Here is a 285,492-nt window from a genome sequence, read left to right on the forward strand (position 1 = left end):
TGAAGAAGACACTGCAGAAATATCATTTACAGTAAACTTTATTTTAATTGATTTTATTTAACATAATTTCAAAGTAGGTCTGTGCTCTAAGATAAGCAAAAGAATAGATATCGTAAATCTCATTAAGAGATCCTTTTCATACTGTTCCTTGAGCAGCGCAAGGGGCTTGGAGGGCCCCAGTGGTGACAGCCTAACATTCTATCCCTGGAGATGTTACCTAGAGATACAGAAAGAACAGGTAACACCACAATACAAGAATTAAACTGTATGAGAGTACCACAGGAAGAAACTCTTTTGTGTTACACCTTACCCATCTCTTTAGGGCTGTAATGATAATGATCGATTTTTTATCTCTGCAAAGTTCAGTGCTGTTTTTTGGTCTGTTTTTAAGAAAAATGTCAAGAATACATGAAAATGCTGTACTTGTTTATCTTAGTACATGAAAAAGAGTAGAAGTTTTAAAAATTCTTCAGGAGTCCAAGCTGGGCCATGACTATTACTGATGGGGTTTACTCAAGGCACTGATTCCAAGTTTGACGACCATCAGCAAACTGTGCAAAGCAAACACATAAAAAAAAAAAAATTACGTCAAGAATAGCACAGGCACTCGACTATTTTTAAGGGACTAGGACTCAGCAGGTTCCCTCCCCTCAGTACGTGCCGAGGTGGTGCCAAGGTAGAGCCAGCAGAGATGGACTCCAACTCTGCTGGAGTAGGACTCCTGGAGCCGCCAAAGGAAGAACACGCCAAGGGCAGTTCTGCGCTCAGGCTTTGAAATCATACACGGGAGCCAAAGTTCCTAATCGAGCTGCCAGTACTTCAAAGACGAGAAACAAGGCTGCAGAGCCCACGGCCTCCCCCGCCACAGAGGCCGGTAACGCAGACCTCCAGCCTGCCAGCTGACATGGCTCTTGACCTTGGTCTACACCGAGTGTAAGACTTTACTCCTGACAGCACCCTGACTACGATCCAAGTCGGTGAGGAAGCTTCTTCTAAAGCAGATTTTAAAAATTCTATCTTCAGGTTATCTTTATTAAAGACTACATTTTAAGATCAACCTGGTTTGGATTTTACAATCAAAGTTAATTACAAAACAGGATTCGATCAGAATTTCTTTTTAGCAAAATTTTCAATAATAAAGGACACCAATACAGCTGAGATATGTACGGACCCCAAGCTGCAAATCACAGCAGTGGGTGCAGTCACAGCTTCGCAGCGAAGCCACCTCCTCTGCAGGGAGGAGCCAAGCGGGACCAGAGCTCAGATGTGAGAGCAAAACCATTTCAGAAGTGAATGAGTATCCTCATCTCATGATGACATGAAATCAACTGTTTTTGCAGTCTTTGCTATTTGTGGATAAATCCAATCATTTCAGGTGATGCTCAGCATCAGGTACACTGAAACAAGGACCCTTCTGAATGTCTACAGCGTTGGGGACACTGAACTAAAGCTAGCAATAGAGCAGAGTACCTGGCACCTGCAATCAGGCCTGCTGGCATGAATTTTCTAGAGTTGTAGAATCTCATCCCCATGATGCCAGCCAAGGTTCCAGATGTGACTGGTGGAAAGATAAAGAGAGTCACAGATCACTACATCTTATAGGTGACAGGACGGAAAAGTGGCCAACTTCCCACCCATCTTTCAAAGGCTCAGACCCCATCTCATACTCCTCCTCCCCCGAGCTGGGGACCTCCACACTGTCCACATTTAATGGGACCAAGTATTAACACCAACACTGGAATCAAAGGCTCTCAGTGTCTGAGCCCAGCCTGCCTCAGCCTCACCTCCTACCACTCTTCAGCCATAATTCTCGTTTTCTCCTACACTGCTGTGGGGGTTTTTGTCCCCTACTCGTTGCCGATGCTGTTTGCCCTGTATGCGCTCAGGCACATCCCACTCCATGTTTTATTAATTCCCACCACCTGGTCCGCAGCAGGTGCTGGGGACACAACCATTATCACAGAGATCTCTGCCCTTGAACAGTGCTTCAAGCTTGATGCGGCTGACTTGAAAGAATCACACAAAAATTTAAAAGTACAATCTGTACTGTCGTTTGAGTCATGAAGTCGTGTCTAACTCTTCTGTGACTCCGTGGACTGTAGCCCACCAGGCTCCCATGTCCGTGGGACTTCCCAGGCAAGAACACCGGAGTGGGTTGCCTCCAGGGGATCTTCCCAACCCAGGGAACGAGCCTGTATCTCCTGCACTGGCAGGTGGATTCTTTGCCACTGAGCCACCAGGGAAGCCCGTAATCTGTGTCACAGGTGCAATGAATGCAATACAGATAACGTCATATCAGGGGTCCAGCCCATTCAGGGAGAAGGGCTTGCTGAGAGAGGGGAGACTGAGCCATAATGTGAAGAGAGGTGGCGGATGAGCTAAGGGCAGGAATGCGGGTCCAGGCAGGGGGCCCGGCGGTGGGGGATGTGCTGAGGCACAGAAACCCACCAGAGCCAGGGAGAGGGCCACCCCTGCAGAGCCCCGCGGGCCCAGGCAGGGACTGGGGTCTTCAGCCGGGTGGTGCGAAGCCATTAACAGACACGAGCAGAGGGATACGCAAGCAAAGCTGCCATCTGAAAATACAGCTGCAGCCGCAGCACAGGGAACCAGCTGCAGGCTGCAGGGCACCCGTGAGCAAACTCCCTCGGGAACGCAGGCATCGGCAGAGCTGACAAGACGCGGGTGATGGCCGTGGAGGCTGAGAAGGGGATGACTTGGGATGTGGGCTGGGGGCGGGGCTGACAGGACCTGCTGATGAAATGGACAAGAGGGATGGGAAGAGAGGAAGGGAGACCCAAGTGGATGGAGCACAAGAGAAGACGTGAAGCCAGGTCGGAGCTGACGCCTGGACACGCCTGGAAACTTCCACGCAGGAAAGCGGATACACACGAGCAAGGCTTGGCGGAGAGAGAAATCTGGGTGGTCTGTGAACTGGTGGTGATCGGAGGCCTGGGCTTCAATGATCTTGCCAAGTCAGAGAGTTTGAAGAAGATAAAAAGAGCCAGGTTTTAAGAACCTTAGTATTTAATGGTCAAAAAAGATGGGTGGACAAAACAGACAGAAAAGACAGATGAAAGAGAATGAGAAAATACAAAGGAAAAAAAACAAGAGAATGGAAAACGGATTGGCATACTGTGCTGAGAACAGCTGAAAGGTCAAAATAAAGGACTGAAGGACTGAAAAACGTACACTGGATTTGGAAAAACACAGCGTCCTGGCAGCCTCGGGGGAGTTATTCTTTGAGACGAACAGAAGTGGAGGCCGAAGTGGGTTAAGAATGTGAGCTGAGGAAGTGAAGATGGCAGGGTGATGGATTTTTTTTAAGAGAAGTTTCTGAAGAGGAAGAAGGGCAGCAACTGAAGAAAGAAGTGGGGTCACGAAAGGTCCCTTTTCTGTTGTTGCTTTTAAATGGGTGAGAGCTGAGCACGTGGGTGTGTTCAGGGCTGGCATCACGGACAGGGTAGAGCTCAGAGAAGGGGGCGAGCAGAGACCCGCAGCCCGGGAGGAGGGACGCGCCTGGAGACTGGGCGTTCGCTGGCGTGGAGGGACGGCATCGGAAATGAGACTTGGGGATCTGAGGCGCTTGGGGGCAGAGCTGGGCGCCTCCTCGTCCCCCTCTGCTGACAGGGACGAAGGACTGGGGCTCCCTCACTCCCGGCACAGCCGTGAGGACCAGAACTGTGGTTTCCTCGAGCGGTTTGGGGCAGGGGGTGGAGGCAGCAGGGGGCCCACAAGCCCCCATAGGGTGTCTGGCACAAGCCCTGTGGGTGGCGCTCAGGAGAAACACAGCCAAGCCACTCAGATAAGACAGAACCTTCACCCTCACTCTCTCACATCTGGGCTGCTCACAGGACATGGCAGAAGCCCGCGGCCACCTGCAGTCCCCAGGCTCCCTGAAGGCCGGGCCTCCGTCTCATACACTTTGCTTATATCTAAAGGACGAATAAATGACTTTCACACGGGAAAAAACGCAATACCGATGCGGACCTCACCAGACACACAGTCCTTCAGCGATGCTCCAGCAGACAGTTCTCAGAGGGCAATCACAATGGTTAAGAGACACGTGCTTGCCCTCTACATGTTTAAGGCTGACCTCACGGAGTCAACCTCCATTCGGGAGGGAGGAAAACTTTATCCTCTATGTAAAAGATCAGCAGCAACGGGCTCAAACCCCCTCCTTTCAAACCTTCCCCAGGACTTGGCAGAAGCGGGAGAAGCATCTCAGTCTGAAGAACCCGCCGCGTCCCACCAACCCAGGGACGCATCAGGGAGACGGTGAAACGACGTACCTAAGAAAAGCCAAACGTTCTTCGGATCCTGAGACAGCTGATAGGACCCCAGGCCGGCGAGACCACCGAAGAGGAGCCCGGCAGCCAGGGATGGAACACTGCCTGGAGGGACGCACACACACACCTGCGTTGTCCTGGCAGACACTCATCTCTGCAACAGAATCCCCAAGGCGCACCACCTCCCCCCACCCCCAGCCCCGAGGAAGCAGCAAAGGGAACGTCTCCCAGTGCCGTTCAAGACCAAGGTGTCCTCATGCAGAAAAATGTTTGGGGGAGATTGCTTTTTCTACTGGAGAAGTCAGGGCCATAACCACACCACCCCCCTCTCCTCTGACAGGCAGGGCAGCTCCAAAGGAGAAGAGGAGGCTCCTGGCCAGGCTTGATTAGCCTTGAAAAGACTGGAACTGCCCATGGGCACAACCTCGGGCTCAGCCCCAAAGGAAGGGGAACAGGGTCAATGAGTTAAAAAAGGATTTGGAGAACGGGTTCCGGTGTGTGTGCTGGTGGTGGGGAGCAGGCACGGAAGGCTCCTGGAAAACAGCCAGATTCACAGACACACCTGTGCCTGGCTTCACGCAGAGACTTCAAAATTGTTCACGTGAAGACAAGAGGCTTTCTCCCACTTAAAGAGCAGGGATGGCCCTCCGGGGTCAAGGCTGATGTATGGCAGGTGATGATAATGACCATCTATTACCATCCCTAACTGGCATCTTTAGATAAAGAGGCAAAAACAAGTGACTGGACAAGAAGCCTGGTTTAGCTCAGCCAGATAACCTCGAGGCGAGTAAAGGAGCAGCTATGGGGCTGATGATAAGCAGGCTCTCCAAAGAGGAGGCTTAAACCAAACCTGACTCCAACAAGACTGTAGTCTGGGAGCACTGGGGACTTGTTCTTCAACGGGAACAAGATTTCCCGAAGTTAAATAACTGCAAACCATACCTGCTTTTGCATAGCCAATAATCCCGCCGGAAGCAACCAGTGCTGCATAGCCAAAGCCAAGCCAGTGTAAAGGCACTCTGAAACAGAACAGTAAGACATTGGTGCCAAACGTGTTCTAAAAAACACGTAACCGTAGGATGGGATCAAAAAGGTCATCAACCCTATCACTGTACAAGTGCTTATAAATCCCGGAGAGGTTAGATGACCTGCCTAGGTCAGCAGCAGAGCTGGGACCTAAGCACAAGTTCCTGTGGGGGGTGTACAGTCCATCCTTCCATAACCCAAGCTGCCCTGCAGTCTTGGCTCAGTGCCCTTTGCAGATGAGGAAAGAAACTCTGCGTCTGAGAAGCTCCTGGCTATTCCACCCCCACCCACCGGGCACTTACAGCGGGCTGGAGTCCTTCGGCATTGTTCTTTCACCTTCTCCAAACCAGGCCTGTACCTGCAAAGGAGGGGCTGGATCAAAGATGGTCAACAGCACAGCTCCCTAGCAGACAGGAAGAGGTGGGTCAAGTTCCAGTTCCAGCCCTGGGGAGCTAAGAGGTAACGGCTCAGCTTCTCTAAGCCTCAGTTTCCTTCACTGTTTACCTACCCTGTGCAAACTTCCCATGGCTAGGACCGGCATCAAATGGGATAATACCTAAAAAGTGCTTTGCACTCAGTAACTGCTGAACAGACAGCAACCATTCTGGTAATAATCTAAGTTCTAATAACATAGGCCTACGGGAAACTTTACTGACCACCTCTGTACAGTTAATAAGCTAATCTTTTCATTATCTAACCAAGTTATAATTAAATTGTAAAATAAACACTTCTGTGCCCTTAATTCAAGTATTTTAATTACCCTTTCTGGGAGGAGGGGTTACTGCTTTTCACCCCCGCCCAAAGAATTAGATTATTTCAAGTCAACATTTATAACACGTTCAGACAGTTGATTTTACATCTCTCATAGTTACTGTTAGATGGGGGGCGAGAGGAAGGATAAAAAATACAAAAACCCAAGCCGTAATTACGTACAGTGCTACACCTCTGGCAAACTAGGATGTAACTAATTTCTTAAATGCATCTGGTATCCACTGGGGCTAAGCTTGAAAGCAACACACAGCTCTTCTGTTTAAACTATTGTCTATAAGGGTTAGGTGACTTGGAATCTTACCACCGTCATTAACTCGACGTAGCACTGCGTCGAGCATTGCACCCAGATTTTTAAAGAGATGGACGGATAAAATCTCCAGGAAACTAAGTAGCTAATTAAATCAGTAAGCGCCTGCCAAGAGCTCAGGGTTCCCGCAGGATTCACTACCCACTAGAAGGAGAGCAGAGAAAAGCAACCATCGCGCAGCCTAAAGCCGCCACCTGGATCCTGGGGAAGAGCAGAGGGCAGCAAAGCCTCTCATGTAATTTCTAAAAGTCAAAACCTGAGTAAAATAATTAATAATTCCAAAGCACACGAACCTCCTTCCCGAATGTCTGCCCGCACAGGTCGACCAGGGCGTACTCGCCTCCGGGCGGGGAGTCGCGATCCCGCCGGAAGTGTTGCGGCGCGTTTTCTGCGTCCCGGGGGCGGGGCTAGAGAGGTGGGGCGGGGTTGAAGCGTGGGGGCGGGGCTAGAGGCCTGCAGTCGTCGCACTCTTTGCGTCCTGGGGGCGTAGCGTGGGGCGGGGCTAGAGGTCGGGAGTCGTCGCGCTCTTTGCGTCCCGGGGGCGTAGCGTGGGGCGGAGCTAGAGGCCTGGCGTAGCAGCGCTCTCTGAGCCCTGGCTTGCTGCCGACGGTCCGGCGCGTGCTCTGTCCCCGAGGCCAGGAGAGTCGCCGAGCACATGTGTCCCGAAAGCTGGACGCGGGCAGGGCCGTCCAGCATCCAGCACTTGTCCCAGATCCAAGACGGCCTGGCCAAAAGCCGGAAACCCAGGACTGGAGTCTAGTTTTGACGGAGTCCTGGCGAGCTGGGCCAGGCCTGCGGTGGTCACCGATGGGGGAAAGAGCGTGTCAGAGACTGGATTCTGAAGGATGCGTTAACGGAGGGCTCCAGTCCTCGCCAGGTGTCAACCATCGGAGATGGTCCCTCTAGCCTGATCACCTAGTTTGCTACCATGAGAAGGGACTATTTTCTACCTGCAGAAGATAAGGTGGTCACAGGCTAGATAATCTGGCTCACTTCCCTTTGTTTTAGGGAGTGAGGCTACTTGAAGAGGCTACTTGAAGAGTGAGGCTACTTTAAGACTGACTGTAGGTGAGTTAAATTTGCAAGTACCTCTGCAACGTCTCCCCACCCCGCCCCCCCCACACACAGATTAACTCCACACCTGCTCCTCTTCCCTGCCCCACCATACTCTCAGTTGATGTAACACCAAAACGTGGGTGTCATCCTTGATGTTGCTTTCATCCCCTGCAAGTACATAACAACAGATCATACATACACAAACCAGTGAAAAGACAAATTGCAGGTCACGGGTATCTTTAAAAAAAAAAAATGCACAAGGAGAGAGTTGTAAGCTTAAGTTTTATTGGAGGCAAAATGAGGACCATAGCCCAGGGCACAGCCTCTCAGTTCTGTGCAACTGCTCACTGAAGGGCAGGGGGTGTCAGTATATGTGATTTTAGTGAAGTGGGTTACTGTGCACTCAAGCACACATTTTGACAGAATGTTGGTGCTAGTCACCAGGAGCAGATGTCTCTGTTAATGATGTCTCTCTTAAGTGCTTTCATAGATAAGAGAAGACGCAAGAGATTGGGCTCATAAACCTCCTGAAAAGTCTCCATCTAAAGGCCTGTTCTGCCAGTTTTTCCCAGAGTGCCTTTTTCCTGATCTCTACCTAGAACTCCTTTCAGAGTGTGCTATAGGTCAGCAACTGCAGTGGCGCGGGACCTAATCCTTGTAGAGACGGATGGCAAGTGACATTTTGGCAGCATACATATTCTAAGAGAAAACTTTTCCACTCGCAACAACGCCTACCTTTCAGATATCAAAACTGAAGCCTGTGTTTACCATAGCTGACTTCAATCAGCCAAAGCTGAGAGTGACTAAGACCTGAACAATTCCACTTAGGCCAGACCCTCACCAACTTAATGGAAGACTCTACTGAAAAAATCGATAGGACTTGCCTTAACCAGCTGGGATGACACTTATAGGAACTAAACCACCCACAACCCAGATAATCACTATGGTGTGATCACTCACCTAGAGCCAGACATCCTGGAATGTGAAGTCAAGTGGGCCTTAGAAAGCATCACTACGAACAGAGCTATGGAGGTGATGGAATTCCAGTTGAGCTATTTCAAATCCTGAAAGATGATGCTGTGAAAATGATGCACTCAATATGCCAGAAAATTTGGAAAACTCAGCAGTGGCCACAGGACTGGAAAAGGTCAGTTTTCATTCCAATCCCAAAGAAAGGCAATGCCAAAGAATGCTCAAACTACCACACAGGTTGCACTCATCTCATAGGCTAGGAAAAGTAATGCTCAAAATTCTCCAAGCCAGGCTTCAGCAATAGGTGAACCGTGAACTTCCAATGTTCAAGCTGGCAGAGGAACGAGAGATCAAGTTGCCAACATCTGCTGGATCATCGAAAAACCAAGAGTTCCAGAAAAACATCTATTTCTGCTTTATTGACTATGCCAAAGCCTTTGACTGTGTGGATCACAATAAACTGTGGAAAATTCTGAGATGGGAATACCAGACCACCTGACCTGCCTCTTGAGAAATCTGTATGCAGGTCAGGAAGCAAGAGTTAGAACTGGACATGGAACAACAGACTGGTTCCAAATAGGAAAGAGAGTTCCTCAAGACTGTATATTGTCACCCTGCTTATTTAACTTATATGCAGAGTACATCATGAGAAATGCTGGGCTGGAAGAAGCACAAGCTGGAATCAAGACTGCCGGGAGAAATATCAATAACCTCAGATATGCAGATGACACGACCCTTATGGCAGAAAGTGGAGAACTAAAGAGCCTCTTGATGAAAGTGAGAGAGAGTGAAAAAGTTGGCTTAAAGCTCAACATTCAGAAAACTAAGATCATGGCATCTCGTCCCATCACTTCATGGCAAATAGATGGGGAAACAAATGCAAACAGTGGATGACTTTTATTTTTCTGGGCTCCAAAATCACTGCAGATGGTGACTGCAGCCATGAAATTAAAAGACGCTTACTCCTTGGAAGGAAAGTTATGACCAACCTAGATAGCATATTCAAAAGCAGAGACATTACTTTGCCAACGAAGATCCATCTAGTCAAGGCTATGGTTTTTCCAGTGGTCATGTATGGATGCGAGAGTTGGACTATAAAGAAAGCTGAGTGCCGAAGAATTGATGCTTTTGAACTGTGGTGTTGGAGAAGACTCTTGAAAGTCCCTTGTACTACAAGGAGATCCAACCAGTCCATCCTAAAGGAAATCAGTCCTGGATGTTCACTGGTAGGACTGATGTTGAAGCTGAAACTCCAATACTTTGACCACCTGACGCGAAGAGCTGACCCATTAGAAAAGACCCTGATGCTGGGAAAGATTGAGGGCAGGAGGAGAAGGGGACGACAGAGGATAAGATGGTTGGATGGCATCACCGACTCAATGGACATGGGTTTGGGTGGACTCCGGGAGTTGGTGATGGACAGAGGGACCTGGCATGCTGTGGTTCATGGCGTCTCAAAGAGTCGGACACAACTGAGCAACTGAACTGAAACCACAGATTTAATTACATACAGTCCTAGGCCCTGGTAGAGCCGTTTTTTGAAATAAGATACAAATAATTAAGATATAGTTTTAAGACTACCTTTGTTAGAAGATTAACTAAAGCCTACAGCCATACCACCCTGAACGCGCCGCATCTCATCTGATGATGGAAGCTAAGCAGAGTCGGGCCTGGTTAGTACTTGGATGGGAGATTAGCCAAGTGTTTTTTTTAATGGGCTGAAGCAGATTTAAAATAAAGGAAATGTCATTTTCCTATCTTAACATTTCCTTGTCATCCACTGGAAATAGAACAGTTTAATCAAGTTTGGCAGCCTCTCTTTAACCTTCTGTTCGGAGCCCTGAACTTCAGCATATGCATTATACATATGTATTTTATTTATCTGTAGCTCTTAAGCTTGTCTTAACTTCCTGGTATGAATGTCTTTTTATACCATTTGTTATCAAAATGAACAAAATCCTCATTAAAATTATTAGAACCACTTGAAGAGGCCGAAGTAATGCAGGTTTTTCATTCTTCCCCCACTTAAATAGAAAATCTGAAAAATAACTCCTTTATCCACTTTTGGTAAAAATGTGTTCAGGATTTTATATTATTTTAAGCCACAATATTTAGAGAAAGATCTTTATTTGCTTTACACAGCAGTAAAAATTATATATTATAGGTTGCATGTGTGTGGGCTCAGTCATTATGTCATGTCCAATTCTTTTGTGAGCCCTCTGGACTGTGGTCCACCAGGCTCCTCTGTCCATGGGATTTCCCAGGCCAGAATACTGGAGTGAATTGCCATTTCATTCGCCAGGGGATCTTCCCAACCCATGGATCAAACCTTTGTCTCCTGCATTGGCAGGTAGATTCTTTACCACTGAGCCACCTGGGAAGCCCATATTATACATTAAGATACTATAATATCACCATGATATATAATTAATATTGCCTTTCAAAAAGTTTTACCACAGTTTTTAAAAAAAACCTGAACGTGATTTTTAAGCTGTACGTTTTCTTCAAAAGAAGAAATTCCAAGCTTTTACTTAGGGAAAAAAAAAAAAAGTATATTTGAAAAAAATTTCCTGCTAGGAAAAATCTGGGATTCACTGCATCATTCATATTTTCTTCTTTTTTCTCTTTTTTTCCAACATTTCTACTGTTTTTCTCTTCTTGGCTGACACCAGGCTGTTTCCCCTTGTTGGCTTATTACTGTCACCAGTTAAACTACATTTCTCTGCGTCTGGTTTTGGCTGCTTTTCTTCCTCCTGGACTGCATGGCCAGATTCCTCTTTGTTGCGTCTGGACTGTTCTTTACTTACTAAAACACAAGAGACAGGGTGTTTAAAGGCTGTTTTTCCCTCTAAGGTAAAATAAGTTGACAATAAAGTGAAGTTATCTGGCACTCCTCCACCTCAAGAGATAGCTTAAATTTTTAAAAAAGATCGGTTTCACTTACCAGGAGCAGGCTCGGCGGCAGCAGGCGGGCTTTCTTTTGTGTCTGTCCTTCTGTCCAGCCACACCCCAAGACACGTCAGCCTGGCGTTCGTGTTTATTTCACACAATAGAGACGGGGAAACTTTCTATAATGTGAGAAAGAAAATGTGAGATAACATAAAGGAATTTTAAATAATTTTGTTTCCATAACCAAGTTACCTTAATTAAAAACTTACACAGCATTTTCTTGAGTATAAAAGGAATGCTGTTTAGAAAACACTTGTGACCTTGACTCGTGATTGGTTTGACCATGTCCACCAATTCCTAAGAAGCACTTCACTAAGGAAAGGCGCTATTTGATCTTGTTCAGTTCCAGGTTTTAACAAAGAACCTTGCACAAACTAGGTACTCAACAAACCACACTCAGAGACTGTTTTTAAGAGAATAAAGCAACACTCTGTAAGAGGGAGACTACCAGAGAATTTAAATGTGTAATTATCTGGTTCAAAACTATTGTTAATTCTACAATTGATCGCAAGTTCCCCATTTTTTCCTAGCAATGGCAGGATTTTTATCTAACAGAAGGTTATAGAGAAGATCATCGATACACATAAGAGAAAAACATGCTGTTTCTCTGACTGAATGAGCAGGAGTTCTGGGATCCAGCCAGTTCAGACTCACCAATACCAACCCCTGGGGCAGCACTACGGAATCCTAATCTTAAAACCATGAATATCAATCAGGCCTTGAAGAGATGTAACATGTAAAAGATCTGTGCCCAATGAACCTTTAAGAAAATCCACCTCACTTAACTCAAAGTCATACTGACAGTAAGACCTGCATTTGGTTTATTTATATTGTGTTGAGACACTGACCTTGTCCTGCTTAAGCTTCCACATTTTGATGAAACCATCACTCGATGCTGTAACAAGAACGTGATGCTCTGGAGTTTCAAAACTGAACATGTCTTTCACCCTAGGACAAAAACAGTGACACTGTAAAGGAGCCCTTCCTCCAGACAGTATGATGCTGCTAGAAAACTTCCAGGCACACAGTCTCTCGACTTTTCAAGGCTTCGGGTATTTCCAAACTGCTCAAACAACAGTGCCAAAAATTTAACGTGCCTCACAATCCCATGAGTTGGCTGAGTCATTTTCAGGGTCTAAATTCCAAGACAGAATTGACTGTCAACCATACCTTAAGAAGGACTTGAAAAGATGATAGACAACTATAATCAGATTATCAGGAATAAAAGGAATTATCAGGAATTAAAGGAAATAAAGATATTCAAACCCCCTCCACCTCAGGAAACTATTGAGAGAAAGACCGAGGCCTCCTCCCCTTGTCCTCAGGGCCCACCACCCACCTTCTGAGCTACTATCATTTTCCTTCTGGATTATGGAGTAAACTAACTGGCCTCTCGGCTTCCACTTTTGCACCCTAACAACTTTTAAAAAAATCAAACCTTGTTATTCCCAGGCTTAAAATTCTACAGAGGTAGGTTCGGTTTCAAAACACCACAAGAGGGAGGAAGTGGCTGGGACATAGAAAACCCAACACCTACAAAGGCATTTGATATATAACTCAAACTCCTTCCCACAACATGTCAGGCCTGGCACCATCTGGCTCCCTCTGACCCAGTGATGGTCTTCTATCTGTTCCTAAAATACACCAAGCTCTTTTCTCCCTCAGGGCCACTGTGCCTATAATTCTCTCTTTTAGAAATAGCTCCTTTATCCCAAAGGTCTCATTCCCCCTTCCCCGATCATCCCATCCAAATAAGTTACCTGTGTTATTCCCAAATTGTAATACCTATTTCCTTCCTGTTAGGATTACCTGAGTTCTTGTTTATCCTATTTGTTGTCCCTGATAAGATAAGAGCCAGGAGAGTGCAAGCTCCTGCTGCAGTCTTTCATTACAGACACTCAGCAAATACTTGTTAAACAAACAACCAAATATCCATGAAGAGCTACATGGCCTTGAAGAATAGGCTCCCTTCCCCAAAACTAGGCGGGCAGAAACCAGGGCCTGTCTAGTGAGTGTAGTACTCTATTTGTAAAGAGAGATTTCTTAAAGCTAAACTAGGACACAGAAAACGAACACTGAGAGTTGTCTGGGACTTCCTTGGTGGTCCCATGGCTAAGACTCCACGCTCCCAGTGCAGGGGACCCGGATTCGACTATATCCCACATGCCACAGCGTGCTGCAACTCAGACTCTGTGCAGCCAAATAAATAAGCATTTTTAAAAATAACTAAGAATTGTTTGAAACATAAAAGAACATGCAAATAAAACACATGATCACCATTTTACAAAATTACAGCAGAAAAAGCAGGAGCAGTAAACTCCTGGGTGGTTAGAACTGGGTTGGTTCCCTTCTCCATCACCTAACAGGGTGGTAACCTTGGTCCGGTTATTAACCATTGACCCTGAGACTCACGTCTGCCTGCAGAGATACAGTGAGTGGTAAGAGGTGACGGAGATGGATGCAAGACAGAGGTCAACATGTCATTTATTTCTCCTGCAGGAAAAGCAGAGTGTGGGAAGGGGCCACTGGACAGGCAAACAGAGGGAAAATAGACAAGAGTGGTTGGGGCAGAGCTAATTTTTTTTTCCCACTCAAGTATGAATTGAGGGTTCCAGGCCGCAAGTGTAATGAAATTATTGAGAAAATAAGTCTGTTGTGCCAATGACTAGTCCTGGTGACAACTTCACCACTTTTGCATCACTATGGCCAAGACAACATTTCCACCATCCTCTTGGGAAAAAAAAAAAAAATCAGCTATGTAGATATGTCTATTTCTGTAGTTGTTCACAAAAAAGTCTGCCTTATGAAGCTACTGCATTTATAAGAGACCCTCCACATACAAGCACACAGAGATTAGTGTGTTAAAAAAAAAAAAAAAAGTACCTGTTTTCATGAGCTTTAAACTCAGACAGGCATGTTAGGGAATCACAGTCAAAAAACCTTACAACCTCTTCATCTCCAGCCACTGCGAGGACAGATTCCTAACAGAGGGGAAAATAAAACACACATTAACACCCAGAATGTCATCAACAACTCTGACCATCACCATATACACTCAGCTCCCACCATTGACTTCCGATCACTTACTGAAAGAAATGTAACAGAAGACACTCTCCTTTCATTTGTGATGGTGCCACTGACGGATGCAGTGTCGAGCTGATAGACGTCTATTCTGTTCAGTATGACAACTACGTATTTCTCTCCTTTTGGCGACCATTCCACTATGTGAGCACCTGTAAGTTACAAGAACAAAGCTGTTGTATTTCACAGATAAAAAAAGAAACTGATCAGGGGTCATAAAAAAAATACCAAATATTTACACTGTGCACTTTCACATCCATTATCCCATTAAACCTTCACAGCAAACTTATGATGCATATTTTTGTTAAATTTTAGACAAGGAATTGGTTTGAAGAATCATTAAGGTCATACAGTTCATAGGTGGCAGAGCCATGCCAAAAATCCCAATAGAAAGAGGAGGGGGAAAAAAGTGACCTAAGGCCTATGCTCTCAGAGAGAACCACCACCACGTAAGGAAATAACTGTAGGTGTGCGGACACGAGAACTTGTGTGTATATACATCCACAGCCTATCACATTTTCAAATGCATTCTAAACAAAAACACTCACTTTAGGCTTCCCTGGTGGCTCAGTGGTAAAGAATCCACCTGCCAGTTCAGGAGACATGGGTTCGATCCCTGATCTGGGAAGATCCCGCATGTCTCAGAGCAGCCAAGTCTGTGTTATTGAGCCCTCATGCCTTAGAACCTACGCTCCACAACAAGAGAAGCCACTGCCGTGGGGAGCCTGCACGCCACAGCAAAGAGCAGCCTCCCATCGCTGCGACTAGAGAAAAAGCCCTCGCGATGACCAAGATCCAGCACAGCCAAAGATGAAATTTAAAGAAAGTCAAAAAACACTCACTTTGTTTTATGTTTTTTATGAATGCCGATCTTCCTTCCACAAGATTCCATGTTCTGCAAAACAGGAAGCTCATTTACCGCATGATCACTGACTGACCGTGTGTAAAGCTAAGTTTAATGAAGACACAAACGAACATTTACTACATAGCCATTCAGAAGAACTACCTTCTTTCTTATGGCAATGCCCGAAATATTTCTTATCAAGCAAGATTAAAACTCGCTCTGTTCCCACAGTCCTTTCATCTGCTGAGTTCACTGTATTTTCAAAAGGCTTCACTTCCTAAAATTCCTCTTTATATAAGACCCCTCTCTACTCCACAGCTGACGATTGCAATGTAGCATGTGTGTTTGAATTTAGAGCTTTTCATTTCCCCCCGCCTTTCCTTATGAAAAGGTTCATAAGCGTTCAGCTTTACCCTGGTGTCTGACAATGGCAGACAGTATAGAAACAGTACCAACACCAACTTCCCTGGTGGCTCAGATGGTAAAGAATCTGTGTGCAATGCAGGAGACTTGAGTTGGGAAGACCCTCTGGAGAAGGGAAAGGCCACCCACTCCAGTATTCCTGCAGGACAGCTACTCACAGGGGCGTGGGCTCTTAAATTTGAAGACCAAAGTCCACAGCTTAGTAAAGGTGCTCCTGGGCCTTCATGACTCACCTCAGTGTCTTATCTGTACCCACAGACAGGGCCAACTTGCCAGATGGGTGAATGGAAAGGAAGGTCACATGTCCTCTAAAAGGAAACCGACAGTTAGCCCCCAGCTTGACTGGCACCTGGAGAACACTGAGAGCAGGCGGGACTCACTTGTGAGCTCTGATCGACTTCAGGCACTCCCATCTCCTTGCGTCCCAGACACAGATGAGGCCGTCCTCGGCCCCGCTGATCAAGTGCCTGTTGCCATGGAATTTCAGGCAAGTGATCGTGCCTGTGGAAAAACCAATCAACGGTCTCTGTTACGTGTACTCACGTCTGCAGCTGCAGTGCCAAGCCAGCCACAGACCTTTCGTGACTGAATGAGCATGGCCATATTCCAGTAAACCTGCATTTATAGAATCAGGCCATCAGCCCAGATTTGGCCTGCAGACTGCTGACTCCTCTGGCTGCAAAGTCTAAATATTTATATTTTGTCCTTTTCAGAATAGAATATGAACCCCTGGGTCAGTGCTGTCTCTGCACAAATCCAGATCGATTCTTCACATGGCTCTTTATACTGAAAGTCAAAGATCTGTGAGGAATAACTGTGCACACACCCCCTCTAAAAACCAAGAAAAATATGTGGGCCTATGTACTCCTCACAGTGGGAGACTCTAGCCATGTCTACCCACGTCTTCCTCCTTCACTCTTGTCTTATTTCTTATTTTGGAAATGCTGCTTTCCCATATCTTCTACTACTTCTGCCCATGATTCTACCTGTTACCTGGAAAATAGCTTATGTACTACCAGCTGTTTGAAAACAACACTTGTATAAGAAATGAAAGAAATCAAGAATCCTGTTTCATTCATCCCCTATCTAAACTCTTGTCTTGAGATTGAACATCTGTGCAGACCAGGTACAGACCAGACTTGTTCAGCTTATGTCTCCAAGCCCAAGGGAGGGAGAAGCCTTCCTTGTATGAACTGGGACTAGGAGACAGAGGAAAAGGAATGCACACTTAAGTCACCCAAAGCTGAGCTGCTTCCGAAAAGCAAGACACTTGTCAAAGTAGCTAAGGACTATCTCACAGGGCACTTAAGGAGGACACTGATCACTCCAAATTTCTGCTACGAACAAACAGCAGACTCTCGGCTGGCAAGAACCTCTGAAATAGGTGAAAGGTAGTGTAAAAAAAAAGGGGTATTTGTCTTATCTGCCTTTTGTTGCAGAAAACTACTTTCCTCAGGCAAGTTTTTCCTAACTGAGCACCTGAGTAAGAGGCTCTACTGTCCTGAGTTCTTCCTTCCCCTTCTTCTCCTGGAGCACACGTGAACCCCCTCCCTGTCTGTCGCCTGGAAAGACGCAGTGACAACAGCATATGATGCTCAACACTAGGGGCTTCCCCCTCGGCTCAGCTGGTAAAGAGTCCGCCTGCAATGCGGGAGACCTGGGCTCGATCCCTGGGTTGGGAAGATCCCCTGGAGAAGGGAAAGTTACCCAGTCTTGTATTCTGGCCTGGAGAATTCCACGGACTATACAGTCCATGGGGTCGCAGAGAGTTGGACACGACTGGGCGACTTTCACTTTCACTTCACTGGGGAATAAATCACCTGCTGGGTCTGTCTGTCCCCCGATCCTGGTGCTATCCTGCTCAACTTCACCATCAATGTGAAACCCCAGCTGTGACTAGGGGATCACTCCTCCTGACCTCCTCCACTCCAATAACCTCCACCTCCTTGCACTCCAGTCCCTCACATGGCTATCCCCTGGAGCTTTTCCACAGTAAATCTCCAGCTCTAAGAATCTATCCCCTGACCGCAACCTCTCACTGTTCCAGCCCTTCCCGGCCTTCCTCCACTCACGCTCGCCTGCTTTATGTTCTGGAGATCTGCAGATCCTTGACACCCTACTCTCTCTAGGCCAACAACCTATTCTTTGTCCAAAACCCTCTGTTCCCATGTAAATCAATCCTTCTCTCACACACACCAAGTAACTTTCCTTTGGCTACAGAAGTGTGTATAGCCTACTGCAAGCAGATGTCCATCGACAGCTTCCGACTCCAGCAGGCAGGCTCTCTGCTGGTTCTCGGCGTCTCTCCCACACTCACACTGCCAGCACCTTCCTCAGGCCTGCACTGCTCTCTGCCCCCATTCAATCCCGACCTCCTCCACTCGGGGTCCCCTGGGATCTGACCCCACTGCCTCTCCAGCCACCCCAACCTCCCTGTCAGCCTTCTCAGAACACCGAGCGCCTTACACGTCCCCAGGCACACCAACAGTCAAAAAAGCACAGGCTGCAGCTGCAGGCTCAGGTTCTGGTTTTAGCATTTTGCGACCGTGGGCAGTCCTGTGACACCTCTGAGGCTACGCTTCCTCTTCTCTGAACTGAAGCCACAGCTGGCCTCTCCTGGCACAGCGCTGGGCACCTGGCCCTCTCCCAGAGTCAGCTTCTCCCATGGCGCGGCCACTTGTGCCCCTTGCACGGCCTGCCCTGCCCTGAGCATCCTTTTCTCCATCTTGCCAGTTTCACCTGCCCAACAACTGACCTCTTCTTATAAAACAGTTGATTTAATGTTATTTTAAGGAAGCTTTCAATAAAAACTTGCTTCCTCCTTCTGCCCCACTAGACTGAGTAAAGTGTTTCCATTCTGGCCCGATACAGACTGTGAATAATGTAAGGATAAAGAACCACATTTTGTCCACTTCTGTATTTCCTAGCACAGATTCTGCTCATGAGACACTTATGAATTGTTCAGCTGAAGTCGAACCATAAAGTAGTAATGCCTCAACACTGTTAACTGAAAGGCCACGATTTTCTTACCATTGTGATGCATGAGCGCCCCATGGTCGACTTTCTTTTTCATGTCGTAAATGTGAATGGTTTCATCTTTGCTCCCTGTGACTACAAAGCGGCTGTTGACAGCCACCGCTGATAAGGAGGCAGTGTGGGCATGGTGGGTGAAGTCGGCCACAGGAGCCCATCTCTGCTGTAGGGAAAAGCACATGGTCAGTGAGCGCCACGGTCACATCACAGCTCCCTACAGAGAGGTAAGTGGCTTCATGATCCATGAAAACTGAATGGATTCTACGAACGGAGAAAAGACAGGACAGATTCACAGAACTGAATAAAGAAGGGACAGTAAGAGAAGGGGAAGGCAACACTGAGCACCATGACTTTAAAAACAATTACGAAGACTGGACTGGGGCTTCCCAAGTGACTCAGCAGTAAAGAATCCACCTGCCAATGCAGGAGATGTGGGTTTAATCCCTGGGTCGGGAAGATCTCCTAGAGGAGTAAATGGCAATCCACTCCAGTGTTCTTGCCTGGAAAATCCATGGACAGAGGAGCCTGGCAGGCTACAGTCCACGGGGTCACAAAAAAAAAGACACGACTGAGCAACTGAGCACATTTACGGACGAAGATTGGGCTACAGGGACTTTAAAATCTCATCCAATCCCTTAACTCCTCAGCAGGTTTACTTATCCGTGAGCCTCCATACCGTTCATTCACTCAAATGTCCAAATTTTGATTTGAATTTATTTACTCAAACACTGAATGACTATTACGTGCTTGGCACCATTTGACACAGTGAACGAAACACACAGAGCAGTGAACAAGAGAAACAAAAGCACGTATTCCAACGGAGCGTCATTCTGTAGGAGTGACAAGACAGTATGATATCACACAAAGCACGTATCTATATAACAACAAGACCTATAAAGAAAAATAAATAGTATTTGCATTAATATCAATATAAGCTCTGGAGAGTGACCAATAATGAGGTCTCAAGACCTCTACACTTGCTGCGATGTAACGCTCAGATTGAACGAATGTGATTTGCTCAGTGCAAAGAATGACTGCTGAATACACACACATATCCTGCCTCCCATAAAAGGACATACATCATGAAGTATTAGCAAAATGAATAAACCAAGGAAGAAATAAATTCACCAAATTTGTTCAAATACACTTAGGAAGTGTCATAAATTAATTCCTAAAAAACAACAGCAAAATAGTCCTTCTGTCAATCAGGACAGAACAGCCCTCTTTTGAGTAAAGGTGCAACATTCCTGAGGGGCTGCTGTGGCCATAAATCAGAGAATAACCTTTGTCTGTACATCTTACAGAAGGAACATTCATCATCGGGGCTACTGCCTGAATAGCTTTAGAGGCAGTACTAGGTAATAGTTAAGAGCTTTGAGAGAGAGGGGAGGGAGGCTGAAGAAAGAAAGGATATTCACGTAACTATGGCTGACTTGCGGTCTTGTAGGGTAAGATCCAACACAATGTACAGCAATCTTCCTCCAATTAAAAAATAAATTAAAAAAAGAGCTTCAAGCATCGGAGACAGCTTGAAAGGTGAGTCCCAGGTCAGCCAATTATTAGCTCAGTGGCCTTGAACAAGCAGCTTAACCCATCTCAACTTCTGGATTCTCATCTGTAAAAGGGGGACAACTGCATCTGCCTCAGAGGGTTGCTGTGAGGATGACTACGTGTCTGCAACATGGAAAGCGCCGTTATTACAAACAATAACACCATCAGTAGCGTCATCTTCTGAGTGTTCAGACCACATCACCTTTCAACCAGAGACAGATGAATAACCAGAGTACACAACAAAATAAACAAAAGCAACTTAACTAAGCTACATACTTCCAATTTTCTGGTTAACTCAAAACTGACACTGCAACATCTTCATAAAGAAGTACTCAATAATTTCTAGGAAATTATCTAAGGAAGTCCTTTAGAGGGAAAACACAGTACTGGGCTAAAAATTAGATCTTATTTCTAGTAGGAAATTTCTGGGTATTTCCTAACTACCTGTTTGAGCACTCCCAATTTACTTAACTTTTATATTACTACACGTAGTAAAATACTGAACATTTTTGGTGGTCTTGAGTCTCGTCAGACTCTGCAACCCCGTTTTCTGTAACAGGACAAGCTCCAGGGGGGTCTGTAGGCAAGAATACTGGAGCGGATGGCCATTTCCTTCTCCAGCGGATCTTCCTGCACAAGAGACTGAACTCTCGTCTCCTGCACTGGCAGGCGGATTCTCTATCACTGAGCCACCAGAGAAGCCCACAATACTTACCATACTTTGTTGTAACCTTTTCTCTACGTTACTTGCCTTCCTCATCATCTCCCTACGTGGTTAAGCTCTCCAATGCAGAATCCATACGTATGGCTTCTTCGCACCTTCACTGCAAGTAATGGTCCCCACTAGAAGGGCCCAATAATTAACTGGTGTCGTTTTACCAACGAAGCGTTTACCTGAATCCAGCGCGAATAATTTGCTAAAATTTCAGGACAAAAACTCAGGGAAAGAGCTAACTGTTCTTTCAACTTATAGGAACGACTCTTAAATTCGTAACCGACGGCCCACAGGCCCGTTTGCAGAAACGCAAACTTGCTTTGTGCGCCGTAGTCACGACGTTCACTACAAAAGCCAGATGCCACGTCTTACTAAATGCCTTCTCCATGCTTCAAACGGCTAAGTATATTATTAGTATATGTTCTAAGAATATTCTACGTGTATATTCTAAGTATACTCTAAGTCTCTTGAGTTTCATTCATCGATGAAACCCTAACACAGCAGACAATGTGGTCCTCTGAGGTGCTGTTTACCTAGGCCGCTGGGAACCAGGCCTGACGCCCCGCCTCCCCACCACCCGCGGTCCCTGCGCGCGCGGGCTCTCACCTCGCAGTGGCCGTCGCCCTCGGGCTCAGGGTGTACAGCGAATCCAAAAAGGACCTGCTCGTAGCATCCAGCAACCACCTCCATCCAGCGGCGAACGCGTCTCCTCCTCAGCGAACCTGACGCGGCGCAGGGCGGAAGTGACGAAAGCGGATGCGACGGGAAGGAGGGTCCTTCCCGGTCGGCGCTCAAGTTACGTCAGGCCTGTGGGGCTGCCTTTTAGATGCCTGCATCCATGATGGAGGTGGGGGGGCGGGTGGTTTCCGGCGGATCAGACGGAATTTCTAGACGATCAGGCGGAATTTCCAAGGAGGGAATAAAGAGGGACGCCCCTTGACGAGGTTGCTCATTTCAAGGAGGGAAAAAAACCTGGGGGCCAGCAAGCATTTTCGAGGGAGCCTTGCGCTAGGCGCTTCCGAGGCGAGTGGGCTAGACAGCCTCTGCGGAGGCCCCCCGTTTCCGGGGCGTCTACGGAAGGGGCGGGCACTTCCGGTCAGGGCGGGAGTCGGAGAGCGCGCCCGGCGCAGCCGCGAGATGTGTGTCTGTGGATTTCGGGCTGCGATGGCGAGTAGGGAGTTATGTCTCCTACTTGTGCTGGAAGCCGTTTCTCGCGCTCATTCTCTGTAACTGGAGGAGGAGGGGTGACCTTTAGGGTTCGCCTTGATCGGAGGGGTCCGGTTCCCGCGCTCCCGCCCGGGCCGCATAATCTCGCCCAGCACCTTTTCTTCCTTCTTGGTTATGGCTTGACGAACCCTTAAGGACTCGTCGGCCAACGTTGTGGCACATTCCTGAGAAGGACAAGGACCCTTTACCCGAGGGGAGTAAAGACAGTACTTGGAAGATGACGGGTCTAGTCATCCTTGGTGAGTTTCCGGAAGGGAATCTCATTTAATTTCTTTTCACCACCTTTCCCGAGTTAGCTGCAAAGTCAAACGGTAATAAAAGCCAGTATGAGTTGCTCAGTCGTGTCCGACTCTGTCCCGTCTCCTGTGTCCATGGGATTCTCCAGGCAAGAATACTGCAGTGGGTAACCTTTCCCTACTCCAGGGAATCTCCCGACCCAGGGATCTAACCCAGGTCTCCCGCAATGCAGGCGGATTCTTTACCAGCCGAGCCACAAAGGAAGCCCAAGAGTACTGCAGTGGGTAGCCTTTCCCTACTCCAGGGGATCTTCCCAACCCAGGGCTCGAACCCGGGTCTCCCGCCTTGCAGGCAGATTCTTTACTGTCTTGAGCCGCAATGAAAGCAAAGATAGTCGTAGTTTAGATTTGAGATTTTCGTGAAATATAAAGATTCAGAGATGTGTCAGAAAGGACAGCTTCGTACAGACTTCCAATAGAGTAAATATCGGAGCGTAAATGACGCTTACTCCTTGGAAAGAAAGTTATGACCAACCTAGATAGCATATTCAAAAGCAGAGACATTACTTTGCCAACAAAGGTTCGTCTAGTCAAGGCTATGGTTTTTCCTGTGGTCATGTATGGATGTGAGAGTTGGACTGTGAAGAAGGCTGAGCGCCGAAGAATTGATGCTTTTGAACTGTGATGTTGGAGAAGACTCTTGAGAGTCCCTTGGACTGCAAGGAGATCCAACCAGTCCATTCTGAAGGAGATCAGCCCTGGGATTTCTTTGGAAGGAAGGATGCTAAAGCTGAAACTCCAGTTCTTTGGCCACCTCATGCGAAGAGTTGACTCATTGGAAAAGACTGATGCTGGGAGGGATTGGGGGCAGGAGGAGAAGGGGACGACAGAGGATGAGATGGTTGGATGGCATCACTGACTTAATGGACGTGAGTTTGAGTGAACTCCGGGAGTTGGTGATGGACAGGGAGGCCTGGCGTGCTGTGATTCATGGGGTCGCAAAGAGTTGGACACGACTGAAGCTCCCTACCGGTGAATATGACTATGGGAGGTTGAAACATACGTTGCTGCGACTTTGTCAACTCACCCCCATCCCTTTTAGACTGTAGTACAGGCCTGTAGCGCTTAGCCTCTTGTCTCTGAGGACGTTTGTTCACCGATGTTCTGAATCGTCAGTACGTGTTTAACTCGGATTTGTTTTAATCGATGCTGGTTTGGGTCTTGTACAAATGAGGTTATTTTGGTTGTCATTTCAGCACAAGGAAAGCCTTCTGCGCGCTTTGGCGTCTGTACATGTTGGGACTCCTCAGGCACTGAAATACTGAAGTCCAGCTCATTCTCAGTCTCTTGAAAACTGTGTTCACTGTTGGACAGTACTGGCACAGGTAAGAAAGATTGCAGGTTCATTTCCAGACCCTCCAAGTAACGTGTCACACAAAATCTTTTCTTTCCCAATGTTAGGTGTATATTATACTGCACTCTATTATAGTGTGCAATCCCATTATGTCTTGGGCTTCCCTGGTAGCTCAGTTGGTAAAGAATCCACCTGCAGTGCAGGAGACCCGGGTTCGATACCTGGGTTGGGAAAATGCTCTAGAGAAGGGAAAGGCCACCCACTCCAGTATTCTGACCTGGAGAATTATGTGGACAGTCCATGGGGTCTCAAAGAGTTGGACATGACTGAGCCACTTTTACTTTCACCGTTATGTCTAAGAAAGGCATAGTCTTTAATTGAAAAATATTTTATTGCTAAAAAGTCCTATCACTTGAGGCTTAACAAGTCCTAGTAGTAACATCAGAGATCACTGATCACCATACAAAATAGACTAATAATGATCAAGTTTGAAATATTCTAAGAATTACCAAAATATGACAGAGGGACCCAAAGGAATCAAATGCTGTTGGGAAGTGGTGCTGATAGCCTTGCTCCGTGCAGGGTTGCCAGAAACTTTGATTTGTGTTTTTTAAAAAAGCTGGATCTATAAAGGACAATAAATTGAAGTACAAAAAAAAAAAGGAGATACAGCTGTAATTCCTTCACTTTGCTAGTTATGTTATTATGTTAGTCCCAAATTGTTTTACTTTTTAAATTCTTTTTTTGTATCTTGCTTGTTTTTCTGGTGGCTCTTCTATCAAAGAACCACTAAATCAGAGGCGTGTGAATTGCTGTAGGAGTGTCCCCTGGGCATGGGATGAAGTAAGGAGGACATTTCTTGAAGTCTAATTTTCTTTTTAAATACATGACTCTTTGCATATCTTTATTTAGGGGGAAGTGGTAGTCTCTCATGCAAAAAGAAAAGGAACACTGAATAAAATTGTTTCAGAATCATGTGCTCTATGTATTTTGTTGCTTCAGGAATCCCCCTGGTGCCCCGCCTCATTACCCCAGTGAAATTTCAAATGCTGTTTGTAAAGAATTAGCATTCATTTGAAATTAATTTTAACATGTCATGATAACAGGGTAATTATCATAGTCAGCATCTATTACTATGCTTGTCAATTACAATCTGGTACATGGATTGTCACACTTTTACCTGCTTAAGTATCTGTCACATTTTATTTTTAATTAAGTTTTATTGGAGTGAAGTACGGTAAAGTCACATTTTAGAGAAGAGCCTTGTGGCTTAAGAAAGTCTTCTGCTCCAACCTGGAGACGTTTAGAATAGCGTGAAAACCACAGTGCACGCGACATAAGCGTAAAATGGTTTTTCCTCCTCTTATTTTTTTAATTGTAAAAAGTTAGTGGAGCTAGGCATAGAGCTTAGAAGACCTTGGAGCATCTGGTCCTGGGGCTCCTAACGTGGGAGAATTGATGGATAAGTTTTGGGACTTGTGAATGCCCTGAAATTATACGCAGAATTGTATGCGTTCGTTTATGGAAGAGAGCATTCGTAGGATTTCGTCACATTTTCAAAAAGATTAATGCCTCTAAAGCTAAAATACTCTAATCTGGTCTGAGGATATAAATGGAGAAGTCGGTCCAAAACTCTCCCACAACCACACAGCTCGGCAGCAGGAGACTGTGGTGTTGCTGCTCCTTTCACTTCTCCTTGGGCTCCAGTGTTGTCTCTTAACGAAGAAGAAAAGTGGTTTTTCTCTGTCTAAAGAAAAACACACAATGCAATATACACCTACTCAAGTGGATTCAAACAGCATACTTCCTGCCAAGCCGCGTGTTCTCTTTCCAAACACAGGGTGGCAAAAGCCATTCAGTCTCATTCTCAGAAAACTGCAATTGCCAAGAAACCACCAACCCCTGCACGATAGGGCTTATTAACTCTAAAGCACAGTGGGGTTTTTAGTTTTGCGTTTATATTATTGATAGAAAAGCTTTTTGCGCTTGAGCCAGGCATTGATTTATTCATTCATTCAACCAGTGTTTAGTAAGCACTTGGCTTTGTTTGGTTTGCTAAAGAAAAAAAGCCAGTCTTTGTTTTGCGGGGTGGGTGAGGGTGGTTAGAAGGTCGATATACTGAGCTAAAAGCAGGATACTGTGGAGAGAAATTGGCCTTGTTAAAAATCTCATGTGAGTCTAATGCTGCACTGTTACACTCCTTTCACAGTGTCATAGGTAGCAAGTCTGTTAAATTTGAGGACTACAGAGAGTGCGTGTGCTTGTATTCTCAGAGGACTTTGATCTCCTCTGCATGTAGAGCTCAGGGAGACAGAAAGTGGGCTACTTTCCCTAGACCCAGACCTGAAAGAAATTGTTTCACCTGCTTCATGAGAATAATCAGGTGAACTATGGGAGGTTTGCATTTGAGACTTTTGGAGATCAAAGCAATATTTGTGAACTCTTCCTTGTCACCATCATCTAAAATTCTGCCTGAATGTCCATCTTCGTCTCTGGAGTCTTGCTCATAGCATCTGGCCCCTGCCGTCTTCCTGGGTGGGTGCAACATGCCTTAAAGACTTCCTCGCAAATCCCAGCCTCCTACCACCGTATCACGAAGGGTCAGCTCCCACATTCCTTTCCCGCTACAGCTCCATCTCTCACTCATAGAAAACATTTTCATTGTCTAAAAAAGTCCAAAATAAGAGAAGGAAAAAAGATAATGCTTTTCTGAAAGAATCTTAACTGATAACATGAAGTTTGATTTCTAAGCTGCTACAATATTTAAGAATAGTTTTTTTCTAAAAAATTCAATAAACTGTGAATACAGCAAAAAAAAAAAAAAAAGGAAGCAGGCTCCCAGATAACAGAGAACAAACCAGTATTACAGTGTGTGTTGGGTGGGGTCGGGGGGGCAGGGGAGGCACAAACTGTTGGGTTAAGATTGGCTCAAGGGTGTATTGTACAACATGGAATATAGCTCTAATAGCTGTTAATGGAAAATAACCTTCAAAATGGTATTAAACATTTTAGGAAATTACTATTTTTTAATGTTTCTTTCAATTTTCCACTCCTCGCCGCCAATTCTCGTTAACTATGCCCATTGCTGCTGTGCTCTGCTCAGCTGTATCTGAATCTTTGCAGCCCCATGGACTGTTGTCCCCCAGACTCCTCCATCCATGGGATTCTCCAGGCAAGAATACTGGAGTGGGTAGCTGTCAGGAAGCATTTAACAGGAGGCTTCCTGTATGCTGTTCTGGATCTGTCAGGAATTCTCTGTTCCTTATTAATTCCTGAATATTCAGGAATTAGGAGAGGCAAGCCTCTCCCAGGGGGCTGAGGAATCCAGGCATTTCCTTCCTTAGTTTTTCTATACGTTAATAAGTACCCTCTTCCTTTTTATGAACCATATGGTAAAAGTGATTATTTACAACTCTCTCTCTGTTTAATATGGATTGCCTATGTTTTTTAAGTCTGGAATTTTAATCTTTATCTTTGCTGAGAATAACTACAGTATATATGCCCACACCATGTTGATTAAAACACCTTTGCTCCATCGGAGCTTTGGTCCCCGTGTCTTGCTTGCTTTCTCTCTCTCTCAGGCTGTTTCTTTGGAGTGCAGAGGCTCTCTAGTTCACTTTACTGCCCTGGCTTCTAAGACCCTCTGTAGAAGGCGCTCTGTGCCTTCACCCCATCGAGAGGGCGCCTGAGGCCTCCATGAACAGAGCAAGCCCTGTGCAGGGGCTTTATTGGCTTTCTGCGTAAACCAAGGAATATCAGCCTCTTTCTCTATCCTTTACTTTCTTATTGGCTGACTCCGGACCACCAGGTTCCAGTCCATTAAAGGACCTCACCAAGTGGTGCCCAGAACAGGAACTTGGTATACATATGCAGATTCGGACGGATGGAGTGACCCCAGGGCCCACTGAGGCCGGTAAGTACTAAGAGATAGGTAAAACGGCTGGAAAACCCCATCACTTTGCTACTTTACTTCATCACTTAAAGGTCAGGGACTTAATAAAACATATGCTGATTTTTTAGATAGATTACAAACTGCTATTTCCCATACTGTAATTGGAGAAGAGGCCAAAAGGCAACTAGAGAAATTACTTGCTTATGAAAATGCAAATCAGGAATGCCAAAAAGCTATAGCTCCATTTCGTGAGACAGGGAGTATTACTATTTGAAGGCTTGTCGCAATCTAGGATTAGAAACTCAAAAGATGCAAATGATAGCTGAAACAGTGGTTGCTGCCTTAAGAAAGGGAAATGAAGGATGCTTTACATTTGGAAATAAGAACCGTTTAAAAAGGGACTGCTCTAAGAAAGCTAAAAAATATATATATATAAAAATTAAAAAACCTCCAAAAATCTGTCCTCGCTGCTGTAGAGGACTGCATTGGGCCCAAGATTGTAAATCTAAATTTGACATTAAAGGGAAACGTATTCCGAGAAACTCCAAACAGGGGACCCACCCAGGTCCCCTTCAACAAAAACCTGGGGCAAATTCCATCTTTTCCCTCAAACCCTCAACATCGGGAAGTGCTGCTGTTGATATACCAGCTTTGTTTTTAGATAATATGAAGTTAATGAGCTCTATTTAAATTAAAATTCACGTGAACTGAAAAATATTTAATAATGTTTATTTAAATATAAATATAATTTGAATATAATTGCTAATCTAATTAAGACATGTCTTAAGTCATCAACATTATATAATACTTTTATTATGCCTAGGTTTAAGGTAAACTAAATTTGTCAACAAAAAGGTAACTATATATATAAATGAGATAAAAACTTTTAGATAAACTATTAAAATAATTACTTTTTAATAGAATAATCTATTATTATAATCTAAAATAATCTCTTGGGATTGGTATAACTTAAATTTCTAGAGCTGTACTGAACTAAATAATACAAGTTTATTAAATAACTAGGTCATTTCCAAATAAAATAAGATTTTAAAACATTAATTACTAAACATTAACTTCCTCTTACAAAAAGTTTTTCTTACATAAAAACTAGAGATTTCAAACTATTAATATATAATGTATAATATATATATAATGAATATATATATCGTAATATGATACAATTAATATACTCACCAATCTATAAAATGCTAATATACAAGACACTTCATAGTTGCTAAAAAAGGTAAGATAGATGCTTTTAATAAAAAGATATAAGATACGACAAACTCAGATATACATTCCACATTTTTCCTAGAGGCCACTGCTCATTTAACAAACAATACAATTATTAAAATAACTTGGAAGAATGACGAGCGTACTTGGACAGAGCAGTGTTGGCCCCTCACGAAAGAGAAATTACAGGCGGCTAAGGAACTTATAGATACACAACTAGAATTAAAGCATATTGAGGAATCTTGTTCTCCTTGGAACTCTCCTATTTTTGTTATAAAAAAGAAATCTAACAAATGGCGTCTCCTAACAGGCCTCTACCCATCACACAAGGTATTAAGCCTCGCGGTTTACAACCTAATGCTTTTATTTGGGCCACACCTCTTCGCGGTGAGGCTACACAAAACATTATAACTCACTTACTAGCTTGTTTTACAGTAATGGAAACTCCTAGTTCCATAAAAACAGACAATGGCCCTGCCCATATTTGTAGAGACTTTAAACAATTTTTACAGTATTTTTCTATTAAACATATTACAGGTATTCCTTATAACCCACAGGCACAAGACAGAGTCAAACACATCACACACTAAAGTTACAAATACAAAAAATTTTAAAAGGGGGAATACACAAGGTGCGCTACTGTCTTAACTAAAGCAGACTTTACTAGATTCCAACATAAGATATTTTCTAAACCTATAACTATCGTTAATATAGCTTTATTTGTTTAAAAATTTTTTTAACCTCTTCAGAAGATTCAACCCAAGGGGGGCCCCAGCATTCAAAATGGAGATGAAACAACAAGACCCCCAGGAAGAAGAAATTCTGATACGGGCTATGTCCGCTCTAAAGATCTCCAGAAAGCACCGCCCTCAGCGGCATCACCCCTATTATCTCCCCACTTGGGGACAAATAAAAACCCTTACTAATCGAGCTGAAAATTTGGTCTCTCAATAGGGATTGCCTGGGAATCCTGAATACATTCTGGCAATGCTCAGTCTTTTGGCCTGTACCACCCACCCCCCCACCCCCGCTCAAGCTCAACTAATCCCCAACCCACCTCTATTACAGGTGGTCGAATGAGCAGAGAGAGGACCAGTCGTTTCAGCTACTGACTACATATGCCCCCTCCCTAGTACGTGAAGGAGCCATCACACCCTGGGGAGGAAGGAAAACTAATTAACATTTCTTTAGGCTATGAAGTCTTTTCCCTGTTCAAGGGCCCAGCAGTACTACGCATAAACAACAAACTTGGGTTTTTGTCCTGCCTCCAAAAGAAGCCCTTCCGACGTAGCTTGGGTTATTTACTGTGAACCACGTTTACACTACTGAAAAGTTAGCTGCTAAGTCGCTTCAGTCGTATCCAACTGTGCGACCCCATAGACGGCAGCCCACCAGGCTCTCTGTCCCTGGGATTCTCCAGGCAAGAACACTGGAGTGGGTTGCCATTTCCTTCTCCAATGCCTGAAAGTGAAAAGTGAAAGTGAAGTCGCTCAGTCGTGTCCAACTCTTAGCGACCCCATGGACTGCAGCCTACCAGGCCCCTCCATCCATGGGATTTTCTAGGCAAGAGTACTGGAGTGGGTTGCCATTGCCTTCTCCACTGAAACGTTAGGGAAAGAACAAAAAACATTATGTAAAAGGTTACTTATGAAACATTACCATGACAAAGGATTTCTTGGCTGGCTTAATGGTGGAATGGCACTCCCCCCGCCCCCCCCCGCCCTCCTTGAACTGCCCTGGATAAACACATTGAGCCTGAACAATGGGACATTTGGAAACTTGCTGCGAACACCGAAAAATTTGGAACTTGGACCGGACATTTCACAGAGACCTGTCGTGGTCATAGTAACTATCTCTTTTGCTGTAATCGGTCATACTTCATACAAGCCCATGTCCCACTCCCTTTTGTTATAGCTATAGGAAGTTTACAATTTAATAAGACTTTACGTTCCATAACTTGTATTAATTGCAAACTATATACTTGCCTTGCTATTGCTACTGCTAAGTCACTTCAGTTGTGTCCAACTCTGTGCGACCCCATAGACGGCAGCCCACCAGGCTTCCCCGTCCCTGGGATTATCCAGGCAAGAACACTGGAGTGCGTTGCCATTTCCTTCTCCAATACTTAACTCCTCTATTTATTTTAGCTACTCAATTTTGTGTTGTGCCTGTTCAATTCAATCACAGTGCCTACAACTGGGTACAAATCAAATTTCATTTACAAAATATACATGATAATGCCTCTCTGAATGTACATTTACTGCAAAAAGGAAATCTTTAAAACTTTTTCTAAAAATCTGCCCTCTTCCCCTAATTTGGAAACTTTAGCTGAACAAATTATCCGGCTAGACCCACGAAGATGGTTTCAAAGTATTACCACTATCAGGTCTGGAACTGTAACTTTGGTGATTGTCTTGATAATTATATTTGTTGTTTACCGTCGCCTTTCTATAAGGTTGGTTAATGCTAACCAAACTCATTGGGTCTGGACGTTTGTTTTTTTTTTTAAGAGTATAATAAAATAGGGGGAATTGTCAGGAAGCATTTAACAGGAGGCTTCCTGTGTGCTGTTTTGGATCTGTCAGGAATTCTCTGTTCCTTATTAATTCCTGAATATTCAGGAATTGAGAGGCAAGCCTCTGGCGGGGGGTTGGGGGGGCGGGGGTGGTGCTGAGGAATCCAGGCATTTCCTTCGTTAGTTTTTCAATACGGTGATAAGTACCCTCTTCCTTTTTATGAACCATATGTTAAAAATGATTATTTACAACTCTCTCTCTTTAATATGGATCGCCTATGTTTTGTAAGTCTGGAATTTTAATCTTTATCTTTGCTGAGAATAACTACAGTATGTATGCCCACACCATGTTGATTAAAACACCTTTGCTCCATCAGAGCTTTGGTCCCCATGTCTTGCTTTCTCTCTCCCTCTCTCTCCCTCTGTCTCCCAGGCTATTTCTTTGGAGCACAGAGGCTCTCTGAGTTCACTTTCCTGCTTGGGTGTCTAAGACCTTGCGAAGGTGCTCTGCGCCGTCACCCCATCGAGAGGGCGCCTGAGGCCTCCGTGAACAGAGCAAGCCCCGTGTCAGGGACTTTATAGGCTTTCTGTGTAAACCAAGGAATATCAGCCTCTTTCTCTTTCCATTACTTTCTTATCGGTCAACTCTGGACCACCAGGTTCCGGTCCATTAAAAGACCTCAACAGGTAGCCATTTCCTTCTCCAGGGGATCTTCCCAACCCACGGATTGAACCCATATCTTCGGCATTACAGGCAGATTCTTTAGCCCTGAGCCATCATGGAAGCCCCGACAATTATTTTTAATTTCAGGCAATTTACAGCAGTGGCTTAAACGAGATTTCTTTCTTAAGACAAAGGCTTTTAGAGGCAGGTTGGTCCAGTGCTGGTACAGGGAGTCTCCAGTCATCAGGGACCCTGACCTGTTTGCTGTTTAAGATCCTGTGTTTGGTTGTGTGACTTCCCCTTTGATATCACTCATAGGCCAGGAGAGATGCAGAGGTCTTTTGGTTTCATCCATCACATCTGTAATCTCAGCTCTCGACCTGTGAGAAGGGCAGAAAACGACAGCAACAAACACCTTCCAGCTAAGCAGACTCCCTCTGCCCACGAAGCTTTCCTCAGCCCCCTTGTGATGGTGCTATTTACATCTTATTAGCTCGACTTCGGCCACCTGGCCACAAGGCACATTGCTACTTCGAAATAAAATCTAGGTTCTATTATTAAGGAAGAAAAGGAAACTGGATATTGGGTGGCCCCTAAGTGTGTGTGCACAGCTGCTAATCAATAACATCTCCCTTGAACACACAGGGAAATCAAATTACTAGAGTATCAGCTCCACTGTGGCACCAATGCCAGGCACCTGCGTTGTGTATAGGAGGGGCTCAGTAAATGATGGGTGAATGGTTGAACGATTAGAATTCATCATGATGATTATTTTTCACATTACAGGTAAATAGAAACTACATTAAACATTTGAATGGGGCTTCCAAGGTGGCCCTAGTGGTAAAGAATCCACCTGCCAGGAGACATAACAGACTTGGGTTCGATTCCTAGGTCAGGAAGATCCCCTGGAGGAAGGCATGGCAATGCATTCCAGTTTTGCCTGAAGAATTCCATGGACAGAGGAGCCTGGTGGGCTACAGCCCAGAGGGTCACAAAGAGTCAGACAGAACTGAAGCGATCTTAGCATGCACACAAGCATTTGAATAGTGGGCTCGTTATTAACAAGTTAACTAGTTATTAACAAGCCATTTCCATTAACAAGGAAATGGCCAGGCCCTATGTGTCCCTGTTTAGACTCAAAAGTTATTTTCTTAGGTTTTGACATTTTGTGTAGACTTGTTGCTCAAAGTGCGTGGAAACTGGCAGAACCTCAGGCTCCCCTCCAGATAGAATTCAAACCCACATTGTAAACACACTCAGGTAATTTGAATGGGCCTTAAAGTTTAGGAAGCAGTTTGTTGTGCTTTAAAAAAACTACTAACTTACAGAGATATTTCTTTGAAAAGTTTTCCATAGTTGCATTAAGCTATGGGTGTGTGTGTGAGATAGCACCACTTCTGTGGTTAGGGTGTGTGTGAGAGAGAGAGAGAGCACTTCTTTCCACCAGCTGGTTAGCGGCGGGCGGGGTGTGTGTGTGTGTGTGAGAGAGAGACAGCACTTCTGTGGTTGGTGGGGGTGTGTGTGTTGGTTAGGGGTGTGTGTGTGTTGATTAGGGGTGTGTGTGTGTTGGTTAGGGGGTGTGTGTGTGAGATAGCACTTCTGTGGTTGGCGGGGGTGTGTGTGAGAGAGAGAGAGCACTTCTTCCCGCCAGCTGGTTAGGATGCTGATTTCAGCCTGCAGTGGGCGTTTAAAGGAAAGTCCACTGGACGCTGATTCCAGTGGTCATTCTTTGCAGATAACTGAGGAGAGAAACAGCAAGTTGTAGTCTTTGTCTTAAGCTTTTAATGATTAAAAGTGACTCCCTTACACATTATTGTGTGGGGGCTGGAGACTTCTGTGTGCTTCGTAGTTGCCCACCACACACTCCCTTTCTGCCCCAACCTCCCCTTTCTGACAGCTTCCCAGGATCTGACAGTTGGGGGAGGAGGCGGGCAGCTCAAAGCCCACCCCACAGTTTGCAGGGGCTCCTCCAGGTGACTCCAATACACTCCTGCCTGTCCGCACCCACTCCTTAACCCACCTGAAAGTCAAGGAATTAATTACCTGGCAGGAATGATCACTGCAGGTATTTCTGAGGCAGCTGGTAGTGCTATTAGTGGGCCTGAGAGGGTTTAGACCAGGGGCTGGGATCTTTGATGCGGGGGTTAGAACTGTGGATTCCCAGTCCTTTTATCAAGGGTCTGGATAAATGGCTGGACAGGAGAGTTTTGCAGGTTTGGGCTCAACTCAACAGGATACTTATTACTGGTATTGGCAAAGGTGTGCCGATTTTTCCTGTTCTGAATGAAAAGGCTGATAGTGTTCTGTTTTGTAACACAGTTTGGCAATTGACAAACTACCGCTTTGGAAATAGGTGTTCTTAGTGAAAGCGGACACCCTCCTTACTTGGAGAAAGAAGAATCGAGTCCTAGGGCTTTGAGCGATTCTGCCTTGGCTGTTGATGTCCTTTCCCTCTTCTCCCTGCTGCTCTTAGAGTGAAGCCAGACTTCCCATCCTGCCAGCCTCACCCCTTCGGCAGCCGGTACGAGCAACAGCAGGGCGGTTACCCTCCTGGCTACAGCTCTGGCCACGGGGCGGGTGGAAATGGACCCAACCTTTATTCTGCGTGTGAGACCTCTGGACACCCTTCTGAGACTTCGCTTCCACCCAAGGTATCTCTCCCTGGCATAGATACTGCGTTGGGCCCGTGTCCGGTATGGGGACATCTTTTTCCTTTCTCCATGCCCTGGAGAAATCCCCTTGAATTTCCCTCAGCCTGGATTCTGCTCCCTGATATGTGTGTGTGCTGTGTGCTTAGTCACTCAGTCGTGTCCGACTCCTTCTGACCCCATGGACTGTAGCCCGCCATGCTCCTCTGTCCATGGGATTCTCCAGGCAAGAATACTGGAGTGGGTAGTCATTCCTGTCTCCAGGGGATCTTCCCGACCCAGGGATCGAGCCCAGGTGTCCTGCGTAGTGGGCAGATTCTGTACTGCTGAGCCACCGGTGCCTGTAGAGAGGAATGGTAATAACTTACACTGCCCCTAGAGAGCCCATGGAGTCTGGAGTAACTAACCAAGATCTGTTTGGGGGGTGCTTCCTCACCTGAGAAGATGATGGATTGGTTTACTTTCCTGTAGCCTCTGCGTTTCCTCAGCAGCTACCGTCTGGTCCTTAGCTGAGCCACGGGGTTGGGATGGGATTGGAAGGCCTCGAGGGATATGTGCCCATGGAGACTTTGCAGATTGTCACCCGGAAGGAAGGGCAGAGCTCCAGGTGCAGGTCTGGGTGCAGGGATTGTGGAGTCTGATGCCAGGGTCCTTGCAGTCTGGTTCCTGCCCCCCAGACCCCAGGGGGCCACTTAGATCCCTGAAACTTCAGAGAAGGCAGGTGCCTTTGACCAGTGCTCCTCCTGTGTGAGTTTTCTTCTATGGGCTCAGCTCACCTGTTGCATAATTGTAGTATTTTGTCATTTAAAGTCTCTTTTAATCAAAATTCAAAATAAAATTTGATCAAAAGGGATTTTAGTGTTGTAGATACTATTTTTGAGAGCTAAATTCTTCCAGGAAAGTGTCAATAGCAACCCTTTAAGTAAAAAAAAATTTTTAAACATACTGATTTTCATTGTAGGAAACCACATCTCTAGCTGAAAACCAAGATGAAGATTCACTAGAAGGTAACAGAAGCCTTATGTTTAGTTGAAAACAAAACTAGCCCTTTTCCCAGGTCCCTCATTCACTGAGCTGGGTTAAACGGAGAGATCCTACCAGAAAGTTCCAACGTAGGTCTCCCTCCCTCAGTTTCTGAATTAATTGTTATAAACCATTTCTTCGTTTCTATCATTCTGTTAACTGAACAGATGAAGCAGCACGTTTATTTTTTAGAACCCTGTCTTAGGGATCTGATCCTGGCTCAGTCCTTGGGGTCATATCCACCCAGGTCCTCAAGCTAGAAACTCAAGACTCGCCCCCCACCCTTCCTCTCTCTTCTGCTCCAAGTTGAATGCACTTCCAAGTACTGTCCATTCGTTTCCAAATTATCTCTTAATTCTGTCCATTTTCTCCATTTCTCCCACCATCTACTCATTGAATCCAGTAGCACTGCTCTTGTAGCTTCAGTTTCTATTTTTAAAGTCTTAACGAAAGGAAACACACCATTTAAAAAACTAACATTAAATATCTGCACTATTTCCTGCTGATGTTTTTTAAAAGCTCTAGTTTTAAGCCATTTCTAATATGTGTCCTGTAAAACTCTATTTTTCTCCCCTATGTATTATTGGCTTGTGCAGATCCAAATCTCCACTTGAATATTGAGGAACTCAACAAAGAATTTATGGTGAAAAGTGAAGAGCTCTACCAATCTCTCATGAATAGCCACTGGCAGCCTCTCGATACGGTATACTCAGAAATCCCAGACAAGACCCCCCAAGAGCAAGATGCTGATTAAGCTACCAACTATCATATTCATTGTGTCTTATTTTGTTTTTGTTTAAAAAAGTTCTCGCAGGAAGGCACTGGATTGTGTGTATAAATACAGATTCTTGAGGGAGTGTAATGTAAATAAACGTTGCCAGCACGTTCACTTCTGGGAGTGTGTTGTATTACATGGGTGCCAGCAGAGGTCACGTCCAGCTTCCTTGGTGGTTCTGGGAAAGAATCCACCTGCCAGTGCAGGAGACTCAAGTTCCATCCCTGGGTCCGGAAGATCCCCTGGAGAAGGAGATGGCAACCCACTCTTGCCTGGAGAATCCTGTGGACAGAGCAGCCTGGCGGGCTGTAGTCCATGGGGTCACAGAGAGTCGGACAAGAGTTAGCAACTGAACAGTAACGACAAAGAGAGGCCACAGAACTATCAAGTTAGACCAGGCTGCACTACAAGGCGTTTGAAAATAGGTGTCCTAAAACAACATTGTAAATCAACTATATTTCAATTGTAAATCAGCTATAAAACAACATTGTAGATCAACTATATAAAACTATATTTTAAAAAAAGGTAATAGATTTAATATGACATGTGCCTGATCTAAACTGATGGTGGCATTAGCTACTCTGATACACTGAATGATTTGCTGCTTTCTTCTGTTCACAAATGGCCATGTCCCTGGTGGCTTAGATGGTAAAGTGTCTGCCTACAATGTGGGAGACCTGGGTTCAATCGGGAAGATCTCCTGGAGAAGGAAATGGCAACCTACTCCAGTACTCTTGCCTGGAAAATCCCATGGACAGAGGAGCGTGGTAGGCTATACTCCATGGGGTCGCAAAGAGTCGGACACGACTGAGCGACATCACTCACTCACTCTGTTCACAAACGGCCATGTCCCTGGTGGCTCAGATGGTAAAGTGTCTGCCTACAATGCGGGAGACCTGGGTTCAATCCCTGGGTCATCGCAAAGAGTCCGGAGATGACTGAGCGACTTCACTTTCACTTTCACTTTCTGTTCACAAACAGTGCAAGCCTTCTTGCCTGCATCTGGTGTAGAAAAATGCAGATTAGAACGAGATGTTTGATCTCCATCGCCAGACCCTCAGGCTCTCTTACAAGAGCACTAGATGATAGAAGACAGTGGAGCTCACCTGTCACAGTTGAGTCCTCAGCATGGAAAGAGTGTGCTTGATCGAAACAGCCTGTCAGCCTTCTGAGACAGAGCACGTGGACCCCCAGTGACACCACTGTGCAACTTCAGTGCATTGGTTGATAAGCACTTTCACTCTGGGGTTTTACTCTTGCAAAACACTTCCACCATCATGCCAAGAAACCCACTCAAACCTAAAGATTAGAGGTCATGTTGGGGGGGAACTGAGGTGCCCCAGTAAACAGCCAACCCACAGCCCCACTCACCTGACATCTTGGACTGTCCGCTGACTGTAACCCCAGATTGATTCCAGGAGAGACCAGCAGGGGAGCCCAGCCCCTAGAGTTGATCCTGTTTTACACGCCAGCCAGGAGAATCCCACGCACGGAGGAGTCTGGTGGGCTACAGTCCACGGGGTCACAAAGAGTCGAATGTGAGTAAGCACACAAAAAGATTACACTATGATTTGACAATGGAGTGAAAAAGACACAAACAAATCAGCATGGCAAAAAAAATTTGAATTTCAAGAGTAAATATTTGTTGTTAGAAGAGTGACCACAAATCCATGTTTTCTTGTGTATTTGTTGTCAAGAAATAGCCAGTTTGTTTCACTTACATCCAACTTGCTGCTGCTGCTAAGTTGCTTCAGTCATGTCCGACTCTGTGTGACCCCATAGATGGCAGCCCACCAGGCTCCTCTGTACCTGGGATTCTCCAGGCAAGAATACTGGAGTGGGTTGCCATTTCCTTTTCCATCTTACATATAAATAAAAGGAAAATGTGGTTTAAAAAAGGTGTCTAGGAATTCCCAGACAGTCCAGTAGTTAGGACTCCGTGCTTTCACTGCTAGGGCCTGGGTTCAGTTCCCGGTTGGGGAGCTAAGATCCTATAAGCCTCATGGTGCAGCCATGAAAAAAAAGTACAGGGGGCTTCCCTGGTAGCTCAGTGGTAAAGAACCCGCCTGCCAATGCAGAAACATGGGTTCAATCCCTGGTCTGGGAAGATCCCATATACTGCAGACCAGCTAAGTCTGTGTGCCCTGACTATTGAGCTTACACTCTAGAGCCTGGGAGCCGCCAACTACTGAAGCCTGCGTGCCCTGGAGCCTGTGTGCCACAAGAGAAGCCACCTCAATGAGAAGCCCATTCACTCCCCAAAACTAGAGAAAAGCCTGTGCAGCAAGGAAGACCCAGCACAGCCAAAAATAAATAACATTAAATATACATATATACATACAAATATATGAAGGAACGAGTGGAAGCTTCCAGCTCAAAAAAATCCTACATAAACACAGCAATTTTTCTTTCCCCCCATTTTATATTGGTGGAAGCTTTTCGAACGGCATTTGCCTAGATGACCCCCACCCCTTGGAAATATTTATTGATTTCATACCCAGATAGGAAAATTTCCATATGTGGTAATGACTACAGCATCAGTAAGTTTCCTACTCATTCAAATTATTTCCCTACCAGCCTGTCCTGTATTTTAAGACACTCTGTTGCTTTTTGTAGCCATTATCCCCAAAGAATCTGTTAAGGACTGCTTTTTCTTTTTAAACCATCATTCTTCCACTGGGTCATCTGATACACAGCCAGCCATGCAGGTGGAAAGCCGAATTCAGACACTTCCTGCTGGGTCCTTTGTGAAAGCCTCCATGGAGTGCTAATCGTGGGGTTATCATGCCTCACCTGCTCAGAGATAACACGTCAAGAACCAGAGTTTCAATCTGTGGCCCTGGTAGTCATCGGTACTTTCCCTCCTCGCTCTTCAAGACCCATTACACCTATTTAGTCAGAGCCTAAGGAAATGAATCTAGAGTTTCCCAGGCAGCGATCTGTGATATGTAGGACACGGTTTACTGCTCTACCCTGCTGCTTTCCCCACTGGTTTCTTCGTGCTCTGGCTGTGGATTTGCTCTGTTCCCCATCCTTTTCTTTTATCCCATTCCCATACTCTAGATAAAGAATATACAGACTTGTCCTTTTCTTTTTTTTATTAAAACATTATTTATGGCTGCGCTAGGTCTTCGTTGCACTTGGGCTTTCTCTAGTGATGGCAAGTGGGGCTACTCTTGTCACAGAGCACAGGCTCCAGGCACAAGGGCTTCAGTAGGGGCCCTTCAGAATGTGGGATCTTCCTGGACCAGGGATCGAACCCATGTCCCCTGCACTGGCAGGTGGATTCTTAACCACTGGGCCACCAAGGAAGCCCAGATGTTTCCTTTCCATAGTACAATCTTCACCATGTCCCCTGCACTGGCAGGTGGATTCTTAACCACTGGGCCACCAAGGAAGCCCAGATGTTTCCTTTCCATAGTACAATCTTCACCAGGAAATGGTATTTGAGACCAGTCCAGTCCGTTTCCGTCATTTGGTTTAACGTGAAGGCGCTCCATGTTACTGGGACTCGCCTTACCCATCTGGTCTGTCCGGCTCCAACTCTCAACACACAGCCAGCACAGAATTAAAAACCAAGCAAAGCTGATTTTGATCACTGAACTTTGATTTTGTAAGACGTTAACCTTAGACATTGACAAATTCTCCATACCATTTTGACAACTTTTCTTTGAAGTCTATAAAGTTTTTTAAAAATAAAACATTTTGGAAAGTCATCAGAAACCTTCCATTTTGCCTTCAATACAGTTGATGCCTTGAAGTTCACTGATAATTCACTTTAATGGAAATAAATAGCCTGAAACTCATAAATAATTCACTTTCACTTTGACTCACTTTTTCAGTGATTCACCTAATAGCCTCAACTCCTAATCACATGCTTGAGACTCACTTTTACCGTTTGACACATGATGCTGGCTGTTGGTTTCTGAATTTTGGTTCTTTTTGGAAGAACCCGGTGTGTGTCTGTGTCTGTGTGCTTGCTTTCAATTGTGTCCAACTTTCTGTGACCCCATGAACCGCAGCCCACCAGGCTCCTCTGTCCCTGGGATTCTCCAGGCAAGAATACTGGAGTGGGTTGTTATTTCCTTCTCCAGGGGATCTTCCCAATCCAGAGATCAAGCCCGTGTCTCTGCCATCTCCTGCATTGGCAAGCGGATTCTTTACCACCAGTGCCCCCTGGGAAACCCCTTTTAGACCATTCATCCCCCCTGTCTACTATAGCCCCCAGGATCCTTCCCAAGATGTAGGTCAGACTTCCTGGGCTCCCAGCAGGATTCACCCCAGTTAATCTTCCCGACAGCCACCATGGAAGCCCACCACGTTCAAACCTTGTAGGTATTGAGAAGTGAACACAGTCAGCTTCATCTCTTTACCTTCCTCCTCCCAGAGCCATCACTGGCAGACCTCTTGCCAAAGTCAGAACTTGGCCTTGGGAGCATGACCTCCAGTGTCTTTCCCATTGGCTTGACCTTTTAATCCCTCAGCCGTCCTGACCAAAAGAGGGAGTAGTCACAATAGAAAATGTAGTTCTGGCATTACTGAACTGGAAGACTGGAGTCTTCCCAAACTCCAGTTATTCGCTTAGTCTGTTCACATGGATCTCGGCTCCCATTTCCCACTTGGCATAGACTGCTATCCTAAAGTCTCACCATGTGGGACTTCCCTGGCGGTCCAGCGGTTTAAGATGCTACACTTCCACGGTAGCGGGGGTGGATTTGATCCCTCATCAAGGATCTAAGCTGCATGGTATAACCAGAAAGTAAAAAAAAAAAAAAAAAACAGGACAATTCTAAAAATAAAGTTTATTTTTGAAGGGCTCAAAAAAGCAAGTTACAAAAAGCTATAATTCTATTATGTATCTATATAAGCAACACTTAAAAAAAAAAAAGCTAGTCTGTGTGTCCTTGTATTTCCGCTGTATAATAAGCACAGGTACATAACGGTTGTGTAGCTATAGAACTGTGCAGTACAACAGCCACTGGTCACATAAAATAAGTAACATTTCCTCAGTCAAACTGGCCACATTTCAAGTGCCCAATAGCTAGGACGAGTGTCAGTATCTCGGACAGTGCAGATGTAGAATGTTCCCATCACGGCAGATTCTTTTGGACAGCACTGCCCTAGGATATCTGAGTGTATATTGCCGTACTGAAAGGACACTGACACCAGACTGATCACCTCTGGAGAAAGGAGTTCACTTTTTATCCCATATCCTTCTGTATTAATTCATTTTTTCATCCTATATTCTCCCGTATTCTATTTTTTAACTTATTAACTTGATTTAAATCGTGTTTAAAATTTTTTATTGAAGTATAGTTGATTTGTTTTCATTGCTCAGTCATGTCCGACTCTTTGCGACCCCGTGGACTGCAGCACACCAGGCCTCCCTGTCCTTCACCATCTCCCAGAGCTTGCTCAAACTCATGTCCATTGGGTCGATGATGCCATCCAACCATCTCATTCCCCTTCGCCCCTTCTCCTCCTGCCCTGTCTTTTCCAGCATTAGGGTCTTTTCCAATGAGTTGGCTCTTCACATCAGGTGGCCAAAGGATTGGAATTGATTTGTGTATTTTCTATTTTTAGAAAATATTTTTATTTATTTTGGCGTTTATGTATTTTCTATATTTAGGAAATATTTATTTAGAAAATATACTTATATATTTTATTTTTATAGTTGATTTATATATTTTCTATGATATACAGCACATATTTTTGTTTTTGTAGTTTTAAATATTTTTCAAACTACAAAATATTTTTTATGAGCACATAGTTTTGTTTTTGTAGTTTGAAATATTTTGTACTTTAGTTTTAAAATATTATGCATTAAAAAATGGTGCATCGGATATTGTTTAGACGAGTTATTTTCCTTAGTATTTCTATCATTTTCCATGTGTCTAGTAGAGGAAATATTCATTTACCCAAACTTAGCACTGAAAGACTGCTCAAAAACTTTGGCATTTGACAGTTGAATAATTACAATATCAACATGTCTTTTTCCTAAATTGTACCTTGATTTTTAAAAAATAAATAAAGGAGGCACGTATAGGAGATAACTTCTTCCTGCCTCTCAGATTTTGAATTTAAAATCCCGATTGAAATGAAACTGACCTTCCATTGTCTCTATCATTCCCAGTTATCCTCTCTGATACTCCTCACAGGGAAAGCTTCATTATTTTTCAGTGGGATGGGCATTTTTAGACAGGTATATGTTTGCATGAATGAATTTATTTGTGTATTTTTAGAAAATGCTAGGAGGGGGACATCCCTGGTGGTCTAGTGCTTAGGAATCTGCCTTGCAGTGCCGGGGCTGCGGGTTCGATCCCTGGCTGAGGAACTAAGATCCCAGGTACCCTGGTGCGGCTGAGCCCATGCGCCACAGCTACTGAGCCCGGAGCCACAACAAAAGATCCCACCTGCTGCAACTAAGACCTGACACAGCCAGATAAAATTTTCTAAGAAAGACAATGCTGGGAAGATGGGCTTGTTAAATACTGATCAAATAAAGCCAAACAACAGTCCCCAGTGTGGAAAACAATATATTAATTTATTTCCAAGAAAACAACATGGAACATCATCGAAAACAAAATTTTCAGGGCATCTTCATGGGCCCGCAGAAACCCACTAGTTCAAACATTAAACTCTCCCAACATTAAAGTATTTGAGACACAGAAGAAATGACCAACAGATATGTAAACATCTTCTATTCCAAAAGATTTCTTCTTCTGCAAGAGGAAGATCCAGTGTAAAGCTCCTCAAGTGGTGTGATGTAAGTTAAAAAAAAAAGGTGATTTTAAATTCTGCCTTTAGCTCCGGGTGTGTTCCCTACCCCTTGACTTTTCGTCACCCAGTGCACTTCCATCTCTCTCGGCAACAGGAAAAAGGACAGATTTTACTTCAAAATCATTAAAAGTCATTAAATTCAAGGTCATTAAATATGATTAAGGGCTTCCTTAAGTTAAAGATAATTAACATTCAACAGGCACAACTGCAGAAAAAGTAACATTGCGTGGATTAAATGTATCGTTAGTCGTAGTCGCTGTTTTTCATTAGAATAAATAAATACCAAGGAACTGGATGGAGTACAAAAGGAGACTTCACATTTTTTGGACGTGACAGGACGTTTTCTCAGTGTGAACACTGAAACCGTTCTGGGATGCTAAGTATGGCTTCACTTCACCCTCTCGAGACGCTCCACCTTAGGAAATGAACTAAGGAGACCAGTAAGAGAAGCCTGATTCTCAGAGCACTTGTTTTCTCATGCTTACTAACAACCTCTCTAAGCCTCAGTCACTTCATCTGCAAGATGGGGTAATTGTGCGAGTTTGCAAGAGCACTGTGAGATCTGAATGCCCTGAGAGGTCAAAGAGAAAGCAGGTTGCCTAGAAGACAATCAGCTGTGGCCTCTGTCTCCAGCCTCCCTTCTCTCTTCAGAATATTCTCTGATTTAGACCTCACTTTGAAATTGGTGATATCTTGGGCCTGATATGACAATCCATAAGCCCACCACTACAGCCACTCCCTGGTGGTCTAGTGGTTAGGAGTCCGCACTTCTACTGCAGGGTCCGAGGGCTTGATCCCCGGTCAGGGGAGCTCCACATGCCTCGTGGGGTGGCCGGAGCCGGCGGGGATAATATACTTTGTGAGATTCTCTGGAGTTCTAGAGATTCTCTTTCCAATCTTGGCTTTATTGCCAAGATTTTCAGAGTGAAAAAGCTTCTCACTTCTTATCTCTGCACGTGTCTGGTGTATAGTAGACACCCAAGAAATACTTATGGATTGGATGGATGAATGGGATAAAGGACAAGTGACAAAGAGGCTCTCGCACAATTGAAAGCTTTTAAAAATCCAGGCACTCCTAAGACCCCACAAGCACTGCAAAGTTACCCAGAGAACACTGTGGACTCCTTAAAGGTTCATGGGATAGAATTTGGTCTCCATTTTGCAGGTAAGATCACTTCGGTGGTGTGTGCATGCTTAGTCACTTCAGTCACGTCCTACTCTTTGTGACCCCAGGACGGTAGCCCACCAGGCTTCTCTGTCCATGGGATTTCCCAGGCAAGAATACTGAAGTGGGTAGCCATTTCCTTCTCTATGGGATCTTCCCGACCCAGGGATTGAATCCAGATCTCCTGTGTCTTCTGCATCACAGGCAGATTCTTTACCACTGAGCCATTGGGAAAGCCCCACTTTGGTGGGGGTGGAGGCAAAAAAGGGAAGTGATTTATCCTGAAATAGTCAAGGCTTGAGGCTACACCCATGCAATAGCACTTCCCCTCTTGAAATACCTTCATTCTTCAAGAACTTTTCCATGTTCTCAATGGAAAATGATGGACGAGGGGTCAGAGGACACTCTGACAAATATTCAAGAAGCGAACTACCTGAGAATCTTTTACTGAAGTAGCAGGCAGTGACGGCTGTCTTAAATTTGGTCTCCTGTGAATAACTTTACATTCTATACAGAATGTAAAGAATGTAAAAAAAAACAACCTGTAGGCACAGGAAACTTGAAAATGTTACTGTTGAAACTCAGGAACAAGACCAAGTTCTCAGTTCTAGCAGCTCAAGTTCTAAAGGAGACTGGAGAGTTACCTGAAAGCAGTTTCTATGCCGACGTGCAGCTGAGCAAAGAGCAGGGGAGTCCATTCATGTGAGGCTACAGATCTGTGATAAAAGATTCCTTCTTCAAAGAAACTTGATTCTTATTTCCCTAAATAGTATTATCCACCATTCTCCTTTTCATGCGAACATTTATATACGATGAGGGTCTGATGCAAAGATCTGAAAACAGTTCAATTTATCACAGATCGGGACATGAGCCTGAAAGAGCGGTGAACCTCAAGAAACTGCCAGAGTGGCCTAAAAACCAGTATCACCGTGCAAGCATCCTGACAGCACATTTCACAGTGTCTAGCAGACATTTTGACGTGTAATTATGTAGTCAGGTCCTGAAGCTATAACCTTGGCCCTGAGACTGTTCATATAACCCAGGCAAAGTTTTTCTCCCAAAGAAAGGCTCTCCTTCCCAGAGGCAATTTCCCTTTAGACTGTGAGTGGCTGTAGATCAGAAATGCCAGCTGGGCTGTATTGCAATTTCACTCTGATTCAGGGTTCTTTCTCGAAGCCTCAGTTCCAGGCATTCCACAGTGAGGGGGTATGCAGTGAGCTCAAACTTGTTTGCAAAGAGGCTTGACGAATTAATCAACCACTTTAAGTCTCCGTTGCCATAGATACAAATGTCATGGACATAGTGGCCTGTAATAGGAGAGAACAAGAAAACAGTCAAAATAGGCTTGTTTCCATGTCAACAGGGGTGAGCTTGCAGAACAGTAGGGTGTCCAACTGACTGCTGCAGGGCTAGGACTGTGCCAAGCGCTAGGGGATTCCGAAGTAGGATTGCGTCAGCCCAGCCCACAAGGAAGTTAAACTTTCTATGAGGAGACAAAGATACAAATATGTACTTACAGAAAATGAGAGTTAAGTAGTCCAAAGGAAAAACACAATAGGGATCACAAGGCAATTCACACATTATGAACTTTGGGTTTCACGGATGAGACGTCCTATATGTAGACAGATGGGAGGGGTCTTTGTGGGCTGAGTTGGTCGGGTCTCTTCCCTGGGCTATCCAAGAGCCTACTTTATCTCTATTATGTATGAGGTTTTTTGTGTGTTTTTTTTTTAAATTAGGAACTTTTGGCCTCGCTGCAAAGCATGCAGGATCCCAGTTCCCCAAGCAGGGATCGAACTTGAGTCCCCGGCATTGGAAGCTTGGAGTCCTAACCACTGGACCACCAGGGAAGGCCCTATCTCTCCTCTTAAATGGGGAATAAACCTCACCCACACGTCACCTATGAACTCCTAATCCTCTCCAAGTCTTCTCTATCGTAATCCAGGGCAAGCCTACTCTTCAGTACACTCGGCCCTTTTCCCCCTTCCTTCCACACCCCACATCCAATCTGGCGGCAACCTTGTCAGCTCAACCTTCAAAATATTAATGCAATTTGACCACATTTCACCCCCTCCGATACCTCCATCCTAGTCAAGTTGCCTCCATCTTCCTGTCTGACTGGTTCCCAGTGCCTCCATTTATTTTAAAAAATTTACTTTTAATTGGGGAAAACTGCTTTACAATGTTGTATTGGTTTCTGCCACACGACAAGGCAAATTAGCCATAACTGTACATGTATCACCTCCCTCTTGAGCCCGCCCCAGCCCCACCTCTCCAGGTCATCACAGAGCCAGCTACGTTCTCCGTTTGTCCCACTCTCTCCTTCCCCCCCAGTTTCCATAAGTCCAGTCTCTATATCTGAGTCTCCATTCCTTCCCTGCAGATAGGCTCGTCAATTCCGTTTTTGCCTGTTAGCATATTCCCAGCACAGCAGCCAGAGTGGCTGTTTTAAACGTTAAGCACTGAAGATGTGTCTGTTGCTCAAAACCCTCTGATGGCTTCTTGTCTCATTTGGAGAAAAAGCCAAAATCCTAGCAATGGCGTTCAGGACTCCTCAGAGTCTGGCCCTCCTCACCCGGACTCACCTCTCACCACTTACTCATTCAGTTATAACCCTTAATAATCTTCACATCAGTCACACTGGCCCCCTCGCTGGTCCTGAGCAACCCAAGCATCCGTGTTTGCCCTTCCTCCCCCGGACCACGCCCTTCCACCATACATCCTCAAGGCTCCCTCTGGCACCACTCAGGAATCTACTTCAAGGCCATCCTCTCAGTGAGGCCATTTCTGACCTCCTTTCCTTCTTCCCTGATTCATTTTCCTTTTGGTACTCATTACCAACACACATGTTTCTTTGTTGTCTTTCTCCCCAGACTAGAATATAAGCTCAAGAGTTGAAATTTGAGACCACTGTGTTTACTTCTGTGTCCCCTAAATCTACAACAAGTGTGAGTGCTCAGTCAAGTCCGACTTTTTGCAACCTCATGGACTGTAGCCCGCCAGGCTCCTCTGTCCATGGGATTTTCCAGGCAAGAATACTGGAATGGATTGCCATTTCCTTTTCCATGGGATCTTCCCAACCCAGGGATCGAACCCATGTCTCCCGAGTTGTAGGTGGACTCTTTACTGCCAAGCCATTGAGTAAGCCACATTTGGAACAGTGCCTGGTAAATATCAGATGTTAAATTAATAGTTATTGAATGAAAAGTATAGAGAAGGATGAGTGGAGAGTTCACAGGTGGGTAGAATTGGGAAGCATCTCAAGATGGATGGGAAAACTTCAGGTGGAAAAATGCAGAGAGGGGAATTTTCTGCTACAAAAAAGAGTTTGCTGGGGAACAGTTTCAAAACAAGGAAGCTGTAAGAAGTTTGCACTCTTTCCAGATTTGTTTGGCATATGGTAGAACTACTATGGTTGACTGTCTTAAAATAGATGAAAGGTTTGGGCCATTTTTATACCTTTTTTTTGAAAGGGTTGGAGAAATTTAATAGAAGAATCAAATGATGAAATAGATTTCAGCAAGATTAATTTCGCAGAGCTTTGCCAGGTACATTAAGAACCAATCAAGAGACTGTAGTAATCGTGTAAACCAGAGAGTTTGTTTGAAGTTAATGGTTGCCATGAGTGGGAAAGGAAAGCTATTAGAGACAGAGTACAGAAGGACCGATGGGACTTGATAATTAACTCAATGTGGCTGGGAAGAGAGACAGGAGACAGTGAAAATCACTGGAGAAAGAAGCCAGAGTTCGGGGGATGTTAAAGAATAACCTGGTGGTAGGTGAGAAGAACTTGGTACACAAACAGCACACCCATGCTTAAGAAATGAAAGTGAACAGGAGAGAAGATTTAGGGCTGGATCGTGTAGAGAGAGCCTAGACAGCTTGGTCTTGAGGACAGAGGCAGAAAATACATCTTGGCAGAGAGAAGGAAAAGAACCAGCAGAGACAGAGTCACTCAGAATGCAAGAGAGCAATGGCATAACTGAGATGGACCCACACATAACTGAGGCCCGATGGGGACCTTGGTTGGGAGGATGGGTCACTTTTCTTCTTGAAACAGGAAGCAACAATGTGAGAAAGGGTCCCAAATGCCCTATGATGGGGACTTCCCTGGTGGTCCAGTGGTTAAGAATCCACCTCCCAATGCAGGGGACGTGAGTTCGATCCCAGGTCAGGGAAATAAGATCCCACATACCAGATCCCGAATTCCACAATGAAGATTCTGCAATTAAGACACAATGCAGCCGCCCCCACCCAAAAAAAACCCCAAAATGCTCTAAGATGGAGGAAAGGGATGACCTGATAAAGGAACTGATAAGGTGATTTTAATCAAGTGTCTTCAAAGTTCTTCCCAAAGTTGAAATGATCACCTTTGGAGAGTAGAGAGGCTGTTTCAGCACAAGATTAGGAGTTTAAAGGTGAGCCAAAAAGCTGAAAATGTGTATACCATGAAGAGTACCAGGACAATAATGACGTAAATAAAAGAACAAGCGGGCAGCCAGAGGGAACAGCTGAAGGGAGATGGTGGGTGAGTTTAGGACAGTTCTGGAGCATTCTTCAGCAGTGTTCTGCCTAGGGAATGGCAAAAAGCAGATGACAGTAATGATTATGCGTAGGAATCAGCCTCCTAGGATTAAATGCCAAGGGAACCTAAAATGTTTGAGAGAACAGCATGAAAAGCTGACACAGTACACAGGTTAGACAAGAGGTCCTCATAAAGAACCCGTAGGAGGAGGGAGCCAGAAAGCTGAATCTCTGGAAGTCCCAATTTTAAAAAAGCAAACATATCTAACATGACAACATCATATTTTAGATGTGGGGTTATAGGAATGAACAAACCGGTCAAAAACCCCAGCATTGCTGGGTCTTCTATTCTGTTCTGGGGAAGAAAGACAGTAAAATATATAGCATATAAGTTGGTGAAGGAAGACGAAGAGATTGGAATCAGAGATGGGAGCTCCACATTCAAGACCACAGGTCTAGAATGGTACTCTGTGATTCTAAATGCTAACAAGGCTTGGAAAGTGGCTACACGCACAGGTTTGGAACTAATACAGCCAAGGGGACAAGATCCAGATGGTATTACTGACTTGCTGGGTTGACATAAATTTCTACCTCCTCTGTCCAGACTGTGCCTTTTTCTTTTCTCTGTATAGTGGTTTGGGGACAAATATTTTAAATGCTAACAGTTTAAGGCTTTCAAATGGCATAACGGGTATTAAGAGTAGAAAAAACTGAGCCATTTGTTTGAAGAGGGCAGGCTGGGCTACCCAAACTTTGAACCCTATGCAGTTCCTGGCTAGAGGCTACTTTCACGGCTCCACCTGTCATGTCATCATGACATGTTGTTGTTGTTTAGTTGCTAACCCATCAGTCCCCTCTGTCCGTGGGATTTCCCAGGCAGAAATACTGGAGCAGGTTTGCCATTTCCTTCTCCAAGGGATCTTCCTGACCCAGGGATGGAACTTGCGTCTCCAGCATTGGCAGGAAGATTGTTTATCACTGAGCAACCTGGGGAGCCCAAAAGTCCTTACAAAAAGGCAAATCTGACGAGTCTATACCTTCTCTACTGAGGCAGGTCCTGGATACAGGCGATGTCAGGGAGACTGAAGGTATGTCTCTACTTGGGCGGGGAGTGCAAGTGGCTGATACACAATGGACACGAACCTCTGCAGGGAGCGGGGTGGGCGGGGGAGGGCTTGGCTGCAAAGTAATCTCATCACATGGGTCCATGCTGTAGATGTTGACGTCTTCAAGTGCTACAGCCAGAGAAGAGGAGGAGAAGCAGATTGGAAGATGACCGCAGTGGCCCTAGAGGCCACGTGATAGGGGTTATAGAAGGATGTGGAGAAGACAGCCTATCCCAAATACTGGGACCCTCACTGATGGAGATGGTCCATTTTCTAAGGAAGACCCAAGAGATCAAAGTGCACAATACCCTCCTCTCCATTTTCCTCTCCCCACTAGGAGGGCAGGCTATGCAGCCAGGTGGCAATGAGCTGTCCTCTGGGGAAAACGTGGGCCAATTAAGGTAAAGACATGAATATACTTGCAGAAAGACTGTGCAGGGACACAAGGATGCTGGCCTCTATAATGGGGGGAGGACCTCAAGAGACACGCCTGGGAAGGAGCACGAGCGTGATGGAGAGCTGGCGAGACGCAGCAATCTGGAGTTTTGATCTGAAATGTTGCCATTTCTCTTCTTCATAGAGAAGGAAATGGCAACCTACTCCAGTGTTCTTGCCTGGAGAATTCCATGGACAGAAGAGCCTGGCAGGCTACATTCCATGGAGTCACAGAAAGTCGGACACTACTAGGTGAAAATATTATTATTATTTATTGTCTGAAATGTTAGGTGTAGAATAAAAGGACTAATAAATGAAGCTATAAATTGAATGGCGGGGGGAGGAGGCCACACTTTACAGGGCAGACCTTCCTATTCACTCACTCAACTGTTCGCTTCATCACTTCATCACTCATTCACTGAATATATATTTACGGCCTTCTTTTACAGACTGCATTGTATTTCCCCCAAATTCACATGTCGAAGTCCTAACCTCCAGCACATCAGGATGGAACTGTGTTAGATGTAGGGCCCTTAAAGAGATAACTGAGTTAAATGAGGTCTAATGGATGGCCCTGATCCAGTAGGACTGGGGTCCTTATAAGAAGCGATTAGGACACAGACACACGCAGAGGGTAGGTCACGTGAGCACACGGGGCAAAGATGGCTGTCTGCAAGCCAAGGGGAGAGGCCCCAGGAAAAGTCAAAGCTACTGCCACTTCGAGCCTCCGACTTCCAGCATCCAGGACTGTAAGCGAAGAAATGTCGGTGGTTTAAACCACTCAGTCTGTGGTACTTTGTTATGCTCACTCTCGTCAACAAACACGCACGCCTGCCATGTACCAGGCCAGAGTCTTAATGGAATATACACCAAGACTGATGAAAAGTCTTCTTCACAGCTACTTGTCTTCTAGTTCTTATCCATTGAGAGGGGCAATCTCTCTTGTTGCTGTCACCTGCCATCATACCGGAGCAAATACCTCCACGCCACCTGGAAACCCATTGGTGGAGGGAGCAGAGGCTGATGTGAGGGAGGGGGCTCCATGGAGAGAAGATGACATCACTTCTCATCCTGACCACTTGCTCCTCCTAACTGCTGCACCCTCAAAAGGGACAGAAAGAGGAAGGAAGAAGAAGAAGAGAACAGAAACTAGCAAGAGGAAAGTACCATTATAATTTGAGCCTAACTCTACATCTCCCTAGGTAATCAGAGGACAGAGAATGTCTTTCAGTTCAGCTCAGTTCAGTTCAGTCGCTCAGTCGTGTCCAACTCTTCGCGACCCCATGAATCGCAACACGCCAGGCCTCCCTGTCCATCACCAACTCCCGGAGTTCACCCAGACCCACGTCCATCAAGTCAGTGACGCCATCCAGCCATCTCATCCTCTGTCGTCCCCTTCTCCTCCTGCCCCCAATCCCTCCCAGCATCTTAAACTTGGGACTTCCCTGGTGGTCCAGTGGTGAAGCATCTGCCTGCCAATGCAGGGGATACAGGTTCGGTCCTTGGTGTGGGAACCAGGATCCCACTTGGTGCAGGGCAACAAAGCCTGTGCTCCACCAGAGAAGCCACCACAACTAGAGAATAGCCCCTGCTCACCGCAACTAGAGAAAGCCCACGCACGGCAAGGAAGACTCGGTGCAGCCAAAAATAAATAAATATTTTTAAAAATTAATACTACCTAAAAAAAAAACACATTAACTTTTCAAGGACTGTGCCTCTAGTTACTCTGTTTAATAATTCACAGGCTGTCTAAATGAACCAGCAGGTCTGTCTGTGAGAACCCCTGTATTCCACAGCTCCTTTCATGCCAACACCAACAAGCAGAGTGGCCTCAAAGTTTGAAAAGAATGCCTCACCGTGGCAGCCTCCGTGTTTATCTTCCATGTCAAGCCACTTCACAGCTCTGAGGTCACCGGCCCAGGATGCATTTGGCATGGAGCCAGGGACACCTGCAATGTTCATAAAGAAGAAAAAGCAGAAATAAGAGCCTGAGCTTCCAAGGCATGCTCATTTTCTCAGTATAGTTTCTTTCACATCAGATTTCTCATCATTGGTACAAATCCCCAAAGGCTTGTCGTGAGAACTGTTGGTAGTTACGAACCTAGACTTCCCTTGTAAAAAGAATCTATTTTTCTTTTTTTTCATTTTTCATTTCTTACAAGCCTGCAAGAAATGCCATTGGATGAAACCACAGTGCAGATGGAAAAGCTGAGAATTTTCTGGTATCTCAATTGAATCTTAATTGAATTTACTTAAAAACTTTTTATTAGTGTATAGATAATTTACAATGTTGTGTTGGTTTTTCGTGTACAACAAAGTGAATCAGTTTACATACATATACATCCCTTCTTTTTTCAGACCCTTTCCCCATATAAATTATCACAGAATATTGAGTAGAGTTCCCTGTGATATACAGTAGATCCTTGTTGTTTGGGTTCTTATTAGTTATCTATTTTATATATAGTGGTGTGTATATGTTAATCCCAATCTCCCAATTTATCACCCCCCCGCCATGTTTCACCCTTTGATAACCATAAGCTTAATTTTGAGACCTGCGAGTCTGTTTCTATTTTGTAAATAAGTTCATTTGTATCATTTTTTAAATTAGGTTCCTCATGTAAGTGATATAATATGGCATTTGTCTTTCTCTGCCCAACGTATGCCACTTAATATAATCTCTAGGTCCGTCCATGTTACTGCAAGTGGCATTATTTCATTCCTTTTTACGGCTGAGTAATATTCTACTACTAGTAATATTCAGTAGATACGGTAGCCATATCTACCAACCTAGACAGCATAGTGAAAAGCAGAGACATTACTTTGCCAACAAAGGTCCGTCTAGTCAAGGCTATGGTTTTTCCTGTGGGCATGTATGGATGCAAGAGTTGGACTGTGAAGAAGGCTGAGCGCCGAAGAACTGATGCTTTTGAACTGTGGTGTTGGAGAAGACTCTTGAGAATCCCTTGGACTGCAAGGAGATCCAACCAGTCCAATCTGAAGGAGATCAGCCCTGGGATTTCTTTGGAAGGAATGATGCTAAAGCTGAAACTCCAGTACTTTGGCCACCTCAGGCGAAGAGTTGACTCATTGGAAAAGACTCTGATGCTGGGAAGGATTGGGGGCAGGAGGAGAAGGGGACGACAGAGGATGAGATGGCTGGATGGCATCACCGACTTGATGGACGTGAGTTTGAGTGAACTCTGGGAGACTGTGATGGACAGGGAGGCCTGGCGTGCTGCGATTCATGGGGTCGCAAAGAGTCGGACACGACTGAATGACTGAACTGAACTGAACTGAATATTCTACTGCATATATTTGCCACAACTTGTTTATCCATTCCTCTGTCAATGCACATGTAGGTTGCTTCCATGTCTTGGCTATTGTAAATAGTACCATTATCCAAAATTTTTAGGACTTTCCGGATAACATCTATCTTACAGTAAAAGCTCAGGAAACTGGCCACTCTATGTCATCCTTAATGCTAATAAGTGACAGAGATTCCATTACTGAAAAAGGAGTACTGAATAGGGGAATCAATGTAACTGCAACTAAATGAGGGCTCCTTTGTGTTATAAGAGCTCTAGCAATTCTCATCAGTGAGAAATGCAATGTGAATACCATGCAAATGACATTCGTACTCGAATTGCAAAACAGTCTTTTCTTAAAAGATCTGGTAGTAGGAATAATGCCCCTGCCCCCAACATATCCTCAAACAAGTCTGCATCCTAATCCCTGGAACCTGACAATATGCTATGGCAAAGGGGAATTAAGGTTGCTTATCAACTGACCTTCAACTAGGGCGATTATCCCAATTTTTCCAAGGCCATTGTAAACACAAGGGCCTTTAACAGTGGAAGAGGGAGGTGGAGAGCTGGCTGGAGTGGTACAAGGTGAGGAGGAGGAAGGGGCTAGGGTATGTGGGTGGCCTGTAGAAACTGGAAAAGGCAAGGAGAGGGATCCAATCCAGCCCTACAGAGAGGAGCATAGCGCAGCCAACACCTTGACTTTGGTCTGGTGAGACAATGTCAGACTTCTGACCCACAGAACTATAAGAGGAGCCAAGTACATCATTTAAACCCCTAAGTCGGTGATCAACTATGACAACGGCAAATAGAAAACGAATACACAAACTAATGAGAACCAAATTACCCAAGATGATGGATATTTTTAATTAAAAAATTGGACAAGATCATGGATATTTTTAATTTAAAAACTGGACAAGATCAATATGTTGAGAAGTTTAATTGATTTAGGCACATAAAATTTTTTCCTCTTTAAAAACACTGATAAGGATCTTCCCTGGTGATCCGGTGGCTAATACTCCCTGTTCCCAGTGCAGGGGGAGCCGAGTTCGATCCCTGGCCAGGGAACTAGATCCCACGTGCCACAACTAGGAGTTTGAATGGTGAAACTAAAAAGATTCCCATGGCTAAGACCTGGAGCAGTCAAATAAATAAAGAAATAAAGTATTTTTTAAAAAACTGATGAAAACATGTGCATTTTCAGGCAGTTAAAAAAAAAGCTCTGCTCTTTTGCTCTGATGTCACATAATAATTATATGAGGATTTAAATTAAGAATTGTACTAAGGTCTTCCAGCTAAAATTAAATTTTGCACAGTCTTTTCTGTAAATAGCATGAGTCTTCACCCCTACGGGCTCTCTATCAGAGATTCTTCTTTCCTCGCTGCCAAACTTAAAAACGTTGTTTGTAAATGTTAAGTACTCAATAAAAACTCTTTATTAAGTAATATGTCTTCCTATTATTTTAGTTTGCATTTAATACTTTAAAAGTTACTTTAGTCTTTGCCTATAAGAAAAGAGGCTTCTTTTATTCTTAGCACACATTTTTAAAAATTACTTTTGTTTTGACTGCACGCCAAGGCACGTGGGATCTTAGTTCCCTGATCAGGGATTGAACCCGCGCCCCTGCATTGGAAGCACAGTATCCTAACCATTGAACCACCTGGTAAGTCCCAGAACAAATTTTAGAATAATTTAGAATAAAACTCGCCTTGGTTAAGTTGAGCAGTGGGTAGAGGCAGTCTGGAAAGCAAATAGGTAATCTGGTATATTTACTCATGTCAGCAAGGTCAGCTGATGTATGATTTTTATGTCTCTTTCAATTAAATAATTACAGCAGAAAGATGTGAATAAAACATTGTCTTGACGAAAAGTCGCTGGCCCTCCTTTAAAGGATTGAATTTTTCAAAGGACAAAATATTTCTCTTCCTCTTTCATTCTCATTAATTAATATTGAACATCACAAACTGACTCTTTATGCAGTATCTCGGGCCCCACCCAGACCTCCTGCACCAGAATGAGCATCTTCACAAGACCCCGGGAGGATCCCTGCGCACAGTCAAGCTTGGGCTACAAGCAACACGGCCAGGAACCCAGCTTCATTTCCTCCCCTCCAGAAGTCACCCCCTCAGCCTTCATCCAGTTTCAGGGGAGCTTCTCACTCTGCTCTTCTCACTCAAATTCTGCTCTCATGAAAGAATCTTGATACTTACATCTTTGTTCCCTCTGCAGGGAATACAATTGACCCTTGAAAAGCATGGGTTTGAACTGCAAGGGTCCTTTCCTAGGCAGATTTTTTTCAATAGTAGATACAACAATCCTAGGCAATAGGAGGTTGGTTGAATCCATGGATGTGGAACCTTGGATTCAAAGGAAATTTCAGAGCCCGAGAGCCTCGACTACTGAAGCCCCCCACCCCCCACCCCTCCGGCCTAGAGCCCGTGCTCTGCAACAAGGGAAGCCACCGCAATGAGAAGCCACCGCAATGAGAAGCCACCGCAATGAGAAGCCACCGCAATGAGAAGCCCGCACATCGCAACAGAAAGTAGTCCCTGCTCGCCGCAACTAGAGAAAAAGCCCATGCGCAGCGACAAACACCCGGTGCAACCAAAAACTAAAATTACTTAATTAATAATTTTTAAAAAATATGTGGAGACCCCAAAGCTACTGATCCTGTTACTTGTGCCAACAGCCAGTTTCCCCTTTTACTACCCTAAAGACATCTCTACGTCTCTTTCCGATTTTTCCCCCAGAGACTGACCTTAGGTTGAACGCCCCCAGTGGAACAGATACTGGCCTAGGGAGCTGCGAAGTAAATTCTTACCCCAGAACTAGCTGTGTATTCTTGGCCATCACGCAATGGCCCCAGACTTCCTTTTCGAGTGAAGTAGGTAGATAAGATCAGTGGTTTTCAACCCTTTAGGCTGCAAGCCACTGGAAAACAATTTCACTGTCTCTCTCTCTCTCACCCACACAAAAGTTTCACAAAATATTTAGTGTTGTAGCAGTACACTTGTCTGCTATTTTCTAGTTTCAGTTCAGTTCAGTTCAGTCGCTCAGTCGTGTCCGACTCTTTTCGACCCCATGAATCGCAGCACACCAGGCCTCCCTGTCCATCACCAACTCCCAGAGTTCACTCAAACTCACGTCCATCGAGTCGGTGATGCCATCCAGCCATCTCATCCTCTGTCGTCCCCTTCTCCTCCTGCCCCCAATCCCTCCCAGCATCAGAGTCTTTTCCAATGAGTCAACTCTTCGCATGAGGTGGCCAAAGTATTGGAGTTTCAGCTTTAGCATCATTCCTTCCAAAGAACATCCAGGGCTGATCTCCTTTGGTTGGATGGACTGGTTGGATCTCCTTGCAGTCCAAGGGACTCTCAAGAGTCTTCTCTAAGACCACAGTTCAAAAGCATCAATTCTCTAATGTTAAAAATTTTCATTTAAGACCTACTAAAATGATCCACTAATGGGATGTACTACTGTATCCCATTATACATATTATATACACTGTTACTATATATTTTAAAATACTGGACTATATTGTGTTATGATTGTTGCTATTATGATTATTGTTTGGCAGGAGGGGAGTTATGGGGTATGTGGGTAAAAGTCTGCCTCAATTCACAGGTATCCTAGGTAGCATCTATTTTGCAGTATTTCTAGGACAGGGCAAAAAAGACACTAATATTATCAGAGAAAACATTTTAAACTATAAAACACAATTCTCTCATTTGCTCTTCATAGGCTTATTTAAACAAAAGATTTGAGATCAACTTTACGGACTAAGCAGGAATGTTTTTCTTGGGGCTTAGCCTCTATTAGACAAACAACTGCATTTGTTGAATAAATGAATGTGTTTCTTTGAAACACAAGCTTTATTTATATTGACCTGACTTTTCTCCTTATTGTTCTTACATGGCAAGAGGGTTCCTTGTTTTGGGAGACATATACATGATAACAAATTCCAGCAACTGTTTAATATTTAAGCTCAGATACATAATTTTTAGCTTATTAAATAAGCAAGAATTTTGGTTTTCAATGTCAAAAGTAATGCTAGGGTCAGTGTATTGAAAGAGGTTTTCTCACAGCTTCACAGTGGTGCTGGAAATTGGCACAACTCTGGAAAGTCAACTTAGAAAAGTAGGGAAAATCACTGTTGTTATTCAGTCCCTAAGTTGTGTCTGACTCTTGCGCCCACCGGGCTACTCTCTGTCCATGGAATTTTCCAGGCAAGAGTACTGGCATGGGTTACCATTTCCTCCTCCAGAGGACTCTTCTCCATGCAGGGATCGAACCCATGTCTCCTGTGTCTCCTGTGTTGCAGGCAAATTCTTCACCACCGAGCCATCGGTGGGATTTACCTCCTGCAGCAAATCCTAGTCTGTGCTATTTACAGGCTTGGGTGACCTTGAACAATTATCAAGTCTCTTTCAGACGTCATGTGCTAATCTTCAAAATTTCAGAGAGTTTGTGTTACCTAAGATAAGGTGTGTATTGTGTTCAGCACAGTGCCTCGCAGGCTTAACTAAATAAATGGTTAAAACATAATCGTTTCCATTCAAGCCAGGAGGACAGAGTAGCTGTGGAAGAGAATGCTTTTTTGTACTATAACCTAAAGCAAGTTTCTCAGTGGCACTTTGGATGATTCTCTGTCTGGCCTCTGCACACTAGATGCCAGTGCCCTCTCTACCTGCTCCCCCGAACCCTAAGTTGTGACCCCAATGTTTACAGATAATGCCAAATGTGGGCTTCCCAGGTGGCACTAGTGGTAAAGAATCAGCTTGCCAAAGTAGGAGACGGGAGTTCTATCCCTGGGTTGGGAAGATCCCCTGGAGGAGGCAATGGCAATTCATGCTAGTATTCTTGCCTGGAGAATCCGATGGACAGAGGAGCCTGGTGGGCTACAGTCCATGGGGTCACAAAGAGTTGTACACAACTGAGCACAATGAATACAATGCCAAATGTCCACTGGGAGGATAAATTGCCCCTGGATGAGAACATGGAATTGTACCTTATTAATAAAACCACGTGGGCTTCCCTGGTAGCTCAGGTGGTAAAGAATCCACCTGTAATGCAGGAGACCCCGGTTCAATTCCTGGGTTGGGAAGATCCCCTGGAGAAGGGATAGGCTACCCACTCCAGTATTCTGGCCTGGAGAATTCGTAGAGTCACACAACTGAGTGACTTTCACTTTTCACAATAAAACCATGTATAAATACTGAATTGGCCAAAAAGTTCATTTGGGTTCCATAAGCTCTTACTGAAAAACCCAAATGAACTTTTTGGGCAACCCAGTATTTGAATATGAAATGTGCAAATTTGTGTTTACAAAACTTCCTTTAATGTTACATTGCTTTTATATTTTAAAAAGGTTTATTTACAAGCATCCGAGTCTGATTTGCTTCACTGATTTAGTAATTGTGCTTATGAAATTCAACCAAAGAAAAAATGGTGTTCATTGCTGGTTAACTTAAACAATTAAAAAAATGGAAAATTACCTGATAGTTGGGAAACATACGTTAAGTACCTTGTAGCCTTTTCCCCCTCATTGTTAACTGGGGTTATTTTGAGAAATAAAATGGTATATTTGTTTTTGCCTTCCAATGGTTCATTAATCCCTCAATTTTTAAAAAAATTTTTAATTGGAGGATAATTGCTTTACAATGTTGTGTTGGTTTAACATATGTAACTTACAGAATGATCCTCTTGGTTTCATGGGGATTTTTTTTGGAGTTCTGTGATCCCTGAGATGATGACCTCTCTACATCACCTCTGACAACTGCCAACAAATAGACTCTTCTTTGGTTTTAAGAGGAAAAGATAATACAAGGAAAGGAGGAAACTAAAATTTTATAGAGGAAGGGATTTTAGAAATTTTCATGCTTTAATATTTTAATATGTTCCCATCATTGCCAAGCTGTGTAAACAAGAACCCACAATATTGAAGTGAATTGCCCAGGAGTGTGGACGTGCTAAAATCCTTGTTGGTTTTGTTTTCAGGATAACTTATTCTCTCATTCAAACAGTTTACTTGTGGGGCTCCTGTGTTCCAGAGGAGATGCTGGGGACAAAGCCACAAATGAGATGTTCTTGGAGCTTTTGACCCAGAGTATCCAGAAGGGTTTGTATTTATTTTATTTAAAAAAAAATATTTACTTAGTTTTGCTTGCACTGGGTCTCTGTTGACAGGCAAGGACTTTCTCTAGTTATGGTGAGTAGAAGCTACTCTTTCGTTGTGATGGCTTCTCTTATTGCAGAGTACAGGCTTGAGAGCACCGGTTCATCAGTTGTGGCTCACGGGTCAGTTACCCTGCGGCATGTGGGATCCTCCAGGACCAGAGATGGAACTGGTATCCGTCACGTTGCAAGGCAAATTCTTAACTGCTGGACCACCAGGGAAGCCTGGGTTTATATTTACTGATACTGATACTTTGGCCTAGCATATCCAGAAAGGTTTATATGTACTGATTTTTTTATACTTTATTTTTTGAGGTTGATTTACAGTGATTCAGTTATATATATGTATGAAAGTGAAAGTGGAAGTCGCTCAGTCGTGTCTAACTCTTTGCGACCCCACGGACTGTATAGTCTGTGGAATTCTCCAGGCCAGAAAACTGGAGTGGGTAGCTGTTCCCTTCTCCGGGGAATCTTCCCAACCCAGAGATCGAACCCAAGTCTCCCACATTGCAGGAGGATTCTTTACCAGCTGAGCCACGCATACTGGAAGCCCAAGAATACTGGAGTGGGTAGCCCATCTGTTCTCCAGCGGATCTTCCCGACCCAGGAATCAATTTTCTTTTCTAGATCCTTTTCCCTTATGGGTTGTATTGATATTTTTATTAGCAGACCAGATTCCTCTAGTCAAGAGTGTTTCCTGAACAATCTTCCAGTGAGGAACAGGAAAGGTTAGTGCAGTGCTTTTTAGAAGCAGACAATCTTGGGCAACCCCAGAGAACAGTTCAGGTTTCAGTGCATTCATGACCTCAAGACTGACCTTGACCCCCTGACCCTTTGCTTCCATTGTTCTCAATCATCTTTGAAAGTGAAAAGTGAAAGTGAAGTGGCTCAGTCGTGTCTGACTCTTTGTGACCCCATGGACTGTAGCCTATCAGGCTCCTCCCTCCATGGGATTCTCCAGGCAAGAGTACTGGAGTGGGGTGCCATTTCCTTCTCCAGGGGATCTTCCCGACCCAGGGATCGAACCCGGGTCTCCCGCACTCCAGGCAGACGCTTTAACCTCTGAGCCACAAGGGCTTTAGCTCTCGTCAAACACCCCTGTTAATATTACGGCAGATTTCTCTGTGGCAGTGAAGGCCTGCCTTTCACAACTTTCAGACAACTTTTCCTTCTTCTCTTCACTAAAACCAAGACAGCCTTCAATATCCTCCACTCATGACGACCCCTGAGCCACTCACTTGTCCCTTGCCTAGAAAGCGACTCCACAGTCATTGTCTGGAGGTAAAAACAGCGCAAGGGTGTAAGGAGAGGCCAGAAGGGAACCGTTCCCAAGGCTGCTCCACAAGTATGCCAAGAGGGAACGAAGAGAATTTTTAGAAATCACACTTTAAGAATGATTTCTCTTCGACAGAGTATTGCTTCCAGGGGCGCAGAGTTCAGAGTTTCTGAACTCCAGCTCTCCAAGAATAAACTTGGATAAATAACTAGTCTTTCAGCATCTCCTCTCTGTATTTTCTTTTGAAGAGTTTGATCTATGTGGGTATTTGTTGTACTTTTTAATATGTCAAAGAGAAAGAAGTTTCCTTTTATCTGATTGGCTTGATTTTAGTGCAGAATTATGCCAATTCAATGGAGAAAAGAAAGAAATGCTGAAATGAAGAGCCACTGGATTAGATGTGTATGGACTCTTCTGTGGCGTATTTCTCTAGTTCTATTTAAGGAACCCTCTCCCTTCAGGATCTCAGAGCTCAAGCAGCTGAAAGATGATCACTCTTTTTCCTTTGTATTATACCTGTCCTCAAGGTACTCTGTTTTCTTGAGAGCATGCAGGTTTGTGAGTAAAGTAGGAAATGATCAGCAAATTCATTCCGATGATGTTTCATGAAAGTTCGAGATTGAATGGCCACATGGAAAGGGGTGGAGTTTTTTGTTGAACGTCTCATGAAAGCACCTAGGAGACAAACCTTGAACTATAGGGTGCCCATGTTGGCTGACAAACTATTCACTCAGAGTGATAAGAGCGTCCTTTGGGGGAGCTGGGTCAAGCAAGGTGGACTTCTGACATGAACAAGAGGGAAGTACTCTCAAGTGAGACTTTTATCAGGTGTCCCAGAAATACCAGAACATCTAAACAAACATCAGAACGCTGTCTTTGATAGATCTACCCTCAGACAGGTGGCTCACACAGGAAAGAAACCATCTGCAATGCGGGAGACCCGGGTTCGGTCCCTGGGTTCGAAAGATCCCCTGGAGGAGGGCATGGCAACCCACTCCAGTATTCTTCCCTGGAGAATCCCATGGACAGAGGAGCCTGGCGGGCTATAGTCCATGGGCTCACAAAGAATTGGACACGACTGAACATAGCACAGCACAGCACCCTCAGACACGTGCCCAAATAACTAGCAAATACTCTGTACACCGTTGAATGAGGGGAAGGAAAGAAGGAAGACGAGGAAGAAAGAAAAGAATTTGATGTTTCCAAACTTCAGAATATATCAAAACTTTCCAGAGTGCTTAAAATAAAACTAAAGTCTTCTATTTCCCAGAGTTTCTGTTTTCTTTTCCTAAATTGAAGTACAATTGCCATATAACATTATACTAGTTTCGGGTGTACAATATATTGACTCGATACTTGTATATATCGCAAAATGATCACCACCATAAGTCCAGAACTGGTTTTCAGGTGAGTCCCTGACTGATTTCTCATCTACCAGCAGTTCTTCAAGCCTTACCTGGCTTTTCAGAGCATCATTTTCCTGGCTAGCACTGCCCACTCACCAAGACTATTTTAATTGCCCATAAACCAGTCTCTCGGCCTCCAGTCTGCCCACTTTGTCGGCCATACCAGCAAATGGCTCTTTATATAATTAGCGTTGACCTTGTGGCCTTCCTGGCTGGGGTATGTGGGATTACTTTGAACCCCCTGCCCTGCGTCTGCTTCTTCTAGTGCTTTGTGGTGCCTGCCCCCCACCTCACCCTCGGACAAATGACAAATTCAGGCTTGCCATCATCCCAGATCCCTCCCACGGGTGCCCATTGCCCTTAGAATTCTGACTCCTCACCCCATATCTCATTTTACGTTGCTACTTCTGCTCCTCAGGACCCAGTTCAAAGTGACCTCTTGCCACAAACACATGAGTGTAAATCGGCGCTTTTTTCTTTTGCTCCATGCTGTCACGAATCAACTGCCCCAGCTAGCGCCTCAGAACCGTGACCCTGGCCAGGTCCAGCGGTGTGCTGCTCTAGGTCACATTCGGGCCAGGAAGACACCAGTGTGTTGAGCATGGCACAAGAGGATCTTTGCAGTCATGTCTACAGACTCTGTGCAGCAGACGGGTAGCCCAGAAACCATATCTGATTGGGAGACCTGTTTGGTTTGACCCCCACTGAAGGGGAGTGGGACACCGCAAAAAAGGAAAGTTCCCACGACAGTCTGGACTGCCAAGACTCCACTGTCCACAAGTCACGAGAGTGTTATCTAACCTGGAGCTCTCCACCTACCCTGCTCCCCCACCGTGTTTCACCAGCTCACCCTGTCTGCCTGGCCCTGTGGACGTGGAGTTTGCGACACTGAGTTTCCAGGCCTCCCCTTTCATCACTGTCCACGACATCACCTTTCAACACTGCCCACGTCTCCTGTCATCACCATCCATACACACCCAGCTGTCCTACCAGGCTTTCGGGAATTCCCAAATTGGCCTTCCATTTTCACGTCATTCTCTGTACCTTGGCTTATGCAAATATCTAATAAAAGACAACAAGCTCAAAATAATTCATGGGGCTGTAAAGTACAGCACGATGACTGTAGTTATTAACACTGCAGTGCCTATTTGGAAGTTACTAGGAGAGAATCTTGAAAGTTCTCATCTTAAGGAAAGAAAAATTTGTAACTATGGTGGTGGGGACAGATGTTAACAAGACATTGTGATCATCATTTCTCAGTATGTACAAATCTTGTATCATTATCTTATACATTTGAAACTGTTATATGTCAGTTATGTATCAATTAAAAAAAAAGAAGCTCATGCTTGCTAGAAACTAAAGTTAGTAAAATTTAAATCTTAAGATAGCCTCTCTTAAGAAAATAAATTTTTCATAGACTTTGTTTAGAGCAGCTGTAGATTCACAGCAAAAGACTGAGTGGAAGGTACCTGGATTTCCTATATATTCCTATATATATATTTCCTATATATTCCCTGCTGCTCTCATCATTTTATATGGAGCTGGCAAAGATTTAGAAAGTGATAAGACCTAGTGGTATTGAAAAGACCCTGATGCTGGGAAAGACTGAGGGCAGGAGGAGAAGGGGACAACACAGGATGAGGTGGTTGGATGGCATCACCGACTCGATGGACATGAGTTTGAGTAGGCTCTGGGAGTTGGCGATGGACAGGGAGGCCTGTAGTGCTGCAGCCCATGGGGTCACAAAGAGTCGGACACGACTGAGTGACTAAACTGAACTGAACTGAATAGCTGGTGGTGGAGAAGGTGTAGGGAAATGAGAGTCTCAGACTTGCCAGTGGGAGTGCAGTTGGACCAGTTTTGGGGAGAGCAATATGACACTTTCTATCAAAACCCTTAAAAGACCTGCATACAGACTTCCCTGGTGGTCCAGTGGTTGGGAGTCTGCCTGCCAATGCAGCAGACATGAGTTCAATCTCCGGTCCAGGAAGATTCCACACACCAAGGAGCAGCTGAGCCCACGCGCCAAACTCCTAAAACCCGTGCACCTAGAGCCTGTGCTCCACAACAGAAGCCGCTGCAATGAGAAACCCAAGCACCACCACAGGAGAAAGCCCTGGGTCAGCAACAAAGACCCAGAAGAGACAAAAATAAATAAATTAATAAATACAAAAAACAAATAAACCCTTGCATATACTCTGACTCAGTTCGTGTACTGCAATTTGTCCTAAAGAAGTTCTTTCTAAATTCTTATTTGAGAGGCAATGTAATATAGCAGTTACAAGCAAAGACTCTCAAACAATATTGCCTGGGTTCAAGTCCCTGCCAGACCAATGATTAATTGTGGGACCTCTGATAGATCACCTAACCTCTCTGTTCTTTGGTTTCTCTGACTCTAAAGGAGTGTCAAAACAGTTCCTACAGAGTCTGGATAGGAGGAGGTTTGGGGGGAAATGGATCCATGTATATGTATGGCTGAATCCCTTCAATGTTCCCCTGAAGCTACCACAGCATTGTTAACGGGCTATACCCCAATCCCAAATAAAAACTTTGGGAAAAAAAAATTCCCTACACCTCATGGAGTTGTTGTGAAGTGTGTAATATACTTAAAACACCCTGAATGGTACTTGGGACTTAATTACTGCTGAGATTCAGTCACCATTAATGACCAATTTTATTAATAAAACAATGTATTACTGATAATACCTCCTAAAAACCCCTAATTGGAAGTTTTGCTAAATAAATGATATTGCATTCACATGATGGCATATTACTGAGCTATTATAAATTATGGTGAAGAATTCTTCAGGACACAGAAAAACTAGGACATACTATTAAATGAGGGGAGCTAGTTATAAAAACACATAAAATAGATGTTTTTATATGAAAACAAATACTGAAAGAAATGTGCTAAAATAGTATCTCTGAATATTTCTGTTGATTTTTATTTTAGTCTTTGTAGTTTTCTGGATTTTCCTAATTTCTAAATTTCCTAATTTCTAAACTGTTTTAGAAATTCCTTAATTACCATTAAATTTCTTTTGTAATGCAAGTTAAAGGTACTTTCCCAAAATTAACTAGAAAAATAATTTTTTTCTGGACTGTGCCACAACACGTGGAATCTTAGTTCCCCAATCAGGGATCAAACCCTCTGCTCCCACCTCAAGTGGAAGTGCAGAGTCTTAACTACTGGACTGCCTGGGAAGCCCCCTCAAAAAGAATTTTTTAAAAAAGATCCTAGTAAATATCTTGCTTTATCAAGTACTTTCACTAAAAAAGGGATGCATTTTAATTTGTTATGGTCAATTGCCAAAAATGGGCACAAATTCATTCCATTGCTATATACATGCCTTCATTCACTATGATTTTGCAACTTTTCCATTCAAAGGTAGAGAATGTTTCTCCACACTCCACAGTCTCTCCCGTGGCTTGGCCACGGGACCTGCTTTGACTGATGGGACATTAGCACACATGATTCAAGCAGAGACTTACGAAAGTACTCGCTGATTAGGGCGACCCTCCCTGAGGTCACCAAGTGAAACAGCCCTGCTGAACCCACTAGGGAATGAGGGGCCGTGGGGTTAGAAGACCAGGTTCTGCAAGCGAAGGTCCATCCAAGCCCTTCCAGTCCTGGTGGAACAGGCCCCGGTCAGAAGTCCTCACAGAAGACACAGGAACTTCTTCAAGCTACTATGTTTTGGAAGTTCTTTTCCTCCTAGCAAAACCTTAACTGACTTTTTACAAAAGTAGCTGTCAGGTAAAATGGCAGAGAATGGATGTGGGCCAAGTCCACAAGACAATCAGTTCCATCCTTCAGTTTTTATCTCTAAGTCCAGCCTTCATCTGTATCAGTATTCTCCATTCTGGCTACACATCGGAATCCTCTGTGGAACTTTTAGGAAAGTACCAATAACTGTGCCCCATCTCCTAGCTATTCTGAATTAATTGGTCAGGCGTGAGTCCCAGACACTGGAATTTTTTAAAATGCTCTATATGATTATAATGTGTAGCCAGGTTTGAGTAGCTGTGTTTTCCATAGGCTACTTAATGCATTGAGCATCCCTTAATAGGGATAATATTTTTCAGCTTTTAAAACACCAAATAGTATCCCTTAGTAAAGGGAGATTTTATTTTTCAACAAATAAAGCAACCATAAGTTTTGAAGATTTTAAAAATACAGAGAAGTTCAAAGAAGAGACCAACTGTTTTTTTTTTCTTTTTCCCCCCAACTTCCCCAATTTAGCTAGTGTTAAGTATCCTGGCACATTTACCTCATGAATCTTGACTTTTTTCCTCTTAAAAATATTATTCTATAATTTGGGAAAAATCAAACACTTTTATTTGAATGGATTCAAACGACTGATAAAAGTACAAAAAACAAAAATGAAAGTTAAAAAAGATCCCAAACACTACAAAGTCTTACAAGTAACAATCACTAAGAAAACATTTCATGAAGCATTTTTTGCACCAATAAATACTTTCACATCACCTTAAGATTGGCATAGCTGTGAACTAGCTGGCTGTGTGTGTGCTCAGTCGCCCAGTCGTGTCTGACTCTTTCGACCCCATGGACGGTGTAGCCTGGCAGGCTCCACCGTCCATGGAATTTTCCAGACAAGAATACTGGAGTAGGTTGCCATTTCTTCCTCCAGGGGATTCCCGATCCAAGGAGTAAACCTGAGCCTCCTGCATGTCCGACGTTGGTGGGCAGATTATTCATTACTGATGCCCCCAACTAGCTGACAAAACTCTACCAAATATAAATTGCAAATAACCTATCATAAGTGGTCTTTACCACTGAGAAATATGGACTGGGTTTCCTAAAATGAGTTTGGGCATCCCTTATACACAAATGTTCACCACTTTCATCAGTCCAAAAACCTGTTTCCTTAGGATGAAGCATTGTTATTTGCAGCATGTGAACATCAAGTCATGTTTTCCCTGTAATCTATTCGTTTAGATGTGTTTGTTCACAGGTTAAATTAGGCATTTGCATTTCAAGTGGCATCTCCTAGTTTTATGTGACTGTTTCAAATAAATAGACTTTCCTGGTGGCGCAGGTGGTAAAGCATCTGCCTACAATGCGGGAGACCCGGGTTCGATCCCTGGGTCGGAAAGATCCCCTGGAGAAGGCAATGGCCACCCACTCCAGTACTCTTGCCTGGAAAATCCCGTGGACGGAGGAGCCTGGTAGACTACAGTCCATGGGGTCGCAAAGAGTCAGACACGACCGAGTGACTTCACTTCACTTCAAATAAAAGTATTTACAGTACTGATCATCCTTCGCACTCCATTACACTGAAAGCTATTTCATGGCCAGGCCTTTCCTTGTTAGAATCAACAGAACGTAGCACGCCCTGCGCTGCTTTGTCTCCTGTCTGGGGAAAGGCCCTTAATGAACCCATTAGACGAATTTTCCTCTTGCCCTGACTGCAGTGCCTACCTCACCTTCAAAACAAGGCACCAGGTTACACCCAGTTGGATGTAAATCAAAAATGCATTCCTAAGTTGTAAAGCCTTCCCTCCAAGTCCATGTAAAAGCAGCCAAATAAAAACCATGCTTGCTTAGGGCTGTTGTCTAATTTTAAACCCTATCTACAACCCGAGACAAGTCTGAAGGAGTTGAAGGTCAGTGGTAAATTCCATTTGGTGCTGCACGCACTGGGGTATATATAGGTTGCTCATTCTGGGAACTAACTGCCTATCTACAACAAGCCTAACCTTTTATATAGAACCACAGAAGTACTTCTGCTTAGACTGTTCTGCAAATAGGAGAAACTTCTTTAAAAAAAATTAAAAAGAGAAGAAACATGGGACAGAGGGTCCTAGGTTGTACCTGGCACATGTGGGTATCCCAGCCCACTCCCGCCCCTCACCCCCAACCCATGGAATGTCCAGCAGTTTTTAGAAACACACGAAATCACAGTGTGGCCTGAGCATTTCTTCTTGAAAGAATCTATTTAACCTGAACATTTGGATGAAAAGCACTAGGCTACAATTAGAAGCTCTATGATGACACAAAAGCAGCAAAACTAGAGGGTCAAGATGATTGTTGCTCTTGAAGAGAGTACTGGGGGATTCCTGGAGTATTTGTAGGAGTGTGGGCTCTTGTACTGGTTACTCAGGTGAGGATCAGTTTGAAAATTCAGTCATTTCAATTCTGATACGTTGGGTTTCCTGTATGTATATTTCTTTTTTCAAAATTTATTTATTTTTAATTGAAGGCTAATTACAATATTGTGTTGTTTTCTGCTATACATCAACATGTATACAGTGTATGTATACACTGTATATGCTGTGCTTAGTCGCTCAGTCATGTCCTACTCTTTGCAACGCCGTGGACTGTAGCCTACCAGGCTCCTCTGTCCATGGGGATTCTCCAGGCAAGAATACTGGAGTGGGTTGCCATGCCCTCCTCCAGGGGAATCTTCCTGACCCAGGGATGGAACCCAGGTCTCCTGCATCGCAGGTGACTCTTCACCGTCTAAGCTACCAGAGAAGCCCCATACATTGTGTAATATATTTCAATTAGAAATTTAAGAAAGTTCTAGAAGAGGTGGGAATGTGATGTGTACATAAATTCATAAAACAAAACCTGAGACTTCAGAGAAATGTTGGCCCCCTCAGTTCCTTGCCCCCTTCTTCTCTGCTCAGGGTCATTTTAGGGATCAAAGTGCCAATTCTGAGCATTCAGTTTTCAGGTGTGGAGAGCTTACTTTAAAGCACTTGAATACTGCTGTTTCCATTTGTGCAACAGTTATTTCAATATTTTAGCAACTCTGAATTGTGGATACGGACCAGTGACTAATACGTTCACTTTACAGGAAAAGATAAACCCTTGAGCCATCTAGACAAAACCTCTTCTGTATGACTTCTGATAAGAGATCCTATTGGGATATTGTGACATAAACAGTACAAAGTCCTCAGATGATCTAATGGATTGCAAGGACTCATGATAGGAAGCTTTGTGAGTCTGTCACATGTGTCTCTGAAAAAGAAGCTTCTCTTCCTTTTTGTATTCCTGAAAAAGAAGTGGATACAGTTGGGGTTATTCTTATTCTTCCAATTAAGTTCACAATATTCCTAATATTTGTTCTGAATCACAGACACTGTCAAGCCAAAAGTAACAAAAGCACAATGACATAACTACATGCTGTATTTGCTTGTTTTGTTTTTTTTTTCCCCTTTGGCTGCACCATGCAACTTGTGGGATCTCAGTTCCCCAGTCAGAGATTGAACCCAGGCATTGTTTCTTGTTTGCTTTTGTCTTGGGCCACATCATGTGGCTTGCGGGATCTTAGTTCCCTGACCAGGGATCGAACCTGGAGCCCTCGGCAGTGAGCTCTTGGCGTCCTAAACAATGGACCAACAGGAAAAACCACTGGACCAACAGGAAACTCCCCAAGGCAATTCCAAAGGGGATTCATAAAATAGTTAGACTGTCAATGTCTTTTTTCCCTCCTATATAAAGGAAGCAGAATATTCAGTAGCTAGAAGAGATGGAAAAAATTACCTCTAAACACTGCACATGGAACAGTCTACCCCCACTAAGCAATTCCTACTCTTAGTAACAAACCCCTCCCACGTTCCCTACAGGAAGAGGAAGGCCAAAATGAGCATCTTAACAAACATATTGCTCCTAAAGATTAAAGAACGTGTGCTTATAATAAATTCAGTTTGAGACTGGCTGATGGGCACATAAGGATGACTATACCATTCTGCATCCGATTGTGTGTGTTTGTAAATCTCTAATAGAATTTTATAGGAGGGCACAGCAACCTACTCCAGTATTCTTGCCTCGAGAATCCCATGGACAGAGGAGCCTGGTGGGTCACCCAGAGGCAGACATAGTCTAACACAGCCAGTCAGTCCATAGGGTTGCCGAGGGTCAGGCACAACTGACGACTTAGCACACACACACACACACACACACACAATAGAATTTTACAGTGGTCCCTGGTAAGTAGCTAGGAGGAGCAATAATTTGTTTTAACATCCAGGAAGTTGAACACGGAAATGAGAAGGATGTGGCTGAATGCACAGAAACCTATACAGATTGACTGTGGGGGGGGGGGGGAAACTCCAATTTCTTTCACATCTTGGCTATGTCGATTTCCTTTTCCAAGAAATTATATTTATTCTAAAGTGACATCTCTGTACATGATAAGGCTTAAGAGAATAAAACAATCCTATTAATCCCAGCTCCTGTTCCTTTCATGTGATGTGATCTCAGAAAGAGTCCTGAAGATACTAACATCCTTTGCATCTTTAAGGAAACACTCTTCTCATGGATATGAGAACATACTTCACAGTATTACTGTAAGAACTAAGTGAGACTTTTCTGTAGTTTCAGAAATTATACCCAATAACATTCAGGGAAATCAAAATTATAAAAAATCCTCATCCTAACATGTTAAACTGCTTAAGTTTTCTTATAGTTCCTCCTATTTCTCTTTGGAGGAACTTACATCTAGTTTTACATGGTTTTGGGGCTATGGTGCAGACATCTTTTCAAAGCGAAAAGAGATTTAAACGGGTTTAATTTAACACCTTCCTTGAGGATCTCATTAGTTTAGGAATTCTACACCATATTTAGGTTTTCTTAACACATATTTGTATTAACAAATAGAAAAACACTTCACCTCTCAGTTTACACCCAATTTTTTTCACTCAGTTCTCAAATCAGCTTTACTAAGTAGCCATCATTACTGTGAGTTTAAACAGATGAGGAGTTTAAGGTTTGGGTATCCGTGGTCAGGCTTCTCAGGTGGCTCAGTGGTAAAGAATTCACTTGTCAATGCAGGAGACACAGGAGACCCAGGTTTTGATCCCTGGGTCAGGAAGATACTCTAAAGAAGCAAATAGCAACCCACTCCAGTAATCTTGTCTGGGAAATCCCATGGACAGAGGAGCCTGGCGGGCTACAGTCCCTGGGGTTGCAAAGAGTCAGATATGACTTAGTGACTAAATACCACCACCCATGGTCACAAAGTTACTAAGGACAGAGCCAAAATTCATCATCAATTTGTCTCACCCCAAAGCCCGGGATATTTCTTCAACATGAGTCCTTCCCAAGCATCAGTCATTTCCACACCCCTTTTACAATAGCCACCCTAAGCAACCAAAACTGTAAAGCTTTGCCTTATATAAACTCATTTTCATTTTTACTGGTGATTACCTTTTTTTCTCTGTTAAGGAGATGGAAATAAACAGAACCAACATTTGCTGCAAATCTATGTGCTACTCTGTAAAAGGGCCGTGCCAACAGTTCTCAAGGGGGGCTTCTAGCATCAGTACCCCCCGCAACTTGTTAGAACTACAAATTCTGGACCCTGCTCCGATCCTACTGGACTGGAAATCCTGGCGCTAGGGGCCAGCAGTCCGTGTTTTAATGGGCTCCACCGGGCTCCTGAAGCATGCTTTGTCTGGGAACCACTACACTATATACATTATCTTATTTAATATTCATAACTTCTCGAGACTAAATTTATTACTCCCACCATCACAGATGGGTTAACTGAGACAGCATAGACCAAGACCAGTATCACACAGTTAGGTGGCAATGGGAGCCAATATCTAACCTGCACTTATCTGGTTCCAAAGCCTTTTCATAGTATTGCGTGCACTTGAGGGGAGATATCGGGAGACGCCATTGCTGTGGTTCAGAGAAAGTAGAGATCTAGATGACAACGAGATCTGTAGACACCGATTATATATATCTGTTATGACTGTGACATGCAACGAACATTTTACTGTTTTAAAGAGTCACTGAGGGACTTCCCTGATGGTCCAATGGTTGGGATTCTGCACTTCTATTACACCGAACACGGTTTGGTCTCTGCTCAGGGAACTAAAGATCCCGAAAGACACACAGCGTGGCCAAAAATACATAAAACCTAAAACCTTGGTTCTTCTTGAAAAGATTAATTTCAGACAGTCGGTAGAAAATTGATTGGAAGTGGAATGAAAGTTGCAAAAAAAATGGCCTTGCTGGGTCTAAAGCAAGACATTAATCCTTTCTGCACGACTTAAAGTTGTGTTAAGCTCAGCTTACTGGATATTTAGGAATGGTATCTGTACATAATTAAATGTGTATATATACGATAACCCAATTTTTCTTGTTTATATAATGTTGTTCTAGGAATTAGGGATTAAAAGTTAATTAAGAGCAGTATTTCCAGATTATTTCCTTCACAGGATGGGTGGGGAAATCATTGGGCACAGATTTCCCAGTGAAGAGGATGACCCAGGAACTTCCCTGGGGGTTCAGTGGTCAAGAATCCGTCTGCCAGTGCAGGGAGCAAAGGTTTGATCCCTGGTTTGGGAAGATTCCACATGCCTTGGGGCGACTTGAGTCTGTGCTCCGCAGCTGCGGAAGCCCCCAGGCCCTAAAGCCGGTGCTCCGCAACAGGAGAAGCCACCGCAGTGAGAGGGCCTTGCACCGCAACGGGGAGGAGCCCCTGTCCTCCACAGCTAGAGAAAGCCCCCAGCAACAGACCCCATGCAGCCAAAAACCAAGAAATAAATGTATTTTTTTAAAAGAAAATGATCCGAGTGTTATACAGCACAACCGATGGCCAGAGGCATCATAAATAAATGCCTTCAAATGGCTACGGCTTCAGTATAGTCCTGTCTTTTTTGTTTAGTTGCTAGGTCGACCCCATGGACTGTAGCCCGCTAGGCTCTTCTGTCCATGGGCTTTCCCAGGCAAGAATACTGGAGTGGGGTGGCCACTCCAGCAGATCTTCCTGACCCAGGGATTGAACCCTCGTCTCCTGCATTGGCAGGCGGGTTCTTTACCACTGAGCCACCGGCTTAGTATAGTTTAATTAGGTGAATACTCTGTAACCTGTCTAAGGTTTCTCTACCCCTGGGGCCAGGCTGACATCTAGATTCTCAAGAGCCAGGATATAGCGTGACCTTCTCTGACCTCAAATTACTTCCCCAAGAATCGCCTACATTTACCAAAGAGACAAAACAAGCAAAACAGGCCTGCCGCCCTGATACAATATTGTGAAAATCATGTCCAATTGTATTATGTGTATTTTACATTATCTGGCCATACAAAAACGATGTCATGTGAAAACTCTGCTCAGCGGATAGGAACCCAAGGAAAGGATCTGTTTAGTGTCATTTCTCCTTCAATCTGAATTTACCTCCATGTCAACAAAATAGGTGCCACTGTGGACTGTCATTCAGGCACGAAAAAATAACTCAAGTATAAGCCTGAACGTTCTAACAATGTTCATTAAAACACGATGCTTCCAATCCGATTATGTTCATCATTCTCAATCAATGGTACGATCAACATGACTGAATGCATCCTTTGTGGCAATAGAAACCGAACTCTAAATTTAGGCTGATGTTCAGAGAACACAATGCGTACTTTGAAAAAGCCTGGGGGTTGATCCAGCCACGCCCAGATTTAAGGTTGGGGTAACCTTTTCAGAGAGAACACGTACCTTCCCAAGAGCTCAGTGTTTACATTTGCTGAGAGCTACACCTGGAGAAATGTTTCTCAAGTTTCTATTGTTGTTTTTCCTTTAACCTTTCATTTCCTTTTGCTCCTGTTTTTTCCAAGCCAGTAGCTAAGGGTTGAAGGTGAAGGTGTTTGTTGTTCAGTCACGTCCAGCTTTTTTCGATCCCATGGACTGTAGCCCGCCAGGCTCCTCTGTCCATGGGATTCTCCAGGCAAGAATAGTGGAGTGGGTAGCCATTCGCTTCTCCAGGGGATCTTTCCGACCCAAGGATTGAACCTGGGTCTCCTGCATTGCAGGCACATTCTTTACTATCTGAGCCACCAGGAAAGCCCCTAAGGGGTACTCTGGGTCAGATTCAGACAGAAGAAGCCCACTCTGTGAGCCGGGAGTAGCCAAGTGGGAGACAAACCGCAGGGCTGGCTAAGTGCCAAGCTGTGGGAGATACTCAGACTGAGGGCAGGTAAGACAGGAACCAGGTGGCAGTGCCCGCCTAGGGAACTGGTGCTCGCTCCGGGCATCAGAGGAGACTGCGCGGGCCCAGCTGGCTGCCCAGGAGCCAGTTTTTTTTGTTTTTTGGACCACTCAGCTCTTAGCTCCCTGACCAAGGATCGAACCCGAACCCTTTAGAGTGGAAGCATGGAGTCTTAACCACTGGGCCATCAGGGAAGTCCCTGGGAATCAGTTTTCTAAGCAATGATTCTGCCCTATTAACATTCCAGCTGAAACTCTTAAAATTCCACAAGGACTGGTTATCTCTCTCTTTACTGGTATCACTTCTTGGCCTAGCTCTTACGGAATTATACCTTCAAGCCTACCCACTGTTTCTCTGATTCTATCAAAAATTACTCCTCCCCACCTCAGACAGGGGACACCACTCTCTGAACTTTTTTTCAGACTTTGATAGCTGATTAACAATGTTGTGATAGTTTCAGGCGCACAGCAGGGACTCAGCCATACATATGCGTGTATTCAGTGTCTCCTAACCGTCCCCTCCCCAGACCCAACCCACAAGCATCAAACCCTCTTCAGGCACAGCAATAGGTCGCAGTGTAGGGGTAGTGATGGAAAAGATAAAAATGGATATCACATTCCTCACCCTAAAGGAACTCAAACAAGGAGGAGGAAGGGCAGAGGGGCTTTTCACTTAGCAGGTAGTTATAATTTAGTGCTGGCAACTGTGGCAGGGCGAATAGGACTAACCAGCTGTCTGGAAGGTGGGTTATCAAGGACGGCTTCTGGACGAGGTGACATCCAAGGAGGGTTACAAAGGATGCATAGGAATAGTCAGAGATGATAGGAAGGGTAGCTCAGAGAAGACATCATAAAAAAGCCACCAAAAAAAAAAAAAATTAAGGGAAAATCGCTGAAGTGTGTAGGACCAAGTAGTTGCTGGGATATGAAGTGTGAGGCCTTAGGTATGAAGCAGTGAGGGGAGAGAGATGGGGTAAGGGAGGAGGGGGGTCAGGTCAGAGAGTCCTGCTGTGTTGGGGAGCTCCCTGGCGGTCTAGGAGTTCATGCCCAGATTCAATTCCTGCTCAGGGGACTGAGATCCTGCAAGCTGCATGGCATGGCCAAAATTTTAAAAAATAAAATATGTATATATTAACAAAATACATAATGGGACTTCCAGGCGGTCCAGAGTTTAAGACTCTGTGCTTCCACTTTGAGGGGCACCAGTTCAGTCATGGGTGGGGAAGCTAAGCTGCCCCATGGCATGGCCAAAAAATTAAACAAACAAGTGAACAATCAAAAATGCTTCAAAAAATTTTAAATGAAAATTAGTTTCCTAAATGTCTGCATATGATCTATTTAAATAGAGGTTACCTCTTATCAACTGCTGTTTCTCACTCACAATTTGTTGTCATCCAGGCGCTTAGTCGTGTCTGACTCTTTGCGACCCCATGGATTGCAGCACTCTGGGGTTCCCTGTCCTTCACCATCTCCTGAGCTTGCTCAAACTCATGTCTATTGAGTAACAGATGCCATCCAACCATCTCATCCTCTGTTGCCCCGTTCTCCTCCTACCCTCAATCTTTCCCAACATCAGGACTTTTCTGATGAGTCAGCAATACGGTGTCTAAAAAAATGGCCATTCTTCTTTTTGATGTGTATTTTGTGAACTTAAAAAAAAAAGAAAGTGTACTATTTTCCACACACGATGTTTAATTAATTTTATAATCTATAAACTTAATAAAATATCTCTGGAAGAATACAAGGAAGCATTAATATTGGCAGCTCATAGAGTTAAAAAAAATTTAACTTAAAAATTTTAAAGCTCTTGAATATATTTCTTATTTTTAAAAATGGGGACGGATAATCAGGGGGAAAAAAAAAACCCACAACATTTTGAGGGGTTGGAGTCGGGGGGTGGATTAGTTCAATATACTAAAACCTGATGAACTAAATCACTAAACCTGATAACGCAACCATTCAAATCTCAAAACTTAAATTCCATAAAGTCATACCTGTCTCCTTCCAGAGCCACCCTCAGTTCACAGAATGGTGCCAGGTACCACCGGGGTTTAATAAGTATTTGTTAATTGCTGAAAACACACATGGCACCAATGTTTCTATTTTGTTTTTTTTTTTGAAGACTTCTTTTCTATTCTGTAGGGAGACAATGTCCTCAAGATTCTTCATGTTCTTTTTGTTACCGTTTAGCAGTGACTAGGTTCAAAGTCAGCCTGAATGGGTCTCGCCCACCAGCCTCTGTGAGCAGCAGAGGAGCCCTGAAGAGTACTTCCCAGGTCCACTGGCTGCGCGGAGGGAGAGCCAGACCACAGCCTGGTCTAGAGCGGGCGTGGGGAGCAGGTACAAAAGCCTGGGTGGGTCGTGGCAGTTGGTTCCAGCAAGGGCACCTTCCTGTGACTCCAAACACACACACACACACACACACACACACACTTCCATATCCCTTCTAACCTGATTTCTAGGTTAGAATGGTCAGGTGGGGCTTTCTTTCACTCTTCCAAACTTGTCTTTTCACCTTTCTGGGGTTCTGCAGGGAATTTGTTTTAGATATACAGCAAAGAAAAAACAAAACAAAACAAGACTGTTCCTTTTCCTGCTACAAGAGAAACACTTCAAACTTCAGGGCTCTCAAATCCAGGATCAGACCCCAGCTTTGCCTTGGACAAGCTGTGTGAACCGAGCACATCCCTGGTGGCTCAGATGGTAAAGAATCCGCCTGCGATACAGGAGACCCAGGTTCGATCCCTGAGCCAGGAAGATCTCCTGGAGAAAGAAATGGCAACCCAATCCAGTATTCTTGCCTGGAGAAATTTCATGGACAGAGGAGCCTGGTGGGCTACAGTCCATGGGGTTGCAAAGAACGGACACGACTGAACGATTACCACTGCTACTAAGCCTGATTTTCCTCATCTGTACATAAGGATAACAATGATTATTTCTCATAATTAAAAGAGGTGCTATGGCGCATAACATACCCAGCACAAACTGTATTAACAAAAACGGTATTGCATGCCATGTACAGAATGTTTACACTTATTTGTGAACAATTAGGATGAACACTCACTATGAAATGGAGCAGGGCTCTGCCCATGGTCCTTGCCCAGCCCCCTACCCTGTGTCCTCTGCCTGCCTTTGTGGAAAAACTTTAGCCAAAGAATAAGTTGAATCAGAGAAGTGAGAAAATGCAGAAACAAAGGAAAATAGTCCAAGCAGACCAAATAATAATAATGCTGTCATTAAGCATAGTCAAGGACCTTTGGTTCCTTCTCAAGGGCTATAGATAAATAAATATCTGAGCCATATCCTGTGAGCTGTCTTATAGATAACTGAAACCTCAGGTAAGTTAACTACTTGACCATAGTCATGACATGCTGCTGCTGCTGCTGCTGCTAAGTCGCTTCAGTCGTGTCCGACTCTGTGCGACCCCATAGACGGCAGCCCACCAGACTCCCCCGTCCCTGGGATTCTCCAGGCAAGAACACTGGAGTGGGTTGCCATTTCCTTCTCCAATGCATGAAAGTGAAAAGTGAAAGTGAAGTCGCTCAGTCGTGTCCGACTCTTAGCGACCCCATGGACTGCAGCCTACCAGGCTCCTCCGTCCATGGCATTTTCCAGGCAAGAGTACTGGAGTGGGGTGCCATTGCCTTCTCCGAGCCATGACATAAGCTGCCACAATTCCGAGAACTGGTGTCAAGGAAAGGGGAACAAACCGACCACTGATGACCAATTTCAAGATGACTGTCAGCTCTGACTGTGCTGTTTCTGCCCGTAGCCCCTCCTGCAGCTTATAAAAGCTCTTGCCCACTGGTTGTCAGTAGGGGAAAGCCCTCCTTTGGACAGAAGTCTGCCCTCCCCGCTCCGTGGTCAGCATCCAAAATAAAGCAAGCCTTCCTTTCCACCAACCTCGCTTCTTTCGAGCAGCAAGCAACCGCACCCCACTTTCCGGTGCAACTTAAACTGTGAAAAAACGTCGATTCACTCCCCCTCCTGCAAGTCTTTGCGAACTCTAACCTACTATTGTCTGAAGTTCACTGCATGCCTCTGCCCCCAACCACCTTGCCAGTCCTTTTTCCTCCCCTCTTTAAGTAGGTTTCTGTAACTGCCACTCTAGATTAGCCCTCAGGGATGCTGCGCTATTGGGCACCTAACAATTGCTGTGAGTCCACGTTCAGGTATGAAGGTAGCAATCGTGTGTGCCAACAATAGCGATGCTGCGGCCAAGAGAAGGGAGGTTTTTCAAGCGTGGCAGGCTTGGGGTCACCTCCCCGCAGGGCTGACACCCAGAGGCAAGCTGGCACAAGAGTAGAAACTAGGGCATTGGGACATCGCCAGGAAGAGGCCCTAGAGGTCACACGGACCTTCCCAGACAACATATGGGAAACAGAACTTTGAAAAGAAACCCAGTCCTGAATCTAAAGAGGGAATCTGCTGCTGTTTCCCGCCTCCATGCCTCAAATACCTTAGCCCCAAATTATCATGAACAATGGGAAAGACTTCACAGTATATCACAACAAGAGACTGCAAAGGGCAATTTCTAATAAGAAAATGGGACTTAACAATTGACAAGTGACCTGGGGTCAGCTCCAGCCAGAATGTCTCTCCGCATGTTTCAACTCACTGTGACTCACTCTCCCAGGAAATAAAATATCAGAGTAGATTTACTGAACCAAGTGAGTTGAGACCTGGACACCTGGTCAGGTCTGAGACTAGAGATGTTCAAGCCAGAGTGATAATTTGTAAACCTCCAAAGATGGAACAGCCCCGTGAACTTTGAGCATCAGTATAATACTGTGCAGCAGCCTCTAAGAGAAATACCACTGATTTCAATTCATAGGATGCTTATTCAAAGCCAGTCTCATGATGTCACAACTGTTCTTATCAAGGACTATGAAAGGCATTCATTCAAAAGACTGAGCTCAAGGTGAGGAACTGTGTGACACACCTTCAAAGGCAGTTTTGCCAGCGCTCCAGGAAATTGGCATATTTCTTAGATCACTGTACAGCACAGTTATAAGGTGGTAGTGTGTGTGTGTGTGTCACTCAGTCGTGTCTGACTCTTTGGGACCCCAGGGACTTTAGCCCGCCAGGCTCCTCTGTCCATGGGATTCTCCAGATAAGAATATTCGAGTGGGTTGCCATTCCTCCCCTTTAGGGGATCTTCCCAAGGCAGTGATCAAACCCGAGTCTCCTGCACGGTGGGCACATTTCTTCACCATTTTAGCCACCAGGGAGGCCCATAAGACACTAGCTGCTGCTGCTGCTAAGTTGCTTCAGTCGTGTGCGACTCTTAGCGACCCCAGGGACTGCAGCCCACCAGGCTCCTCCCTCCATGAGATTTTCCAGGCAAGAATACTGGAATGGGGTGCCATTGCCTTCTCCGAATAAGACAGTAGAGCTGCCACTAAAAAGCAAGCTGACTAATCGCTTTCCAGGCATTTATTTATTTTTCCCAAATAATTTCAAAGAAGAGCCGAATGTTAGCAAACTCAATCTATGGATAAGTGAAAAAAAAAAAAAAACCAGGGATGGAAGTTCATACCCACCTGGGATCCTATTAAGAGTCACCCAGAAATGTTCATCGGGAGAATAGGTATCTTTGGACCACTGGAGCAGATCAATGGCCCTTCGGTCTTGGAAGACAAACTTCACAAACTCTCTGGTGAGGGCCACGTAGGCAGTGCCAAAGTAGATGGTCAACCGGTGGGGAGGTGAGGTTTTCAAAATACCGGTATTTTTCATAAAAGAGCCACCTCTGCCCAAGTGCTCCCGGTAGACATATCGAGTCCGCTTTACTGCGTGGTCAGGAGGCAGCACCCCGGGGGTGATGTTTTTCCCTTTAAATCCTTTGAGATGCTGAACGATCTCCCTGTTGGTTTTCAGGGGGAAATCTTGCCCACAGGTGTTGATGGAGTATTTCCATGGAACTTCAGAAGCTAAAAGGTCTTCCAGGCAGTTCAGATCAGCCTGGAGCCTGGAAATTCCTGCGTAGACCACAGGCTCCATCTTTGAAGCAAGAAAAGCATTCTTGAAGCAACTCAGCAGCTGCCATACAGACTTCTTAAAGTGAACTGTGGCTTTCTCATCCACGTGAACGCAGTAGACATTCTGGGGCATGTAGACGGCCCTGAAGAGTCTTTCAAAAGTATTAAAGTCCTTATGGATGACCATGACATATGCCAAAGGGAACTCGGCTTCTTCTTTCGACAAAGGCCTTGTGATATAGTGATTCTGGATCAGGTAGTCCTTGCAAGGGACACTTCCCATGGGGGACATCAATGTCTTTTCCCACAAAAAGATTGACTTCTCATCTAAGGCATTCTTACAGGCGTGTATCTCCAAGTCCCTTTCAATGGAACTATTCCTGTGACTTCTCGGTTGGCTTAACTGACCACTGTAAAAGATCATAAAAATAACCACACTAACTCCCATGAAAGTAAAAAACCAATACTTCCAGAAGTTCATTATTTTCACTTCCCTGGGGAAGAAATCGCTCTCGAAAGACTGAGAAACAATCGGTTCCTGAAACAAGAGTGAAGAGGTGGAACTAACTTCTTTTGCCAATCTTGGAATTTCAATAGCTTCTCAAGCGGGCTGGCTTCCTTCTGCCGGGTTCTTTAATCCTCATTTACTCTCTGCTTCTGGGTGCTGTCCATCCTCTCCTGGCAACGGCCAGAGATGCTTCTTAAAGCGCCCTGGGCTTCTGGCCTCCGTGGTGCCACCTGGCTGCTGGCAGAAGGCGCCTGGCTCAGGGCAGCTCCGGGAAGCCCTTCTCATTTGCATACACGACGCCAGTGGATCTTAGGAAACTGCATTCAGTCTGGAGTGCCAGCTCCCTTCACCTGGGCTGTTTCCTGGGCCTCACTCCACCCCCCTCCATCCACTCTGTGTGGCCTGACCTCCCTTCTCACGCTTTCCCCTTCCTTTTCAAGTTAAGTGGTTCTCCTTTTTCTGGCTCGCCCCGCCAAGCTGCTAAACTGCTGCCTGTGGACTTCTCCTCCTCGGGTTTATTTCTCTTTCTTGGTCTCTGCCACTTTATTTCATTTCAGTGTTATCTCTACCTCTGGGCATATAAGACAGACACAGATAAGAAAAAAACCCCTTGCAACATGCCTAAGTAGAAGATTACTGGAGGAAAAAAAAAATCTGATGGTGTTCCCTGAATTAAATCAGTTTCTGATGATGTTACGTAGCATATATATGCCCATGGGTAGAGGAAAAAATGAATTACACTTTCAAGGGCAGAGGATGAGGTCAGAAGGAAGCGAGGAGTGACTTGATATTCAAGAGTTGGCGTGCAGGCATAAATGAAACGCACTTTAGTTCCGCCTGCCTGGGAGAAAGGTGATAGCTTGTTCCCAGAGAGCAAAGGCTGGTTCCCATTTCACACAGAGCTTTAGATAACTGGAGCTGTTGACACAGTATTATCTAGCACGTGTGGTAGCCACTAGGTCTCTTTAACAGCCTGACTTCCTCAGGCTGCAGGTCACTTTAGAGAGCTCGGAAGAGTCGCCTCTCCACCCAGCCCCTCTCCTACTTCCTTACTCTGAAGAGAGAACAAAGGCTTCGGGACTGAGGCAAATTTCTGGAAGTCTCCTTCAGTGCAGTTCAGGGAAGCCAGGGACAGCAGCTCAGCAGGTCTGGTCACATGACAGATGCCTCCTCATAGCTCACCTGAGCCAGGTGCCTCCAGCACTCAGCAGACGTGGAGTGCGTTCAAGGCAGGTGGTAAGGATGCTCCTGGGGGAAAGTTACTGAGCCAACTAAGAGATTAACTCTGGCAGCCACGGGAGCTGAAAGCGGCCCTGCTCCCACCTCCCTTCTGCAGTCACTCAACAATCTTGCCTGTCTCGGCGTGACATGGGAGCTGAGCAGCTGCTTCTGTTAGGAAGACACGTCTGCAATCCCGTGCTCTACCCGTCCCCCTCCACTCCCACCCCACCCCTCAGCTGCCTATGGTTTGCTGGACTGATGAATGGCAATGGTGGCCTGGATGTGACTGAGAATGAAAAATGTCACCTGCCGTCTCAGTCAACAAAGGATGTTTCCGCCATCAAATGACAGCCGCCTCCCACCCCCCTTTCCCCACACATGGGGGTGAGTCCTGAGGGGACTCAGGATGGAAACACAGGATGCCTGCCATCAAGCCACCATCAATCGCTGCAGTCAGGAGGCTGGGGATGACAAAGCACCGGATACTGGTCATGGAGAGCTGACGGGCATATCAAAGGGTGATTTCACTGAGCCCGGACTCTTGCATCTTTCTAGAAATAGAAAAGTGCTAAATTCATTAACCTGAGATGTCTGGTTTTCTTTCATTAACAGTCATCTTTTGAGGTGCCTACTTCCTGGTCTTTGTGATAAAAAAACTTCTATGTATCCTGGCTCCTCCTTTATCTCTTCAGAGCAATGCCAGGCTTGAAGTCCTCAGAATGTCTGCCCAATAAAAGAAGTCTCAGGACTTCCCGCTGGTCCAGAGGTTAAGAATCCGCTTTGCAGTGCAAGGGACTTGCTCAGCTTCTATCCCTGGTCGGGGAGCTAAGATCCCTCCTGGTTGAAGCAACTGAGCCCACTGGCCTCAACTACTGAAACCCCCATGCTCTGGAACCTGAGTGCTGCAACTGAGACCCAACATAGCCAAATAAATAAATACGTAAATAAATTAGTGTTCTTAAAAAAAAAAACAAACACATAATTCTCAACTTTTAGGTTGTGCCATTTTTTTTCAGTCAACTTGATGCATATTGACTTGGAGAGAGACCCAAAAAGCTGGCAGGAATCTTAAAGATCACCCAACACAATTCTATATTTTACAGACCAGGAGATTAAGGCTAACAAAAATATTTTTCCCAAAGTTATGCAGCTGGATAGAATCCAAAGTCTTAATTCTGCAGCTCCCTGGCCTAAAAGGCAAAGCCAGTCTAATCATTGTCAAATCCCAGCTGTTCAGTGACCGGCTGTATGAGCAGGGTGGAGTTACACTTAACCTCTCTAAGCATCAGGTTCTTTGTTTTCCACATGGAAATAACAGTACTTCCTATTTCACAGGGTTCTTAAGAACAGTGAGTGAGATAGCTCTCATCTAGGGTTTATGTATCTGTTTGTTTATGTTCAATAAGCATTAGCAAGTCTTGTTGCTTTTGTTTGCTTTTTGAAAAATAGTCAACATTTCTGACCCTGTTAAGGAACTGATATTTGGACTTCTGTTCTCAGTAATGGAAATGAAAAACATTTACCTTCGTAGAGCTTTCAAATGGTTTGACTTATTGCCACTCCAAAAAGTGAACGTTACATGTTTTTCACTATTTTCTTTCCCCACTGAAATCTCCCTTTACCCTGAGACTGGGGACAGTAGAACTGTAGGTGTAAGAAGGAAAGTACTGAATGGTCTGCTTTCACGTCTTGATATTCCTTCATTCTTACTTCTTGTTAGAGACACACCCTTTTCTTCAAAGAATAATGGCAGGACTAAGGGGAGGCTGAGCTATTTCAAACCTAAAAGATGATGCTGTGAAAGTGCTGCACTCAATATTCCAGCAAATTTGGAAAACTCAGCAGTGGCCACAGGACTGGAAAAGGTCAGTTTTCATTCCAATCCCAAAGAAAGGCAATGCCAAAGAATGCTCAAACTACCGCACAATTGCACTCATCTCACACGCTAGTAAAGTCATGCTCAAAATTCTCCAAGCCAGGCTTCAGCAATACGTGAACTGTGAACTTCCTGATGTTCAAGCTGGTTTTAGAAAAGGCAGAGGAACCAGAGATCAAATTGCCAACATCCGCTGGATCACTGAAAAAGCAAGAGAGTTCCAGAAAAACATCTATTTCTGCTTTATTGACTATGCCAAAGCCTTTGACTGTATGGATCACAATAAACTGTGGAAAATTCTGAAAGAGATGGGAATACCAGACCACCTGACCTGCCTCTTGAGAAACCTATATGCAGGTCAAGAAGCAACAGTTAGAGCTGGACATGGAATAAACAGACTGGTTCAAAATAGGAAAAGGGGTACGTCAAGGCTGTATATTGTCACCCTGTTTATTTAACTTATATGCAGAGTACATCATGAGAAATGCTGGGCTGGAAGAAGCACAAGCTGGAATCAAGATTGCTGGGAGAAATATCAATAACCTCAGATATGCAGATGATACCACCCTTATGGCAGAAAGTGAAGAGGAACTCAAAAGCCTCTTGATGAAAGTGAAAGAGGAGAGTGAAAAAGTTGGCTTAAAGCTCAACATTCAGAAAACGAAGATCATGGCATCTGGTCCCATCACTTCATGGGAAATAGATGGGGAAACAGTGGAAACAGTGTCAGACTTTATTTTTCGGGGCTCCAAAATCACCGCAAATGGTGACTGCAGCCATGAAATTAAAAGACGCTTACTCCTTAGAAGGAAAGTTATGCCCAACCTAGATAGCACATTAAAAAGCAGAGACATCACTTTGCCAACAAAAGTCTGTCTAGTCAAGGCTATGGTTTTTCCAGTGGTCATGTATGGATGTGAGAGTTGGACTATGAAGAAAACTGAGTGCCAAAGAATTGATGCTTTTGAACTGTGGTGTTGAAGAAGACTCTTGAGAGTCCCTTAGACTGCAAGGAGATCCAACCAGTCCATTCTGAAGGAGATCAGCCCTGGGATTTCTTTGGAAGGAATGATGCTAAAGCTGAAGCTCCAATACTTTGGCCACATCATGCGAAGAGTTGACTCATTGGAAAAGACTGATGCTGGGAGGGATTGGGGGCAGGAGGAGAAGGGGACGACAGAGGATGAGATGGCTGGATGGCATCACTGACTGGATGGACGTGAGTCTGAGTGAACTCCGGGAGTTGGTGATGGACAGGGAGGCCTGGTGTGCTGCGGTTCATGGGGTCGCAAAGAGTCGGACACGACTGAGTGACTGAACTGAACTGAACTGACACTCTGCCTATGGTGTATTTATCTCTAAATAAGTCCACTTTTTACCTATCACTTCATCTTTGAATTCTTTCTGGGTGAGGCAAGAAATTCACCGGGAACAACTGTAGGTTCAGTTGGTTTTCCCCCTCTCTTTGCCTTGATCCTCCATCCTACAACATGGAGCTCTGGTCCATGCCAAGCCAAAACAAACTCAACAAATCTTTAATCATGATTTATCAAAGCAGTTTGCAGATGAGAAGGGGGTGCAATGTGACTAACAGTTCAAAATAATAGGATCCAAAACCCCGTTCTACAGTCTGTCCTTCTTTACAAGGAGTTAGAAGAAAAGCCGGAGAAGGAAATGGCAACCCACTTCAGTAATCTTGCCTGGAGAATCCTGTGGACAGAGGAGCCTGGTGGGCTGCTGTCCATAGGGTCGCACAGAGTTGGACACAACTGAAGCAACTTAGCAGCAGGAGCAGCAGAGGAACAGCCAGAGATTAGAGTGCGGTGCCTTTTGTAATGGTTGGCCCAGCAGGAGGTTTGTTTGCCTGGTATCTGAGGCAACTGAACAGGCATTTTCTTCCAGCAAGTAATTGGACAGGCTAAGCTAATAACGTGCAACCAGGACAGGATATCTGTTCTCTTCCCTCTGGTTGGCTTAACATATTGAAAACTGTCGTCAGGTGGACATTCTGTATCACTCCCTGCCTCTCTCTGCCCGCAGGATATGTTTATGGTCACAATCAAGGAGACAGCAAGCACAAGGAGATAGCCACTGATGACACAGTGAGATCTGCTCAAACATCAAAACAAAAAAGGCTAGGCAGGGCTCTGTTGCAAGAAGGGGAGCCCTTCAGGGCCCGAGAGTGGGCTCTTGTCTAACACTTGGAGATGTATTGTCTGAGGAGACACATGTGCTGAACAAAGGAAGAGACTTTGTTGGGAAGGGGTGCCTGGGTGGAGAGCACCAGGGGAAGGGGACACAGGACAACTGCTCTGCCACGTGGCTCACAGTCTTGGGTTTTATGGTGATGGCATTAGTTTCTGGGTTGTTTTTGGCCAATCATTCTGACTCAGGGTCCTTCCCGGTGGCGCACACATTGCTCAGCCAAGATGGACGCCAGCGAGAAGGATTCTGGGAGGTGTTAGGACACATGACGTCTCCTTTTGATCCTTCCTGAACTCTTCGGGAGGGCAGTGGCTTGTTAGTTCCGTGCTCCTTACCAAGACCTCCTGTTGTAAAATAACTCATGCAAATAATTGCGATGGTGCCTGGCCAGGGTGGGCGGTTTCAGTCGGTGTGCTTCCCCCGACAGCTTCAGTTCTCGTTAACCTCATTTGAGCTGTGTGTCCACCCCAGCTGGGCTCTCAGAGGTAAAACATGAATGCCTTCTTGCTCGGGCAGGATCACAGCCTGGGCCTGATCTGTTCTCAAGTCCTTACAGCTCTCCTGCTCTTTTTCAGCACAAGTACTGGCTACTGCATCAAGGCAATGTTTTTTTTTTTGTTGTTTTTCTGTTGGGCGCTCTCACGTCCACCAAGGTCACACCATCCTGCTTCCCACCCAAGGCTTGAGCTGTGTCAGTCTGACAACCTCAAACACTTCAACCACATCAAAACCCAGAAAGTAAACCTGAAAAGGTCTCCTGGCAACCAAAATAAAGATCAAACATCAAGGCTGGATTCATACACCTGAATGTGTACAGACAGGTAAGTGAAAAAAGTTAAAACAAAAAAAAGTAGGTAAAGCTGGTGAAGGGCAAGAAAAACAGGGCTAGTGAATTTCTGAGCGGCAGCTAACGCTTGGCCATGGTGTCAGGGAGGCTGAAAGAAGGTGGGGACAGTGGTAGAATCGTTAGTTCTTGCCCCACCTACAGCTTTCGAACTGTTCTGGAGAAGACCCTTGAGAGTCCCCTGGACAGCAAGGAGATCAATCCTAAAGGAAATCAGTCCTGAATATTCACTGGAAGGACTGATGCTGAAGCTGAAGCTCCAGTACTTTGGCCATCTGATGTGATGAGCCAACTTATTGGAAAAGATCCTGATGCTGGGAAAGATTGAGGGCAAGAGGAGAAGGGGGCAGCAGAGGATGAGATGATTGGATGGCATAGTCACTGACTCAACAGATGTGAATTTGAGCAAACTCCAGGAGATACTGAAGGACAGGGAAGGCTGCCGTGCTGCATTCCGTGGTGTTGCAAAGGGTTGGAAACGACTTTGAGACTGAACAAGAGCCACCTTCACAGCCAGCACTGAGTAACATGTAGGGTCATGGGGCCAATGCTGCCAGCTCTGCAAATGTTTTAAGAGGAGGGAGAAATCTGAATTTTATATTTAAAAAAATCCAAACTCTTTAAATGTTATCAAGTAATTAACAAATTTTTAAGACCCAAGTGAACGGACACACAAGCACCTGAAGACTGCATCAGCCCCCACAATGCCATCTTTCACCTTCGGTTGAAGCATCAGAGCTCATGTATTTGAATCTCTCTTGAGGCTTAGTTTATTCTCTCTTAGTTTAGACACAATCCTAACACACTTTCTTAGAACTAAACAGGTAAGAAGTCACAAATTAGAAGAGGGATGTAGAACAGTTAGACTGGGCATCCTTTGGTCAGCAATAGGCGAGAGACTCAGCGTGAAGTAGGTTCAAGAAAAACTCCAAAAGTTTCCATAAAAAACTACAAATAGAGGTACCATATGACCCAGTAACCGCACTCCTGAGCATATATCCAGAAAAAATGAAGACAAATACGAAAAAGATACACACACCCCAATGTTCACGGCAGCACACCTTACAACAGTGAAGGAACAAAAGCAACCTGAACAGCCGTCAACAGATGACTGGTTTAGGGATACAATGGAGTATTACTCAGCCATGAAAAAGGGCGACGGACGACCAATGGAGTATTACTCAGCCATGAAAAAGGGCGACGTACGACCAATGGAGTATTACTCAGCCATGAAAAAGGGCGACGTACGACCAATGGAGTATTACTCAGCCATGAAAAAGGGCAACGTATGACCATCGGCAGCACCATGAGTAGACTTGGAGAGTAAGTCTACTTGGAGAGTAAGTGAGGTAAGGAAGGCAAACATATCATTTACCTGTGGATCTAAAAATTAATACAGTGAATCTATATACAAAACAGAAACGGACTCATGGACATAGCAAACAAACTTACGGTTACCAAAGGGGAAAGGAGAGAGATAAGTAAGGATTAATAGGTACACACTGCTATATATAAAACAGATAAACAGCAAGGATGTACTGTGTAGCACAGGGAACTATATTCAATGCCTTGTAATAACCTATAATGGAAAACAACCTGAAAAATAAAATTATGAATACATATATGACACATATATAACTGAGTCACATTGGTGTACACTTGATATTAACGCAATATTGCAAAACTGAATTTCAATTTAAAAAGAAAGAAAAACTCCACAAACATTTCAAGATCATTCGATTAAAGAATGACTGGCATCTGTACAGTATTTAAAATGATCAAATAAGGGAATTCCCTAGTGGTTCAGTGCTTAAGACTCTGGCTTGCAATGCAGGGGATGTGGGTTTGATTCCTGGTTGGGGAACTAAGATCCCACACGCTGCAGGGCAGCTAAGCCCGAGTACCACAGCTACCACGGCTGCTGAGCCTGCATGAAGCACCGAGAGAATCTGTGTGCCATAAAGATCTGCTTGATGCAACCAAGATCTCTGGGGCCACAACGAAGACCCAATGCAGCCAAATAAATAAATAAATGTTTAAAAATAAATAAAATTATCAAATCAGTTAATGAAAAGGCTTGAAAAGTGTGCAGGCCAACGAACGTAGCAGTTTGGGGTTGAAAACAGAGGACTAACATTTAGTGAAATAGAAATACATCAATATATTCGTGTATATATATTTTGCATAGTCTATTTAAAAAGGCATTTCTGAAATATGCTTATTCAAATTAGGGTTTGTTTTTTTTTTAGTTTAACCATTTTGCACACAAAAGGGCAGGTTCTAAATTACCCAGGAAACTCACAAATCTGCCAAAACTTGTCTGTCACAGGCTTCTATAGCAGAAGTCAGTACTTTTTCTGTGAAGGGCCAGATAGTAAGCATTTTAGGTTTGTGAGTTGTTTGGCTTCTGAGGTAACCAGTCAACCCTAGACTGTGTTCTGAAAGCAGCCACAACAGCATGTGTCTGTGTCCTGCCAAAACTTTATCCATGGACACTGATATCTCCATCTCATATTATTTTCAAGTCATAAAATAGGTTTTTAAAATTTATTTTACAATCCTTTAAAAATGCAAAATCATTCTTAGCTTGTAGTCAGTATAAAAATAGGTCAGATTTAGCCCACAGGTTGTATGTTCTTGGCTCATTTCTTTTCCAGATCATAATCAAGTTCCTCCAGGCCTGTATTTTGTAATATCAGAGTCTTCATAATTACTTTCCAGATGAAGAAATGCGAAATGAGGAAAAAGGATACTGTTGGTCATTCTTGTACCTGCCTGAATGCCCAACACGCCCCATCAGGGTTAAAAGTACACTGGGCCTACGTGCCTGTCTCCTTTCTTCTATAAAACGGAGATACTAGGAACACCGACCTCACAGCGTTCCAAAGAGATCTTAACAGCTTAGTACACAAAAAGAGCTTAGAGTGATACCTTGCACAGAAGGTGTACTCAACAAATCTTCTAGCATCTCTCTCTGTTGCCAAACGTGGTTCACACAGAGCCTGAAGTGTCCATCCACCTTCCGATACCTCTCATGAGGCAGAGCTGCAGGGCTTGACGAGCGATTCTTCATCTTTGCTTAGTCGCTCAGTCATGTCCAACTCTTTACCACTCCATGAACTATAGCCTGCCAGGCTCCTCGGCCCATGGGGATTCTCCAGGCAAGAATAGTGGAGTGGGTTGCCATTTCCTCTTTCAGCGTTTCTTCCCCACCAGGCATCGAACCCATGTCTCCAGCATTGGCAGGCGGATCCTTTACCACTAGCACCACCTGGGAAGCCCTAAAAGACCCCAAAGGACAGGGGGGCGCCATAAAGGCTGTGGTTATCATAGGCAGAGCCAGCCTCTGCAGCCCTCTCCTGTATCCCACAGTGAGGGAACTGCTCTTTATTCCCAATTGCAGACCCTCTTCCTCTCTTTTTTCTTAATTTATTTGGCTGCACTGGGTGTTAGTCACGGCATGAAGGATCTAGTTCCCTGACCAGGGATTGAACCCAGGCCCCTTGCGTTGGAAGCTCACAGTCTTAGCCCCTGGGCCACCAGGGAAGTCCCCCAGTTGCAGCCTCTTGAAGTATAGTTGCAGCCTCTACTTAGAGACCGAGCGGGCTGGTGCACCCTGTAAAATGTTGTGACACAGCATGCTGGTGAAGACCCAGGCTTTGGAGCAGGGTTTAAATCTGGTTCAGCTGTTTACAATATGACCCTCAGAGAGTTTCTTGGGATCACTGTACCTTTGATGCCGAATATTCAAAAAGGAATCATAGGAAGTCTATGAAAGTCAATCCGGCTTGGAAGGCTCCTGTATTTTTCTATACTATTCCACATAACATCACTCCAGCTTACCCTTATTCTTCTAAGATCACATTACTTTTTTTTCTACTTCTCTGGCAGCCTCTTTGGGGCAGCCAATTTCTTTCCCTCTAGTGGTTAGTTGCCTAGATTTAATTCCAGTTTTCCAAGCCAAAACAAAAGCAAAAACCAAACTCACACGTATTTGATCTTTGGCTCAATTCCACTAAATCTCAAGGGACAGAATTGGTGACTATTTGTCTTTCTATGCAACTTTTCTCTGTTTCTAAGTGTCTGCTCTGAGAAAAAAAATTCATGAGAAGACTTTGCCTCTGTTCAAATCTGGACATACTTCTGGTACCCTTCTCATCCACCAAACTCCTCCACTCCCATATTTTTGAATGTTGAAGTTGCAAGGAGATATTTCTACTAAGAGATAATATCTTATCATTCAGCTGCTACCAACAATCTGTATCTTGAAGACACTCTCTTTCTTCTAAACATTTTCGAATAAATGAAAACAAAACCGTCTTAAAATAGGGGTAGCCAGTGGCTTCCTCCAACTTCTAGCTTTAATAGCCCTATTAAATTCTTGCCTCGCTTTCAGTTCATTGAACCCACTATCGAACTAGCCTCTTTCCCACAGAACCTGTCGCTTACTTGAGTTTAGACTGCTGGTCGGGCCAGAGTGGCTTGGCTGAATCCCCACAAGCAGATGTTTCTTTTACTTTCCTAGAAATGAAAGCTGGATAAAATTTGCCTTCAGGATATGTCCTGTGTCTGAATTCAATAGAAGAAAATCCTCACCCTTGGTTCTCCCACTGGTTAAAGTGGTTTTCTTTTTTTAAATATAATTTAATGCATTTATTTATTTTTGGCTGTGCCGGGTCTTCACTGCTGCTTGGGCTTTCTCTAGCTGCGGCACGCGGGGTCTAGTCTCCAATTGCAGTGTGCAGGCTTCTCATTGCGATGGCTTCTCTGGCTGCAGAGCACCGGCTCCAGGGTGTGCAGGCTTCAGTAGCTGTGGCTCCCGGGCTCTAGAGCAAAGGCTCAGTAGCCGTGGCACACAAGGCTTAGTTGATCCGCAGCATGTGGGATCTTCCCTGATCAGGGATCAAACCCGTGTCTCCTGCACTGGCAGGTGGATTCTTTACTACTGAGACACCAGGGAAGCCCTAAAACGGTTTTCCATTCAAATTTTCTATTTAGCAATCCATCCTTTTAAAGGATATCCTTGAACTCAATTTTTTCTCCTCAAAAACAGGGAAAATTGTTATAAGCAGGGTAGGCTCAGCCCTGGTCTCCTTTGGTTAGGGATCTCAGGGCTGATGGTGTAGTTTGGGTTACTACCCTTCAGTGTGTCTTAAATGTTTTGTAACCTATGTAATGGAGTAGTTTTGGTTACCTTTCTTCCCCCCGCCCCCACCGAGTAAATGATCAGTGGAACATAAATACCTAGGGCACTAATTCTCAGTCCCAAGATGCCTTGGGCATCGGAAAGACAAGAGGGAATGTTTAAGGGCAGTACTTAGGATAACCAATTGTCCAGTTTGCCCAGGACTAAGGAATTTCCCAGCACAAGGGATTTTTTTTTTTTAGTGCTAAAAGTGAGAAAGTCCTGGGCAAACAAAAATGTCTTTGCTATCCTAGATATCATCGGTCCTAAGCCCTCACTGCTGAATGATATATCAAACAGAGAATGTTCAACAGCTGATCAGTATGGAGGGAGATCAAACTAGTCCATCCTAAAGATCAGTCCTGAATATTCCTTGGAAGGACTGACGCTGAAGCTGAAGCTCCAATACTTTGGCCACCTGATGCAAAGAGCCAACTTATTGGAAAAGACCCTGATGGTGGGAAAGACTGAAGGCAGGAGAAGGGGATGACAGAGGATGAGACAGTTGGATGGCATCACCGACTCGACGGACATGAGTTTGAGCAAGCTCCGGGAGGTGGTGATGGGCAGGGAAGCCAGGCGTGCTGCAGTCCCTGGGGTCGCAGAGTCGGACACAACTGAGCGACTGAACTGAACTGATGGAGGGAGAGGAAATGTTGAAATCATTGGTCTGGGTGAGAGGCACAAGCAGACCATCAAAAGTTTGCAAACTACAGTGCAGAAAAACTATGTGAGCTCCCACACGTATCCTCAGGCCACTGTGGCTCGAGCACAGAGTGATGCAGAGTAAGAGCGAACCAGTAAGAATACACTTAGGACTTCCCTGGAGGTACAGTGGCTAAGAATCCGCCTGCCAATGCAGGGTCCCAGAAGATTCCATATGCCTAGGAGCGACTAAGCCCGTGTGCCACAACCATCTGAGCCCGTCCCCAGGTGGCGCTAGTGGTGAAGAATCTGCCTGCCAATGTAAGGGACACAGGAGACTCAGGTTCAGTTCCTGGGTTGGGAAGATCCCCTGGAGGAGGAATTCTACTCCAGTATTCTTGCTTGGGAAATCCCATGGACAGAGGAGTCTGGCAGGCTACAGTCCATAGGGTCACAAAAACTCGGACACAACTGAAGTGACTTAGCACAACATTTGGAAAAAACCTTCTACTCATGGCTTTGTCTAAAGCAGGTCAAAAAGAATGTCACATACTGTTCAGGTGAGAGCATGAAAGACAGGCATTGAGAAATCACATTAAGAACTGGTTAGTTAGGCCAAGAAAATTTAATTTTCTTTTTCTCTATGAGGAGCTGTCAGTGTTAATATGAACTGCAGCATGTAATTTTTGAATTGTGATCATCACAATGCATTGTATTTTTATGATCTACATGAAAAGAATCTGTAATGGAAGTAATCCCTACCTCCAAAAAATGCAAGGCCTTGGGTCTGCATTAAATGGTATGATCCATGTTCATCTCAAAAAAAAAAAAAAAAGGCTAAGAATGTTTGCTTTCTTTACCTTAAGTTCAATCAGCATTCTTTCATATCATTCTTGATCTAAACAGATTAAAGTCAAACAATCAATAATGATGTAGTGATGAAAATAAATGTAATGCATATGAAAGAAAAGGAGAAATGGTTGGTTAGAAAAATAATATAACTGCTGGTGTGTAGGTTTGTTTTTGTTTTTTTTTTTTTTAATATTTATTTATGTATTTGGCTACATCCAGTCTTAGATGGCATGTAGGATCTAGTTCCCTGACCAGGGATTGAACCCAGGTCCCCTGAATTGGGAGTGCGGAGTCTTAGCCACTGGACCACCAGGGAAATCCCTGGTTTTTGTTTTTGTTTTTGTTTTCTGGTTTTTGTTTTTAACCACTCCATGCCACACATGAAATTCCCTATAACTGCTGCTTTGCATATTGCTTTCTAAGACTGCAGATTTGTTCACTCTAAGATCCAGGGGGAAAAAAAATCCCTAAAAATCTTAGCAGGGTCATTTTCTTTGTACAGGGCTGTTGCCCAAAGCAACAGCCCTTTACAAACCCAGATCTGGTCTTTAAAGTAGGGTTTTCTGCTATTAGTCTGCTCTTTGTATTTCTTTGGTGCAGACTTAGGTGGCCACTGGTTAAGTTCACAGATAGCGGACCGTGGATTGGAGCACAGTCTGGCTTGAACTGGTGCCCCCAGGAAGAACTTGGCGTTGAGCAGCCTTCCCAAGACGAACCGGCTGCTTTGGAAAAACAGAGAGAGGGAGAACAGGCCTGTTGCTGTTGACCAGGGGAAGAAGGACTTCAGGAAAATTCCCAGAAAACCTGAATGTGCTAGCCTGAATGTGCTAGAAGACGTGGTCTGAAGCTGACCCAGTAAGATCTGGCAAAGGGATCTAGACTCTGTGTGCGTGTTGTGTGTCTCTGTGTGGTGACAGAGAGGGTGGCTGATTTGAAGCTGAGTTGGCAGCAGTGCTGATGAGCATATAAAACATTATTTCCATTTGATTCAATTCAGTAAATATTTATTCTTATTCCACTGGATGCTCCCTATGTTGAGCTGCCAAAAATATAAAAGACCCCAAAGAGATAGTAGTTGTCAGGGCAATATGATATCCATGTTCACAGTTACAGGGCAAAGAAGACGATAGAATGACATAAAGGAGTTACAACAGAGGTTTACAAAATTGAGACCAAAAATCAATGAACATTTCCCATGTGACAAGGCCTTGAATGTAGACATATTCAGGCCATGATGTAAACAGGAGAAATCAAAGAGGATGACTCAAGGAAAGAGGAAGAAAAGTAGCAAAGGCAGAAACACAAAGCATGGTTTTTCTGGAGTGTCCCTTTCAGGGAAGGCCGCCTTGGGAATTAATTAATCAGTGACATTGATGTGGCGTTCCACAGGGCTTTGCAAACGTCCAACATCCAACGTCCTATGTTGAGAGGATTGGATTGAATAATTCAGGAAGCTGTTGTTGAATGTCACTGAGGCTTCTGAACTGAGAAGTTATTCTTCAAAGAAAAATATGTCAGGAGTGTTAGAATGACTTGAAGAGGGAGACTTGTGCGCCAGAGACACCACATTGATGGGTCTAAAGATTATCTCGAGAGGTGGGCACCACAGGCTGGAGTCAGAGCAGTAATGATGGGCCCACAATGGTGATGCTTACTGGGCACACGCAGAGCACATGGAATGTGCTGATTAGGGCTGGGGGCTGGAAGAGACGTCAGCGGACTTGGAGGATGGCGGTGCCTGGGGTTCTCAGGAAGGGGGCTGTGAGAAGTAGGCAACAAAATGGGGAGGTGTGAGCAAGGGCCAGTGGGCGCCTCGGGAATAGATACCCAAAGGCCTGGGAGGAACGCAGACAGGGCCTGGGGAACACAGTGGAGACTTGTGATTCATCAGGACAGAATGGGGTTGAGCTTGGAGGCCGAGGAGGTCACCAAGGAAGATGGAACAGCAAGAGCCAAAAAGCAAACCTGGTAAAGACGCTCGAGGGATGTTTACTGAGACCTAAACTCTCCCCAGTTCTACATTTCACTGAGACTACATTTCAACTGAGAGTTGAGTGGCTCTCAATCAACTATTATCCAAGTCTCAGTTCAGTAGTCAGTGACCAAGAATATGAAAAGAATGGAATCCACTTAAATACATTTCCAAAGAGGGATTATAAAAGCAATGCCTTCTAACACACATGGCAACTTTTTCCGAAGGTGGAAGCCATCGCTCAAAGTTCTGTGTGACAAAGTATTGTCCAAAGACTGCTGGCTTCAGACAATCATTTCTTCGTGGCACTTGTATCTCTCTGTCTGCCTTTTAGGAGTAAGAACAACTTTTCGAAAAGAGCGATTATATATGATGCACTGAGGATTGGAGCCAGAACCCTAAATTAGAAGTAGGATGATTTGAATTTGGGCCCTGACCTTGCCAATTCCTAGCCAATAAATAAACTCAACAAACATTTAGAGAAGGCAGGCATATCACAGATAGGCTGGGTTTCAAAGTCGACAGGTACGGGGAAGACAGCGTGCAGTCAGAATTCCTCTGGAGGAAGGCCCTGGGAAGAAGCCACAGTCTCCATAATTCCAGCACGGCACATTCTCCCTTGAATCTGTGTCCAGAGAGTGACTTCTTACGAGCACCAGATGGACAGCTTGGCTTTAGCTGAGGAGCCGAGTCATGAGATCACACTGTCTCTTTAAGGTCGGTGAGCCCCGAAAACCAAGACCCCCTCGCGAGAATAAGCAGAATCCACCTGTGGACCCTAGACTCATTGTGTGGAATGGTGGGCAGGGGAGGGATGACCATTTAAACTTACATACACTGTGTGTGTGCACATGTGTGTGTGTGAGAGAGACAGAGAGAGAGAATCTAGTTGAGTTTGCGAAAGTTAAGTGACTCTGAGGAGCCGGGACTCCATTGCTCGTTTGCCAGTCATTGTACAGGGAATAAGGAAAAAAGAAATTGGCAGATGCCGGTTCTTCCCTCGAAGGTCAGTCTCCCAGGGCCTCTCGGAACATAGACGCAGCACCACAAGACTCACAGTACATGGGATACAGGGGGATGGAGTCCATCGGAGCGAGCATCAGGAAAGGCTCTCTAGAGAATGTGACTCTAAGCTGAGTCTTTGAAGAAAAGCACAGGCCAATCAGAGGAGGGAGAGGGAGGCAGAGCCTTCTAGAGCCTCCTGGTGGAGGGGACCGGCAAGAGTCAAGGCAGGGAAGCTGAGCCCTTCGAAGGTCAAGGGGGCCACCCGGCAATGAGCCCCCTTCCAGCAGAAGGGCTGCAGTGTCATGCTTCGGTAACGGGGATCCATGCCTAGCATCTAAGGAGAGAGACATGGTCACAGGACCGATGTGCTTTTATCAAGGTCATTCCATCTCTGGAGGATGGATTAAAGCAGGCTGAGAATGGCATCAGGGGAAGTTGTTAGGAAAGGAAGTTAGACTATCGTCGGAGAGAGATAAGCAGAGAGGGGTGATGGCACTGGACTTGGAAAGGAGGCCGACAGCCAGACCCCACTCATGGACCGTTCACTTGGTCCCTGGCAGGACCCAAGCCCCTGCCTCCGCTGCCAATAACCCTATGAATGGGCGCTGCCAGGTCAAGTTTCCCCCGTGACCTTCACGCTAGGGCCTCGCCCACGTCAAGCTGGGTCCAGCTCTCACCCTCGGTCCTTCGGGCCCAGCCACACTGGCTGCTTTTCTGGCTCCTGGGCATGTGGAACCCGTGCTCACCTCGGGGTCTCTGCAAGCCCTCACCCCCCTACCGGGAACCCCCTACTCGTTCCCACGGCCCTCCTCACTTTGGAGCTGCAGTTCACATCTGCTTTCACCAAGAGGTTGGTCCCTTCCTGGGTCAGCCTGCTCATTTCCTTCATCGCGCTTGGAGTCTCTGATTATCTTATCAGTCTACTTTTTATTGTCTGTCTCCTACTTCTAGAATATTCCATGAAAGGAGGGGCCTTATCTGTTACTCACTATTATATACTTGAAAGTAAAGGCGATAGTCGCTCAGTCATGTCCGACTCTTTTGTGACCCCATGGCCTACAGCCCACCAGGCTCCTCTGTCCGTGGGATTCTCCAGGCAAGAACACTGGAGTGGGTAGGAAGAAGGGTAGGAGTCCCTTCTCCTGGGAATCTTCCTGACCCAGGGATAGAACCCAGGTTTTCTGCATTGCAGAGAGATTCTTTACCATCTGAGCCACCAGGGAAGCCTAGAATATACTTACTCACTATTACATTCAGACTCAGCACAGTGTCCAAGTGCTCAGTACGGTGGGGAGAGGGATAAATTATGAGTTTGCAACTAACAGAGACACACTCCCCTCCAGTCTTCGCTCAGTCTTGTTCGACTCTTTGCTACCTCATGGGACTGTAGCCCGCCAGGCTCCTCTCTCCATGGGATTCTCCGGGCAAGAATACTGGAGTGGGTTGTTGCCATTCCCTTTTCCAGGGGATCTTCCCAACCCAGGGGTTGAATCTGGGTCTCCTGCATTGCAGGCAAATTCTTTCCCATCTGAGCCACCAAGGAAGCCCACAGACACACTGCTGCTGCTGCTGCTGCTAAGTCGCTTCCGTCGTGTCCGGCTCTGTGCGACCCCAGGGACGGCAGCCCACCAGGCTCCTCCATCCCTGGGATTCTCCAGGCAAGAACACTGGAGTGGGTTGCCATTTCCTTCTCCAATGCATAAAATAGATAACCAGGACTCCTCTGCTGGTCCAGTGGCTAAGATTCCGTGCACCCATGCAGGGGGCCAGGGTTTGATCTCTGGTCAGGAAACTAGATTCTGAATGCCACAACTAAAGATCCCATGCGCCGCAACTACGGCCTGGGGCAACCAAATAAACAAATAAACATCTGAAAAGATAGAGAATCCATAAGGATCTGCTGTATAGCACAGTAAACTCTACTCGATATTTTGTAATAACTTTTAAGGGGAAATAATCTGAAAGGGATATATATATATATATGTATGTATAAGTGACAGAGAAGACAATGGCACCCCACTCCATTGTTCTTGCCTGGAGAATCCCAGGGACGGGGGAGCCTGGTGGGCTGCCGTCTCTAGGTTCGCACAGAGTTGGACACGACTGAAGTGACTTAGCAATGTATAAGTGAATCACTTTGCTATATACCTGAAACTAATACAACATTGTAAACCAACTATATATCAATAAAATAAATTTACTGAATGAATATCTATATTACAGGTGAAGAATATGATAATAATAACAGTAACAACAATAAAAAAAATGAACAGTCAAAATATGTGCTGGGCACTGGCCAAACTCATTGAAGCCTCACAGATCTGACATAAATATCATTATTTCCTCCATTTTACAGATGGGGGAACTGAGGCGCCCACATTTAGGTAACTTGTCCAGTTACCTGCCTTGTAAATGGCAGAGCAGTCGGTCTGGCTCCCGGGTCCAGCCTCAACATCTATGCTACACGGCTACTCTGATGACTCCCCGAGCTGCTGCTGGGACTGTCAGGAATAAAAACCTTTCTTTTCTCCCAGGGGGGCCAGCTGTGAGAAACAAACACTTGGGGCTACTGTAGAGTCTCTCTGACACCATGTGGGGATGGAAAAACTGAAAAACATCAACTCAGAGACAGAGTGACCATCTCAGACCAAACTGGGACTTTTCTGGCTTTAGCATAGAAAGTCCCATGCCCAAGATGCTCCCTCAGACTTGGGCACACAGGGACAACTGGTCACCTTACAGAGAGGTCTCTGGTGTATGAGTCCCAAATACACTGTCCAAGCCTTGGTCTAGCTTTACTTGGAGGCCCTCCTTGGACACCTCAGTTCTATTGGCGTGATCCGGTAAGTCCCGCTGTGTTTGTTTAAGCAACTTTGAGTTGCATTTCTGTCACATGCACTTCAAAGAGTCAAAACACACACCCAAAGAAAGTCCACATATAAATAAAACTCAAAGTCAAAAAAGCAAAATAAACCAAAGTAAGAAACACGCCATTTTTAGGACTGAAAAATGAGGAAATGTGGTCATTTCTGAGGTTGAGGTAATCTATTTGACAAAGGGGCTTAAAAAAAAAAAAGTATACGAAATGGAAAGAGGAAAAGGCAAATGAAAACATTCTAGTGGAAGAAAAGCCTCATGGCATGAGAAAGGTCAGAGGAACGATGAGCAAAAATCCAAAAGAACAGGGAGGGGGTGGGAAAGGAGCTGAAGCCAAAGCATGGAGCAGTTCCGCCTTTTCTTTTTCTCTTAAACTATTCTAAGCCTGTTTTGTTTTGTTTTTTTTTTTGGCTGCGACATGCAGGTTCCTTAGCTGTGGTGCACAGGATCTTCATTTCCAGACCAGGGATCGAACCCATGGCCCCTGCACCGTAAGGCAGGGTCTTAGCCACTGGACCGCTGCTGCTGCTGCTGCTGCTGCTGCTGCTAAGTCGCTTCAGTCGTGTCCGACTCTGTGCGACCCCATAGATGGCAGCCCACCAGGCTCCCCTGTCCCTTGGCGCTAGGGAAGTCTAGTTTTAGGTTTTCGTTAGATCTACTGTAAGGTGGGGCAAGACAACTGAGCTTCTTGTGGAAGGGACTGTGACCAGCAGTGGCTTCTGCAGATACTCAACAACCACATAAGACTTAAAACGTCTCAACGGTCTCTGGCCTCCGCCCTGGGGCAGACAAACCAAAGATAATGCTAAGGAATACCCAGAATAACCAGAAAAAGCTTTTCTTCAGGTGACGGCAGTGATAACAAAGACTGGAGAAGTTGGGAAACATCAGCATGAACCAGAATTCAGACCGGGGGCACAGGTTAGAGCCTCAGGCTCACCCTAAACCCCTCGCTCTACAGCATGAGTCAGAGAAATGCGTGCTCCTGAAGGGTTTCCTTTGAGAATGTGGCCAGAAGGTAGAAATCTAGATAATCCATCTGTACACAGCCCCACAGGATGGAATGAGAGCCACTCTTGCTGGCCTCCCCCAAAGAAGGATGTGAGACCAGGCTCCCCTGGGGCTCTCTCTGGCCTGGCCAGCACATTCTAACACAGTTGGAGAAAACCTAAGTGTTGGAAACCAAGAAGGAATTCATTGTCTCAATAGAAAGACAACATGAAAAAAAAAAAAAGCAGTGTGAGGATATGCAACTCAGTCCTACCTCAATGAATATACTTTCACAGAGTCACTCATCTTAAACTGTTCTCCTTTAGTCTTCTGATACCATTCAGGAACAGGATCCTAGTGATGTTCATGGTCTTAGTCCTTTTTAGGTGTTTCAGGGAGCACGATATGCCTATGCAGGGTCTTTCTAACACAAACACTTTAGGATATTTAGCGGGACTTCCCTGGTGGTCCGGTGGCTAAGACTCTTCTGCACTTTCAATGCAGGGCGCCCAGGTTCGATCCCTGGTCAGGGAACTAGAGCCAACCTGCCACAAGTAAGAGTTCGAAAGCCACAACTAAAGATTCCAAGGGTCGCCACTAAGACCTGGCACAGCCAAGGAGGTAAATAAATAGCTACCTAAAAAAAGATCTTTTAGGGTGTTTAGGACAGACAGAAGGGAACTTTGAGGGAGGCAAGGAAAAGCACCATCTGAACTTGGAGAAGGATGTTTATGCTGTTTATCGAAGGACTTTTCCCTTTGAAACTGACATGGAGAAGGGAAGAGCTGATATGGTCAAAGGGTGCCTGATAATTAAGAATCAGGCTCCCGCACTCTATCCTAAATCACAGAGAACGCTCAACTGGAAAACCACTGGAGAGACTGGAGCACTGGCATCGCCTTTGAAGAAGGGGGCGTCCAGCACTTGGGCCAGAGCACATGACGGCTTACTTTCTTTGGCACCTGTGATTCGGGAAGGGCCCACCTATGGGCAGGATATCCTCCTGCTGGCTCCCTGAACCGGGATACCACCCGGAATGGAAGAGAGGAAGGCAGCAAGCCCCTGGGAAGTGGCACATTATTCTGAAAGGCATCCCTTGAAGAATCAGATCACTGATGGTCCTCATAGTGAAGCTCTCACCTCCAGTTTCCCGCAGGGGTGATGACGTGCACTTGCCAAGGCTAAGGGGCAGCAAGACTGAGGGAGTCTAGACTCACCAGTATCTCGGCCTTTCTACAAGTTCTCAACAGCTCCCTGCTATGTGTTTATGTGGTTCTGAGTATTGTGCCCTCTGCAAAAAAAAAAAAAAAGGCATATATAGGAACAAAAAAAAAAGGTCTTGCCTATTGGGTCTTTTATTTTGTAGCTGGGGAGATAGGAGGTTCCAAGATACGACTTTTGTGGAAAATCCCTTGGACAGAAGAGCCTGGCAGGCTACAGTCCACGGAGTCACAAGTTAGACACGGCTTAGTGGCTAAACCACCACCACTACCATCCAGTCACCAAGAGAGGGCAGAAGGCAGGGAGCTACCCCACGAACCTACAGCAAAAATGGTCTTGTATCCCGAGCCTGTCGAGGTATATCATTCTCAGCCTCCTGCCTTCATTTCACCAGGGCTGGAAAGGAGAGGGGGACTAAGGGGAAAAAAAGGGGGCGGGAGAAGGGCGGTGAAAGATTATTTTTTCCTTGATTTTCTTAAGTTGATTTGACATTGGTAAGACTAACCATCCTTCTGCTAAGCAAACACAGACATTTAACACTAACCCAAACCCATGTTTTTCCTACAGTTTAGGCTTTTGTGAAGTTACAGCTGCCTTCATCTCAGCATGATATCTCCGGAACCACGTGCCTAGAATCAAACCATTATAAATCTCAAGGGGATAGTGAAAACACAAAGGGAATAAATATTTAAATATGAAAACCAGCCTCTCAGTACCTTATGTTCCCCACTTAGACACTCAAGATGGAAACAACATGTAAAAGGTGACAAGGCGGAGGCCCTGGAAGAGGGAGGTCCGGACACGGAGTGTGCACTGATGGGAGCGAGCCCTGTTCCCCAGCCAGTCACCCTGGGACTCAGAGACCAAACACGGCGTTTTCCAGAGAATGCTGGCATGTTTATTGCCCAGCAGGCCTTGCCCTGCAGCCTAAGAGCATCTACCAGCGTTTCCAACTTGGCAGCCCCCCAAAAACCAGAACAATGATTGCTTTTCTCTAGCTATAATAATGCTGTCAAGTTCATCAGAGATCCATTTTGTATTTTTCAGTGAGTGCAAAGCATGCTGTTTCCTTCAGAAGAAATCCTATCATGTTTTATTTAGTTTTAAAAATCAATGGTCTGGTCCATTAGCACAGGTAGAACTGCTCTGATGAGAAAGGAAAAAGCTTCTCCTGGAATCTCATTATTTATCTGAAGTTAGAAATAAATATATTTTTAAAATGATGTGGTACATGCATGAGTCCAAATATTTCTCTGCCCACTGGGTCTTAGGGAGACAGCTGTGGCACCGCAGTAAAGCCTCATGCTTTGCCATTCATTCATTCATTTTTTTATTGAGCATTTACCATGTGTTCTTTGCATAGAGGATACAGCAGGTAACAAAATAGAAAATGACCTGCTTCATGGAGCTAATGCGAAGAAGGCCAAAAACAAACGCATTCAAAAAAGTAGATTTAATAATTCCAGAAGATGATAAAAATCTCTGAAGGAAAAGAGAGGGATGATCAGTTCAGCTTCTCAGAGTTGATGACATCTGGCTGATAAGGGGGAATCTAGGAATGGGCAGGGGAGTGGCCAAGCCAATGGCCCTGGGGTTACAGCAAGTCTGACAAATCTGGGGAGAAGAAAATCACCAGCAGGGATGGGGTGCAATTCATCCTGACTGCGGTAAAGATTTAATAAGATGCTAAATGCAAGAGAACAAGACCAACTGCAGATCAATACCACCAATGTTTGGCTTGGTTAGACTACTGAATTGTCACCTAAAGAACATCAATTCTTTCAGGGTTTAGAAAGAATTCAGGTGAAAACCACACACTTCAGCTTTTATCTCCTAATCAAAAAGGTGCAGGCTCTCAAAAAGCCCTTTCAAGTACAGAATGTCGCCTTCACGTGAAATAGGGAATCCCACATACCTGGAATCCTATTGAGCGTCACCCAGAAATGTTCATCCGGACTGAAGGTGTCTTTGGACCACTGGAGCAAGTCAAGGGCCCGTGGGTCGTGGAGAACAAAGTTGGTAAACTCTCTGGACAGGGCCACATAGGCAGAGCCAAAGTAGATGGTGAGATTGTGGGGAGGAGGCGGCTTCAAGGCTGTGGTTCTTATCACATAGGAAAGCTCTTTGCCCAGGTGCTCCCGGTGGACATACTTAGTCCGCCCAACTGCGTGAGCTGGGGGCAGCACCCCGGGGGTGATGTTTTTCCCTTTAAATCCCTTCAGATACTGAACGATCTCCCTGTTGGTTTTCAGGGGGAAATCTTGCCCACAGGTGTTGAGGGCGTATTTCCAGGGAACCTCCGAAGCTGCAAGATCTTTGATGCAGTTCAGGTCAGCCTGGAGCCTGGAAATCCCACCATAGACCACGGGCTCCATCTTGGAAGCCAGAAAAGCATTTGGGAAGCAGCTCAGTAACTGCTCCACTGAGTCTTTAAATTCAACTGTCGCTTTCTCATCCACATGAACACAGTAGACATTCTGAGGCATGTAAATAGCCCTGAAGAGCCTCGCAAAGGTGTCGAAGTTGTGATGGATGACCATGATATATGCCAAACGAAACTCGGCTTCTTCCTTTGATAAGGGTGCCGTGATGTAGTGGCTTTGGGTCAGGTACGCCTCGCAGGAAGACTTCTCATACATCATGAGTTTGTTTCTCCAAAGTAACGGTGTTTTGTCTTTGATAAGGGATGTGCAAACCTGAGTCAGCACCCAAGTGTCTGAGTTATTTAGCCTCTGGAAGCCTTGCTCTCCCCCAAAGTTGAACACACAAAACACGATGAAAACGATGACACAAGAGACAGAAATGATGAAGAGGGAACGCATCGGTGAAGGCATGCCTCCAAGAGGAGTTGAGGGTTCAAAGACCGTCAAGATCGGTTAAGTCCTCTCCCAAACTTACTTTTTCCCTCTGGGTTCTTAGCTTGGTGCATACTCCGGGCATTCCTGCCCTGAAGGGAGGGCTGGTGAATTTCCCGGGTTTCCACGCGGGAGTCCAGCCGCTGGCGCTCTCCCCAGGGTGATAGTAGCGACTGATCCCGCCCCGGCCTCTGCCTCCCAAGCCGCCTTTGTCTACAACCCGCAGCAGGTTCTTTAAGCCCAGCCTCTTCCCCTTCCAGCGGCTTCCCGGCTCGCCGTAGCTGCCGGTTTCACTACAACTCCGGTCATTCTTTCCCCCCACCCCCCCACGCCGCCTGCGGCTTTAGTTTCTCAGGTCTCTTTTCTTCCATTTCACAAGGTTTTTCTCTCCCCGACCCCCTCCCCCTTGCGGCGGTCATTCGGGGAATGAGTACAGTCAGCGTCAAAAGTCGAAATGGGGGGATGCATTAAAAAAAAAAAAGTCGAAATGATGCGCTTCGCATGCCATTTCCTGCTAGTCACCCCACAGGCTGCGACACTCACCCCAGCTTGTTTCCCGTGACCGGGAGGGTCCCTCGACCCTCCCAGCACAATCCTGGGTGTACCCGGTAGCCTCCATTCTCAAATATGCCGCGTCAGGGTGGGGTGGATGGGAATGCAGCAACAAGGTCCCAAAGAAATCCTCATCCAACCGGCTTGACGGTACCGCGGGGGCCCCCGCCCTTCTCTTTTCCAAATCGGGCGCTGAAAGGAGTTCCTGTCCTAGGGGATCTGAAAGTGTAGGGTTGGTTCCCTGTCCTGTGACTCAGATCAGGGTGCAGTCCCTGTCCTCCCCCTGTGCTGCTTATCCTAGGGCTGAGACAGGGCGGGACCCCCTGGGGTCCTCCCTGGTACAAAGCCTCTCCCTGACCCCTACTTCTTGTTTGTAGGAAATAGGCTTTCTTCAGCCTCCTTGACCTTCCCTGCATTCCAAAGGGCAGATTCAAACAGTTGCTAATCAGGGGATATGCAGATGACACCACCCTTGTGGCAGAAAGTGCTGCTGCTGCTGATGAGTCGATTCAGTCGTGTCTGACTCTGACTCGAAGAGGAACCAAAAAGCCTCTTGATGAAAGTGAAAGAGGAGAGTGAAAAAGTTGGCTTAAAGCTCAACATTCAGAAAACGAAGATCATGGCATCTGGTCCCATCACTTCATGGGAAATAGATGGGGAAACAGTGGAAACAGTGTCAGACTTTTATTTTGGGGGGCTTCAAAATCACCGCAGATGGTGACTGCAGCCATAAAATTAAAAGACGCTTACTCCTTGGAAGGAAAGTTATGACCAACTTAGATAGCATATTCAAAAGCAGAGACATTACTTTGCCAACAAAGGTCTGTCTAGTCAAGGCTATGGTTTTTCCAGTGGTCATGTATGGATGTGAGAGTTGGACTGTGAAGAAAGGTGAACGCCGATGAATTGATGCTTTTGAACTGTGATGTTGGAGAAGACTCTTGAGAGTCCCTTGGACTGCAAGGAGATCCAACCAGTCCATCCTAAAGGAGATCAGCCCTGGGTGTTCAGTGGAAGTACTGATGCTAAAGCTGAAACTCCAGTACTTTGGCCACCTCATGCGAAGAGTTGACTCATTGGAGAAGACCCTGATGCTGGGAGGGATTGGGGGCAGGAGGAGAAGGGGACGACAGAGGATGAAATGGTTGGATGGCATCACTGACTTGATGGACGTGAGTTTGAGTGAACTCCGGGAGTTGGTGATGGACAGGGAGGCCTGGCGTGCTGTGATTCATGAGGTCGCAAAAAGTCAGACGCGACTGAGCAACTGAACTGAACTGAATCAGGGGAGAGAGGGGAAGGGCGTGCAGACACAAGTGGAGAAGAGCCCAGAAACAGAAGTACAGCCTTGGGGCAAGGTCCTGGTTCCACTTCAGGGCATACAGTGAACAGTGTCTTTATTTTATCTTCAGAATCCAGGGCCCCTCCCAGGTAGAGGATGATAACTTCAGATTGAGCAAAGAGCCCTGCTACCTCAGTTCAGTTCAGTTGCTCTTTGTGATTCCACGGACTGCAGCACGCCAGGCCTCCCCGTCCATCATCACTTCCCACGTCCATCGAGTCAGTGATGCCATCCAGCCATCTCATCCTCTGTCATCCCCTTCTCCCACCTTCAATCTTTCCCAGCATCAGGGTCTTTTCCAGTGAGTCAGTTCTTCGCATCAGATGGCCAAAGGATTGGAGCTTCAGCTTCAGCATCAGTCTTTCCAATGAATATTCAGGACTGATTTCCTCTAAGATGGACTGGTGGGATCTCCTTGCAGTCCTAGGGACTCTCAAGAGTCTTCTCCAACACCACATATCAAAAGCATCAATTCTTTGGCGCTCAGCTTTCCAGTCAGTGAGAGCAAAGTCACATACCTTGCAGCCCTCATCCCAAAAATTTTCTTAAAAACTATCCCCCAAACCGTTGGGGAGTTCAGGGTTTTAGAGCATACACCACTCATCCTCTTTGCCTTGTACCTTTACAACGAAAAGTGAAAGTGAAAGACACTTGGTCGCATCTGACACTTTGCGACCTCGTGGACTATAACACGCCAGGCTCCTCCATCCATAGAATTTTCCAGGCAAGAATACTGGACTGGGTGGCCATTTCTTTTTTCATGCAGATCAACATATGTTCTTTACGATGACTTCCCATGCACTACTGCCTGCCTTCCCATTTCCCCTTACCTTTGAAAGTAACTCTCTGAGCCTTCATTCTGTAGCAGTAACGCACCATGAAGACAGCCCCCACCTCACCCGATGAAGAAAAAAAAGTCTTTTAATGCCCTTTCCCTGCTCCCTTTTGAAAAGTCTCTACTCTGCTATTAATAAAATTAATAGAGCAATATGCCGATTTTTTTTGCTTTCAGCAGAGGCAGGAAAAGCAAGGTTAATCTCCATGACTCTGTACCCCAACTGAATGACTCATCACTTCCTGAACCATGGCAGGTTTTCCTTCTACATTTTATTGCTCACATTTTTCATTCTTCCAGCTCATACATTATTTTTCTCCCTCCCCCTTAGTAAATTCTCCTCATCCTCTAAGATCTATCACAAATAAACTCTGTATGGAACCCACCTTTGGGTTTTTATGCAAAGTGGAAAAAGTAGATGGAGCCTTTAGCTGGACAGAGCAGATTAATCTAATTCTTAGTGTCCCCATAGTTCAAGATAATGGAAAATTCAATCCCAAGCTGCTTCCCTCCTCCTTCCAAATAATACCTTTAAATATCAGGCTATAATTTATTCTGTTTCAAAACAACAGAGAGTAATTTCATTATCTAGTTTGGCAAAGCCTTTTCGGCTTAGAATGAATATTAAAATATTTTAAATATTTGCAGTTTGACAAAGTGTTCAGACACATGACTTAATGAGGCCACAAGAGTCTGTTTACATTATTATTTCCAACTGGCCAGCAAGAAAGGGATTCAGATTTCTACAGGCTTAGAGGGTAGACGTTAATAATATTACTCTATTGAGAAACACAGACGTTAGCCAATTAGGAACTTCCAGCATACTTCTTTGGTATTCAATCCGTTACTTAAAGCAGCATTGTATGAGTTTTGAAAATATAGCTGTCTTTCCTGTCTGCCCTTGGGTATTGAAAAATCCCTACAGGAGAACTTAAAAAAAAAAAAAAACCACTTGTAACAGCGAGAGACCACTGTTCGCTTTCCTTCCTGTGAGGCCATAAGACCTGCTTTTCCAGCACAGACACCAAGCATTTTTGTGTTTTTTTTTGTTTGTTTCTTTGCTGCTGAGACTGAACAGCTCAGTCTTGCCTCCCTGCCCGTGACTGCAGGCAAGGGCAGGATCCACGCGTGCAGGCCCAGCAACCCCACCTTTGGCTCACTCTGGAAGCAGTTATGCCCGAACTAGACAATTAATCAGGCTAGACATGTTTGCCCTCCCCAGGGCCACCTTAAAACCTTGTTCTTTCTTCCATTCAGAAGCTTTTATTGTTTTCCGCATCATTTAAGAGTTTTTCCAGGAACCCTCCTACACTGATGACGGGAATGTAACTTGGTGCTGCCTCTATGGAGAATAGTACTCAGGTTCTTTAAGGAACTAAAAACAGAGTTACCATATGGTCTTGCAATTCCATTCTTGAGCAGATATCCAGAAAACACAACACCTCTGATTTGAAAAGACACACGCACCCTAATGTTCACTGCAGCACTATTTACAATAGAAGCAACATAAATGTCCACCGACAAAGGAATGGATAAAGAGGATGTGGTGCATATACAATAGCGTATTTCTGAGCCATGTGAAAGACTGAAACAGCGCCCCTTGCAGCAATACAGACGGACATAGAGAAGATCGTGGGGGCTTCCCAGGCAGCACGGTGGTAAAGAATCATCCTTGCAGGAGACGCAAGAAATGGAGGTTTGATCCCTGGGCTGGGAAGATCCCCTGGAGTAGGAATGGCAACCTGCTTCAGGTTTTCTTGCTTGGAAAATTTCCATGGACAAAGAAGCCTAGCAGTCTATAGTCCATGGGGTTGCAAAGAGTTGGACATGACTGAGCAACTAAACACACACACACACACACACAGATGAGCATACTAAATGAAGTATGTCGAACAGAGAAAGATTAAAATCATCTTTCTATAAGTGATGTCACTTACAGGTGAAATTTAAAAGAAAAAGAATACAAATGAACTTATTTACAACACAGAAATATTCTCACAGACAAAGAAAACAAACATGGTTATCAAAGGAGAAAAGGGGGGTGGAGGGATACATTAGGAGTTTGGGATTAACATACACACACGAAAATGTAGATAACCAACAAGGACATACTGTACAACACAACAGCACAGGGGGCTATATTCAATATCTTGTAATAACCTATCATGGAAAAGAATCTGAAAAAGAATAGATAATACATGTTTAGGGATAATTGAATCACTTTGCTGTACGCGTGAAACATTGTAAGTCAAGTACGTTTGTGTGCTAGTCGCTCAGTTGTGTCCGACTCTTTGCAACTCCATGGACTGCAGCCCACCAGGCTCCTCTGTCCATGGGATTCTCCAGGCAAGAATACGGAAGTGGGTCGCCATTCCCTTCTCCAGGGGATCTTCCCGACCCAGGGATCGAACCCACAGCTCCTGTGTCTCCCGCATTGCAGGCAGATTCTTAACCATCTGAGCCACCAGAGAAACCCTCAGTCAACTATATTCCAATTTTTAAAAAAGAAGAATTTTTCCAATTTCGAAGCTGGTGGAGCATAGCTCCAAAATGAAGAGGGTATCCTTTTTGTGAAATGATAGAAGACTCCCAGTCTCAGTGAAATAAAGAAATAATCAAAGTTGAGGAGGAGAACTTCAGCACCCCTAGGCTTTCTGTGAGAGGAGGCAAGGTAGCACTTGCCTGATGCTGGGTGACCTACAGAAGGTGTGTTGAGGGAGCAGCGCCTGGAGTTTGCTGCCTGCCAGGCTGAGTCACATCCCTAGGGAGGTGGCTGCTGGTCATAAAAGGTCATAAAAGACCTTGCATATTATTGTTCTGAAAAACTTGGACATCACCTTTTTGCCCAAGGAGCACCACCTAAGACGTTGAGTTGAGAAGCTCCCAGGCAACAAATGCCAACTGGAGGAAGAACAAGAGCAAAATAAATCATGGTGGAAAGTCAGCCCACAAATGCATAAGGCACTCGTTGGTAATAATAGTAGCATTACAGTGTTGCTGTTATTCAGCCCCTAAGTCATGTTCTACTCTTTGTGACCCCATGGACTACAGCACATCAGGCTTCCCTGCCCTTCATCATCTCCTGGAGTTTGCTCAAATTCACTTCCATTAAGCCCATTTGAACCAGTGAAGTTGTTCAGTCATGTCCGACTCTTTGCACCCCTATGGACTGTAGCCTATCAGGCTCCTCCATCCATGGAATTTTCCAGGCAAGAGTACTGGAGTGGGGTGCCATTTCCTTCTCCAGGGAATCTTCCCGACCCAGGGATAGAACCCAGGTCTCCTGCATTACAGGCAGACACTTCACCATCTGAGCCACCAGGGACGCCCCTTGTGTCCATTTACATATAACTAAAGTAAAGCCTCTTAAACTACGAGGCAAGGGTCATAGTGATGCTAAGTTAACTACATTTCCTAGAAGTAGAAGGAAATGCAGGAAGCTCTTACAGTTGAGGCTTTAGTCCTGCAGATATTCACAGGACATCAGATACTGCATTGTTTGAGTTTTTCTCAAATAAAGAAATAAAGGTAAGGGAGGGATTTAAAGCCCCAAGGTCCGTAAGGAGTTAACAGACAGTGAATGAGTGGTCTCCTTTCTATTACTATTTCCCTGTTGCTCCACCTGGTGATGAGAAATATGTGCCTTATCTTCCCCAGGTGACTTATATGTGTTGAATGTGTTGAATGAATGAATGGGTGAGTAAATGAATGGAGTCCACATTCCCCACAGTTCCAGGTGCTCATGGGTAAATGTCCTTTAAACTAGAATTGGGAACAGAACAACGGGTATCTTTTTCTCTGACAAGCAAAAGCTCTGACCATGTTGACCGACCACAGAGATCAAATAACAGTAAAAAAAACACAACTTTTAATCACTTTGGCAGGGGAACCATGCAAGATGTACTTTGTCTTGTGTTTCAAGGAAAGGTTATGCATTAACCCCTACAATTACTAACAGGGAATGGTGCAAAAATAAGGAAACCCGGGTACTGGTGAATTTTCTACCTTTAAAAAAGCAAAATGGCTGTCTGGGGAGGCCTTACAAATAGCTGTGAAAAGAAGAGAAGCAAAAAGCAAAGGAGAAAAGGAAAGATATAAACATCTGAATGCAGAGTTCCAAAGAATAGCAAGAAGAGATAAGAAAGCCTTCTTCAGCGATCAATGCAAAGAAATAGAGGAAAACAACAGAATGGGAAAGACTAGGGATCTCTTCAAGAAAATCAGAGATACCAAAGGAACATTTCGTGCAAAGATGGGCTCGATAAAGGACAGAAATGATATGGACCTAACAGAAGCAGAAGATATTAAGAAAAGATGGCAAGAATACACAGAAGAACTGTACAAAAAAGAGCTTCACGACCTAGATAATCACGATGGTGTGATCACTGACCTAGAGCCAGACATCCTGGAATGTGAAGTCAAGTGGGCCTTAGAAAGCATCACTACGAACAAAGTCAGTGGAGGTGATGGAATTCCAGTTGAGCTATTCCAAATTCTGAAAGATGATGCTGTGAAAGTGCTGCACTAAATATGCCAGCAAATTTGGAAAACAGCAGTGGCCACAGGACTGGAAAAGGTCAGTTTTCAATCCAATCCCAAAGAAAGGCAATGCCAAAGAATGCTCAAACTACCACACAATTGCACTCATCTCACACGCTAGTAAAGTAATGCTCAAAATTCTCCAAGCCAGGCTTCAGTAATATGTGAACTGTGAACTTCCTGATGTTCAAGCTGGTTTTAGAAAAGGCATAGGAACCAGAGATCAAATTGCCAACATCCGCTGGATCATGGAAAAAGCAAGAGTTCCAGAAAAACATCTATTTCTGCTTTATTGACTATGCCAAAGCCTTTGACTATGTGGATCACAATAAACTGGACAATTCTGAAAGAGATGGGAATACCAGACCACCTGATCTGCCTCTTGAGAAATTTGTATGCAGGTCAGGAAGCAACAGTTAGAAGTGGACATGGAACAACAGATTGGTTCCAAATAGGAAAAGGAGTTCGTCAGGGCTGTATATTGTCACCCTGTTTATTTAACTTATATGCAGAGTACATCATGAGAAACACTGGGCTGGAAGAAGCACAAGCTGGAATCAAGATTGCTGGGAGAAATATCAATAACCTCAGATATGCAGATGACACCACCCTTATGGCAGAAAGTGAAGAGGAACTTAAAAGCCTCTTGATGAAAGTGAAAGTGGAGAGTGAAAAAGTTGGCCTAAAGTTCAACATTCAGAAAGCTAAGATCATGGCATCCGGTCCCATCACTTCATGGGAAATAGATGGGGAAACAGTGTAAACAGTGTCAGACTTTATTTTTCTGGGCTCCAAAATCACTGCAGATGGTGACTGCAGCCATGAAATTAAAAGATGCTTACTCCTTGGCAGGAAAGTTATGACCAACCTAGATAGCATATTCAAAAGCAGAGACATTACATTGCCAACAAAGGTTCGTCTAGTCAAGGCTATGGTTTTTCCTGTGGTCATGTATGGATGTGAGAGTTGGACTGTGAAGAAGGCTGAGCGCCGAAAAATTGATGCTTTTGAACTGTAGTGTTGGAGAAGACTCTTGAGAGTCCCTTGGATTGCAAGGAGATCCAACCAGTCCATTCTAAAGGAGATCAGCCCTGGGATTTCTTTGGAAGGAATGATGCTAAAGCTGAAACTCCAGTACTTTGGCCACCTCATGCAAAGAGTTGACTCATTGGAAAAGACTCTGATGCTGGGAGGGATTGGGGGCAGGAGGAGAAGGGGACGACAGAGGATGAGACGGCTGGATGGCATCACTGACTCGATGGGTGTGAGTCTGAGTGAACTCCGGGAGTTGGTGATGGACAGGGAAGCCTGGTGTGCTGCGATTCATGGGGTCGCAAAGAGTCGGACACAACTGAGCGACTGATCTGATCTGATCTGATCTGATTATGTGATCTTAGGCTCCACTGGCTTCTTCTTTAAAAACGATGTTCTTGGAACTTCCCTGGTGACCTAGAGCTAAAACTCTGTTCTCCCAATGCAGGGCCAATCCCTATCAGGTAACTGGACCCCTCATGCCGAAACTAGGACCTGGCGTAGCCACATCAATATTTTAAAAAATAATAATAACTTAAAAATAAATAAAAAGGATGTTCTCCATGATCCCTTCCAGATTTTTAAAAATAGTTTTATTTTTCATTTTTATTCTTTCAATTTTTGGCTGTGCCACATGGCATGTGGGATCTTAGTTCCCCAACCAGGACTCGAATGCCAGTCCTTGCATTGGAAGTGTGGGGTCTCAACCACTAGACCGCCAGGGAAGTCTCCCTTTCCAGCTTTTAAAATGAAGTACAGTTTAGCATGATGTAAGGGGAATCGCTAAGCAACAGTGATGGGATCCAGGAAGTATGAGGTGTGGCCTCTGACCTATAGGGAAGTGTATCTTTAGTAGGATTAAAATGCGTACAGCTGGAAAGACAACCAACAAAACAGGAAAGACCATGGATTAGTTCCAAACAAGAAGGTGTCTGATAAATGTGACAGGAACTCAGAAGAGAAACAAACAATTCCCTTGGAGCTGGGATGGTTCGCAAGAGCTTCCAATGGTGAGATTCAGACAGAACAAGGAGAACGCATTCCAGTTGGGGAAATTACAAGAGTGAGCACCAACACCAAAACAAGAAAGCCTCATGTGCAGAAATTTCCCAGGGAGAGTTGTAAATCTAGAATTTCTTTGACAGGGCAGCAGATAAAAACCTTCAAGTCAGTGAACTGAGACCTCAAAGACCCGGTCGTGTTTAAAGGGTGAGTGCAAGAGAGCAAGGACTTTCACCTCCCGTTTCTCTCACAACCCAGCAGCTCCACCAGGGCCCGACACGCAGTGTGTTCGATGCTTGTCAGACGGGTCCAAAATCATCTGGGCGTTTGAAAGCACAATTTTCAGCTCAGGAAGAAGGCATGTTGAAGCTTACATTTGCCCACTGTTTTAATTTATATATCAGAACAGCAAAGGCTAGAAGAGTCGTTTCTGATGGTTTTTTTTTTTTCTTTCAGGCCGATTTCTAGCTATTCGGAGGTGTCATTTTACTGTACAAATAGTGTTTTTTCTCTCTTCCCCCACAGCACATGCCTGTTCGAAGATCTAGCTATAAATATACCACATCAGCACTGAATTTTAGTCACTTCTTTATGCATCTTTCCTTGGTTTAATTGCATGGACTAATGCAAACTTCATTATACTTTTATAATTTTTCTGGGACCTGTTTTTCCTTTCACAGTTAACAGTTATCCTGGAGTTGGGAAAGAAATGAAGGGGACGGAGGCTTGAACAAAAACACTCAATTCATACTGGTAAATCAGCCGAAGGGTCACTGGAAAGGAAGGGGTCTGATGAAGTTGCTGGCATGGCACGGAGGTGCAAAGTCATATCAGCAGAAAAGGTTAGGTAAGTGAGGTGAGATGCTATCATTTCTCGGACTCACTGATGGCTGTTCTTCAGCAGGTCATTTGTGTGTGGTTTTTATTACTCTTGAAGCAGGTCAAGTGACTCAGGGATTCATTCCTTAATTACAAAATATATAGATTAATTTTCTTCTCTTGGAACTAAGAGTATCTCATGAAAAAGCAGAGAACAGTGACAGTCCATTTCACTTTGGACAGTCAGTCAAGCAATTCTGTTCTGAGTAGCCAGATGTTTTGTAAACGAAGCCTTTTGTTTGTCTATGTATCTATGCAGTGTTTTTTTTTTTTTCTTAAACCGTGCCACAAGGCATGTGGGATCTTAGTTCCCCCACCAGGGATCAAACCTGTGCCCCGCGCAGTGGAGTCACAAAGTCTTAGCCCCTGGACAGCTAGGGAAGTCCGTATCTGTGATGGTCATGATGCTAAAGAGAAGGACGAAGACATTTTCCAAGCACATCTTTAAAACAACAATTTCTCCCAGAACTGAGAGCCCTCCGAGGGAGCTCACTGGGGAAAATCCACCTTCTCTGGGGACCCAATCATTTTACTTTCTATGCTGTTCATCTAATTAACAGTAGCAGAGGTTGTTGTTTAGATCACAGAACCCAAAGCATGATTTCAAACTCTTGCCTCAAAGAGGGGAGGAAGATGAACACACAGGCTTAGGTGGCAGGTAGAGAAGGTGGTCCTACCAAACCCTAGCATGGTGGTATGAGCTGAACTGATCTGCATCTCATTTTGATGGCACAAAGGTATCAAGGAAACCCTTCCTGGATGCTAAAGGAGCTAAGCAAATATTTGCAAAAGACAGTCCACACAAATCCCCATAGGCAAATGTCAAAACCTGCACAGGAAGGAGGCAACCTTCTGGTAGCAGAAATGTAGCCACTGGTACCATAAAGAGCCTGAAACTGGGCGGGGCTCAGAGAATGAAAAAAAAAAAAATTCAGTATTCCAAATAAGTCATAGCCAGTTAACGAAATTAAAAGACACTTGCTTGCTCCTTGCAAGGAAAGCTATGACAAACCTAGACAGTGTATTAAAAAGCAGAGACATTACTTTGCCAACAAATATCTGTATAGTCAAAGCTGTGGTTTTTCCCAGAGTCACGTATGTATGGATGTCAGAACTGGACCATAAAGAAGGCTAAGGACCAAAGAATCGATGCTTCCAAATTGCGGTGTTGGAGAAGACTCTGGAGAGTCCTTTGGGTTGCAAGGAGATCCAACCACTCGATCCTAAAGGAAATCAACCCTAAATATTCATTGGAAGGACTGATGTTGATGCTGAAATTTCAGTACTTTGGCCACCTGATGCAAAGAGCTGACTCATTAGAAAAGATCCTGATGCTGGGAAAGATTGAGGGCAGGAGAAGGGGATGACAGAGAATGAGATGGTTGGATGGCATCACTGACTCTGCACATGAGTTTGAGCAAACTCCTCTAGACAGTGAAGGACAGGGAAGCCTGGTGTGCTGCAGTCCATGGGGTCACAAAGGGTCGGACACGACTGAATTACTGAACAACAAGAAGTTAGCATTTTAGGATAAAACTTACTACTGAATTTACCTGTGGAAACTAATTGCTTAACCTTGGAAGAACTGACTCATTGTTTTACTGAAACATTTGTTTCCAAAAGCCAAACTAAGTGTGCCTGTAACTTGAGGTTAAGGGTAGTTTAGGTCAAAAGTTTGCAACCTTCTGTTCGACCTCTCAAGGTTGCAGGTCCCCCACCCCAAGAAGTCCGTTAGCTCCAGGTGGAATTTAATCATTTGCATTTCTAATAGGTCTTGAGACCAAAGTTTGAGACCCAAAGGATCAGATGCCAAATTCTATGATTATTTTTTCCTCAGTGACCTGAATTGATCTATTTTTTTAAAGATTAAGCAATATATCATAAATAAAACAAAAAATCACTATTTCAGGATCATCAATACTGTATAGTTTGGAAATATTGAATGAATGCTAAGGATTCCAACCAGTCCATTCTAACGGAGATTGATCAGTCCTGGGTGTTCTTTGGAAGGAATGATGCTAAAGCTGAAACTCCAGTTCTTTGGCCACCTCATGCGAAGAGTTGACTCATTGGAAAAGACTCTGATGCTGGGAGGGATTGGGGGCAGGAGGAGAAGGGGACGACAGAGGATGAGATGGCTGGATGGCATCACTGACTCGATGGATGTGAGTTTGAGTGAACTCCGGGAGTTGGTGATGGACAGGGAGGCCTGGTGTGCTGCGATTCATGGGGTCACACAGAGTCGGACACGACTGAGCGACTGAACTGAACTGAAGGATTCCTTGGCAGTCTAGTGGTTAGGACTCTGAGCTGTCACTGCTGAAGACCTGAGTTGGTTCCTTGATCTAGGAACTCAGATTCCACAAGCCTTAAGGTGCGGCTAAAAATAATACCCACAAAAGAGCAAAAAAACCTCCAAAATCGTGAATTCAAATGGTCGATAGCCTGATTCCTTGAATAAAATTTACTATGGTAAATTCACTATGGTAACTGGTACTTTTAGGAAGAATGAAAGAAAATGGATGGACAGAATGGTGCTAGGTGGTGTTATTTAAATAAGAGAAACCCTAGTTGCAGGTCATCCTGCCCCAAATTCATTCTGTAATTTACTGTACACAGTGCGGACACCTGTCCTAATCCCAGTCTTTCACAAAGTATAGACTAGGGTTATTTACCAACAAACAATGATGTTTTGAGTATCCAGTTTGCTATCAACTGAAATGGAGGAGGGTATAGGAGAAGGAGACACACATTTTTTTATTTTTATTTTTATTTTTTTCACATTTTTTTAAAAATGAAAAAAAGTCAGAAAATACCACATACTGGTGCAGATGGAGAGCAACCAAAACATCTGTGAGCTCCAGGAGGAAGCCTGAACTCGGACCACTTCAGGACATTGGCGATTTCTACTCAGGCTGAGCGCAGACCTCTGGCACCCAGCATTTCCATCCCCAGGTATTTGTGTGTGTGTTTAAAGGACACACGACTCAGCAGTAAAGAATCTGCCTGCCAGTGCAGGAGAGGCTAGAGACGTGGGTTCAATCTGCAGGTTGGGAAGATATCCTGGAGAGGAAAATGACAACCCACTTCAGTATTCTTGCCTGGGAAATCCCATGGACAGAGGAGCCTTGTGGGCTACAGTCCATGGGGTCGCAAAAGAGTTGGACAAGACTTGGCGACTAAACAACAATTAAAATTTCACCTAGCTCAACATTCACTGCAGCCACATTCCTAGTAGACCCAAATGCCCACCAACAGTTGTTACATGGCAGGGTTTCTCCACCATGGCAGTACTGGCATTTTGGGCTGAATAGGCCTTATTGGGGGGGTGGGTGCTGTCCAGTGGATATTTACCAACATCCTCGGTCTCCACCCACCAGATGCCCGTATTACCCCTTGTGCCTCCTCCAGGTTTTGACAACCAATGTCTCCAGATACAGCTAAATGTTCCAGGGGGGGCAAAATCACCCTCCACCCTCCCACCCCAACTTCACACAGCAACGAGAATGAATCATAACTGTCTGCAACCACCAAAAAGGGAATCTCACAAACAGACCATTGAGCAAGAGAAAAAAAAAAAAAAAGGCAGACAGGAAAAGTACATGCTGTACATTTCCATTTCTATAAAAGTCAAAAACAGGTAAAAGCGTCTGTGCTGCCAGACATCATGGTAGTGACCGGAATGCTGGTTATGTTCTGTGTCCTTCCACCGACTGCGTGGCTGCGGCTGCGTCCACTTTGTGCAACGGGATCAAGCTGAGCCCTAGTGATAGGTGCGCTTCTCTTTGTTATATAGTGTCTCACCAGAAGTGAGTGAATGAATGAAAGTATAACACGAGTCAAAGTCCTCCTCCCAGAAATACTCTTTCAGCGAAGTCTCCCAGGTGACCGGGGAATCAGCTGTCTCTGAAGCAGCTCGTATTTATGGTTATCACTCCTGGTCAAACTCTCTGCAAGACCACATTCCATCCCTTCTTCCCTAAGCAGACCGAGGCTGTTTCCACTCTGGCTCCTGACACCAGCCGCCCTCAGTCATGACCCAAAGGTCTCGCCTTCCTACCAGTGAGCAATGTCCAGCAGGAAAGGAGCCAAGAGGAAATAGAACAGGAGGTCACAAGTGAATTCAAAACCCCCCTGTTGCTCATCCACACAAAACCGAGTGTCAGCCTTTAAGGCACTTGTAATCTGGAGAAGGAAATGGCAACCCACTCCAGTGTTCTTGCCTGGAGAATCCCAGGGATGGGGGAGCCTGGTGGGCTGCCATCTATGGGGTCACACAGAGTTGGACATGACTGAAGCGACGCAGCAGCAGCAGCAATCTAGATTAGGGGCTTACAAAGGGCTCAGTGGTAAAGAATCTGCCTGCTGATGCAGGAGACCCATGTTTGATCCCTGGGTGAGGAAGATCCCCTGGAGAAGAAAACGGCAACCCGCTCCAGTATTCTTGCCTGGAGAATCCCATGGACAGAGGAGTCTGGCGGGCTACAATCCACGGAGCTGTAAAATAGTTGGACGCTACTGGGGGACTAAACAAGAAGAGTCTCGATTAGACAAGGATGAGGGGACACCTGGGCTGACAAGCAGAATGGACGTTACGACAGGGTACCAGGGGTGTGAATGACACAGCTAGGGCATCAGGGGGCTGTCATGCCCTCTTGCCCAGTGAGGAAACTCCAAGTCCCAACTCAGAAGGTCACTGGTCTCCCAGTGACCTCCCAGCCCAGGGCCACTGTGCTAGAAGTGGCTGACCCTGGACTCAAATGTGAGCAGCTTTGCTCAGGACTTCGTGCCGTTGGTCGGTGTCCCATGCCATGCCGTTCAGGCAGGCCCAGGGACGGCTAGAAGTCAGCACCCAGGAGTGCTTCATAGAAAACCAGGAGAGATAGGGAGAGCCGTGTTCACTTTTACTAAGACATGTGGCTTTCTCCAACATTCCTTTTCTTTCTCCATTCAATACATCAGTATGTGCTGGGAAGCACTGGGTCTGAAGCACTGTAAATCTTTTCCTTCAAGCTTCCTTATTGCTCAGAAAACCATCTGGACAATCTTTTGCTTTCCTGTAGAACTGACTTCCAAATTCAGCCTCTCTAGCTCCCCCTTCAGGTGGTCACATTTCTGCAGGTATTAACCTGATCCAGAGGAGTAATTGGTCCTGGGCCAAACCGGGTTCCCAAGGCCTCACCCTTGAACCAATAATTAACCAGGCACCTAAAGGTACTCTCCAGGGACCAAGCCCTTGTGAACCATCTCCAACTCTTCTCTTTTTGCAGAGAACAAGTCACCAATTTTAGTGTAGATTATCATTTAATACTCATAGTAACTCTGTGAAGTAGGCACAATTATTATCCCCATTTCACAGATGAGCAAATGAGACTTAGAAATGTCCAACACATATCCAAGGTCATGAAGTTGGGTGGCATTAGAGCTGATCTCTGAATTTATATATATATATATTGAGCTGCCTTCCAATACATATATGTCTATAAAGGCATCACAGTTCATTCCAAGCTCCTTCGCTCTTCCCAGAGGCCAAGGCCACCGCTGGTGGAGGTGGGACCAGCATGTCTTGGAGCCAGGACTTCAGCTAAGCATCATGGGAAAGACCACTTACATAGAGTGGGGGGGAAAGATGAGTGAATGTGCTGGGGTTAATGGGGGCCTGGTTCCTCACTCCTGGGGAAGGAAATGGAGAATAAAGAAGCCTTTGTTGTTGGATTGGAACTGGAGGCCATGTGAATTTGTGTTTGTTTTTCTGGCCTTGCTGTGAGGCTTGTGGGATCTTCCCCGACCAGAGATCAAACCTGGGTCACAGCAGTGAAAGCACTGAGTCCTAACAATTGAACCACTAGGGAATTCCCTATGGTTTTTAATAAGCGGGCAGAGATAGGTACATAGATAGATATAAATAGATAGGTACATAGGTACCTATGTGGTACATAGATACCTATGTGGAAAATTCTTCAAGGGATGGGAATACCAGACCGCCTGACCTGCCTCTTGAGAAATCTGTATGCAGGTCAGGAAGCAACAGTTAGGACTGGACATGGAACAACAGACTGGTTCCAAACACGAAAAGGAGTACGTAAAGGCTGTATATTGTCACCCTGCTTATTTAACTTATATGCAGAGTACATAATGTGAAATGCTGGACTGGATGAAGTACAAGCTGGAATCAAGATTGCTGGGAGAAATATCAAAAACCTCAGATATGCAGATGACACCACCCTTATGGCAGAAAGTGAAGAAGAACTAAAGAGGCTCTTGATGAAAGTGAAAGAGGAGAGTGAAAAAGTTGGCTTAAAGCTCAGCATTCAGAAAGCTAAGATCATGGCATCTGGTTCCATCACTTCATGGCAAATAGATGGGGAAATGGTGGAAACAGTGACAGACTTTTTTTTTTATCCCAAATCACTGCAGATGGTGACTGCTGCCATGAAATTAAAGGATCCTTGCTCCTTGGAAGAAAAGTTATGATCAACCTAGGCAGCATATTGAAAAACCGAGACATTACTTTGCTAACAAAGGTCTGTCTAGTCAAGGCTATGGTTTTTCCAGTGGTCACGTATGGATGTGAGAGCTGGACTATAAAGAAAGCTGAGTGCCGAAGAATTGATGCTTTTGAGCTGTGGTGTTGGAGAAGACTCTTGAGAGTCCCTTGGACTGCAAGGAGATCCAACCAGTCCATCCTAAAGGAAATCACTCCTGAATATTCATTGGAAGAACTGATGCTGAAGTTGAAGCTCCAATACTTTGGCCACCTGATGCAAAGAATTGACTCATTTGAAAAGACCCTGATGCTGGAAAAGATTGAAAGCGGGAGGAGAAGGGGACGACAGAGGATGAGATGGTTGGATGGCATCACCGACTCAAGGGTCATGAGTCTGAGCAAGCTCCAGGAGATGGTGAAGGACAGAAAGGCCTGGTGTGCTGCAGTCCATGGGGTTGAAAAGAGCTGGACACGACTGAGCAACTGAGCAACAACAACAAAAGAGATGTGACCGCTAAGTGTAGCTCAAGATCCTTACTCAGATTTTAAGTTTAGGAAGGACATTATTAATACAACTGGCGATACGGGAGTAGGGTCTGTGGGTTAAAGAGTAATACAGCAGCACTTGCTGGTTATACTATGACAGGAAACTCTGCAGAAGAGTGGCTTGGTTGTTAGTGATTATCGCACTTTGAAATGGTGAGAGATGATTTGCAAACGGCTAAAGAGAAGTATAAAGGAGAGAGCGCGGAAGCAAAGAATAAGCAGGTATGGTAGAACGTCATGGGTTGTGGAGTGTAAGTGAAGGGTATAGGGGAGCTCTTTATACTATTCTTATAAGTCTATAAGTATTTTAAGTATAGTAATTTTGGAATTCGTTTAAGAGGTTGAAAACTCATTAAGATCTTCAAACATTTTCTAGACATTCAAGGAGTAGTATTTTCTTTTCTTTCTTTTTAAGGGGAACAGGGGTTTTCTTTAACCACTCTTTACTTATTTAATCTTTCTTTACTTTTTGGTTGCAACAGGCAATCTTTAGTTGCAGCGTGTGGAATCTTAGTTCCTGGACCAGGGATCAAACCCATGCCCTCTGCAGTGGTAGCGCAGAGACCTAATCACCAAACCACCAGGTAAGACTCCTGAAAATTGCAAAGAATAATATCGACCTCCCTCAGAGGATTTCTGAGAGGTTTAAATGACTTAGTCAAACGAAACATTAACATTAAATCTTTGTACTCTCTCCTGGAGATAACATTTGTTCTACAGAATTTCTTCTTTAGCCACATTTGTATTACCTGCACCAACAAAGCGGTGCCAGGGATTTCCCTGGCGGTCCAGTAGTTAGGATTCTGCTCTCTCGTGGCCAAGGGCGGGGGTTCAATCCCTGGTCAGGCAATTAATGTCTCACAAGCTGCTTGGTGTTGCCAAAAACAACACAAAAAAACAAACAAAATTCAAGAAAACAAACAAACAAAAACTTCCAAAACAGTGCCAACGTTGGAGCCACCAAGGCTGCGGAAACAGCCCCTGTCTATAAAATTAACACAGGACGACAATTCTACCTAGAGATTATTATGACCAAAGTCAGCTCTTCCCTACCCTTTCTGACCAAACAGAAACCTTGCTCCTCTGAGATTTTGAAATCTGGTTTTTAATGTGGGGTGTTAGATCAAGGAAGTAATTTTCAACAGTTTCCATGCCAGGGCATTTCCTGAAAGCAGTCGTTTGTCTGGCACCTGTTAAAAAATAACAATAACTGAACAAAGTTCTCTCCTCCACAGGTGAATAGACAAGACTCCCCAACTGCCAAGGGCCTTGTGTGCGGAATACACTACCAGGATCAGCAGGTAGCCTCTCAGCAGCTGCGCCCAGCAGGTCAGCCTGCACGGACACGGCTGGGAAGCTTAGCAGTGTCTACATGGTATGACAAGGAAAGAGGCTGCCATGACAGGAAGCAGTCTGGACACAAACCAAAAGCCTTCCATTGCTGTCTAGTCACTAAGTCACGTCCAACTCTGCAACCCCGTGGACTGTAGCCTGCCAGGCTCCTCTGTCCATGGGACTCCCAGGCAAGAATACTGGAGTGGGTTGCCATTTCCTTCTCCAGGGGATGTTTTCAGACCAGGGATCAAGCCCATATCTCCTGCATGGCAGGAGGATTCTTCACTGCTAAGCCACCAGGGAAGCCTAAAAACCCTCCATACACTTTGGGAAAAAATGGAGCCATTTCCGGCTACACTGGCACCCGGGGACCCTCCAGAACAACTCTGGGTTTCTATTCTGAGGCTCTATGTCTTGTCAATAGAGACCTATCATTACAATTAATTTTATTCTCAATCCTGCCTTGTCCTTAATTTCATTTCCCCTCCTATCTTAACCTTCTCTTTTATGGCTTTGAAACTAGAAAGCCACCCCACACCTGGCTTTTGCCTGATTCACAGGATTGAAGCCTTGTGGCTTGTTAGGGCTCAAGACTGTAAAGGCTCCTCCGTCCATGAAATTCTCCAGGCCAGAATACTGGAGTGGGTTGCCATTCCCTTCTCCAGGGGATCTTTCCAACCCAAGAATCAAACCCTGGTCTCCTGCATTGCAGGCAGATTCTTTGCCAGCTGAGCCGCCAGGGAAGCTCTGTAAAGTCACAAACAGCTGCACACAGCTCAGTATTTGCACGGAAAATTCTACCCGGGTGGCTGGTTTATCTTCCATAAAAATTGTTATAATTTTTCACCATGGCTAGAAGGAGCTTAGTTAGGATTGCAAAGATTATAGGAATTTGAAGTTCACTTCATTCCTAATAAGGATAAAACTAGAGAGACACATTTATGAATCCTTGGAGGTAAAAACAAATGCTTGCGAAACTCTGTCAGACTCTGCCCCGAATTTGTCAAGCTCAGTAACACAAGAAATAGTGTTGGGAGCAACAAAGTGGTGTGGACTTAAACAACCCCCTCCTGTGTTTCTAGGTGGTCAAATATAGCCAGCACAGAATAGCGCACACACACTAACGGAGACCGAGGCCAAGGGGCAAATCTTGTGAAACGGAAGAAACGAAAAGTAAAAGTTACACAAACACTAACTCGGGCTTCAGCAGCAGTCCTGTATCTCACAGTTCAAGAGCTGGAAGGGAAAGGTCATAGACTAGAGAGAGCAAATATGGGTTGGCTAGACAGGAAGGGATTGTAGCCATTTTATCCTTCAGAGGAGGAAGAATTGTGGTTTGCATAAAACAACAGAAAAGGGCTCAAATCTTAATATAGTATCTCAATTAAAAGGGTTACTTTATTTTTTAAATGAACCTTAACTAATTGCTTAATCAAAGGGTTCAGAAAGAAGAAACCGGAATTGACATTTTGGCCAGGCATTTTAGCAAGGTATCCTTAATTCAACATTGGACAGTTTCACCTTTTAATCCACCCAGTCTTCAAAACAAATTCAAGTGTCTTTGGCAGTTATGAGTTGGATGTCCTTGAGAAAGTTGCAGAAACTCTCCGTACCTGTTTCCTCATCTATAAAATAGAGCTTGAAATGCCAAGATTCAAAGAAGTAATGTCCAAGAGGCACTTAGTCCTCTTCCAAGAAGGCAGACCAAATGCCAACAAGCACACGAGAAGATTTTCAACATCATGGCTCCTTGTTCAGTCGGTAAGTCGTGTTTGATTCTTTGCAGCCCCGTGGACTGCAGCGCTGCAGCGCTGTCTTTCACAATCTCCCGGAGTCTGTTCAAACTCATGTCCATTAAGTAGGTGATGCTATCTAACCATCTCATCCTCTGCCACCCACTTCTTTTGCCTTTCATCTTTCCCAGCATCAAGGTCATTTCCAATGAGTTGGCTCTTTGCATCAAGTGGCCAGAGTATTGAAGCCTCAGCAGCAGTCCTTCCAATCAATATTCAAAAGGCCAACAAGCACATGAAAAGGTGTTCAAGATCATTGCTCATTAGGGAAATGCAAATGAAACCAAAGGAGATACCACTTCACATCTACTAGAATGGGTAAAATAAAAAGGCAATAATGAGTGTGGGTGAGTATGTGAAGAAATTGGAACCCTCATACCTTGCTGGTGGAAATGCAAAATGGTATACCTGCTTTGGAAACCAGCTTGGCAATTCCTCAAAATGTTAAACATAGAGTTACCACATGGACTAGCAATTTGTAAATTTTTAGGGGCCCACTGTGTGGCATGCAAGATTTAGTTCCCCAACTGGGGATAGAACCTGTGCCCACTTTGGTGGAAGCGCAGAGTCTTAACCAATGGACCTCCAGGGAAGTCCTTGGACCTGTAATTTTACTTATAGAATCTACCCAGGAGAAATGAAAACATGTGCCTGTACAAAGACTTGCCTAGGAATGTTCATAGCAGCATTATTCATAATGGCCCCAAAGGCAATGGCACCCCACTCGAGTACTCTTGCCTGGTAAATCCCATGGGCGGAGGAGCCTGGTAAGCTGCAGTCCATGGGGTCGCTAACAGTCGGACATGACTGAGCAACTTCACTTTTCACTTTTCACTTTCATGCATTGGAGAAGGAAATGGCAACCCACTCCAGTGTTCTCGCCTGGAGAATCCTGGGGACAGAGGAGCCTGGTGGGCTGCCGTCTATGGGGTCGCACAGAGTCAGACACGACTGAAGCGACTTAGCAGCAGCAGCAGCAGCAACAACTCGAAAGCTTATCGACAGATGAATGAGTAAACGCAACGTGATCTACCCCCGTAACAGAATAGAAGCCATCTATATAAAGAAGAGAAGTACTGATTCATGCTACAACCTGGATAATCCTCAAAATCATTCCATTAATGGAAGGAGACGGACATGAAAAAGCGTATCCGTGGTTTGACTTAAAAATACCCAGCAAAGGCAAATCTATTCAGACAGAAAACAAAGGATTGTAAATGCGCGTGAAGTTTCTTCTGCAGGTGATAAAAAAAATTCTAAATTCAGCTGGGGTCATGGTGGTGCGCTTGTACATATACGAAAAACCATTGAATTGTGTACTGGAAACAGGTGAGTTTTACAGTATACAAATTATTATATTTCTGAATAACACACCTCAATTCTGTGGTGTGTAAATTGTCCTTCAATAAAGCTGTAAACTCAGAGGAAGAAGGGCAGTTTGCCCAGCACCTGACACTGAAAATATTCATATGTGAGTTTGCTGGCCTTCTTTTGTAGTGACTAACCTGGGTGGACTGTAAGCTGTTGGTGATTTTGACAGCAGAAGACTACCTGGTTGGCATGAAAGCAATACTTTGGCAGGAAAAATATGGGGTGCAAGAGGATGGTCACACCCCAGGTCTCAGGTGAGTCCCTAGAGAGGGCTGCCATGTGAGGGTCCCTGGTTCCTCACAGAAAGGACTTCAAGAGCCAGCCAGAGTGAAAGAACAAATTTACTGAGGGAAATACACATTCCATAGATAAAGTATGGACCATCTCAGAAGGCAAGAGGCCCCAGGGAACAGAGTTGTTAGTTTTTACGGGCTGGGTAATTTCATAGGCGAAATGCCAGGCTGGATGAATCATAAACTGGAATCAAGATTGCAGGGAGAAATATCAATAAACTTAGGTATGCCGATGACACCACCCTAATGGCAGAAAGCGAGGAGGAACTAAAGAACCTCTTGATGAAGGTGAAAGAGGAGAGTGAAAACGCTGGCTTAAAACTCAACATTTAAAAAACAAAAATCATGGTATCCAGTCCCATCACTTCATGGCAGTTAGATGGAGAAAAAAATGGAAACAGTGACAGACTTCATTTTCTTGGGCTCCAAAATCACTGCAGACAGTGACTGCAGCCTGAAATTAAAAGATACTTGCTCTCTGGATGAAAAGCTATGACAAACCCAGACAGCAAATTAAAAACCAGACACCACTTTGCCAACAAATGTCCATACAGTCAAAACTGTGGGTTTTTCCAGTAGTCATGTACAGATGTGAGAGTTGGACCATAAAGAAGGTTGAGTGCTGAAGAATTGATGCCTTTGAACTGTGGTGCTGGAGAAGAGTCTTGAGAGTTTCTTGCACAGCAAAAATATCAAATCAGTCAATTTTAAAGGAAATCAACTCTGAATATTCATTGGAAGGATTGATGCTGAAGTTGAAGCTCCAATACTGTGGCCTGATGAGAAGAGCCGACTCATTGGAAAAGACCCTCATGTTGGGAAAGATTGAAGGCAGGAGGAGAAGGGGATGACAGAGGATGAGATGGTTGGATGGTATCACTGACTCAATGGACATGAGTTTGAGAAAGCTCTGGGAGTTGGTGACAGATAGGGAAGCCTGGTGTGCTGCCGTCCAGGGAGTCTCAGAGTTGGACAGGACTTAGCAACTGAAAACACCAACAAATTTGGGGAAGGGGCAGAGATTTCCAGGAACTGGTCACAATAAACTCTGAAAGAGATGGGAATACCAGACCACCTGACCTGCCTCTTGAGAAATCTGTATGCAGGTCAGGAAGCAACAGTTAGAACTGGACATGGAACAACAGACTGGTTCCAAATAGGAAAAGGAGTACATCAAGGCTGTACATTGTCACCCTGTTTATTTAACTTATGTGCGGAGTACATCATGCGAAATGCTGGACTGGATGAAGCAAAGCTGGAATCAAGATTGCTGGGAGAAATATCAATAACCTCAGATATGACACCACCCTTATGGCAGAAAGTGAAGAGGAACTAAAGAGCCTCTTGATGAAAGTGAAAGAGGAGAGTGAAAAAGTTGGCTTAAAGCTCAACATTCAGAAAACTAAGATCATGGCATCCGGTCCCACCACTTCATGGCAAATAGATGGGGAAACAGTGGAAACAGTGTCAGGCTTTATTTTTCTGGGCTCCAAAATCACTGCAGATGGTGATTGCAGCCATGAAATTAAAAGACACTTACTCCTTGGAAGGAAAGTTATGACCAACCTAGACAGCATATTAAAAAGCAGAGACATAACTTCGTCAGCAAAGGTCCGTCTAGTCAAGGCTATGGTTTTTCCAGTAGTCATGTATGGATGTGAGAGTTGGACTATAAAGAAAGCTGAGCGCCAAAGAATTGATGCTTTTGAACTGTGGTGTTGGAGAAGACTCTTGAGAGTCCCTTGGACTGCGAGGATCCAACCAGTCCATCCTAAAGGAGATCAGTCCTGGGTATTCATTGGAAGGACTGATGTTGAAGCTGAAACTACAATACTTTGGCCACCTGATGCGAAGAGCTGGCTCACTGGAAAAGACGCTGATACTGGGAAAGATTGAGGGCAGGAGGAGAAGGGGACGACAGAGGATGAGATGGTTGGATGGCATCACCGACTCAGTGGACATGGGTGTGGGTGCACTCTGGGAGTCGGTGATGGACAGGGAGGCCTGGCGTGCTGCGGTTCATGGGGTCGCAAAGAGTCGGACACGACTGAGCAACTGAGCTGAACTGAACACTTTTATGGTTGACCTTGGAACTGTCATGGTGCCTGTAGGTGTGTCATTTAGCTAATATATTACAAGGAAGCTCAAGGTCCAGTGGAAATCAAACCTTCCACCTTCTTGGGCCTAACCACATTGGGGTTCTAGCCAGTTTATGTTCTGTTCTCAACAGCTCCTTCATTCTTTTAAAGGTTGTGCCCTGCCCCCGTCGTGCCTGTTTTAATGCCACATTTATTTTATAGTAGCACCATAGGTGAATCATATTCAGTTTGACACTCAGCAGTGTGTGGTGGAGGCTCAAAAAGACAGAAATGTCCCTCTAACCCTCTAGGACTCTTCACTCTGTCTCCACAGATACTGGAACAACAATAAACCCTTAAGAAGATAAGGATACCAGCAGGAGAAAAAGAGGCCAGAGGACAAACTCTACCCGAGGGTGGTGGGTGCTCAGTACACAGAGCTCAGTACAGCTCTCAAAGATAATTAGAATTTCTTCAGGCAAAGAGAGGCCTCAGGGGAAAAGCTGACCGAGAGGAAAGAGGTCGGCTTGGGGCTTAGCAAGTCTACAAGGAATTCAAGTGGTAGCAAAGTAAAGCACCTACCTACATTTTCTGGATAGTTTTAATCAGAGCCTCTCAGGGTTGGTACAACTGGCAAATTCCCCTAACGGTTGATTTCGATTTTCTAAGACTTGAACTAAAACAGCTTCCATCACTGCCATGACGCACAGGCTGATGCGAGGTGAGCTCGGTCTCAGGTAACTGCTGACTCCCACAGACCCACTGCACTCAAGTTTGCTGGTGGATTTGGCCTAGGTGCTAAGGATGTCTGCCCTTTGGAAAAGGGGGTGGAGCCAGAGGCAGGATGTAAAAGCTGAATTAGACTGAAAATAGCAGACTGAACTTTCTGCCAAACGGAAGGAGAATTTCCATCACTTGGAGAAAAGATGACATTGAAGAGAAGGGGAAGACTACACTATCGTCTCCCACTCAGTGGCTCCTCACTCAACATTCTGCTGGAGCCCAACAGGAGGAAGTTAGGCCAGAAGTCCAAGGGCTGGTGTCAGTCATCCAGTTCAGTCCTGCACCTTTTGGGGTGCAGGAGGTAAGGGTGGGGCAGGGAGGTGGGGTTGAGGGGGGACCAGTGAGATGCTGTGGGGGTCACCCTAGGACAGCAGTCAAGTGGGTGGGTGGGGGTGGCGGCTTCTGTGGGAGGGCCGGGGAGCAGAGAAACTTTCCTGAGGAAGTAAGTGACCTTTCAACACGAACTGAGGCTATTTCAACTAGATCGGGCGAACATTCCAGAATGAGCGACAAAAGAGCATTTCAGAACGAAGGGGCAGTGTGAGCAAGGGCCTGGAGACTGTCTGTCTTCCGACCGAGCTAGGATGACAGAAACTTGGCAGCGTCAGAGGCCCTGGACTCGGCTTGGAATGCCACTTCCTAATAAGAGGAAAGAGAAAGCAGCCACTTCAGACCCCACTCATGTGACCCTGCTAATAAAAGCAACAGCTGAGTGGTGACCTCTGTGGGCTGCATGTCCGATTTCTAGTAAAAAAAAATCCCTGTGCCTTCAAAAACACTTTTTTTTTTGGTCACACACAGAAGTTTTAGAATTTTAACACTAAAACTTCAAAAAGCAGCATCTAAGAAGTTCTTTTTTGTTCTCCCTCTCTTAGAAGAGTTAATAAGCTCCTACAACATCCCAGGTACAATTTGTGTGCAATCTAATCCTTCCTACAGTCTGACAAGGTGATGTTTTGATGACAAATCAGAGAAATTAGACATTTTGCCCCAAATGACACAGATTGTAGGTGGCAAAGCCAGGACTGTCTGCTTTTAAATCCCGCCAACAAATTGGGAGCCACCACTGACTCTACAGGCTTCCCAGGGAGCTCAGTTGGTAAAGAATCTGCCTGCAATGCAGGAGACCCCAGTTGGGTTCCTGAGTAGGGAAGATCCTCTGGAGAAGGGATAGGCTACCCACTCCAGTATTCTTGGGCTTCTTTTGTGGCTCAGCTGGTAAAGAATCTGCCTGCAATGTGGGAGACCTGGGTTCAAAGAAATCCACCTGCAATGTGGGAGACCTGAGTTCAATCCCTGGATTAGGAAGATCCCCTGGAGAAGGGAAAGGCTACCCACTCCAGTATAGCAGAGTTAATTATATTAAGTATGACATACGCTGCAATCCTTATTTATCTTGTAACTGGAAGTTTGTACCTTTTGACTGTCTTCATCCAATATCCCCTCCCTCTGGTAACCATAAATTTGATCTCTTTTCCTTTGAGTTTGTTTTTGATGGATTCTTGACCTGTGCTAGTCCCTGTCACACAACACAGTGATTTGCTATTAATACGTATACATTTCGGAATAATCTCCACAATGGGCTATTGCCATCTGTCACCACCCGAAGACATTACAATATTAATGGCTTTGTTCCCCACCCTGTAGCTCTGTACCTTTCCTACCTGTGACTCATTTGTCTTGCAACTGGAAGTTGGTACCTCTTTTTTCTTTTTAAAAATATTTATTTATATTTTTAGGCTATGCTGGGTCTTAGTATCGCCATGCAAACTCTTCCTTGTGGCACATGGGATCTAGTCCCCTGGCCAGGGATCTAACCTGGGCCTCTAGCATTGAGAGCGTGGAATCTTGGCCACTGGACCACATGGGAAATCCCAGTTTGTACTTTTCAGTATCCTTCATCTATTTCTCCCTCCAACCCCCTTGCCTCTGCCAACCATTTGTTTGTTCTTTGTATCGACGACTCCCTTTCTGGTTTTTTGTTTTGTTTTTTAGATTCCACATATAAGTGAAATCCTCTGGTACTTTTCTCTCTGCCTGACTCTTTTCATCCAGCGTGGTGCTCTCCAGGTCTACCCATGGTATTACAAATGACAAGATTTCATTCTTCTTTATTGCTGAGTGTGTGTGTGTGTGTGTGTAAACCACATCTTCTTTATCCATTCATCTATTGATGGGCACTTAGCTTGGTTCCATATCTTGGCTATAATAAATAATGCAGGAATAAAGATGGGGTATATATTAATGCATGTTTTTGAGTTAGTGTTTTTGTTTTCTTTGGATAAATACCCAGTGGTGGGATTGCTGGATTGTATGGTAGTTCTATTTTTTATTTATTTTTTTTTTTGAGGAAAGATGGTATTTCCTTGAAAAATAACTCGCATGTATCCCAACTTGCTGATTTCTTTTCCTATGACAAAAGTCTATATTTCAACAGATATGAAAAAAGAGGTTGTTCAAGCTATTAATAAAACTTATCCCCCAACCGTCCTTCCCCAGCAAGTCTGCCCATACACCCAGTGATCCTGGAAGCTTTGTAAGCATAATGTGTTTGAGAAGCATAAATTCCCTCTGGAGATAGCAAGATCCCAGCCAAATCCCTGGGGGGGCCGCGAAGCTGTGAGTTCCCAGAAGCAGCTTTATTTAGACTGATTCTTCCTGCTTCTCTCAAGGTTTCAGCACTTGGCACCTCAGCACAGCATCTGTACATATAAAGAGACTAAAGCAACTAGCCAGCCTCCAATAAAGATGGAGTCAGGCCAGTGTGGACTTTACAGCAGAAACTCAACAAGCCTCCCCTTTCAAGGGCACAGGGCCACATACACAGCAGAAAATACCAGCAGGGCGGGTCCGTTGGCTGGTTCTCCAAGGGAAAAATGAAAAGCAAATAAAATCTGTCTTCCAAGCCCACAATTTCCAATTTTCTTCTTTTCTCTATACCTTCCCCTTTTGATTTCTTGTTGTTCTTTTTTCCTCCCATCTCCAATGAAACCTGCTCTCAGCTTTTTCTTTTTCTATGAGATTTTTTTCAGAATGAGAAAAGACTCTTTTCATTCATTAATATTAATTTGAAATAAGCTCCCACTGAATCAAATGAGAAATATTCCTTTGTTGCAAGTGAGGCCGAAACCGTTGGTCAGTTTCAAAATCTTTAAATCCCAAGAGCATGTGATGAATAAAACTAACCCACCAAAAGTTCCTGCTCAGGGCAGAACCATGCCGACGGGAGGAGCACATGATCTATAACTTGGAAGCAAACAGGAGGTGGTGAACTGGCACCTCTGGCCCATAAAAGGATCTCTGTCCTAACTGGAAATCAGCCATGGCTGAGGCCAACAGGGAACTGAAAGGCTGCCACCTTGGTGTGACCTGGGTTAAGGAATGGAAGGCGCAGGACAGAGTTGGGAGAGAAGTGGGGTAAAGACGGAGGAAGGTCAGGAACGCTCATTTCACAACAGCTGGTGACGTCCATTGGACAGCATCGTTTAAGGCATCTGTGAACACTCTTTCTGGAGCACATCTGTCCTTGTGGGCCCCTTCGCCTGAGCGGGCTGTGCAGGAACCCTCACTTCTGAGAGGTTTCCGGAGGACCAGCTGCTGCTGAATGGCCTTACTGCATATTAGGACCACGGCTTGCCTTGTGTTTGAAACCATGTGACCCTGCCCTGCTGGCCCCACCTGACCTGAATGGTTGGGGGCCTCAGTGAAAGGCAGCGCCTCTACAGAGGGGTTCCTGCTGCCCAGGAAGTGGCCGGGATTCGAACAGGGATGCTCACTATGCGGTGACTTCAGGACCCACACAGCGAGACTCTCTGAGAACAAACATCTGAAGGAGACAGAGAGGAATTGCCATCAACAGAGCGGCCCAGAATCTGGCTGGAGACACAAGGGGAAGGTGCTGAAAGTAGAACCTGCCGGGCTCACGAGCAAGAAGAAGCCCTGAAGCAGAGGCAAGACTCTTAGGTAAGGACAGAGAACCAGAGATGAAGATGCTGACGCTTCTCCAAGTCACTAGGATGGCCCCGATGCTGTCTGACTGTTCTTCCCTGAGCGGGGAGGACACCCGGCTGCCTGCTCTGCGCATCCCAGGAGCCACCAGCCATGGGCACCTTTGGTATTTGAGTTATATTGGGTTCAATAAAATACATGATTCAAAGTCACTTGACCTACTCATTTTTGTTTCTATAATGCAGCCGTGAAAGATGGAAAGTTACGTATGTGGCTCACACTGTACTTCTCTCAGATGGTGTGCTACATCCCCCGGAGAAGGCAATGGCACCCCACTCCAGTACTCTTGCCTGGAAAATCCCGTAGACTGAGGAGCCTGGTGGGCTGCAGTCCATGGGGTCGATAAATCGGACACGACTGAGCGACTTCACTTTCATTTTTCACTTTCATGCATCGGAGAAGGAAATGGCAACCCACTCCAGTGTTCTTGCCTGGAGAATCCCAGGGATGGGGGAGCCTGGTGGGCTGCCATCTATGGGGTCACACAGAGTCGGACACGACTGAAGCGACTTAGCAGCAGCTACATCCCCACAAGGCCATTTCATCCAGGAGATTTTTTTTCTGTCCTATTGCTTCTTCTTCTAATTTTTTTAACTTTTTGGCCACACCACTTGGCATGTGGGATCTTAGTTCCGCAACCAGGGATTGAGCCTGTGTCCACCCCCGCCATGGAAGCTCAAATTCTTAACCACGAGACCACAAGGGAAGTCTCTGTCCTATTACTTGAGAATCCTAACACACCCACCATCACTGCAGTTAATTAGAACAATCTTAAAATGTCCAAAACAAACAGCCAACAAACTCATAATCAGCAAAGAAGGACCCTTGAAACAGAAATGACCCAGATGTTCACATAGCAGGAGGAACCATTAAACAGACAGCCACTTAAGTTTCTAGTTCCCTCACCTCCTCACGACCAAGCCCTACTCTCAGGCCTGCCTCAGGTCTTGTAAGAGTTGGCTGGCCCAGTGAAGGCCTCTAACAAGGATCCTCTGGACACGTAACACAGAAGCAATTCTAAAGGCTCCTTCCTTGAAACGTTTTGAAAGGCATGGAGCTGTCCATTTGTTTTCCATTGTCTCGCTGACCTGTAACTGCTGGTCTTTACCAGAGATGTAACAATCTAGTTCCAATAGATAAATCATGCTGAGGACGCAGCATTTCTGTTCAATAAATTGATTAGAATCATTAGTTAGACTCATGGGCTCCAGAGTGAAAGAGACTCACGGGTCATCTGTCCAACACTTGATAAATGAGTTTCCTTGACACCATTTCTCCAGCCTCGGCTTCCAAACATCCCTTGGGTTTGTTCACTATTCTAATCCCAGATCCATGGAAACGGTCTACATGGTATTTGGTCCAAGCAACACATAAGAGAGAAGTGGGGCTTTTCCTCCCCTTATTCTGGGTACTACAGCTCCACGTGGACAGCTGAATGGTCCTGACTCCTCCAGTTCAGTTTCTTATTAAAATTTTATTATTTTGGGCCACATCATGACTTAGTTGGGTCTTAGTTGTGGCTCACAGGCTTAGTTGCCCCAAGGCATGTGGGATCTTAGTTCTCCAACCAGGAATTGAACCAGATCTGCATTGGGAGGCGGATTCTTAACCACTGGACCTCCAGGGAAGTTCCTTCATTTCACCTTCTTGAGCCCTGATTTCTTTTTTGACTGTGATCTCTGCCAAAAGAGGTCATTTAATTTTTTTCTTAATTAAAAAAAAATTATTCCAATATAGTTGATTTACAGTGTTGTGCTAGTTTCAAGTATACAGCAAAGTGATATATACATCTATAGGGTTGCAAAGAACCGGATACAAGTGAAGCAACTGACCACGCACGCACATATATGTATGCAACCCTATGGACTGTAGCCCGCCAGGCTCCTCTGTCCATGGGATTCTCCAGGCAAGAATACTGGAGTGGGTTGCCCAGCCCTCCTCCAGGGGATCTTCTCAACCCAGGAACTCAACTTGTGTCTCCTGTACTACAGGCAGATTCTTTACTGCTGAGCCACCGGGAAAGCTTTTTCAGATCATTTTCCAATATAAATTATTACAAGACATTGCCCCGTGCTATACACTAGGTCCTTGTCTTGATTTCTTTTATCATTACAACATTACTCATTCCCGCTCTGGGAAAACCATCGATTTAAAAAGCATTCTAAGTCTAACAAGCTTTGTGTACTAACATCAAAAATAAGCATCCACAGTGGTTCACAGCCTTGACTGTTCCTGAGAATTTCCTGGAGGCTGAACAAATACTGAAGTTCACATCCACCCAGGAAATCAGGAAATGTATTTTTACAAGCTCCAGGAGCCTTTAATATGTATCTAGGGCTGAACCACTAATCTCAAGAAGCCATGACCCTAATCCTTATGTTGATTCAAGTTAGTTTTCCTTTGAATTAGGAATCTGAATTTTTATTTCCAATTGAACTAGCAGAACTGAAATTAGTTCACTGTAAACAATTGAAGATTATTTAAGGCATTTAGAACTTGGACCAAGGAAAGGTGAAGTTGATTTAGGAACAACCGAACAACTAATTTGGGAAATCACCTTAAAAGAACATCAGGCTTAGGCGACCTGGTACAATTGGTGCATTTGCCTGCTAGCTGGGTAATTTGAACACATCATGCAACCATGCTGAATCTTCTTTGTCTATAAAATAAAGACGTTGGTCTAGGAATCTTTGGGCTTCCTAGGTGGCACAGCGGTAAGGAATCCGCCTGCCAAAGCAGCAGATACAGGGGACGTGGGTTTGATCCTTGGGTAGGGAAGATCCCTTGGAGAAGGAAATGGCAACCCACTGCCTGGGAAATCTCATGGACAGAGGAGCCTGGGGGGGCTACAGTCCATGGGGTGGGTTGCAGAAGAGTCAGACACTAGTCACTGAACAACAACAACACAAAATGAAGATGAATTACACCTCCCACTCTGTGAGCAGAGCTGCTATAAAGATATTTTAATGAACATTTGAAACAGTGAATGTGTGCTAAGTCACTTCAGTCGAGTCTTAGCTTCCCTATGGACTGCAGCCCACCAGGATCCTCTGTCCACAGGAGTCTCCAGGCAGGAATACTGGAGTGGCTTGCCAAGCCCTCCTCCAGGGGATCTTCCTGACCCAGGGATCAAACTCACGTGAAGAAAGATCTTTATGAAGGTGTTAATTTTTAAAAACTTATTTTTTAGTGGTTTATTCAGTATTGGCCATGAGATGTTAATTCATAACAAAAGTTAAGAGATATACATACCAGGAATCCTATTGAGTGTGACCCAGAAATGTTCGTCAGGACTGTACGTGTCCGTGGACCAGGACATTAAGTCAAGCGCCAGCGGGTCGTGAAGGACGAAGTTTGCGAATTCCCTTGTGAGGGCCACATAGGCAGTGCCAAAGTAAACGGTCATGTTGTGAGGAGGCAGTGTTTTCAATTTTGTGGTTTTAATCACGTAGGAATTTTTTTGGTTTAATAGCTCGTGATGGACATACTTAGTCCGCCCAACTGCGTGAGCTGGAGGCAGCACCCCGGGGGTGATGTTTTTCCCTTTAAATCCCTTCAGATACTGAACGATCTCCCTGTTGGTTTTCAGGGGGAAATCTTGCCCACAGGTGTTGAGGATGTATTTCCACGGAACCTCTGAGGCCACAAGATCTTTCATGCAGTTCAGGTCAGCCTGGAGCCTGGAAATCCCACCGTAGACCACGGGCTCCATCTTGGAAGCCAGAAAAGCGTTTGGGAAGCAGCTCAGTAACTGCTTCACCGAGCCTTTAAATGTATCTGTTGCCTTTTTGTCCACGTGAACACAGTAGACATTTTGGGGCATGTAAATAGCCCTGAAGAGTCTCTCAAAAGTGCCGAAGTCTTTGTGGATGGTCATCACATAAGCCAAGGGGAAGCCAGCCTCTTCTTCAGAGAGTGTTTCTGTTATGTAGTGACTCTGAGCCACGTACTCATGACAGGTGGTTTCACTGAAGGTACTCTTCAATGCATTCTTTTTAGGGCAAAAACTCTTCCCCTTAAAAATCTGGTGACAGACTTCTGATAATAGTGAAGCATTGGATAAGGAAGCTTGAAGGAAATTTTTATTCTCCCCTAACTTGTTGTTGCAAACAAACACAAAAATCAGGGCCGTGACCAGAGACACACAGAAGAGACAATGCTTCCAAAAGCCCATCATTCAAACCCAGGAAATGAGTAGAATGTCTCTTGGGACATCTGGTCAGAGGGTAGACAGACTTAACTTACATTTTCTCCGAAATCCATAACCATCCTCTAGGTGGACGCAGCTCTGACCGGCCGCTCCGTGACCTTCCAGCTGATCCTGCTTGTCCTTTTTCTGTCTTCCTTTCCTCTGCATTCCCCACGGTGCTGCTTTTCCACCTTTCTCCAACACGTTTCTGAAGGAACTCTTAGCGATTTGCTTTGCTCTGTCTCCTCCCCCGTCTCATCTTGCCTGTTTATACACACACAAAAAACAAGTTGCCCCAGGGAGGTTCTGACTCCAGCGTGTCCACCCTTCCCTACAGGAAAATCAGTGAGGGGTGAAGGGACCTTTCTGCAAGTCACCGCTCTCAGACTTTAACCCGGGCCTCTTCTCTCAGCCAGAAGGTTGGCAACTGTGTCAGCTCCCAGACTTCCTGTTAATCATTTGCATTCAACTGACTGAGTTTGTTTGCTTAAACAGCACTGCCAAGTTACAAGCATCGGTCCCGAGCATGTGAACACTGCCTGGAGAGATAATCTGTCAATAAATATTTAGTACTTAAAAATTAATCACCTCACCTTGTCTTTTTCCACACACGCCCCCCTCTCCATATTGGCTGGCTATGCCATAAAGCATGGCGTATGACTGGCTGTTGAGCCATTCTTTCCAGCACTTAATTTTCTCTGCTATGAGGTAAGGTCTTTAAAAAGGCACATTAGCAAGCGAACCTCACCACCTGACTTACTACACTAAGATGAATAAAAACTAATCAAAAAAAAAACAAAAAACAGGGACTTCCCAGTGGTACAGTGGTTAAGAATCTGTCACGCAACACAGGGGACATGGGTTCTATGCCTGGTCTCAAGTGTTGCACCTAAGACCTGATGCAGGCAAATGAATAAATATTTTTTTGAAAAATACATTTACATAAAAAAATACCTCTAAAAGCCTAGCAGCCCATTATAACCCCCAAATTGCATAGGGCCTAAAGCTGAAGTTAGTGAATATCAAGTTTATCTCATCTAAGCCCGGGTGGCTCAGTGGTAAAGAATTTGCCTGCCAATGCAGGAGACACAGGAGACATGGATTTGATCTCTTGGTTGGGAAGATCCCCTGAAGGAGGAAATGGTAACCTGCTTCATATTCTTGCCTGAAGAATCCCATGGACAGAGAAGACTGTTGGGCTAGAGTCCATGGGGTCACAAAAGAGTCAGACACGACTTAGTGACTAAACAACCACAGAACCGAAGGAGAGAAGTTCTCAGATTCCATATACGTATAAACCTTCCCAAAGGAGTTCCCTTATCTGCAAAACATGAGAATAATTTTATCACCTTCATAAGTCAATCGTGGGAGTACAATGAGAAAAACGTATCAAGGGTTCACGGCCGCCCCCAACCATGAGTGGGGCTGAGACTGGAGCCAGCTGGACCCCAGGCTGGGCAGCAGGAGCTTGTCTCCAGTTGGTGCTTCATGGCAGAGATAAAGACAGGAGCAGAGAGGAGCTGAAATCTGCTTGAGTGAGAAGATGATGACCACAGTCTTCATCCTGGAGGTCAAGGAGATCTCCCTGACTGCACATGTGCAGAAAGGCCCCTCAGGGGTCAAAAATGGAGGCATTTACGTCTAATTATGCTTTCGAAACGAGTTGAATAGTTTGTATAACTTTTTCTCCTCATACATGCAGATGATGACATGAACTCTCCCTTTGTTTGTTTTGGCTTTCCTCATTCTTGGCACAGTTCCATTTCTCCAGAGAGTTTATGCTAAAAGCATCTCTAATGACTTGCCTGTTCTACCCTGAATTTACAACTCCCCGAGTTTGCTATTATTGTTGTTGTTATTTTAATATTGTTTATTCATTTGGCTGCCAAGTCTTCGCTGCATCATGCGGGATCTTCTGTTGCAGCTCTTGGGCTTACCTAACTGCTCCGTGGCAAGTGGGATCTTAGATCCCTGGCCAGGGATTGAACCTATGTCCCCTGCCTTGCAAGGTGGATTCTTAGCCTGTGGACCACCAGTCTTTGAAGTCCCTACAACTCCCTGAGTTTAAAGTTACAAGGGGAAGAACGTTTGCAAATTGGCACTTGGCTGCAGTGGAATCCTAACCCCAAATCCTTAAAATCAGAAGGATTTTGACAATGCTAGACATTATTAATGTCAATCTTTTTTTTTGCACTACCCCAGTGCTTTCTGATGTTTACTCTCCTGGTGGTTACATGGCAGATGCTGGTTTTCCTGAGGCCCTTTTGCACGACACCACTCACCATTCTTCCGAATTCTGGGCAGGATGCTCTTGCCATTTACACAAGATTGTAGAAGGGATGGTAATAAGTGACGAAAAAGAACGGCAATCCTTTTCCTCAGTTTGAACATCAGGTCAAAAACTATCTTTTAATTAATTAATTTTTGGCTGTACTGGGTCTTCGCTGCTGTGCACAGGCTTTCTCTAGTTGCGGCGGGCAGGGGCTACATTTCATTGCAGGGCACGGGCTTTTCATCTCCTGACTTCTCTTGTTGCAGAGCACACGCTTAGGTGGGTGGGCTTCGGTAGTTGCACGGCGTGGGCTCAATAGCTGTGGCGCATGGGTTTAGTCACCTTGGCACGTGGAATCTTCCCAGACCGGGGATTGAACCCATGTCCCCCGCATGGGCAGGCAGAACTCAACCAGGAAAATCCCAGGAAGGAAATGGCAACCAGGCAAATCCCAGGTCAAAACTGATACCCCAATTCTAAGTTGGAGGCACCGACTGAGTAGGTTAGAATTCTGGAGAAGTCGTCGGCCAGGGCAGACTTGTGGCTCAGTTACTCAATAAATGGCTGGGTGAGAGTCCCTTGGACTGCAAGGAGGTCCAACCAGTCCATCCTAAAGGAGATCAGCCCTGGGTGTTCAGTGGAAGGACTGATGCTAAAGCTGAAACTCCAATATTTTGGCCACCTCATGCGAAGAGTTGATTCATTGGAAAAGACCCTGATGCTGGGAGGGATTGGGGGCAGGAGGAGAAGGAGACGACAGAGGATGAGATGGCTGGATGGCATCACAGACTCAATGGACATGAGTTTGAGTGAGCTCCAAGAGTTGGTGATGGACAGGGAGGCCTGGCGTGCTGCGATTCATGGGGTTGCAAAGAGTCAGACACGACTGAGCGACTGAACTGAACTGAACTGTATGATGAAGTCCTAGAATTCAGCCCATACTTGCTTATTTCTACACAACGTTCACTCTTACAAATTCCCACTCCAGTCATAAACTCATTTTCATCCTAAGAAAACTGCACTGAAAGTTTAATCTCCACAGTTGACTATAGAAAGGAAACAGAGAGAAGAGCCCTGTTTGTACAGCTGCGGTTACTCCACACACCAGAACCCAAAGCACTTTTCACACATTCCTTTCATTTTGACAGCACCTCTGTGCCCAAGTGAGAAACCAGGGATACCGAGTGGAAACTTTGTCCGAGTCCACAGAGGTCACAGAGAAAGAGCAACCTGGGTTAAAATGGTTTTAACGTCACATTTTGTTTTTCTTTTCCAGCTCTGTCTCTGGCCAGACTGTCTTCTCTGTCTGTCTTCTTTCTCTTTTCTCTCCCTCCTCTTTCTCTCTTTGTCTATACGTTTACTATACTAAACTCTGTACTCTGCTTTACCTTCATCTCTGTGGGGGTTTGGTTTTTTTATTAGCCACAGGAAATAGTCTGAAGCACCAGGACTTAAAATAGCCCCGCATGTGGTTGAGAAAGAGTGGTGAGAAACAGCCTGGATTGTAGGCAGGAAGGTCTCCAGTTGAGTCAAAGCCACTCTTGACAGCCCAGCGCATCTGAGAAAGCCATTTGATCTCACACTGCCCTGCTTCCTCCAGAGTAAATTTGAGAAAACAACCCCTGCTCTCACTCAGGGACCTCTAAGGCTGGCTTCCTCTCAAGCAAATCACCCATGCCTCTGAGTCTGGGTTTTTTCTGACATCAACATCCGGGTACAGCTGGAAGATTCCAGAAGTAACGTACAGAAAGCATCCAGCCAGAGAGTGGCCAGAGACGTCAGAGCAAATTTCAGACTTTCAGGGAAAGCCATTGGGAAGAAAAGAGTGAGAGGAGGAGGTGGGGAAGGTTGCAGTTTTTTGACACAAAATCCCTGGAAATAGAATAGCAGGGAAATGTAAGAAAAAGCTGGCTCTTTTCTTTTTCTCTTTGGCCGCACCAGGCAGGGTGCAGGATCTTCCCTGACCCAGGGATGGAACCCACATCCCCTGCAATGGAAGCTTGGAGTCTTAACCACTGGGCTGCCAGGAAAGCCCAAAGCTGGTTCTTGTCAAAACAGTCCATTACATATCATTGGTATAATGCAAAGCTGAGGCCAAGAGCTGACAGATGAAGAGCAGCTCAGGGTTGCGTGCTAAGTTGCTCAGTCGAGTCCAGCTCTTTGCAGCCCTATGAGCCCGCTGTAGCCCACCAGGCTCCTCTGTCCATGGGATTTCTGAGCAAGAATAATGGGGTGGGTTGCCATTTCATTCTCCAGGGGATCTTCCCTACCCAGGGATTGAACCCACATCTCTTACATCTCCTGCATTGGCAGGTGGGCTCTTTACCACTAGTGCCACCTGGGAAGTATCTGGTAATAACCTACAACGGAAGAGAATCTGAAAAAAGAATATATATAAGTGAATCACTTTGCCATGTACCAGAAATTAAAAGAACATGTAAATCAACTATACTTCAGTTTTAAAAAAAGAGGTGATGTTTCCAGAAAACCTCTTCCCTCAGTAGTTTTCTAGCAAATAGACCCCTTTCTATCTCTCTCCATTCCCGGGAGGATAAAGTTGCCTGGGAGCACCCTAGTGCGAATCTTCTCCTTCTCTTATGATGGAGGCCGTTATTGGAGTTTACGTTGGTATTTAAACGCAGAATAACAAAAGCTGGAATGTGGAAGCTTAACGTTCTGTTTGCCTCAGTCCCAGTCCCAAAGGCCTGTCCTTCAGAGTCGCAAAGACTGAGACTTAAAATAAGCTGGAGTCTTGGAGTCTCATGTTACTGTTATCCAACGCCGGCTTACCCTCCCCTACAGAGTCCTGGAAGCTTTGAATCTAACACTTCCAACTTCAGAAATGTTGTAAGATGTCGCCATGGGGGAGATAACTGTCCTTGATAAAACTGCATCTCCCACTAGGACACTCAAAATAGGGCCCATGCCAATGTAGGAGACTCGGGTTCCATCCCTGGGTCAGGAAGATCCCCTGAAGAAGGAAATGGCAACCTGCTCCAGTATTCTTGCCTAGGAAATCCTTTGGACAGGGAAGCTTGGCAGGCTTGGCAGTCCATGGGGTTACAAAGAGTCAAGACATGACTGAGCAACTAAACCAAAACTTTCCTGAGACTACCGTCCAATTTACCCATGCAGAAGTTTGCTTTTCCTAGAGAAAGAACTTCTGAATTTTCTTCACAGATTCTTTTTTTTTAAATATTTATTTTAAATTTTATTTTATTTATTTGGTTTCATTAGGTCTTAGCTGCGGCCTGTGGGATCTAGTTCCCAGATCAGGGTTGGCACCCAGACCCCTAAAACTCCAGGAAGTGTGGGGTCTTAGCCACTAGAGCACCAGGGAGTCCTCTTTCCAGATTCTTTGTGCTTAAAGTTCACCCTCAAATTTAGTCCCAGGCAGGAAAGCCTATAGCCCCAGATCTGGAGTGACCTTTAACAGAGTTGGGTCTGAGTTCATTCCGGAAGCAGAAATGCTGACATCTGACAAAGCTGTATGTGAAAAGGTGTGACTTAGTTTTGACACTTCCCAGCATTAATTGCAATAGCACTTTCCATAGTGAAAAAACTGGAAACACACGCTCAACAGCTGAGGAATTGTTAAGCAAATTCTAGTACATCCATACCATGAAAAAGAATGCAATTACCCAGTGTATATGCACGGCAATTATTTCTCAATTTGTGTGATGTATAATGTTTGCTTTTTAAAATTTTCTTAGTTTTTACATACCGACTTTTCTTTATTTCTCAGATTTTCTACAATAGGATTGTATTCTATAATAAGAAAAAAATTTTTTTTTAATTATTATTTATTTATTTGGCTGCATTGGGTCTTAGTCGCAGTGTACTGGCTCAGTAGTTGCGGGGCGTGCACTTAGTCGCCCCTTGGCACGTGGGATCTGAGTTCCCCAATCAGGAATTGAACCTGCATCCCCTGCTTTGGAAAGAAGATTCCCAACCACTGGCCCACCAAGGAAGTCCGAAGAAAAGAATTATTTTAATATTCTGCTCATCAGTAACTAGTACAGGGTTTTCAGATTCTACACAAAGGGTGAGTTCTTGACTCCTGCAAGCCTAGAGCACAGAGCACAGAGGATGGCAGGTTTCCATTCACCAAAGTGAGGCCGCCACATGGCCAGGCCCAAGTGTGGTCTACGGTTCATTTGTCTGACAGTCCAGAATTCTGGAAAGTTCTGGTCAGTTAAAAAAATTTGATTTGGAAAAGCTGAATTATTTCACATTGTTCTTATAGAAATGTTGTTGACATTTTTCAGACCTCAAACTTTTCCAGCTTGAGCAATTCAAATTCGCGTAAAATGAAACCATGATGAATAACCCACATGGCAAATAACTGGAAGAATCCGCCTGCAATGCAGGAGACCCTGTTTCAGTTCCTGGGTCGGGAAGATCTGCTGGAGAAGGGACAGGCTACCACTCCAGTATTCTTGGGCTTCCCTTGTGGCTCAGCTGGTAAAGAATCTGCCTGCAATGTGGGAGACCTGGGTTTGATCCCTGGGTTGGGAAGATCCCCTGGAGTAGGGAAAGGCTACCCACTCCAGTATTCTGGCCTGGAGAACTCCATGGACCATTCAGCCCGGGGGATTGCAAAGAGTCGGACGTGATTGAGAGATTTTCACAGAAAACATACTATAACTGATTAAAAAAAACCAGTTTCACTTGTCATATCAAAGACTTAATGACCATGTCAAAATTTGATAGGCAGGCACCTTCTCTAAGCAAACAGTATATTTATTGATATGTAAGATGATTAACTTCTGTTATATGAATTCCATTGCACCAGACACACGAAAATTTACAGGGTGTCCATAAAGCTGGAAACACAGGTGAATATGCATGTGTGCATAGTCACTTCAGTTGTGTCCAGCTCTTTGCGACCCTATGGACTGTAGCCCACCAGGCTCCTCTGTCCATGGGATTTTCCAGGCAAGAATATTGGAGTGGATTCTCATACCCTCCTCCAGGGGATCTTCCTGACCCAGGGATCGAACCTGCGTCTCCTGCATTGCAGGCGAGAATTCTTTACCGTGGAGCCACCAGGGAAGCCCAAAGGTGAGTATACATAATACAATTAAGGACAGTTTCAAAGTGTAAAATACTTGCACACATACACACGCACATACACGCACAATGCTTCCAGACTTTATGTAGAATCAAGTCCCACATACCTGGAATCCTGTTCAGTGTCACCCAGAAATGCTCATCAGGAGAGTACGTGTCCCTCGACCACTCAAGTAAGTCAAGAGCCCTCTGGTCTCGGAGAACAAAATTAACAAATTCTCTTGTAAGCGCTACGTAGGTGGAACCGAAGTAAATGCTGAGATTATGGGGAGGAGGCGTTTTTCTTATCCAAGTCCACAGCATAAAGGAAAACAAACTGTATCTCTGCTCCAAGTGCCTATATTTAGTCCTTCTGATAATGTGAGGAGGAGGCAGCACCCCGGGGGTGATGTTTTTCCCTTTAAATCCTTTGAGATGCTGGATGATCTCCCGGTTGGTTTTCAGGGGGAAATCTTGCCCGCAAGTGTTGATGGTGTATTTCCACGGGACCTCCGAGTCTATGAGGTCTTGCAGGCAGTTCAGGTCAGCCTGGAGCCTGGAAATTCCTGCGTAGACCACAGACTCCATCTTGGAAGCCAGGAAGGCATTTGGGAAGCAGCTCAGTAATTGCTCCACTGCATCTTTAAATTCAGCTCTCGCTTTCTCATCCACATGAACACAGTAGACATTCTGAGGCATGTAGACAGCCCTGAAGAGCCTCTGGAATGTATCCAAGTCTTTGTGGATGACCATGACATATGCCAGAGGGAACTCAGCTTCTTCTTTGGACAGAGGTTTCGTTATGTAGTGATTCTGGGTCAGGTATTGTTGGCAAGTTATGTCTTTCAGTGGCGTCATTGGTATATTTCCACCCAAGATTTTCTTTCCTGCTTCAATCATGTCACAGGCCTCTGCAAGCACCGAAGAGTTTGCAATTTTCCCCACTAGCAGATGTTTCGGCAGGTTGAAATTGTTGATATACAGGAACGAAAGAGTTATAGAAATGGCCATAAATCCCACAACAAACTTGAACATCTTCAGCGTCATGCTTCCCACCACCTCTCCTGTGCTCGTCACTCTGTATCGTTACAAAGTCAGCCGCAGCTTCATCCTCTGACTGTTGGAGAATCAACTCCTTCTTCTTATTTTGAGCAAGAAGATAAATACTGCCTCTCACTTAAGGGTCAAGGGGTCAACCCCAAGCTTGACGTTCTTCTTTTACAACGAAGGGACTGAGTGGATCCAAGAACATGAGGCACTGGGGCCAGTGGAGCAAGAACTGCGTGGTGGTGTTGCCTTGGTCCAGCTCAACCTCAAGTTAAGACTCTGTCACGGCTGCCAACTCAGGGTGTTCTGGGAGGGCAGGGAGGAGGAAGTTGAATGTGGGTCCTTCTTACAGCCCTTTTACCCCCGCCAGAGGGACACCTCATCACCGTGACTGATGTCATCTTTAAGCTCAGGGGACAGCTTATGTCTTCGGTTTGGGGACCATCTCACTTTTCATGAGTCACTTTTCATGAGCCGGGGTCACCACCCGCACTTACTGATACTAATCTTGATGGCACCCAGAATTTCTCAACAGGAGTGTATCCCTCTACCTAAAGATAAAAATCAAGAATTCATTGAAATGCAGGATTGGATGGAATCGTGCAGATCATTCAGACCAGCTCACTCAAGTTGCAAATGCAGTGCCTTGAAAATGAACCGTCATTGATGTTTTATCACACTTTTTTTTTTTTGGCTGTAGTGAGTGGCATGTGGAATCTTCGTTCCCTGGCCAAGGATCGAACCCCGGGCCCCCTACGGTGGAAGCATGTAGTCTTAACCACTGGACTGCTAGGGAAGTCCCTCTATCACACGCTTGACTCCACTTTCTCACTGATGGTCTGGGAGGTGAGCATGGGCATTATACCCACAGGAGACTGAAGCACACTTGCCTGACTCTAGCAAGGTTTCGACTCTAGCAGAGTGGAGAACATTCTACCTGGAACGTTCTCTTCCCACACGTTCCTTGATGAGACCCTCCTGTCCACCAGGGCCTTGGGTGGCACCTTCCCTGCCCCCCACGTTCAGGTTAGGAGCCCTTCCCGCTCCACTAGGGCCCGGCGCCCCACTCTCGTCTGTTTGCCCCGCCACCAGCCCATGGAAGGTGACTTCTGTCTACTGGTCACAGTGTTTTTGGCACCTAGTTGATAGTAGACATGCATCATAAAATTAAGTCTGGTCGCTCTTCTTCCCTCTACACCAGGGGTGGGCAAAGCTACAATGGGCATCCTGGCGGGGTGGGGGGCAATCCACCTGTCATTTTTTTTTTTTTTTGGCCGCATAGCATGTGGAATCTTAGGTCCCCGACCAGGAATCGAACCCGTGCCACCCACATTGAAAGGGCAGAAGGGCAGAGTCTTCATTTTTGAAAGCACAGAGTCTTAACCACTGGACTGCCAGAGAAGTCCCTGCCATATGTTTTTGTACAGTTTGTGTGCATTTTAAAAAATATCCTTTACCGCTATATCTTGATTTACTGATTTTGGACACTGTATACTGACTTTCTTCCATGGTAGGTGAGAACTCAGTTCTTCCACGCCGTGCACGCATGCTAAGCCGCTTTAGTCGTGTTCAACTCTTTGGGATCCTGGGGACTGTAGCCCACCAGGCTCCTCTGTCCAAGGGATTCTCCAGGCAAGAATCCTGGAGTGGGCTGCCATGCCCTCCACTGTGTGCAGTTTTGAATGGCTGAAAGAAAATTGGAAGAAAGAAAAAACATTTCATGGCACGTGAGATTCAAATTTCAGTGTCCATGAATACAAGGCCATCGGACCATAGCCATTTGTTTACAGACTGTAAACACAGAGAATCCACTAAATGGATTGTTCTGTTGGTCTTTTCTGCACACAGTCACTTGGAGAGTCTCACCTGAGACTCGAGTGCACTGGAAATTCAGAGAACGACACTTTGCCTGACTCCAGCGTGACTCTAACTTTGGCAAAATGTGGTGCTGCCACTCAGAGGCTGTGTGGCACATTGCTCGGCCTGGTGGACTATCTCTTGCTTGACAGGAGGGAGAATTCTTGCCATTACAGCGTTTTATTCCCCACTAGACTGGGGGCAACTCAGAAGGAAGAACCTGTCTTTGAAGACATTAGAAGTGCTCAACGTGGTATTTGAGCATTGCTGAAAAAACCTGCCAGATCTCAAAATCCCAACCCCACCACAGTCTCCACAAGGACATTTACAAATGTCTCAGGAGGAAGCGAATTGTTTTGCTGATATATAGCAAATTGTTTTGCTATGCTGTTTTATAACTTCCATACATCTCATTAAGTCACTGGGGGACTTCCCTGGCAGTCTAGTTGTTGCTTCCACTGCAGGGGGCTCAGGTTCAAGCCCTACTCAGGGAACTAAGATCCTACATGTTGGGTCTGGGGCCAAAAAAAAAGTCATTGAAAACGAAGACATCTAACAGAGGTTTTGAAAAAATGGGACAAGAGACAAATTAGATCAGGTGGAAGAAAAAAGCAAGCAAGGTCTGGAACCCAGGGTACTCTTGGTAATTCTTTGGAATGTTCTGGCAGCAACTGCTAAGGAGCCTGGAGAGCATATGAAGGCAGTGAGATGCATCGCTTCTATTATTCATTGCAGAATTAGATATGTCTTAAGAATAAAAAATTTCCCAATGTCCTAGGCACACACATCAAAAATCAAGTCTTTTTATTTTAGTGCTTCTCTTGTAATTTAGAGTTTTCCCTGGTGGTTCAGATGGTAAAGAATCCACCTGCAATCCAGGAGACCCAAGTTCAATCCCTGGGTCGGGAAGATTTTCTGGAGAAGGAATGTGAGTCCCAGTCTAGTCGGTGAGGGTCTTAGGAATCACGTGGTGGTCAGGGTTAGAAACCCACCCAAAGAAGTTCCGTTGTATGAGATGACTTGTCTGAGGCCCCCCCACTGATGGCAGCCTGGGTTGGAATTCAAGTCCTATCCAACTGGCCCCAGAGCTGGACTTCTTTGCAGGCATGGAGCCCCCGTCCTGTCTCCATATCCAGCTCATCTGTTTCAGAACAGAATCAAGAAGGCAGAGCACTGGGCTTCCCTGGTGGTCCAGTGGATAAGAGTCTGCCTGCCGATGCAGGGGACACCAGTTCGATCCCTGGTCCAGGAAAGTTCCACAGGCCATGGAGCGACTAAGCCCGGGCACTCTGCTATAGCTACTGAGCCTGTGCTTCAGAGCCCATGTTCCACAGCAAGAGAAGCCCCTGCAATGAGAAGCCGAGCACCACACATCTAGGGAGTAGCTTCCACTCTACATCCAGAGAAACCCCAAGCGCAGCCGAAAGTAACTTAATAAATACATAAAATTATCATTTTAAAAAAGGAAGGCAGAGCATCATCTTGTTAGACTTCAGCTGGGAACGTTCAAGTCTGGTGACTCAGGCTTTTTTTTTTTTTTTTGTAGCTCTGCACATGTGGGCCAAGGACCACAAATACTGATTTGGGGATTACAAATTTTAGAAAGTAGACAAATGTGCAAATTTAGAACCGGTGAATAATGAGGGGTACACTCAGAGGTGTAGGGGGTGCAGCCTGACTTTCAGACCATCTCAGCATGGCTACTGGGGCATCTGGTCCTGCAGCCACATCGGCAGCACGAGCCCCGAGTCACTAAGGTGCCAGCTGGCTTAAGTTTAACACTCTGTTAGGGGAGCTTAAACATTGACAGCTTTAACCTCCCGCTAAGTGGAAAACTGACCCCAGGTCCTCTGTGTCCATAAAGAGAATAAGCGTCAGTGTTCTTTCATGAATTGCGGCATCCACTGATCCTCTGATGTGATAACATTCTAGAGCATTTGGGACAAGGTGCACGCGTGCACACACGATTCTGTTACAGGGTTGCTTTCCTGGTAAGAAGAGCAGAGTTCTGGTTCTTGCACTTACTGTGTAAACTTGAGCAAGACTGGGAATCAGAGGAGCCTAGCTGAGAGAGAGAGAGAGACAAATAGACACACACACAGGCATGCATGCACTTTATAGGTTTGTGTGTGTGTGGGCTCAGTCGTATCCGACTCTTTGCTACCCCATGGCCGTAGGCCACCAGGCTCCTCTGTCCATAGGATTTCCCAGGCAAGAAACTGGAGCAGGTTGCCGTTTGCTCCTCCAGGGGATCTTCCTGACCCAGGGATCAAACCCGTGTCTCCTGCGTCTCCTGCATCGCAGGCGGACTCTACCACTGAGTCACCTAGGAGTTACTTCTTGGCAAACTCCTTCCTTCATCTTCCCTTCCCGGGTTAACCTGCTCCCTAGGCATTAGTGGTTCAGTCTCAGAATTTTCCAGAACCCCACATGTCTTCAGTAAAATCCCAGCCACCGAGACTAGCTATGCAGTAAAACAAACAAACAAAAACCCCATCATTCATCAACATGGAGATGAGCTGGTCTGGGGTAGCTGTGGAGCCACCGTCATGGTCTCAGTCTTAATGTAGAATGCGATCCAGATGAGCAATTATAATTAGCTAACTAAACAGATTTCCTATCGGTCTGGATCGATCATTAAGGCAGATGTTCTCATGAATCCAGGAGCATTCAGACCCTGGTCCCCTACCTTTGTGTGGATATAGATGGGACCTCTGACCGCTGGTTTCCGAGAGCCCCTAGAGTGCAGGGAGGGGTACTCCCCTGAAGCATGCATGTGCCTCCCTCTGCCCCCAGCATCCATTCTCCACAACCTACGACGGTCTCCTTATATCTCAAAAGCAGTTACAGGGCAGAATGCTTGGACAAGTTCAATCCTGCCCCAGTTCTAACCTTGCTTTGAGAAAAATGTGGTCATTTACATTTCTCCCCCTTAAAATTCCTGAGAAACTGTCTTCCACCCTCGAGTCTGGGCACCCCCATGAATCCTGGCTCACCCTCTCTCCTCGGATCAAAATGAGTAACTTGGGAAAGAATTGTCCCTAAGGGCACTTAAAGGCTCATTAGACCTATTCTCAGCTGTTTTTGATTCTGGAAGAATTTATTTTCCATATGTGTCAGGAGCCCTGCTGACATCTGTGATGACACAGGGGGCTGAGCCTGACTCTGAACTTGGGGCTTCTGCTACGCTTTCCCCCTCCACCCCGGGCAACTCCACTGAGCCTCCCATGGGCTGGAAAGCTTGGGAGTGGCCAAGCTGACCGCCGTGTGGAAAAACCGGGTCATCAGAGGACAGTGGCCATTCCGGCAAAGAGGGCAAGAAGGTGGGGTCAAGAGTTAGTTTCCCTCACAGGCCAGTGGGTGCCTGGCAGGAAAGGGGCGAACGCATCACAGCTGCCCAAATCCCCGTGACAATGGGAGGAGACCGTTCTGATTCGAACTCCATCAGTACAAACCTCCAACAGTTTATTTCATCTGGGTCCTGCTTTGAGAGCCTTCTTGAAAGGAAAATAATGGTCAAGTCTCTCCCTGGAGGGTGAATCGGTGGGAGAATCAGGAAGCCTTTCCACTTTGCTTTGGTGACAATGGGGAGGTGGTGCATGAACAGCGTGTACATGTCACAGGGCTGATTTGTGCTACTTATTTGAATTCGTGTCCAGAAGAGCCATTCTCACCGCTAGCTAAAGTCAGTGCCCAGCTGCTGTGGTCCTTGAAAGCTCGTGGCCGGAGATGGTTGTCCTGGCTTCTCATTACCCCTCTGGCTGGACTTGTTCAGAGCTGGGCAGCAAGGAACAGACAGATCCGGGTTTAAATCCCATCCCCGGCCCTCATCAGCTGTGTTCTTTGGGATATATTGTTAAAATCTTTCAGTTCAGTTCAGTTTAGTCACTCAGTCGTGTCCGACTCTTTGCGACCTCATGAATCGCAGCACGCCAGGCCTCCCTGTCTATCACCAACTCCCGGAGTTTACTGAAACTCATGTCCACTGAGTCGATGATGCTATCCAGCCATCTCATCCTCTGTCATCCCCTTTTCCTCCTGCCCCCAATCCTTCCTAGCATGAGGGTCTTTTCCAATGAGTCAACACTTTGCAAGAGGTGGCCAAAATATTGGAGTTTCAGCTTCAACATCAGTCCTTCCAATGAACACCCAGGTCTGATCTCCTTTAGGATGGGCTGGTTGGATCTCCTTGCAGTCCAAGGGACTCTCAAGAGTCTTCTCCAACACCACAGTTCAAAAGCATCAGTTCTTTGGTGCTCAGCTTTCTTCACAGTCCAACTCTCACATCCATACAGGATGGATCTTAAAATCTTTAGTTTTCATTTACTCTGTGTATCAGTCAGGGTTCTCCCAAGAAACAGAGCCTATACGGTCTCTCTTCTCTGTCTCTCTCAATAGATCAGTATCAAGAGAGACTGACTTATTTTATGGAATTTTTTGCTACCGTGATTTTGGAGGCTGGCAACTCTGCAATCTGTAGGTTAGACTGTCGGGTGAAGATCCTGGTGAGAGTTGATATGAAATTCAGGTAAAAGTTGAATAGGAGTCTTAAGTTTGAATTCCTACCAACAGGTAGGAAGCTCAGCAGGGTTTCTATGCTGCTTTCTTGAGGCAGGAGTGCTTCTAGAAACTTCAGTCTTCACTTTTAGAGTCTCCAACTGATCAGATGCGGGCCACCCACAACGTGAAGGGTAATCTCTGTTAGGTAAAGTTTGATTCATTTACACCTGCGGTCAATCCCATCTACAAATCCTTTCACAGCAACATCTAAACTAGGTTTGATCGATAAATTGGGCACCAGAGCCTAGCCATGCTGATCCCAGAAATTAACCATCACGCTCTGTAAAGTGTGAGTAATGATCTTTACTTCTTCAGTGGATCCTTGTAAGACCTGAATAATTACACGGAAAGCTGCCACTGCGTCCTGCACACACGGGAGGTTGGAAAAGAGATGAACACAGTTATGGTCCTCATCTTTAATTTGAACAATTTTAAGTAAGAAGTTAGCCTAAGGTAGTAAAACTGTATGACCTTTCAGACAATTCTGGTGAAAATTCCAACTCTACCTGAAGGCAATGTGGCCTTGGGCAAGACATTCTTTCCCCTAGGAACGTCGGTCTTTTCTCCTGGAAAATAGAGGTTAAATGGCCATCTTGCAAGACTGCTGGAAGTTGGAAGAATGCAAGTGAATGGCCTGGGACACAGTGCCTGCCACACAGCTGTCAACATGCTTGTGATTACTGACATTATTGTCATGGCATTATTGGGTAACTATCACTCCTGGGCCAAAGTCCTTGTCAGAAGCATTTCAGGACAGTCACACGGTGAGTGGGGTTTACAAGCAGCCGTATCTGAAAAACTTATAGTAAAAAAGAAAACAGTACCATAATAGGTAGGGCTTTTCCCAGGTGGTGTTACTGGTTAAGAATCCACCTACCAATGCAGGAGATGCAAGAGATGTTGGTTCCTATCCCTGGGTTGGGATGATCCCCTGGAGTAGGAAATGGCAACCTACTCCAGAATTCCTGCCTGGAAAAGAGACAATTGTATTAATCCAGGTGTGAGATGATGGCAGCTTGGACCAAACTGGTAGTGATGGAAGTGGTAAGGAGTTGTCAATTTCTGCGTTTGTTTCACAGACAGAGATGAGAGAATTTTCCGGTGAAGAGGTTGTGGGGGTTACGTAGAGATTGGCAGTTTTGACTGGACAAAGGAAGAGAGGATTCCTTCAAAACACTGGATTGGCCAAAAAGTTCATTAGGGTTTTTCTGCAAGCTAAATATTACCCCTTGGATGTATGTGGTCAGGGGCTAACTTCCTTCTTTGGCTAGCCAAAAATAATACAGGAGATGAAGCAAGCTTGTGGACGTTGATATGGCAGGACAAACAAAACACTCTCTGCCCACATTGTGGTTTGTCAAGGGCTGTGCCTAGCAGGCAAGGAGCAGGAGCCACTGGGAGGCACTGGTATGCACGGCCCAGCATGCACACCGGCCATCTAATGGAGTGATCGTGCACACAAGCCTTCAGAGTTCCAGACGTGGGTTAAAACTCCAGCTTTAACAGTGACTGGCTGTGTCCTTAGACCAGTTCCTTAACCTTTCTGAGCCTTGGTCTTCTTCTGTGCAAAATGGGGATAAGGAACTACTTCATAGAAATTTCACGGGAGAAGGATTTCTCCAGAGGTCATTCATTTTCATTTGAAGATGATTCACTCATCTTCACTGCAAGCAACACTGATAACCGTGTCTTCAGAGTGTCTAATAGGAGATGGTACTTGCCTTCCTTTGGAATTTTCAGCTCATAACATGCCGTTTAATAGCAGAGTTAGACTTCTAGGGGGCAGCCCTTCCCCTCCTCCTCCATGGAAGGACCTAACTGCACAAGGCGGCCCTGACTCTTTTGCACTGAAGAATTTATCTAACATCCGAGTTCTGGTCTCTCTGTCTTAAAGTGAGGGTAAGACCTTATACTAAGATGTTAAGGATAAAATGCCATGATCTTTGTGAATTCCTTACAATTCCTTGCCTCCCGTGCTCCACCAAAAGCTGTTGTTCTTGCCGCCAGCACAGAGCAGGAAACCAGAGAAGAGAGACCAGCAGAACCCAGCTGAGGTTTTCCCAGAAAACGATGACTTCCCGCTCTGCTTGTCAGATGTTGGAGGCTGTGAAAACTTGGAGACTGTCATCTTTCCTTTCAATCCCTTATTACATAATCCTGTTGGCTGACTCACCCTCAAGCTCCCCAGGCATGCAAAGGCCGTGGTTGAAAAACCAGTTCTAGAAAGGTGGTGGATTCAGAGGAGAAAGACCATGACTGAGTCAAGCTGACATTTCCCAAAGGCCACTATCTGGTGATTTCTAAAGCACACGAATAATTCCCTAAGTGAAAAAAGGAGTTTCTAGTACATTGCTGAATAAAATGCAAATCGTAACACCCTCTTTGGGATGTTCTGGCAACACTGCCTAATGAAAATATGAATATATGTAAAATAGACAGCCAGTGGGAATTTGCTATATGACACAGGGAGCTGAAAGCTGGTGCTCTGTAACAACCTAGAGGGGTGGGATGGGGTGGGAGATGGGAGGTGGGAGGGGGTTTAAGAGGGAGGGGACATACATATAGCTATGGCTGATTCATGTTGATGTATGGCAGACAGCAACACAATATTGTAAAGCAATTATCCTCCAATTAAAAATAAATTTTTAAAAATATGAATATTCTTTTGCTCTGAAATCTTTTTTATTTTTTGGCTATACAGCTCTGCATGTGGGATCATAGTTCCCTAACCAGGAGTCAAACCCTTGTCCCCTGCCTTGGGAGGGTGGAGTCTTAACCAATGGACCATCAGGAAAGTCCTCTACCTTGAACTCTTATACTTAAGGATGTATCCTAGATCGAGCTGATTTGCTCACGAAATTTCTGACACCAAAATGTGCAGGTTTTTTCTCCCGCCAACCAAGTCTCTGGTTCTCTAGACACCAACCCGGTATCCTACAAGTAAATTCAATTCTGACACTGACTACCCAGAGCTTGTATCAGACTCCGCAGGTTGAGGGCCTCCGTCCCATCAGATCGCCCAGGATCAGATGGCAGTTTGTGAGTATCAGGTCCCCCGGTTACCTGCACTTCTGTCTGACGTGGCTACAAAGTCGGCAGGTTCCCTTCCTTCACGTTGGATAATTTGCTAGGATGGCTCACAAAACTCTGGAAGACACTCAGCTTACTATCGCCTGTTTATTATAAAGGAGACAGTGGGCAGCTGGTCAAGTGCTGTCCAGGGCAAGACCTGGGAGGGTCCCAAGCCCGGGAGCCCTTGTCCCCGTGGAGCTGGGGGCTTCCCTCTCCGGGCACAGGAAGGCGTTCCCCAGTGCAGAAGCCCCCAGAACCCCATAGTTGAGAGGCTTTTCTGGAGGTTCCATCACAAAGGTATGATCGATTAAATCATCATCTGCTGATGGTTGAACTTAATCTCCAGCCCTCTAATCGCTTGACTGGTTCAGGTGGCTGTCAGGCCTCATTCTGAAGCTATCTATGGATCCCCCAAGAACCAGAGATGCTCCTACCACTCTATCACTAAGGAAATCCCAAGAGTTTTAGAAGCTCTATCAGGAAGTGGGAACAAAGACCAACATGTATATATTCTATTATATCATAGACTGTTCTACGGATTTGACTATAAGTTTTTAAGTTTAGTTGCTCAGTCATGTCTGACTCTTTGCGACCCCATGGACTGTAGCCTACCAGGCTCCTCTGTCCATGGGATTTTCCAGGCAAGAGTACTGGAGTGGGTTGCCATTGCCTTCTCCAGAGGATCTTTCTGACCCAGCGATTGAACCTGGGTGTCCCACATGGTAGGCAGACACTTTACCATCTGAGCCACCAGGGAAGTCCATCGACTATAGATGACTTACATCAAACGATCAAACCTATCAAAGTATTGACATTTGGTATAGCATTCATGGGCTTCTCAGGTGGTACTAGTGGTACAGAATCTGCCTGCCAATTCAGGAGATGAAAGAGATGAAGGTTTGGTCCCTGGGTTGGGAAGATGCCCTGGAGGAGGGCATGGCAATCCAGTATTCTTGCCTGGAGAATCCCATAGACAGCCCATGAGGTTGTAAAAGAGCTGGACAGCACTTAGTGACTAAACAACAAGAACACGTTATTTGGGGGTTAATTCTAGTTAACCGGGGGAAAGTCAGTCGTGCCACCTCATCTCACAGGCTTGTGTGGAGACTGGTTTCTATTCTGTGATGTCATATGTATGGCAGGCCAGAGGAGGAGGGCCCACCTCCCTCCTACGAGGAGGACATTAGTGGGACTTAGAAGAGTTTCTATCCTTCCTAACTGTACCCCTGGCTGTGTCTGACTTTGACCTACTTTGGGGGTGCGAGCAGTCACAGTGCATCAGAGTGAGTTCCAGGTGCCCCCAGATGACTGCTGCGAGTTTGGAGAGCCATGAGATCCCCTGAGGTCAGCCCCGTGAGCTGCCCGAAGCAGACAGGAAGCTGTGCCGTGGCTGCTTCAGCCTCCGACTGTATTTCAAGTAGTCAAGAGGCCCTGAGGAGTGAGGGTGAGGAACCTTTCCCAAAGTTGGCCCTAGCCTCATCCATCATCTGTCATCCCGCCTTATTTGCTGAGTTTGCTTGACTCTCTTTGCTAAAACCTCCTTATTTTTCCAGGCTAACTCTTAGCCTTTCCCTTCCTCCTGGAAGAGAATTCACTCTAATCTGCCTGTTCTGGTTAATCAGTCTTTTTCCTTTGAATGGCACGCCTCATTAAAGGTCAACTCTGCTTGTCCCAGACCACCCAGGCCAGCACCTAAGTCCCCTATGGTCTTATGAGTCTTGCTGACTAAATATAATCTACCAGGGCTGTTGTTGCATTGTGTGTTGTGGCGTGGGTTAGTTGGAATGCATATATTGAACCCCAAAATGTCAGGTCCCCCATAAGAGGGGTAGATGAGGGTGATCACGAGTAGCTGCTCCTTAGTCTGACTATGCCACGAAGCCTCGCACATCCTTTCTGGTCTCAGAGTGGGGCCTTCTGCCTGGGGCACTCTAATCCACCACATGCTGCTTATGCTATAATCTCGTTAGATGCCCATTGTTTTCCCGTATTTTCCTTAATAATCCACGAAAAAGGGGTGATGTGCGTTTGTGCATAACCGTGGCATGATGGACATGCTGCCATTGTATTCTGTCCACTATAACCAAGTATTTGATCATCAGGGCTTATGGTTCCCCCAAGATCAGTCTGCTAGGAGCCTTACACCACATGGTGTGAAGTCACAGAAAGAAAAAGTGTTCCCAAAACTCCCTCCCAAATTCCCGATAGTAAATAGAAGTCAAAAAAACTGAAAGCCTGAAAAATAGAGTAAAAAAAACTAGAGGCAAAACTTGACTGCCCACTAATGACTAAATGGATTATAGCAGTGCCCACTTGGTCATTAACTAGAATCCATTTTGTCATTAACCATCAGTTTGCATGACTCCCAGAGGGAGCCTGCCCAAGCTTGCAGGCTGCTGTTAGATTTCTTCAAGTTCCAAAAGCTGGGCTGGTCTTGGCAAGCACAGCTTTACCCTTCCAGGTACCAGGTACAATTGTGCTAAAAGATAATGTGGATCCCTTGTTCTGAGCCTCTTTGGAAGTCTTAATATAAAGTCGGATTCCCCTCATCGCATAACCTATTTATTCATTCCTTTGCTCTCAGCTATTATTCCTGCTCCTCTTCATTTGTGTCATTTAATTTTTACCCAGACATTTTCACCTTTGGAAGGGACATTCATTTTGGCCTGCGTACTGGGCCAGATTGCTGACAGGAGTATTAGTCCAGCCAAAGCTTCCTCCCTGGCTGCCTCCCTTTCGTACAAAGTAGGTGCAAACCAGGGGGCTGTCCCTACCACTAGGCAAGAGAACAGCACTCTCTGCCACCCGGACTTTTCTAGATGAGGCAAAGCTCAATCCACTCCACTGGATCTTTAGGAATTCTGCTACCAAGTTTGAAAGAGGTGGTTCCAGTTTCTTGCTCAAGAATTCTGCCTTCTCCTCAGCTATCCGTCTTACCCCTGATAGCATGCACGTGTCCATTTGCTCCATCCTCTCCCTCCCACACTGTGCTCACCAGTCCATCCTCTCCATTCCTTCCCTGCAAACAGGTAACCTGGAGGGATGGGATGGAAGGAGGGGAGGGAGGCTAAGGAGGGGGAGAATGAATATATAACCATGACTGATTCACATTGTTCTATGGCAGAAACTAGAACTTCCCTGGAGCTCATACGGTAAAGAATCTGCTTGCAACACAGGAGACCTGGGTTTGATCCCTGTATTGGGAAGATCCTCTAGAGAAGGCAATGGTAACCCACTCTAGTATTCTTGCCCGGAGAATCCCATGGACAGAGGATCCTGGTGGGCTACAGTCCATGGGCTGGCAAAGAGTCAGACACGACTGAGTGATGAAGTACACACGTGGCAGAAACCAACACAACATAGTAAAAACTTTTAAACAAACATTTAAATTTTAGAAATGGAAAAAAAAAGAAAAAAGAAAGAATCATGCCTGCTTCCGGCAGCTGCATCCCTAGTCCTGGGACCACTGCGTCAGGTTAGGAAAAAGGAAAGTGATAGAGCTGCACCAGCATCCTCCTCCCCGCTCTCTCCTCCTCCCCCCTCCCCCAACCCCACCCCTAAGCAGAGGAATCTATCCGTCCTTGACCCTCCCTGAGGCCCCCTCACGCTGAGTGGAAGCACTCAGGAAGGCATCTAAACCAGCCCTTTATGCTTTTCTCTTCCCCCTGTTTTATTCTTTAAAAAAAAAATATTGCTTTTTTATTCTTCCCCCTGTTTTAGACAACAAATGTTTCAACTGTCAGTTCTGCTCCTCTATGAAGCCATTGCTCTAATGAGGATATGCAATGCGATTTTCCCATTTGATAATGGACACTGTTGGATATTGTGGGCTGGAAAGGACATCCTTTTGTCTGAAGAAATGTAACTCGGCAGCCAGAATCTTTAGCATCTTCTGTTCCAGTCCTTTAACAGTATGAGTCCCTTGGACTGCAAGGAGATCCAGCCAGTCCATCCTAAAGGAAATCAGTCCTGAATATTCATTGGAAGGACTGATGCTGAAGCTGAAACTCCAATACTTTGGCCGCCCGATACAAAGAGCTGACTCACTGGGAAAGACCCTGATGCTGGGAAAGACTGAAGGCAGGAGAAGGTGGCAACAAAGGATGAGATGGTTGGACCGACTCAATGGACATGAGTTTGAGTAAGCTCTGGGAGTTGGTGATGGACAGGAAAGCCTGGCGTGCTGCAGTCCACGCAGTCGCAGAGTCAGACATGACTGAGCGACTGAACTGAACTTAGTCTTTGTGTCTACAACTGAGTAAGCATCTGTTATCACCCGTTTATACCCCTGGAGGTCCTGGCACTGGTCCAGTGTAATCCACTTCTGGCCACAGGCAAGGCCTTCCCCCAGGGGATTTCCCCTGTTGCCCACAGCTGTCTGCAGTCTCCTCTCTCTTGTTGACAGAAGAGTTATTGTTACTGTGTTATGCCTCAGCGGGGGTCTGACTTTAGTCCATCTCTGCATTGCTGCAGCATACCCCGCATCCATCCACTCACTTCCTGGACCTAGGCTTCCAAAAGGTCCACTTGGTGGTTCCAATCACCTTCTGAACCTAGAAGAAAGATATTCTTTTTCTTTTTTTGACCACACAGTATGGTGTGCAGGATCTTGGTTCCCTGACCAGGGATTGAACTTGCACCCACCCCCAGGAGTAGAAGCTCTGAATCTTAACCACTGGACTGCCCAGGAAGTTCCAAGAAGGGAGATTTTCTGATGGGCATTGACATATCCTACTGAATATGTCTCTTAGAATGACATCACCAAAATGTCAGCATAGGAGACCCCAGTGTCTGCCCCACCTCCTCCTCTGCCAAGGTCTACAGTTAAACAGCTATCCATGAACAGAGACAGAGAGCGCTGGAGCCCACTTAAGTCCACTTAAGAAGCTTCAACAGAGTAGAACAACAAACCCAAGACTAACTGCACACGAAGAAAAGGAGAACTTAATTTTTCCTGCGTCATCCCACCCCTGGGCTGGCACTGCTCAGGCCAAGAGTAGAACGAGTTCCTCTTGCAGGAAAGGAAGAGCAAGGTGAGTAACCGGTTTCCCCAGCCTTTCAGGTACCTAATGAAGGGCCTGCTTCAATTTCAACCCTTTCAGATCACAAGCCTGAGACTGAGACGTACGTTAGAGATGGCTATGGATGCAGGAGATGCAGGAGACGTGGGCTCGATCCTTGAGTCAGGAGGATTCCCTGGAGGGGGAAATGGCAACCTGCTCCAGCATTCTCGCCTGGAGAAATCCTAAGGACAGAGGAGCCTGGTGGGCTATAGTCCACGGGGTTGTGAAGAGTCAGACAGGACTTAGTGACTCATCAAGGACAATAGCACAACAGTGGAGAAGGCTGTAAACACGGAGAAGCAGGGCTGCCCATGGCAGCCACGCCGAGGAGCAACTGCGGTTCACAGCGACCCGCTCTGCAGACAGACGTGAGTGGGGGGCTGCCTGTGGGTCCCCGCAGATGGCACCAGCTCCTCCCCTGGCCCAGGTGTTCGTGTTTGCTGATACCAGCTGCCTGGGTCCCTGCCTGCTCCTTCCCCTCTTCCCTCACCCCTACTGGGGCCCTGAGGCCACCCAGGCACCTAGCCCAGGCCTCTGCCACCCTGTGGGTGAAGGATGCCAGCCTCGATCCCCGCCATCATGGGTGCCCTCCGGGCTGGTGCCTCTAGCAGCGCACTGCAGGGGAGACTCGAAGCTACAGGAGAAAGGCCTGAGACCCAGGGCCCCTGGAGCTGTTTGCAGGCCCAGATCAGGCCCTGTCCTCTCTCTCTGTCCTGTGTTTACAGAGCTCACATAAAATTAGCCTCTCCAGGGACTTCCCCAGCAGTTCAGTGATCAGGACTTCACACTAACACTGCAAGGGGCCTGGGTCGGATCCCTAGTTGGAGAGCTAAGATCCCACAAGCCTCACGGTTCAGCCAAAAATAAATAAACAAATAAATAAGCAACAACAACAAACTAGTCCCTCCAGCTAAGTAGCCACATGTCCCCCAGACACCTGGGCCTCCAGTCTCTGCGCCGCTAGACCCAGGGTCACAGCCCACTCCAATGTGTCCTCACCTGCAGGTGACTGCCTCCCCTCACTGAAGTCAGCCCATGAGACCTAAGGGGGTGACTGATTCTTCACAGGGGCAGACCCTGGCTCGGGGCTACCGGGGTCATGAAGAACCAGGGCAAAAAGATTCCCCAAAGGAAGATGGTAAACCTCCAGTCCCTGGCCCCAGAGAAATGGAGAGCCAGGAATTGCCCACAGAGTTCAAAATAATCGTCCAAAGATGCTCAGAGAACTGTAAGAGAACGCAAACAGTGCAGCGGTATCGGGGAAATGATCCAAGAGCAAAATGAGAAATTCAACACAGAGAAAACAGACAAGAACCAAACAGGACATCCCCCCAGGAGCAGCCAGGAAGGCTGAAATGGAAGCAGACTCACAGGCAGTCCGGGACTGAGGGCAGAAGCAATGGCGTGGAAGGAACCTGGGGTCAAACCTACCTGCTGATCCCAGAGCGCCTCTGGGAGACGTGGGAGGCGGTCGGAGGGCACCCTGGGGCCGCAGAGCCTGCCACGGCAGGCTCTGTGGAGCTCGTTCTAGGACGAGGATGTCAGAGCTGGCAAGCCCATGCTGGAATTCTCCTTCTCGCCTCTTGGGGCAAGGACTGGTCCTGCCAGCTGTCCCGTCAACGCTGGAACTGAGATGACTCGAGCCATCCAGCTAGCCGGACAGAGACGCAGCTCCTCCCACCAATGGGCCTGCTGTCTGTCCTGAGATCCCAGCAACCCGGGCTGTGACCCCATCCACCAGAGGACTCAGGTCCTCGCCCAGACACCCGAGAGCCAGCATAGCCCGGGGACCGACCTCCCTCCCTGGGGAGCAAGCATCGGCCCCAGGGAGACCTGGGCCTGGCCCCAGCCACTGGAGGCTGACACCCAAACCCGTGGACCCCCAGGGTCCAACGGCCAGAGATCCTGGGATCCGGCTTCACCCACCAGGGTGTGGTAATAAGCCCCAGCGTCCCCTGGACTCTGACCCCATCCACAAATAGTCAGACATGAGCCACAGGGCTATCACAGCCTGACATAGGGGACAAAGTCTTGAGCCCCTCCTCCAGCAGCCCCAGGGTCTGGCCCTGCTGACCGGTGGGCTGACACCAGCTTGGGGACACCCTGGACTCCCCAGCCAGCCGTGTCATGAACCATCCACACTCACCAGGAGGCTGACACTAGACCCAGCAAGCCTGGCCCCTGACTGCCCACCCCAGAAATTGGCTTTGCCTACCAGGGGCGCCGCACTAGCCCTGGGACTCCCCTGGGACACTGCAACCTGTTGCCTCCTGACCAGACTCTACCAACCAGGGGCCGGCAGCCTCTACACAAGGCAAGGCCTGGCAACCACCCCGACAGGGCACCAGCATGCCCAACAGATGGCCCGCAGAGGTCAGCCTGCCACAACAGAAGGACCCATGCAGCCCACATAGGGGGCGCCCCTGGAGCAGAGAGCTCTGATGACCAGAGGGGACTGTGGCGCTGGGACGCACAGGATGTCTCCTACAAAAGGCCACTTCTCCAAGGTCAGGAAATGAAACCAACCTTCCAAATACTAAGAAATAAAAACAGCAAGTTAAGAAAAATAGAGTGACAGAAGAATATGCTTCCTACAAAGGAAAAAGATAAAATCAAGAACTGATTGGAGGGACTTCCTTGGTGGCCCAGTGGCTAAGATTCCAAGCTCCCAGTACAGGGTCTTGGGTTTGATCCCTGGTGAGGGAACTGGATCATACATCCTGCAACTAAGAGTTCGCATGCCACAATTAAGACCCTGCATAGCCAAGTAAATAAATAAACAAAGTTATTTTTTAAAAAGTAAGTGACATGAAGGTAGGCAATCTACCTGAAAAAAACTTCAAGGTAATGGCAACTGACCCCAGTGTTCTTGCCTGGAGAATTCCATGGACAGAGAAGCCTGGCGGGCCATACAGTCTACGCGGTCGCAAAGAGTCAGACCCGACTGAGTGACTATTACTCACTCACTCACTCACTCAATGATGGTAAAGATATTCAGAGAACTTGAGAGAAGAATGGATGCACAGAATGAGGAGTTAGAAGTTTTTAAAGAAGAGAAAACAAGAAACAAACAGAGATAAAGACTACAGTAAGTGAAATGAAAGATACACTAAAAGACACTAAAAGATACTAAAAGATATTAACAATAAATCAGATGATGCAGAAGAATGAAACAGTGAGCAGACACTTAAGCCAGAAGGGAGTAGCTTGATACATTTAATGAGATTTAAGGGAAAAGTGTACAACCAAGAATACCCTACCTGGTAAGGCTTTCATTCAGATTTCATGGAGGGGTTAAAAGTTTTGCAGACAAGCAAAGGCTCATAGGAAAAGAGATTAGGTTTGTGATTACAGGGAGGGGGGACAGTGTGGGGAGGGGGCTAGGGAAGGGAGAATTGAATGAAGGAGTAAAAAAATACAAACTTGCAGTTATAATTAAATGTAATTTAATTTACATTTTGTAAATTAAATTTTTTGGTAAATTTGTGTAAATTTAATGTAATTTAATTTACTAGGGATGTAATGTACAACATGATAAATATAATTAATACTGTGTGCTAAGTCGCATCAGTTGTGTCTGACCCCGAGGACTGTAGCCCACCAGGCTCCTCTGCCCATGGGATTCTCCAGGCAAGAATACTGGAGTGGGTTGCCATTTCCTCCTCCAGGGGATCTTCCTGACCCAGGGATCAAACCCAGGTCTCCTGTATTGCAGGCAGGTTCTCTACCATCTGAGTCACCAGTCACCAGGGAAGGCCCGAAGAATTCAACAAGGAGTACCTTCAACAGACACGACCAATCCGAAGTTAGCTTGAAGACAGATCAACTGAAATTATTCAGAGAAGCAACAAGGAAAGAATGAAAAAGAGCGAAGTCATTTAATCTAGTTACTTATCACTACAAATGTCTCTTTAGAGGGCATGCCAATGGCCAAGGTGTGAGACAAGGGGCTGTAGATCACTAATCATCAAGAAATGTAAATCGCGACCAGACAGAGGTGTTGTCTCACGCCTGTTAGCAAGGTTAGCATCGGAAAGAGGACAAACGATGGCGAGGATGGGGTGGATGTTGAGGGCCTTATGTGAGCTGAAATAAGCCAGACACGGAGAGACAAATGCGGTACGACCTCACTTCTATGTGGAAACGAAAGAGGCCATTCTCAGAAACAGAGCGTAGGCTGATGGTTATCAGTGGCTGAGGTGGGGTTGGAGGAAACGGAGCGATGTCAGGCAAAGGGTACCGACTTGTAGTTTCGAGATGAGTAAGTTCTGGAGGGGAGTCTAACGTGTAGCACGATGATCCTCGTTACAAATACTTCATTGTGCTACGTGGCGAGAGGGAAGGGAGGGGAGCCTGGGGGGAGCAGACACGTGTATGTGCACCGTGTGTTTGCACACACGTATGTATGTACACATGCATGCGTGTGAGCTGAAATAAGCCAGACGCAGAAAGACAAACACTGTGTGACCTCACTTCTGTGTGAGGCCATGTATATGTGCACGTGGCTGAGTCGCTCTGTTGTACACCTGGAACTATCACAACATTGTTAATTGGCTATATCGCGATACAAAACAGGGCTTCCCTGCTGGCTCAGATGCTAAAGCGTCAGCCGGCAGTGCGGGAGACCCGGGTTCGATCCCTGGGTCAGGAAGATCCCCTGGAGAAGGTAATGGCACCCCACTCCAGTACTCTTGCCTGGAAAATTCCATGGATGGAGGAGCCTGGTGGGCTACAGTCCACGGGGTCTCAAAGAGTCAGACACGACTGAGTGAATTCACTTTCTGTCTTTCTTTCAATACAAAATAAAAAGTTAAAAAATAAAAAAGGTATAAACTGAGGTGTAAACATTACCCACAAAGGACTATGGTTTAAAAAAAAGTTTAACCAGAAAATAACCAAGTCTTTGGATCTAAACTGCTCTTTACAGGAGTGGGTAAAGGCAGAGCAGGAGCAGGAAAGTGGTCCAACTGAAACACTTAAATGACACAGGATGGAAACAACCAGAAAAATCCAGAATATGGAATACTTTGCATGACAAAAGGCCCAGTCTCTTTAAGAAGTCGTGTTACAGGAAAAAAAAAAAAGAAACTAAAGAATCATAACAACCAGACATCAGCCTGAGTCTCGACTTGGGTCCTAATCTAAAAAAAATATATATGTGTGTATGAAAAAAGTAGGGGAAATTTAAAGTGGGAGGGAGTGGATCATGTAGGATGATTTCAGGTGCAGTCATGGTTTTAAAATTATGTAGGAAAATGGCCTTATTTTTAGAAATGCACATTAAAACATTCTGGGATGAAATTAAAAAAAAATATTCTATAGGGTACTTGAAAGTTGCTAAAAGAGGAAGTCTTAAATGTTCTCATCACAAAAAAGAAATGGTACTTGTGTGATGTGACGGAGGTTTTGGCTGACACTATGATAATAACAGGGATTCCTTGGTGGTTCAGTGGTAAAGAGTCCTTCTGCAATGTAGGAGATGTAAGAGACACAGTTTAGATCCCTGGGTCGGGAAGATCCCTGGGGTAGGAAATGGCAATCCACTTCAGTATTCTTCCTGCAGAATCCCATGGACAGAGGAGCCTAGAGGGCTTTAGTCCATGGGATCACAAAGAGTCAGACCCAACTGAATACACATGATAATACTCACTTTGCCACGTGTCTCAAATTGACACACCATACATCTTGAAAACTTGCACAGTGGTATATGTCAGTTACATCTCAGTAAAGCTGGGGAAGAACATACCCCTTCAATTCCTATTAGTATGTTCTGCATAGGGGCACACCTCATATGAGCCTGCCTTTAACAGTCCAGCTTTCCGTTGTCCAACCACCAGATGACCACAATATGACCAGGCCATTAGCTGCGGCACATGAGTGGGAGGAAACCCACACAGAGGAACTTTTACCATTGTTCAATTCTTTCATCGCTGCTAGGGAAATGGCACGCAATCCAGTCCTCTGAGCTGATTTATTCTTATTTTCTTTAATCAGTGCTTCCAGACAGGATACTGCTTACTCATCTCTCAACTGTCATCTGCAAACCAGGCAGCTCTTTCTCAGTCAGTTGAGAGTTCACACAGCCACTGTTCACGGGCCAATGGGTTGCAGCTGCTCTTCAACATGGTTTCAAAGTCAGTCCTGGGAAAAAGAAGACACCTGCTGAAGGGGGAGTGAGAACTTCTCTGTATTCCCTTGGCAGCATGCTCCTGGGTGAACCATTTCCTTTTTTTCTGCTGCATCTGCATGTGCGGCAATGTGTGTACGAAAAAAGCAGGGGAAATTTAAAGTGGGAGGGAGTGGATCATGTTAGGATGATCCACTTAGTTTCCAACCAGGGATGGAACCTATGCCCCCTGCAGTGGAAGTGCACAGCGTTAACCCCTGGACCACCAGGGAAATCCTGAACCATTTCCATTTCATTATGAAACTCCTCTGAGCACTGCCTTCTTATCAGAGTGTTTCTCTGACATCACCAAGACATTATGGACACTTCAGGTTCCAGAAGTTTTGATGACCTACAGACCCTGAGGCAGTCCAAATCAATGCCCCATAATTCACTAGTAATGGTTTTTCCAATAATGTGTCTGGGGAGGCAGAATTTGGAAATTTTTCTGGTGCAAAATCCAAGTGGTTGCCACTGGTAGGTGCTCACGGGCTTTTGCCATTGGCTCTGGTCTGCATGGGGCTTCCCAGGCGGCTCAGCCGTAAAGAATCTGCCTGCAATGCAGGAGGCACAGGTTCAATCCCTGGGTCGGGAAGATCCCCTGGAAAAGGAAATGACAACCCACTTCAGTATTCTTGCCTGGAAAATTCCACTGACAGAGGAACCTGGCAGGCTACAATCCATAGGGTCACGAAGAGTTAGGGATGACTGAAGCAACTTAGCATGCACGCACTGGTCTACATGAGTTCAGGAGGCAGACACTTCCCAAATCATATTTGATCACAAGGGCCCAAAGGCAGTGAGATAGCCATCACTTTCTGTAATTCAGACACAGCCTGCTTTTCTGCAGATCCTCATGCAGGTATGACTTTCCTTTGGGTCGTCTTACAGATAGATGCTGGTATATTTCCAGATGTAGAATACACATTCTCCAAAATCCTGATAAGCTAAACAAAGGCTGGAGTTTTGGTTGGGTCCTCAGGGGTGAATGATGACAGCAGTTTATCTTCAGTCTCTTACGGAATGTCTTAATGGTTCTGGACTATGTCTTCTAAGAATTTCGCCGTTTAGGCAAGCCCTTGGATCTTTTCGGGGTTTATTAACGAGTTTCAGTTGGCTACATGATCCATCACTATTCAAGTCAGTCCTGGCCTGCTCTTCAGTTTCCAATGTTTTCATAACGTCATCAATACATTATAGTCTTACACTAAGGCCCTGCAATCGGGCCAAGCCCCTTGGGACCAAACTGTGACAATACACTGGGGAGTTCAGAGAATCCCGAGGTAGGACAATGAGCATAAATTGAGCTCCTACTCACATGCCTGCAGTTGCCTCTTTCTGAGTTTGAAACAGAGAAGAAAACATGCTAGAGATTAATCAGAGTCCCAGCCTTCTTTGGCCTGTTCTATTTTTTTTTTTTTTTTCATATGGTGAAGCTGAGGCTGTGGGAGACACAAGTCTGACATCTGCAGGGTGCGGAGGCAGTCTGGAAGCACAGGCAGCATTTTTATGTTGCTGTCCTCAGAAGACCTCAGATTTTGCTCTTATGGCCTTCAACTGATTGGACAAGGCCCACCCATAGTGTTGAGAGTAATCCCCTTTGTTGCTGTTCAGTTGCTCAGTCGTGTCTGACTCTTTGTGACCCCATGGGCTGTAGCACACCAGGCTTCCCTGTCCATCACCATCTCCTGGAGCTTGCTCAAACTCATCTCCATTGAGTCAGTGGTGCCATCCAACCATCTCATTCTCTGTCGGCCCCTTCTCCTCCTGCCTTCGATCTTTCCCAGCATCAGGGTCTTTTCCAATGAGTCAGCTCTTCACATCAAGTGACCAAAGTATTGGAGCTTCAGCTTCAGCATCAGTCCTTCCAATGAATATTCAGGGTTGATTTCCTTTAGGATTGACTGGTTTGATCTCCTAGCAGTCCAAGGGACTCTCAGGAGTTTTCTCCAGCATCACAATTCAAAGGTGTCAATTCTTTGGTGCTCAGCCTTTTTTAGGGTCCAACTTTCACATCCATTTCTGACTACTGGAAAAACCATAGTTTGACCATCCAGACCTTTGTCGGCAAAGTGATATCTCTGCTTTTTAATACACTGTCTAGGTTTGTCACACCTTTTCTTCAGAGGAGCAAATGCTTTTTAATTTCATGGCTGCAGTCACCGTCTGCTGTGATTTTGGAACCCAAGAAAATAAAGTCTGCCTCTGTTTCCACTTTCTACCCATCTATTTGCCATGAAGTGATGGGACCGGATACCATGATCTTATTAGTTTTTTTAATTTTGAGTTTTAAGCCAGCCTTTTCGTTCTCCTCTTTCACCCTCATTGGTTGGAAAATGCAAAATGAAATAATAGTCAGGTCAATATTTCACAAATAAGATTAAGGTTAGGAAGTCTGATGGTACCTGGGTTGACTGAGATGTGGGGGAATGGTACTCTTATATTGTTTTTTTTTTTTTTTAATTTCTGAAATTTTTATTGGAGTATGATTACTTTACAATGTTGTAGTTCTTTAATTTACTTTTTTGTATGTATTTATATTCTGGCTGTGCTGGGTCTTCATTGCTGCGTGTGGTCTTTCTCTAGCTGTGACCGAGAGGGGGCTCCTCTCTAGCTGTGACGAGGGGGGCTCCTCTCTAGCTGTGGTTCACGGGCTTCTCATTGCAGTGGCTTCTCTGGCTGCAGAGCACGGTCTCTCGGGTGTGGGGGCTTCAGTAGTTGGGCTCACGGGCTTAGTTGCTCCACGGCGTGTGGAATCTTCCTGGACCAGGGATCGAACCTGTGTGCCGTGCTTTGGCAGGTAGATTCGTATCCACTGTACCACCAGGAAGTTCCTTACAATGTTGTGTTAATTTTAGGTGTATAGCCAAGTGAATCAGTTATGCATATAGATACATACTCTTTTTAAAAATTATTTTCCCATATAGGTCATTACAGAGTATTGAGCAGAGTGTCCTGTGCTTTACAGTAGGTCCTTTTTATCTATTTTATACATAGTAGTAGATACATGTCAATTCTGATCTCTCAATCCATCCCATCTCCCTTCCTATACTGTTGATGGGTATATACATTATTATAACTTTTTGAGGCAGTATGACAATATCTATCAAAATACTACATGCTTATATTCTTTGTCCAATAAATCCACTTCTAAGGATTTTTAAAATATATTTATTTCTAATTGAAGGATAATTGCTTTACAGTGTTGTGTTGGATTCTGTAAGAATTTTTCCTAAAGAAGTATTTTCAAAAGCACAGATACAACTTAAAAAAAAAATCTTTATTAAGCTTTAACTATGATCCAAGTATTTTCCCAAGACTATCACATTTATTAACTTTCTGAATCCTATGATGGAAATAAGATAACAGACTTTGAAATTTTACAAAATCTGGCTTTTGCTGTTTGTTAAAAAGTGTGTCCACAGGAAGAAATTAGGCAAGTACATATCACTCCCTCTCAGTTCTCAGCACCTAAATTTTTTTATATTCTCATTTTTATGAGAATTAACCCGAGGTTAGATCCTCATCCCCACCTTCCAGAAATTATTTTAGGATCCACAGAGTGGAGAGCTTATATTCTTAGGTAAACAAATGTATAAAATACATTTTATAAAGGGAGAGGGCATAAGAAAAAATGTGGCCAGTTTATTGTTACCCACATTTGAAAGGAGATTTGGGTAGACATCTGAAAAGAGAGCAGGTGACAGTAATAGTCCAGTGTTCTTAGCTTTTTATTTATTTTTTATCGAAGGGTAATTGCTTTACAATGTGGCTTTGGTTTCTGCAATTGTCATTGTTCCGTCGCTCAGTCGTGTCTGACTCTTTGCGACCCCGTGGACTGCAGCACGCCAGGCTTCCCCGTCCATCACCAGCTCCGGGAGCTTGCTCCCACTCATGTCCATTGGATTCTGTCAGCCGGTAACATGAATTGGCCACAGGTATACATAGGTCCCCTCCGTTTTGAGACTCCCTCCCGCCTTCCACCCTCTCCCACCCCCTAGGTTGTTCCAGAGCCTCAGTCCGAGCTCCCCGAGTCATGCAGCAGGTCTCCCCGGCGATCTGTGTCACACACGGCAGTGTATGCGCGTCCGTGCCCCCACTTCCTCCTCCCACCCCGCCCGCCCAGTCCTACGTCTGTCCTCTGCGTGTGTCCACTGCTGCCCTGCAATAGGCTCTTCAGTGCCCTCTTTCTGATTAACGTGTGTTAATATACGGTATTTGCTTTTCTCTTTCTGACTGACTTCACTCTGTCTAACTGGCTCTAGGTTCATCCACCTCATTTGAACTGCGAAGTCCCTAGCTTAAAAAAATACACCCTGAAAAGTTCACAGGGAGCTTTAAAAAAAAAAAAAAAATTACTTATTTATTTTTGGCTGTGCTAGGTCTTCACTGCTGCGCGCTGGCGGCTTTCTCTAGTTTCGGCGATGGGGGGCTGCTCTCCAGTTGCAGCGCGCAGGCTTCTCCTTGTCCTGCCTTCTCTGTTGTGGAACGCAGCTCTAGGCTCATGGGCTTCGGTAATTGTGGCGCACGGACTTAGTTGCTCCAAGACAGGTGGGATCTTCCTGGACCAGAAATCAAACCCGTGTCCCCTACTGGAAGGCAGAGTCTCAACCGGTGGACCACCAGGGAAGCCCTGATTGTTTCCTTATGGTTAGAACCAACTGAAACATTTTTTTCCCTGACTGCTACATAGATAATAGTTTAAATCTCTCATTAGATCCCAATGTGAGAGACCCAAACTCAGTCTGTTTTATTTTTGGCAAGGTTAAGGTGGTGTCAGTCAGATCCATCCATTATAAAAGTGCTTTATTCTATTTTCAGTTTAGCTTTTTAGAAAACTTGAAACGTACTTGCTTTACAATGCTGTGTTAGCTTCTGCCGTGCAACGAAGCAACTCAACTGCACGTGTGCATACATTCCCTTCCTCTTGGAGTCTCTGCCCCACCCCACCCGTCTAGGTCATCATGGAGCACGGAGCTGAGCTTCCTGTGCTTTACAGCAAGGATAACATTAAATACATTTCTGACACCACAGGGGTCTGCAAAATCCTTTAAGGAAACCCAAGGGATCTAACTTTTCTCATAATAATACTATGACTTTATTTGCCATTTAGACTCTTACTTTTCACATTCTCATTCTCTCACATGTATCTAATAGACTTTTTAAAAAACTATAGGACATACCATCATAGTTTCAATGACGGATGCCATATATACTTGTGTATTTTGTATTTCAAAAACTTAGTTTTAATGTCACGTGGTAGATATCAATGGATATAACCCACACAAAAAAGTTTTTTTTAGTGCTTAGTAATTTTCAAGTGCATAAAGCGTTCTTGTAAATTATAAACAAGAAGTATGAGAATGTCTGCTTTAGAATCTGTCTCTGTGATATGACACACGTGTGACATGTATGTATGATATGACATACGAATGACATATGTGGTCCCCACGTAGTACCAAGGACCCTATATCTTTTTAATCCTTAATGGTACCATGATGAGTATAAAAACTTAAATTAAAAAAAAATAAAAATAAAAAATAAAAACTTAAATTCAACTTGAGATTAAATCGTTCTGGAAGACCCCAGTGCCCGCGGTACCACATTATATATTCCATTGCCTACTCTGCCAATGGATGACTTTACAAAATGAAGAGAAACGAAGTGGAAAGAGAAAAAGCAAAATAGCAGTGATATGCCGCCACCTGCAGGTAAAGCTGTGAATTACAATCGTTGTTGTGTTGGCCGCTCAGTCATGTCCGACTGTGACCCCATGAACTGTAAAACACCTGGAGTAACAGGCAAAGCCGGCCTTGGAGTGCAGCAGGAAGCAGGGCAAAGGCTGACAGAGTGCTGCCAAGAGAACGCACTGGTCACAGCAAACACCCTCTTCCAACAACACAAGAGAAGACTCTACACATGGACATCACCAGATGGTCAACACCGAAATCAGATTGATTATATTCTTTGCAGCCAAAGATGGAGAAGCTCTATACAGTCAGCAAAAACAAGACTGGGAGCTGACTGTGGCTCGGATCATGAACTCCTTATTGCCAAATACAGACTGAAATTGAAGAAAGTGGAGAAAACCACTAGACCATTCAGGTATGACCTAAATCAAATCCCTTATGACTATACAGTGGAAGTGAGAAATAGATTTAAGAGACTAGATCTGATTGACAGAGTGCCTGATGAACTATGGATGGAGGTTTGTGACATTGTACAGGAGACAGGAATCAAGACCACCCCCAAGAAAAAGAAATGCAGAAAAGCAAAATGTCTGTCTGAGGAGGCCTTACAAATAGCTGTGAAAAGAAGGAGAAAAGGAAAGATATACCCATCTGAATGCAGAGTGCCAAAGAATAGCAAGGAGAGAGAAGAAAGCCTTCCTCAATGACCAATGAAAAGAAATAGAGGCAAACAATAGAATGGGAAAGACTAGAGATCTTTTCTAGAAAATTAGAGATACCAAGGGAATATTTCATTCAAAGATGGGCTCGATAAAGGACAGAAATGGTAGGGACCTAGCAGAAGCAGAAGATATTAAGAAGAGGTGGCAAGAATACACGGAAGAAATGTACAAAAAAGAGCTTCACGACCCAGATAATCACGATGGTGTGATCACTGACCTAGAGCCAGACATCCTGGAATGTGAAGTCAAGTGGGCCTTAGGAAGCATCACTACGAACAAAGCTAGTGGAGGTGATGGAATTCCAGTTGAGCTATTTCAAATCCTGAAAGATGATGCTGTGAAAGTGCTATACTCAATATGCCAGCAAATTTGGAAAACACAGCAGTGGCCACAGGACTGGAAAAGGTCAGTTTTCATTCCAATCCCAAAGAAAGGCGATGCCAAAGAATGCTCAAACTACCGCACAATTGCACTCATCTCACACGCTAGGAAAGTAATGCTCAAAATTCTCAAAGCCAGGCTTCAGCAATACATGAACCGTGAACTTCCTGATGTTCAAGCTGGTTTTAGAAAAGGCAGAGGAACCAGAGATCAAATTGCCAACATCCACTGGATCACTGAAAAAGCAAGAGAGTTCCAGAAAAGCATCTATTTCTGCTTTATTGACTATGCCAAAGCCTTTGACTGTGTGGACCACAAGAAACTGTGGAAAATTCTGAAAGAGATGGGAATACCAGACCACCTGACCTGCCTCTTGAGAAATCTGTATGCAGGTCAGGAAGCAACAGTTAGAACTGGACATGGAACAACAGACTGGTTCCAAATAGGAAGAGGAGTACATCAAGGCTATATTGTCACCCTGTTTATTTAACTTATATGCAGAGTACATCATGAGAAATGCTGGACTGGAAGAAACACAAGCTGGAATCAAGATTGCTGGGAGAAATATCAATAACCTCAGATATGCAGATGACACGACCCTTATGGCAGAAAGTGAAGAAGAACTAAAAAGCCGGGGAGGGAGGAGGGAGGAGGGTTCAGGATGGGGAACATATGTATACCTGTGGCGGATTCATTTCGATATTTGGCAAAACTAACCCAATATTGTAAAGTTTAAAAATAAAAGAAAAAGAAAAAAAATAACTAAAAAGCCTCTTGATGAAGGTGAAAGAGGAGAGTGAAAAAGTTGGCTTAAAGCTCAATATTCAGAAAACGAAGATCATGGCATCTGGTCCCATCACTTCATGGGAAATAGATGGAGATACAGTGGAAACAGTGGCTGACTTTATTTTTCTGGGCTCCAAAATCACTGCAGATGGTGATTGCAGCCATGAAATTAAAAGATGCTTACTCCTTGGAAGGAAAGTTATGACCAACCTAGACAGCATATTGAAAACAGAGACATTACTTTGTCAGCAAAGGTCCGTCTAGTCAAGGCTATGGTTTTTCCAGTGGTCATGTATGAATGTGAGAGTTGGACTGTGAAGAAAGCTGAGCACTGAAGATTGATGCTTTTGAACTATGGTGTTGGAGAAGACTCTTGAGAGTCCCTTGGACTGCAAGGAAATCCAACCAGTCCATCCTAAAGGAGATCAGTCCTGGGTGTTCATTTGAAGGACTGATGTTGAAGCTGAAACTCTAATACTTTGGCCACCTCATGCCAAGAGTTGACTCATTGGAAAAGACCCTGATGCTGGGAGGGATTGAGGGCAGGAGGAGAAGGGGACGACAAAGAATGAGATGGCTGGATGGCATCACATACCCAACAGACATGAGTTTGAGTGAACTCCAAGAGTTGGTGATAGGCAGGGAGGCCTGGCATGCTGCGGTTCATGGGGTTGCAAAGAGTCGACATGACTGAGCGACTGAACTGAACTGAAGTCTTTTAAAATCACCATCAAGCTTTTGTTGTTTAGTCACTAAGTTGTGTCCAACTCTTTTGTGACTCCATAGACTCTAGCTCGCCAGGCTCCTCTGTCCATGGGATTTCTCAGGCAAGAATAATGGAGTGAGTTGCTGTGTCTTTCTCCAGGAACTTTTTTTTTTCTGCTGGTCTTATGAGATCCCCATCAAAAGCTAACAAATTGGAAATATTAGAAAGAAGTTCTAGCCTTGTGTTTCCATTCTGTTACCATTTGATGGTGCTAATTGCTATCTTGGCTAGGTGGATGGGGGCAGTTTCAGAAAATTGCACTTGGTTTTTCCCACTGAAGGCTCTTATCTCTCAGGCCAAAGACCCAATGTGAAGGTTTTGCCAACTTCTGAGAATATCTGTCACTATTGTATTGGAGGTCTGGGGAAATGACCACTGGCTGGTCTATGGACCTGTGCGATCCACTGTGAGCCTCCAAACTATGGGCAGTACTCTCAATAACTTGGTGGCCAGACACTCACAGCAACAGAGCGAGGGGGCCGTGATGGTGCTTCAGGTCTCCACGTATCAGTGTCAGTCCCACCAAGTCTCCAAATATTTGACATTTCCCTCCCCAGTGAACAGTTCGCTGAGTCCTTAGGTTCCTCTGCAGAAAGACCCAGAGCACTGTGGCTGTGCCCCCTTGCCCTGGCGTTGCAAGATCCTTCTTCTCACCCGGGGAGCTCAAGGTGGTACACTGGGCGGGCTATCCTGACTTTTACTGGGGTGCCTGCCATCAGCCTTCTGATTATCCATTCTCAGTTTCTTCTGATGGCATAAGTTGCGTAGTATCCTTGTTGACATGTATTTTGCCCCTAGGGCCATGGTCTTTTATTGTGCTCAGTCGCTTCAGTTGTGTCCGACTCTTTGTCACCCTGTGAACTGTAGCCCACCAGGCTCCTCTGTCCATGGGATTTTGCGGGCAAGAATAGTGGAGTGGGTTGCCATTTCCTCCTCCAGGGCATCTTCCCGACCCAGGGATCGAACCTGCATCTCCTTCGTCTCCTGCACTGGCAGGTGAGTCTTTACCACTGAGCCACCTGGGAAGGTTCAGAAGAAACTAGAAATTCAAAGACCCAGCATCCGCGCAGATATGTTATCCTGTGTGTCAGAGCCCCATGCTTTCCCAGGCAGTTTAGCCTTCTTTGGGATCAGATGATTCATCTGTGGGCTGGGTCCTCAGCTTTCTCTGGGCTCCACTGCAGATGAGAGTTTCTTGGTAAAGTTCTCTGGCTTTCAATCCAAGACTTCAACTGCCTGGTCATTGCGTCCAGCCTTTTATCTTCTTTTTTTTGGAGCAAAGTGAAAGTGAAAGCATTAGTGTCTCAGTTGGGTCTGACAGCCAGCCAGGCTCCTCTGTCCATGGGATTCTCCAGGTAAGAATGCTGGAGTGGGTTGCCATTCTCTTCTCCAGAGGATCTTCCAGACTCAGGGATCAAACCTGGGTCTCCTGCAAAAAGAGCTTAATTATAACCATTCCATGGATTGTCTTTGCAGTTACAGTTCTCTCATGCTTTAAAAAAAAAAATTGTAGTCACATGTACATAACATAAAATCACATTAACCATGCTGAAGTATACCATTCAGTGGTATTCAGTACGTTTACAATGCTGTTGCTGCAGATCTCTAGAACTTTTTCATCTTGCAAAGCTGAAACTCTGTACCCATTAAACAACAGTCTCCATTCCTTCCTTCCTCTAGCCCCTGCCAACCACCATTCTATTTTTGTCTCTATGAACTTGATAGGCTAAGCACCTCTTGTAAGTGAAATCATATAGTGTTTGTCTTTCTGGCTCATTTCACTTAACATAATGTCTTCAAGGTTCATCCACGTTGGAGACTGTGTCAGAATTTCTTTTCTTTTTCAGGCTGAATGATATTCCATTGTATACACATAGTGAGTTTTGTTTATCTATTCATCTGTTGATGGACACCTGGGTTGCTTCTGCCTTTTGCCTACTGTGAATAATCCTGCAAGGAACATGGAGGTGTGACTATGCCTTTGGTACCTTGCTTTCAATTCTTTGGGGTAGATACACCCAGAAGCGGAATTGGAATCAGCTACCATACTATTTTCTATAGTGGCTACATCATTTTACCTTCCCACCAACGCACAAGGGGCCCAATTTCTGCACATTCTCACCAAAATTTGCTATTGCTGGTTTTTTTTTAGAGTCAACATCTTTTTTTTTTTTTTTCTGATGTCTGATCTTATTTGTTGCTCTTAGGACGTCTCGTTTTTGACTGGTCTCAGACTGGGCAGCAGGAGCTCTCAGAGACGACAGCCCCCGTCTCTTGGCAATCTGTTCCAGGTGTTTTCCTTTGACCTTCATTCTCTTGGCCAAAAATTTAGCATCTTCTGCAGCCTCCTCCTTAATTTTCTTGGTATGATGCTTCTTCAGAGTAAAACACCAACATGGCAGGACACACGGAGTAACAAGATGCTGAATCCTTACCTTCTTTGTTTAGGGGCTTTCTCACAGCGTATTTGTGGACATTATCTTCTTTAAAGAGATTGAAAAGCCTGTGGATTTTGCCATCTCTTTGGGGGTTTCCCAGGTGGCGCTAGTGGCAAGGAATCCACCTGCCAATTCAGGAGACGTGGGTTCGATCCCTGGGTTGGGATGATCCCTTGGAGTAGGAAATGGCAACCCACTCCGGTATTCTTGGCTGGAGAATCCCATGGACAGAAGAGCCTGATGGGTAGGCTACAGTCCATGGAGCCACAGAGAGTCGAACATGACTGAGCAGCTAAGCAGCAGCAGCAGCAGCAGCTAGTTCTTTTGGGTCTCAGGTGACGAGGCACAATGTATCACTGTGTCCAGGAATATCCTTCTCGCCCCCCTTTTTTACGATGACCGGATTGAGAACACTCAGGTTGGCATCCACAATGCAACCCTGTACAAATGTGCGCTTTCTTTCTCCAGTCCCCCTCGGTGTGTAACAGGAAGGCCCCTGACCAGCAGCAGGCAGGCTCAGCCACGGGTCATCCTCTTCATGGGGAAAATCTGCTCCATGGGGAGACCCTGTTTGTCATTCCCACCCCCGATTCGGACCTAATAATCTTCCCTTCTTCACCCACAGTGTCAGCAGCAGCCTCTGTGGCTGTATGCTTGTCCTGGAAAATACGAAGTTTTTCATCCATTGTCCACTTCAATGAGCTTCTGGCAGCCAGTGGTTGGGAAAGAGATGTTGAGCTTCATTCTGAGGCAGCCGTCCGTGTCTGAGGCCCCACAAAAAAAGAGTGAAACTGGTCACCTTAATGGATGTGAAGTGTATCTCTTTGTGGTTTTGATTTGCAGTTTTGTAACCATTAGTGGGAGAAGGCAATGGCACCCCACTCCAGTACTGTTGCCTGGAAAACCCCATGGACGGAGGAGCCTGGTAGGCTGCAGTCCATTGGGTCACTAGAGGTCGGACACGACTGAGCGACTTCACTTTCACTTCTCACTTTCATGCATTGGAGAAGGAAATGGCAACCCACTCCAGTGTTCTTGCCTGGAGAATCCCAAGGACGGGGGAGCCTGGTGGGCTGCTGTTTATGGGGTCGCACAGAGTCGGATACGACTGAAGCAACTTAGCAGCAGCAGCAGCAACCATTAGTGATGTTGAACATTTTTGCATGTGCTCACTGGCCGTTTGTATAAATTCTTTGGAGAAAAGTCTAAGTCCTTTGCTCAGGTTTAAACTGCTTTGTTGTTGTTGAGTTGTAACAACTCCTGGTACTTTCTGGCCCAATCGCAAGAGATTGAGAGCCCACATATCATATGTTTTTCTTAACTTTATCCTTCTATTTGTTTTTCTTGGCCCTAGAGTTCAATTTCTAGGAATCTAATCTAAAATTCTCCAACATCGCCACAAAGATTGATGCTGAGGGATGTTCACATGGCATTGTTTGCAACAGAAATAGAAACAACCCAAACGGCCCTAAATAAGGAGCTGGCTGTGCAAATGATCATGTGTTTGTACTATGGAGAGCTATGTGGTTGTAAAAAAGACCGAGGTTATCCAAAGTATATGGACAAGGACCGATGTTAGAAACATGTAGATAAATGAAAAAAAGTGTAATATATAACATGCATTCCATTTGTGTTTATGAAATGTATTTAAGCATGTAGAGATTACTGCACAGTGTAGAGAATGTAGAGTGACTACATTCTCTTATCATAAGTCTTTGTTTGCAAGTAATAAACCCTCTTGAACCAGCTTGAGCAATAAAGGAATTTTTTGAAAAGGCTCCAGATAAGTCTTACAGAGGTTCAAAGCCAAAAACCAGCTGTGAAGATGGCTAAGTTATACATGTAACTAGTCATTCTCTTCTCTCTTTGAATAGACTCTCTCTTTCCTCAGCCTGTAAAAATACAGTGACTGCAGAATTCTTAATTTACACCCCCACCATTTAAGAGATAGGTGGCTCCAGAATCTCATGATGCTGACATCTAGTTTCCAGGAGGGAGCTTCCGATTGCCCTCATTTGGATCAAGTGTCCACCGCTGGTCCCGGCAACTGAACTCAATTACAGGGTTGTTATGAGCTGGGAAACCTATTAATGTATTTACTGTACACTTGATACGTCATTAATTTCCAAAACAATTGTGAGAGGGTTTATTTTTTTTAATAACAATAATTCTTCATCTCTATTATATAGATGAAGAAACTTGAGGCTCAGAGGCTATGGATTAGACTTTATGCATCAGGATTTAAAAAAAATTTTTTTATTTTTAATATGGACCATTTTAAAAGTCTTTATTGAATTTGTGACAATATTGCTTCTGTCTTCTGTTTCAGTTTTTTGGCTTCGAGGCGGGTCGGATCTTAGGTCCCAGACCCGGGATTGAACCCTCGCCCTCACTGGGAGGTGAAGCCGTAACCACTGGACTGCCATGGAGGTCCCCCTTTAGGACTTTTGCTCCAAAACCTGTGCTCTTTCCCCTACTTGGAAACCACGTCTGGTGACCGGTTATTGGACAGAGGCCATTGCATTTTCTCATTCATTCATTCACATTTACTCATCCATTCATTCATTCAGTATCTATTGAGCTACATGCTCATCTAGGCTCCGCTGAGATAAAACTATGAACAAAAACCAAGTCCTGTCTTCACCATGAAATAAAAAAGGTAATAAGTGATGCATGTGCTAGGTGGTGATAAGCACCATGAAGACAGTTAAACAGAGAAAGACCCGCTGATAAAGGAGACCTCCTGCAGGAATAAGAAATTCTGGTGCCATCATCGAAAGCCATCAAGTGGGGCAGTTTTGCCTGGGGTAGAAGGCTCTGTCTCTCTCAACTAATAATAAAACCTCACCTTTGTAGCGCGTCCCAGTTACCACCTGCTTTCGCATTAAGTCTCTGATAACAGTGATTTACCTCCTCTGTATCTATTAGCAACACAAAAAATGAGCTTGGCAAAAAAAAACAAAAAACAAACTACTCTCAATGTTGGTTAAATGATGGCATCTGCTAAATCCGCTGAACTGTGTAAGAACAATCCTGAGGGCTGGGATTCTGGAAGCTCCCTTCATTCAGGCTCATTGGGGATCAATCCCTTCACCTTCTTTCTGTAACTGAGACCTGGCTCCCCTCCTGCCAGGAGGAACCCACTTTCCTTGAGTTCCTCAAATGGCTCTTCTCTGGCCTATACCTTTGGCACCGCTGAGCTTAGGACTGGAGGAAATCTTCCAGGTCCTTGTTTCCACTTCCATGCCGTTTTCCTTCTCTTCTCCCACATACATCCAGCTATAAACCTCATGCCATTATCAGACGATTCCACCCACGATTCCTCTTTGTTGAAGGTCACCTACTGAGCCTGGGGTCACACCCTCATTCTGTGAAGAGGCACACGGCCCCCCTGTCCACCACGGCTATCCTAATTCTTGGTGGGTTCCATGTCCACTTAAGTGATCCTTCCAATGCCCTGGCAGCTCAGCTCCTTGGCCTCTCCTCCAGCAGTCTTACTGATCACCCCACATCGGCTGCTCACTCCCATGTCCATACCCTTAACTTTGTCGTGGCTGATAACGACAACCCCCACATAACCTCAGTGTTCATAACTCACTCCCCTTCTACCGCTGTCTTCCCAGTGTCTTGCCTCTCGCATTTCCAACTCCAGCAATCCTTTAGCCCCGGTGGGACTTTAACTTATTGATCCCATCATCCTTTTACTTCCTACATTCTCCCCATATCCATTTTCTCCTTCTTATCCAACTCAATTCCAAGGTCATTATTACCATCACTTTTTGCATGACCTCACCACTCTCCTGCCTGTCTCTTGCTCAGTCCTTCCCACCTGGCTCAACCACAAGGCTGCTTAAACCCAATTTCCTGCCTCCTCCACGCTTGTACCCTGGCAGTTAGAAGAAGCTGTTGAAAAGCACCTGACTGTGCAGAATACTTTAAGTCCATGGTGGGCTCCATACACTCCCACTCTCTCCCAGTGACTATTTTGTAGCTTCTCCCACCTCAAGCCTCTTAGCAACTCCTCCTCCCATCAGCTGTCACTTTCAGCTAATGACATACTTCCCGAGTCTCTGAGAAAAGTGAAGTAAATAGAACAGAACTACTACCAGCTCCCACCATCACTTCAACACACCTGAACTTCTCTGGACCTTCTCTCCTGTTGATGTGGATGAACTGACCTTATTCCTCAGGCTAAGCATCCCATCCATCTCTTTCCTGCTGCGGGACACCATGCAAGCAATTCTCTCTGGCTGTTCTCTTATGAACCCATTGCAAAGTTCTCCCCCATAGCGCTACCAACAAGTTTCTTATCCAGGTCACCAATGACCTCATTGTTTATTTCTATTGCTAACTCTAGTAACTCTTGTTCGTGGCGGTGGTTTAGTTGCTAAGTCTTTTCCTACTCTAGAGACCACATGGACTCTAGCCTGCTGGGCTCCTTGGTCCATGGGCTTTTCCAGGCAAGAATACTGGGATGGGTGGCCATTTCCTTCTGCAGGGGATCTTCCCGACCTAGGGACTGAATCCATGTCTCATGCATTGCATACAGATTTTTTAACACTTAAGCCACCAGGGAAGCCCTGAATGGTTTAATTTAAAAAAAATTTTGACTCAAAGATGTATACGTGAATTGATTAAAAGAAAATGTATGCATGAATCATGTGTGCAATAAAAAACTTTATATGCAAATATACCTTTGCGTATAAAGTAAGCTGGTTTCAACCTTTGTCTCATCAAACTCTCCATCCACTGGAAGAAGGGCTTGACTCAGAAAACTTTGAGTATCACCCCCGAGATAACTATGGTTGTTAAAGAGTTTGTTTTGACACAGCGCTTCTCATATTTTACTGTTCAAACACATCGACTAGGGATCTTTCTGGGATCCAGATTCTGGATCAGTAGGTCTGGAGTCAGGGCTGAGAGCCTTCCTGTGGCACTGGCTTCCTGGATGGCAGTGCTGCAGGCCCCCAGAGCACGCGTCAGGTATCAAGGCTTTAGGAAAGCCACACTTGTGGTATTACCCGACAATCCAGGCAGGACCTCTCCTGCCTTCCCTCGCAATCACGTGCATTTACAATTATAGGAGACTTTATACCCGCTAGAGAATCAGAATACGTGTCGTGGAAAATTGGCTGAGTTGCACTGAAATGCATTGGTTAGGCTTCCGCAGACATGATGCCTGAGTCTGTGACTGCACTGAGGTTCCAAGAAACGCACGCGTGCGGGTCTCAGGCAAACGTATTGGTTTAAATGAAAATTCACTGGATGAGAGACAAAAATAGGATTGCGGTGAAAACACATTGGATTAAGTATTTTACATAATTCCCGTAAGCAGATGCGAGGAAATAGATGTGTCAGTTTCAGTGGCAGTTCATTGAATTCATTGACATGCTGTTTGTTTTGGTGAATATGTATGAGTTTTGACGAAAATGCATTGCTTGGAAGAAACCAATGAGGCTGGTTCCCATACAGCCCAGTTAGAATGTCCTTCTTAATTTTATGCTGCCATTCCATCTTTGCTCTTTTTTTTAATGAATTCATACTGTTTTTAATGTTCCATATTGCTTATTGTGGCAGTAAATGTAACAATTTTATTTGTTCCTTGAGTTTCTGTATTTATTCTTTGAGCTTCTAATGTAGCAGATAAGTACATTGAACATGAGGGAATATAAATGTGACTAAAATGTATATTAGAGTAACTGCAAGATATTTTTTATCTCAAAATATTATTTTTCTGAACCTCTTTTTATATAAAAAGTGCATTCTAAAAAATGCTGAACTAAATCTACAAAAGACTCTGAAATCATAATACTGTACAGATGGAAAAATTTCTGTACTAAACAGAAATATTGGCGGTATTGCATCCAGTAGATATTGTAATTACAGTCAAACTGCACTGCAAAGCAGTATATGGAAGTAAGAAAAGAATTATTGTATAATCTGTACCAAATCAATGTTCTGACAAGAACCTGCATCAGACAGAGTGCCCATCAGTATATTGATAATCTCTCTCTCTCTCTTTTTTCTTGGCTGTGCTGCATGACTTGTGGGATCTTAGTTCCCCAACCAGAGACTGAACCCGGTCCCTCGCTGTGAGAACACAGAGTCCTAACCACTGGACCACCAGCAAATTCCTGCTGATCCCTCTTGTGAACCAAAGATATAAAGGCAAGAAGGCGAGGAGCAAAGGCTTTTCGTATTGTGACAGTGTTCCAACTCAGCATGGCAGGTACTCAGATGGGTGAAAAGTACCACACCTGCTCAGCCAGTTGTGCAAAGTTGTTCTTGATTCAGTGTGAGAATTTAAAGGGCGGAGGGGGGACAGGCAGGGGGTGTAAATTACAGAGATATAGTCTGTTCGATGTATTTATTTAACTCCCCAAATCCAGCTTGACCAGAGAAGACTGAACAGGAGACGCAGAGATGAGCTAACTATTATTCCTGGGTATTAAACACACGAGTGCCGTTTTCCTGAGCCAGTTATAAAATTCAAGAGCAGGTCCAAACTGTAGGCTCCACGGCTTCCTGAACTCCAGACTTTCTTACCCTTGTAATTCCACACCTGGAACACAGTCAGTGTTCCTCAAGGACCCACTCTACCTAAGAAAAAAAGACATCACTTTTTCTCTTCTCAAAATCTAACCTTGTATATTCATTTTGAGGAGAGGCATTCTGAAGTATATTGGGGTGATGGATCATGGTATCTCCCATTTACTTTCAAATGGCTAAGGAAAAACTGTTCCTATGCACCGATCTTATATTGTTATCGCCCTTATATTACTTATCTATCCATCGAGAGATGAGCAGAAGTGGTAAAATAACAGAAGAAGGGTATGTGGGTGTTTGCGTTCAGTTTTTCCAGCTTTTCGATTATCATTTGAGTTTCCTTTTTGTAAATAGTTAGGAGGAGAATACAAGGCCTTGACTGCGTGTGAGGACATAGAAGAAAGGGCTGAGTCTGTCTTGATGTATCACAGGTGCCTGACCTGAGGTGAGTGCTAATAAATACTTTTTAAATTGAAGTGTCTTTATTTGTCAAGAAGGAAGGAAGGAAAGAAAGAGGGAGACAGAGAGAAGTCGTTCTCCACAGTGTGATCTGACTCATGGAAAGTCAAATTTGAACCCAGAAATCAGTTAAAATGAAGAGAAAGCAGATTTCTGGGGGAAAGGGAAATCTCATCCTGATTGTCTAAGTCCCTCCTCCATTTGGGTACACTTTTCAACCTAGTAAAGGGCATCACCCTGGTGACCCAAGACCTCTTACACAGAAGAATTCAATACTGTTACTGAAGCAGAAGCCCAGGCTGTTGCAAAACCAGGAAAGAACCTAACCTTAAGTGCTCAAGATGCTGAACAACGAGAGCGCTTTATCTCCATGGCAGTCTTCGTGTGACTTATATAGAAACCTACAAAAATAACAAGCCTTCAAGTTTTTCTAAAGTAATGCCTCTGGGGGAATGGAATGCTTGCTGACTTCATGCGCTGGGGGAACAACACAGTTTTCCTTCTATATATTCCCCAGGGGTAAAGATTTGAGTGGCGATAAAAACGCGGCATAGTCACGTTCCCCCGCCGAATGATGGGGCATAAATTCTTAGACTCGCTCCCCCGGTGGGAATGGATGTTCCTTTGGGAATGGAATGCAGTTCTATTCCTCCTTAGCATGGCCACCTTTCCTCCTGTTCGCCTCTTGGCCCTGGGCCATAGAAATTTTCTCCTTTTGGGAGCATGTCTTTGTATTTCGGGGCCTGAGGCAGACTGTCTCTCCCATCTTCGCAGAGACTCTGTGGCTCTGTACTAACGGCCTGGTTGCCCCTTCTACATCCCCAGCTCCCTTTCCCACTCAGAGGCGAGAGCCGCCTGGCGCCCGCCCCCTGCCAGCCTCTCTGGTATTCTACACTCGCCCTTTCAACCCTGTGTTCCATGCCTTATCCTCAGATTTCACAGTTTATCTCTAAACTGGGGAATGAGAGGTTTTATCTCACGTTAAAAAATTTCAGGCATCAGCAAGTAGGTGAAGGGCGAGTCCATAGGCAGAGTCCACAGGCTGTGGGTCACTGGCTCATGTGATGCAGTCCCCCACAGGGTCACGCTCTGTTGAAAACCTTCTTACCAGATGATACCACTGGGCAAACCTCTGCGTGTGTGCTAAGTCACTTCAGTTGTGTCCGACTCTTTGCGACCCCGTGGTCTGTAGCCCACCAGGCTCCTCTGTCCATGGGATTCTCCAGGCAAGAATACTGGAGTGGGTTGCCGTGCCCTCCTCCAGGGGATCTTCCCCACCCAGGAATCGAACCCAGGTCTCCTGCATAAGCAGGCCATTCTTTACCACTAGCGCCACCTGGGAAACCCTCTGAAGCTCCCCGAATTTCCTCTCGGGGGAAAAAAAATTGAAGCGTGCCAATGTGCTCAACTGATTTGAGCATTTTGTCCGGGATGGCGGATTCCAATATAGGAACATGTATCTTTCATTTGTAAATGTACGTGTGTTTCACAGGGCAGGCATGTAATAGAGGAAACGTTACCGATGCTGAAGAATAAATATGTCATTTTCTCCCACCGAGTTTTTATTTTGTTTCCATTCTTGCAGAGTTTCTCAAATCTTATCTCTGCTGAGAAGCCTGTGCTGGAGGCTCCCAGTCAGGGGAAGGGCGGGTGAGTCAGCCTGAAGCCAGAATTCCACCTTCCCCTGCCCGGTGGTCATGGTGAAAACACAACTCACATTTCTCCAGCTCTTTTCTTCCACCAAAGAGGCCTCACCTCTTCTTTCTACTTTGTCCCCTCTAGGAACTTTCAGCTAACAAATCAGGTTCAGGTGTGGCATCTCAAATCCAAATTTCTGGTTTTTGAAATATTGGTAACATACAGCATTGTGTCATTTCAGGTGTCCAATGTATTGGTTTGAGATCTTATATATTGCAGTTTGAAATTAAAAGACGCTTGCTCCTTGGAAGGAAAGTTATGATAAACCTAGACAGCGTATTAAAAAGCAGAGACATCACTTTGCCGACAAAGATCCTGATAGTCAAAGCTATGGTTTTTCCAGTAGTCATGTATGAGAGAGTTGGACCATAAAAAAAGCTGAGCACCAAAGTATTGATGTTTTTGAACTGTGGTGCTGGAGAACACTCTTGAGAGTCCCTTAGACTGCAAGGATATCAAACCAGTCAATCCTAAAGGAAATCAACCCTAAATATTCATTGGAAGGACTGATGCTAAAGCTGAAGCTCCAGTACTTCAGCTACCTGATGTGAAGAGACGACTCACTGGAAAAGACCCTGATGCTGGGAAAGATTGAAGGCAGGAGGAGAAGGGGACGACAGAGGATGAGATGGTTGGATGGCATCACTGACTCAATGGACGTGAGTTTGAGCAAGCTCCAGGAGATGGTGAAGGACAGGGAAGCCTGGCGTGATGCAGTCCATGGAGTTACAAAGAGTCAAACACGACTTGGTGACTGAACAGCAATAATCACTTTTGTGTTAAAATTTTTCCATAGAAAATACACGGACATACTATAAAGTCAAAGGACACAAAATGCGGTTTCGCTAGTGGCTCAGTGGTAAAGAATCTTCCTGCCAGTGCAGGAGACACAGGCTTGATCCCTGGTCCCGGAAGGCACCACGTGCCGCAGAGCAACTAAGCCCCTGCATCACGACCGCTGTGCTCTGGAGCCCAGGAGCCACGACTTCCGAGCCCACATGCTAAAGCCACTGAAGCCCACGTGCCCTGGAGCCCATGCCCTGCTACAAGAGAAGCCACCCCAATGAGAAGCCCATGAACCACATCTAGAGAGTAGCCCCTGCTCGCCACAACCAGAGAGAAAAGCCTTCACAGCAGAGAAGACCCAGCACAGCCAGACAAACCACACACACACACACACACAAAATACAAATTGCAAAAATGACCCCTGTCCCTCACTTTTTCCAGGGTCATCCAGCCCCTTGCAAAGACAATACTGCTACTAGGCACTTGTGTTATTTCTAGATATTCCGAGATTTTCCAGACAAATACCTGTACATGTTACTCATGCCCCCTGCATGAGTGGCAGCCTACTATGGCAGAGGGTGCCCGCTGGCTGGCCCAACAGGCGTGGGCATACTCCTCTTGTAACAGCACTCTAGACTTATGTGGGGTGCTCATTGTTGCTCAGCTGAAAACCTTCATTTCACAGGCTTTCCTTTACCTAATTATGTTTGCTTAGTAACTAAGTTGTAGATACTGGAATGGAAGTCCAAGTGTATGTTACACGTCCCCAAATCTTCCTCTTTCCTGCAAGTTGGAGCTTGAGCAACCTTTTGGACCATGAAACAGCCCATTTTGATGACAGAACAAGAGAAAAGAAGCTGGATTCTGAGGTTCATGGAGTCCCCTGAAAAGCCATGACCTGCCTCTCTCTGGATTTTTTTTTTTTAATTGGCAAGAGAAGAGAAGCAGCTTAAGCCACTTTTATGAGCCACTGAGCCTGGTGGGCTACCATCCACGGGGTTGCGAAGAGTTGGACACAACTGAGTGACTAACACGTGAGGTTACTGACACTTGGAGAAAAACTCAATTCTTAACAGACGTGTATTTCTTAAACACTGCTAGTGAGGTTGAATTGAGAACAAAAACATCCATTTTTACGCTTATTTAAAAGAGAAAAACAAGCATGGGGACCTGTAAGAATTGACAGAAGATAAGCACAAAGTCGGACACGACTGAGCGACTTCACTTTCACTTTTCACTTTCATGCATTGGAGAAGGAAATGGCAACCCACTCCAGTGTTCTTGCCTGGAGAATCCCAGGGACGGGGGAGCCTGGTGGGCTGCAGTCTATGGGGTCACACAGAGTCGGACAGGACTGAAGCAACTTAGCAGCAGCAGTAGCAGCACAATAGAGCTCTGAACAAAGTTCCAGTAGGTGGCAGTATTGATCAACTTTTTCTTAAAAGTTAAAGTTGCTCTTCAAGATTAACTAAAATTTGTTGAAGAAGTTGGATATATCTTACAGAATTTTCTAAACAGAATTTGAATGTTATACTCAGCCATTAAAGAAGAGCAAAATTCTTCCATTTGCAAAGATGTGGGGGCACCTAGAGGGTATTACGTTTAGTAAAATAAGTCACACAAGCACAACTACTTCATGTGATCGCTTATGCATGGAATCTGAAAAATAAAACAAACAAGTGCATACAACCAAACAGAAATAGACTCACATAGAGAACAGAGTAGCTCTACGAGTGGTTACCAGTGGGGAGAGGGGTGGTGGAAGGGGCAAGATAGGGGTAGGGGAGTAAGAGATATAAACTGCTACACATAAAATAAATAAGCACCAAGGATATATTATATGGCACAGCAAAGAAAGCCATTACTTTGGAATAAATTTACATGGAGTATAACCTAGAAATGGAAAAGGCAATGGCACCCCACTCCAGTACTCCTGCCTGGAAAATCCCATGGACGGAGGAGCCTGGTAGGCTGCAGTCCATGGGGTCGTTAAGAGTCGGACACGACTGAGCGACTTCACTTTCACTTTTCACTTTCATGCATTGGAGAAGGAAATGGCACCCCACTCCAGTGTTCTTGCCTGGAGAATCCCAGGGATGGGGGAGCCTGGTGGGCTGCCGTCTATGGGGTCGCACAGAGTCGGACACGACTGAAGTGACTTAGCAGCAGCAGCATAATCTAGAAAAATATTGAATCACTATGTTGTACACCCAGAACAAATAAAATATTGTAAATCAACTATCCTTCAATAAAAAAGAATTGAATGTGTATATTGAATATTGTATATTATGCTGTAAATTGTAAAACTAAGAAACACCTTCAAGAGATAATTACATAAGCAGCAATCACACAGTAACTGTGGACTTAATTAACATTTCTGAGCATTAACAACTTGCTAAGGGATTTGTAGTGGACTAAATTGTATCCCCTCCCCACCCCATCCATATGTTGAAGGCTTTATCCCCATTGTGACTTTATTTAGAGACACTTCCCTGGTGCCTCAGACCGTAAAGAACCTGCTACAATGCAGGAGACCTGGGTTCAACTCCTAGGTTGGGAAGACTCTCTGAAAAAGGGAAAGGCAACCCACTCCAATATCCTTGCCTGGGAAATCCCATGGACAGAGGAGCCTGGTGGGCTACAGTCCATGGGGTCACAAAGAGTTGGACACGACTGAAGGATGAACTCTTTCACTTTCTTTAGGGCAATAATTAAGGTGAAACAGGGTCATGGGGAGAGGGGCTAACCTACTGGAAACCGTGTTCCTATAAGTAGAGGAAGAGGGCTTCCCTGGTGGTCCAGTGGTTAAGACTCCAGGAGTGTCCAATGCAGGGGGCACGGGTTTGATCCCTGGTTGGGGAACTGAGATCTCCCACGCCTTGCGATGTGGCCAGAAAATTCTTTAAATAAATAAACCAGTGAAAGAAGAGGAAGAGACGTCAAAGATCCCTCTCTATGGGCACACGGAGGAGAGGCCATGTGAGGGCACAGAAAGGAGGCAGGAGTCTATCGGGCAGGAAGACAGGTTTATAAGCCAGAAGCCAACCCTGCCGGCACCTTGATCTCAGACTTGTAGCCTCCAGAACTGTGAGAAAGTAAATCTGTGTTATTTAAGCCTCCTAGTATGTGGTATTTTGTGTGGCCACCGAGCTGACTCATACAGGCTTCCCTCACATCATCTCTTAAGTTCTCACCACCCTGAGGTAGGAATTATTACACCAGTTTTACCAAGGGGAGCACTGAAGTTCGAAGGGAGATGTAGATTGCGTAACACTCTCCCAGGCTTTTCACGTGTTGAGTCTGGGGCTCCCTGACGGCGATGTCCCTGCTGGCTCCACCACGGACAGTGACCGCCACGTGGCTGCAGCCAAGGGTCTGCCTTCCGACTTCACGGCGCTCAACGCAGCCGCAGTGTTGGACTCAGCCGTTCGCCCCCTCTTCTGGACAGTGGCTCCCAGAGTCCACGCTCTCCGGTTTTCCTCCTACCGCTTTGGTTGCTCCTTTCTCAGCTGTGTTCTGCGCGCGTCCCTACATCTCCTCGACGCTGAATGCTGCAGGACCCCGGGGCTCAGTTCTTGCGCCTCTTTGTTGTTTATCCGTAAGCACTCCCAGGTGATCTCAACAGGTTCCTGGTAATTGCTACCGCCTCAAACTGGTTCGCCTGCCTCCACGCTTGTGCCCCAAATGGTGACACAGCGGCCAATGCATCCTTGTTAACATATGAGTCAGATCATGTCATTCTTTCGCTCAAATGCCTCCAACCGCTCTCTCCTCTACCTCGGAGGAGAAGCTGAAGTCTTGCTAAGGGCTCACAAGGTCCTTCACTCCGGGTACCTCTACCTCCTGCCCCCAGCGTTTCTCAGTCTCTCTCCCGCCCGGTCTGGTTTCTCTCTATGTTTCTGCCTCAGGGCCTTTACCCTTGCTGACTTCTCTGCCTGGGATGTTTCTTGAGCCAAGGGGCTTTGGAGTCGCCTTATCCTCAGGACATCCCTGTCTAAGTGGTACATCACTGCTTTCCCAGGCTTCCTAATTTCTCTTCTTCCTTTGTATTTCCCTTTAGCCCATACCGTTGCCTAACATACTACTTTATTTATCTTGTTTATAATCTGTTTCCTTTCTCTCGAACATAAGCTTCATAAGGGCAGAGATTTTGTTCTTTATTTCACTGTTGTAGTCCACAAATCTAGAACAGCTCATGGTACATGGAAGATACGCAATGAGCAGAGGCTGAATAATGGAAAGAATCACACCATATTGCCTCATCCAGAGATAATTACTAAGAATGAGAACAGTTATTGTGCAAAGAATTCCCAGCAGCTGTCCGTGTCTCACACAGAGGAAAACAAGGAAAGTTAGATGTAAACCACTACATGAAAGATTGGATGAATTCTTTTTAATTAAAAAAATTTTTAAATTAGACTGCAGTTGCTTTACAATGTTGTGTTCGTGTCTGCTGTATAGCAAAGTGAATCAGCTATACATATATATCCTCTCTTTTTTATTTTAAAATTTACTTTTAATTTTATTTATTTAAAGCTTTTATTTAAGTATAGTTACTTTACAATGTGTTAGTTTCTACTGTATAGCAAAAGGAATCAGTTATATGTATACGTATATCCTCTTTTTTATTTTTAAATTTACTTTTAATTTTATTTATTTACTTTACATTTTTATTTAAGTATAGTTGCTTTACAATGTGTTAGTTTCTACTGTACAGCAAAGGGAATCAGCTATATGTATACTTACAGCCCCTCTTTTTTGGATTTCCTTCCTATGTAGAGCATTGAGTAGAAGTCCTGTGCTGTATACAGTAGGCTCTCATTACATACTTAGTAGTGTATATGTGTGAATCACAATCTCCCAAGTCATCCCACCTCTGGATTAGATACAATTTTAAAAAATTATCAGACAATGAGGATTCTTAAGCATTGCAAATAAGCTAAATAAAGAAAAACAGTAGAATCTCTGAAGATGATGGATAACAGGATAAATCGAAAATCTGTTGGTTTTTACTATCTCAGTGTGGAAAGACAGAAGGAAGGATGGGGCAGCTTCTTGTGATCTTCCTTCTCAGGTATCCATGGCTAAAGTAAATGTGCTTTTTAAAATCTGAGTTTTGTGCCTTTAAATATCCAAATGCAATATCCTTCCTGCTTAGAGGATTTTTGTAGACAACAAACAGCATTGTAAGGCTCATCCTTCTTTAAAAAAAATACAACAGCATACTTGCCTGTAAAAGTTATTATATAGAATCCACTCATAGGCTTGTATGAATCAATTCCCTTAAGGAAATGTCATAATTTTAATGATACCCCTGGATGTTATTGGCATGTGTTTATAGAGCTGTCTTCAATGAACCCAATAATGTGATTAAGTGGCATATTATCTCCATGTCAGACTGAAGTTACCCAGATTTTATAAGTTAGGGTAGAGAGTGAAATACAACAAGCTGAAAATGTATTGCCTAGTAATCATGAATCTCAAATAAGATTGACTGTCCTATGGACCAAACTGTCTACTTGCTGAGATTCCATCTGAAGGTGGTGAAATACATTAGACGGTATCTTCTAGGCAGGTGCCTTGAGGTTTCTCAGCTGTACGTTTCAATTTTAGAAGCACTGTTTCCAGGCTGTGTTGTTTTGGAACCCATCTGACAGATATATGAATCTGACTCAAAGGGCTTTTAGAGCTGGAAGGGGCCTTAGAGATAATCAGCTCCACACTCTTGCTCTGCAAGTCGGGAAATGTGACCTGGAGACGTGAAGCAACTTGCCCAAGGAGGTGCAGGTAGCTTGTGGTGACGTCGACAGTAGAATCCCATTCTTCCAATTCCAGTCTCAATCTCTTTCCTTTATCCCACTCAGAAAACCCACACATTCCAAAACACTGTGAACTGAGCATCGCCTTACCTGCGACAGTAGCAATGTTTAGAAGGATATATGTATTGTATTAATACTTAAATGGATCATACGGCTTTGAGAAAGAATGAGTACATCATGGGGATGGGGACTGACATGTGAGAATCCTGGTAGAAATGACAAAACCTTAGTAATGCAAAGTGGATTGCAAATAATCTTGGCACCTTAATTCTCCATTCAGTGTCTGAGTGGAGTGACTCAGTGACACAGTGCCTGCGTCTCTGAAGGTGATCATGTCACATCTGTCACTCTGCCCTTTGTATCTTTAAAAACATTTTAAAATTAATATTTATTATTTTTGGCTGCACTGGATCTTCGCTGTGATGCACGGGCCCTAGGGCATGTGGGCTCAGTAGCTGTGGCCGTATGGACTTACTTGCCTCTCAGCATGTGGCATATTCCTGGGCCAGGGATTAAACCCATATCCCCTGCATTGGCAGGCGGATTCTTAACCACTGGATCACCAGGGAAGTCTTGCTCTAAGGACACATATCTGTGGCTCTCACCACAAACTTCCAATTATAGTTGGTAAAAATGTCTATACACTTCATTGGTTTCTTGGTACACAGAAAAATTGAATAACAGAACTATTAGTACTTAAGTAAGGATACATGAATAGTTTCTACACTTTATAGTTTCTATAAATCTGTTTCCTATTCAGTTAGATATTAGGCCATCTGGTAATGGAGAAAACGTTTGGAAATCCACCAAAGTTAAGCTGAAATCTTTGATTTCCTGCCTTTGGGGTTTGAATTTTTAAGTTTCATGTGGTAATAGATAGTGATCAGACCAAAATTAATAACTCCTTTGTATATATATATCCACATAGGTAAGGGTACGCGTGTATATAATTCACAAAGAAGGGCACATGTGGTATTAACAAAAGTGGTAGACTCAAGTTCCTGCAAGCAGCTAGGAGTACAGTCACTTATCGAGTTGTTATATCAGGCATAGTGTGCTAGCTTATTAATATTCCAGCATAATGTAGGAACAAACTGCTTTAGTCTGAAGAGTAAAGTGAAATAAATAATGTCCTGAGACTATATTCCCACACATTTTACCATGGAAACATACACACAACCATACAAAAGCCCACTCACAAAATGCAGAATACTAGCAAAACCCAGGGCATCTCATGGGTCCCAGGGACATGGTTTGAAGAACTCAATTTAAAATACATGTGCCTACTTTTTCCAGAACTATCGGTGTATCAGTGAGGATAATTTGGAGTCCAACTAAACAAAATGGTTTTTAACTCACATGCTCAAATAAGTTCTTTTTTTAGAATTATTTATTTATTTTTAGTTGCACTGGTCCCTCGTTGCTTTGTGCAAGCTTTCTCTAGTTGCAGCGAGTGGGGCTACTCTTTGTTGAGGTGGGCAGGCTTCTCGTTATAGTGGCTTCTCGTTATAGTGGCTTCTCTTGTTGCAGAGCCCAGGTTCTAGGTGGACAGGCTTCAGTGGTTGCAGCTCTCGGGTTTAGCTGCTCCTCAGTATGTGGAATTTTCCCGGACTAGGGATCAAATCTTTGTCCCCTGCATTGGTGGGTGGATTCTTATCCACTGTGTCACTAGGGAAGTCCTTAAAAAGTTCTCAGGTAGGACACTACAGAGACAGTTAATTTAGCAGCTTAAAAAAAAAAGAAAAAGTTAAAGACCTAGAATTCTTTCCTTCTTTCCATTCTGCTATATCTCGCATGTGGGATCTTTCTTCATGGTCACAAGGTGGCTGCAACAGCTCCAGACATCTCATCCCTTATATCCCCTAGGGTAACAAACAAAACCTAGAAGAAAGGATAAGGGCATAAACTTATTTTCTGCTCCCTTGTGAAGAAAACTACTCAGACTCCCCAGCCCCAATCAGATTTTCCCTTGTAAGACTGAAAATTGCATCATGTGCTCATTCCTAAACCAGTCACCAGGGCAAGAAGCAGACTGATCACTTGGTTAAATAAGTGATTCTCAACCCAGGCTGCACACGAGCATCACTTGGAGTTTTCAAAAACTGGACAACTCTAGTCTGATTAATGAGAATCTCTGTAGGCCTGGGCATCAGTATTTTCACAGCTCCCCAGAAGATTCTGATGAACAGAGAGGGGTGGTCACACTTGTTTGAATGGCTATTATAAAAAAGGCAAGAAATAACACATGTTGGAAAGGAGGCAAAGAAAAGGGACACTTCTGCACTGTTGGTGGGGATGTAAATGGGCGAGGTCATTACAGAAAAGTCTGAACGTCCCTCAGAAATAAAAAATGCAACTACCGTATGATCCAATATTCCACTTCTGGGCATTTATTCAAAGAAGTCTAAAACACCAACTCTGGCGGTCCAGTGTTAAGACTCTGTGATTCCACTGCAAGGGGTATGGATTCTATCCCTGGTGGGAACTAAGATCCCACATGCCATGTGGCACGACCAACAATAAATAAATAAAGTAAAAAGGGACTTATGCATATCTCCACTTAAAAAAAGATTATACACTCTCATGTGTTTATTACAGCGGTATTTATAATAGCCAAGATACGGAAACGACCGAAGTGTCCATCAGTTGATGAACGGATAATGAAAATGTGTGATATATATAAATAGATGTTGTTCATTTGCTTATCCATGTATTGTTGTAAATAGAATATTATTCAGCCATAAAAAGGGAAAATCTTGTCATTTGGAACAACATGGATGGACCTTGAGGGTGTTATGCTAAGTGCAATCATAGAAAGACAAATACTGTATGATCTCACTTATAAGTGAAATCTAGAAAAGAAAGAAACAAGAAAAGAGCTCACAGATACAGAGAATAAACTGGTGGTTGCCAGAGCAGGAGGTCCTTTTGGGTGGAAGGAGTTGGAAGGTACAAAATTTTAGTTATGAAATGAATGTCTTGGGGATACGATGTACGACATGGTGACTATAGTTAATAATACTGCATTGGATATTTGAAAGTTGCTAAGAGAGTAGGTCTTAAAAGTTCTCATCACAAGGGAAAAAATGTGTGACTATGTATGGGGATGAATGTGAACTAAATTTATCATGAAAATAATTTCACAATATATACAAATATCAAGTAATTACATTATATACCTGAAACTAATATAATATTGTATGTCCATTATACCTCAAAAATAATTTTTAAATGGTAATAATAAAACAAAAACTTCTGAATAAAAGAAAATAATGAGGGGTGAGAACCACTAAGTAGTCTAACTCTCAGATGAATCAAGTTTCACCCCCTTGGTTAAGGGAAGGACCAGCCCTTCTTGAGACCTGTGGTTGAGTTGCCTGATAACTGAATAAAATCAGGGTTCTGTTATCACGGAAATGAGGAGACAACGGCTTTGCCACTTGATCATGGAATGAGGGAAAAGATTTAAGAACTAGTCAGAGCTCTAGAAGCACCTGTCACTAATACACATTATAAACACGGAAGATGAGTTTCACTTTTGAAGTCACATCAGTTACTGCATACTCATTGGCCATAATATTAATAGAAAATGAATTCCTTCTTGTCTCTTGGGCTCAGAGCTACTCAGACACTGAGAAGCAGGTTTGTCAAGATGACAGAGGACCAAGATAATGGATTTCAATGATGAAACAGGAAATTCATTCATGAGTTTTGGGCACACCTCCAAATTGACTACTTAGCCAGGAAATGGGATAGCTAGTTTTTCCTACTTCTGCTTCACTATCCTCAATGAGAGTGACCAAATGTTAGATTAAACGGGATCTTAGAGAAAATCGGCTCCCATGTTCTCCCCATCCTGCCAAAATGCCACTCATTTTCACCTTGGGAGAGACGGAAGCACAGAGAAGTTACGCAACACTGGAGATTACGTCAGAAGTCTGTGGCAAACCTAAGACCTTTTCTCCACTTTCTTCTGCCCTGTCTCTGGCCCTCGTTCTTACAATAACTGCAATCGTTTCTCTGATTGTAGTTCTGTGTATCTAAATTGCACAGAAGGTGCTAAATAAACATTTAGCTTTAAGACTCAGTTTTCTAAAGGGACACTTGGGGGCAGCAAATGTTTAGAAAAAAATTCCACTTCTCTGTGTGTGTGTGTGTGTGTGTGTGTGTGCGTGCGTGTGTGTCCAGAAAATGTTTAGAAATGGGGTATTTGGGGGAGTTTGGTTTGTTTGTTTTTGATGGTATTGACATCACTATGATCCATAAGTTACAACGTGGTGTTGGGGACTTCAGAGAAAGTGAAGGTCAGCGAGATTCAATTTTGCTCCCAACTGTGCCACTGCTAAGAGATTATGAAAAGCACTACTTATCACTAGGATGCGTGTCTTCAGAATGTTTATGAATATTGAGCCACACCTTCCTTATAGAAGTTAATGAGATTATGTGTCACACAGACTGTAACAAGTATGGAAGACCTTATTGAAGATTTTCTTTAGCTATAATAATAACCCATTTTCATTGCTATGATCACTGATGAAGAAAACATTTTCTTTTATGGTTCCTTCTATTTTTTATTTCCCCACTCATTTAACACTTTCTTTCTTATCACTCCCAATAACTCCCAAATAGTGATTTCTGAGTTATTATGCCTGCTTTCCATTAAACGTGGAATTATCACACTGGAATTTTGTGCCATAAAATGTCAGGCATCTGTCTAGACAATGTTCAAGAGACATTAAACAGACAGGTAGCTGCAGGCAGATTCAGCCCGAAAATTCACACTTTCTGGTTTTCTTGTGAATTCAGTGGAGGCCGCACTCATTCATAGGAAAGAGTCATGAATGAAAAGTCACCCTAAGACTCAAGGAGCCATTTCTCCGGCATCATCCAGAATCAAGTCTTTGGAGGTCATTTGTAGCCACTCTAGTTGTTTCCCACCTGCAGTGAATGATGGACACAGAGCTCAGACTTAATCCTAACCCTTTTAAAGCAGACATACTGGATGCCTGGGTTTACACACATGTAGTCAAAAAGGTATTTTAATCAGGCCTTTAATCCTGAGCACAATCAGGACACAATATCCTAGACCAGCTCAGTAAGGAAGAGGTGTGATGAGAAGGGCCACCAGCCTGCAACCTAGTTCTTCTGACCGCCTTGGCCATTAAGAAACCGAACAGCGCTCAGCTCAGTTTACACACCTGTGCTGGGCTCAGAAGACATACGTTAGTGGTGAGGAGCATTCCGATGAGAGCTTGAAGGCTCAAAAATTCCGAGACTCTGATGGTTTCTGCCTCACTTTATAACTGCGGACACATACCAAATTCACTCTCTTTGAGAGGTTTGACCTTGGCTGCTTCTGAATGTCACAGATCAGGTTCCCTCTATCTAGTGCTGGCACTGGGACATATCAGAGCTGCCAAAGCCAGGAGATCCTACTGTTTGAAGAAGTTTTGCTGTGTGCGCTTCTCTCTCTAGCAGTAAAAGAATAACCAAAAACAGTGTTTAAAATTTTGTCAAAATCCTGGGGAGGTTTTGTATAAATATTTGAATGCAATAAGGATATGTAAAATGTACATATATATACATATATATTTATTTTTTTACATATTTTCCTTAACATGAATTTCATATGATTACCTGAATACTCCAACAATGAAAGGAGAAAATACATATTTAAACCATTTTGTAGGCACTTATCCTTTATTCTGCACACTTGAGAGGGTCATTCAAGCTGTAAGTTTACAATAAAAAAAGAAGAGGGAGAGGGAGAGAGGGAGACTCAAGATGGAGGGAATATATATAAATATATATATACACATACATATGCATACCCCTGGAGAAGGGAATGGCTACCCACTCCAGTATTCTTGCCTGGAGAATCCCATGGAGAGAGGAGCCTGGTGGGCTACAGTCCATGGAGTGGTAAAGAGTTGGACATGACTGAGCAACTTTCACTTCCTATATGCACACATCCATAAGTATATATATATATATACACACACACACACACACACACACTCGCACTTATGGCTGATTTGCATTGTTGTGTGGCAGAAACCCATACAACATTGTAAAACAATTACCTTCCAATTAAAAATAAAAAAACAAAAATTAAGATAGCTGGAAATTAAAAGCAGTCAGATGTTATTATCATCTGAGTCTTTGTCCAACTAAAGTGTCTTGACAACCAGTTTTTCAAATTTAGAAATAAAGTATTTAAAGCGAAAGCCACACTTAATATCCTGTAACTTGGGTATTTTAACTAATAATGCTCCAGTGGAAGAGACAAATCAGAAGGGAACTGTGTGCATAAATTGTCAGGTTCTGGTGTTTGTTTTCAATCACTTCCCAAGGAAGAGCTTCCCTTTCCTTCTTCTAAGCACCACTCTTCATATTCATACAGGGAAATTCTATAATTCTCACATCCTCAGTGTCGGGGCTGAGATGATCTAATGTGAAAGGCTGTTACACAATTTATGTTGTAAGATTCAGAAAGAATACATTTTGAGTTTGGAAACAGATGAAAAGTGCCATGTCAATTTTTAAAAAACCTTATGCATTTGATCTGGCCTTGTTACATTGTCAACTTAAAGTCTGAAGGCAACTTGAGATATTGAAAGAAGTACAGAAAAACACAAAGCCATTTGTACAATGCCTCCCCAAGATTCCATGGCCATATGAAGTACTATTTTACTGAAAAAATAGAGACTTAAAAAGAAGCCAAAACCCAAACACCTAGCATACACCTTTAATTTTTGCATATGTAACTGGAAATCCGGAGGAGGCTGGCCTTGAGATATTTGATAAATAATCTTGCAGGGGTGGAAGGGAGGTTCTGGAGGGAGTGGATATAGGTATGCATATACCTGATTCACATTGTTGTACAGCAGAAACTAACACAACGTTGAAAAGCAACTATCCTCCAGTTTTTTTTTTTTTTAAATAATCTTGCACAGCCTCAGAACACACACAGCAGACACCTTCATGCGTTGCCAGCCTTTCGGCATCCTGTGCAAAAGCAATGAACCTGCATTAGTAAGAAATTACAAGACATTAAGACATGGAGTCTGGAAGGTTTTAATGGCAAACGACGTTTGCTCTGTTGAAGAAAGTGGTCGCTTGGAAAAGCAGTGGAGTCTGGTGTCCGCGGGGTACCATGGAGCGCATCCTCGGGAGCTTCCTCGAGAAAGGTGGGAAAAGGCTAGGAGAGTGGTCGCCACCTTTGGAAGGAAGGCCTTACCTTGTGTTTCTAAATGAAAGTGACAGATCCTTGAGAAAAGTCTTAGAGCACGCATTCCAGCCTGTTCCGCCATCAGGCAACTTAGACAAGACAGAAAGTAAGCGGAGCCTCGTCTAAGTCGATCTAGCACCCGGGACCGCTCCGGGCAGCGGCCGATGGGGGAAATGGAAGGACTTGCGCCAAGGGAGCCGGGCCAGAGCCCTCGCCGCTGCCGCGCTCGTCAATGGCTGAAAATTTGAGGCTCCTGTCCCAGACTCCCAGGAGACTTGCATCAGCTTAGGAGACTCTCTGTCTCCACCCGCCGCTAAATCCTGAATGGGATGAGCGCCTTCTGCTCCCCGCCCCCGGCCCGCCCGGCGCCGGAGCGCCCTCCGGCCCGCGCGCAGCGGGCACCGTTCTCCTGCCCGGCGCCCCTCCTCCCCGGGAGCGTATCCGGGGCCGCGCGGAGGGGCGGCGGCGACGGGATCCCGGGCGCTCGGCTAGCCAGTGGCCCCCGCGCGTCCCCTCGCGCCGCCGCGGGGCGACTCCCACCTCTTTCCCAGATGAATTTCCAAGAAAAGGACACGCGTCTGTAGCCCCGAGGGTGAGCAGGCCCCGCGTGGACACACACCCTGCTCAAGATTTCATGGCCCGGAGGACCGCAGCGCGTGAGGCCCCGAGGGCCGGGCGCGCTCGCCGGCAGCCAGTACCGCCCCGCAGCCTCTCCCTAGCCGGCCCGGCCGGACTTTGGGTCCAACAACCTCGAACTTGCCCTCGGGGGTGCTGGGGGAGGCCCTAGGACGCTGCGAATGGGTGCGCCCTTGATGTGCAAACTCAACCCGACGAGTCTAGGCGTGGGAGGGAGCGGAGAGCGGAGGTGTCCCTCCCCAGACGCAGGCAGAAGCGGGCGACCGGAGGATTTGCGCTTTTCGGACCTGAGATTCGGAAGACACGCACGCGGCCCGAGCGAGTGAAAGTGACACGCCAAGCAGGGTTGGAGGAGTTGGGAAGTGGGAAGGGAAGGGGTGGACGAGGGAAGAAGTGGTTCTTGGCAAAGAGGAGGAGTCCTGGAGCTCAGAGACACAGCTGACCCCAAGAAAAACCCAGGTGTGCTTTCTAAGCCTGTATCTCGAGAAAGCAGTCGACGCCGCCGAGAGAGGCGGGGGAGCGCTAAGCTTCGTCAGCTCTTTCTGAGCGGTGATGTTGAAGTTGTTCTTAAGTTGGTTAGGTCTAATGCAAGTTGCTTGAGAGATTCACACACCTCACCACACCTAGGACCGGGTCATGTCCTGTTTTCTCAAAGGTCGGGACAGGTACAGGTGGGATCTCAAGTTTTTCTCAAGGCGGAAGATGAAGAATGGCTGGGGACGGGAACGTCAGCCTCCAAACTCTATCTCAGATAGAGGCACACATTTCCCTAGGTCAGTGGGTCTCAAGTTTAAGTCTGCACTAGCATCCTTGGGAGTGTTGGTGTTGTACTCTTGGTTGGGCCCGACCCTCAGAGCTCTCTGTGGAGCTAAAGTGACCCCTGAGAATTTGCATTTCTAGTAAGTTCCTAGGTGATACTCTCTTGCCGGTCCTAGGACCACACTTTGACAGCCACTGTCTATGCCACTGGTTCCCAAATTTGGTTGCACAGTGCAGTCACCCCGGATACTTTAAAAACTACTTATGGTTGAGTCCTTCACCCAGAAGGGACTTCCCTGGTGGCTCAGCGGTAATGTATCCACCTGCCAATACAGGACAGGTAGGTTAGGAAGATCTCAGGGTTGGGAAGATCTGCTGGAGAAGGAAACGGTAACCCACTCCAGTATTCTTGCCTGGAGAATTCCATGGACAGAGGAGCCTGGTGGGCTATAGTCTATGAGGTCACAGAGAGTCGGACACAACTGAGCAACTACACCACCACCACCACCACCACCACCACCTACCCTCAAAAGTTCTGATTCACTTGATCTGAGGGCCACCTGAGCATCAGGATTTAAACCTCTTTAGGTTATTTGAACATGCAGCAAAGTTCTAACACCACTATCTTAAATCACCCATTGCCTCAGACAACTTTTGTGGGGGAAAGGGAAACAGGCACCTTCTCTCATCCTGCTTTTGCTGACTTTGCTGGCTTTGGGACCAGCTTCCCAGTCTTTGGAAAGGAAAACCCTTTGCCTTACAGATGTTTTGCCAGTGACACAAGCAAGGTGTTGAATGTCCACTTTCATCAACCAAACATTCATTATGAAGGATGAAACAATTCTCCCTAAGACCTTGAAGATGCAAATCACAATTTAACATTGGTAATTCTGCCTGTACTATATGGAAGCCCCGTTAGCCACTGGGGTTCAGGGTGGAGGGAGCCAGAGTGTAGGGTTAGTGATTGCAGGCTTTTCAGTCTGGACTTATGGAGAGTGAGAGTCCCCAATCCAGGCTGGATCCGCAGGCACTGCATCCGAACAGGCCAAACGCTGACCTGCACGTTAATATTGCCTTCAGGGGAAAATCTCACTCGCCTTTGGCTAGAAGAGTCAGGGTGAGGAGGAGTGGCATTGGATGTCCAAGATCGCTCAGGCACAAACCTAAACTCTGGCCATATTGTGCTGAGTTGATGATTTCTAGGCTGAAGGGTCAGGGTTGGCTTGTTCTCTTCACCCTTTGGAGGGCAACAAGAGACGCAGAGGCACCAGCACCTCGGAGGAATCTGCGCCCCCCCCCCCACCATGGCCACCCTGCCCTCCCCGCACCACCACCCTGCTATGAATGGGTTTGGCTGCTTGAACTGTTTCTCACCTCATTCTAGAGAGGGATGGAGATAATAAACCAAGAGATGGAGTCCTCACAGGGATTGTAACTTCCCAAACCTTCTGCCTTTCCTGGCCATTTGGCGGATACTTAACTTGGGCTTCCCTGGTGGCTCAGATAGTAAGGAATCCGCCTGCAATGTGAGAGACCTGGTTTTGATCCCTGAGTTGGGAAAATCCCCTGACATGGAAGTCCACTCCAGGATTCTTGCCTGGAGAATCCTATGGACAGAGGAGCCTGGGGGGCTACTGTCCATGGAGTCCCAAAGAGTTGGACATGACTGACATGAGTTATCAGTGATCAGTTAACCCTCCCTGTCCTTAACCCTCCCCTCATCCAAGAACAAGTGCATGGGTGGGGGGGGGGATGGGGGTTAAGGGGAGCAGAACCCTCCCCACAGTTAGGAGTTCCTGAAGACTGTCCTTTGGGCCGTGTAGACCCCCTGGGGGAGAGAGACAGAAAGAGACCTTTAAGTTTCTGAGAAGGCACGCTTCCCTTCTCTGCCCGTCTATTTGTAAGGAGGAGAGGGGGACTGGGGAGGGTCTTGGAAGACACCCCAAAAGCAGACAGTGGAGGAGGGGCGATGCAGATTCCAGAGTCAAGAGGGCGATCCGGTGCCGGCCGAGTCAGTTCCCAGCGTGGACTCCTCTGTCACATCCCCGCGCCAGCGCTCGGACTACCCTCTGTTTCCCTGGCCTGGAGGGACACGGCTTGTCCAAGCGGTTTTCCCTGGAAAAGAGTTGGGAGAGTTCCCCTTTCCTTTGAGCCCCCCCGCCTCCCCATTGCGCCCCTCACCCGCTCCAACACACACACACACTCCGCGCGCTTCTTCGCCAGGGTTTCCCTTCGGGGCAGATTACTTTATGACAGGGTGTGATAAGTGGTGATTTTGTTCCTCTTTTGATAGAAGGATTGCTTTGTAAACAGAAGCGCAAACTCGTTCCGATAGTGGTTCCGCACCAGCGCGCGGCGGCCGCCCCGGCCCAGCGGGCGGCGGAGGCTGCGGCTGCACCTGTCGCCCAGGGCCGGGAGGGACCGGGGCCGCGCGCGGCGGGGCCGTTCCGAGCGCAGCCGCGATCCTCCGGCCTCCAGGGCACCTCTAGGCTCTTGGCCTCTGGGCCTCCAGGCTTGCTGCCCTCCTCGGGCCTTCTGAACCCACTGCTCCGCGAACTCCCTGCTGGACGCGCGCGCCTGGAGGTACAGCGGTGGGCGCACGTCGGCTCTCGAGGCGGCCCTTCCGCATTTCCCCCTCAGAACCGATGGTAAGAGGGTTGGCTTCTTCTGTAGTTTCTGGTAACCTTATTCCTTTGGTCGAGTCCAGCTGGAAGTTTGAGCGGGCTTTCGTGAGTTGGAGGGAGGAATCGCTCAAGGTGAAGGCCTCAGATTCTGGAGCGGCAAGACGCCTGTCCATTCCCCTCGTCCTTTCCCCCTCCCTGAGTGGTCCAGCCCTCTCCTTCGCTGGTCAGCCTGGAACGGACCAGTTCATCCTTTGAGGGACCCAGTGAAGACCCCATACTGACTGAGGCTCTCTCAGGCCTACACGCCAGGAAGGTGAGCTTCTGCAGGAGAAGCTGGGGGCGAGGAGCAGTGGGTGGGCTTTCATTCTCTCCCAATAATCCAGACTCCTCCTCTCAGGGGCAGGCGAAGCGGGGATCACCGCAGATGTGAATGTGTGAGTTAACCCATTGCTCAGATCTCGATTTCCAAATCCCTTAAGGAGCCTCCACGGGGACTCTGGGGGGAGGTTGGCACTTCATGATGAGTGAAAAGGCAGGAATATTCCTGGAGGTTGTAGGTGGAGTGAATGCCCTTCCAGGAGGACATTTGCCCTAAGGGAAAGGCTAGCCCCGGTGCAACTCTGGGGGTGATGGAAACGGGAGCGGGGCATTACCGGCTGGGAACAGATTCCACCCCTCTCGCGGGACACCAGGGGCCTCCGGGAACCTGAGCGCAGCATTACCTGACTGGGAGCTCGCTGCAGTCTGACCCCAGGTCCTCCCGCCCTCAGAAAAGTTCCAGACTGGGCTTCGAGTCCCAGGATCTGTTAGCGGCGGGACCTGCTTTGTGGGATCCCGCTGATCTCTCGCCGCTAACCCGGGAAAAGGAGACAGAGCGGGGAGGGAAGGAGGAGCCTAAATTTTCTCAGATTTGCAAGAGGCCTGAGGCCCCGTACCGGAGGTTGCTTGGGCGCTTCGACGGTTGCCAAGAGCAGTTAGTGGCCGTGGGCCTGTCTTGGCACTGGGCGCAGCTGGCACCTTGGGGAGGCTGATCAGAGCCTGGGCGCTGGATGAAGCTGGGAGGTGTCCCGCTTCTCGCCCCACCCCCCGGGCTCCTCCCTCCTGGAGGCGGCAGAATCGGGCTGGTTCCAGCCACCGAGGAGGTCGAGGTGGACAAAGGCCCCCCTTGGCGAAGCCGGTACGCGAGCAAGGGCAAGGGCGCACGGTCGGGCAGACCAGGGCTGTCAGTGGGGAGGCGCAGGAGGAGCCGTTGGCCGCCACGTCCGGCGGCGCTGCGCCTGAGGAAGGAGCGATGGCGTAGACACCTTCTAGAAGAGAACCGGTCTCGGGCGCCGTGAGGGTGCGGGCCTGGGCAGGGCGGCCTTGGGCGGGCTCGGCAGCCTCTGGCGCACCGCATGCGCGCCTTGCCAAGCGCTTTGCGTCCGCTTTCCTCGCGAGGTCTCAACACATTCCCCATTTTACAAGTGAGCAAACTGAGGTTCAGACAAGTCAGTCAACGTAAACCGACTAAGCTGAGTTCGGACCCCCAGGAGTCACACTCCAGAGGCAAATTCTAGCTCCTGGCCGCTCCCGGATTCCTCGAGTCCCTACTCCTGCCCTCCCCTCCCCCCACCCCGGTCCCTGCCCCAGGCCTCTGAGCGGACTCCAGGGGCTCTCACGCCGAAGGCCTGGGCTGCTGCACTTCCAAACTGTGCTGTCCCCTTCCAGGCCACCCTGCACGGCGCCTTGGCTTCGCGCTTAAGCACGCTAGCAGCTTTGCCTCCCTTCCCAACTCCCTCCAAACTACCTAGTTGTTTGGTAGTTTGGCAACTAAGTTGGCAACTCTTCGTGCCCCATCTAGGCCCTGGCACCGGCCCGGTCCTTCCTCGGGTGGGCCTGGCCCCGTCAGCCGGGTCCCAGATCCCTCCAGCTCGCACACGCCTAAGAGGGGGAAGCCAGGCTCCCCGGGCCTGAACCTGGGCTTCCTTTAAAGGGTGCACAGCACCTCTCGCCGGAGACTCTTCGAGCTACAGGCGCGACCTCGGCGTGCGTTCGGCTTTCTGAAGAACTGGGTTTTCACCAAACTATTTTGACCGCTGGAAAAAGCCAGAGAGGTTAAAGATAGACACGAATAGGTTAAAAACGCCCTAATTTAAGTTGCTTAAAATTCGCTGAAAAGAACAAAACCAACAAACCCACCAACAAAACCCAAACTTGTTGAGCCAGGTTCTAAGTCAGGTCCAAGAAACTTTCCAATCAGCTAGAGAGAATCGACGCGGGCTCCAAGTCCCGCAGTCCAGGGACGATGAATATGCCCGGGTGACACGGGAAGGTCCAAGAGACACACCACACCACCCTTGGGACGGCCAGGAAGGTGCAAGGCCTTTGGGACCGCGCCCCCCACCCCGGGAGAGAGAGGCTCTTAGGGGTTCTAGAAAGGGGAGGTTTTGTTGTGGGGTCAAGTCCTTCCCCTCAGCGCGGAGGTCATCTTTCGTCCACATTTGCCTGACTCGTCAGAGAAGAGGATTTGAAATCGGTTCTTTTTTCCTCTCTCAGTCCCCGCGACGGCAGCCTGGGAAAGTAACTGGCCCCCCGTCCCAGGGGTCCCAGGCCCAAGCCCAGGACTGGCGGCGGCCAGACCCGGGCTGGCACGGTCGCCTAGGGTCCGAGAGCCTCAGCCCCTTCCCCTCGCCTCCCTCCCGGCCAGGTGTGGTTCCCGAGCAGGTGAGCTCCGAGGGAGCCCCGAATCCTGCGGCTTCAAGCTCCCTTCTAATTAGAAGACAGCGGTGAAATCATTTGGGTGATTTTATCTGTCATGGGAAAGCAAACCCCAGCCCAAACCGCGGTGGCCCAGCCCAGAACCACCGACGCCCCCGTTGTCCTTCTAAAAAGTTTTAGGGGGGGGGGAAGAGCCAGGAAGCCATCGAGGAGTGGGGGAGGGGCGGGAACCCGTGAAAGTGAGAGGCCAGGGTGCACTTAAAATAGAAGCGTCAGTATCTCAGTGCGCAAATGCGTGTGTGCATGTGTGTGTGCGCGCGCGTGTTTGACTGTCTGCAGTGGGAGGAGATTAAACCTGAAAGCCAGAAATGAAACAGAACCGTGAACGTCTTCACCTACTGAGAAACACTTTGATCTGAGATCCGACGCTGAAGCCGCCCTGGGGGTTGCGGACCCGCATCCGCCGGGTTGAACCTCGCGGGCCGGTGGGGAGGCCGGAACCGGGATCAGGCCGCACCGCGTGCCTCCAGGTGCGCGGCACCTCAGCGGCGGGCCCAGGCCCCGGGTCTTGCCCTTCCCCGCCCACCCCCCCACCCGGGGTGGAGAGTCTTCCAGCTCCCCCCACCCCCCCCCCGCCACAAAGTTCCCAAGGGGAAGAGAGCCCGGGGGGCGAGCGTGCAGATGCCCCCATTGCTTGAGTGGGAAAACACACCGAGTCACTCTCGCGTCGCTCCCAGCACGCTCCAGCAGGCAGTTTGCCTCGGTTCTCCGGCCAGGGACTGACCGGGAAAGCGGGTTGGGGCTGTTGGGAAAAGCTGGAGCTGATGGCTAGATTGCTGCGGCTATAAATCCATCACTTCCCAGGTCAGCTCTGCGAGGCGCTGGGACTAAAGGGCTGGCGGAGCGAATTCCTGGGCTAGCGCGCATGCGTCGGCAGGTAGCAACCCAGCTCTTTATGACCAGGTGAGATGTTGGTGAGCAGGTAAAAAAAGGAGGATTTGCCTAAGCGATTCCAGGGAGCGGGCCCAGCCGAGCCCTACAGCCCATGCCCGGCGGGGACCCGTCGCCAGGAGCGCCGAGCCGCGATGTCCATACTTGCCAAAATGGGGGACTGGCAGGTACGGGGGTTTGCCTTGGCTGGGGCTGAGGTGGGCGGGGGTGGAGCGGGGGAGGGGGCCGGGCGGGGGGAGGCGGAGAGCAGGAGCCGTGGCCCAGGGCGGCGGAGTCGCAGGGGAGGCGCGCGGGGCAGCGCCCAGGAGTGTTCCCCGGAGAGAACGCGGGCAGGAGAAAACGGGCACAGGCGGCGGCCGCGGCGTTGGGGGCCACGCGCGCCACCGGCCGGCCGGGCGGGGGGCAAAGTCCGGCGCACGCTCCACAGGTGGCCCCGGGGGTCACTTGTGGTTTGAGCTACGGCCACCGGCCCCCCCACCCCCGCCCCGCCACCACCCCCCAAGTAGAAACTGGGCTGGATGACTCATTCGGGCGGGAGCAGGGCGCGGGGCGGGGGTGCGCTGCGCCGGGAGGAAGGTTCCCGGCTCGCTACGCCTCCGGTCTCGCCCTGGACCCCAAGGCTGCGCGTGAGCCGGGGCTCCAGTGCACCTGTCTCTCTTCCCGGCTCCACATTTGGGGGAACCAACAGGGCGGGAAGACTAGAGAGGGGGCCGGCTGGATGGGTCGCGCCGGCGAGCGTGTTCTTTCGGGGAATGCCTTAAAGAGTTTGCGCCAAGTTGAGCTGCTCACTCCGGCTAGTTCCCGAAGCTAGTTTTTTTTTTTTCACCTCTTGGGCTCCGGGTGGGGGTGACTGGCGGGGGGAAGTAAGTGGCTAGGGATGCGGCAGAAGGCCTAGATTTGGTCAAAACCAACGCCTCCCGACGTTGGCCCGACTAGGCCGCAGGCACCACGAGGCCAAGTAGACTCCAGATACTTCGCTCTTTGAGCCCGGGGCCCGACCTCGGCCAAGGGAGCCTTAGGTTCAGCGTCCTCCTCCTACCTTCCAGACATTTCCCTACGAAACCAGGGAGTCTCTGGCCAGGCTGGTGAGGAGGGCAGCCTCTCTCCTGTCGCCGATTTCTTAATGGGAACCGCGGGGCCCTCTTTTCGCCCTAGCCAAGGGAAGGCCTCTTGGGGCGAGATTCTGAGTGCGGAAAAGCCTGCGGGCCCGTTGGAATGGAAGGCCCCGAACTTCCTAAAAAAAAGCTCAGGCCCTGCTCCTTCCGGAGCGAGTTCTTTCGCTTGTTTCAGGTTCTGTCCACGAGAAGCAAAGTTCAGAGAAGTCCCATCACCTCGCTCTCTGGAGTCGGGAAAAGGAAGTCAACACGATATCTTTCCTTCTTTCCTTGTACTTATTATTTTATCAGCTAGGAGGTCTTTGAAGCCTCTCCTTCCCAGTTAAACCTAAACAAGGGCAACTTCATCTCCAGAGTTAGACTTTGTGGTTTAAGGGTGCAAATCCCACTCCGAACTCAGATGTCCGGCACCCACTCTCTCCCTCTCTTGCCCTGTGGTTCTCAGAGACCTTCTTCATTCTCTTCTCTGAAGGGTGAAGACTGGGGGGCTCTTTGAAAGCCGAGGTCTCTCGGTTTTCTCCTCAAGCCGGGTGAACTTTGCGCAGAAATCCTCGGGGTGAGAAAAGGCCAGGAGTGCAGGCCTGGCCAGGGGCTGGGCCTCCAGTGAGCCCCCGCTGAGGTTTGGAAGCAGCAAGATTCCAGCCTGAAGGAGACAGGAGTGAACCGTGGTCCTGCCTCCCGGCGGGCTCAGTTTAACAAGCAGTGGGAAGCTGGGATCTCTGGTCGGGCAGGCGGATTTTGGGTCTGTAGAGGCCTGGGGCCCACTTGGTGGTGACCACCACCACCACCGGCGAAAATGGCAGCATCCTGGGTGTCTCTTGGTCTCTCTCAGTTGTCTCTGTCCCTTACACAGATAACTCACTCTTTTCCCAACGCCCTTTACACGCCCCCAGGCCAGGCCTGGACACCCCCCGACCCCTGCCGCCAGGCCTGGCGCTGCCGTCCTGGGGTCCCAGGCAGGCCGGAGCATTGACATGCAATGAAGAGGCTTGTGGTGGAAATGACGCTCACACCAGTGCGGCCTCGCTGGCTCCGGGGGCGCCGGGACGCTCGCCGGGGCCTTTCTAAAGCGCTCGGCGCCGCGGAGCCCTCGGGCCCCAATCTGCACCTCAAAGGCGCCCTCGGCGGGAAAACAACAACAGTTTAGCAGCCCCGGCGGGTGCGGAGCCAGAAATCCGCGGGGCTCCGGTCAGCGAAGGGGGAAGGTGGATAAGACGGAGGCCTTTACATGCCTTCCCCAGCCCACAAGTAGAAAGAAAGCGAAACTTAAAGAGCTCCCCAAGCGCACTGGGGGCGCTGGCGGCGTGAGGGTGTACACTGCCCTGCTCCCAGCCCAGAGCGTGGCCTACGGATCGCTCTTCCGGGCTGCGGCGGCTGTTGGGAGAGTGTCGGTGCTCCAGGCGGCCCCCCTCCCGACGTCCAGCCGCTGCTGCTGGGCGGCGGCCCTGGGGGCAGCCCGCAGGGTGAGTGGCGCTAGGCTGGAAGTTGACCGTTTTTGAGGGCGGAGTACCGTGCCGAATCTCGAGCTGGGTTCAGCCGAGAGGCTGTGCTGGTGTGCAGATGGGAAAAGGGAGTGCAAGGGAGGGCCTGGCACCTCGGGAGGCGTCCCCTCTCCCCCCACCCCCGGCTCTGAACCCCCTTCTAGCTCTGGTCGCCTTCCTAACTTTAAAGTTTTGGTGTTGTCGTTGGGAGGACGGTGGTGGTTGTGGCCTACTCTGCCAGGCTTGGGGAATTGGCGGCGGTCTTTTTGGAGGGAGACTTGCCCTTGGGCAGCTTGGGGAGGAGGGGAGTCCCCCTCCTCTCGCTTTCCTTCCACCTGTTAAGCAACGCTCCTGTTTGCCACAGCCTCTTACCCTCCCTCCCCCGCCCCTGCGAGGACGCTCTGAGAAAACTGGGAGGCCTGGAGTTTTGCAAGAAACAGGCCTAGACGGAATCAGAGGTCGTTACTAGAGCAACTCAGAGGCGAAACCTACTGTTGCTGGGGGTGGCTGGGGGTGGCGGGGGGTGGGGAGTGGTTTGCAGGATTGCAGAGGGAGAAAGAAGGTTTTTTACGGAGGACAAACGAGGACGCTCACCAGGGGAAATTGATCCCTCTGTATTTCTAAAGATTACATCACATCTTTTTGGGTCGTTCTTTCTTTAAATTTTTGTGTTTCACACTAGGAAAAAAAAAAAACACGAAGCCCGAGTGGGGCGCGCTGGCCCCTGCGTGGAGCCAGGGAGCCTAGACTGGCGGACCCGGACTAGGGGGTGGCTCCCCGGCCTCCGGGTTCCTCGCCAGCCGGGCACTGCGCCGCGAGGGCGCCCGCGTTAGTAACAGCACCAAATCATGAAGGAACTCTCCCTGCTTTAATTAAAAAGAGGAATCTTGGGAAAACTGGAGCAGATTAGCACAGCAAAGGGTTGGTTCCCAGCGATTTATTTTGATGCATGCATGACACGGCGCACACATGTCGGTATTTCGGCTCAACTCCAGAAGCGTGCGTGAGCCTCCGTAGGAGTTTCCATATTCCTGTCCACATCGCACCTAGGAAGCCCTTAGCCCAAATACCACGTTGAATTATCCGTCGGCCCAAGCTTCGTACAAATGCGAGGAAAAGTATTTAACCCCTGAAGCTGTCAAGCAACCTCTTCAGGGTACACTTTTTATTTTACACGCGGCAATTAAAGGATGGCAAATACCCCAGCCGAGCGACTGAAGCCGTTTGGCAAAAATCTCCAACCTGGGGATGGGGGGATGGGGGGGCGGTGAAGCGCGAAGCCAATAAAACTCCCGGGGCCCTGCGGCCGGAGGTGGCGGCTGCCCGCAGCGGAGGCAATCTCTGGCTGGGCAGAAAATCCTGGAGTGATGACGCCGGTCTTGGGTTGATGGTTATATTTAATTGAGAAAAGGGATAATAATTTCTGCTAAAATTGGACAGGGCCCGAAAGGACGGAACCACTGGTACAGGCAGGGATGGGGGAGAGGTGCTGGGAGAGCTGGGCCCAGGGAGCGGCCACTCGGACCGTGCGCAGGGCCGGGACGAGGAGAGGAGAGAGACGACGACTCGGGCGACACGGGGCCGGAGGCGCCGGCTCAGCGGCGCGCTGCGGGGCTCAAGGGAGACTCCGTGGGCTCCCGGGCGGGCGTGCGCTCTAGGAGCGAGTTCGCGCCTCGCAGAGGCCTTTATACCTGGGTCAGAGCGGCCGGCGGCAGATTGTGGTGCTGGCGAGCAATTGGACTATTGTTGATATGCTAATGAGGCGATTAGGCTGTTGGTAAAGAGCAGGAAAAGGGAAAAGTTTCTACCATTAGAGGGAGATCTCCGAGCGCACACGGGAGCTCCTTCCCTCCTCGCCTCCTCCTCCTCACCCTCCTCCTCCTCCTCACCCTCCTCCTCTTCGCCCTCCCCCTCCTCCTGCGCTCGCCGCCCGCAGCCGGCACTTTGCGCTTACCCAGAGAGTAGCTCCACTTGGGTGCGAGGCGGAGAGGGGCCAAACCCATTCACGCCGATCCATGAAAATGCTTTGGAAACTGACGGACAACATCAAGTACGAGGACTGCGAGGTAAGCGCCGCGCGGGCGCAGTCTCTCCCGCGGCTGTAGGCTCGGAGCTCCGCTTCCCTCCTCTCCTCGCCGCCAGCTGCGAGAGGCGGGTGGGACAAACTTTGCCCAGCGCAGCGCCCGCCTCTCCGATTCGCCCGAAGAGCGCAGGGGAGAAGCTGGCGAGGAAGGTTGAGGACGTTCCCTTCTTTCATTCTCCTCCTTCGCAGCCTCCTGTCCCACTCCCCCTCTACCGCGATTTTCTCCAGACCAGTTTTGAGTGTGGCTAAGGGTAGACGAGCGTGGGTTTTTGAAGTCATTGCTGGCAACTGGGCAGGCGTCTCTGAACTCTGCTTGTCTCTCCAACGAGCTTCTGAGGGCCCAGGTCACCAGAAAGAGAAAGGGAAAACCTCTTTCCCTCTTTAAGTCTTTGTCTCTGATCTTTAACATTTTCATTTGTTCATTCTTTCCTTCCTTTCTACCAGTCCTCCACCCAACCCGCTTTAAAAAGGCCCCCTCCCTTTTGGAGAAGGGGCCCGCAGCCTGCGGTCTCAGCGGGAGCGCACCTCCCTGTGAGCCGATTCAGTTTGGGAGCACTCCTCCACCGAACGGCTGCGGGGCTTCCTCCAGTACCCTGCGTTATTCGAGAAGTTCTAGGCAGCTTCTCGGTCTGTGCTACTGGGTCGGCGCATCCCTGGGGTGGAGGCGGGAGCCTGCTGGCCGCCGCGCCCTCAGCTGCGTGACCGTGGGAATCCCGGCGGGGCTACCCACAGCCTCCGGTGCGCGGAGCCCGCCCGGCCGATAGAGCGCGCCGCCTTGGAGCCCGTTTCAAAACCCACAGTCCCGGGAGCTCGGCTTCGTGGGGCAGCCGGGGAAGCCCCGGGACCCACGGGCCTGGCGGCTGCTGCCCCAGCCCCCTTCTAGCCCCCCGCTAGGAGGGGGACTGGGGAGGGGGCCGCCGCCAGAGACTTAGCTACGTAAATAGTAGGTGGCAGTCCCGGCTTGGGCTCCCCCCTACCCCCTCTTCTCTTTTTGGCATTTGGAGCTGGGAATGTGGAGCGTAGAGGTCTGTGCGGGGCGCGGCGGGGGTCTTCACTTGAAATGAGAATGTGGGCTTGGGTGAACGACGTGTCCTCCGTTCCCTCCTCCTCTCCTCTCCGTGGACTATTTTAATTCTTTTTCCTTTACCAGCCCCTCCTGTTTCGCCCTTCCTTCCCCCAGTGAATGGGGCACGGAGTGCATGCCAAGGGGACGGTTGCTTAGCTGGGGACTCGTGGCTTGGCTGGTGCGGGGCGCAGAGACTGACTCCATGTCAGACCAGTCGCTTTGTTTTCAGGGCCGGGGGGACCCTTTGCGGACCGGTCGGGGTGACAGCGGGCTCCTAAGCCTCCTCGGGCCGTGGCCCGGGGCTCGGGCATCCCCATTCTCGAAGACCGAAAGCCCCGGCGGGCGGGGTCCAAAGTGGGGCGAGGCGCCCGGGGGACCCAGGTGGGAAGCGAACTTGCACCCCCAGAGTGGGGACCCTGTTGGGGCGCGTCGTGTGCATGTGCGTGTGAGTGAGAGTCAAGGGAAGGGGCGGGGGGGGGGGGGGGGGAGACGAGAAGCGAGAGGAGAAAGAGGAGGAGAAAACAGTGAAGGCTGTTTCAACAACTTCGCGGTGGCGAGCGCCGGAGCAGGGATTTCGGGTTTCCGAGCCGGCTCGGGACTGTCTAATTATGCCGGGCTCTGCAGGGACATGCAGGAGGCGAGGTGCCGCTTGTTCTGACACCCCGGCGGGCAGACTGGCAGCGGCAGCCAGGGGAGAGCGAGCCGTGTCATCCGGGGGTGCGTCGGGCGGGAGTGGCCCAGCCAGTCGGACGGGTTTGCGCCGGGAGCGGGGAGTCCGTGCCAGCGGCGCCCGGGCTGGGCTGCCTCGCGTCTCTGCGCTCCACGGGCCGCGGCCCGGTGCCCCCCCCCCCGCCCCTCCTTCGCGAGCCCCGGCCCCCGAGAGCCGAGGGCGGGGCTGCCGGCGACGCAGAGCGGCCGGTCCCCGGAGGCCGCGGGAAGCAAGTGAGCGGCGGCCCAGGCGAGAGCCGGTCCCGGGCGGGGCGCCGGGCCATGGAGAAGCCGCGCGGCGGCGGGCGGCCGGACCCCGCGCCCCAGGCCCTGCAGCGGAGCGGAGGAGCCCGCGGCCGGAGAGGCCCGGCCCGCCGCAGCTCGGGGGCGGAGAGCCCTTCGAACGCCCGGCCGCGGTCCCCGGGAGCGCCCGGCCGCGCCGCGCGGCCCCCGCGGCATGCCGAGGTCTGCCCCAGCCTTTTAGGTCTGATTGTCCTCGCTCGCTTCCTCTCCCCTCCCCCTCCCCCGCGGCCTCCCCCTCCGCGCGCTCCGGCGCGGCCCCCTCCCCTCCCCTCCCCTCCCCTCCCCTCCCCTCCCCTCCCCTCCCCTCCCTCCTCCCCCCCTCCTCCCGGGCTCTCCCTCCCCTCTCCCCACTCCGGGCTCCTCTCTCGCGCCCACACTTTCTTTCTCACACACGCACGCAAGACACACTCTCCCCCTCTCCGCGCGCTCGCGCTCGGTCTCCCCGTCTCCCTCTTTCTCTTTCGCTTTGGCCTACCCTGCAACCTTTTAAAATGTTGCCCCTTCCCTGTGATTCGCCAGCCGCCGCGCCGCGGCCCCCCGCGCGCTCGCCCGCTCCCTCTCTCGCTCGCTTTTTGTCTCTCGCGCTGCCTCTCCCCACCTCCGATTTGCTACACTAAGGCTCCCGTCAATGGACTGCATTGAGAGCCGGCTCCGGCGCGAGTTGCCTCTCCGCTTCACGCTCGATTTCCAGGCATTCTTCCCTTATTAAGTATTCGTGTAATATTAATAGTCATGAATATCTGCTATTAGGAGGCTCCAGGAACGCTGCCCAGCGCGGTTATTAGAAGCTCAAGCGAAGCCGCGGCTCAGAAAAGAGGGGGAGACACGGATTAAGGAACACGCGCGCACACACACAGACACAGACACACACACTTTTCTTTCTTTTTTTTTTTTTTTGCTTTTTTGCCTTTTCGGGTTTTTTTTTTTTCCCAATTTTTTAAGGAACTTTGAATCCTACCCGATCGCGGCAGGATAGAGACCGTGGGTTCGACCAACTGAAGGCGCCGCTCGAATCGGTGGTTCAAGTTCGGATGGACCAGAGCGGGGCTCCGGCGCCCGGGGGAGCGGCGGCGCGGTGACCAGAGTCCTGGGTGGCGCGGGGCGCCTTTTGTGTGGGGCGCGCTCGGGCGGCGGGGCAGCCGGGCTCTCCGCGCTTGCTTGTTGTTTTCCACCCTGACTCGTTACCCCAGACTCTTCGCAGATGTTAGTTCACAGTTTTTCAGCTATGGTGAGTCCCATCCCCACCCCCGACCCCTGCCTCCTTAGGAATTCTAGTCTGGAAACCTGGGGCTGCGGAGAGAGACCTCGGGGTCCTCGCCCGGTTTTCCTTCAGGGCGCCCGCCTTTCCTCGTTTGCATTTCCCGCCTCCCCTCCCCGTTTCTCTCCCTCTCTTCCATCCTTCAGTCGAACGCGGTCCCCCCCTCACCCTCGCGCGACCTCTCCCGGCTCGCACACCTACCTCGCCGCTACTTCCCCAGCGTATTTTCTCTCTGCTTTCATCTGTATTTCCTCGCCTCTTCACTTGTTCCCGAGACGTGCTCAACATCTGATGCTTAATCCGGATGTAGGAAAAACGCTGCCCGGCGTGCCCCTTCTTCCCCCCCGCCCGGGGCCCAGGGCTGAACCTCCGAGGGTTCGCGTTCCCTGGAATCAACTCCGTTCGCTTGTTTTGCAAACGAATTGCAATAGAGGAACAGAAGTCAGGCGTTTCTTCTGCCCTTTGGGGCTGGGGTGGAAGGGGCGGGGGCCTCCGCCCCGGGGCTCACCTCTCTTTTAAACCCAATATAAGGCTGAATCTTTGCATTTTAAACCTTTACTTGACGTCTCCCTCTTCCCCGTCGCTCTCATAAATCGACTCTGTCCAGAAAAAGGCTCCTAAGTGAGGAAGCGGAAAAGACAGCCCCCAATCCCGCAGTTAAAAACCTTCTTTGAGCTGGTAATTTAAACGTGGGCTTTCCTTACAGCCCCTCTACGAAATATGTTTCTATTTAAATAGTCATGAAATGGTAATAGTCTTTGAATGGGCATGATTTTTACCCCCTCCAAATAAATGGAACAGGGTAAACAATAACACCGTGGCGGGCAGGTTCAAACCCAGGGACAGAGAAAAGGCCGCTTCTAGCTGTTTAGTATTTACTAGGAATTTTAATTTTGCTTAAGGGAGGTTTCCCTCTGCTGCTGAGCGGGCTGTAGTCCGGGTTCTGCCTTTTTTCCCCCTTTGCAAGAAACGCCTAAGGAGAGTCTCTAATGCCCCCTCGATTGGCATCGGCGAAAATTCCCTGCGATTGGGGAAGGAAGGGCCCGTTTCGCTTTTGGAGAATTTTCTGCCAAAGCCGCGCGGAGGGCTGGTTCCTCGCGGCGGCCTGCGGACCGGGCCGGGCGGTTTCGCACGCAGCCTGGCGGAGTGGCCCAACGCCTGATGCCGTCTTCTCTCCCTTTGGCCTCGCTCTCTTGCAGGACCGTCACGACGGCGCCAGCAACGGGACGGCACGGTTGCCCCAGCTGGGCACTGTAGGTCAATCTCCCTACACGAGCGCCCCGCCGCTGTCCCATACCCCCAATGCCGACTTCCAGCCCCCCTACTTCCCCCCGCCCTACCAGCCTATCTACCCCCAGTCGCAAGATCCTTACTCCCACGTCAACGACCCCTACAGCCTGAACCCCCTGCACGCCCAGCCGCAGCCGCAGCACCCGGGCTGGCCCGGTCAGAGGCAGAGCCAGGAGTCTGGGCTCCTGCATACGCACCGGGGGCTGCCCCACCAGCTGTCGGGCCTGGATCCTCGCAGGGACTACCGGCGGCACGAGGACCTCCTGCACGGCCCCCACGGGCTTGGCTCCGGACTCGGAGACCTCCCGATCCACTCCTTACCTCACGCCATCGAGGACGTGCCGGTAAGAGGCCGCGCGCGCGCGGGGGCGGCGGGGGAGCAAACGCGGTCCCCTCTCTCTCACGCCCAGGAAAGGGTCCCCCCCTGGAACGTCCAGCCCCGGGGACTGGGCTTTCCTCCTCTCCGCTGTTTACTTTCTCCAAATCTCCTTTTGTTTTATCGGGTGGACCCTTTAAGCACCCACCTAGACAACCACATGCCAAAGATTCAAAAGTAGTTGAGAGTTCGGCCGGGAGAACAATGGTTCGCAGAGCTCCTTCAAACAATGCCTGCGTTACCATTTATAAATCAGACGAGTGTCACCGTGGACGCTACCTTCCCCTCTCGGCGACAGTAAACTGTTTCGATTATGAGAGGATCTGATTCCACCGCTATGTCTGACGTGGGGGTTTCTCCTCCCAGTCCTGAAAGACGTGTTAGAGTGGATCAAAAGAGCTCATTTAAATGCCCTATCGATTTAAAAGAAAGTGTAAAAGACACACGGATAAAATTATTTTGACCGGATTTTATGAGTGCTAGGGGGTCTTTGAAAGTTACGTGTATACCCTACCCTGATTAAAGAATACTAAGTGGCAAATCCGAACAGGAGGACATTAAATGCAGCCTTTTTTCTCTTCCTAGGGGTGCTAAGTGCTGACCTCATAAATCATTAGCTGGGTTCCCAACGCCCATCAGGACCTGCTACACCCCCATATTACTTTAATGTTTTGAGACTGTTGGGCAATGCAGTCTTTGAGCTCTAATTCAGTTATCAATAAATGCAGTTTTCGATGATTTCTAAATAAGCATGGTATTAGCACATTTACTCTTTGGCAATGCAAACCAGGCTATTGATAATTTGAAAATACTTTCTGAAATTAAATTTAAACCGGCATCTCTGCTTCAATTCTACATATTTATGGTTTCCTCACAACCTTCCTGAAATGGAATTAGAACAAGCCAATAATTTTATTAAAGCTGTAAAGGCTCTGTTAATGCTGCTTTTCTTTGGAGAGGAAATGTATCTGGATGTGATTTTTGCTAAAATGCTATTTCAAATTACTGCATCAAATATTGCAGCAATATGTCCGTTGACAGTTTAATGATTACTGCATTAGATTGCAAAGAAAATGGTCAGATGAACTTACCTGCTTGCTTGGTGAATTTAAAACATTATTTAAGTTACATAGGGAAATAGAAAATTTATTACATTTCTCATTTGGCCTAGTTAATCACTGAAATTTGTTGGTTATGTTTAGCAGCCTAGCATGGAAAGCAGGAAAGTAGGCATTTGATCCAGGGTGGGGTTTAGTAAGCCTTGTGTGCCTGCATATGTGTGTGTTGTCATACATGTTTTTAGAAACATATTACACAGTGCATTTCTTGGAAAGTAAAATGAGAGGAGGAATAGTTGGGAGAAGGGCGATTAAAAAACAAACTTGGAAGTTGTGACCATTTGAGTTCCCCTTTCCGGAGAGTCTCTGAGTCCTGATCCTAGTCTGCCCCTTGGAAATATTTGAATTGCAAAATAACGTTGCAAGCTTTTTAAACTTACCACGAATTAGAATTGCTCTACTTTGCAAAAAATTCCAAAGTGGCTGGTGTGAATTCTTAACACCTGTATAGTCACTCTTTGTGGTGAAACTGGCCTATAGGAGAAATTAACCAAAAGATCAAATAAAAACAAGGAAACCCAGTTGCTGCTCTTCCCCTTTCCTCCCCCAACCTTTGAAGAAAAAATTCTTTCAAAGGAATTTGGGTCAAGAAAAGGGTTTTCAATTTTCCCATTGCTGCAACAGTTAACCTTTAATGAAAACGAACGCCAAATATTTAAGAAAACCAAATCGATGGTGAAAATTATTTAATCATTAATATCTCAGTGGGGTTTTAAACTTAACAGTCTTCCCTGTATGGATAAGGTCTAGAAATAACACAAATAAAAGTATTATGCCACACTACATTTACTTTATGGGTTTAGGGTGCATGCATAAAGGGATCATATTTCCCCATATAGTTAAAACACAAGAACTGCAGCAGTAGTCATTTCTGAACATTTCTCAATTTAATTATACTTAAATCCAGAAGCACTTTAGGCAAGTTACAAATGAGAGCATTGAGTATAATAAAACCTGTAATAAAGCAACTTAGTACCATCCACCCGGAATCATTGCGATCAGGCACAATTAACAGGAGCATAAATCCAAGACAGAATGGAAAATGTTTGAATCAGTATTATTGTTGGACAAAGACTAGAGAAGGAAGTAATAGTTTTTTTAAATGGTAATGCCTGCGTTTGGTAACGATTGCGAAATCTTCTATCTCAGCAGCCCTGGTGCTAATTTGTAAACACAGCCAGACATTATATTGCCTGTCAGTTTCTGCATTAGAAAACATGATTTCATTTTACTTTCTAATCACGTTTTGACTGTAGCACATACGTATAGCCACCCATCTGTAAAAAAAAAAAAAAAAGGAAAAAGGAAGCCCACACTAACAAATCTGCTGCTGGACACAGCAGGGAAACCTCAAAGGCTTCCCCCCTCCCTTCTTTCTATCGTTTTCATATCCAATTTGATATTTGATATTCAATTTAGACAGTAGTCCTTAAAATTTTTATTTTGTTTCTCCGTAAGTGCAGGTGCACATGCACGTTTGCTCTTTATCACGTCCCTAAAACGTTTCCAGTGCTCCCAGGCCACTCCCGCCTCTGTCATTTCTATTGTTGTTTCTCTGGCTTTTGCTGCCTCAACAGTGGAATCGCTGAAGTCCGAAGCCACTGAGGCGCCAAACTAAAGCTAGGTGTATTTTGAAAGGTTAAGCAGGCTGTGAGAAAGATTAGGTGTTCCCAAACTCGATTTAATTTCCAAAGAAAGTTTTGTTCCCCACTCCACCTCCTTCAAATGTGGATTATTTGCTGGGGGTCGAGAAATTGGCCGTGGGTGTACAGTGAAACCTCTTGAGCTGCAAAGCTCCAAATTCCAATAAGCCAAGATGAGATGTTTATATATAAATGTCACCAGATGGGAGGGGGGATTTCGATTCTACGCCTTCCCCTCCCCCTATCTTGCGCGAAATATTCATTTCCTTTTGTTTTGATTATACACTTACATCCATGTGTATCCTTTTGTTGCAGCATGTAGAAGACCCGGGTATTAACATCCCAGATCAAACTGTAATTAAGAAAGGTAAGCCATTTCCTTCTGCATTCCAAGCATGTCCTTACAGGCATAGTGCTATTTAAAAGAACTTGCAGAGGTGTATTTATTTTTTTCAAGTAGGATTTCCTAAAGGCTCAGAATTAGCGAATAGATAGGCGTAGAACAGCAATGCTCAAATGATTTAGTAATGGCAACAGGCTAGCTTTGTTCTGATTTATGACTTGACCATTTAATTTAGTTTAATGATATCTGGACAAACACATGAAATGTGTGATAGTTGAGCAGATTTGGAAGTGGCATTTCAATTTGGAAACAGTTTTAACAGTTAATCCACTGCGTGAGTGGCCATAAGTGTTATAAGAAGTGTATAATGCTAAAAACAATGCAAGTAATTCACTATTAATATGGGGGCAGATGATAAAGACAGCACTCCTTAGCAGAGAGGGAAAAAAAAAAACCTTTCAAGTTCTTATACTGAATTTCTCATTAGGTGTTGAAGGATTTTTTAAACTTTGTGAATTAGGTTAGCAAAAATTTGGCTTTTGGTTAAAATGAGCCTCTTGAAGATGTCAGGTTTATTAGCATAATTGTTCTGAGCAGAAATTGTTTTTTAAAAGTGTCAAGTGATTTGGATGGATTTGTAATTTATGTTGCGTTTAGTGAGTAAAATAAAGTTTACTGGATTAAATGCTATTCACAGCAGCTTTTTTTTTTTTCCCTTGGTTATAGTGGCAACGTTACATTTCAGGATTCTAGGCACCACCAGAGGATGATGCTATATAAAACTGTTCTCATTTCTAACCCCAATCAGTATATTGTTAGCGAGTTTAAAGTTTCATTTTTGCATCTGCGAAGTCTTTGTCACGTCAAATTAGATGTGCAAGGGATAAATCTTAAGAGATGCTCTTTCCAAGTCGACATGATAATTGGCTCTTTTATTAGTAATCTCTCAAGAGTTCGTTTAACTCCTATTGTCTCTATTAGCCTCCCCAGAGCTATTAATGTCACAAGTGATCTATCCAAAACCTAGAGCCCCCCCCCCCCATACGTCTAAAATATCCCCATTAAAGAGAGAGTACTGAGATAAGCATGTATTATGTAGTATGTCTCCATGTGGAATCTTAATACAAATGCATACTGTATTTAAATGGTTGTGAATGCATCTGAATTATATTGGTGTTAGAAATTTAACGTGTTGGTCTACTTCCTGCTGGCCTTGAATTTTTTTTCCCCCCCAAGTATGGGGGAATCCAACAATGAAGAGCTCGTGATTTTAACTAATAAGAATATAGCCTCCCCCTAATCCCCCTTTCCCAAAGAAGGTGCTTAAGCGTAGGGACTGTTAACTCTTTGCTCGTCGAAAATACACATTGCTAATATTCCATGGTAGGCCTGTTTATCCTTTTTTTTTTTGAATTCAAAACTGGGCTTGGCATGGACTTCTAAAACCCCTTTTCACAGATAAACGTTAAGGGGGGGCGGGGAGGCAAGGACTATTTATTGAAAGGCTGGGGCGTGTGCGCTGTGTGACAACTTGAATCCACCACTTCTCGGCTTGAGTGCCATGACTGAGATGCTCATTTTTAGAGGCAGCTTTAGCCGTGGAGACTCTTGGCTGATTTTAATTATGGGTCTTTGAACAGTTTCTCCCCAACACTGAAGAAGCCCTCGTCCCCCCCACCCACCCCACCCTGAATGCACACGGGGCTTTTTTCTCGGCTCTGGGGCCCAGTGTCCTCCGATGCGGAGAGCCGAGAGGGTCACCGCCTCACTAGCACCTCTAGACAGCACCCCAGCGGTTACAAGGCCAGGGGGTCCCGGCGGAAGGACAGGCCGGGCTGGCGGGGCGGGGTTGCCGGGGGGGGGGGGGGGGGGGAAGCGCCGAGGGGCTCAGGCTTCCACTACCCACAGGGATGGAGCCGGAGGGACTAGGGCAGGTGGGGAAGGAGCCATGGGATTTTCGGGGCTGGAGGAGAAGTGGGTTGGTGGCGGGGGACGGGGGGGGGGCGTTGGTGGCGGCGCAGGCCTGGGGCGAGGGGCCCGGGGCTCCACAGGGCTCCCCAGCGCCCACACGCGGCCTCCCCATGTGTCTCCGCAGGCCCCGTGTCCCTGTCCAAGTCCAACAGCAACGCCGTCTCCGCCATTCCCATCAACAAGGACAACCTCTTCGGCGGCGTCGTGAACCCCAACGAAGTCTTCTGTTCAGTTCCGGGTCGCCTCTCGCTCCTCAGCTCCACCTCGAAGTACAAGGTCACGGTGGCGGAAGTACAGCGGCGCCTCTCACCGCCCGAGTGTCTCAACGCTTCGCTGCTGGGCGGAGTGCTGAGGAGGTGAGGCCCGGCGCGGCCCCGCCCAGCCCCGCCCCCCGGCCGTGGAGGGAGGGGCGGAGGGGAAGCACTGCGCCTGCGCCGGGATGGTGACGCCAATGGGCCTCGCGCCAGGGCCCGCCCTCCGCGGGAGAAGAAAGGGGCGGGGATAAAGAGCGGAGAACCGAGTGGGTGGGAGCTGGGGGTGGTGTGGGCGGGGCGAGGCGACGCGCGCCTGCGCACTCCGCCGCCTTCCCGCCCGCGCGCGCGCGCTCCGTCGTTCCAGGGGCGCGCGGCCGGCGCGGCGCGCTCACCGGGCGCCCGGCCGCCCCCCGCCCCTCCCCTGCGCACGCGCAGCTCCCTCCGCGGCGGACTCAGTCCCGCCCGCGGCAGCCGCGGGGCGCCGTGCACCCGCCTGTTCCCTCCTCGCGCCCGCGTCGCAGGCCTAGGAAAACTTCATCTCGGGCTGCTCACTTTGCCTTGCCTGCATGCAGGGTCTCTGATCGCAGAGGGCTTGCGGCCCTTGAATAGTGTTTTAAGCAGAAGACGATGGTTTTAGAGTCAGCGCGCCACGCCCCCGCGTCCCCGTCCCCCCAGGCCCCACGGGCCCGAGGGGCTTTCGCTAATAATTCGGATGCGCAGCGTCCGCACGTGCCAGCCTGCGTGCAAGGCAAGGTTACGTGCAAGGCATGGTTACGTGTGTTCTGTGCGGTCGCTACCTACGATTGCATGTTGCCTACGTGGTCAGGAATTCTCATCTCAACGCGCTCGAGATTGGAATGATTCGTTTGCTAGATAAGATTTTATGAGGGTCAGCGAGGTGAAGCACCTTCCCTGAGGGCAGTTTGTCCCTTCTGTGGGCTTTTTACTTCTCGGGGTCCCACCCAGGGTTGTGTGTGGTGGGTCTTGCGTTGAAAGGTCCCAGATATTTTCTACTTCTTTGTAGTTTTTAATAAGAAAGTGGGCCCAAAACTTCATTCTTTGATATGTATACATATAGCTATTTATAGACCCGGAGTTCTGCTGTGATGGGTATATCCTATACAAAGGCTTACAGAACCATTTTTGGGCAGATTTTAGCATCAGCTGTTGTACTCTTTTCTTCCCCCTTCACAGTCATTCGCTGTCTCTTTGTAATCTTTCACTGACACATCTAAATCTGCCGCTGCCTCTTCCTACCCCTTCCCCCATCCCCAGTATTGGAGACTGTTTACCTAGGGGAGTATAATCTAATCCACACAATTAAAGAGCACTTGAGTAGGGAATAAAATCTGAAATTAATTAATTTGCTGTTTTATTTAAACAATTTATCTTAACCACTTTCTTATTATGGGAGTCTATTTAGACATCTATTTAGAACCACCTCCACTGTCTCTGAATTCAGTGACATTTGTAAAGGCTGATATCAACTTTTGACATTTCCAGTTAGGCTGGTGACATGGCATGTAAACAGTTGGTGAAATGAATTTCCCACTGGGGCTGAAGCCGAGCAAGAAACCTGAGAGTGATGATAACTTTGGTTACTCTGAACAGGCTCACAGCAGATCTTGCAAAGACAATTTAAAGACCCCGTTGGGATTTGTGTGATTGTAACAACAGGGAAAATATACAGTAATCAGTTGAACTCAAAAATACTTCACACCCTGGAGATGAGAACTGTGTTTGTTTGTTTGTGGTTCTTCTTTAGAGAGTTGGGAAATCAAAACCTTCTAACCTGCCACCATAGTTGCAGTAATAAGTGAACACAGAGGGTGCTTTACAGTCTAGCAAGCACGCATCTCCTATGATCTTTCCTTCTCAGGTTTCCTTTCCTTATATGTCTAGGGGCCAGGATTCTTAATTTTTAAAAGCACATTTTAGGAAGTTGTCAAAATGAGTACAGTGGGATGCAGAGCAACTGAATGTTTTCTAAATCCATTTCTCACATATATTTGTGAAACAGGGCGAAGTCTAAAAATGGAGGAAGATCTTTAAGAGAAAAACTGGACAAAATAGGATTAAATCTGCCAGCAGGGAGGCGTAAAGCTGCCAATGTCACCCTGCTCACATCACTAGTAGAGGGTAAGCGAGTTCCCTTGCTAACAAGAAGGGAAGTTTCTCCTGGGAAAGTGGATGCTATTCAGTGGCCAGATGTTTGGTTATATTTTGTGTCAATTGTGCAATTTCATTTTTTTCCAGAGAAGGTAGCTGGAAGTGAACGGAATTCTTGCATGTGAAAAAACTATTTGCATTTAGTCCTGTCCTCCTTTCCTCTTCCCCTCTGCTACCAAATTACACCCCCCCCATCACTGCCCCAGCCCAGTTTTGACCTAAACAATGTGAAAATTTAAGAACTGCATACTCTTCAAGTTCCTGTCTCCTTTATGGAGCTCAGCAGTAAATCACTTAAGCTACTCTGACATCTGCGTTTGAGAAATGCGTGACCATTACTTCCTGAATTAATTTGGGAATCTTTGACCTGCATCCTGATTTAAGACCATCCTGAAAGCTCAGGGTTATATGCCCTTTCAGGTTTTTGTTTTCCAAACATATGCTCCCTTATCTCTCATTTAATTGTGCTTCTCTACTGGAGAGGAAGAAAAATGAACAGTTTTAGACTTTGAGTTATTTGGATAGGAAAAGAAAAAATAAATAAGCATTGCAAAAAGTTTCTCATGCCAGTTTTTTAAGCACACACACACACACACACCCAGGCTTCTAAACCCCTCAAAACAAAAGCTCACCTTGTCCTCACTCCCTTTCAATATACACCATAGTCCAGTTATGGTAGTCACATTCTTACCTCCTCCAGATCCTTGTTAAGTTTGTCTGATACTAAATTGGCTAACGTTTGGGTGTGTTGGAATGAATGTGTAGTTCTCTTGCATTTTCCTTTGTGTTCTGTTGGAAATGTCTCATGCCAATAGGAAAAAAAGGAACTCAAGTTATGGTGCAGATTTCAAAACCACCATTTATATTTAAAGATGGCACTTTATCTTACTTATATCTTGTATTTGAGGAGATATTGTATAACTGAATTCAGGTTCTCGCATTGTAAATTTTTAAAATATTTAAAAACACAAATTTGAGGAGAAATCCTGTGAACCATTTGTTAATGGTGTCAAAAATGATAACTCATGTAACTGTTAAGGAATAAGCAATCGTTCAGTTCCAGAAACTTATCTACAGTTGCACTGTATTAAAAATAATGCCGGTGCCCTGGGAACCCACCATTCAGACCCCGAAAGCATTATACGCAAAGAAAATAGTGGTAACGACTTTGGGTGTAGGGTGAGAGTGTGCATGGGTCTGGGGGTTGAGTCCCATCGCAGGGAGGCAGTTTCTGGAGAACTGTTATTGTTTGTGATCCGCTCCATTTTATGGAAACAAGCTCCGCGGAGAGGGCTTTGATGCTCTAATTGGCGCATGCGTTCTTCCGGAGCTGGAGCTAATGGCAGGAAGCCCTGCAGTAAAAACCAACTGGTTCAGGAAATTAAAACCAAAGATTCGAAAATCAACAACACAGACAGACTCAGTGGAGTGACCCTCAAATCCTCTTGGTTAATCGGTTTGGATGAACAGATAATTATATGCGATAAAGTTAAAATGTAAACCCTGAGTCGTTCCCTTGCAGAAAAGCTCAAGAAGTAATTATGAATATCATTTTATGAACGCGTTGATAGGTGTGAGGCTGGAACACAAGAAACATTTTAAAAGAGAAGGTGGGAGAATGTCATCAGGGTGGGGCATGAGGCTGCGTGGGGAGGTGATGGAATCTACATTTTCAAATCATCTTGGCCTTCTAGGGTAAGTGGCCATTTTCCCTGAGAAATGCATCTGCTAGAACCCTACAGAGAAGGAAAGAAAATGCCTGAAGTGGGGAAACAAATCGTTTGTGTTTCCTGCAACAGCTGGGTTAAGAAAATAAGGGAGCTAGAAGTCTTGATCCCAGCTTTTTTCATTCTCTTGCCCTCTCCTTCCTCCTTTTGCCAGGAGAAGCTGTCCACCTAGCCAGGGACTTTGGGTACGTGTGCGAAACCGAATTTCCTGCCAAAGCAGTAGCTGAATTTCTCAACCGACAACATTCCGATCCCAATGAGCAAGTGACAAGAAAAAACATGCTCCTGGCTACAAAGTAAGACATTTACCTCTTCGGGGTCTCTGTGTCTCACTGTCAAAGAGAAACATCAAAATCCTCTTTGCTCTCACTTTTGGCCTCTTTTCCTTTTGTGTTAATCAGTTTTGTTGTTGTAAACGCTGAAATTACAACACAATCTTATAAACCATGATGGAGCTTAAAGAGGAAATACGAGGAAGATTATGAGTGTGTATTTCCCTCTTTCCCCTCCCTTCTGCCCTACCTTCTCATTAAAAAAACAAAAAAAATTAGCATGTATGTGAATGGGGTATAGTGGGGATGTGAGGGAAGCTGAGTGTGGTTTTGTGACTATGTTACTTCAGGAAAACCAGAACCAAGTTCTTAAAAGAGTGGACAGACTTGCCTGTGTCAGTTTTTGTCTCTTATCACTAGCTTCTCCAAGGGCAAGGATTAAGCTAGTGGCTTGCAAAATGTTCGGGTCAGAAGCTGGCCTAGTTTCCACTCTAATCCCTTCTCCCATTTCTTGCCTTGCTTTCTTGACCTCCTCAAAAGTGCTGTACACACACAGCCCACAAGTTCTAGCCTACAGGCGAGATGTCAAATCAGTTTCAAAATGGCCCAAGTTATATTCCCATCGGTGCCTGGGCTGAATAGGCTTCTCCAGGTGGTGTGTGAAAAGAAAATGACTGTTTTGATATGTTTTCTGGAAATTAAAAGGCTTGTTTGGAAGCCCGTAATTATCAAAGTCGATGTCCCAGGAGGGCTCGGATCCAGAGGGCAGAGGCTGAGGCCTCTGGCAGGGCACTTTCTAGCCTGGGGAGACATCAACTGGCCTTGGGGGAGGCAGCCGGCCAGTACTCCCGGTTCTGCCTCCCTCCTGCGAGGCCCCCTACCCAAAGCCCCAACCCAAAGGCTGCTGCCGCCTCGGGAAGGCCCCAGCCAGTCCTGGCTTCCCAGATTCAGAGACTGAGCTACCCTTGTAGGCCTCATCGCTTGTATTTCAACTTTTCCCTCTTCTCTTAGCTTCCTAAGCACACCCACCCTCAAAGTTTTACTTAGACATTTTTTTTGGTGGCAGTGGGGGAGGGGGGGCACGGAATGCATGGGAAAGGAGGTGGCAAGGGAGATTGAAATGTCTATTTCTGCTTCCCCAAGCAACTGAATTATCCCCGCACTTGGGTATTGGAATGCCTTTTATTTTTTAAGAGTAAAGCAATCCCGAGAAAAGTTTTGCCTTCCTTGTCCACACCCACCCTGATTTGAAGGTGAATGAGTGGAGAATTCATGCCCCCAGACCTCAGATTGCTGAGGTCGTGGTGGAAGGTCAGGGAAGAGGGTCTCTACAGTATTTTGAGCAGGACAGCTGATGGGTACCAGGCTATTGGCTGTGGAAGAGATGCTTGTGTTTCTGACTCCCTGCCTTTCCTACTCACCTTCCTTTCTCTCCTGATTGGGTTAAGTGTCTTCCTATATCAGGGATGCCTAGCGTGAGTGAGAAATGGGGGTTAGAAATTTGGTTCAGGACTTCCCTGGCAGTCCAGTGGTTAAGATTCTGTGCTTCCACTGCAGGGGGCACCGGGTTCGATCCCTGGTGTGGAAACTAAGTCCACATGCCACAGGGCACAGCAAAGGAAAAAAAAGTTTGGTGCAGCTGAGAGGTGAGAAACACACAGGTGGAAAGAGAGAGGGGGGCGTTAGTGGAAGTGTGTAAGGAGCAGGAGATGTGCGGATGGCTCCTGAGAGGTGGCTAGGTCTCCCCAGCTGTGCCCCGCACCCCTAGTCTGTCTCTGGGGCCCTGAGTCAGGTCAGCCGTCCTGCAGACAGCGCCGGTTGCAGGGAGGAAGGTCTGTCTCGATGCTGGTTGTGCTCCCACGGAGCCTCACCCCGGTCTCTCTGCCCTGCTTGTGCTGCAGACAGATCTGCAAGGAGTTCACCGACCTGCTGGCCCAGGACCGATCGCCCCTGGGGAACTCGCGGCCCAACCCCATCCTGGAGCCGGGCATCCAGAGCTGTTTGACCCACTTCAACCTCATCTCCCACGGCTTCGGCAGCCCGGCGGTGTGCGCCGCGGTTACGGCCCTGCAGAACTATCTCACCGAGGCCCTCAAGGCCATGGACAAAATGTACCTCAGCAACAACCCCAACAGCCACACGGACAACAGCGCCAAAAGCAGTGACAAAGAGGAGAAACACAGAAAGTGAGGCTCTCCGCCCGCCCCGCCCGCACCGCCGCGCGCGCGCCCGCCCACCCGTCCACCTCCGCCTGCACCTCCACACCCCACCGCCCACCGCCGGCAGGTGACAGCGCCGGGGACCAGCGACCCTCCACTGCTGCTACTGCCGCTGCTGCCGCCGCCGCCGCTGCCGCCTTCGGTCCCGAGTCCCCGGGGCCCGGGGCCCACGCTCCACGGCGAGAAGGGCGACCCTTCAGGCCCCGGCCCCGACCGCCCCCATGAGCATCACCTCCCCTCTGCCCCCCCCCGCCCCGCGTGGAGCCTAAGAGAACCGAACAGGCCGTGAAGCCAGCAAAGAAGAGTTCTGTCCGAGTTTGTGAACCTTTTTTTTTTTTTAAACCCAACAAATCAACCACAAAGACAACAAAAAAATTAAAAACTTTTTTTTTTTTTAGAAAAAAGGAACGTAAAAATTAAAAAAAAATTCTATGAGTTTCACGGGATGGAATCACCACCTTCCTTACATATTTCAGTTCAGATTGTAGCCATACTTAAAAAAAAAAGGCAAAAAGGATCATGACATTTTTATCAGTATTGTGAATAAACTTGAACACACAGATACTCGAAGTTCCATGTCTTGTCTTCAGTTGTAAAAGTTTTCCCTCTTCAAGGTAAAGCGACTAACTTGAATTTTCTCTGGCAACACGATTCACAATTCTATAAGGGAATCAGTGTTCACGTCTCTGTATATATTTATTTATGTGTAATTTAATGGGAATTGTAAATATGGTGAGTCTGTTTTAAGCCTTTTTTTTTTTTATTTATCTGGTGATCTCGTTTACCTCTTGTTTAGTGGGTTTGAATCTTCCCTATTAGTTCTTCATGTGGTTCATGGTACTTATTTAGGAATTCAAGATTTGGGGGATTTTTTTTTTTTCTTCTGGGATTCATGAATTTAGCCCTGTTGTAGCATGTTAAAGACGACAATGAAACAGCTGAACAAATTTTAACAAGTAAAATAAAATTTTATAAATAATTAGTATTACATTTAGCTTTTCATTGAACTGAAAGAAAAAAAAAAGTGATATTGGACCCTGGAAAGATTTAACTTGAGTGGTTTGATAACCGGTCCATGTTTTGTGGGGGAGAAGCAAAAAAGTTTATTTTATTCCACTGTCCTCCCTTCAAAGCATCATTTGAGCAATAAATGAGTATTGTCTTTAAACCAAGGGTTAGGGATGTTTTCCCCTCTCTCTCTCTCTTTTTGTTCAAAGAACTTCACACATCTGGGACCGCCTGGTATCCTGTATTTTCACTGGCCATTTTGGAAGCAGTTCTAGATGTATTGTATTGAGTTGTGCTGGCAGTAGTTTTCATGCCTGTCAATGTATCATAGTCCTTTGTTGCCCAGATAAATAAATATTTGATACGCTTTATGTCGATTTTTTTTATTCAGTGGCTGTCTTTACCCAGGCGTATTTTTGTTCTTGGCAGTATTTTTTATTCAGTATGGTTACAGTAATTGAGTTTAACTCTCCCTTGGCAATTGCTCCTTGCAATAAGCAGCTGAACCCATTGTTTCCCTTAAGTATAATAAAAACTTACTTTCAACTTGGAGTTCAGAGCAGGGTATCATTTAGATATTCCATTGAGTCTGTATTCAGACAAATGACACAATAAAACCCAATGTATTCTTTTGGATAAAAGATTGTGTGTACTGCTCAAGGAATGACATACTATCTTTTCCTTACTAGAAACATTAATTTTATTATTAAAAATAAAGTTATATTTTATTATGTTGACCCTTTAGGTTTTCATTTGTGTTTTGAAAACCAAAGTATAAAATCTTCAGAGCCAGACCCTAAAGAATGGCAAGGAAGATGGAGAACAAGCCAGAGGAACCTCCCCCTTGCCCCTCATAACTACTTGGGAATCTGTCTCAGAGGATAACTGAAATTTAAATTGTTGGTTCATTAGCACAAAGGAAATACCCACTTCAAAATTCACTTCACTTGCCCTGGCTTCTCAGTGGCTAAGACATGCAAATGAGCTAAAACTGGCTCTAGTTTTCTGGGAAGAGTGGCAGAAATGTACGTAAAGCAGAGACAGAGAGGGCAAATTGCCTCCCATTTGTTTTAATATTTCATTTAGAGATGAATTCATTACTGGGCTGTTCTTAGTAGCTCTTGAGGCAGCAGAGAGGACTGGGAATGTCTGTGGATTCCCAGAATCTTTTCCTCCAGCCCCCTAAATGCCCACCCACCCCTTTCAGTCACCATGTAGGCTCCTCCTAGGACCTTTAAGAAATATAAAACGTTCTCTGGGGTGGAGGAAATTGCGGGGGTGGGCTGGGGGTCCTACCCCTGCAGACCTGACTTAGCATTTAGCTTTTACCGAAAGGACTTCCTGTGTGTGAAAAATGGCGAATTCCAAGCCTGTGTAAACTGCTTTGGAAAGTCTTTGCTTTGGAAGTAAGGAGGATTTTTTTTAATGGTTTTTAAAGAAGAAAGTGGAGGTGGTTAGCTGGAAGATTCACAGGAGAGGTCATAGGGAAAGTGTCTAGGTATACATACTGGAAGGGATTCAACATTTGTTCTTCCGGTTTGACATTCTCAAGGACTAAAGAAGAAAGCATTAGACAGTGTCCATTTTGCAGCCTTTTGCTTTCTAATCTCCTTATGGAAGGCAGGGGAAAATCAATCTCGACAGACGAACGAGAGTTGGTGGAGTCTAAATTCTATTTTCCAAAGCCAGAGAATTCATAACAATGGTGGGTTTGAAAAAAAAAAAAAAATTCAGATGGAAAGTGTATCCTCAGCTCGCAGTGCAGCAATTGTTTTTTAAAGCGGTTATTTATTATTTCCTAGAGAGACTGGTTAACTGTAACGTAGATGTAACAGAATAATGAGGCGAATGAACCCTAACTGTACGTACTCTTGACAGAAATGAAATGCACACAGCATCGTAGCAGGTGAAGTGAAGCATTGTCTATCAAGGCTGTTTTTCTTGGCTGCATCTCAGATTGTGTGGGGGATCCTGACCTCAGGCGCAATAGCATTCACAAACAGCCATACATTGCTAGTCTTTCTCCAATGACACATAAATACTCATTCTAAAACGAAAACAATCTTATTAAATACCATTCATTCATATCTGGATTTACAGATGCTTGTTATGTTGGAAAACCTGAGCCCCATATAATCCTTGCATCCTGAGAAAGATAGAAGGAAATAGTGGGTTAGAGCACGACAAGGTCATGATAAACAATGGTTTTCAAATGCACAGAATTAGTTGTTTTTATTCTGTAGTTGGGCATTTGGAGGAACATGATATTGTCACTTTTTCTTTCTTTAAAAAAAAAAACAATGCATTTAGAGAAGCTATGCATACTTTTAAGGGGTGGGGGATCAGAAGGGTTATTATTAAAAATGACTTTTATGGCTATATGGATTTGGGCTTCTCTGTTGTGACCAATGCACCTTTTCTAAAACACTTGGTGATTACTTGACAGGTCAGGTGCTTATATACTAACAACAGTGATTCTTTTTGGATTAACTCAAGTTAGGATACACAGTTGAATGATAAGGATGCTTGCTAGGCTGTGCTAATTACCAAGACTGATTTTTATGGCAACACAAGTCTCCTTCCAGTTTGGTAGTCATCATTACCCCTTCTATTCTCCAATACCCTTTAAAAATCACAATCCAATCCACTCCTCCCCAAAATCGAATATTAATATAATTTGAGTTCTTGATGGAACTACCATCAGGACTGCAATGCCCCGCAGCTGAAATAATATTTAAAATAGAAGGGATTTGACATTTGAGAAGTCAGTGGCTTGAAATACCCAGTTGTACTTAGCTAATTCAGTCCTTAACCTCTGGTTTCAAATAAATCAATTACAGTCGATTCCACTTCAGTTCAGAAGTGCACAGGGTTTTAGTTAATTGAATACATTTTATTCACTTGCTAGGAATATTCATTTATCAAAATTTCAAATTTAATGTACATTTCTTTACAACTCAGGTTGTGTTGGCTTGCACAATCAGATCAAATTTGCCCTGGTTTCCCCAAATCCTGCTTAAAATCTAAATTTCACCACTCTTTATAAAACAATGTCTCCCCCTTCCTTTCTCAATCAAAAGTAAACGCATCATAATTCCAGGTCAGGTAGGAGAGTTGCTTTCCTCTTCACAAAGAAAAAAAAAAAAAAACTCATCTGTGGTCATCAGCCTTGTGTTAAGTTTAAATAGGTTAAGAACAGAACTGGATTAATTAAGTTTTTAAAAAAGTATTGACCTGAAATTGAAAAAAAAAAATTACGCATGGTTTCCATTAGAGCTCAACTTTACTGCAGCTGACAGGTATGACAGCATTTTGTGGTCTTAAAGCCACAGGCCCCTTTTCTTAACCCTCTCCCTTCCTCTGTGCCCCTCCTCCGGCTTTGGGAGAAGTGCTTGAATAAATAGAGAATTGTTAACTGAAAGCAATGAGGTTAAATGTGCCCAAATGAAGTTGTGCTTTAAACAGATATTGATGTATGCAGTGCTTTATATTTATTGTTTGTAGCATCCTGCTGGCAGCAGTTTACTGTTTGGAAAGGAAAGGGGTTAATTAGCGTCATTATCAATCACTAATGCTTGCCTAACGTGTCCAAAGAATAATCAAGTTAGAGGACGGCATGGAGCCAACAGCTGCTTCATCCCAGTTACAGATCCCCTCCTAAGCCACTCACTTGTGGGGTCGGGGGGAGGTGAAGTGAGGGGAAGAATCCTCACGGCTTTGGTAAAAGGGCTATAAAAATCGGGTCAACTCACCAGAGGTCCAAGAGGCAGAAAGGACAACATAAATAACCAGCGTTTTCATTCTCTGAGTTACAGGTGCAGAGATGGGAGCATCCTGAGGCAAGAGCACAGATATTTGTCCTTTCATTTGTCTGATTATCCAAGTTGGGCATTTGAAGAAAAGCATCCCTGTTTCCCTTTCGTTTAGTGCTGTGTGGTAAAAAGAAATCTAGAAATGCAAGGAGAGAAGAAATAACCCACACACGCCACGGACAAACTTCCATCTCCTAGCATCACCCACCCGCCCGTGTCAGAGGGACAAACCCACAGAGCACAGCAGGTACCAGTGGCTCTCACACCCCGGCATCACTGCTTACGATGCTTAGGGATATCTTTCCTTGTCCATTTTAATGAACAGTTCTTCTTTATATTAAACATGGTTGCTATGCAGGTATGCCATCTCAGCTTTCCATTGTTTTATTACGATGATACTGCCCTCTTTGTGACACACCGTGGGAGGGAAACTGAGAAAGTCTACCCTGAAATGGGTTTCTCTTGGAAGCTTCTCTTTAGAAACATTATTTGCCAAGTTAACCATGAGTTAAGAGCTAAAGGCTCCATTAATGATCAGAGTTGACTCCACTGTTTTTCTGAAGGCAGGAATGAAGTAGTCTGAAGTGGATTATTTACAAACAGAGAGCAATTTGTGTGATTCAAGAGAACTATGATTCCTGTCTGCAAAAGCAGAGCCCAAACTCATCCTTGCCCCTATGGACATAGATGAGAAACATTCGCAATCAAATCAGGAATGTTAAGTCCTTCCCCAAAGAAGTAATTGGTGTTTCCCATGGAACTATAGTATCAGAGTATATCCCATGGTGATCATCAGAGTGAGGAGAGAAAAGGACATTGGAATGGAAAATTGTGTAGTTCATGTATATGGGAAGGTCTTGAATTTAAAAAACATTCTGTTCCTTAGGATCATGACTGAGAAAAAGAAAGGAGGGAATAAAAGATCTGAGGCTATACCTGGGACCCCTATAATTAAGCTTTAAATGTTATTCACGTGTAAAACTACTTTTCCCCCCTCTTTGATGCCTGAAAGGATGATGTCGAACCATCTTTGCTTTCACAGAGAGTTATTTTTTAGCAAAAGGGCAACACTGAGCATATTGCTGGAAAAATCTATGTTAGAGAAGAAAGAAACTCAGGGTAGAGGGCCTTTCTATGTACAGATACATATATTTCTCTCTTTCTTTCTCTCCCTCTCTCCATCCTTCCTTCCTTCCCAACTTCCTCTCTCCCCGTACCCCTTTCTTCTTTTTCTCTCTGTATCTATCTCTTTGTAACTACACAATAAATTTAATGTCTTTGGGGGAGCTTGGTAGACTTAGGTTGGTCTTCCACACCAACATCCATTTAGAAGTGGGAATATTTTCAACAGCAGGTCAGGGATTTTTCTCAGAGTGGCCCAATTCCAGGCTATGCTTTTTTTGGTGTGTGATTTTTTTTTATGGAAACAAAGATTCTATCTGCTAAATTTCAGTAACAAGCCCTCAAACTGAAGGTGGAGTCTCATGGTCCAGCCTCTGCCCATCACAACTCCCTCTGTTGGGTGTCCATTAGGACTCTTGACTTTTGCAAGTGGAAAGACCCCGGCCCTGGGTTTCCTCTGGACCCACATGTCTCCAATCTCTCTCTCTCACGAACTGTTCTGGCTCATCACCCTTTTAAAATCCAGCGTATCTTGGGGAAATGTACACACATATGTATACAAATTTATTTACATTCATATCTGAGGTGTTTGGTCAACCTAAAGTTAACTATCATAGCTTGAAAGAATTTTTCCTGAGGCACAGAGTTAATGCCAGGATCGAATTTCCGTTTTGCCTTGTCAGCTACCAAATCCTGTGTCAGGATCCACCTCCCCACCCCATCTTCTTTTGGAGCCCCCAGGTCTGGGCTGAGCCTTTGTCCCCAGCATGGAGTCGGCCTCCAGCGCCAGATCTCAGCTCCAGGCTCCAGGCTCCCGCCCGGAGGAGACTAGCACGGTCCGTACCCCATCGGCGCCGGCCCGGGAGCCTTCTTAGCTCAATTTCCAGGGGGGGGGGAAAAAAAATCCCTCCGCGCGCCCCCTCGGATGAAAAGCAACTTGCTGCTTGATTTTGGGGTCTGGAGTAGGAGGCGGGAGGCGAGGCGGCGAAGGTTGGGTTGGGGGCCAGGAGGCTCGAGCCCACCTAGAGTGGTCGGAGGCGGGGGTGGGGGGCACAGGAGGCCCGGGAAGGGTGTGGGCGGCCTGGGGGGCGGCCCGCGAGCCCTCCTCCGGGTTAGACCCAATTAAACTGCAATAAAACCCCGAGATGGAGGTTTGGGACTTGCCAGCTTCCCTTTTGCGCTCGCCGGTGCAGTGAGCGAGAGCTGGGAGGCTCCAGGTCAGAGTTTTCAGGGCCTTTTTCACGGGAATGGCGCTTTAATTAATGATTGGAGGCGAGATCTGGGCAACTTTCTTGCTTCACGACTCCCAAGGCGGCGCAAAATTTCAGACTCCCGGGCCCGGGTCTCTAAACTGATCAGAGCGGCGTGGGCCTTCGACTTGGGGACCCACATCTTCCCTCTCCCACCAGGCCTCCCCGAGCTTTCCACCTTCAACCCATCTCGGCAGAGCTGTGACTGTCCGACCTCTCCCCCAGGCTTCCCTTTCACCGAGAAGACCGAGACCTCGCCTGGACCCGCGCCGCCCGCCCACAGCAGGACAATGACCATTAGCCATCTGAATCTTTACAAACTCATTAGGACCTTGTTTGGTTGCGACAATTCAGTTGACCTTCCAATACCCGTTTGAGCCAGCATCCCAGACCAGAGACTATTTTAGGAATGGGAGGTTCTATGGAGGACCACTTATGTGACCCTTGTCCCCCTCTCCCCGACAACGCCCCGGGTCTCCGCACCCAACAGGGATCGCCCATTAGGATGACCTCAGATGAAAGCCTTGGGTGCTGATCCTCGCCAATCCCAGGCCCATTTGCTCCTCCGTTTCCCCTCTTCCCTGCCCTCTGCCTCCCTCCTCCCCCTCCCTCCTCTCAACACTCACCCTCCTCCCTCCTCCCTTTGTAAAAATGCGCTCTGACTTTTGGGGCGGGGGCGGGGAGGCTGGCTGGGCTGGGTTGGGGAGGGGGGCTTCGCAGATAGTTGATATTCCGGGTCCAGCAGCTCTCCGCGCTCCCATTCTCTAAGCTCAGCCGGGGGGAAGTGTCGCCCCGGGCCAAACATATGCTTCTTTCCAGCGCGCTAATCCACCTTCAGCGTGGAGGCATAATTGCTCGAGTGTCCATGGATTCGCGGCGCTTTGTCCCTCGCTGGCTCCCATCAGCCCTGGCACACGCCATTTCAATCAAATCTTTTCAGAAAACTGTCTCCTTTTATCAAGTCCCAGCCCCTGCGAACGACCGGAGCATTTAACAAAACACCCTCGGTGTTCCGCCCGCCTCCCTCGGCCCTGGCGGAGCTGGGAGCTGAGATTATTGCAACAACTTTTCATTGAGTTCAGCCTCTGAGAAGGGAGAGAGAGAGAGAAAGGGAGCAGAAGAGGACAGAAGAGAACAACAACAAAAAAGCAACATCAGCATCCTAGACACACACATGTCTTTTTCTAAAGCCCTTGGTCCTTGGTGTCAGGTGTATTGGAAAGGAAAGGTCAGAGGTCACCCTCAAAGTGAAAACATGCTTCATCTGTTAAATTTTTCTTTGGAATTACAGAAATCAAGTATTCCAGCAGTCCAGTGGGTTAAAAAGATGGGCAGAAACAGGCTTAGAAAAACGGTCAGAGAAGAGGGAAGGACAATGTCTGAAGGATGTTTTTGATGGTCTCTTTCTCAAAAAACTCTCACAAAAAATCCCTCGCGTTGAACCCCACGTAATATCCCCTTTCTTTTGTTGCCAACGAAGGGGACAAATGGAAGTTGAATTTGAAGACCTCTGTCTTTATGATAGTACTCTCTGGGTAAATATGCAAGTCTTTCACACTCCTGATTTAATATCTTGACTGGATTCCCAGCTTCAGGAGAAAAAAGAAAAGAGAGAACGAGAGATTGAAAAGATGAACTCTGGATAAGACCCTACAAGGAGATCTTTAAAATATTTGTGACGCTATAGAAAAAAGTAATGAACCCAGATACAAAAGACGAAGCACCAGCTTTGATTTTGTGTAGCAATTATTATGCAAATATACACAAACAGAAGAGGTTGTAGTTCTATTACAGGAACACAGCTTTGCTGCTTGTTTGTAAAATGAGAACCTCAGAGTAATGAACAGTGTTCTTCAAATCCAGAATTACCCCATGTTGAGACTGATTTCAAGGACTTAGGTAATTTTCTTCTGCAGCTATTTATTTCCTGATGATGGAGGAGAAGAAAGGCAATGTGGTTGAGCATGACCATTTGCTCTACAGTCTTAAAATACAGCAGGCCTTTATGGTTTAAAATTCCATGGGGTGTTCTGGTGACTTCCCTCACTCCTCACAAGTCCAAGCTAAGGAAACTATGAAAGGCTTGCAAGTGATAAGGTCTTCCTTGATCACACAGACTCCACAATGACAATCCCAGTAGCCATGGTCCAGTTTCAAAGTCAGATGAAATCTTTGATGTCCTCTCCATTAACCAAGTGGATGAGCCAAATTTGCTGTGAATGCCAAGGTGTCTAAGTCAGACCTCCATGCCCACAGTTTGAATAGGTGATTGCAAATGTAAGGCTTGAAGTCCTCTAAAAATGTCCAGGCTGTGAGATAGGAAGGGGTCGGATTTAAAGGGGAAGGCTGTCCCAATTCACCCTGGAAACTGGGAAATTTCTTAGCTAAATCTTGAGAACTAGAAATTACTTTGTTATGAATATGAAACACTAAAGGATGGTGGAAATCTTTCAAAATTTAAACCATGAGGATCGTCAGAGGGAAAAAGAGAGTGAGTTTTCAGTTTTTATTCAATTGCATACATTATGATCTTTTTGTAGTTATAAAACAAAAGAAATGCACAGTAACATCAAGTCTTCCTCCAATTCTCTTTTCATCTCTATGGTGAGGTTGGGGGTGGCGAGGGGGCCAGAGGGGAATTCAGAAGGAAGTAGTCATCTTGGAAAGGAGAGAGAAGTTAAAAACCATGATGGCAGGGACTGTAAGAACCCTCCAGTGGGGAAGACCAGGCTCAATAAACATAGTTGTTACATAATCTCTCAATTTCTCATCACTCCCTCCATGGTCAGTTGAATGGGCTCCAGAAAAGAATGTGTTTTCTGGAATATTAGGGAATATGGTAGTGAAGAGTTCTAACCTTGAGGCTATTTCTCCAAGTTAAAATGGTCTTGAAGATTCCCATTAAGCTCGAAGGTTGGGAACTGGGTGGGTTTCTCCTCTTACATTATGAGACATAAGCGGGTGGCTCCTGAAACAACGTGGGATGAGGGAGACTGATTATGGGGAAATGATGAATTGCAGGGGGCTTCTAACCATCCCCCGGGGACTCCGCCTAAAAAAGTTCCAGGAACAACAGAATAAAGTTCTGATGAGAGAAATCTAAAATTAAACCAATCCTTTAATAAGGAGACCATTCTTAGGGGGACTTTTCATTTTATTTTCACGTGAAGAGATATTGATCTCACCCAACAGCACTGACACCACTGCTGTCTAGCTCTGTTTCAAGGCTGAGAAGCATCTTGCTGGGTTAGTTCAGGAAAGCCGGGGAGAGCTGACAGGGATGCTTGGACTGGTCATGCCCCTTGAGGCTCCAGAAAAGCCGTGTGTCCCTCAGCGACATGGCTTAGACGGAGAAGAATCCGCCTGCTTGTTTCTGAAGGGGCTTTTTGCTACTAACTCCACCAGGAGGTCTGAGGGAGAAGCCTGGAGCAGAGAGGTGGCTCAGATAATGGTGGGGTTGGGAAATTCCTCCCAGCCCTTGGAAGTCAAGAGAGTTAAGTCACTGGTCTGAGTGCAGAGCTAGAGCTACTTAGAGAAACTATCTCAGTGGGTGTTAATAAGTATGGAGAAAGTCCTAAGAAAAGGTAGCAAGAAGAGTTCCTTCAAGAAGGAAACAGGAGTTCAGAGCATCCTCCTGAATCCCTCTTCCTCCCTACCTTCCCCTCCCTCCTCATGGAATATTTTGGCTGAACTTTGTGTTCCTTTGTATTTCTCCCCTTTGCCGAGAAAACCTTAAGAACCTTCTACTAGGTTTAGATTTAACCACAACCCTTACTGAATCTGGCTTATGAAAACCAGACTTCTCTATGAGACGGGTCTTCTGGCAGCAATTAGTCTGACTTTTCTTTAACAAAATTCTTTGTAATGCCATTCAGAAAACCATTCGGTAGGAGTTTGTGGCTGGGAGTGTGTGTGTGTGTGTGTGTGTGTGTGTGAGTGTGTGTGTGTATGGGAGGGGCCGCTGGGGTGGGGGATGGTGTTACAGAAGGCCAATTTGTCTGATTTGGTGGAAAAAGAATCCCAATATTAGCACATTAACTTTGGGAGCTGTGAAATATTTAATTAGTGCACTGGTTGGGATCCTATTAAAACTGGCTCTATTTCTGAAGACGGCCCTGAAAATCTGCATCTTCCTTTCCTGTGTGCGGAGTAGAAAACGGCATGGCCATCTTTCTTTGGAGCTGAATTATTTCAGTTTACCAAAGCAATTTATCTTTAAAAGCAGCCTTGTCTGGAACAAATGAAAGAAAAGATCCATGAGTAAATATTCCCATCTAGAAGATTCTATGGGTGGACAAGAGAAGAGAGTGCTTGGGTCCAGGGAAGAATGGTCTGCCTCCATCCCAGCAGTGACTTCCCTGTGTCTGACCGATGGATAGTCACACAGTCCTAGAAACGCCCTCCTATTGGCCTCCTCCCCTACATGTATTTAAGAATCTAACCCCATTACACACACACACACACACACACACACACACACACACCAAACAAGAGATCTATTCATCCAGTCTGCAAAGCCACCTCTCTTCTCCTGGTTATGCAAATTCTAAATTGAATCAAGGGGCTACAGCGTTCAGCCCATTGCTGAAATATGATAGAAAAAAAAAAAAGTTGGGTGTTCCAAGGAAATTGATTCCAACAGTTCATTTTCAGTCGGGGTGGACGTCTGTGTGTCTGGAGGTGGAGACACAAATCCATCTTGTTGAAGTTGTGGCTGCCAAGCTGGGAAGCGGCTCACAGATTTTGACCCACACCTCCCGCACTCCCCCTCCGGCCCCACCCCGGGGAGGGGGATAAATAAGATTTTGCGTCACTTAAGATGTAATGAGGACAACTCTGGGGAGCCTGTCGTGGGGGTGGGGGGGTGGGGAAGGACTTTGGTGTGAACTCTCTGGCATCACGGTTTCCTCGCCGTTGACAGGACCGAGGTCCAAAGGGCGGGTTCAACTGAGAATCGGTTCCAGCCGGGGAAGCGGTCAGCTCCTGCCTGCATCCTGCCGGGAGGAGGGGAAGGTGGTGGAGACTGCCGGAGGAGAGCCCTCTGAGAGCAAACACGCGCTCCCTGTCCCCTTCGGACCTGGGGGCGCTGGGACCTTCCAAAGAGAGGACAGGGTCTTCTTCTTTAAAACTAGCGGGCACCCTGGGCATTCCTTCTCTCCAGGCCTCCGGAGTCGTGGACACGGCTCACTCGCGGGCAGCCAGGCTGCGCTCCAGACCTCAGTTTCCCTGACGCGCGGACCAAGCCGGGAAGTTTCCGAGGGGGCCGGGGACACGTGTGCTTCGGTAAATCGAAGTGGGACCGGTAAGAGGAAGGGGGTCAGCCTCTTCCCCGTAGTCCAAGGCAGGGTTCCCCATGCACGGGACCCCCGGGCCCCAGTAACCCAATCCCAAGCCCCAAACAATAAAGGCAGGGCCCGGCGCTGGTTCTCCGCCACCATCTCCATCTTGAGCACCGTTAAAAAAAAAAAAAAAAAAATCCAATCTTTCTACACACCCAATACATCATTTCAATAAGAATGACTTCACTTTAATAAAGATTTAATACGTTAAATCTGTCTTGTCGCTGATCGATGCTGCTTTGTCTTGAAAACGATTTGGGTTTTCCTGATCCAGGATTCTGGGGCCAAGGCTGTAATTCAGAGTCGGGGTTGTTATTATTGTTGGGTAACACTACCCAAGGAGGAGAAGCCCCGCGTGCGCGATGACACACACGCGCGCTCGCACACTTGGAGGCCCCGCTGGCATTTTCTCCTTGGGCTTCTCCAGCGTGGAAACCTGGAAAGCTTTTCTCGAACTGCCCGGGACGTGGGGGGAAGGGGAACAGCGAGGGGAGGGGGCGCGCGGGCCGAGCGTCTGTCGGAGAATCATTTGCCCTGAATCACAAATTTTCACGGCTTAAAAAGAAAAGGTAAAGCTAATGTCTGGCTCAATTAATAAACATGGTAATTTCACACCCGGAGAAGGACATAATTTCATCCGAGCGCTATCGGCGCCATCACAAAGGGTCAAGGCGCAGCTGCGGCGAACCCGGGTCATTACGGAGTCGCTGAGCGGCTCCCGCGCCCCGGCCCAGCGCGCGCCTCGAGGCGAAGGATGGCTGCTGGCGAGGCCGGGGCGTCCCCCGATAAAGGACTTACCCACCGTGCGGGAAATGGAGCCGCTTTCAGACCGGGAGTAATCAGCTCGCAGACGTAGAGCCCGCCCCGGCCCTCCCCCACCCCCACGTTTACTTTTCAAAAATCAAAGACGAAACAAGCCAACACCCGCTCTCCACCACCTCCAGTCTTTTTCTCTTCTCCAGTCCTTTTAAGAAGAAATCCACCACCAATACAATATAGAGACACACACCTACATATGTTTATTTTTTTAAAGAGGTTGTCTTTTGATTCGTTGTCAATAGAAGCTATTGTATCTGTAAATTTCAGGACAGTTGCAGTTGACAAATTTGTGGTGTCAAGATTTGGGGCCAGGAGCTGGGAGACAAGATATTAGCTTCAATCTCATAATCTCTTAATCACATTACACTTTAAGTGAGCATGTGTAATTTCACCCATCAATGATTAATTTAAGCGTTTGGAGCACAATGACTTGTCTCACACACAAATACTGACTGGAGCATTGTTTGCTAGAAAGAAACCCTGAGATTTAGGAAAAAGAACCTATCTTGTCCGTTCCATTGCGAGTCCCACTTTGGAATCAAAATGCATCTGTAATCGAGACCCTTAGGGCCCGTCTTCTCAAAGGATGAAGCCCCAGAGGCAAGTCCCCCCGAGTCACGGGGAGAGGGGGGCGCCCCTCCTCCCTTCTCTGGGTTTAGATTTTTAAGCAGATCTTCAAAGCTCAGATAAATGCCCATTAAATAGCCACATGCAAATAGGATGGAGCCGGGCAGCTAAACACACAAAGCCCATCTCACATGAAACAAAGCATGATTGATGGCAACCCGGATGCTCGTGTGTTTGGAAAAAAAATTATCCTTGTCCAGTCTCCCAGGTGTCTAAATTATTGAAGAGCGATGTACATATTTCAACGGAAGAAGGTGGCCGAGGTTAGGGATCGGCGGGTCCTCGCCGCCCAAGCCACTGTGCGGTGTATTTGGGTCTGGGGAGACTTCCGTGCAAAGAATTTTAACACCTTCTTCTCTGGGCGGCCAAGGAGGCAGCGCTAACCTGACAGCTCTCGGGTAAATGGTTAGAATGGATCGCTCTCCTCGGCCGGGGACCTACTCGCCGGCCTAGGGCAGCGGGTCCCTCCTCAAGGCTGACGGCTGCGCACCGCGTGCTACGCAGGCCTCAGAGCGCGGTGGGCAAGGCAGGGCCGCGGTACCCACCCAGGCCAGCCGCTTCGCCGCCGAGCTGAGCCCTGAGGTCCGACTCCGCGGGCAGAGCCCAGGGAGGCTCTCACGAAGGCAGCTCTTTGTTCTGGCACTTTCAGGGCCTCGGATGGATGCACCTCTGGGGACGCGCGAGGGGTCGCCCCGTCGGGTGGGGGTGGGGGGGGTGGGATAGGACCCTGCAGGTCTGGCTCGGAGCAGAGGGGCAAGGGTAGCGGCTCTTACTGCTGGGCCCCATCGGCCACTGGTGATGGAGGAGGGTTACTAAAGCAGGTAAATACGGGGAAATAGAACTTTCCAGAATTTCATGTCAAGTCTAAGAACGGAATATTTGAATATAGGCAAGCATCTTTGTGTATCTCCTCCCCTCCCTCTCTCCCACACTTTCCTCTCCTCTTTCTTGTTTGTTAGCTTTCTAAATTAACCCCCACCCCCCGCCCCCGTCCGGTTCAACTCTCCAGCTCGTCTCTGTTTTTCTATCTTCTTTTTCTCTTCTCTCCCTTTCCTCCCTGCCTCTGTCGTCTAGTTTATAAACATGCCGAAGAGAGAGAGAAAGAGCCTCAGCGATTCCTGTAGAGAAAGGGGTCTGGCTTTTGGGGATTGGCCTTCGCGGCCTCTGGTCACCTAGGGAGCCCCAGGCGCCCCCTTCTCCGCTGGTGGGAAGGAGAGGCAGTGGGCCGTCCGTCCTCTGCATAGGCAGAAGCCTCTACTTCCCACGCATCGAATCCTAACCCCAAACTTGCATCCATTTCGCTGCTCGAATCAGGCTCGGCGGATTCATAATAGCGACGACAAAGAGTAATTACATGTTAGAAAACAAAACAATAATTACACCACCAAGTCACACACACCAGTCAGCGAAGCACAGTCGCCAGGGTTGAAAACAGCCAAGCCCGCGGCGCCGGCAGCTGACTCAGCAAATCCGAGAAACTCCGGGACCCGGTCCACACCGGCCCTGCGACCGCCTCTCCCGAGGCCGGACAGCCGGGTCGCCCCTGCCCCTGTCCGGGTCACCTGCTGACCGCTCTTAGAGGCCTTCCTTCATCAGATCTGATTTGGGAGCCGTCTGGCAGAAAAACATCTCACGGACCAAATAATCGATTTCCTGGAGAGTAGGGTATTGTTTTTGCATCAAGGTAGACACACAGATGCTTGAGTTTGAACCACTGTTTCCCATTTTTACCCTTACAGCACAGCAAGGCGGTGCTCACGTGTTCATTTCCCCCAGCACCTGTCACCTGGCTCCGGGGTCACTTGGCTGCGCCCTCAGGCCGCAGCGTCTTGGGGTCTCCGCTTTATTCCCCCAAGCGTCAAGGCCGCCTAGGACTTTTGACTTCTTTCCCCGGGGCCCACAGGCGGGTTATTGGGCCCAGCTTGGGACCGAGCGCCTCCCTAACCAAGGCCTTTCGCGATTGCTGCTGAATACCCCGCTTCCCGGCCCCACGGGAGGTCCCTCTTTCCGGCAGGGCTGCCCCCCGCCCCCCCCCGGCCCTCTGCCGTGGCTCCCGCGCGCCTGCTGGTTCGCCCCAGGGGGCCCAGGCCAGGAGGGTGGGTGAGGGAAAGGGGGGAGGGGTGGCGGCTGGGGGGATGGAAGCGTCGCCTGCGGCCGGGCGGAGATGTGCCGAAGTCCCCGCGGCCCGCTGCGCACCGAGGCCGGCTCGGCCTGCAGTCCGGGGGCGGGGGGCGGTAATGATGCGGAGGACGGCAGAAACGCCTGCTCCCTGAGCCCAAAAGACGGTGGCTAGAAGATGCAACTAAGCTTGAAAGGCCGAGAAAGGCTTGAAAAAGACGGAGGTTGCTCCCCCCCTCCCCACCCCCCAGCTGGGTCTCTGCTCCCACTTCGCCAGGCCTACGTTGGAGCTTCCAGGGAGAGGCGGCTTGGGTGGGGGCCGTCGAAGGGCGAGAGCCGAGCTGGGGACTGTCCTTGCCAGGCGCCCGGATGCCGAGCACCTCGGTCTGGGAGAAAGCCTGGAGCAGCCTCTTAGGCCCGGGTGGGAGCAGCCCCCGAGGCCCAGGAACCACCGCACGCGCCCCTTCGCGGGCCACACCACCCCGCTCCTCTACAGCGCAGGCGACAGAGGGGTCCGACCGGGCCGCGGGCCAAGGGCACAGCGACCCAGAGTGGCCGCCAGGGACTGAGGGCAATCTGAGCCGGGCTGAAGCCCGCGCGGGGCCTGCGCTCGGTCTAGCGCCCTCTATAGCTCCCACGAGCCCCACCGAGTGTGGACCGCTCTCCTTTCATCCCCCAGGGCTCCGGGAAGGACAAAGGACCTATTAAAAAAAAAAAAATCCAACAACAACAAAAAAATATCAACTTGACCCCCAAAAGAACACTGTTTAATGAGGTGGAAAATTCTTCCACACAAATTGCTTTTTCTACTACTTTATGAGAGTTCATAAATGTTAATGAAATCCAGTTACCAAAAAGTAACATACATCATTGCAGCCGAAGGGAGGCAGAGGAAGGAAGGTGGTGGTTAACGTACAGTTATAATTAAAATAACAGCAGCGGCAGCAACAATGCGGCCTATGGCTCCTGTGGTCAGAGGTCCGGTCCAGCGGTCCGGCCTCGCGCCCCTGTATCCCATCTGGCTTGGCCATTGGTGTTTCTCTGGACAGGGAGAGCCGCTTCGGCATAAGGAACACAGCCAAACACTAGAGGCACACAAACAGGTGGAGCAGAATGAAAATAAAACCAGCGTCTCTGTTCCTTTTCTTTTGCAACTGAATGCTTGTTACTGACTCAGATGTCCTCAAACTTCGTGCTGAAAATCGAACCCAGAGGAGAGAGGCCAGGCAAGTTTATCATCTTCCACCCCCAGGGGACCTCATTGCTTTTCTCTTCCTCTTTTCGCTGCAGACTGTAAGCTCCTAGAGGGTAAGCTCCTAGAGCCAGCGATCTTATTCTGCTATTTCTGCCCTGAGCATCCAGCCCAGTGTTTGGTACATGGCAGGTGTTTAATAGGTATGTTCTGAGTAAGTGAATGAGCGGATGGACCAGTAACAGAAAGTTAAATAACTCAATGGATAATCTACTTGATGACATCTGAGATGCTCAAGCACTCAATAGTTTCAACATTCAACACACATTTCTTTCTGATAACTTACTACGCGAGGGAACTGTTCTTGGCCCTGGAGACACAGCAAAACTAACAAGACAGACCATAATCCCTCCACTCAGGAAGCTTACGTTTGATTTGGGATGTTTTTGTAGATGTGTTGTTTCACACGGCTGGACAAATGGTCTCCTATCTAACTTTGGAAAAATACTTTAATTTCTACCTTCCAGATTCTTCCTTATTAAATGGAATTTCGGAGATAAGAGGTCAACTGCTGAAATTCATTATATAAATGATATGTCCTTCCCCCCTCCCCCAGCCTTATTGCTACATGATTGACATATAGGAGTTGTATATATTTAAGGTTGTATATATTTAAGGTGTATATATATATAAGGTTGTACACCTTTTATAGGGTACATTGTTTTTATATAGGGTACATTGTGAAATGATAACCACATGCAAGCTAATTTACGTATCTATCATCTCACATTGTTACCTTTTTATTTTTCTTTTTGGTGACAATACTTAAGACCTACACTTTGAGCAAATTTCAGGTGTGCAATTGAGTGTTGTTACCTGTAGTCAGCATGCTGTACATTAGATCTCCAGTCTGTTCATCTTGCCTAATTGAAACTCTGTATCCTTTAGCTAACATCTCTTCCTCCCTCTCTGCTGTTCACCCAGCCCTTCATCCTGAAGCCTGTTTTCCCCCAACCCCTCTCCCCAGCCTCTGGCAACCACCATTCAGCTCTCTGCTTCTATGAGTTCAAGTATTTCTTGTTGTTGTTTAGTTGCTAAGTTGTGTCGAACTCTTGTGACCCCCATGGACTATAGCCCCCCAGGCTCCTCTGATCATGGGATTTCCCAGGCAAGAATACTGGAGAGGGTTGCCATTTCCTACTCCAGGAGATCTTCCTGACCCAGCGATTGAACCTGCATCTCCTTCATTGGCAGGTGGATTCTTTACCCCTGAGCCACCAGGGAAGCCCTCAACTATTTTAAATTCCACTTATAAGTGAGCCCTTGCAGTATCTGTCTTTCTGTGTCTGGCTTAGCATAATGTTCTCCGGGTTCATCCACGTTATCCTAAATGGCAAGATTTCCTTCTTTTAAGGCTGAATAATATACACAATATTTTAAAGGATATGTTTTGAAAGTGCATGTTTTATATTCCTTTAATGCGATTGTTTTCTCTTCTGGCTTTATTTCTGATGGATAAAACTGTTTTTTTTTGTTTGTAAATACTTAGGAGAATTTGAATGTTTTCCTGTTCCCTTTGAGAGCTGCTGAAATCAAGTCATTTTGGCTTTGCATCCATTGCTTAATATTTTGTGGACTGTAAATATGAGTACCAATACTAATAACTCTACTTTTTTAAGCCCTTATTTTTTGCCAGTTACTGTGCTTGGTGCCTTATTAGCATTACCTCATTCAAACTGTCAAAAACCCTTTGAGATAAGTTCTATGATCAGTGTTTTATTTTTAAAATGGGGAACCAAGGTTGAGAGAAGGTAAGTACTGAATCTGGTAAGTACTGCCAGGTAAGTACCTGGCAATGCCTGATCTGGAACCCTTGGCACTAGAAGGGAGAACACACCATAGAGCTTCCAGCCATTGTGATCAAGGGCAACTTATTTGCCCGCAGCTTTCTTATCCATCTAAGGTCCGGCTAGTCAAGGCTATGGTTTTTCCAGTAGTTGTGTATGGATGTGAGAGTTGGACCATAAAGAAAGCTGAGTGCCGAAGAATTGATGCTTTGGAACTGTGGTGTTGGAGAAGACTCTTGAGAGTCCCTTGGACTGCAAGGAGATCCAACCAGTCCATCCTAAAGGAGATCAGTCCTGGGTGTTCATTGGAAGGAATGATGCTGAAACTGAAACTCCAATACTTTAGCCACTTGATATGAAGAACTGACTCCTTGGAAAAGACCCTGATGCTGGGAAAGATTGAAGATGGGAGCAGAAGGGGACGACAGAGGATGAGATGGTTGGAAGGCATCACCGACTCAATGGACATGAGTTTGAGTAAACTCCGGGAGTTGGTGATGGACAGGGAGGCCTGGCGTGCTGCAGTCCATGGGGTTGCAAAGAGTCAGACACGAATGAGCGACTGAACTGAACTTCTCATCTATAAAATGGAGCCAATACCTGTCTGCTCTATATTGTTCACAGTGTGGTGAAGATAAAATTTAAAAGCACTGTGAAAATGTTAAAACATTGCATGAGTATACCGTGGCTTTTGGTTATTATCACTCTATGCTGTTCCTGATCTATAACAGCTGCTGCTGCTGCTGCTAAGTCACTTCAGTCGTATCCGACTCTGTGTGACCCCATAGAGGGCAGCCCAGCAGGCTCCCCTGTCCCTGGGATTCTCCAGGCAAGAACACTGGAGTGGGTTGCCATTTCCTTCTCCAATGCATGAAAGTGAAAAGTGAAAGGAAAGTCGCTCAGTCGTGTCCGACTTTTCACGACCCCATGGGATGCAGCCTACCAGGCTCCTCTGTCCATGGGATTTTCCACGCGAGAGTACTGGAGTGAGGTGCCATCGCCTTCTCCCTGTAACAGTTAGTACCTCCAATAAGGTGCTCTGCAGCAGCAGTCACTGAAATTGATGGAACTTTGGCTGAGCGATTGTTTGGGGGATGCAGGCGGTGATGGATCTGGTGGGGATGGGGTAGCACATTTAATGTACTGGGTAAGTAGAGAAAACACTACGGAGATGACTCGGCTCTTCCTGATGAGTCTTGCTGCATCCTGGGGGATCTCAGGGTCTGGCAGGAAGGGGTCTGAGGCCCCCTACCCACCCTCCACAGTCTTCCCTAGGGACATCCTTCCTCCTAATTGCAGGGTTCCCTGATCCTCCTTGCCTGTGCCATCGGCCCTGTCGTTGGCCATCACTCTTTGAGCCGGTCCAGCATGACAGTGAGAAAGGTTAAGTGTTCGTTTCGGTGAGTAAATTTGCAGTGCTGCCTGGAGACAACATAATTGCTACTTCCCACATCTTATTGTGACGGTAGAGAAACGGCCACAAAGACATCAAACGAACATCAAGTGTCTGGCACTGCCTATCGCACCTGTCATCCTCCACAGAGTGGGCAAGACCTTGTGGGTGTTTGAAAACCTTTAGCACCTTTTCACAGGAGTCCCTTGTCTGGGGTGACACCTGGAGATGTCTTTACTGTTGGAAACTTGGGTCAGCTAGTCGAGGCACAAAGAGGCAAAGCTGTGAAGGACATACTAGCTTCTTAATACTGGAGAAGGTGATGGCACCCACTCCAGTACTCTTGCCTGGAAAATCCCATGGACGGAGGAGCCTGCTAGGCTGCAGTCCATGGGGTCGCGAAGAGCGACCCGACTGAGCGACTGAGCAACTTCACTTTCACTTTTCACTTTCCTGCATTGGAGAAGGAAATGGCAACCCACTCCAGTGTTCTTGCCTGGAGAATCCCAGGGACAGGGGAGCCTGCTGGGCTGCCGTCTATGGGGTCGCACAGAGTCAGACACGACTGAAGCAACTTAGTAGCAGCAGCAGCAGCAGCTTCTTAATGGTTTTAGTAACCAGCTTCCCTGGTGGCTCAGGTGATTAAGAACCTGGCTGGAATGCAGGCCACCTGTGTTTGATTCCTGGGTCAGTAAGATCCTCTGGAGAAGGGCATGGCAACCCATTCCAGTATTCTTGCCTGGAGAATCCCATGGACAGAGGAGCCTGACGTGCCCCAGTCCATGGGGTTACAAAGAGTCAGACATGACTGAGCAGCTAACCCTTTCACAACCAGTCTTTATATTTCATTCATTCGTTTATGTGTGCATTCATGTATTCAACTCTTTTTGAGCTCTTTGCCGAAAACTCAAAAATTCCATTGAGAGGCTCCCAGGCTGGTGGGGAGGCAGATGAGTGAAAATATACTACCGAACAGTGAGGGAAGTTTTAATACAGATTTATTCACACAGTCGGGCCGAGTCAGTTAATCATTTTGATATACGGGCAGTAGGCTACAGCATGCATTCTCAGTTGGGGTGATATTGACTTGAAAAGGGCAAAAGGTTTTTCCTGGGGGGCAAGAAGTTTTTAGATATTACATTGGTTTGTGATCTTCCAAGACCAGCAATACTCAATAAAAGCTTATTCTTTTATATTTAATTTCCCTTGTTACATAGACTTGAAGTCAAATGTTTTTCATCTTTGAGGGAGTGATATATGAAAAAAAAAAAAAGGACTGATAACCACTGGGCTAGATAGATGAATTTCCCTTACAAAGTCAGGGGCTATCTAAGACTACCAAGTTGGCAGTTGTGGCTGGCATTTTCAGTTAGTTAAAAAGCAGCTGTTGGTTTGGTTAATTTGTCCAAAACTTCCTCATTATTTTACTGATAAAAGCTTTCCTGGTTTGTGTCTTAATAGAGAGACTTGCCTGCCCTGTCCTGCCCAGTCTCAAAATAAAAAAGTGAATTCTATTATTCCTCTTGTTTCCTCAAAAATTAGTTAACTCTGAACCAACTTTTAGCCCCTCAGTTTCCTTGCTGCAAGAAGAAGCTGCTAGATACAACGTCGACATCCTGAGAAGCAAGAAGTTTTGCACAGAAGATACACTGTGTTATTAGTTATGAATAGATGGTTGTTGAATTTGCAAACATGATTCCTTCCGTTCATGCAGAGGTTAAGATATCAAATTTTAATACACAGAGAAAGCAATACAATCCCTTCACAAGGTTGTAAGTAATTTATTCTTTTGGTTTGCAGTTCTTATCCTTTGGGCTAACTGTAATTAGCACTTCTATATCTTGCCCAAAGCTTAACCTAAGAAATTACTGGGCCCAATATCTGAGATTTTTGGAGGAATTTTAGAAGGAATTTTTCACTGTAGAAAGACATTTGAGTAGTAGAACATAAAACTAGTTAGGAAATGTACTAATAGCTGGACCCTAACAATCAAATGAGCAGAAACAATGATGATTCCTGAGCCCATTGAATGAAGGGGGAGAAAAGGAAAGTGGCCCAGGGGGGTAGGGGGCTTGAAAATGGTCACAAAAGAGCTTTACCTGAAATGGCTTCATTTAAAAAGAGGAATAGAACCTTCTGTTTCCCCTTCCATGGAAGTTTGAAAAATAAAAACCCCTACCACCCACAATATGAGATGGTTGGATGGCATCACTGACTTGATGGACGTGAATTTGGGTAAACTCCGGGAGTTGGTGATGGACAGGGAGGCCTGGTGTGCTGTGGTCCATGGGGTTACAAAGAGTTGGACATGACTGAGCCACTGAACTGAGCTGACTGACCACCCACAAAGATATCCTGCGTAGTCCTAAGGACACGTTAGTGGGGGCTAGCAGAAAACCTGGCTCAGGACTCCTTGCCAGCAAAGGGCAGAGCTGGTCTGCCTTCCAGAAGGTTAGCGCCTTCCCCAGACAGAGAGCCGAGCAGGAGGGGGCAGGGTGGGACCGTCCTGCGCCTCTCAAACAGCGTTTCAGTCCCTCTGGGTCAGCAGTGGCTACTGTAGATACGAGCCTTTCCATATAAACCCTGCTTGTGTGAAGTTGCTGTTGGTCCAGTCACACAGACGGGGACACAAAAGCCATTTGTTAACGCTTCAGACGAGGCTGAAGGGGAGCTGTGAGCAGGCTGACCCACATTCCTCAAGGAACGTAGCAAACAATTCTCCTCATTCACACCACAGGAGGGTTGACTGCTTCATTGTCGGTCTTGTTATTGTGGCTGTTACTCCTTTAATGACACTATTTTCAAAAGTTTCAAAGTTGACTGCTAACATTTGCTTCACTTTAAATCTTAGTGTTAAAGTGTTTTGGGTGTGTGTCTGTGTATGTTCACACAGGAGAATGACCCGAGAGGCAGTTTCATCTAAAGGAAACTAGTGTTTAAACTCCTAAATATTTCCATCTTCGTACCTACTATCTGAGGTACCTTTGAGTCAATAACCTCATTGTAAAATAAAGATGGGCATATCTGGAGCTGGCTGAGGTTTAGCTTGAAGAGCAGTGGGTTTGAAAGCAGAGGAGCAGGCATTTTTTTAGCTGTGGGCAAACTATTTAATGTGCATGAGCATTTATTTCCATGCGCATTAAATGGGCATGATACTATACCAGCTCATCGGAGTCTTGGGTGGTTTAGATAAAATAACGGACACTGTAAAAATCACAGTGCTTTGAAGATGTGAGGTGACTTTGTAATTAGGCTGAGAATGAGCTAACACTGAGACTTCCCCTCTAAGAGCTTCATGGACAGTTTTTCCTCACCCGAGTTCATCTGCCACACTGGATGAATGCTGAGTATTTTATGGTAGCCTAGAGTTATATTCCTAAATGTAGATCTAATTATATCAATCTCCTCTTCACAAAACTGCAACGGGTTCCCTTTTATAAAGATTAACCTCTAAAACTCAGCCTGGCAGGTGAAATCTTCTTGATCTAACCTGAAACTGCTTTTCCAAGGCTTTTGTTCATTAAATGCTTCCCACGTTTTGGCTGCTCTAACCTTGCCAGGCCTTGAATATGTTGGGACCTTACAGGACTCCGCCCGATCTTTGCTCAGCCTCCGATGTTGAATTCTTCCCACTCAGAACATGAATAATCATTCTCATCCTTTAAGTCCCGGCATACAAATTCATCTCATAAAGCATCTCTGATCTCTCCAGTCAGAAGCAATTGTTTCATCTCCTGACTTCTTACAGCATAATTCTTGTAACTTTATTTAAGCCTGCTTGAATTCTGTTTAACTCCCTTTGCTGTGAACCTATGATGATCATTACTATTTGTTGAACATCCTGTATCTTAGTGGGGCTTCCCTCGTGGTTCAGATGGTAAAGAATCCGCCTGCAATGCAGGAGACCTGGGTTCCATCCCTGGGCCGGGAAGATGCCCTGGAGGAGGAAATGGAAACCCACTCCAGTATTCTTGCCTGGCGAGTCTCATGGACAGAGGAGCCTGGTAGGCTACAGTCCAGGGTGTCACAAAGAGTTGGACAGTACTGAGCAACTAACACTTTCACACTAATATTACTATCTTTATAAAGAAGTTAGTTGATGTTATGCTGTGCATGCTTCAGGCACAGTAAGGCCTGTTTAATAAATGAGGAATATTCTCACTCCACTTTGTGTTTATGTCTCTGTCCTTCACCAAATGACAAGTATATTGAGGAAAGGGCCTATGCTTTCTTTCTTTTTTTTTTAAGATTTTATTTTTTTTTTTGATGTGGACCATCTTAAAGTCTTTCGTTGAATTTGTTATAATATTCTGTTTTGAAGAAATTGTTGTTTGTTTATTTTTGGCCACTCTGGTCTTTGTGGCTGCCCTCAGGCTTTCTCTAGTTGCAGTGCATGGGCTTTTCATTGCCACGGCTTCTCTTGTTGCAGAGCACAGGCTCTAGGGCATGGGCTCAGTAGTTACCCAGAGGCCTGTGGAATCTTCCTGGACCAGAGATCGAACCCACATCCTCCGCATTGGCATTGGCAGGCAGATTCTTAACCACTGGACCATCAGGGAAGCCCCTGCTTCTGTTTTTTTGTTTTTTTAGTGTTTTGGTTTTTTTTGGCTGCAAGACATGTGAGATCCTAGCTCCCTGACCAGGGATCAAACCTGCAGCCTCCGCGCTGGAAGGTGAAGTTTTAACCACCGGACCACTAGGGAGGGAAGTCCCCTCTGCTTTCTTTATATCTGTGTTCTCAATAGTGATTGACAAAGAGTCTTGCAAATATAGTAACAAAAGAAATCAGGTTAACAAGATACACTTTATGAAGGTTTAAAGAAACCAAAAGGTTTCTTTGGGTATGAATTAAACCTATTAAGCACAAGGCAGTAATAAAAAGTGATTTGGATATAGGTATATAGTTGACTTATGAACAACTCGGATCCACTTAGAGTTGTTTTTCTCAATAAATATGTACCACGTGATCTGTAGTTGGTTGAATTCAAGGATGTGGAACCACGGATAAGAAGGGCTGATTGTACAGTTATGTAGTGATTTTCAACTCTGTATTTGTGGGCTCCGCTATCCCCCTCGTTGTTCAAGGATCAACTGTACTTTGAGAAAAGATATATTCCTGAAACTGTGTGAATTAATTGGATTTCTTTGCATTTGAAAATTGGCCCTGATTATTGTATTTAATAGGAGATTTTTTCAAAGAAACCCTTGTGTTTTCATGTTGGATTTACAGTGAGTGGAGAATGCTCATAGCCTTGCCATCTCCCTGCAACCTCCTACAACTCTGAATTGTTGCCAGCAAACAATTTAACTCCTTTTTCATTTTGACAAACAAACTCCTTCAGGATATTGCAGCTGAAATATCTGTTGCTGCGTGGCCTGTGGCCTTTCGGCTGCGGAAATTTCCTATGGCTTTCTAGGCGAATGATCATCATCTGAATTAATGATGAAGCCATTTGATTTTATTGGGTAATTAATAAATGCTGGGGAGGGGGATCCTGGCTGATACATATTTTCCTCTTTCTGTATTTATAGGAGAGGAATGTAAACCAAAAATGAAGAATGCTTTGGGCCAGTTGTACTAAAACGACTCTGGGCCAGTGGGGTCCCACTCTGACTGCACTGGGGTCATGAAAAGATCAGGGCTTTTGAGGGCTTGTGTAAATATGCATATGCTTCCCTAACACCTATTTTTCACTTTTAGCATTCTGTAAAAGGAACCCAACATTACAGCCCAGCCTCCAAGCGATCACAAGTACAGGCAGACTTCTCATACAGAGGGTTTCAGAGTACAGCCCAAAGGGAGAACACCATTCTTCCAACAGTGAATGGGTTTGTACGACAGTCTTTGAAATTTTGCGTGTTGTGTATGTCTCTTTTGCACATGGCGTGAAGAAGCAGAAGGGAGGTGCTATGAACGATTTTCCCATTTATTCTATCTGCTGTGGGTTGTGCGTCGTCCCTCTAAAAGATACATTGACGTTCTAACCCTAGAACCTCAGATCGTGACCTTATTTGGAAATAGGGTCATTGCAGAAGTGATCCGTTACGTTGAGGTCATACTGGCCTATGCTGGACCCTGAATGCAACATGATCGTGACTTATAGAAGGAGGGAAATTTGGATGCAGACACTGACTGGGGGAAGCCATGTAATAACAGAGTCAGAGGATGGAAGGATGCAGTCGCAAACCCGGGAGCGCCAAGGATTGGCAGCCTCCGCTAGAAGTTAGGAAGAGGCAAGGAAGGAGCGACTGAGCATTTTGGAGGGAACAAGTCCCTCCTGAGAGCTTGGTTTTGGACTTCTCCCCTCCAGAGCTGTAAGAGAATGAATTTCTGTTGCTTTAAGCCTTCCAGTTTGTGGTACTTTGCTACAGCCGCCCTAGCAAACCAGTGTATCAACTTCTTGCCTTTTGGTTTCTCTGTCCAGAGGCAAACCATGTTAACAGGTCTGACGATAATAGTTGATTTTAATTTGAAAATCAGCGTGTTTGATTTTTGAATAGGTGAAACATTCCAATGGATCAAAAATTACACAAAATACTCAGCCGTTAAAAAAATAGATGAAATCTTGTCATTTGTGATAACATGGATGAACTTTGAGGGTATGATGCTAAGTGAAATGAGTCAGATGGAGAAAGACAAATGCTGTATAATTTCACTCATAAGTGGAATATAATGAATAAATCAAACCAAGCCAAAACAAGCACAAATACAGAGAACAAAATACTGGGTACCAGAGGGATGGGGTGGGCACAGGGTCAAATGGGTGAAGGCGGTCAGTGAATGGTGACCAATGGAAATTGTAGTGTGTACAGAAGTCAGAATAGAATGCTGTACACATGAAATTTATATAATATTATACACCAACATCCACCTCAGTAACGAGTTAGAAGATCTATATTCATAAAAGAAAACTGATAAACCTCCTTTGTTGTTGTTGTTTTATCCAGAAGTCATGTCCAACTCTTTTGCAACCTTATAGACTGTAATCTACCAGGCTCCTCTGTCTATGGAATTCTCCAGGCAAGAATACTGGAGTGGGTTGCCATTCCCTCCCCCAGGGGGTCTTCCTGACCCAGGGATCGAACCCAGGTCTCCTGCACTGGCAGGTGGATTCTTTACTGCTGAGGTACCAGGGAAGCCCCAGTAAACCCCCTTACATGACAAAAAAATTCACACAGAAAGTTATACAATGAAAAATGTTTCTCTCATTCCATTCCTCGTCTGCTCTTTTCCCATCTTGCCTCATCCTGTCTTTCCACCATGGCCATTCATTTTATTAGTTAATTTATACACTATATATTATAGATTTTTATCTCTCCTTTACATAATAGGAATCTATTATACCATTGTTCTTCACCTTGTCTTTATTTTTTCTAAGACAAAAAAGTACTTTCCAATTATTGTCCAGTGAAAATGCTCTGGCATAGAAATGGATGGATATTGTTACAGCTTTATCATTAAGGAGAGATAAAGAGAGGAGTTGGTTGCGGTTACCTCCCATCTCAGCATCAGAATTGGGCTGAGTTTCTAGTGTCTGCACTTATGGGCTCATAAGCTGTAGAAAGAATATGTCAGTCAAGGCTGGAATGCCAAGAGCCAGGCTCCTCGCACTGGAAGTTACCGATGCAGGGAAAATCAGGATAATGTGAGCCTCAAGCTTCCAGGCTTGAGTAGCCTCCTGGGGTTGGCAGCAGTGGATGAGGTGGGCATGACTGAGCAGGCCTTCTGTGTCTCCACTGTCTCCTGGGAGACCTCATGCTCTGGTGGGATGCTCAGAGGGAGTCAGGTGTCCGGATCTTTGCCATCCAATGAGAGTCGGCTTCAGATTTTCTGATTTGAGGAGGAAGAGGACCATAGAACACAGGGGTTGATTAAAAGCATCACAACCAGGTTTGAGTTCCTGTTACCAGCTGGATGACTTGACCTAGTTACTAAAATCCTCTCTGTGTTTCCGAGCCATCATCTGCAAAATGAAGATTGTTCTCAGCAGTAAAGGAGATCTTTGGCTTGAGTGTTGCTACTCTGCTTGACACTGTAATGTCAAGTTGGTGATGGAGAGATGAAGATGAGACCAGAGATGTTGGAGCAAGACACTTCACCATGGTGCAGGATGACAACTGAGAGCCACTGGCTTAGGCCGGGCGGAAGAGAGGGTTTTATTTGTTTTTTTTTTTTTTTTTCCAGAATGGATTAACTTTATCTCCTTAAGCAGAAGCAGGAAAGAATTGGGGATACATGAGTTGAAAATATACAGACCAAGGGGAATTTATGTTCATTTTGACCTTGATTAACTTATAAAACATATAAGAAATTATATGCAAATAAGTACCAATTATTTTCTCCCACGATTGTTGGTCATTTTTGCAACCTTAATATCTACAGGGTGCCAGATCACCTGATCTTTGCTATCGCAGGTTGGGCTATCACCTCCAGTCTGCTTTGTACCCACCATCCACTGACAGCTTTGCCAATTGCAGTGACTGTCCTTTGTTCAGATCCCGACTGCCCTAGTAAATAAATGTCTGTATTGCCTAGCATTGGTCATGGAGCTGTCCATAAGTTCACAAAAATGTTGCCTTTCAACATCATACCAGCCAAGTGGCAGTGAAAAGTAAAAGTGAAAGTCGCTCAGTCATGTCCGCCTCTTTGCGACCCCATGGACAGTCCATGGAATTCTCCAGGCCAGAATACTGGAGTGGGTAGCCTTTCCCTTCTCCAGGGGAATCTTCCCAATCCAGGGATCGAACCCAGGTCTCCCACATTGCAGGCGGATTCTTTACTAGCTGAGCTAGAATTCATAGTGTGGATTCTTAAGGATTATCAAAGCATCTTATTCATTAAGCGACTGCTCACTAAGTAACTACTTGTGTGTGCTAGGTTTCTTAAGAATGAGAGCTGTATGAGGAAAAAGCTATCAGGATCTCAGAAATAGAATACATATATTTATATTTCATTAAAAAGAGCATACTTTATGTTAATCAGAATTTTACACTGTCGATGTAGTATGCTTCCTTCCCATTACAGGGTCATAATTATCAATACATTAGATCCTCAGGCATTTTGATGTTAAGTTGATCTCAAAAGGATGAGGTGGCAGAGACAACCTGGACAGGAGCTGAGCAGAGAAGCCTCCTCCTGGACTGTAATATTGAGCCCAGAAGAAACTGAGGCTTGCCAACAGCCCCAGCCTCAAGCACATCCAAGGACAACCCACCCACAGGAAGCAAATATTCTTGCATAATGTTGTTTGACTAAGTGTGATTCACCTGGGACTGTATTATCCTCCAGCTTATATTTCTCCATCAACACCATGCGAGTGAAAGAGATTTTATCAAAAATTCAAAAAGTTGAGGTCTAGTTGTTGAAAATATTCCTTAGGCTGATAATCTTAACATGAAAAGGAAATGAACTCTCTTGGGTGTTCTCATTGAACTCTTACTGATTTGCTGTAATCTTACCTTATTTTTCTTGTGTTCACAAGACTCTCCCCTCCTGTGTTTACTGTTCTAGAATTTTGCCTGGGAAAGATGTCAGATTCACTCATCTACAATTTTCAGAATATCATCTTTCATAAAATCTGGAGCTACATTTTGATCTCATTTTCCAGAATCTCATCTGATTTCTAGCACTCTTCAAAGGCTACCCCGGATCTTTTCTCATAGAAATTTGTCCCCTTATTGTTTCAATCCTTGAAGTTGAATTTCTTTGCTTTATATGACAAAACAGACCCCCTTGATGTTTTCCTTATAATGAATACTTTCTTCACAAATGTCATTCTCTAGGGTATGAGAGCAGTAATTGCTTTGAAAAACCATCAGAAAAGATGGTTTTAAGATCTTCCAATAAATTGTTATCTTTAGTGTCAACAGCCTTGACCTAAAAATCTCTAGAAAGATGGGATCAAGAAACCAGTAAAACAGGTAAGATTCTTTTAATGTGGATTTGAGCTATTAAAATATCAGACATTTTCTGGCATCATGCCTTTACATTGTAAAAGATGTAAAGTCTTGAACATGCAGAGAGGTAAAATAAAATACTGAACCACTGAAATAGCCTCTTCTCTGTTCGATTCCTGGGTCGGGAAGATCTGCTGGAGAAGGGATAGGCTACCCATTCCAGTATTCTTAAGCTTCCCTTGTGGCTCAGCTGGTAAAGACTCCACCTGCAATGTGGGAGACCTAGGTTTGATCCCTGGGTTGGGAAGATCCCCTGAAGAAGGGAACAGCTACCCACTCCAGTATTTTGGCCTGGAGAATTCCATGGACTGCATAGTCTACGGGGTGGCAAAGAGTTGCACACGGCTGAGCGGCTTTCACTTTCAGTTTCTTTCACTGAAATGAAACAGTCAATGAAGACATTTATTCCGCCCTTGAACCTTCACTCATGGAATGTGTTAATCTCTTCTAGGCTCTTCTAGCTTTTCAGGTGTGTTGTTATAGGGTTAAATACCAAAGTAGAAATGGATGTGATAGACATCATCCCTGAGTGAATCAGAAATGACATGAATCATATGCCCTGAGACCTGTTAAAGGCGTTTAAGATCTTGACGGATGAACTGCTCAGAGTCTTGGAAAGTGTCGATAGACGGTGAGACCAATTTCCCTGCCTTGGGCAGAGGCTGATGGGCTTGTTTCACCTTTTGCTGAAAATGAGGAAACGTCCCCTGCCTCATTTCCCTGCTCCAAGGCTATGGTTTTTCCAGTGGTCATGCATGGATGTGAGAGTTGGACTGTGAAGAAAGCTGAGCGCCGAAGAATTGATGCTTTTGAACTGTGGTGTTGGAGAAGACTTGGACTGCAAGGAGATGCAACCAGTCCATTCTAAAGGAGATCAGCCCTGGGTGTTCTTTGGAGGGAATGATGCTAAACCTGAAGCTCCAGTACTTTGGCCACCTCATGCGAAGAGTTGACTCACTGGAAAAGACTCTGATGCTGGGAGGGATTGGGGGCAGGAGGAGAAGGGGACAACAGAGGATGAGATGGCTGGACGGCATCACTGACTTGATGGATGTGAGTCTGAGTGAACTCCGGGAGTTGGTGATGGACAGGGAGGCCTGGCGTGCTGCGATTCATGGGGTCGCAAAGAGTCGGACACGATGAGCGACTGAACTGAGCTGATCTGAGGGGGTACCCGCAGCACCCAGGGCTGCTATATCACACGGAGGGTGGCTGTTATACAGCTGTTATGCTTGAAGCATTCCCAGGGGAGAACTCCGCACGGACTCCTGCTGGGTGTGCCTCTTCCTTTTCTCTTTGCCTACACAAATTCTTTTTCCTGCTTTAAAATTTTGTGCTAGTTCTTTGTCCTGTTGTAAAATTTTCTTTATTTGCTTATTTATTTTTGACTGCGTTGGGTCTTAGCTGTGGCACGTGGGATCTTTTGTTGCGGTGTGCCAGCTTCTCTCTTGTGGTATGCAGGCTCAGTTGCCCCATAGCACATGGGCTCTTAGTTCCTGGACCAGGGATCGAACCTGCATTCCCTGCGTTGGCAGGTGGATTCTTAACCACTGGATCACCAGGGAAGGCCCATTCATTTCTAAAGATTTCTCCAATTCCATAATCTTTTCCCTGAATGTTCTAATGTCTGTTGACCTTCCCCTAGTTGGATCTTTAGAACTAATGCACATTCTACCCCTCATCCTGTTATTTTATTCTCTCTCTCTGTGCCTCGTCTTCCCCAGCCAGCGCACTGGCAGTATCTAGTGGTAGGAACTATATTTTTATTTCATTTTTGCTTGCTGTGTTTTCCTTTTAGTGCCTTTCATTTATATGAAAGAATTAATTAATGAATTGCTTTATATTTGATTTTTCTATATGTATTATTTTCTATAAAAATAAAAATATTTTTTCTATCCTTGGAATTTTCAGGTTTTTGATGAATTGAAACAGTCTCAACTTTCTTCCATGGATGCGTCTTAGCAGTAGAGTGCCAGTTTTTGACCAAGAAAAATGTGATTGGGGTGCCTCATTACAGAAATTTCTCTGATATATTGATCTTTATTGAGGGGTTGATCAGTGAACAGTTTCCAAGTCAGTTATCACAGCTTCCTCCCAAGGGAGAAGCAAGCTCAGTGGTTCACAGTGGTCCCTTCTCTCCTCGTCAGCAAATCCCATTCTCATCATCATCTATTAAGGTGAGTTTCTGAGATGAAAAGCCTCAGGTCACCTCCCGTAAAAGAATGTGCTATTGCATTGGTTTTACAGATGCCCTGTCAGCAGGACATGGATTTTCAGTTACTCCCAGGAATGTTGTTGGTTCTTTTGCTGATCTGTTTTCACTTATGATCAATGATTTGTGAGTGTCAAGGGTGCAGCCAGAGTCTGGGGTCTGAAGCTTTGGGTGAAGAACTAAGGCCTCCTATTGCTGTCCTTAGTCACTCAGTTGTGTCTGCAACCCCATGTTCTGTAGCCGCCAGGCTCCTCTGTCCATGGGGTTTCTCCAGGCAAAAATATTGGAATGCGTTGCCATGCCCTCCTCCAGGGGATCTTCCCAACCCAGGAATCGAACCCAGGTCTCCTGCATTGCAGGTGGATTCTTTACCATCTGAGCCACCAGGGAAGCCCAAGGCCCCTATTACCCAGCTGTAACTTTGACCTAATTTGCACCAGCCTTGGTGCAAAGCAGAGATACAAAGCAGAGGCTACACAAGACAACGAAGGAAGAGGCCAGGAATGCATCTCTTCTTGCTTCACGAGTCTTGAATTCACCTGGGTGTAAAGGTAAATAGGTGGATAAAGTTCTATATGGCGGTTTTCAATCTTGTACAAACCAAAATCCTTTTGAGAGTGATGTGTGTGCGTGCTAAGTCACTTCACTCATGTCCATCTCTTTGTGACACTAGGGACTCTAGCCTGCCAGGCTCCTCTGTCCATGGAAAGAATTCTCCAGAATACTGAAGTGGGTTGCCATGCCCTTCTCCAGGGGATCTTCCCAGCCCAGGTATTGAACCCGTGTCTCCTGCATTGTAGGGGATTCTTTATCCACTGAGCCTTGAGAAAGCCCTCATAGCTTTTTGGGGACGATTAAATGAGTAAACGCACTTAAGCTCTGAGCACGGGGTCTAGTGCGGGTTAAGGGCTCGGAAATGTTTGCTCCCATTCTATTTTCAGTTAAACATTACCTTGGCCTCAATTTAAGGCATGGAGCTAAAACAAAGTTGTACGTCATGGTAACCTGAGTTTTTCCGGGGGCCAAGCGTCACGCTTGTTTTTAGCAGTGCTTCCGACCCTGCAGTCTCCAGCAGCCATGTGAACATATGATTGTTCTGTGGCTGCTGCTTAACCTGCAAAGTGGGTCAGCCCTGAATGGGCTGAGGAAGTGATTCTGGAAAGCACAGTCTGAACGTGAGGACTGGTGCCTGGGGAGCAGCCGCCGTACAGGTCACTGCAGTGACTCAGGAGTCAGGAGACACGCTGAGGTTCTGTTTGAACCGAAACACTATACCCCCGGAAGCGGGATGCTCAGAGGACATTAAAGTCCGTCAACATTGGTCGTCCCTCGGCTCACATGACCTGCTTTACAGAGGTACCTGGCTAATGTTACGCGCTGAGCTGAGCCATTCAGTGTTTTCCTGGGTAGTCTTGCTGCGTTTGTTTGTGTATATGCCTGCAGTGTACAAGAGGGTCTGTATGGTGTAAATTAGCTGAATGAAAAAGCCCAGTGTCCAGCCTATAAGGTCCAGGGCTGTCCTATTCTGGATGGAGGCCATGGGAGAGATCCTTGCCCCGAGGGGCAGGCCCCACGTGTGCATTTGCACGGAGTACAGTGATTTGGTTGGAGTGGAGCTGTGGTCAGAGAGGCCTCTGAAAGCAGCCCCTGAATGTGTGCTGGGCGGTTAGCATCGCCATGGAAGCACTTGAGGGTTGTTTCTGATGGTGGTGATGTTTGTTTAAGGTTGGTTCAACACAGATCAGTGGGGCTGTTGATCCCTGGGAAAGAAATCCGTGAAACCACAGTGCTTGGTTTTCGGAAGATGGTTTTATGTAAAAGGGATTCACTTGGCAAAAATGAGAACATAGGCACGTACGTCTTAAATGTCTCTCCCAAATGTCTTTAAAAGCATGAAAGCTTTTAAATAAAAAGCTTCTAAATAAAAAGCTGAATGATGATTAGAGGGAATTCCTTTTTCAATGGGAAAAGATGAAATACGGTGACTTGGTATTTGTTTTGTATTTCACTTCCCATCTCCCTCTGCCCTAGAGCCTGGCCTGAGAGTGCTCAAGTATCTGATTGTGATATAAGAGGTTCCTTCCAGTCTGCATGGGCCTAGGGGCCACACATGTGTATCATTCTGGGACTTACTTATGGAGACTGAATAAGTTGAGAGTCAATCTTGGGACAAGTGGTGGTCATAGACATGTAAGTCAGACATTTCTAGCTATTTACTTTCTGGGCACATAGTAGGATTGCACTTGGCCCCCTTGGAGTTGAGTAGGGTCACATGGCCGATTCTGGCCAATGAGACCAAGTGAAAGTGACCTGAACTATTTCTTAGCTGACCATATAATTATCTATATGAGACCCTTGAGTATCACTTTTCCTCTGGAGTAACAACTGAATATTTGGGAAGGTGACTTCTCTATTAACCCAAGTTCCTGAGTGATTACAGAGCAAACAAACAAACAAATGCTCCTAATGACTAGAAATGAACATATATCATGACTAAGGAATAAATATTTGTTTGAGGCATTCATAGAGATTTTGGGGTTATTTGTTATACAGCATAACCCAGTCTGTGCTAATTGATACAGAAGTCTGATCACTGAATCACAGAATGTGTTGTAACCAAACTTTCTTGCATTTCTCAGGTGCATTTGCATTCCTAAAAGTTGGTCTAATATCCCTCCACAAATTCCAACAGTCTTTTCATCTGGAGCTGACTCAGCATAGAACATATACAGGCCCTGACTCCTTGGAAGGAAAGTTATGACCAACCTAGATAGCATATTCAAAAGCGAAGACATTACTTTGCCAACAAAGGTCTGTCTAGTCAAGGCTATGGTTTTTCCAGTGGTCATGTATGGATGTGAGAGTTGGACTGTGAAGAAAGCTGAGCACCAAAGAATTGATGCTTTTGAACTGTGGTGTTGGAGAAGACTCTTGAGAGTCCTCTGGACTGCAAGGAGATCCAACCAGTCCATCCTAAAGGAGATCAGTCCTGGGTGTTCTTTGGAAGGAATGATGCTAAGGCTGAAACTCCATTACTTTGGCCACCTCATGCAAAGAGTTGACTCATTGGAAAAGACTTTGATGCTGGGAGGGATTGGGGGCAGGAGGAAAAGGGGATGACAGAGGATGAGCTGGATGGCATCACTGACTCGATGGACGTGAGTCTGAGTGAACTCCGGGAGTTGGTGATGGACAGGGAGGCCTGGTGTGCTGCAATACATGGGGTTGCAAAGAGTTGGACACGACTGAGTGACTGAACTGAACTGAAGCAAGAGGATATTTCTTCATTTTGTTCTGAAATGAATACTTGAGGACTTTTCTGGGATTTGGTCAAGATCTCAAAGAGATTAAAGTAGAGTTATTTTAAAGTACTTAGTTATCACAACTGGAAGAGATCCTTGGAATCAACAGTCAAAAACTTTAATTTTATCAAGAAGGAAATCGAAGCCCGTGGAAATGAAGAGTAATTTAATCAAGGTCACATAGCTTGCTGGTTGGTTAGTGGTCAAGGCAGGACAACAGCGTAAGACTCTTGGTTACATTTTTTTCTTCTGTGTAAACAGGAACTGTTTGTAGAGGTCAAAAAGGAGCCCACTGAACTCTAAGTCAGCTCTGCCAACAGAAGTGTAACATAAGCTACAAATATGCTATTTTTTAATAGCTACATTTAGATGTTAAGAGAAAGGGATGGAGGGAATTCCCTGGTGGTCCATGGTCTGGTGGTTAGGGCTCCCAGCTTCCACTGCAGGGGGCATGGGAACTAAGATCCTGCATACCTCACGACCAGAGTAAATGAATAAATAAATAAATAAAGCCCTCGATGATTCTCATTGACACTGACCCTAAGGAGGGCCGCAGAAATTGTGCGTGTGTGCTAAACCACTTCAGTCGTGTTGACTCTTTGTGACCCTACGGACTCTAGCCCACCAATCTCCTCTGCCCATGAGATTCTCCTGGCTAGAATACTGGAGTGGGTAAGCTATGCCCTCCTCCAGGGGATCTTCCCAACCCAGGGACTGAATCCATGTCTCTTATGTCTCTGCATTGGCAGGTAGGTTCTTTACCATTAGCGCCACCTGGGAAGCCCCCCAAAATCACACACATGTACACACACAGAGGATTTCAAGTCAATTCCCTTTGTAAAATACCTCCTTCCATGTCACCTGTAATGACATGTTTCTCAATTTCTTCATCTGGATTCTAGACATCATAGTACTTGGCTGCTAGTCACTTCATAGGGATGTGAAGGCAATTAATGAGCTAATGTCTGAGTTCTGTAGAAGGTTCTATCTGTCTGAACTCAAAGTGCTATTCTCTTTTGTGTGTCTCTGGGGAAGTCCCATTAGCACCCATGGGAACTATTCATGTTACTGTCATGGAAAAACAAACATTTCTCATCAGGCACTGAATAATACTAGGTTACTAGCAGGGGCTGGCTTTCCCAGTGTGGGCGGAGACTTTCTGCTGAGAACTGACAGTTCCTACAAAGCCTTGTGCTCTCCAGTGGTGGAGGTGGTGGGGTGATGGGGCAGGGAGGTGGAGAAAGGTAGACCCTGGGGGTTAAAGGCTATTGTTTCAGAGCTGACCTGGGACTATGTCCTTCCGTGTGGCCGGACAGAAGGAGGCAGGCACAGATGGAATGTTGCTCTTTTAGTGTCCGAATGGCCAGTTTGAGTTTTCTCATTTGACTGAATTTATTTTTTATTATTATCATTTAAATAATTTTATTTATGTATTTTTCACTGTGCTGGGCATTTGTCGCTGCTCGGGCTTGGCTCTGGTTGCAGAGAGGTGTGTGTGTGGGGGTGGTAGTGGCCTCTCTTCCTTGCAGTGTTGGGCTTCTCACTGCAGCGGCTTCTCTTGTTGCAGAGCGCGGGCGCTAGGGTCCTCGGGCTTCAGGAGTTGCGGCGGTAGTTTCGGCACGTGGGCTCAGTGGCTGTGGCTCCTAAGCTCTAGAGCCCAGGCTCAGTAGTTGTGACACACGGGCTTAGCTGCTCCATGGCATGTGGAATCTTCCTGGATCAGGGAAGCTCTGATTTTATTTTAAAAAACATTTATGTATTTATTTGGCTGCGCTCAGTCTTAGTTGCAGCATGCGGGGTCTCGTTCCCCAACCAGGGATCAAACCCAGGCTCCCTGTATTGAGAGCCAGGAGTCTTAACCAGTGGCTCATCAGAGAAGTCCCTTGTTTGACTGAGTTTAGGCAAGGTTCTGCTAACCCAGCTGTGGACAGATTTTCCGGGGGCAGCAGACTTTGTTATTTCTCCCTCCTGTACCAAGGACAGCTTTTCCTCTGCAAGAACGGCTTGCCTCACAGTAGGCTGGAGCTCACGCCTGTTTCTTCCTGTTCAGATTTTCTAGAGATCGATACTTTTCAACCCTTTGAAACGGTGCTGGGCACTGTGGGTGAGTATGGTCTCCCTTCTGAGGCCAGACTATATCTTCATATAAATGGGTTTAGTCACTTCTCACACCTTTTGTTTCCAAAGTTAAAACATTCACACAAAAACACACATACATTCTTTTCTAGCCTCAGAGCACAAGTAGATTTTTTTTGTGGCACATTGGAGAAGAAAGATTTAGGGAAATCTAATTTAATAGTGTATGGTTACTGCTCCTAACAGCTATTTTTAATTTAGCACCTACCCTGTGCCAGACATTTTTTATGTACCATTTCTCCTCTGTACAGCTGCCCTTAAAGCTGGGTGTTATTTTCTCTGTTTTATAGATGAAGACACTGAACTCTGGGAGCTTAGATTACTTGGTAAGAAAAAATAATCTGAAACTTGGAAATAAGCAAAAGGATGACTGCCTTCATGTGTTTCCAGTATTATTAAAAGCACTAACAGGCTCGCCGAAAGATGACAGCATTCTTTAGGGAAAGCTACCTTTGAACATTTGCTAAGATCAGGTCCTAGACTCTGTTAAATGACAGAGTCCAATCTGTTAATTTTTAGATTGCTAAATTGCAGCTTAAAAATTTTTTTTATTGGAGTCTAGTTGATTTACAATGTTGAATTATTTTCAGGTGTAACAGCACAGTGAATCAGTGATATGTATTCCTGTATCCACTTTTTGCGACTTATTTTTGTACAGTAAATATGTAAATGAATTCTTCCTGTTATAAAAGACAATCCTGGAAGTTGTAGTTCTGCTTACCAGTAGGCCACTACTCAGTTTTGTATCTAATTTAACTAACTTGTTGGGCATCCCTGGTGGCTCAGCTGGTAAAGAATCCGCCCGCAATGCAGGAGACCTGGGTTCGATCCCTGGGTTGGGAAGACGCCCTGGAGAAGGGAAAGGCTACCCACTCCAGTATTCTGGCCTGGAGAATTCCATGGACTGTATAGTCCATGGGGTCGCAAAGAGTGGGACACAAATGAGCGACTTTCACTTCACTAACTTGTTGCAGTTTTTCTTTCCTGCAGGTCCATGTGAATTGTCTCCCGACAGTCAAATTTTTAAATGTTGAAGCTTATACTTTGATTCAGTTCTCAAGGCCAGTTAATGGCTGAGTCTGGATTCTCCCTGGCTGCAACGCCTGGGCTGTTTCTACTTTAGCATGATCATCTAAGTCCTACCACATGCAACCAACCAAAGAACTCCCACCACTATGACCTCTGGGTCTCTTCCATCCAAGAGTGGGAGTGACCTTGGTTTGAAAATGATGCATCAAAATGCGGATCCAAAGAGACAGAATTTAATTTTATTAGTCAAGCCTACATGTCTTGAGATGCCCAAAATACTTATTCTGATGGAATTTTAGTAGGGCTCTGAAACCATAAAAACTTTAAGGAATCAGGGCACTAGTCTGTAAGAAATTTAAGAGCAGGGACCACGTTTGATCCATCTTTACATCCTTGGGAACTAGCTCAGGGTCCGATATCTAGTAGATGCTCAACAAAATTTGTGTGGAATTAATGAATGGTAGGAAGGAGACACATTCCTACTTGCTTCCTTCTTATCCAATTTCTCTTTGGTTCTTTTGTCTTCAAGCAAACAAAGCAGATATCTGTTGAACTCGTTTGTGCCTTGTGATTTAGCTGCTGGTTCCAATAACTTATTCCATATGTTTATCTCCTTCAGCATGAAAAGATTTGGCCCACGCTTTCCATTTTATTTATTGTTTCCTGAGTTTTCAGTCCTGTCTCTGCTTGTTCGTTCTCCAGCCCCCACCCCTCTGCACACACCCCCAGGAGCGTGAAGTGGCAACGTGCCGATGGTTACAGCCTCACACATGGGTTCTCGGAAGGATGGCGGCGGTTTCCGTGGGGTCATCCCAGGCTGCTGTCCGCTCCTGCAGAGGCTGATGGCTCAGCCTGTGGCCCGGGCCTCCATTCCGGAGATGCCTTGTCGCTGTCTGTCGACCAAATGCCCTCTCTCTCCTCAGGTGAGTGCAGCCCATATGGTGGGTGAGAGAAACGGGAACAGGCCCGCTGAGCTTTTCCAGGGCCCGAGAGGAAGGTGACAAAGGGCCAAGCTTTGAAGGGCACTGCGAGCCAGTCTCCTGCCCCGAAGAAAAACTCGGGATGAGAAACCCATGCTCAGTTAAGAAGGGGTGGGGAAGCCTTTTCTGAAGTCCGTCTTCACTTTCAGAAGGGAATGATGAGTTATTGACTGAAGAGCTGAGCTGTAAAGAGGCTGTCTATTTTTATATCCATCTCTGAAACTAAACGAATGTTGAACTACATAACATTTTTGGATTTAACATTAGCATGCCCCAAGGGTCAGGAAGGACTTCCCTGGTGGCTCAAACGGTAAAGAATCTACCTGCGATGCAGGAGACCAGGGTTCGATGCCTGGGTTGGGAAGATCCCCTGGAGAAGGCAATGGCTGCCCACTCCAGTGTCTTGCCTGGAGAATCCCCATCAAGAGAGGAGCCTGGCGGGCTATAGCCCATGGGGTTGCAAAGAGTCAGACATGACTGAATGACTAACACTCACACTCAAGGGTCAGGATAAGTGTCCTCTTCAGGGTGGTTTAAGCTGAAGGCAAATGCTCTTAGGCATCAGAGATCCAGCTTATCTGAGAGCCAGTCTCCACTTCCTATTTCCTGCCAAGGCCACGTACAAAGCACTGTAGCCTGAGGACTTCCCTGATGGTCTAGTGGTTAGGACTCGGCACTTCCACTGCTGAGGGCATGGGTTCAATCCCTGGTCAGGGAAGAAAGATCCCACAAGCTGCACTGTGTGGCCAAAAGAAACGAAAAAATAAAGCACCATAGTTTAGGTTTCTGCCGGTCTCTTTAGCTTAGGAAATAGCCCTTCTGGCTTGTCCAGAGTGAGTGATGACTTGCATAGGCCAGGAGGTTGGGAGGGCTCACTACCTTTATATCATTCTCTCTGGACTTGCCAAGGGTGGTAATAGGTCCAGAGTGGTAGGATTTTGGCAGGATTTGCTCCAATGAGAGCCGTGCAGCAGTGGAACAGGCTGCCTGTCAAGGCTGAAATTGTCTGAGCTGCAGAAGGATTCCCACTTGACCTGGGAGGATTGGAATAAATGATTTCTGCGGTCTTTTCTAAAAGTCAGTCTAAGGTTTTCTTATATTTAGCTCTCTGACAGGAAGGTAGTAGGGTGCGTTGATCAAAAGCAGAGGCTGAAGCCAGGCTGCCTGGATTCGAATTCTGTTACTCACAGCCTGTGCTATGTGACCTTAGGCAAAACTCTGTGCCTCAGTTTTCCCATCTGTAAAATAGGTAGGATAATGGTAGTATCTATTTCACGGGGGCTAGGCTGCCTCATCTCATGAGGTTATCATAAGAAATAAGCAGGTTAATACATGCAGAGTGTGTAGACCAGAGTTTGTGATTGATAAGTGTTAGCTATTATTAGCTGTTATTATTGACTGTTCAACACCCCTCCAAAACCCCCAATGTTTTGAGTCCCCCGCTTCCTCCTGATCATTGATGGGGCACTTTTAGCCCTTTTTCTTAGCAATCACATCCCCAGTTGATGGGAACTGGGTGGAGCAGAGGATAGAGGAGGAAGAATGAAGATCAATGCGATAGCAGGAAAGTGTGAAGGAAATAGCTCCCCCTCCCCTCACCTGCACAGAGCAAGCCACAGCTGCAATCATTGTCTTTGTTTGCAGCAGCAAATGCAGAAGAAGCAAGAAGGGGTGATCTCCAATCATCACCGTCACTGTCACCATCCTCTAGCCTCCCTTCCCAAGGACCTCGAAGATGATTAGTGATGAAGCAATGAGACACCATAGAGTTTAACAGTGTTTTCAAGCCCATAAATATCTCCAGCCTTTCCACAGGTGCAGCAAATTTCACATATCAGTTAGCATCCTGCTTACACAGAGGACATGCTTCGTAAACGTGGTCCTCAAGCTCGTCCAACTCTTCGTGACCTCATGGACTACAGCTCTCCAGGCTCCTCTGTCCACGGGATTCTCCAGGCAAGAGTACTGGAGTGGATTGCTATTTCCTTCTCTAGGGGATCTTCCTGACCCAGGGATTGAAGCTGCCTCTCCTGCGTGGGCAGGCGGATTCTTTACCGTCTGAGCCACCTCGGAAACCAAATGTGGTCCTCACCCCCGTGCTGATGCGTCCCCCACCTGCACTTCCCAGTTGGCTTCCTTTTGTCTATTCCACGATTGCTATTCTAAAACCTCCCTGATTCCCTCAAAACTGATCCCCTCACCAGCCCTGCCCTCACTCTTTGTAGATTTTATCATCTCCCTCTAAAAGAGGGGGCTTTACAGGTAGCTCAGCTGGTAAAGAATCTGCCTGCAATGCGGGAGTCCCCCATTCAATTCCTGGGTCGGGAAGATCCGCTGGAGAAGGGATAGGCTACCCATTCCAGTATTCTTGGGCTTCCCTGGTGGCTCAGATGGTAAGGAATCCACCTGCAGTGCAAGAGGCCTGGCTTTAATCCTGGGTTGGGAAGATCCCTTGGAGAAGGGAATGGCTACCTACTCCAATGTTCTGGCCTAAAGAATTCCACGGACTGTATAGTCCATAGGGTCACAAAGAGTCAGACACAACTGAGCGACTTTCACTTTTCTTAGAGAACCTAGTGACATCGGGATAACCAAGCAATGTCCTACTTTCAAAGCTGGCTTTCCCATGCTATTGCTTGTTACCCCATCTGTGCCTTTTGTCTGAGAGAAAGGGCACGTCCCTGCCTCCGAGGCTGAACTCTCTGCTACCTGGGCTCTGCGTCTCAGACCCTTCTGCCTCATCTGTGACCTTCACCCTCTCCATGTCCTTAAGGTTCCAGCTCTCTTTTCTGAATATTCTATTGCTCTCTTTCCTTTAGCTCCTTCCAGTTAGCCGGTGGAAATGTTCAGTTCCCTGAAACCTGAAATAATCTCCCACCCCCTCCCCTGTCCTGTCTCCAGTCCTGCTCTGTCTTTCTCCTTTCTGCTCTGCTGTAGAGAAGGGGATGGATGTTTTCTCTTCCCGCTCTGTGTGCCTTCCTTGGATGAGTCCATCCATTTCCATAGCTTTGATCAACCTCCGTGTCTTGGGGTGGGAGGGCGACTTCTCCCTGTTCTCTGCACCTGAGGTCCATGTACTTCCAACTCCGTGTATCCCAAATGGAAGCCATTGTTCCTCCTTCACCCAGCCTGTCTTCCTCCTGCCTCCTCTTCCACTTCGGGTGATGCTGTCACCGCCTAGGCAGTCTCTTTGACTGGAGCCCCAGTGTCATCCCTATTCATTCCCCTCTCCCAGGCTCCAGTCTCATGAGTCACAGGAGATTTTACTGGAAGATAATTCACAGCACACACTTGTTCATTCCTCTTAGACATGTTTCTCAAATCTGACTTTCTACTCCTACTCCTGTCAACATTCCCCGGTCACCTCGTCACCTTTTGCCTCAACTATTGCACCCATCCATGAGACTTCCCTGATGGTCCAGTGGTTAGGACTCTGAGCGTCCATTGCAGGGGGTCTCAGGTTCCATCCTTGGTGGGGGAACTAAGATTACACGTGCCGCATGGCTGAAAAAACCCTCCAAAAATGATCACACCCATCCAGCCACGTCCATTCTCCAATCTGTTGTCAACATGATTTGTTTAAAATGGAAGTTCTTAAAACCTCCGTGGTTTTTTGATGCTCTCCAAAGTCAAGTCCAAACTCCCTGCATCCTTAATATGCATCCTAGAGTGATCACACTCCCCCGCACCGTCTTGCCCTGACAGGCTTCTGCAGCACCGCTGCTGGGAGGTCTGGAACACGTGCCCACGCTCCAGGCCGAGTTGTACTTCCAACCTTTTCCCATGCCACTACCCCCTTGAAAATCCAAGTCTTTTAATTTCTGCCAAAGTCTCTTTTCTCTCAACTCTCTTGCGGACAGATTGTTTTTCCCCTCTTCAAAACTTAACTCAAGAATCTTGCCCTCTAAGGGATAGTTAGGGAGTTTGGGGTGGACACACTGCTCTATTTAAAATGGATAACCAAGAGGGACCTACTGTAGAGCACAAGGAACTCTGCTCAATGGTATGTGGCAGCCTGGATGGGAGGGGAGACTGGGGGAGAATGGACATGTGTATACGTACGGCTGAGTCCCTTCGCTGTTCACCTAAAACTGTCAACATTGCTTGTTAATCGGCTATCTCCCAGTACAAAATAAAAAGTTAAGAAAAAGAAAAGATCCTTGCCTTCTGCGAAGCTTCTTTGCATTGTCCCAGGCTGCTGGCTTACCCCTGTGCTCACCAGCACTTTGGAGATGTTCAGTCCAGTTTCTGGAAAGTGTGAGTATGCGCAGGCAGAAGGAGGCTGATAGAACAAGTTTATAGGAATCATGGGTGAGTGAAGTTCTGTGTGCATGCTTGCAGAAAGATGTTGCTATTAATATTTGGAAGATGATTTCTTCCATTCAGGCCAATCTCTTTTTCTTCTTTTGGCTCCACATGGTTTTTCTTCGTTGAGGTGCCTGGGTTTTCTCTAGTTGTGGCCCGTGGGCTGAGTTGCCCGAGGCGTGTGGGATCTTAGTTCCCAGACCAGGGATGGAACCCATGTCCCCTGCATTGGGAGGCAGAGTCTCAACCACTGGACCACACGGAAAGTCCCAGGAGAATTTCTAAATGGCAATTTTCATTAGATTTAGCATTAGTTCTAGGTAGATAGGTGTAGGCCACACACACCAGAGCCATCTCTTCTGTAAATTGTACCTATTTGGTTTGCTGTGGCTAAGTGAAATTTAAAAAAATATTAAAGTTAAATTTTTATCAATAATGAGGACTTGGTGGTCATTGTCAGGATGCTTCAAATTTCTCTTTTGTAAAATAAGTGAGTCAGTGAAAAGATTTTTGGAGAATCTATCCTAAGTGTGGTGCTTTGGGGGACACTGGAAGAGCTGGTCATTCTCCAGGTGCTCACAAAGGCACTGGAAGATCAACACGAGAGAGTGGTGTCTGACAGTGCAAGGCTGGCTGTGGTTACCTGTGAGGTGACGGCTACACACACTGGCTGTTGCGGGAGACCAGAGACAGGTCAGGCCAATTCAGGCTCAAGCAGAGAGAGGATAGGCTGGACTCACTGGAGAGGCAGCAGTTGTCAAAAATTATGAAATCTTATGGACCCCGAGGGGGAAAGGGAGTGTGGGATGAATTGGGAGATTGGGATTGACATATATACCCTACTGATACTATGCATAAGATAGGTAACTCATCAGAACCTGCCGTAGAGCACAGGGAACTCTCTCCAGCTCTCTTTGGTGACCTAAATGGGAAGGAGATCCAAAAAAGAGGTGATATATGTATACCTATGGGCTTCCCTGGTGGTTCGGACAGTAAAGAATCTGCCTGCAATGCAGGAGACCCAGGTTCGATCCTTGGGTCGGGAAGATCCCCTGGAGAAGGGGATGGCTACCCACTCCAGTATTCTTGCCTGGAGAATTCGAGGACAGAGGAGCCTGGTGGGCTACAGTCCATGGGGTGGCAGAGTCGGACACGACTTGGCGACCAGCATTTCACTTCACTTCCTGTATGCGTGTAGCTGATGCACTTTGCTGTCCAGCAGAAACTAACACAACATTGCAAGCAGCTACACTCCAGTGAAAATTAAAAAAATATAATAAATAATAACGAGAGAAATCTGTGAACAAAAATTTAAAAACTCTCACCACGGGTAAGAAATGAAACTTTTGAACTGGGAGTAAAGGAGGAGAAAAGTGAGCGGGAGAGGTAAAGTCTGATCAGTGGTCTGAAGCAAGAACAAGCATGTTTTCTGCAGAGAACAGTGGAAAGGGCAGCCTGTGTAAGGGGCTGGTGGGATGTTGGCAAGGAGGATCTTTGTACAAAACGGACAGAGAAGGTTGAGGGTCAGGCTGAGAGATGGGGACAGGACTGAGTTTTTTTCCGGTTTGGGGATGACAGCTTTGAGCCAAGAACTGAAGGGTGTCAGTGCACAGCAATGCGTTCCTTCCCCAAGTTTTCCATGAATGAGGTCTTGGGGCAATACTGTTCATTGCCTGCCATGCACAAGGTCTCAGGGAAGGACGGAGTTCATTTACATTTGGAGTTTACTTTGCAGGTAATGGGGGATTTGACATCCTGACCCCTGGGAGTTCACATCCTCAACCACTCCAGACTGGTCAAGGCAATTCCATTAGCATATCTGTTCTCTGTGACAGATTATTTTTAGCAGCCCATTGCCTGAATCCATTCAAAGAATGCATCTGTTAGATGGGAATCTAGATCTGGCAACCACACAAACTAATTTCAAGAGAGCCAAGTCAGGTTGTACCCTGAACTAGGAGACACAACAGCAGATGTATTGATTTAAAGCTCATGACAGCTGCTTTGCAAAGTTGGTAACATGAAGATATTGCTATTCATCTGGATATTTTAGTTTAATTGGATTCGTGAAATAATCAGATATGAAAGAACATTCTTTCCACTCTCCTCTGCTCCCTTCCTTCTTTCCTTTAGCGATATAGTTTTTAAAAGATTTTATTTTGTTATTTTCAATTGGAGTTTAGTTGTTTTACAATGTTGCGCTAGCTTCTGCTGTACAGTGGAGTGAATCAGCTCTGTGCATACATATATTCCCTCCCTTTGCGGATCTCCTTCCTATCCCACCCCCATCCCATCCCTCTAGGTCATCACAGAGCACCGAGCTGAGCTCCCCATCCTATAGGGCAGCTTCCCATGAGCTATCTGTTTTACACATGGTAGTGTATTTGTGCCAAGTCTCATCTCCCTAGTCATCTCAGCTTCCCCTCCCCTCTCTGTGTCTACATGTCCGTCTACAATATTTTTTAAATGCTCTATCTTGGGTCTGGAATCTCGGGGGTAGAAAAAACAAGTACAGTTTCCTTCCTCTATTAAATGTATATTCCAGAAAGGAAAACAGGTAAGTAACAAATAAACAAGTTAAAAAATAATTTGGGTGCATAAGGTGATGTGTGCTGGGAAGAAGGGAAGGAAGGATTAGAGGGTGAATCACGTGAAGGAATAACATCTGAGCAGAAACCTGAACTGAGAATGGGCATTCGAGCAAATACCGAGGTAGAGAGCTTGGCAGCAAGAGGTGGCAAAGAGCAAAGTTTGGTCAAGGAGGAGCAAGAAGGTCAGTGTGCCTGGGGAGGAGTGGTGAAGGAAGAGTAGGGTGGGAGGAGAGGAAGCAGCCAGTAGCTGCTTCGCAAGGGACTTGTCGGCCACAATGGGAGCCCCGAGTTTTACTCTGTGTGCAGTGGGAAACTGTTGGAGTTGTGCAGGGAAGCAAGGGGATCTGATCTATAGTTTAGAAAGATTATGCAGACAGCTCCACAGAGAATATTCTTGTTGGGAAGAAAGAAGGAGGCGGGAGAGCAGCTGCTGGGCTTTTGGAAGCACATGGGGAGGCTCACGGGGGCCGAGGGGGGAGGTGATGGTAAAAGATGCTGAAGCCCAGTACGTGTTTTAAGAGACTGTCAGAGGACTTGATAAAGGATCGGATGAGGAGCAAGACAGAAAGAGGGAGTTAAGGGTGACTTGTGGGTGGAAGGTCGGAACAACAGGGTGATTTGTGGGGTCATTTTCTGAAATGGGGAAATTAGGGGAGTAGGTAGTTGAGACTGGGAAATTGAGAACTCTGTTTTGATCATTTGAAGTGAAGACATTGAGCATTAGATGGGTATGGACAGAGTAGGCTGCAATTGAGGTGAAAGATCAGAGCTGGAGAAACACTCTGGGAGTTACCAGCGTGACTCACCAGTAGACAGGGCATTAAAGTCATGGGTCAGGAAGAGGTTACCTGGGGAGGGGCATGTTCACCTGGAGGCTGGGGCTGAGCTCAGGGGCACTCCAATATTTAATGGGTAGCCTGAGAATAGGCCACCCGATGCGAAGAGTTGACTTATTGGAAAAGACCCTGATGCTGGGAAAGACTGAGGGTAGGAGAAGAAGGGGGCGACAGAGGATGAGATGGTTGGATGGCATCATTGACTTGATGAATATGAGTTTGAGCAAGCTCTGGGAAATGGTGAAAGACAGGGAAGCCTGGTGTGCTGCAGTCCATGAGGTTGCAGGGAGTCAGAGACGACTGAGCAACTGAATAACAACAATGAGAATGGGAAGCCAGCAAGGAAGACTGGGGAGGAACAGCTGACAAAAGAGAAAACTCAGACCTAGGTGGTGTCCTGAAAACCATAATGTTTTAAGAAAGAACAGGTGGTCAACTGTGTTGACTCCTGTTGAGACGTCCAGTAGAATCAGGATGGAAAGCTGACCACTAGATTTGACATGATGACCTTAATAAGAGCAGTGATAGCTGAATGGTGGGGAGAAAATGCTAAGTGGAGACACAAAGTATAGAGATTCAAATTTTGCTGTAAAAGGAAGGAAAATATGGGAATGTGAGGTGAAAGATGGATTTTTTTAAGGAAAAAGTGGTTAAGGTGTTTCTGTATATGGAAGGAAGTGGTGTAGAAGAAAGGACGAAAGATAAATTACAAGAAAGAAGAGATAATAGGCGTTACTAAGCCCTTAATAGGCAAGGAGTTACTGATTCAAGAGAACAAGGGATCAGTTGACCTTGTGTGTGTGTGTGTGTGAGCTAAGTTGCTTCAGTTGTGTCTAACTCTTTGTAACACTATGGACTGTAGCCCACCAGGCTCCTCTGTCCATGAAACTCTCCAGGCAAGAATACTGGGAGTGGGTTTCTATGCTCTCCTCCAGGGGATCTTCCAGACCGGGGGATCGAACCCATGTCTCTTATGTCTCCTGCACTGGGAGGTGGGTTCCTTACCAGTAGTGCCACCTGGGAAGCCCTGTCAATTGACTTTCAGCTCAGTTCAGTCGCTCAGTCGTGTCTGACTCTTTGCAACCCCGTGAATCACAGCACGCCAGGTCTCCCTGTCCATCACCAACTCCCAGAGTTCACTCAAACTCATGTGCATCGCGTCGGTGATGCCATCCAGCCATCTCATCCTCTGTCGTCCCCTTCTCCTCCTGCCTCCAATCTCTCCCAGCATCATGGTCTTTTCTAATGAATCAATTCTTCACATGAGGTGGCCAAAGTATTGGAGTTTAAGCTTTAGCATCAGTCCTTCCAATGAACACTCAGGACTGATCTCCTTTAGGATGGACTGGTTGGATCTCCTTGCAGTCCAAGGGAATCTCAAGAGTCTTCTCCAACACCACAGTTCCAAAGCATCAATTCTTCAGTGCTCAGCTTTCTTCACAGTCCAACTCTCACATCCATACATGACCACTGGATAAACCATAGCCTTGACTAGACGGACCTTTGTTGGCAAAGTAATGTCTCTGCTTTTGAATATGCTATCTAGGTTGGTCATAACTTTCCTTCCAAGGACAGAAATGGTATGGACCTAACAGAAGCAGAAGATATTAAGAAGAGGTGGCAAGAATACAGAGAAGAACTGTACAAAAAAATCTTCATGCCCAAGATAATCATAATGGTATGATCACTCACCTAGAGCCAGACATCCTGGAATGTGAAGTCAAGTGGGCCTTAGAAAGCATCACTACAAACAAAGCTAGTGGAGGTGATGAAATTCCAGTTGAGCTATTTCAAATCCTGAAAGATGATGCTGTGAAAGTGCTGCACTCAATATGCCAGCAAATTTGGAAAACTCAGCAGTGGCCACAAGACTAGAAAAGGTCAGTTTTCATTCCAATCCCAAAAAAAGGCAATTCCAAAGAATGCTCAAACTACCGCACAATTGCACTCATCTCACACGCTAGTAAAGTAATGCTCAAAATTCTCCAAGCCAGGCTTCAGCAATACATGAACCATGAACTTCCAGATGTTCAATCTGGTTTTAGAAAAGGCAGAGGAACCAGAGATCAATTGACCCTAGCACGTAAGAAATAAGGAAAAGCGAGTTAAGGCTGTAGGAATATGACTCATTTAAAAAGACCTGGATGTTGGGAACAAGGCAGGAGAAGGGGTGACAGAGGATGAGGTGGCTGGATGGCATCACCGACTCGATGAACATCAGTTTGAATAAACTCTGGGAGTTAGTGATGGATAGGGAGGCCTGGCGTGCTGCAATCCATGGGGTTGCAAAGAGTTGGACACGACTGAGCGACTGAACTGAACTGAATATTGGTAGAATTGGGTTGTGGGAAACTAGTTGAATCTCTTCTTATTGTTTCTATTTTCTGTAGAAGATAAAGCAGTGTCATAGTGAGTGGGGAGGTGTGACATCTTTTAGAATTTTAGGAAGAGAGGAAATGGGGGTGAGATAGTCATTTTGGAGGATGAGAAACTGAGTTGACTGGACAGCTAATGTTAGGAAGTTTTCAAAAGTCACTTGAGATTTTTGTTCATAAATTTTTAAGCTATAATCTAAATTAAAGATGAAACCTGTTGCTGTGTGCTTTCCTCCGGTCATGTTCAGCTGGAGGGCAGATGCTAAGCAGATGGGGGGCTTGGGTTTAACCAGAGTTTGGAGTTTTGCCAAGTGAGTTCTAGGAAGGGGAGGGAGAAAGAAAGGGATCGAGGGTGTGTGTGAAGGGGAGAATACTCAGACGATGTGAGTTCTAAGCACGGTTAGGAGGAAAACGCACACCTTGTGAGCCTGATGGCTATGAAGACAATTTGGAGGAGTACACAGACTTGGGTCACTGTGGGTCTAGGAACTGCAGACTTTTCTTCTTACCGTCTGTCCATTTATCTCTTCCTTCCTTCATGCCTCCATATAAGATCTCTGAATTTCTAATACCTAGGTCATTTCCTCTGTGAAATCCTTCCTATAACTAGGCTCTTAAATGATGTCCACTTTCCTGGATTCCTACTGCATTTTATTATGTGTATTTTATTCGAATGTATTTATGAATAACTAGCAAAAACTTGTAACCAAGTGCTTGTTATAAGCACTGAGAAGGTGAACGTGAGCACACGCTGACGTGTACCTGGGCCTCACGCTGCACGGTCTGTTCCAGAGGCACACGGAGCAGATTACAGGCACGCCGTGTTGCACAAGACCTAACAATCCTGAAAAATCTCAGATGGGATGAACATGTCTTAGCGACTAGGCGGTAAGCCTCCAGGAAGCAGACGGCTGCGCTGCACCAAAAACGGCTCAGTAAACACCATGTCCTTGGAGAGCTGATGTTCTCTTCACCTCGAGGATGTTCCTTGCAAAGGTCTGCAGGAAAAGGAGTGAGCAGGAAAATGGCAGTAAGAAACGTTTTCCTGGAGCCCATGAGTTTATATCCAAGTTTGGGAAAAAGCTTGGAATGGTTATGGAATGATCATGTTAAGAAAGCTTGGTTGCTTCTTTGCACAATAATCTTGTGCTTGTCCCACAGTTTGTTAGGACCATATGTCCCTGGCAACCCATAATCTATGTCCTGCATGTCCTTTTCAACATTTAAATTAATTACCTTGAAAGGCTAAGGTGTATGTGTGACAATCGGATCTAAGTGGGAAGAAAAAAAAATGTGGTCTTACCCTTAAATGTTGGAAGACTCAACACTTAAATGGATAGTTACCAACTAGTGACCACACATTCAAATCAAACACAGCTTTCTCTTTCACCAGATGTGTGCATTTATCAAGAACTTTCTGCTAATTATTCAAAGAAGTCCTAGAACAGCACACATGTGCCCTCTTCAAGGAAAGCCCACGTATGCAATACACACTCATAATCACTTACAGATAAGCCAGCCAGATGGATGCATTGTTTTACATAATGTTACATAATTCTGCCAATGATTAAGACACATTTCAGCACATAATTCAATATCAGTTCAGTTCAGTCGCTCAGTTGTGTTCGACTCTTTGCGATCCCATGGACTGCAGCACGCCAGACTTCCCTGTCCATCACCAACTCCCAGAGCTTGCTCAAACTCATGTCCATCGAGTCGGTGATGCCATCCAACCAACTCATCCTCTGTCGTCCCCTTCTCCTCCTGCCTTCAATCTTCCCCAGCATCAGGGTCTTTTCCAATGAATCAGTTCTTTGTATCAGGGGGCAAAGTATTGGAGTTTCAGCTTCAGCCATCAGTCCTTCCAATGAATATTCAGGACTGATTTCCTTTAGAATGGACTGGTTGGATCTCCTTGCAGTCCAAGGGACTCTCAAGAGTCTCCTCCAACTCCACAGTTCAAAAGCATGAATTCTTCGGCGCTCAGCTTTCTTTATAGTCCAACTCTCACATCCATACGTGACTACTGGAAAAACCATAGCTTTGACTAGACAGACTGGCAAAGTAATGTCAGTTCGATAAAGTAATTCAATATAGGAAGTTTAAATGTAAACCCAGCATTTTAGTTATGAAAGGTTATGAATTACAGCGATATGAACTAGAGGTTGTGAGCTAGAAAGATACAGTAGATTCCAGGTGAAGGGGCTCAGAACACTCCTATTCCTTTGCACCAGGACTGCTATTTGGGAATAGCCAGTGTTACTTTTTGTATAAACAGAGCATCTGTGTCTGCAGTTGGGTTTTGGAAGAGAGCAGTTAGTGCCCGTGTTGGTGATGTGCCTGAGTCCCAGGGTGTGTAAAGTCATCTTACATCATGGGAATTGGGAGATTGATTTTACTTTCGATATGGGCCATTATTTCTTTTCCCACTTTGATCTGCTTTCTAGGAATTGTCCTGGGGATATTTTTGTTGTAGAAGTTTTCTAAGCTGGTAAGTAAGGGCTCTTTCATTATGGGTTTTTAAATTTTTTTTTTTTTGCTTTTTTGGCTTGTGGAACATACTCCCGAGTATAGTCTATGAACGTGAATTATAAACCCACTTACTGTGTATCTCTTATTGACTATGAAGCATATGAAAGAAAAGGAGGCATTTTAAACTTATTTTACATCCTTCAAAGGTGGAACTAAGATCAATCAAGGCAAGCTGTGGGTGAGAAGATTTTAATTCATAAGGAAAACTCAGAAAACAAAAAATGGAATAGTACTTTCCTAGCAGCATCTTTGTGCAAAGTCTTCTTCTAAGCTGGAAATCGATGAACTTATGTTTCTCACATTGGCTCGTGCTTCAAAGGAGCTAATTCAGAACAGAACCCGAAGTGGCCTTGCCAGACACCCATCCTGAAAATGTGGGCAGTGCTTGGGCGTGGCTGGCATTGATTGGACAATGTGGCTAAGTTTTGTGGCCACTCTGGGATGCCGTGGGGTGAGTAGTAGGTACTTGGAATGATGAGAAATTGGGAGGGCTGGTCACTGGGCGATAGGCACTGAAATGAGATGCATATGTTCTAGAATCAGAAAGTGGGAGTGCTGAGAAGTCATGCATATTACCTATATTACCTTAGTCCCCTCACTCCTCTCTAAAAGGCAAGACCTTAAGCAAAACCCAAAGATCCACTTGGCTTGAGAGTGTGTCCAGTGTGAGGTGCTAGGCAGCCTTTGCCAGGAGGGATGAGACCAGCCAAAATTGGAGTCCATCTGGATCAAAACCGTGCTGACCATAAAACCCAGCAGGAGACAGAGTATGCTTGGTGGCCTCATGATCCCTCTCTGCTAGCCTCTGCTTTCTTTTTTCTTAATTAAAATTTTTTTGAATTTTATTTATTATTAAATTTTTAAAATTTGTCTACTTTTGGCCGTGTGGGCTTTGTCTGTTGTGGCGAGGGGGTGTACCCTGTGTGGTGTGCGGGCTTCTCACTGTGGTGGCTTTTCTTGTTGCCGCACACGGGCTCAGCTGCCCTGAGACATGTGGGATCTTCCTGGACTAGGGACTGAACCCCTTGTGTCTGGATTCTTTACCATTGGACCACCAGGGAAGTCTTTTTGTTTAATTTTAAAATTAGGTTGGGTTTTTTTTTTTTTTAGCGTAACTGCTTCACAATGTGTTACTTTCTGCTGTACAACAAGGTGAACCAGCTGTATGTCTATATGTACATGGATATATATCCCCTCCCTCTGTCCCCTCCCTCCCATTCCATCCGTCTAGATCATCACAGAGCCCCGAGCTGAGCTCCCTGTGCTACGCAGCAGCTTCCCTCTAGCTCTCTATTTTGCACATGGTAGTATCTATATTAGACTTGGTTTTCTTTCTCCACTCTTGGCAGCTAGTGGCACAGAGGGGTGGGTAAGGAAAAAACCAAATGTTTATTGAAAGTCTGTTGTGCACTTTAGGTGGTTTGCATATCCTAACTCACTTTGTTCTTAGAATTATTTCCTCTGGGTAGATTGTTACTATATTCATGTAGCAAATGAGGAAACTGAGTCTCAGGAAGATGAGCTGGGATCCAAGCCAGTCATTTCATGACACTGTGCTGGATAAGAGAAGGAGGAAGGTTGATGATGGGAGATATATTACCTATAGGGAAATCATACATTAAGCATTGTTCATTTTATTAATTGTATTGGTATAATGGTATAAAGTTGTCACAGTTATAATTTCATGCTCTGACATTCAGAACTCCTGGCAAAGAATGCCTTTTTCTAAACTGAATTTTCAATGACTCCGTCTTGGTAAGCTTTTTCCTTTTGCTTCTCTGGTTAAATCCTGGATACACTTTATCATCCTTGAGCTTTTAACTCACAGTTTGAGCTTCTGCAAGTCCACCTGCGCCTGTTATCGGACTTCTCATCATGAAAAAGTCTAGGTCAGACTTTATCGAGCATCTCTCATTCATTTTTAGCGCTCCACCCAATTCCACTCTTATCTCTATCTGGAATCTCATTTTGAGTTACTCACTTCTCATCACCAACTCCCCTTTTTTTTTCACCAGTCCTCATTCCTGACCTGCTTCATCCCCTTTTCCATTTACTGTTCTAACATCACCTTCCATTTAGTGACTAGTTTAAACATCTAAAAAGCTGGTATTTTTATTATTTTTTGACTTTTATTCTTTTTTCTGAAAAATGATTTTTTATTGGAATATAATTGCTTTATAGTGTTGTGTTAGTTGTGTTGTGTTACAGTGTTGTGTTAGAAGTAAATACCTGTATGTATACATATATCTTCCATCTTGAGCCTCCCTCCCCACCCCCATCCCACCCCTCTAGGTTCCCAGAGCACCGAGCTGAGCTCCCTGTGCTATACAGCAGCTTCCCACTAGCCATCTATTTTACACATGGAAGTGTATATATTTGGAATGTATTTGGAAGTTTGGAAAACAAATTTGGAAATTTGGAAAAAGGCAGTTTTGAAAAACTCAGCAGAAATTTGGAGAACAGCATATCTGGAAAACTCAGCAGTGGCCACAGAACTGGAAAAGGTCAGTTTTCATTCCAATCCCAAAGAAAGGCAATGCCAAAGAATGTTCAAACTACCACACAATTGCATTCATCTCACACACTAGCAAAGTAATGCTCAAAATTCTCCAAGCCAGGCTTCAACAGTATGTGAACTGAGAACTTCCAGATGTTCAAGGTGGATTTAGAAAAGGCAGAGGAACCAGAGATCAAATTGCCAACATCCACTGTATCATAGAAAAAGCAAGAGAATTCCAGAAAAACATCTATTTCTGCTTTATTGACTATGCCAAAGCCATTGACTATGTGGATCACAACAAACTGTGGAAAATTCTTAAAGAGATGGGAATACCAGACCACCTGACCTGCCTCCTGAGAAATCTGTGTGCAGGTCAAGAAGCAACAGTTAGAACTGGACATGGAACAACAGACTGGTTCCAAATTGGGAAAGGAGTACGTCAAGACTGTATAGTGTTGCCCTGATTATTTAATTTATATGCAGAGTACATCATGGGAAATGCCAGGCTGGATAAAGCACAAGCTGGAATCCAGATTGCTGGGAGAAATATCAGTAACCTCAGATATGCAGATGACACCACCCTTATGGCAGAAAGTGAAGAGGAACTAAAGAACCTCCTGATGAAAGTGAAAGAGGAGAGTGAAAAAGCTGGCTTAAAACTTAACATTCAAAAAACTAAGATCATGGGATCTGGCCCCATCACTTCATAGCAAATAGATGCGGAAACAGTGGAA

At 46.1% G+C, this 285,492-nt stretch overlaps 8 protein-coding genes, 1 long non-coding RNA gene and 1 pseudogene across 24 annotated transcripts; 2 read left to right on the plus strand and 8 right to left on the minus strand.

The window, feature by feature from the left end:
• Positions 1-20: 20 nt before the first annotated feature.
• LOC147347762 (transmembrane protein 14C) lies at positions 21-6,728 on the minus strand. Its single transcript, XM_086370355.1, has 6 exons — positions 6,684-6,728; positions 5,615-5,670; positions 5,229-5,305; positions 4,290-4,391; positions 1,471-1,558; positions 21-551 (listed from the first exon to the last, which is right to left on the minus strand). Exons 2-6 carry the CDS (start codon positions 5,635-5,637, stop codon positions 497-499), a joined length of 345 nt encoding a protein of 114 aa, XP_086226481.1. The 5' UTR covers positions 5,638-5,670; positions 6,684-6,728; the 3' UTR covers positions 21-496.
• Positions 6,729-10,528: 3,800 nt separating this feature from the next.
• Positions 10,529-21,748, minus strand: PAK1IP1 (PAK1 interacting protein 1). Of its 3 annotated transcripts, none has more exons than XM_086370345.1 (10): positions 21,621-21,748; positions 18,746-18,908; positions 16,096-16,216; positions 15,949-16,023; positions 15,291-15,343; positions 14,455-14,600; positions 14,251-14,348; positions 12,216-12,315; positions 11,363-11,486; positions 10,529-11,224 (listed from the first exon to the last, which is right to left on the minus strand). In XM_086370345.1, exons 1-10 carry the CDS (start codon positions 21,702-21,704, stop codon positions 11,022-11,024), a joined length of 1,167 nt encoding a protein of 388 aa, XP_086226471.1. In that variant the 5' UTR covers positions 21,705-21,748; the 3' UTR covers positions 10,529-11,021. The 3 variants fall into 3 exon arrangements, with proteins under 3 accessions (XP_086226471.1, XP_086226470.1, XP_086226473.1); XM_086370344.1 differs by having other exon boundaries at positions 18,746-18,911; XM_086370347.1 differs by lacking the exon at positions 15,949-16,023 and having other exon boundaries at positions 18,746-18,911.
• A 379-nt stretch (positions 21,749-22,127) lies between these two features.
• Positions 22,128-36,695, plus strand: C23H6orf52 (chromosome 23 C6orf52 homolog). 3 transcript variants are annotated; one of them, XR_015152569.1, is made up of 4 exons: positions 22,128-22,480; positions 23,734-23,862; positions 27,640-27,744; positions 34,609-34,785. XR_015152569.1 is itself a non-coding variant. In XM_086370353.1 (4 exons), the coding sequence occupies exons 1-4, from the start codon at positions 34,324-34,326 to the stop codon at positions 36,558-36,560; spliced, it is 453 nt and encodes a 150-aa protein (XP_086226479.1). In that variant the 5' UTR covers positions 34,199-34,323; the 3' UTR covers positions 36,561-36,695. The 3 variants fall into 3 exon arrangements, 1 of the variants encoding a protein (XP_086226479.1); XM_086370353.1 differs by lacking the exons at positions 22,128-22,480; positions 23,734-23,862; positions 27,640-27,744 and adding exons at positions 34,199-34,394; positions 35,745-35,790; positions 36,403-36,695 and having other exon boundaries at positions 34,609-34,786; XR_015152568.1 differs by lacking the exon at positions 27,640-27,744.
• Positions 36,696-43,104: 6,409 nt separating this feature from the next.
• On the minus strand, positions 43,105-81,295 carry LOC147347765 (N-acetyllactosaminide beta-1,6-N-acetylglucosaminyl-transferase-like). 2 transcript variants are annotated; one of them, XM_086370342.1, is made up of 3 exons: positions 80,245-81,295; positions 52,448-52,540; positions 43,105-45,833 (listed from the first exon to the last, which is right to left on the minus strand). In XM_086370342.1, the coding sequence occupies exons 1-3, from the start codon at positions 81,161-81,163 to the stop codon at positions 45,643-45,645; spliced, it is 1,203 nt and encodes a 400-aa protein (XP_086226468.1). In that variant the 5' UTR covers positions 81,164-81,295; the 3' UTR covers positions 43,105-45,642. The 2 variants fall into 2 exon arrangements, with proteins under 2 accessions (XP_086226468.1, XP_086226469.1); XM_086370343.1 differs by lacking the exons at positions 43,105-45,833; positions 52,448-52,540 and adding an exon at positions 68,924-69,771 and having other exon boundaries at positions 80,245-80,974.
• Positions 80,956-138,655, minus strand: LOC147347766 (N-acetyllactosaminide beta-1,6-N-acetylglucosaminyl-transferase-like). Its single transcript, XM_086370352.1, has 2 exons — positions 137,066-138,655; positions 80,956-81,092 (listed from the first exon to the last, which is right to left on the minus strand). Exons 1-2 carry the CDS (start codon positions 137,988-137,990, stop codon positions 81,082-81,084), a joined length of 936 nt encoding a protein of 311 aa, XP_086226478.1. The 5' UTR covers positions 137,991-138,655; the 3' UTR covers positions 80,956-81,081.
• LOC147347767 (N-acetyllactosaminide beta-1,6-N-acetylglucosaminyl-transferase-like) lies at positions 81,067-105,597 on the minus strand. Of its 2 annotated transcripts, XM_086370351.1 has the most exons (2): positions 103,999-105,597; positions 81,067-81,092 (listed from the first exon to the last, which is right to left on the minus strand). In XM_086370351.1, the coding sequence occupies exons 1-2, from the start codon at positions 104,915-104,917 to the stop codon at positions 81,082-81,084; spliced, it is 930 nt and encodes a 309-aa protein (XP_086226477.1). In that variant the 5' UTR covers positions 104,918-105,597; the 3' UTR covers positions 81,067-81,081. The 2 variants fall into 2 exon arrangements, with proteins under 2 accessions (XP_086226477.1, XP_086226476.1); XM_086370350.1 differs by lacking the exon at positions 81,067-81,092 and having other exon boundaries at positions 103,937-105,597.
• Positions 117,961-146,521, minus strand: LOC147347768 (N-acetyllactosaminide beta-1,6-N-acetylglucosaminyl-transferase-like). Of its 2 annotated transcripts, none has more exons than XM_086370348.1 (2): positions 145,455-146,521; positions 117,961-118,182 (listed from the first exon to the last, which is right to left on the minus strand). In XM_086370348.1, the coding sequence occupies exons 1-2, from the start codon at positions 146,371-146,373 to the stop codon at positions 118,091-118,093; spliced, it is 1,011 nt and encodes a 336-aa protein (XP_086226474.1). In that variant the 5' UTR covers positions 146,374-146,521; the 3' UTR covers positions 117,961-118,090. The 2 variants fall into 2 exon arrangements, with proteins under 2 accessions (XP_086226474.1, XP_086226475.1); XM_086370349.1 differs by lacking the exon at positions 117,961-118,182 and adding an exon at positions 138,134-138,266.
• Positions 146,522-177,505: 30,984 nt separating this feature from the next.
• LOC147347769 (small ribosomal subunit protein eS6 pseudogene) lies at positions 177,506-178,618 on the minus strand (annotated as a pseudogene).
• Positions 178,619-199,415: 20,797 nt separating this feature from the next.
• Positions 199,416-207,982, minus strand: LOC147347770 (uncharacterized). The gene is made up of 3 exons (XR_015152791.1): positions 207,842-207,982; positions 206,417-206,507; positions 199,416-203,923 (listed from the first exon to the last, which is right to left on the minus strand). It is a non-coding gene; the product is annotated as an uncharacterized LOC147347770 (long non-coding RNA).
• Positions 207,983-208,107: 125 nt separating this feature from the next.
• Positions 208,108-230,855, plus strand: TFAP2A (transcription factor AP-2 alpha). Of its 9 annotated transcripts, none has more exons than XM_086370869.1 (8): positions 208,108-208,247; positions 217,294-217,351; positions 217,491-217,728; positions 220,837-220,888; positions 222,960-223,191; positions 225,110-225,228; positions 227,140-227,281; positions 229,159-230,855. In XM_086370869.1, the coding sequence occupies exons 1-8, from the start codon at positions 208,175-208,177 to the stop codon at positions 229,445-229,447; spliced, it is 1,203 nt and encodes a 400-aa protein (XP_086226995.1). In that variant the 5' UTR covers positions 208,108-208,174; the 3' UTR covers positions 229,448-230,855. The 9 variants fall into 9 exon arrangements, 8 of the variants coding, with proteins under 8 accessions (XP_086226995.1, XP_086226992.1, XP_086226991.1 ...); XM_086370861.1 differs by lacking the exon at positions 208,108-208,247 and adding an exon at positions 214,300-214,998; XM_086370864.1 differs by lacking the exon at positions 208,108-208,247 and adding an exon at positions 214,710-215,017.
• Positions 230,856-285,492: the final 54,637 nt, after the last annotated feature.

The sequence above is a fragment of the Bos grunniens genome, chromosome 23 (genome assembly GCF_055505025.1).
Source record: "Bos grunniens cultivar Pamir isolate PY7600 chromosome 23, Bosgru_T2T1.0, whole genome shotgun sequence".
Lineage (NCBI taxonomy): Eukaryota > Metazoa > Chordata > Mammalia > Artiodactyla > Bovidae > Bos > Bos grunniens.

What these genes read in the sequence shown, in the direction of transcription:
- TFAP2A (XM_086370861.1), top strand. Translation starts at nt 214,434, where the DNA reads ATGCCGGGCTCTGCAGGGACATGCAGGAGGCGAGGTGCCGCTTGTTCT. An exon ending in TCAAACTGTAATTAAGAAAG is followed by an intron (nt 220,889 to 222,959) that starts GTAAGCCATTTC and finishes GTGTCTCCGCAG; the next exon opens with GCCCCGTGTCCCTGTCCAAG. An exon ending in AACATGCTCCTGGCTACAAA is followed by an intron (nt 227,282 to 229,158) that starts GTAAGACATTTA and finishes CTTGTGCTGCAG; the next exon opens with ACAGATCTGCAAGGAGTTCA.
- LOC147347766 (XM_086370352.1), bottom strand. Translation starts at nt 137,990, where the DNA reads ATGATGGGCTTTTGGAAGCATTGTCTCTTCTGTGTGTCTCTGGTCACG.
- LOC147347768 (XM_086370348.1), bottom strand. Translation starts at nt 146,373, where the DNA reads ATGACGCTGAAGATGTTCAAGTTTGTTGTGGGATTTATGGCCATTTCT. An exon ending in GACACTGAACAGGATTCCAG is followed by an intron (nt 118,183 to 145,454) that starts GTATGTGGGACT and finishes TTTCCTCTCCAG; the next exon opens with GATATCTTCCCAACCTGCAG.
- PAK1IP1 (XM_086370344.1), bottom strand. Translation starts at nt 21,704, where the DNA reads ATGGAGGTGGTTGCTGGATGCTACGAGCAGGTCCTTTTTGGATTCGCT. An exon ending in CTTCTGTTACATTTCTTTCA is followed by an intron (nt 14,349 to 14,454) that starts GTAAGTGATCGG and finishes CCCCTCTGTTAG; the next exon opens with GAATCTGTCCTCGCAGTGGC. An exon ending in TGCCGCCGAGCCTGCTCCTG is followed by an intron (nt 11,225 to 11,362) that starts GTAAGTGAAACC and finishes CTTGTGTTTTAG; the next exon opens with TAAGTAAAGAACAGTCCAGA.
- LOC147347765 (XM_086370342.1), bottom strand. Translation starts at nt 81,163, where the DNA reads ATGAACTTCTGGAAGTATTGGTTTTTTACTTTCATGGGAGTTAGTGTG. An exon ending in GACTCTTAATAGGATCCCAG is followed by an intron (nt 52,541 to 80,244) that starts GTGGGTATGAAC and finishes TGAACATTGCAG; the next exon opens with GTGTCCCTGGCTCCATGCCA. An exon ending in TAAACACGGAGGCTGCCACG is followed by an intron (nt 45,834 to 52,447) that starts GTGAGGCATTCT and finishes CTCCTATTACAG; the next exon opens with GCCACTATGTCCATGACATT.
- LOC147347767 (XM_086370350.1), bottom strand. Translation starts at nt 104,917, where the DNA reads ATGCCTTCACCGATGCGTTCCCTCTTCATCATTTCTGTCTCTTGTGTC.
- C23H6orf52 (XM_086370353.1), top strand. Translation starts at nt 34,324, where the DNA reads ATGGCTGGACAGGAGAGTTTTGCAGGTTTGGGCTCAACTCAACAGGAT. An exon ending in TATTACTGGTATTGGCAAAG is followed by an intron (nt 34,395 to 34,608) that starts GTGTGCCGATTT and finishes TGCTGCTCTTAG; the next exon opens with AGTGAAGCCAGACTTCCCAT. An exon ending in AGATGAAGATTCACTAGAAG is followed by an intron (nt 35,791 to 36,402) that starts GTAACAGAAGCC and finishes TGGCTTGTGCAG; the next exon opens with ATCCAAATCTCCACTTGAAT.
- LOC147347762 (XM_086370355.1), bottom strand. Translation starts at nt 5,637, where the DNA reads ATGCCGAAGGACTCCAGCCCGCT. An exon ending in TATTGGCTATGCAAAAGCAG is followed by an intron (nt 4,392 to 5,228) that starts GTATGGTTTGCA and finishes GCGTCCCTCCAG; the next exon opens with GCAGTGTTCCATCCCTGGCT. An exon ending in GAACGTTTGGCTTTTCTTAG is followed by an intron (nt 1,559 to 4,289) that starts GTACGTCGTTTC and finishes TCTTTCCACCAG; the next exon opens with TCACATCTGGAACCTTGGCT.